The 235,647-nt window shown below is 53.6% G+C and overlaps 9 protein-coding genes across 12 annotated transcripts; 4 read left to right on the top strand and 5 right to left on the bottom strand.

Annotated features, from left to right (window-relative positions):
• Positions 1 to 23,686: 23,686 nt before the first annotated feature.
• On the bottom strand, positions 23,687 to 38,317 carry TMEM40 (transmembrane protein 40). The gene is made up of 10 exons (XM_058678541.1): positions 38,208 to 38,317; positions 32,040 to 32,120; positions 31,385 to 31,504; positions 26,710 to 26,745; positions 26,324 to 26,356; positions 25,962 to 26,009; positions 24,920 to 24,991; positions 24,749 to 24,823; positions 24,172 to 24,234; positions 23,687 to 23,834 (listed from the first exon to the last, which is right to left on the bottom strand). Exons 2-10 carry the CDS (start codon positions 32,110 to 32,112, stop codon positions 23,815 to 23,817), a joined length of 540 nt encoding a protein of 179 aa, XP_058534524.1. The 5' UTR covers positions 32,113 to 32,120; positions 38,208 to 38,317; the 3' UTR covers positions 23,687 to 23,814.
• An 8,602-nt stretch (positions 38,318 to 46,919) lies between these two features.
• Positions 46,920 to 68,741, top strand: CAND2 (cullin associated and neddylation dissociated 2 (putative)). The gene is made up of 15 exons (XM_004581318.2): positions 46,920 to 47,190; positions 50,926 to 51,069; positions 54,118 to 54,272; positions 54,663 to 54,786; positions 56,585 to 56,850; positions 57,935 to 58,040; positions 58,139 to 58,281; positions 60,396 to 60,688; positions 61,812 to 61,953; positions 62,219 to 63,721; positions 64,746 to 64,841; positions 65,326 to 65,495; positions 66,051 to 66,215; positions 67,386 to 67,493; positions 68,412 to 68,741. The coding sequence occupies exons 1-15, from the start codon at positions 47,123 to 47,125 to the stop codon at positions 68,637 to 68,639; spliced, it is 3,711 nt and encodes a 1,236-aa protein (XP_004581375.2). The 5' UTR covers positions 46,920 to 47,122; the 3' UTR covers positions 68,640 to 68,741.
• A 610-nt stretch (positions 68,742 to 69,351) lies between these two features.
• RPL32 (ribosomal protein L32) lies at positions 69,352 to 72,023 on the bottom strand. Of its 2 annotated transcripts, none has more exons than XM_004581319.2 (4): positions 71,913 to 72,023; positions 71,217 to 71,317; positions 70,879 to 71,060; positions 69,352 to 69,532 (listed from the first exon to the last, which is right to left on the bottom strand). In XM_004581319.2, the coding sequence occupies exons 2-4, from the start codon at positions 71,310 to 71,312 to the stop codon at positions 69,403 to 69,405; spliced, it is 408 nt and encodes a 135-aa protein (XP_004581376.1). In that variant the 5' UTR covers positions 71,313 to 71,317; positions 71,913 to 72,023; the 3' UTR covers positions 69,352 to 69,402. The 2 variants fall into 2 exon arrangements, with proteins under 2 accessions (XP_004581376.1, XP_012781369.1); XM_012925915.2 differs by lacking the exon at positions 71,913 to 72,023 and adding an exon at positions 71,850 to 71,907.
• Positions 72,024 to 73,173: 1,150 nt separating this feature from the next.
• On the bottom strand, positions 73,174 to 85,555 carry EFCAB12 (EF-hand calcium binding domain 12). Of its 2 annotated transcripts, XM_058678885.1 has the most exons (10): positions 85,444 to 85,555; positions 81,896 to 82,338; positions 79,863 to 80,051; positions 79,393 to 79,549; positions 78,655 to 78,848; positions 78,133 to 78,346; positions 76,223 to 76,390; positions 75,901 to 75,910; positions 74,261 to 74,317; positions 73,174 to 73,679 (listed from the first exon to the last, which is right to left on the bottom strand). In XM_058678885.1, exons 1-10 carry the CDS (start codon positions 85,520 to 85,522, stop codon positions 73,418 to 73,420), a joined length of 1,773 nt encoding a protein of 590 aa, XP_058534868.1. In that variant the 5' UTR covers positions 85,523 to 85,555; the 3' UTR covers positions 73,174 to 73,417. The 2 variants fall into 2 exon arrangements, with proteins under 2 accessions (XP_058534868.1, XP_012781279.2); XM_012925825.2 differs by lacking the exons at positions 73,174 to 73,679; positions 74,261 to 74,317; positions 75,901 to 75,910; positions 85,444 to 85,555 and adding an exon at positions 83,414 to 83,671 and having other exon boundaries at positions 76,072 to 76,390.
• A 3,542-nt stretch (positions 85,556 to 89,097) lies between these two features.
• On the bottom strand, positions 89,098 to 95,796 carry MBD4 (methyl-CpG binding domain 4, DNA glycosylase). Its single transcript, XM_058678921.1, has 6 exons — positions 95,619 to 95,796; positions 91,980 to 92,054; positions 91,759 to 91,893; positions 91,093 to 91,242; positions 90,466 to 90,569; positions 89,098 to 89,287 (listed from the first exon to the last, which is right to left on the bottom strand). The coding sequence occupies exons 1-6, from the start codon at positions 95,632 to 95,634 to the stop codon at positions 89,210 to 89,212; spliced, it is 558 nt and encodes a 185-aa protein (XP_058534904.1). The 5' UTR covers positions 95,635 to 95,796; the 3' UTR covers positions 89,098 to 89,209.
• Positions 95,797 to 97,498: 1,702 nt separating this feature from the next.
• On the top strand, positions 97,499 to 167,507 carry IFT122 (intraflagellar transport 122). 2 transcript variants are annotated; one of them, XM_004581321.4, is made up of 29 exons: positions 97,499 to 97,748; positions 103,474 to 103,540; positions 105,045 to 105,129; positions 110,447 to 110,525; positions 113,692 to 113,768; positions 116,097 to 116,163; positions 117,087 to 117,233; positions 118,898 to 118,973; positions 126,290 to 126,481; positions 126,636 to 126,774; positions 127,960 to 128,162; positions 129,375 to 129,512; positions 131,059 to 131,223; positions 135,811 to 136,008; positions 140,208 to 140,348; positions 143,967 to 144,020; positions 147,194 to 147,355; positions 151,735 to 151,901; positions 154,186 to 154,357; positions 155,641 to 155,743; positions 157,613 to 157,753; positions 158,701 to 158,798; positions 162,170 to 162,270; positions 163,547 to 163,712; positions 164,462 to 164,573; positions 165,018 to 165,143; positions 166,146 to 166,225; positions 166,534 to 166,698; positions 167,064 to 167,507. In XM_004581321.4, exons 1-29 carry the CDS (start codon positions 97,708 to 97,710, stop codon positions 167,151 to 167,153), a joined length of 3,552 nt encoding a protein of 1,183 aa, XP_004581378.2. In that variant the 5' UTR covers positions 97,499 to 97,707; the 3' UTR covers positions 167,154 to 167,507. The 2 variants fall into 2 exon arrangements, with proteins under 2 accessions (XP_004581378.2, XP_004581379.2); XM_004581322.4 differs by having other exon boundaries at positions 97,500 to 97,748; positions 158,704 to 158,798.
• Positions 167,508 to 173,111: 5,604 nt separating this feature from the next.
• Positions 173,112 to 176,731, top strand: RHO (rhodopsin). Its single transcript, XM_004581320.2, has 5 exons — positions 173,112 to 173,472; positions 173,892 to 174,060; positions 175,432 to 175,597; positions 175,722 to 175,961; positions 176,588 to 176,731. Exons 1-5 carry the CDS (start codon positions 173,112 to 173,114, stop codon positions 176,696 to 176,698), a joined length of 1,047 nt encoding a protein of 348 aa, XP_004581377.1. The 3' UTR covers positions 176,699 to 176,731.
• A 5,580-nt stretch (positions 176,732 to 182,311) lies between these two features.
• Positions 182,312 to 192,571, top strand: LOC101533718 (histone H1.8). The gene is made up of 7 exons (XM_012925827.2): positions 182,312 to 182,402; positions 182,649 to 182,720; positions 185,101 to 185,369; positions 186,420 to 186,765; positions 187,366 to 187,538; positions 187,792 to 187,931; positions 192,412 to 192,571. Exons 1-7 carry the CDS (start codon positions 182,312 to 182,314, stop codon positions 192,569 to 192,571), a joined length of 1,251 nt encoding a protein of 416 aa, XP_012781281.2.
• On the bottom strand, positions 192,448 to 231,963 carry PLXND1 (plexin D1). The gene is made up of 36 exons (XM_058678531.1): positions 230,461 to 231,963; positions 218,134 to 218,310; positions 216,184 to 216,315; positions 215,906 to 216,006; positions 215,695 to 215,824; positions 214,424 to 214,601; positions 214,190 to 214,298; positions 213,721 to 213,823; positions 211,087 to 211,191; positions 208,677 to 208,766; positions 208,466 to 208,559; positions 207,182 to 207,336; positions 206,417 to 206,568; positions 205,909 to 206,008; positions 205,666 to 205,805; positions 205,172 to 205,339; positions 204,984 to 205,074; positions 204,647 to 204,910; positions 204,409 to 204,558; positions 203,720 to 203,834; positions 202,009 to 202,116; positions 201,798 to 201,910; positions 200,927 to 200,974; positions 200,404 to 200,534; positions 199,850 to 200,048; positions 198,242 to 198,388; positions 197,973 to 198,129; positions 197,283 to 197,386; positions 197,121 to 197,187; positions 196,457 to 196,491; positions 196,129 to 196,233; positions 195,528 to 195,691; positions 194,449 to 194,596; positions 193,583 to 193,723; positions 193,282 to 193,356; positions 192,448 to 193,075 (listed from the first exon to the last, which is right to left on the bottom strand). The coding sequence occupies exons 1-36, from the start codon at positions 231,793 to 231,795 to the stop codon at positions 192,959 to 192,961; spliced, it is 5,748 nt and encodes a 1,915-aa protein (XP_058534514.1). The 5' UTR covers positions 231,796 to 231,963; the 3' UTR covers positions 192,448 to 192,958.
• Positions 231,964 to 235,647: the final 3,684 nt, after the last annotated feature.

Below are 235,647 nucleotides of genomic sequence, written 5' to 3'. Positions count from 1 at the left end.
CAGAGAATGCTGGAGGAGCAGAAGGTGCCTGGCCTGGGATCAGTCCCCCACCGGGGGTAGATGGGAGAGTGAGGTGCCAAGCTGGAGAGTTGGGGTGACCACTACAACGTGCAGGGTGTCACCTGTAGTCACCTGAATGGCAGCAATAAAGGAAGACATGTGTTCTTCCATAAGTTCCTCAGCAGAGTATAAATTGGAAGGATCTCTGTGGAAATCAGTTGGGCAATGTCCAGATTCTCAGTAGGATATAGCCCTTCCTCCAGGACTGGACCCTTAGGTAGTCAGTCTGTGAAGTGCGGCACACACGGTTGGTGCCTTACCACCTTGCTTGTAACCTCACCGAATATCATGCTGCTCGGAGAAAGATGAACTCTCTGGGCTTGGCTGGGGGAAGATGGCCAAGAAATACTGTTGAATTAAAAAAACACTGGCTTATAAAGGCTTACATTTTATTGGGAAGACATTCTCAGTGCACCCAGTGTCCACAGGCCAAGGCAGATAGGGCTCAGGAGAAGGGGAAATAGGCCCTGGCCTGGCTTTTCCATTTTTAAAGGTTTGAGCCATGTGAGTGTGTTACCCACTCATGGAAAAAAAAAAAAAAAGGCTGAAATTCAGAGTCAATGGTGTCACCAAGCCGGAGAGCAGGGCAAGCGACCTGACTGCCTGCACCTTCTTAGTGGCTCGCATCCCACTCACAAATCCACTGCCACCCTCTCGGGGGCTCCCCAGGACAGACTCTACAACAGCCCACCCCTTGCCACCTGGCCATCTCTTAGGGGGATCCAAGCTACTTTCTCTGCAACTTTCAACGCTTCCTGCTACTCTAACCAGCATCCTGCCTGGCCCAGCCTCCCTGCTCTCCTTCCCCTAAGCTACTTTCACACTTGGCAGGGGCTGAGTGGGACTGGGGAAAGCCACCCTGGTCCAGGCATGGCAGTCCCTCTGGGACCACATCCACCAGGACAGTGGGAAGGAGAGTGGACTTCCTTCTCCTATGCATGACAGCTAGCAGGAGGAGGAGCCATGAGCCAGATGGGGGTACATGCAGGCTAGCCCTACACCAGAGGGAGCATAACATTAAACAGCAAATATAAAACCCGAGACAGGACAAGCAGTACAGTGGAAGGAAGCAAACAGTTCTACATTTAGAAAGTTAATGACAATTTTCTCCCCCTTACATTTTGGACAGGGTCCTGTGTTGACATTTTGCACTAGGCCTTACAAATTTCAGCTGACCCTAAACAAAGGCCAGCAGGGTCACAGAGCCCTTAAAACTTGCCATTCTGCCCAAACAAGGTTATATAGGTACACTGCCCAGAATAAAAAGGGCAACCACTCATCATACTATTTTAACTTGGAGCCTTGTCACCAAACCACACTGTCTGTGGTCAGCTTCTGTTCCAATTGTCCATGATTGTGCAACAGTCACCCTGAACTTAGGCTCAGATGGGGGTCAGAGCCAACACATCACTTGGCCCATTCTGCTTGGTGACCTCAGAACATGGGTGCTATGTGAGGGCTCAGACTCCCAGCAAACAATGTGTATGATAATTATTTAATAAAAAAAAAAAACTTTAGAGACTGGTATGATGGGTCAAGTGGCTAATCCTCCACCTGCTGCAAACACTGGAATCCCGTATGCATGCTAGTTCATGTCCCAGCTGCTCCTCTTCCTATCTAAATCCCTGCTTAGGGACTGGGAAAGCAGCAGAGAATGGCCCAGACCCTTGGGATGCCAGGAAAAGGCTCCTGGCTTCAGACTAGCTCAGTTGTGCTCATTTGGGGAGTGCATCAGCACATGGAAGATATTTCTGTTTCTCCTTTTCTCTGTAAATCTGCCTGATTCGTAAAGACAGAGCAAGAAAGAGCTCCTGTCTGCTGGTCCACTTTCCCACATGTCTACAGTTGCCAAGACTGGGCTGAATCAGGCCAGAGCCAAGAGCCAAGAACTCATTCCGCATCTCTCACATGGGGAAGCATCGCCACTGAGCTATCACCACTGCGTTAGCCAGAAGGTGGAATCAGGAACCAAGGCAGTTGGATGTGAAATGCAGAAATCTTACCTAGTATCCCAATTGGAGGCCGAAAGCCAGTCCAGGCAGACTCATTCTCCTAAGCACTTAGGATCACAAGTGCTAGACTCTTTCAGGTGAAGCAACTGGCAGCCCGTGAGTCAAGAAGAAGGTGTACAGCTCAGGGTGGTGGGGTGGGAAGGGACAGGAGGGAAGATGTGCAAACACATACACCTCTGATATATTTTTAAATCAATCTCCTAATAATCTTGTAAGAAGCATCAGAAATTTGAATCTTAGGGGCACTTCCAAAAATTCATGGAAAAATCAAATTAAAGGATATTTATCATGGTGCAAAAAAAAAATGGGGGGGAATCCAGGCATAGTATTTTTGTAATACACATTTTCCATAAGCATTTCAAACAACCATTATGTTTGTAAGGTTATGAATTTCAAGCACTTAAACTACATCATCATTATTTAATTTCAATTTTTTAGAACACGTTTATATGTATTCAAAAAGCAAAGAGACAGAGAGATCTTCCATCAGCAGTTTCAGCTTCCGTTGTCAGCCACAGGACTGTTCGCAAGCTCAGCCTTCCAGGCACTGTGGTGCCACCGACTGTACCTTGGCCTTGATTAGATTTTCACTATTGCTTCAGGACAGATCTTGAGCTATATCCCCAGCTAAACCTGGATCTCTTCCCTCTTACACCATGTGAGATGACAGATGCATGCTGTTTCTGGCACCAAGTCTCAGGGGTATCCTGTTACACAGCACAGCAAGTGCACTGGAAAATACAGATACTTGGGTGGGTTGAGTAAGGCGATGCCTGATGCGTGATAGGGGCCGGGTCCTCCACAGCAGGTTCATGCCTTATCTGAAGTAGTTGGTTATAAAAGACTTCAGTGTTTGTCTTCCCTTCCTTTCCTAACCAGAGTTTCAGGATTCACTCCTCCCCTGGTCTCAGCCTGTCTGGTTGGCTGGGATCCTCCCACAGGTACCAGGGATTGAGTGTGGGACTCAGCCTATGACCCTGGTACCTGTGATTGGTTCAGGGATGGAAACCATCAGGGTTAAGTGTTAGGGTTTGTGAGGAAGCTCCCAAATAGGTCTCTTCCCTTCCCCCACGGACTTGGGCCTTGATGACATAGCTTAGGTGCCTCAATCACTTTTACACAATGAGAGGCGAGCCTAGAGTTCCAGAGCCTGGGAACATCTCTAAACTGAAGGAATGTTCCAGGCTCCAAGGACCAAGAGTGCTAGAGCTCTTTCCAGCCTTGTTTGTTCATCCTTTCTTCCACAGCTAAGCATCATCACGGCTTACTTCACCCCACCAGCCTCTGCGGCTCTTACCCATCCCAGGCCGTCCTTGTTGGAGAGTCCAAATGACCACCTTGACCACACAAAGCACTACAGGTTGAGAGAACTTTGGGATAATCATCAGAATATACATGCATGGATTTTCAGGTTGTTTGCCCCACAAATAAGCTTAATGTTGAATGCCGTTTCCCGTGCACTTTTTGAAGCGCTCGCACCCCGTCCAAGTAGACATTGGCCCATGGATAAGCCAGGAGCTATCTGAAGAGCGTTGCTCAGGAGCTGGAGATGCAGCCCCTCCCATGTCCAGCTTCATGCTGTGCTGCACTAACAGCCCTCAAGGACCACAGGAGAGGGGCGGCCACCACTGAGAGCACCTGCCACTGCACCAACAGAGGTAAAGCTTCCTCTTCAGAGTACTTCTAGAATGAATGAAATCCTGTAGGCATTTGTTCTATCAGGAAAATCAATATTTTCTTTGAGAAACAACTTTTTAAAAGATTTATTTATTCTTACTGCAAAGTCAGATACACAGAGAAGAGGAGACACAGAGAGGAAGATCTTCCATCTGATGCTTTACTCTCCAAGTGACCACAATGGCCGGAGCTGTGCCTATCCAAAGCCAGGAGCCCAGAGCCTCTTCCAGGGTTAGAAATACACATTCATTATCTTAAGAAAATATCCCCCCAAAAATAACCAATAAATTGAAAATGAACACTCCAAGCAAAGACTCATCTCAGCTGAAAGGCTGACAGCTGAAGGGGACATGAGGAGTGTACAACACTTTTTTTTGCATCATTCTCACTCATTTATGGGTTTGCCCTTCCAGAAGTTTATTTTTAGCAAGAGTCACAAAAGTGCAGAGCTGCGTAAGTCCTACAGACCCCTGTAACCTCCACATTTGGGGCTGGGTATTGGGCCTGGTCTGTGGACACAGAGACTAGAGAATTCAGTGGCTTTAGAAGTGGGTCACCTAGATGGCAGCCCAGCTACAGCATTTACGAGCTGTGTGACCTTGACAGGGGCCTAACCTTGCAGAGCCTCTGTGTCCTTATCTCGCTGTGGAGCAATGAATACATGCTCCATAGAGCTATTGAGGGAGTTAGGCAGATAAGATGTGCAAAGTGCTCCCGGACCAGCAACTGATCCTTCTCCTTACCTCTCCTCATAGCTTTTCCACCCTCCAGATCATTTGCCTGCTATAGAGCCTCAGAAGTGGAAGAACTGGACCAACTGGTATAGATGTTTTCATGGCCCCAGAGCTGCACTGCCAACTCGCTCTCTGAACCCTCCCGCCTTCTCTGCTTCCAGCAACACAGAGATGTTGCTGCTTCTGCTGGACTTTGATCAGCCCAAAACATTCTTTTTTTCTGTTGGTTATTGGAAAAAAGAAAATACTGTATCACTGTCTTAGATTATATCACTGCTTAGATATGGAAGTGAGTCTTTTTTAAAAGATTTATTTTATTTGAAAGACAGAGTCATAGAGAGATGGAGAGACAAAGAAGGTCTTCTATTGGCTTCCCCAGATGGCTGCTGCGGTGGAGCAGAACTCATACATTCCCAGAAGCCAGGAGTATCTTCCGGGTCTCTTATATAGGTGCAGGGTCCCAACGCCTTGGCTGTCCTTCGCTGCTTTCCCAAGCCACAAGCAGGGAGCTGGATGGGAAGTGGAGCAACCAAGACATGAACCATCATCTGCATGGAATCCTGGTGCTTGCTAGGTAAGGATTTAGTCATTGAGCCATCGTTCCAGGACCAATTATTTATTTTTCAAGGGCAGAATGACAGACCCAGCTAGTATATAAGTGTGTGTGTGTGTGTGTGTGTGTGTGTACATATGTGTGTTTGAGAGATGTATCTTTGATCCCCTGGTTTACGCCTCAAGTGGCCTCAGTAAACGCCCTTGGTCTTCACCAAGCTGAAGCCAGGAGCTCAAACCTCAGTCTAGGTCTCCCACTTGGGTGGCAAAGAATCAAATATCGAAATCATTGTTTGTGGGCCTGGCGCAGTAACCTAGTGGCTGAAGTCCTCACCTTGCATGCACCAGGATCCCATATGGGCTCCGGTTCCTATCCAGCATATCCCAACATGCCATGTGGGCATCCTAGGGTGGCTGAGCTCCCTGTTACCTAAGTCTCACCCCTGATCCCAAGTCTTTGATTTGGTTTGCCTTTTAATTTTGAAACTGTTCTGCTTTCATTTTTAGTAATTTTATTGTGCTGCTGATTTTGGCATTTTTTTTTATCCAGAGCTCTCTTTCATCTGTATTTTGAAATTCTTCCTTATGATTCATTCTGTGACCTTTAAAGCTATCCCCCGGAGAGGTTGGCTGTGAAGAACTAAAGGTTATAAGGCTGAAACACGAGCCCTTCCAAATATATGTTGAAATCCTAAGCCCCAATCTGTCAGTGTGATGGATTGGCAGATTGCACTCAGGCTAAGACAAGGGTGTCACGGAGCGGGGCAGTAACCCAAAGTGGTGGATGTCTGTATCAGAAGGACAGAGGCCACAGGCACACAAGGCTGTGTGATGACAGAGGCAAGGCCTGGAGCCACGTGTCTACAGCCAAGGAAAGCCCTGCATGGTCAGCACAGCCAGAAGAGACCAACAGGGAAGGGTTCTGCCCAGAGTGCCAGGGACACGGTTCTGCTGACTCTTGCAAGTCAAACTTCTGGTCGCTAGAGCTGTGGCAGGACACATTTCCAGTTTTGGGAGCTACCGATCGTGTAGTACTTTGTGAGAATGGCAGCCCTGGGCTGCCATTAAAATGATTTTCCCATTAAAATGAAATTGAAAAAAAATTCTCTTTCTCCCTCTGACTCTCCCTTTCTGCTGTCTTTCTACTAAATAAATAAGTCCTTCTTTCAAAATTGAAGCCAAGAATAATGTAGAAATAATTCTATCCCGAATGTGGACGACTGGGCATGGGGATGGACGGAACCCAGAGCCCTGTTTTCCCAGCATCTGGGGAAAAAAAAACAACAGAGAGGGACTTGATCTCTACCCTGGAGGTTACACCCGAAGGAAGCCCCAGTGATGGGAGATCTAAGGCCAAAGATGATAGAAGCAATGTAGGCAAGCCTGGAGGAGGTGAGAAACTGTTTTGGGGCCAGTGTTCCAGTATAGTGGGTAAACTGCTGCTTGCCATGCTAGCACGCCGTATAGGTGCCGGTTTGAGTCCTGGCTACTCCACTTCCAATCCAGCTCCCTGCTAATGGTCTTTCTCTTTTTTTCTTGCTCTCTGTATCTCCCTCTCTCTCTCTCACTGTAACTATTTAGATCCAGATAAATAAATAGTTTTAAAAAAAAGTCAATTTTTTGCATGATAATAAATGCCTTAGGTCAAGTCAAAGTGCAAATAACAAACTGACAACAAATGTTTGTAATTCAGTTCTTGGATGAAAAGTTAGTTTCCCTGGGGTCCAGCGCCATGGCCTAGCGGCTAAGGTCCTCAACTTGAATCCCATATGGGCACCAGTTCTGGTTGCAGCAGCTCCGCTTCCCATCCAGCTCCCTGCTTGTAACCTGGGAAAGCAGTGGGGAATGACGACCCAAAGCCTTGAGATCCTGGACTCACGTGGGAGACCCGGAGATCTGGGTTCCCAGCTTCGGATCGGCTCAGCTCCAGCCGTTGTGTTCACTTGGGGAGTGAATCATCAGATGGAGGATCTTCCTCTCTGTCTCTTCTCCTCTCTGTATATCTGTCTTTCCAATAAAAAATAAATAAATCTAAAAAATAAAATTAGCTTCCCTAACATGAAAAGAGCTTGGAAAATTAGTTAGAGGTAGTCAGTGATCTAATTTTTAAAAATAGTCAGGTGCTTATGGCCTGGGAAAGCAGCAGCGGATGGTCCAAAGCCTTTGAACCCTACGCCCACATGAGAAACCTAAAAGAAACTCCTGCCTCTTGGCTTTGAATCGGCTCAGTTCCCACTGTTGTGGTCACTTGGGGAGTGAACCAGTGGATAGAAGATCTTTCTCTCTGTCCTCTCTGTAAACATGCCTTTCCAATAATATATTTATGTTAATATTATTTAACTGGCCAGGGCTGGTGTCTTAGTTCAACAGGCTAATCCTCCACCCTGTGGACTGGCATCCCTGTGGGCACTGGTTCATATCCCAGCTGTTCACTCCCCATCCAGCTCTCTACTCGTGGCCTACAAAAGCAGTTGAGGTTTTTTCGACTGCATGGTGCTGTAAACCACAGCAGCCATTTGGGGAATGAGCCAGCAAATGGAAGACCTTCTCTTTCTGTCTCTCCTTCTCTCTGTGAATCTTCCTTTCAAATAAAAATAAATAAATTTGTTTTAAAAGTCAATGGATACAAATACTCACAGACAGGAGCATGCGAATGAACCAAATCAATAAAAAGACAGCAGCCAGCAAAGCAGCGAAGTTGCACCAAAAGGCTACTTCTCACCTGCTACACAGGCCAAGGTCAGAGATAGTTGCTAACTACTTGTGTTTTTGGTATACAAGTATGGGGCGATTTCAATATTTCTTTGACATCAAACTAAACTTAGTCTTTTATTCCATAAACTTTTTTGAAGTACACTTATAATCTTTGTGAAAGCTATTTACTTGAAAAGCAGAGAGAGAGGCTGAGAGGGGGTGATAGAGAGGGAGGCAGGGAGCAAGATCCTCCATTGGTTGTTTTCCTCCCCAGTTTGCCCACATCAGCCAGGGCTCAAAGCTGGGAGCTCATCTGGATCTCCCATGTGGATGGCAGGGATCCAGCCACTTGTGCCCTCACCTGCCATCCCCAGGGTCTGCATTGGCAGGAAGCTGAAACCAGGAACACAGCCAGGATTTTTTTTTTTTAAGATTTGCTTTATTTATTTGAAAAGCAAACTTGTGGAGAGTGAGAGCAAGAGGGAGAAATGGGGTCTGGAGGAGACAGAAACCTTCCATCTGTGGGTTTACTCTGTAGATGGCTGAAACGGCTGGAGATGGGCCAGTTGAAACCCAGGAGCCAGGAGCTTCCTCTGGGTCTCCTGTGTGGGATTTACAGGGGCTTAAGCTCCCCTGCTTTCCCAGGCACATTAGCAAGAAACTAGATCAGAAGTGGAACTGCTGGGTCTCGAACCAGCAAGCATATGGGACGCCAGCAATGCAGATGGCGACTTAGCGCACTACGCTACAGCAGCCAGGTCTTGAACCCAGGCATTTTTTAAAGGACCCAGGTGTCCCATGCCTATACCCAGTACAAAACTACATAGCTTGAATGCTTATAAGAGGAATCTGGTGATGTTTTAAGATTCTTTGCAGCAGCGCCAGGACAGTGAAACTCTCGTAATTGTACTTATCCTGGTTATCTGAGTGTTAAGACATCAATTGTGTTAGAAAAAGGAACAAGAGTATAGAAATTAACTGTAGTGCAATGATTAGCTGTTGGGTTTTTGATTCTTAATTCTGCCACTTGCTTGCTCTGCAGCCTTGGGACACTTAATCTCAGTTTCCTCATCAGAAAAACAGGAACAACATAGCGCCAACCTTACAGATTCTTTTTTTTTTTTTAAAGATTTATTCATTTTTATTACAGCCAGATATACACAGAGGAGGAGAGACAGAGAGGAAGATCTTCCATCCGATGTTTCACTCCCCAAGTGAGCCGCAACGGGCCAATGCGCGCCGATCCAAAGCCGGGAACCAGGAACCCCCTCCGGGTCTCCCACACACGGGTGCAGTGTCCCAAGGCATTGGGCCATCCTCGACTGCTTTCCCAGGCCACAAGCAGGGAGCTGGATGGGAAGTGGAGCTGCCGGGATTAGAACCGGCGCCCATATGGGATCCCGGGGCTTTCAAGGCGAGGACTTTAGCTGCTAGACCAAGCCGCTGGGCCCCAACCTTACAGATTCTTATGGAGAACGACTGGGAGTATGTTTGGGAAGCGTTTATAATAGTGCCAATAAATAAAAACCATGGTGATGCCAACAACTAGTATCACCACAGAGAGGTCCTGGCATCTGAAAACAGAACATTTTAATATACGTGCTAGCTTAGTCATTTATCTCGAAAATTCCCCTGTGTCTCCACACATATTAGCCACCCTGTCTGTTTTAGGTACTTTTAAATACACTCTCTTCTGTGATCTTCCCAAAAGTCCTATAAAGTTGGTTTTAGTATTTCCATTTTACTAAGAAAATAGGGGATCAGAGAGGTGTGGGGACCTGTCTAAGATCACACAGCTGATGAGAGCCAAAGTCAAGATTCAAACCCAAGTCTGCTCAGGTGTTTTCCACTTCAACTGCTCTGTCCTTCTAGTGACTCCTAGTCCCCTAAGGATGGAAAAACTCCCACCCAGGCCCAGGGGCTGGGCCCCAACAGGCTGGGCAGATTTATAGAGAAGTTGGAGAGCATTCTCCACGCCCTAGTCCCACCCTGAGGCAGGATTCCTGGGGTAGGGGTGGGGAGACAAGATGCCTGGGGTCACCTGGACAGCCACAGGTAAATAAGACCTGCAACGCGGGTCCAGCCAGGCTCAGGCGTGGCTGCACAGGCCTGCTCTACGAGCATGGAGTGTGTGCTGATCGGTCTGTAAATAGATCTCATTGGGGCCATGACTTTGACGGGCAGCCAAAGGCCCCAACCTAAAATAGACAGCCTAGTGCCCTGTTATTTTCATGGCTTGAAAAAACAAAAACCAGAGCAAGTATTTTTATCACAGGCCGAGCTCAGAATAGCAACACCTATTTACTTGGAGGGCGGAGACTGCAGGCCCAGATTAAGGGATGATCACACTCCGGGAGAATTCTCCTCCCCACCAGGGGCCTCGCTGGCCCAGGCCCAGACCCCGGCCGTGGGAGCCAGCCACTCCTCTAGCCTTCATTCCATACCATCAGTCCACACTAGAGTGCTTCAGAAAGTTCTGGAGAAATGGAATGACAAGATGTTTATATGGGTGTAAAACATTCTTGAAATCCAGGCATAATTCTTGCATAATATACATTTCTCATGAACTTTTGGAGACCTTTGTTATGCACAGATTTCACCATTTTTTTTACATCAAAATAGATTTATCTTTTAGAAAAAAAGTTTTATTGACTTTTTTAAAAGATAGAGCTGGAGCAATGGAAAGAAAGGGCAGGAGAGAGACTCTTCCATCAGCTGATTCACTCTCCAGATGCCTGCAACAGCCAGGGTTGGTCCAGGCTGAAGCCAGAAACGCCATCCTGTCTCCCACATGCGTTCAGGAAACCTAGCCTTTGGCCATCAACTGCTGCCTCCTAGTGCCTTAGCAGGAAGGCAAACTGGAAGAAGAGATGGGACTTGAACCCAAGCACTCCAATATGGCATGTTGCAAGCCTAGCTCACTCCCCACACCCCACCCCGGGACACAATGCTTGTCTTTAGACTTTTAAAATTTGAACTTTCAAAGTCTCTAGTGATTACCGATCCCAGGGCCAGACACCTCCCTTTGAACAGCCCCTGCCCTTTCTTAGACCCAGCCTTCCATACTGGTGCCTCTACTCTCAGACCAGCACTGGTCTCCACCCTTGACTTCTCTCTGTGGTCAGAACTTGTACCTTGCTCGGGCCTGAGACGGTGGCGGAGTATATACCACCCGCAGAAATTCATAGCTGATGTTAGCTAAGCTTTTGTTGAAAGCTCACAAGAGGGAGGCAGCAGCCAGGCTAAACATTTCTTGCATGCTGTCCCACGGGGATCTTAGGTCCCCTCTACAAGGAAGGGCTCCACATGTCCCATTTTGCAGAAGACAAGACCGAAATGGAAGCCCTGCAGCTGGTGTGAACGCCCCAGCACGAGGGCGCTGTGCGACTCCCCCAGCGCTGAGGACTCAGCTGGGCCTGCTGACAGTTTCCCACGTGTGTAGCATGCACACTTTGGACACAAGCCCAATGCGTTTGCTCGTCAGTGAGGATTTGAGACTTTTTCACTTACGTCTCCACACTTTTCTGCTCTTCTTTGATGTATGTACATAGAAGAACGTGCTCAGTGTCTTGGCCCCAGTGCCTCAGAGCCAGTCCCAGTTCGCTACTTCCTGGCTGTGTGATGGTGGCTCGTTTATTCAGTGTCTCTGTGCCTCTGCTTACTCACCCATGCAGAGGAAGCTAATAATAGCATCTGCCTCATGGGATGAGCCTGGGCACTAACGTGGAAAACGTGTTGGGGTGGCAGGGTTTGGCAAGCGGCCAGGACGACATGCAGCGCCTTAACCTGCAGGAAGAAGCCAGGGGCCAGCAGGCTAGGAAAGCTGGCTGAGAAGCCCCAGCTGCCGGCAGCACACACTGACCACTGGGGACTGTGGGATGTCTGAGCTGCTGCTACTCCAGGCTCTCTGTGTCTCTAAATTTTATCTCTTAAAAAAAAAAAGTTTATCTTTTACTTATTTGAAAGGCATAAGAAACATGAGAGAGATAAAATCTTTGATCTGCTGATTCATTTTGCAAATGTCCCCAGCAGTCAGGGCTGGGCCAGACCAAAGACCATCCAGGCTCCTATATGCATGGCAGAGATCCGAGCACATACCAGTCACCTTCTTCGAAGGAGCTGAGAGTGTCCGTGGGCTAGAGGCTTATCACAAGCCAAAAACACCTGCTGGGATGGTTTATCTTGGAGTAACCAAGTTCCAATGCTATCTCTCCTTCATGTCTTCCTCTGGTTGCAAATTACAGAAGGCCCCTCTCACCCCAAGGCTATCTTCTCTCCTCTCCCTTTGCTCATTGGCTAGCTTGTTCTTCCCTTTTGAACTTCTTTAATTAATATAGAAAAACCAACCCTGGAGACTGTTAGTTTCCTCCAAGAACGGCATCCGCAGCAGACACTCAGATGCAATTGCCTGCGTCCGGCTTCTGCCTAAGCCAGGCCTGGCTGTTGCAGGCAATTGGAAGAGTGGACCAACAGATAGAAGATTTCTCTCCCACAGATAGAAGATTTCTCTCCCACTCTCTCTTTCTCTGCATTTCAAATAAAATGAAAGCAAATAAACCAATAAAAAATGTAAATACACATTCAAAAAAGTAAAGCAAAAAAAAAAAAAAAAATTAAAACAAATAGAAACAAGCAACCAGGAACACAAACCCGCTCAATCCGAACTGCATTTTAAGGAGCCTGCCACGACTCCCACCCCTTTCATGCTGGAGAGGCCCTGGCTTGACTGAGCTCCCTCCCTGCTGTGTCCACTCTGCCCCCATGAAGCCCAGTGTCCTCGCTCTGGCTGCCCGTGAGAGAATCACCTGCTGGTGCTCACTAACCCGACCTCCAAGGATGCTGCGGGCGGGCGGCAGCTTCTTAACAACTTTCCCACACAAACTTGGATGTGTGGCTGCAGTTGCGAGCCAAGGTTCCTGCCTTGGAGTCATTTTTGCTGTGACCAGCACATTTTTTTTTTCAAGATCATGAAGAATTGGTCGAAGGAGGGACAAAGCCTGACTGGGTTCACGGCTCTTGAGAAGGAGGGAACGTTTTCGCACTGGCCTCTGAAGACTTGCAGGACTGAGCCTCTGCAACAAGCTGACGGACAGCCAGAAAGACGAGCGTGTCAAAGTGCAACAGTGCCCAGGCTTAAGAGAGTCGGGCCCAGCGGCGTGGCCTAGCGGCTAAAGTCCTCGCCTTGAAAGCCCCAGGATCCCATATGGGAGCCGATTCTAATCCCGGCAGCTCCACTTCCCATCCAGCTCCCTGCTTGTGGCCTGGGAAAGCAGTTGAGGACGGCCCAATGCCTTGGGACACTGCACCCGCGTGGGAGACCTGGAAGAGGTTCCTGGTTCCCGGCTTTGGATCGGCGCGCATTGGCCGTTGTGGCTCACTTGGGGAATGAATCATCGGACGGAAGATCTTCCTCTCTGTCTCTCCTCCTTTCTGTGTATATCTGACTTTGTAATAAAATAAATAAATCTTTAAAAAAAAAAGAGAGAGAGAGTCAGGGATTTCTGGGGAATTTGATTGGGTCCCTGAAGCCCACCTGGGTGGGAGGGGCCTCAAGTTTCCCCTATGGGACGGTTAATCTCCTCCAGTTGTTGGCAGTCCTGACTGTGTACCCTAAGACAAGGTCAGAGAAAGCCCTATTTTGCCAGAAAGCTCTCCCACTGTCCGGGTTGGAAGTCCAAAGCAGCAGCAAGTAGGGATGGAGTTTCCTGAGTTCCTCCCCAGTCTTGCTGCTCACCACCCAAGGGCCAGAGCTGTGCTCTCCAGGCAGCAAAGATTATTTGTACCCAGAGACTCCGAGAACTTGACCAAGGTCACACAGCTGTTATTTCACATCTATGTCTTGACACCATCCCCAAGAAAAGAGTACGTTGTTCCACTGGGTACAACTGTACCCCCACCTCCACCCCGTATCAGAGTAACTGGATTTATTTCAATTCCAACTTCCTGATAATGGACACTCTGTGAGGCAGCAGGAGATGGCTCAAGGACTTGGTTGCAAGCTATCAATGTCAAAGACCAGTGGAGTCCAGGTGCCCGGCTTTGCGCTGGCCCAGCCCCAGTCATCGTAAGCAATGAATAAACCGCATAAATCAACCGATGGAAGATCTCTGTTTTCTGTGTGTCTTTGTCGACCTTTTAAATAAACAATGATAAACAAAAACTCTTTTAAGAAAAATATGAGAAAATAATTACTGATAAGAGAATTGGCAGGAATGTGGCCCAGGCTGAAGTCCGAGGGAAGTGGCGTGGTGCCTTGGGCAGTCTGTCCCTCAGGCCCGGTAGTGTCACTGGGTGCCTATACAGGTACAGATCTCGTGCATGGCACATCTCAAAAACCCAAAAGCCCCCTGGCAGGCAGTGACCTTATGCCAGGGCTCCCTGCTTGACTCTGGATGTCTGGGTGGATGGTGGAAAGCAAAGGACAAAGTCTATGGCTGGAAAGGAAACAACTGGGGAACCAGCTCTGCCTTATCTGGTCCCCCAACCTTGGACAAAGCCCTGGACAATTCTTAGTGCCTAAGTGGGTTTGCCTAGAGGCTTAAGGGCAAGTAATACGCATCAGGCCCCTAGCACAGGGCTTGGCACAGTGACTATGGAGTGGCATGCTTTTTGGCGAGCTAGGAATGGGAACATTCGGAGACGATAGTTTATGAAACTTGTCCTAGGTTATCCCTGTGCTGGTGAAGAAACCAGCAGGAGACATCACACAGAGAAGCCAGTGGAGGGAGCAGGGCTACCAGAACCCAAGCATTCTCTGGGCCATCCCCACCAAGGTGCCGGCCACGGGAGTGAGCCTCGGTCGGGGTTCTAGCTCAGTTGAGTCCCTTGTGGAGCTGAGCCCAGTCAATTTGCAACGATCTGAGAGGCAATAAAACATGGATGCTGTTAGAAGCCCTTGAACTTTGCAGTGATTGTCATTCAGTGGCAGAAGTGCTTGAAGTAAAACAGAAGTGCTCAAAGCGGGGCAGGGGAGGTATCCAGCAAGCACCTCCAACATGGACTGAGGAACAGAGCAATGGTACAGGCAGGCCCTGCCCCGAGGAGCTCCTCGCTGGAACCTAGAAAGGCTACAAAGAAACTGCTGTTGGAGGCAAAGAAGAAGGGACTGGCCTTGACCATTGCTGCAGCGATTTAATAGAACACAGCAAGTCCAGCTCCCGCACTTACTGATTTGGCGAAGGCAGGGTGCCAGAAGCAGCAGCTGAGTCCCCGCAGGTGCACAGACCAGCCAAAGAAGCCGTGCTGATCTGAAACCAGGAGCTTCTTCCGGGTCTCCGATGTGGGTGCAGGGTCCCAAAACTTTGGGCCATCCTCAACTGCTTTCCCAGGCCACAAGCAGGGAGCTGGGTGGGAGCGGGACTTCTGGGACTAGAACCGGCGCCCATATGGGATCCTGAAGCGCTGCTATCACACTGGGCCCAAATAAAATTTATTACTAAAAAAAAAAAAAGCTAACTTTCTCTCTCTTTATGTTTATTTCTTTGTTTACATGTCTGTGGGGTAGAAGTGAGACACTATTTGTAGATTGGGGATGGGAGACACTGCAAATCTGTTTTTCCCTGGAGACCCACTTCGACTGGCTTGAATATAAGCCATAGCCCCGAAGCCCCTCAAAGGACAGCCAACAGCCAGGACTTGTGAGAACCAGTGAGCCTGGTCACAGGCAACCCACCCCCTCCTGGGTCTGATGTGAGTTTCATGAGACCCCCCCATCACTGTGATATCCGCTGGTACTACCTACAAGGGGCCATGCCCTTTGTGGATCTTTACAATGGATTAAGCTCTGCATTCAGGAAAGGGGTAAACTCGCTCAAGGGGACTGGCCTCCCTCCCAGGGGAACATGGTCCAGGTGGCCGGGGAAGGGGGGCCAGGGCTCTCCCTGCCGTGAGTGTCTCCTTGAAGGCTCTCCGTTGATCTTCATTGCTGGAAAAGTGGACACTGAATAGCTAGACCACACTTAGTGACATGGAACCTCTAACTCGACCACCTGCCTTCCCCATGTGTGACTCCCCACTGGGGTGCCAAATCTGGGGTGGCCTCCTCCACTGCCCATTTGAGTCTCTGTGTTCACTTAGTTGTGTGGCCCCAATACCCTGAGGGTTCCTCTGCTGTGGACATCAGCATTTTGCTTAAAGGTGATCCATTTTTTTATTGCTGTATCGGAAAATCACAGGCTGGGTAATTATAATGGCAGGAAGTTCGGAGGTGGCTATTTGGCTCTGGGGGCGCCTGGGAGTGTATATTGTTCTTTGTCCCACCCATGGGGAACCTGTTTTTGGTCCTCTCTTTTGCTGGGAATGGAAAACGATGCATAGGCTGGGTTGGCAGCTGAATCCCGTGGGTTTGGAGTTATGTTGACCTGGGCCATGACACATGCCCTGCCCAAGCCAGCAGCGACAGCAGCTCGGCTGTTCTTTCTTTTTTCTTTCAATATTGATTTATTTTTATTGGAAAGACAGATATACAGAGAGAGAAGGAGATACAGAGAGAAAGATCTTCCATTCACTGATTCACTCCCCAAGTGGCCACAATGGACAGAGCTGAGCCAATATGAAGTCAGGAGCCAGGAACCTCCTCTGGGTGCAGGGTCCCAAGAATCTTGGGCCATTCTTTACTGCTTTCCCAGGCCACAAGCAGGGAACTGGATGGGAAGTGGAGCAGCTGGGATTAGAACTGGTACCCATATGGGATCCCGGCACATTCAAAGCTAGGATTTAGTCTCTAGGCTTCCGCGTCGGGTCCTGGGCTGCTGTTTGGCTGGGCTTGCAGCAGTCCTGGCTTTCCAGGGTTCACTTGGTCTTCACAGGGGCTCCAGCAGTGACCTAAAGGTGCTGACCGCTGCCTTTGCGTCCCTCAGTTCTCACGAAAAGCCTGAGGAAGGCTGCTCAGCTGTACTCTGTGGATGTGGAAACCGAAGATGCGCAGAACCGTCAGCCAGAAAACTTCTGCTGGGTCGGACCTGAGTCTTTACATTTAACCTCTACGTTACGCAGCCAATCAATGCCATCAGAGTTCTTTCGGATAAGTGAAAGAAAAAACAAAAAAAACCAAGATCTGAGTAAGTTACTGCATGTCTACACTCATGCATCACGCTTTTCCTTAGAGATTTTACCAAAAAATTCAATTTGGGCTCCAAAAAGGGACCGATTCCACCTAATTCTTTTTATATCAAGAGAATAAACTTCGGAGGAAGTGTTGTTAGCTCTTATTCCTGCTAGGGTTTTTTTTTTTTTTTTTTCCTAAATTTTGTTTCCTAGTCCCTTTGCCAGGGTGTTTCCACATTAGATTTTTTTCCAGGAGCATAAAGGGGAAAAAAAAGGGCGGGGGGAGGACAAAGCGTTGCCTCCCACAGCTCACACAGGCCCTCCCATGGAATTGTGCATGAAGCTACAGGGACCAGTGGATCCATCCTGCAAAACAAGGAAGCAGCGCAGGACACGGCCACCCTCTGCGTGATCCTGGGCAAGTCATCCCGCGTGGCTCACTGCCCTCATCTGCATAATGGGGTGCTACCGCCGCCGTTGACCTCAGAGGATTGCTATGTCTTGCTCATCTCGGAGTCTCTGAAACACCCGGCCTGAAGTAGCCTCCATCCGATGATGGCATGCTGGACGAATGCATGAAATTTAAATATCACGAGGATTCCTTCAAACACTCGTGGAAGAATCATGCTATGAAAAAAACTATGCATGAACATCAACATTTTTTTTTTGCACTAAAATGAGCTTATCTTTTTTTTTAAGATTCTTTTTTTTTTTTTTCCTGGAAAGGCAGATATACAGAGGGAAGGAGAGACAGAAAGAAAAATCTTCCACCCACTGGTTCATTCCCCAAGTGGCCTCAATAGCTGGATCTGAGCCAATCCAGAGCCAGAAGCCAAGAACGTCTTCGGGGCCTCCCACACGGGTGCAGGGTCCCAAGGCTTTGGGCCGTCCTCAACTGCTTTCCCAGGCTACAGAAAGGGGGCTGGAAGGGAAGTGGGGCAGCCAGGATAAGAACCAGTGCCCATATGGGATCCCAGGGCATGCAAGGCGAGGACTTTAACCACTATCGCACCTGGTCCAAAATGAGCTTATCTTAAAAAAAAAGAAAAAGAAAAAGAAAAGAAAAAAGAGAGAAAAGGAAATGGGCCTGGCATGATAGTCTGCTGCCTAAGAGTCCTCACCTTGCACATGCCAGGATCCCATACGGGCGCCGGTTCTAATCCCGACAGCTCCACTTCCCATCCAGCCCCCTGCTTGTGGCCTGGGAGAGCAGTCAGGGATGACTCAAAGCCTTGAGACCCTTCACCTGCGTGGGAGACCTGGAGGAAGCTCCTGGAGGAAGCTCCTGGATCCTGGCTTTGGATCGGCATAGAACCGGCCTTTGTGGTCACTTGGGGAGTGAATCAACGGACGGAAGATCTTCCTCTCTGTCTCTCCTCCTCTCTGTGTATCTGATTTTGCAATAAAAATAAAAATAAATCTTAAAAAAAAAAAGACAGCAATTTGCCTTTGGGAGAACAGTTCCTCTCATTGGGAAAGGTCAGGGATTCTACAGACCCAACAGATACACGCCAGGTGCCAGAAGCAGCCTGGGCCGCCGCCAGGTGCAGCCTCCAGAATAGAGCCACACTATACTTCTCCGTATTTTTGTTTTTGTTTCCCTCTGTTGCCAAGAAACCTTGCTGCGCCGAGGCCTGTTGGTAAGCGCCCCCTCTTGTGTCCAATTACTGTAATAGCACCCACAAATAAGCCAAGAGCCACGATGGAACTTTATGGAACACATGAGTTAGATCATTTTCATTGTGGGCAACGATACACAGGAAGTTATCTGGATGTACAGACGGCTTGAGAAATTTTTATCAAGGAAGCCGCGTACAGCCGCATCCATGTAAAAGACCTGGCCTCTCTGCTCGGGTCAGAGGCACACTCCCAGTTCCTGAAGTTCCTAAGGGCCTTACCATTATCGTACCGGTCTGCTTATGGTTTTATTGTCTGTTGTCGCATAGCTTTGGTTTTGTCTGAGAACTTTACATGGGTGAACCTGTACCGTTGTGCTCAGTATTGCATATGTATGTCAGTAGGTAGGTATGTATGTTATCTTCCATCCCCTGCTTCATTCCCCAAATGTCCACAACTGCCGGAGTTGAGCCAATCTGAACCCAGGAGCCAGAAGCTTTTTCTGGGTCTCCCACATGGGTGCATCGTCCTCAAGGCATTGAGCTGTCCTCGACTGCTTTCCTAGGTCACAAGCAAGGAGCTGAATGGGAAGTGGAGCAGTCAGTACATGAACCAGTGCACATAAGAGATCCTGGTGCTTGGAGGTGGAAGATTAGCTAGTTAAGCCAACATGTCAGTCCCTCAATATTATTTTTTTTTGTTTATGATTTTTTTAAAGATTTATTTTATTTTTATTACAAAGTCATATATACTGAGATGTGGAGAGACGGAGAGGAAGTGGAGCTGCCGGGACTAGAACCAGCGGCCATATGGAATCAAGGCGAGGACTTTAGCCACTAGGCCACGCCGCTGAGTCCTGTTTATGATTTTTTTTATTGTAGTCAGATTTACAGAGAGGAGATACAGAAAGATCTTCCATCTGCCGGTTCACTCTCCAAGTGGCTGTAATGGCCAGAGCTGAGCCAATACGAAGCCAGGAGTCAGAAGCCTCTTCCAGGTCTCTCACGTGGGTGCAGGGTCCCAAGGCTTTGGGCCATCCTCGACTACTTTCCCAGGCCACAAGCAGGGAGCTGGATGGGAAGTGGGGTTGCCGGGATTAGAAATGGCGTCCATATGGGATCCCGGGGCGTTCAAAGCGAGGACTTTAGCCGCTAGGCCATTGCGTGTCAAGCCCAAACAGGAGGATTTTTATGAAAGCTCGTAGAAAATGAAATGATGGGAGCCAACACAGTGGCTCAACAGGGTAAGTTTGCACCTGCAATTGTCGGCATCCCATATGCCTGCCAATTCAGGTTCTGGATGCTCCGCTTCTGATTCAGCTCCCCACCTGTAGCCTGGGAAAGCAGTGGAGGATTGCCCAAAGTCTTGGTTCCCTACACCCAGCGGGGAGGCCCAGAAGAGACTGCTGGCTCTTGGCTTTGCCTTGGCCCAGCTCCAGTCATTGTGGCCATTTAGGGAGTGAACAGCATGTGGAACAGCTTTCTTATTTTTTTTTCTTTTTTTTTTATTATTAATTATTTTGCATTATGTGACAGTTTCATAGGCTCTGGGAATCCCCCCCCCCCCAACAGCTTTCTTATTGTCTCTTCTTCTCTCTGTAAATCTGCCTTTCCTATAAAAATAAATAAAATGTCTTAAACTAAATGAAAGCTAAGTTTATTTGGGTGCAAAAATATTTTCTAGTCCATGTGTAAGATTTTTTTTTTCATGATATGCATTTTTCTGTTAACTGTTTGAGGACCCTTTATCGTTCTCTCATTCTGTGGGTCAGCTTTTCATGTTTTGATAGCATCTTCAGGTATCACCCCATGTGGCGCCTTGGACCAGAAACAGGAGGCAAATTGAACTCTGTGCTCCATCCCCCAGCCCCAGCTCCCTAAGTTCAGCCTGCAGCATGCGTTGTCCACCTGTGATTCAGGCCTAGGTCTCAGGAGAGCACTAGGATTCAAGTGACAGCCACCATCCTGGCCAGCTCCTTACCTTCCTCTGCACAAGCTGCCTGTGGGTCCCAGACATGCTCTACAGACAGCTCCCACCCTTGCCTTAGCGCCTCTCCCTTCCCCTCCTCTCTTCCTGCCTTCCCTGGCTTAGGGGCAGAGTGGGTGCCCTATTTTTAGATCACACATTGGACTGGGTTTCCAGGAATCCACCTGATGCCTGAGATGTAACCAGACCCTGGGCTGGCACTGCCCTGGAGCTCTAGCCAGGCGGCAGCAGAGCTGTGAGAGGCTCCACGGGCGGTGCCAGCAGCCAGAGTGCCGGCAGAATTCCCACCGGCTTCTTTGCAGAAATTTACAAGATGGTGTGAATATGTGTGAGCACAGGCAAAGGTCCTGGAATGGCCAAGATAGTTTGTAAAAAGAACAGGCTTGGAGGATTCCACCACAGGCATTGATGGAAGAGCTTGATTGAAAGCTGAGCATGGAGGATGTCATGACCGTAACCTCAAACAAAATGTGCTCACACGTCAGGATATTTATTCAGTAACAGGTTGATCTCAGCGACGAATGAGGCATGTGCAGTTGCTGCCAGTAGTCTTGAAGCTGTCCTCATTGCAAAAATGATAGTGATGTCAGGAGACACATATGGTGTCTGGTCTCACGTAGATGTTCCACAAAACACCTCACACCACATCCTCCACTGTAAAGTACACACTTTTTGTCCATGAATAAGTAGTTCCTAGTTTTAAGATCATCCTATCTTCTTCTGAAGGAAAGTCTTAAGCTATGAGGAGATGTGTGCCTGCAGTGGGAGGAGTTGTGGGAGGTAGAGAGGTCCCATCACTTCAGGGATGGGAGCTGGGGTTGCAAAACCAGAAATGAAAGAGTGTGAAAGTCCCTAAAAATTCTCCAGTCTTGCCATTTCCAAAAGAAAACTTTTGGGGGGCAGTGTTGTGGCATAGTGGGTATTGCTCACAATATTGCTGCTCTGTATCCGATCCAGCTCCTTGCTAATACACCTGGGAAAGCAGTGGAGAATGGACCAAGTGCGTGTGTCCCTGTATCCATGTGGGAAACACAGAAGAAATTCCCGACTCTTGGATTTGGCCTGGCTTAGACCTAACCATTGCGGCCATTTGGGGAGTGAACAAGCAGATGGAAGATTCTCTCTCTCTCTGCCTGTAATTCTTTCAGATACATGAATAAATCTGAAAGAACAGAGAAAGAAAGAAAGAAAGAAAGAAAGAAAGAAAGAAAGAAAGAAAGAAAGAAAGAAAGAAAGAAAGAAAGAAAGAAAGAAAGAAAAGGAAAGAAAAAGAACCCACAGGACTACAGTAATCTGAAGAAAGAGAACACACCGTAGAACTTTCAAGAAGCTTGCTTTATTCCACTTTAAACCATTTTGCTCCTGCTAACTTTGTGGTTTTCTGATAATTGTATTGACTTCTTGTTGCAAAACCTATCCTCCTGGGCCCGGTGGCGTGGCCTAGCGGCTAAAGTCCTCACCTTAAAAGCCCCGGGATCCCATATGGGCGCCGGTTCTAATCCCGGCAGTTCCACTTCCCATCCAGCTCCCTGCTTGTGGCCTGGGAAAGCAGTTGAGGACGGCCCAATGCACTGGGACACTGCACCCGCGTGGGAGACCTGGAAGAGGTTCCAGGTTCCCGGCTTCAGATCGGCGCACTTGGCCCGTTGCGGCTCACTTGGGGAGTGAATCATCGGACGGAAGATCTTCCTCTCTGTCTCTCCTCCTCTGTGTATATCTGGCTGTAATAAAATGAATAAATCTTTAAGAAAAAAAAAAAACCTATCCTCCTATAAAATGATGCTGGTACTCTACCTTTCATGTTTTTGATTGTCCTTTACTGGCCAACCAAACTGTTGGCAGCTTTCTTCCTTCCCTTTCTAGAAAAATTTCTGTGGGTAGGGCCTTGGGGGCTGCAGCACAGCAGGTTAGCATCTAAGATGTTTATATAAGAGTGCCTACGTCGAGTTCTGGTTGCTTTGTTTCTGATCCAGCTTCCTGCTGACGCACATCCTATGAGGAGCAGATGCTGACCCAAATCCTTGAGTCTCCACTGAGATCCAGTGGAGTCCAGTGCTCCTGGCTTTGTCCAGGTGCAGCTCTGGCTGGTGCAGGCATTTGGGGAGTGAGCCAGTGGGTAAAGATCTCTCTCTCTCTTTCATACTCTGCCTTTCAAACAAAAATCAATGAATGAAAAAATGAAAAGAAATTTTTTTTTAATATCTGAGAAATGGAAAAGGCTTAAGCACCCTTGGGTAGGTCTGCAGGGGCCAAGCTTTGAGAGGCAGGATTGGGAGAAGGGGAACATGGCCTGAGTTCAAACCTCCACTCTGGTTCTTCCTTGTCGCGTTCACTTGAGGGAGCTACCAAGCCTCGTGTGAGCAGAAGAGGGATTCCAAAGTTACCCATCAGCCTCAGCTTGTGCAAGAGCGGGAATCACTTCCTGCAGGATGCTGGTGGCTCACATATCCCAGGGCTGCTGGCAGAACTCAACCACATCACCTCTGTGAAGGGGCCCAGAGGGTCCCAGGAGCTCGAGAAAATGTCGCTTAGGAGTCTGTGAGCTGAGCTGCGTGGAGCCCCTGCTCTGCCGTCTCATCGCACCCCTCGGGTCCTTTCTCTGGGTTTTCTGCATGGCCGCTGCTACCTCTGTCTCCTTCCTGTGGCCCCTGCCAAGCAGAGGGCATCAGCAGCCCCTGGTCTTGTGCACAGGAGTGTTAGCAAGTCCATCTCTCCCACCCCCAGCTCAGGTTGCAGGGTCAAGTGCACAGGTCTACCCACTTCCCCTTCACACACAGTAGGGCCCACAGGAGACTCCATGTATACTCTTGGGCTTAGGAAGCCTAAAGGAACAATCTAACTGACTCTTTAATACCGGGGACAGAATGTTTATTTTAATCTTTTTGGAGTCCAGGGCTACAGAGGGGACGCCAGGGCTGGAACCGGGCTTGATGTTGTGGGGAGGTGCCCCGATGCTGTGCTTTTAGTCCCCAACATGCCACCACCTGCATCAGGGCACCCAGAGGACCCAACCTGCTGGCTTCTCTGCCACAGGTCAGGGGCCTGCTTGCTCCACAATGGCTCTGTAGGACCTCACAGACTGCTTGGAAGGCTGGGCTTTTGAGAGAAACCCTGTGCCTTAATTATATGTAGTAGGGCCCCAGGATGTCCTGCTGTGCCCTGGGTGGGAGCAGCAGCCTCCTAGACTCTCCCTGCAGGCCTAGGTGCTGGCAGGATGCCCAGGGCCCCCTCCCTCCCTCTGCCTTCCATACAGACAGCTGCACCAACCGGTGCCTCCTGCCCAGGGTGTACCAATGTTCAGACCAAATGGACGCAGAAGCGCTCTCTTTATTACTCTGGCTTGGCCTCTCCCAGGACATCAGTGGCTCCATCCTCACAGGCCCAGGAGATGGGAGGCCCAACAGGGGCCTGGTTTAGCTGTCCACTGTGCCATGGCTTCAGTCCGTCTTCCTGAACCCTGGGGAGCAAAGCCCATAAGTTGGCAGGGGATTCTGGGAGCAGACACGCCTCTCCCCTCCCATCAGCCCTCATGGTCTGCATTGCACAGTCCCCCACAGTCAGAGTGGGGCTTCCTGTATCAGCCACCCGATCCAAGGAGCACAGGGGCACACAGCTTCTCGACCTCTCTGTTCTGAGATGTAGGGCAAGCACAGAGTTGCCGCTCCAGTGAATTGACAGAGGCAGGACTCAAACCCCAGGCTCCCTACCTCCAGGCTCTGCCCTTTCTGGTATGATAAGCCCCTCCTTGTCCCAGTGGGAAGAGAGTGTGAGCAGAAGAGGGATGTCAAAGTTACCCATCAGCCTCAGCTTCTGGAAGAGTGGAATGAAGCCCTGCAGGACGCTGTGGATCCGGTACACTGCTCAGAAACAGCGAGGAAAAGCCGCGTTAAGTCTGTGCCCCCTCGTGCCCCCTCGGAGGCTCCAGGGGCAGCCCTGCCCACTCCCCACCCTCAGACACACAGGCCAGGCTCCTGAGATGAACTGCAGGCAGCAGGCTGAGCCATTGCTGCTAAAAGTAGCAGCCGACCTGACCAGCAACAGCAGAGGCAGGAAACCCCGGGCAAATTCAGGCCCTGGCTACACTGAGCCTGTTGTCTTTCTCTGGCTTGCTCCATTTGTTTGCCACTTTAAACTGTTTTTGTTGCATGTATTGATGGCGTGGCCCATTTTTTTCCATGTGGTTTTGCCAGGGACCTTCCAGTGACCTTGAAAGTGGTCAGGAAGAAAACACGAGTGAAAGAAGGAAATACAAAAACAAACAAAAAAGTTTAGGTCATGACTCTCAGGTCCTTGGCCAGCCACAGCCCTTGCCATGTGTGTATGTGTTTGAGAGAGAGAGAGATCAGGAGACAGGGCGGAGGGGTCACTCACACAGCCCGAAGTAGATGCCAACAGTCTCCAGGGAGGCGAAGGTGAGCAGGCCAACCCCAAGGGACATGAACCAGTCTGGGAGGGTGGCAGAGAGAGACAAGACTGAGCCTGCAGGTCTGGACATGGCTGGCCCTGGCCCAGCCCCAGCCCTAGGCCTGCCTCACAGCTCACCTGCATAGTAGTGGTAACACACCAGCAAGGCCCCGATGGCGAAGCAGAGGAGGACAAAATGGAAAAACTCATCTGGAAGGGCAGAGTGGGGGCAGGGAGTCACTGCTCACATCATGCTTTCCAAGAAGTCTGTGCTGTTAGGCAGCGTGATGCAGTGGCTACGCCCAGCGACTGATCCCCGCGGGTGTCCTGGACATGGCCTACACTTGGCGAATTTCGATTTGAGCCCAGGGAGCCTTCATCTCTAACTGAGAAGGTGGCACAGCCTGGCTGATTCTCATCCTGCCAGGAGGAACAGCAGGGACCAGTTCTAGCTACTCACAGAAGGTGGGACTTTAGCAAGAGGCACTTGTAGAACAGCTGCCATTTGTCACACCAGCAACCATGCTTTCAGACGGGCACAGTGGTTATGCCTGCATCCTACATTGGCACCCCCAGCTCAAGTCTCAGTTACTCTGCTTCTGATCTAGCTTCTTGCGAATAAACACCCTGGCAGGTAGCAGGGGCTGGCTCAAGTACTTGGGTCCCTGCCAATCATGTGGCAGGTCTGGAGTTTCTGGCACTCATTCTTTCTCTCTCTTTGTTTCAAATAAAATGAAAACAAAACCCCATAATCTCCCTCCTTCCATTCCCTTTCTCTACAGACTCTGGGCTGTGGGTGACAATGTCCCTTCTCTGGAGTGCAGTCCAATTTTACCTCTTACTCTTCAGCCCAGCCCATACCAAGTGCCCCGCTCTAGCCACAGGCCTGGGAGGCATGTGCTGTCCTAGCAACCCCACCAGGAGCAGAAAGGGCACAGGACCCCAAAGCTAAGCCCAAGTCGGGCAACTCATTAGCTGCCAAGCCCACTCCCGACCCTGAGCCTCAGCTTCCAAGTATGAGCGGTGGGAACCCTTGTCCCCTCTCCTTGAGCTGATTCTGGGCCGATGAGTTTGCAAACTGGAGGGTGCATGCAGAGCTGGCTACGACTTTGGCTGTCCTGGGTCCCAGAGCTCCGAGCAGCACGGACAGCGCAGCAGCTGCGGCCGGTGGCGTCCTTACCGTCCTTCTTTATGTTCAGTCTCTGCAGCTGTGACGCCTCCACCTCTCCTGCAGAACAAGAAAGACAGTTGGATGGCAAAGCAGGTCGTGGAGTCTTCTCTCCTCTGCCTCGCCAGGGTGGTCTCCTGGGAACTTCCTCTCGTTGGAGGGCACCCACTAAACAATCAGCTATGGAGATGGGATGGCTGTGGCTGGGAGCCATTGTGGCTTCCTGCCCGGCAGACCCCAGCTTGCCTTCCCAGATGTGCCCGGGCTGGAGGTCGTTGGCCTGAGCCCCAGGGCCCGCAGGTTCCTGAGTGACGGCCTCCCAGGAGGCCCACCACCCTGGCACCAGGCTCTCCTCCTTGAGCTTTCATAGTTACCATTTGCTGAGGTCGAGCTTCTCCTCCGAAGTCCTGAAAGCAGAAACACAGCGTGAGGGCCAGGTCAGCCTGGGCACCACCCCCGGGTGCCTCCACCCCAGGAAGCCCCAGGAAACCGCAGGACTGGCCCATGGCTAGCTGTCCAGACGTCTTTCAATCCAGCACTGTGGGGCTGTAATCCCCCTGCCTTATAGTCCCTTCCCAATCCCTGGCTCCCTGCCTCCTGTTTCCACTGACCCTGGCCCCAGGTGGCCTGCAGTTTCTGAAACTCCCAACCATAGGCCTAGCTCATAGCTGGTGCTTCTGAGGAAAAGAGATGCCAAGATTTGGCCCAACACCAGTCCCCCTGCCCCCTGATGACCCCTCTCCCTTAATGGAACACTCACCTAGTTCTTCTATGGGCACCAAATCTCCAGAGCCATCTGTCCAGAAGGAAAACCAGTGATCACACATCCACACCTCTGGGAGCGAGCAGTTAGACTGCAGGGATGGCAGATCCTGCGTACCACCTGACGGGGCAGCCACCACCCCCAGCCAGAGGAGTCCCTGCTTGGTCTGACAAGGCTTCCAGTTTCCCATGAGAAGACAGATTAACACAAACTTGTGGATTTTTAAAACGGTTACCCACGGATCAGCATTGTGGAATAGTGCGCTAAGCTACTACTTGAGTTAACTTGAGTCCCTGCTGTTGCACTTGCAGCTGCCTGCTAATGCATCTGGGATAGCACATGGCCCCTGCCACCCAACGGGAGATCCGAATGAAGCTCCTAGTACCTGGCTTTGGCTTGGCACAGCTCCAGCCAGTGTAGCTATTTGGGGAATGAACCAGCCGATGGAAGATATCTCTCTCTGTGTTGCTCCCTCTCTTTCTCTAACACTACCTTCCAAATAAATAAGAAATTAGTTGTTGAGGGGAAAAACCCTATAATTACTCTTAATGCTACTACCCACAGGTAGCCACTGGGCAGGTTTTGATGCATAACTTCTCAGACTTCCTCTCTGCGTCTACCTAAGTGTTTTTTGCTCTTTCTCTTGGCTCATTATCAAGCATTAGGAGACTAAATCAGTTTTGGAAATGCTGGGTTAGAAAAGTGAAACAAAGGCAGCGCCTGATTCAAGCCTGAAGGTCCTTTCTCTCTCTCTCTCTCTCTCTCTCTCTCTCTCTGTAACTCTGCCTTTCAAATTAAAAAAAAAAAATCTTAAAAAAACAAGCTCATAGTAAATTCTTCACAAGATAGGGCAGTTTAACAAAGAGAAAGTAAGTCACGTGACTGCTCGATCTGTAAACTTTCTGGTAAGTTTCCTTCCTGTTCCCATAGAGCTCCTGTGTGTGCACAGTCACCAGGTATGTGAGATCAGATGAATGATATGATCTGAGGCCATTATCACTTCAGAAGGAGACACCAGGACAGGGTGTAGCTTCCAGTCTGGACACTAGGAAATTCTTATCTTATCCCTAAACAATACTGCAAGGGACATCTTCACACAGACTTGCCTGGACGCACATTGAGAAACTCCACAGCGAGCAGAGCCAGCAAAGGGAAAATGGTGAGACCTATTGCCTCCCAGATGGGCGTCCCTGCCAGGGTGCACAACCCCCAGGTGAAGTCGAAGCTTTCTAGGGACCCTGGGGTGCCGGTTCTCATTACCGCTGTCTGCGGAGAACACAGCTGTGGCCCCTCAGCCTGCGACTGGCTGCTCACATTGGCTGCTGTTGTCAGAATTCAGCCACTACAGGAAGCAGCTCTAGGGTAGGGGTAAGCTGGGGAGGAGGAGGAGTACTATCACTCACTTTTGGCATGATCTTGGACAAATCGCCCAATATTTCTGTTGGTTCATAGCTACTTAACATGTGTGCTATTGCTGTCTCTGCTCTGTGGAAGCTTTCACTGAGAGAAGTGGCTTTGAGATGTCATGTTACAGAGACGGACACCTGTGCCCCACCAAGGCACGTTGACCTTGGCTATGCACTGCGTCTCCCACCATGCGCTTCCCATGTCTCTCCCTCATCCTGAAGGTTGAGCTGATGTCACATTCCTTAGTGAAACCTCTTTCCATCTGCCCCAGTTCACAATGACCTTGCCCTCCTGGTTCTGGAGTTTTCGACAGCACCCAACTGTCTGTGCTGCATTTAAGGGTTCTCAGGGGTGAGACTCCCTTCTGTCCTGCCACCTGAGCCCCTGGGGTCACAGTCTGTGCCCTTCACCTGCCGAGGGGCCCTCGCCCTGAGCAGACGATTCACCAAGACATGAAGAACGGCATTGGTGTTCCTGGCCCAGCCTGCCTTCCACAAATTCAGGTGTAGGAGGAAGTGGTGTCTCTAGGGCCAAGGAATCCCTTTCCCTGGGAATGAGCAGGTTGCTCCAGCACAGCTGAGTATCTCTAAGTTCTCCTAGCCAACCATGGAGAAATTTAAATATCTAGGAAACTGGGGGTGGGCAACCAGGCTGATGGTTAAGATGCTGGTATTCTGGGATTTAAAAAAGAAAAGATGTTTGTATTCTATATCCGAGTATCCAAGTTCAATTGCCAGTTCCGGCTCCTGATTCCAGCTTCCTGACAACGCAAACCCTGGGAGGCAGGGTGAAGGTTCAAGAACTGGACGGCTGCCACTCCTGTGGGAGAACTCTAAGGAGTGTCCCGCTCCGGGAAAGCCAGTCTCTGCACTGCATGTGGGGAGTGAACCAGCAGACACTGTTCTGTGTTTGTTCTCCCTCTCAAATAATTACATTAGAATTTTTTTTTCTTTTTAGATTCTAGGAAACCAACTGAGCCGCACTTATAATTCAGTGAGTAGATGATCTCTACAGAGACAGGAAGATGTATGAGGAAGTACAGTCAGGATCCTAAGTCCCAGTGGATTCCCACACCCGTGGATGCACAAGCCCCTTGCATGTAGCCTATGCACCCTCCACTGGGCCATTCCTCTGCTACTGCTGAGAGTTAGCACAATGCAGATGCCACACATACAGGTTACACTCTTTAGGGAACAATGTGAAGAAAAAGAAGGCTGCACGCATTCCACAAAGACACAGCGTGATGTGCCTGGTTATGTCTTCCACCTGCACCTGCTGGAACCACAGGTGCAGGACCCTCAGCTACTGTGCCTGAGCACACCACGCCAGTTACCCCAGCAGGCAAGACTGCGGTTGCCAGTTACCTTCTTCTGTTCTGCATTTTACAAATATTTGCCAATGTCCAAAAGACATTATCATTGTTACAGAAACAATGCATGCTGCAAAATGTCACACAACAAAGAAAGAAAGCAAAAAGTCTCCCAAACCCTATCAGAGATGATCTCTATGGAAGCAAATGAGTGCCAATCACTTTAGCTTTCTCTATGACATACTCATAATATAAACTTGTCGTTACAATCACTAAAGAATACAGGCTGTTAAAATGAAGATGATTGTTGCGAATGTTCTCTAATTCAATCATTTTAGAAGCTAGCTATGGAGGCCAGTGCCATAGTTCAACAGGCTAATCCCCTACTCTGTAGCATCAGCATCTTAGTTGGGCACCAGTTCATGTACAGGCTGCTCCACTTCCCATCCAGCTCCCTGCTTGTGGCCTGGGAAAGCAGTAGAGGCTGGCCTAAAGCCTTGGGACCCTGCACCCATGTGGGAGACCTGGAAGAGGAGACCCGGAAGAAGCTCGTGGCTCCTGGTTTCAGATCAGCTCAGCTCTGGCTGTTGCGGCCGTTTGGGGAGGGAACCAGCAGATGGAAGATCTTTCTCTCTGTATCTCCTCTCTGTAAATCTGACTTTCCAATAAAAAATAAATTTTAATTTATTTAAAAATAAAACAAAACTTAGAGGACACAGCATAAGCAAAACATCATGTAGGAAGAGAGGAGCTGGATGCCAGATGTCAAGTTAGGGTCCTGTGTATCATAGAGGTGGAGGCTAATGGGAGGACAGGGCTCTCAGGCTTGGGGACCCCTAAAACCTGCAGAATGGATGGGGTCTGAGCTCTGCAGAAGGTCAGCCACTGAGGCGGAAGAGGGGGGCCAGTCTTCAGGACTCAGGGGCTCTGCTCCCGTTGCTTCGTTTCAGCTGTGCACATCACACACAGCCCAGCCCGCTCGCGTGTGCTGTGTGGACTGCAGAAGGCCCGGGTCACACCAGGCAGGAAGCAGCGCTGGGGAAGGTCAGTCAGAGGGTGGAGTATCCCTGCCTACCTGCGCCCAGTAGGAGGGGCGTTCTGCTTTGTCTGGGAAGGAAGGCGGCCTCCTTTCCAGTGTGGCCCAAACAACACCAGCCCAGCTTGAGTCTCCTGCTGAAGGCCTAAGACTAGGCACGTGTGAGCTCTTCTCCCCTCCCCTACCTTCTCTCTCTCTCTCTTTTTTACCCAAAGAGCTTTTCATCAAATAAGACCTTAAGTCCACCTTGTAAATAAACGCATAGGAGTGCTGGGGTCCTGTTTGGGAAGCAGCAGCTCAGACAGACATCCAGAGAAGCCCACATCATTCAATGAGCCTCTTACAGGCCCAATTCCAGCTTCCTGGGAGGCAGCCATGATAGACCAGGTAATGTGAATCCCTGACACTCATGGGACAGGTCTGCACCGCATGCCTCGGTTCAACCAGACCCTTGCTTAGCCCTGGGTCAACCTGTGTGTGAGAGCGCTTTCTCTCTTCCAAACTTCCCAACAACCAAATAAATGTGGAGGGAAAAAAAGTTACAAATTACAGAATAACATGGCATAATGCTAAGCATAAGACAGCTAGAAACTTCAAATGGAGAACAAATGTATCTCTCTGATCAATCCTATGTGTATACAAGTCCAAGGATACTTAAAAAATTTCACGGAAAATGGAATTAAAAGTTTACTTTGTCGTAAAAAAAAGTGGGAGAGGCAGTCATACATAGTGTTTTCATGATATACCTTTACCAGGAACATTTTGAGGGCCCCACGTATATGCACAGATGTTTCTAGAAGGGGATGTGGAGAAACTACATTGGAGCATTGCATGAGAATGAGGGATTGGTTTGCTGTGTGAATTTGCTCTTGAATAATATTGTGATGTATAGATAAATGCATATTAAATCTTTGCTATACCTGAGGAGGAGGAGGAAGAAGAGGACGAGGAGGAAGAAGAGGAAGAGGATTTGTCTCTTTCATGCAGTCCTCGGGCAGAGAGCCGGGGCTCCTCATCTTGCTCGTGGACATTCTCTCCATCTGAGAGGCACCAAAGGCAAGGCCATGAGCGTTTTCAGCCTAGCAGGTGCCTGGGAGCCAGAAGGGACAAGACTGTGTCCCCAGACATCAAAGCCAATGCGAGGTGTAGGAAGCTAAGTCCTGCAGAGACCTCGGGGGTTGGGGGGTGGCTCTGGGAAGGCTTCAGGCAGACATTTCTCTGACTTGGACCCCACAAAAGGGATTTCTGAGCCCTGCACCTGTCCCAATCCTTGCCTGTCCCATCCTGCACTCTGTCACAGGTCTCTTCCCACCTGCTTGGGATCCTCCGTAGTGTCAGCCTAAGCTTTGGGGAGCAGCAGGGGGGCCCCACAGCTAGCAAGCACCAGGATCATCAGCCTGTCTCGGGCATGCAGGTGTATGAAGTCCCTGCTTACCCCCACCCCCGCCCACCTGCTGAACTGTGATTCCAGCCATAGCGCCCCAAAAGCCAAGCAAAGTCTTCCAGGCCCCGGTCCCCCACCCCGCCCACTGCTGGACTCCATCTCCCACAAGGCTTTGCCCAGAGATCACATACTGTCTCCATCTTCTGTGCCTCTGTGGACTCCACTGTGATCCAGAGACCAGGAGGAGGACCCTGGCGTCTCCATGGCTTCCGCTGCAGAGTAAAACAACTCTCTCAGTTCACCTTCGTCTGTGTGCTACATACCTGAAGAATTTGGCAAATAAATAAGCAAAAGGCAAACACTAATGTTTGAAGGAATAAGAAAAATGAAGCACAAAAAGGCAATAGGCAAATTTGAATCATGACCATCTCTTAGCCATTTTAAGAATTTTATCTTCTAGGTGTGGTATTTATATTTGATGTTATGTTTCTTGAAAGTCTCCAGAAATTTATGGGCCTGGTGCGATGGCCTAGCTGCTAAAGTCCTCACCTTGAACGCGCCAGGATCATATATGGGCACCTGTTTTAATCCTGGCAGCTCCACTTCCCACCCAGCTCCCTGCTTGTGGCCTGGGAAAGCAGTCAATGATTGCCGAAAGCCTTGGAACCCTGCACCTGCATGGGAGACCTGGAGGATGTTCCTGGCTTCTGGCTTTGGATCGGCGCGCATGTTGTGGTCACTTGGGGAGTGAATCATCAGACAGATCTTCCTCTCTGTCTCTCCTCCTCTCTGTATATCTGACTTTGTAATAAAAATAAAATAAATCTTCAAAAAAAAGAAAGTCTCCAGAAATTTAGAGAGAAATAGTAAGATATTGGCATTATATCATTTGAGGTTCAATCCCGTAAGAGTTTGAACAAGGATAGCTGGGCACCTCCTCCAAGACCCCTGTCATTAGCACCAGGAAAGAGGTCAGCAGTGGTCAAGGCGTGTTGTGGCCACCATGCTGACTTAGTTACATGGAGCTGCTGCAGGGTTGCGGTGGGGCTTGAGCAACTGTCCCCGCCGCCTAGGGAACTTTCCCGGGCTTGGTTTCCCAGCTCCACTCCCAGCTGCTGCTTCCCACTACAGCAGCTGGGGTGGGGGGGGCAGTGAGGGCGGCCTGGCTGGGGTCTCGCTCTTGCAGGCGTTTAGGGGAGCACACCCGGGAATGGGAACTTGCTCTGCCTGTCCTGCCTCTTAAATTAAGGAAAAATCTCAGGTTCACAGCAAGTGACTCTCTTTAAGCCAAGACAGGCCAGGGGAGCTGAGACAAAGAAAAGAGGTCCCTGCCATCTTAGTATTTCATTTTAAACAGGAGAGAGGGACATGTCCCGGTCTCTCAGTTTGTCTCTCCACAGACTCCAAGTCCATCCCCAGCCTCCCTCACTGGCCCGAGGCTCAGGCAGCAGGGATTTTCCTGGCTTTCAGACCCTATTCCCACCCAGCCCCGCTGAGTCACCACCGATGCCAGGCCCTCCACACCCAAAGGTCTCGCTAAACTGGATTTCCCTCTGTGGTTCAGCCTAGATTTGCCGAAATCCTGCCGTCACCAGGGCCAGGCCCAGGTTGGGTGCGGGCAGAGGGAGCTCACAGGGCACACTCAGCCCTCTCAGGCCTCAACACTCCCGGAGGGAGGCAGCATGGGAATGCGGTGCTGTTTTACAGGAGGAAGACCCGGAAGTGGAAAGGGACTCGCATAAGATGGTTCCGACGATTGGTGGGCCCCCAAAGAGCGTGTGTTGGAAATGACACCCTCACTGCAGCAGCGTTGGGCGCGGGGTCTGCTAGGCTTCCGCCCCAAGGGTGTGTTAAAGACCGCCTTGCGGGAGTACCTCCGTTAGTTATCGCGAGAAGTAGGTTTGCTATCAATGTGCGGTCAGAGCACCCCACTCGTTCTCCCTTCCGCCATGGGATGAAGCGGGGTGGACACTCTACGCTCATCTGATACCAGCCCTCTCATCCAAGGACGTCGGCATCCCAGAACTGTGAGAAACTCGAATCTGTTCTTTCTACTAAATGACTCCAATTCGGGAATTGTGTTGTAGCCACACAGACTGAGTCAGTCAGCCGCCCCTCAGGACCAGGGTTTGTCCTCCGTGGGCTACTTTGGAGGAGGGGGCCGAAGCAGCCAGAGCTGAGTCACATTCCCAGCCTGTGGCTGTGGGAGGCACAAGCCTTAACAGAGAGGTGGGTGGTGGGGTGGACTGTGACAGAGCAGGAACCAGCAATCCTGGGGGCATCATGGGGCCTCAAATGCAATCTGGCAGGTGGACTGTGAGGGAGCCACGTGCGGGCAGGGCAGCCTTAGCTCAGTGGGCCTGGGTTGCACTGCGGGTTGGGGTGAGGGGGCTGGGGGGGGGGGAACCAAAGCAAGCAGCCAGCAGGGGTGGGCACTGGCTACTCCCACCCCTGTGCCCTCAAGTCCCCTTCTTCTGCCTGTTCCATGAGAAATGCTTCCAGTGCACAGTGTTTTGGGATTGGCCCTCCAGGTGCCACCTGCCCTGAAGTCAGCAGGCTCCCCTCCAAGTGTGCCACCATCCATAGCCCCTCTGTAGGTTCTGCTACACCAACCTCCTTGGTTCTGTGACCCCCCCCCCCCCATCTTCCTCAGAAGGGCCTGTTGGAGGATGCACAATTGCCAGCGCAGGTAGGACGCTGCTTGGACAATCACACGCTGCAGCAGAGGTCCCAGGTTTGAATCCTGGCTCTGCTGCTGCTGACTCCCTGTTAAATCAGGCTGGTGTGACTAGCTAGCAGGGCTCCTCTGAGGATTGAGATACAAAGGACTTGGAGTTCTCTGGCAGTAGGAATCGCATTCTTGTTGTGCTGTGAGCTATTCCAGCCCCTGGCTTAGGCGGAGTATGCCCCTAAAGAGAAGTCAAAGTGTGGAGAGTAAGTGTTGCGATGGTTGGGGGGAGGCGTTTGCCTAGTGGTTAAGACACACACACAGACACACATACACACCCGGTTAGGATGCCTGCATGTCGCACCTAGGTTTGATCTCCAGCTCCAGCACCCAACTCCAGCTTCCTGCTGACACACTCTGGGAGTCAGGGTGCACAGCATGTACGTGTGGAAGATGACCTCATCCCTCCATGCCTCATCTTCTCTACCATGAACAGGGTCTGGGCAGACCAACACTCCAAAGGGTGCCAGGCAGAGGCTGCAGCCGAGCACAGTGGCAGGGGAGCAGGTGTTGGGCATAGCCATCTAGACATTGTGGGATACGCCACACCGGGCGTTAGAGAGCCTGCCTTTGAGTCCTGGCTCCACTTCTGATTCCAGCTTCCTGCTAGAGTGAACCGTGGGAGGCAGCGGGGGATGGGCCAGCTACCTGAGGGAGATCTGGATGGAGTTCTGGGCTTCTGACCCAGCTTAGCCCAGGCAGGGTCATTGTGTGCCTTTAAGAAGTGAACCAGTAGATGAAAGATCTCTCTGCCTGACTCTCTCTCTCTCTCTCTGTATCTTAGTCTCTCAAATAAATAAAAATGTTTTAAAGATATATGTATTTATTTGAAAGGCAGAGTTACAGAGAGAGAGCTTCCAGCCACTCCCCAAATGACTGCAGCAGCCAAGGCCAGGTCAGCCCGAAGCTGGGAGCCAGGAGTTTCATTCTGCTCTCCATTGTGGGTACAGGCACCAAGTACTTGGGCTACCTTCCACTGCTTTCCTAGGTGTATCAACAGGGAGCTGGATTGGAAGTGGAGGGCTGAAATTCAAACTGGCACCCTGTGGGATGCCAGGTTTGTAGGATAGCAGGTGGTAGCTTTATCCTCTATGCCACAGATCCCACCCAATGAAAATTTAAAAAAAAAAAAAAAAAAAAGAGAAAAAAGTAACATTCAACCCAGCGGCGAGCCCCACATGGATGGTCCTGGCTACTGTCCCCAGGTCTCTGCAGGACTACTGTGGGACAGGGGGACCATGACAAGCTGTGAACCCACAGGCAGGATCAGGGCTTCAGGACAGTCATCAGCTCAATACAGAAAGGGTTTTCTGTAAAGCGACAGTGTCTTTGGGGTGGCCGACTGAGGACTGCCGGGGCTTGACTTTTGTGCTGATGAGCTCTGAGTTCACTGGTTTCCTGAGAATCAACCTCTTCTATAGTCAGGAGGGAAACACTGGCTCATCCATCCTGAAGTAAAATGGTTGCTGGTATGTAGCTTAACCCTGACCAGCACCCTTGGCCTATGTCACACATTGCATGTCATGTCCTCTACATGGGATCCCCAGAAGCTTGTGGGAGCCCCACAAGGCAGACAAGTATCCTGTGGCTGCGTCTCCTCTTTCCTGCGTTGAGCCCATGCTCCCTGTTGCTAGATACCAGAGGCCTCCAGGGTGGGCTTGAGGCCCAGTGACACGGTTTTCATGGAACTAGCCCTCACGGTGTAGACAGATGGCCTCAAAGTGTCCTTGTAAGAAACCACGGATGGAGGTAATGCTTACTGTGGAAGTAAAAGCGAGGGATAGGAAAAGCACAGAACAGAACCGCCCTGGCCTGCCTCATGTCTTGTCAGTAGCCATGGTAGAATGGGGTCTCACGCTCACTGAAAGAAGACAGCTATCAGATAGGTGGATGTCCACCCATTACCATCGGTGACAGACGAAGCCTAAGTTAATGGCCTTCAAGGCAGCTGCTTGTACCTCGACTAACTGGCTACATCTCGATGAGCCCAGCATGGGTGGAAATGTGTGAAATCCACGTGACCATGGCGCAGCCCTGGCTGGCAGCACACTGCAGAGTGCCATGGTGTACCCCCTGACCCCAGGGCTGGCTGGCAGTGGTACTTATAGTCCTCCCAGCACTGCCAGGGAGGACAAGGCTGTACAGCCTAGCACGGGCAGTTTCAGGGACAGTCACTACCACATGTGTCACTCTGTGCCGCTAGGAAGTACCAAATAAGCCTCTGACTGCCTGCCACCTTCATCCTGCACCCCTGGGTTTGAAGGTTAAAGGGAAGAAATGGAAAACTCTGCAGAGGCTTTCTCTGGCCCAGATTCCCGAAGGCTCGAGGTGGGCACCTAGGCAACCAGAGCCACATCCTTGCAGCCCTGTCTGTCCAAAGAAGACACAGAGACAGCAAATGCGAGGAAGCTTCATAGCACTGGTCATTGGGAAAATGCCAATCAAAACCCCCGCAGGGGCCGGGTGTGCGGGCCAGAGGAAGGCACCACATCCCGCATGAGAGCGCCCAGCTGTGGCAGCTGGTTCTGGCTCCTGGCTCCAGCTTCCCATTGCACAAACCCCAGCAGACAGCTGTGGTGGCCCAAGTAACTGGACTCCTGCCACCCACATGGGAGAACTGGGCTGAGCTCCCAGCTCCCAGTCCTGGCTCTTGCAGGCACTGGCAAGGGAACCAGCAGCTGGAAGCTCTCTGTCTCTCTCTCTCTGCCTCTCAAGTAAATAATAATAATTAAAATCATTGCCAAAGTGTCAAAGTAAAGTGACCCCAGGAAACAGCCTGTGCAGGTCTCCTCTCCCCAGGAAGCCTCTTTTTGGGGGAGTGGCAGCTGACTTCCCGCCACTATGCCCTAATATGCTCCTGCCCCCCTAGATAGGGTGCTCAACCTTTCTGGGAAGTTTTAAGTGAAAAAAGGAGAAAGAATGAACTCACCAACTTAAGAGGCCTGGAAGACCAAGGTGCTGCGGTGCTCTGAGCAGAGGCAGCCCCAGGACGAGGGTGACAGTGCCACGGAAGGGCTGAGCCACCTCACCCTCCCCTTGGGCACTCTGCACACAGGAGACTGACAGGTGGCGGCCATCCTGCCCCAGCCCCAGCTCTCTGACATGTTTTCCCACGGTTGCCTTGGAGCACAAGGCAGGGGAGGCCACTGGGCTAGGTCCTCCCAGGCAGACCTGACCTGCCCAGGCTGCCTGTAGCTGATGCTGGCCTTGGGCAAAGGCCTTTGGGCCCTTACCCTCATAAGCTGCTGGGTCTCCCAGTGGGCAGGGTGCCTGCAGCCCTCCAAGATTCGGCGGGACCCTTTTGTTCCAACATAGATTCTTCATTCAACCAGTGGAGAAGAGGAGGCTCAGAGGAGTCAAAGGGTTTTCTAAAAGTCCCACAGCAAGCTTTCCAGACCAGGCGCAGGCTGGCAGGAGCCTCAAAACAACCTGGAACGTGCCAGCTGCCTCCCTCCTCTGACTGCTCCTGACACAGGGACTGGGTGCTCTCCCAGCCGGCAGGTACAGAGCCAGGATCCCAGATTACCCCAGAAGTACAGGGTCAAGCCTGCAGGCACCCTGCTTCTAATTCTCTTAAAAACAAAACCGGCACCCCAGCCTTCCCCCAGGCCCCTGCCCCCTGCCCCCTTACCTGTGTCACTGAGATCTGGGCAACAAGGCGAGCTGTGTGCCAACTGTGAGGATGGTGAGCCAGGCAGGGGAAGGAGAGGCGGCTCCTGTGACAGCGAGGGGGGCGGGGCGGCGTGACGTTGCCCCTGGGCCCCACGCGCTTACCCAGCTGGCATTCCTTCCTTCTGGTGCTATCGGCCCCAGGCCTTCCTGTCTGACTCCACTCTTTCCCGCAACACCCCAGGAGAGGCAGGCAGGAGCAACTACATGCATGCCAGCTCCCAGAGCCACAGCTGTGACCTGGGGCAGCAGGGCTAGGGATGAGGGGGCACCTGTGCTAGTTCCAGGAAGACAGAAGGTGGGGCTTGTCCCAGGTGCCCCTTCCACACCCACTGACAGAGCTGACTCAGACCCTAGTCACATGTCCCAACGAGCCCCTTGCTCCTGGGAGAGCTGGGGGACTCTGACACACAGGGCCTGGCAGCGCCCTCTCGGGGAGGGCACTTATGCCCACAAGAGAGACAGGTTTGAGAGAGTGGTAGCTGGTCTTACACAGCCCAGGCTGAGCTGCTGACCCCACTGTGGCCCTCTGCTGCCTTCCACTGCCCTGCAGGGATGAGGGAAGTGGGAGGCTGAAGGGAGGAGACCAGGTGAAGCCCAGACAGCTGTTGGCACCCGGCAGGCTTTCAGGAGGAGGCGTCACCTTCACCTCAAACCCAGGCCCACATGCACCATCATGCCTGACCCGGGCCTCTCACGTGCTGAATCTGACCCTTCTGGAAATTCCTGTTGGCCCCACCTGTGGTCTAGGCTCAGTCTAGACCCTTCTGTGCTCTTCCATTGCCGAAGCTCTAGGACAGCCCATGCCATTGCTAGGCTCCATACTCCAGTTCCCGCCTCCTCTCCTCCTGCCATCCCCCCACACCGCCTGTCCTGGCACAGTGGCCCAAGAGGGCTTGGGCAGAGCCATGTCAGCTCAGACCCCTCTGCTCAGCCTGCTTCCGGGCTCCCGCAGCATTCATACACACTGCCCCCTCCTCTCCCTCCCTCTCTCCGCCTGCTCGCCTCCTCCAAGAGGCCTTCTCTGACCACCTTGCGTAGAATAGAAACCCCAGCGTTGCCCTTCCCTGTTCCCTGCCCTCACTGTCCACCATGTGATGTGCCATGTGTTTGCTTGTTTGCAATTTCCTTGTAACATGTTTGTTTGTTCCAGAATCCAGGAAACAAGTGAGTAGCCTGAAAGGTTGGCCCAGGAGGCATCCAAGGGTATTAGGAAGCGACCTCTGGGTCAGACCTGCAGGTCAGGGACACTGCTTTGTTGAGGACCTCCTAGTAACTGCACAGCTAGAGCCTGGAGTTCTTCATGCTGAGGTGGGGATGTAACCACAGAAGCCGGACCACGAGCTTGCTGTCACCCCAAGAGCCAGCCGTGGGGAGCCACCCAAAAGGGACCCCATCAAATCCACATGATAGACAGTCTGCCAAACTGCAGACTGGTGAGGCCATTACTACCAGCAGACAGCTGGCCAGACATGAAACTGGTGCAGGAAACAGCAATTTAGGATGGGGCATCTAAAACGGAATTGTCCAAAACACAGCACACATGACTTGAAATGTGACAAGCAAGAATTGAGACATTATCTGAGTATAAAATGGACAGAGTTGCAGAGACTAAGTGTAAAAAAAAATTACATATACCCAAGAAAGCTCTATTGGTCATATTGATAATATTTAGGATATATTGTGGTTCAATGAAATCCTTGGTACTACGCTGAATGTAGCTCCTGGAGGTTTTATGCTTTCAGCAGCCTCACCTGTTCCCCCAGAGCTCACAGTATTTCCATTGGACTGTGCTTATTTAGAGGGTCGAACCAACTGGACTTAGTAGCTGATGGGCTTGGGGTGGGCGAGCCCCTAGCTGTAATTGTGCCTCCTGTCTCTGCCAGTTGCTCCTTTCCGATGAGACCATGTGGGCCCATGGGTCACAGGGGATAGCCAAGAGTGAATTTTCAGCTCAACCCAAGGATACACAAAAATTCTCATCTTCAAAGTCCTTGCCTTCCACGCACTAGGATCCCATTTGGGCACTGGTTTGTAGCCTGGCAGCTCCAGTTCCCATCCAGCTCCCTGTCTGTAGCCTGGGAAAGTAATAGAGGACAACCCAAAGCCCGGGACCCTGCACCCACATGGGAGACCTGAAAGAAGCTGCTGGTTCCTGGTTTTGGATCAGCTCAGCTCCAACCATTGCAGTCACTTGGGGAGTGAATCATCGGACGGAAGATCTTCGTCTCTCTCTTTTTCTCTGTAAAATCTGACTTTCTGGTAAAAATAAATAAATCTTAAGAACAAACAGCAGGGCCCGGCGACGTGGCCTAGCAGCTGAAGTCCTCGCCTTGAAAGCCCCGGGATCCCATATGGGCGCCGGTTCTAGTCCCCGCAGCTCCACTTCCCATCCAGCTCCCTGCTTGTGGCCTGGGAAAGCAGTTGAGGACGGCCCAATGCATTGGGACCCTGCACCCGCATGGGAGACCCGGAAGAGGTTCCTGGTTCCCGGCTTCGGATCGGCGCAGCATCGGCCCGTTGCGGTTCACTTGGGGAGTGAATCATCGGATGGAAGATCTTCCTCTCTGTCTCTCCTCCTCTCTGTATATCTGCCTTTCTAATAGAAATAAATAAATCTTTAAAAAAAAAAAAAAAACAGCAGAACAGCCAAGTCTGACCGAGTCAGCAATTCTGGGACTGGGTCCACAGCCTGCATTGTAAACACTGCTGCCTGGTGGGTCCTGCTGCCTGCTCAGGTCCTGCTGCCTGTTTGAGAATGGGTAGACTGCTTCACACCTTCCCTGTTTACAGCTCTTAAGGCTCAGCACACAGCAGTGCTGTCAGAAATCTACCTTCTGGCTGCTTCCTCAGCTGACAGAACTTCCCTCTCTGAGCCCTAGTTGCCCTCTGAGCACCTGCTGCAGCACCTGGTTATGTGTGTACCTGGCACAGGATGGATGCACAGCCCCAGGCTATTTCCTGTCCCTCAGCTATGGGCAGGGGTGTGAGGGACACCCCAACTCGGCTTCTCCCTGGAGTGACCTCACTGTCCTACATGTGTGGGAGGCGGGGAGGAAGGGGATGACTCATGGGACAAACGCCCACTGTCCTGTGGGCACAGCTCACAGCCCCGAAGCCAGCTCAGCAGCTGAGTGTGGCATCTGGCTCGTCTGCATTCCAGAGCTGCCAGCTGAGCCGCCTGACTCAGCAGGTGCAGGCGCTCTGCGGACAACAGTTAGCTCAACCACCACCATCGCGCCATCCACATGCAGCTCTCGGGCAGGGCCTGGCAGATCGCGACCTCGGGCACTGGCATGCTTGCGATGGAACCTGGGGTCCACCAGGCTGACTGGGACTCCGCACATGACTTCCAGGGTCCAAGAATTACTCCTGTAGGTGTTGGGGAGAATGGAGGAATGTCCATCTGACCAAGCACTCAGGCACCTGGCTCGCTCTTTGTTTCTTTTATTCTTTCCTTAAGGTTCATTCCCTTAAGGTTTTTGGAAGGCAGAGTTAGAGACAGAAAGAGAAAGAAAGATCCACTAACTCACTCCCCCAAATGGCCACAGTGGTCAGGGTGGATCAGGGAGAAGCTGGGATCCAGAACTCCATCTGGGGCTCTCAACTGAGTGTCAGGGGTCCAAGTACTTGGGCCATGTCTGCTGCTTTCCTAGGTGTATTTGCAGGGAGCTGGATTGGAGGTGGTGGTGTCATGGGCAGAGGCTTAATGCCGGCCCAGGAGCCTGGTTCTTCATGTGGGTCTTTATTTAGTCATCAGAACGTCCATGATAGCCCATGCCATCACAGGGCTGTCTCAGTAATGACCTGTCTCAGTAATGACCTGTCTCAATCATTACTCAGCAGCTGTTAAATGGATTCTCTCAATCAGGGAATATTGTGCCCATTTTATGGATGGGAAGAGTGAGGCCCAGGAAGATGAAATGATCAGTTTGAGGTCACAGGGCTGGAAAGGGGAGGAGTCAAGATTTGTCCAGGGTCTCCCTGACTTGAAACCCCAGACCCTTCCCACTCTAGGTCGCAACAACAAACTAACCACATGAGTAGGACTCATGTGCAAAGCCTTAGCTTCTGCCCTACTTCAAAATCTTTTTTAAAAAGATTTATTTCTTTTTATTGGAAAGTCAGATATACAGAGAGGAGGAGAGACAGAGAGAAAGAACTTCCATCCACTGATTTACTCCCCAAGTGGCTGAAACGGCCATAGCCGAGCCAATCTGAAGCCAGGAGCCTGGAGCCTCTTCCGGGTCTCCCACATGGGTACAGGGTACCAAGGCTTTGGGCCATCCTCAACTGCTTTCCCAGGCCACAAACAGGGAGCTGGATGGGAAGTGGGGCTGCCGGGATTAGAACCGGCGCTCATATAGGATCCCGGCAGGTTAAAAGCAAAGACTTTATCTACTAGGCCACCATGCTGGGCCCGGGATTTTAAATTTCTGTGTTTACTCCCCAAATGGCTGCAACAACCAGAGTTGATCTGATGTAAAGCCAGGATCCTGGAGCTTCATATGGGTCTCCCATGTGGTGCAGGGGCCCAGGCACTAGAGCCATCCTCTGCTACTTTTCCACATATGTTAACAGGGAGCTGAATCAGAAGTGGAGCAGCCAAGACACAAACTGGCACCCCTAAAAAAAAGGAGCTTTTGAAAAGTCATACTGCTCAATAATATTAAATATGTTGTATTAAAATGCAAACTGTAACAAATAAGAATACAACTGGTTACGGTTTTGGTGAAGGTTCTGGAAGCACTATTGGCTAAGTTTAGGGAACATTGCATTTGAGAATGGGCCTTCTTGGGCAGTGTGGACCAAGGTCTGGTGGTGTGGGGCCTAGGCTACCTCGGATGGGGCCATGGAGGCTGACAGCTCTCTGCGCTGCTGGGGGTGAGGAGAGAGAGGGAGGGAGAGCCAAGGAGGGAGGGATCCCAGAGGATTGTGTGGGTACTCCTCTTATGAACTCATTACAATCTGACATCTCTGCCGCTTCTGGGAAATTTGAATACACACCAGGTTTCCAGTTATTTAGGGAATTGCTGTGGGGCTTGTTAGGTATGATAATGGCGCATAATATCAGTGCCATCCCTTGGTGATGCAAGCAGCAGGGATTCCTGGTGACATGATGCCTGTAACAGTCATGAGAGAAGTGTGGAAGCAGGGAGGTAACGCAGGATTGCCCAGAGCGGAAGCTGCGTTCTTGCTGTGTGGATGTCTGCCAAGTCCCCACTAACACAAGCTTCATGGCTGTCATGGGACCTTGTTCTTCACAATGGTCTGGATTGTGGATTCAGTGTCCTTGTTTGAGCCAAAGGTGGGTCCCCAGAAGGCAGCGGCCTGGAAGGGCTGGGGGGCATCTCCAGGTGAGAGTTGCATGGATGGGGACCCGCCTGGAGCCGTCAGATCTGCAGTCTTTGCTGCTCCATGGGAGCTATCCCCCATCCACAACAGTGCAGCCTGTTGACCCTCCTGAAACCCACCAAGAGGAAGGGGGAATCCTCCCAGGAACCCTGAGAAGTGACCCCTGTGAGTGGTGTCTGACCGAGTTCAAGTATGCGCAGATGTCACAGACACACCTGTTCTGTGGGCGTGAGGGCAGGTGCGGGCACCTGAGGACAGGAACACGATGGCGTGAAGATGCGAGACGCGTTCCTGGAAGTGCGGGTGCCTGTTTCTCTCCCTGGAGAGCATGGTGGCCACCCCCACCCCAGTGCTAGACAGGGGATTCTCTGGGCTGAGCCAGGCCACACATGCCAGAGCCCTATGCCACCCGGCAAGCATGTTTCAGCCCAGCTCAGGGAACTGCTTGAACGAGTACTCACCACTCTGATTCCCGACTTCCCCTGTCATGGGTGGTCCAGCACTTTCTTGAGCCATCCACTTGCTGCTTCACTCCCAGATACACACGGGAACTGGGTTCACCCTCATCTATGTCAAGCCATGCACACTGTCTTCCTCCACCCCCACACAGGGCCTTGGGTAGCAGCTGAGTGGCATTGGAGGCAGGGCTCTAGCCATGTGGCCACCTCACTCCTGGGAGCCACAGAAGTTTTTCCCCGCCCTCTAGGATGGGCTGGGGCTTCACACTGTTTAGTGCCAGGAGGAACAGGGAATGTGTGCAGAGTTCCACAGTTCACAGAGCATGGCCGCATTTTTGCTGTCTTGCCCTTCACCTCCCCCAGCTGAGCCAGGGGCTGTGCCAGGGCCTGGGCAGAGGGACAGCAAGTACTGCTGCTTCTCACAGTAGGTGCCAAGTGAGGTGGTCAGACTAGCAGGCAGGAACTGCGACTCCACACAAGCAATGCCCTGTAGCACTCTTTTCCCAGCCCTAGAAGGAAGCAGTTTCATCACACAGCACAAGCCCATATTGGAACTGCGGGGCTGGATCTTATCCTGGCTGAGACAGGCGCTCCCAACGCTGGCAGCAGCCGCAAGCACAGCGTCCAGCAGCTGCCTGAGACAGCGGGGCTTTGTTCTGAAACAGGCTTTGTGGGAGCCGGGGCTGCGGGGCGTGTTCTGGGCATGCCTGAGGGAAGGTGTGTTGAGCTGTGCAGAGTCTGGGCAGAGCAGTGCACATCACGTACTTGTTTTCACTCTGGACATAGTGAGTTATGAAGGGTTTCCCTGGCAGGACCTCTGTCATGAGTCCAGGGGCACCGACGATCCACTCCTTCCTTTGGCGAAGTGGCATTCCTTTCGATGGATATACCACCAGTGCTTCTCCCTCTATCAGCTGACGGGCACTTGTGTGCAGCTTTGGTTATGTGAGATAAGCCTGCCATGACAGGTGTGTGCAAGTATGAATGTGAATGCATGTTTTCACTTTTCTTGGGGAAATACCTGGTGGTGTAATTTTGAGTCATATGGTAAGCACGCTTTGTAAGAAACCACCAAGGGCCCAGTGCAGTAGCCTAGTGGCTAAAGTCCTCTCCTTGCACATGCTGAGTTTCTAGATATGCGTCAGGTCATATCCCAGCTACCCTGCTTCCCATCCAGCTCCCTGCTTGTGACCTGGGAAAGTAGTCGAGACCCTGGGACCCTTGCTTCTTGGGACCTTGGAACCCTGCAACTGTTAGGAGACCTAGAGGAAGCTCCCAGCTCCTGGCTTTGGATCAGCTCAGCTTCAGCTGTTGTAGCCACTTGGGGAGTGAACCAGCAGATAGAAGATCTTTCTTTCTCCTTCTTTCTGTAAAAACGGCCTTTCCAATAAAAATAAAGAAATCTTAAAAGAAAAAGAAAAAACAAGTCAAGTTGGAGCTAGCATTGTGGCATGCTGAGTTAAGCCACCATTTGTGAAGCCATATCACACGTGGGTGCTAGTTCAAGTCCCAGCTGCTCCCTTTCCCATTCAGCTCCCTGCTAATGTGCCTGGGGAAGCACTTGAAGGTTGCCCAAGTGCTCAGGCCCCTGCCCCCTATGTGGGCAACCCAGATAGAATCCTAGGTTCCTGGTTTAGGCTTGGCACAACTCTAGCTGTGATGGCCTTTTGTAAAGTGAACCAGCAGATGGAAAATCTCTGTGTTACCCTCTCTCTGCAATTCTGCCTTTAAAATAAATAAAATAAATTTTAAGGAAGAAAGAGCAAGCAAGCAGGCATGGCGCAATGGCTCAGTGGCTAAATCCTCGGCTCCCACGCTCTGGGATCCCATATGAGTGCTAGTTCGTGTCCCACCTGCTCCACCACTTCCAGCTCTCTCTGCTTGTGGCCTTGGAAAGCAGTAAAGGATGGTCCAAAGCTTTGGAATCCTGCATCTGCATAGGAGACCTAGAAGAAACTCTTGGCTCTTGCCTCCTGGCTTCTGGCTTCAGATTGGCTCAGCTCTGGCCATTGCAGACACTTGGGGAATGAACCAGCATACAGAAGATCTTTCTCTCTGTCTCCTTCTCTCTGTAAATCTACCTTTCCAATAAAAATAAAATAAATATAAAAAAGAGAGAGAGAAACCACCATGTTGTTTTCCAAAGGTGTTGTGCCAATATTTATTTGCTTATTTCTGACTTGTAAAAACATTTGCACTGTTATAAAATTAGTAATATGTATATTTTTTAATGTGAGAGTCAGAGCAGTCCCCTCTATATTTCGCTTTCTAAATGCCCACAATGGGGTTGGGCCGGGTAGGAGCCAGAAGCTGAGAACTCAATCTTGGACTCCCTCAGGAGTGGCAAGGACCCAGCTACGTGAGCTGTCACCTGCTGCCTCCCAGGATCTGCATTTACAGAAAGCTGGAATCAGGAGCCAGAGCGCTTCCCAGACTCTGCATTAGCAGGAAACTGGATGACAGGTGCAGCAGCTGGGATTTGAACCCAGGTATGCGGGTGTACCCGGTGTCTTAACTGCTGAGCCAGCCCCACCCCCCATTTCTATACAGCTCGTACTGTCCATACATAACTATACACTATCTCTCACTTTTGCTAAATGCAAAGCCTCCAGGGCAGTGGAGGCGCTGGGTGAGTCAGAGTCCTCAGCCGTGGGACCCTCCTCAAGGCCCCTCTGCCCCGAGGCCTTGTGATGCAACAGTCTCCGAGGGCCTGAGGTGGGGGACGGCAGGCAGAGGCTCAGGTGACTCGGTGGGCTCAAAGCGGCCCCGCTGCTGGGATCCGAACCCCAGACCCTCTGAAGCCCACGACGGGGCTGAGCTGAGTGGCGCTGCGGGGGAAGGACTAGACCTGCGTCAGGTGGTGAGCTCCCCATCCCTGCGGATATGCAAACCGGTGCCGGGCTGCTTGCGGGTCGAGGCCCAGCCCGCCGAGCCCTTCCCGGGCTGCCTCCCGCCTCCCGCCCGCGGCCGGGGCGGGCGGGGCGGGGGCTGCTATTTCGGGCCGGAGAGCGCAGGCCGCGCCGCCATATTCCCTCCCGCCGGCCGCCCGCGGCGCGCAGCCACCATGAGCACCGCCGCCTTCCACATCGCCAGCCTCCTGGAGAAGATGACGTCCAGCGACAAGGACTTCAGGTGCGCCTGCGGCTCGCTCCCGCAGCCCCCCAACTCGGCCCCCGCCTGACCGCTGGGCCCCACCCCTTCCTGCCTCGATGTCCCCTGAGCCCCAGTCGCTGCCCTGCCCTCGGCGGCCACCCGGGGCCTGCGGCGCTTCCCGCCTCCCGCCCGCCCCACGACCCGGCCCCGCCCCTCTGTGCCCTCCCTCACCAGGCTGTGGCCGACCTTCCTTGCCCCACACCGGATACCCCCAGGCCCTGTGCCCCACTGCCCTGTGGCCCTGGGCCCCTCGGTGGCGGCCTTCTCCCCACAGGCATCTCACCCCTTTGGGTGGCTCAGACTAACCTTGGGGCCCAGGGTCTGGGGCGGTGGGGGTAAAGGGAGCTAGGCCCAGGAGGTGAAGTTGGGGTGGAACTTTGGGGGTTCCTGCCCCTGCTCCCTCCTGTTCCCCCTCTCACCATCTGATAGCCACAGATTCAGGGCAGGAAGAATGGTGGGAACTTCTGGTCCTGCTCTTCGCCCTCTAGGGAAACTGAGGCTGGCAGAGGAGAAGGCCAATCAGAAGCCAGCACAGCTACACCCACTCTCTGAGTATACTCCCTGTACCCTCATCTGACCAACGGGGAAACTGAGGCTGGGAGGCTCAGAGGGCCTGGGTATCTGCAGAGCTGGGGAGTAGAGGACCCGAGATCCAGCTCCAGGCTGATCTGCTGGGCACAGCGACCCTCAGCCCCTCAGGCCTGCTCTGTGCCGTCCACCTGTCAGGAGGCCCCTGCTAGGCCTCAGAGCCGGTCCAGTTTTCTGATCATGGTGACCCCAGTCAGTTACTTCAACTCCTGAGCCTGTGAAGGGGGCCGGAGTGGGAGAGCAGCAGGGCTGGTCAGTGTGTGGCTGTGAGGCAGGCGACTGGGGTGTGTGAATGGGGAGCCCCAGCTTTCTGTGCTCATGGAAGCCTGCGGCACCCCTTGCTCTCTGCCAGCCCTCACTCAGAAGTTCTTGGCCTCTCCCAATATCTCCTTCACCTGCTAGTCACTCTGGTGTCCCCTCTGGGATATGCACTGGACCAGGCAGCTCCAGGCACCTGCCCTGGGCTGCAGGGAGTTTTATTTCCTTTAAAGTCATTGACAGGCAGTCGCCACTTCGGGCCCAGCCTACCCTGGCAGGTAGTAAGGACATGGCAGGGGACCAGACACAGACACCTTCCCCTAGGCCTAGGCCGCCAGGGCCTGCACTTGCTTTGTGCTGGGTATATAGTAGGTGCTCAGCGAATGCTTGCTGGGCCGCAGACCCTGTTATGCCCTCGGCAGGTGGCTGTGATTGGTTCTCCTATTGTATTCCAGGTGCCATAGCAGCCAGTGGCTGAGGCACTTGCCCCACTGTGCCTCAGCCCCAGGCCCATCCCCAGGGAGGGCAAGCTGGCCCATCAGCTTCTTGGACCTGTGTCTGCCAGGGGCCTGGAGAACACTTTAAACCAACCCAGCCTATGAGAATGGTGTCTATTTTTAAAGCCACAGAACGGGCGATGGGGCCTGCCGACCAGCTGTCTGAGTGCTGGCAAGGCCGCCTCTAGGGTTTCTCTGGAAAGAAGCCAAGCTAATATCCACGGGGGAGGGTGGAGGATGAAGGAGAATGAGGGGGCAGGGGTAGAGGCTGGTGGTGACTGCCCACGGGGGTTCCAGGCCTGGTGGAGAAAGCCTGTGATTCCTGACCTTTACTGAGCCGGGGCCTGCCCTGTTACCACTCAGGGGCTGCCAGGAAATCCTGCAGGAATTCCCAGGTCATTTTCCTCCATCTGACAGCATTGGTGGAGGAGCTCTGAGAGCTGCCTGCTGGACTGGCTGGTTCTCTGTCCATTTTGCCACTTGACCTTGGCCAGCTCTGCAACCTCTGTGAGCCTGGTTTCCTCATATGCCTCATGCTGGGAGCTGGCCCTCCTCAGAAAATCTTCCAAGGATGTTAGGAGGGGGGTGGCAAAGAAGACTCCCATTTTACAGATGGCGAAACTGAGTCCCAGAGAGAAGGAGGCATTTGCCCAAGGTCACTCAATGAAGCAGCAGACTGAGCTACCTGCCTGGATATGGAAGGCCAGACTTTGGTGCTCCGGCTGCTTGTCACCGGCCCATCCACACTGTCCTTCCCCGCCCCAGCTGTCCGTGCCTATGGTCTGGCTTCTTTCCCAGGGAGCCAGGGGTCTGCAGGAACTCTGGGTGTAGGAAACATGGAGCTGCTTCAGAAGAGTTGCTTTGGGAGCTGGGGTTTGTACATGCCTGTTGGGCGCTGAGCTCTGTGAAGGGCTCTCTCTTCTTCCCATGCCTGGGGTCCCAGCAATGATGAGACCTCACAGGACCATGAGCATGTCCGTGTCGCAATGGCAAGTGCTCAGAGAGCCTGCCAGTCCTGTGATGTGAGCAGCATTGTAAGTGAGGTGTCCAGAAGGATCTAGAAGGATCCCTTCCTGTGAGATCAGTTGTGCAGTGTGGTCAGATTCAGTCCTGAGCGGGCACATTGGAGTTGGACTGCTGACAGATAAATAGGATTCCAATAAGTAGAGAGAAAAGGCAGGCACAGCTGGTCCCCTGGCTGAGCTAGGTCCCCATGGACTGCAGCCTGGGGACACTGAATGTCCCCGTCGCTGAGCATGCTTGGGGTACACACACCCATCTCAGACCTTGGCCTGGCTCAAATCCTGCCATCCCACGGCGGGCCTCCTACCCAGCCTTCTCCTACAGCAGGTTGAGGTTAATCTGCTGTCAAAAGGAAACAGCCAGCACCTGGGCAGTGCTCTTGGTCGCAGGGTGCTATGGGCAGCAGACATGAGCTGGCAAAGCCAGGGCGGGCACCCAGCCGTGACAGATTTTGCTGCAGGAAGCAGAAGGCAAGGCTGTTCCAGGATCCTTCTCTGCGGGCAGCGCTGGTCCCAACCCCGGGGCATCTCTCCTCCCTGCTCTCCAGGCTGCACTGGCAGGTGCCTGCAGAATTCCACACCTGCATGGTGTGGACCTAGTGGAGACCAAGGTGGAGTGGGCAGCCCCGAGTTAGGTCACTAGGGATTGAAGGCCTAGTCGTATTCAAATGCCTGTATTTTTATGTCAACTTTCCCCAAGGTTCAAGTAAGTAGTTCCTTATTTGGGAGACACTTTGCAAACTGAACACTGCCTTGAACCCAGGCACTCCCACGAGGCGGATATCCTGTAGCCTTGGGCAATAGTCTTCAAAGTGCTGTCCTTGATCCTGAACATCACCTAGGAATTTGTTTGAAATGCAGATTCTTGGGCCCAGTCCTGCAGGTGATCCTGATGATGGCTTCCTGTAAGAACCACTGGCCTGGGGGTTGGGGTTGGGACTGGGTGGATTCCCTGAGGTGGGGTGACATGCCAAGTTACCTCATAAGTGCCAATGCCCTTTCCTGAGCATTGTATGCACCCGCAACCCCAAAGGCAGGCACTGGGCTAACAGCTGGCTTGCACACATTTGCATTTGCTCAAAGAGCAGAGGCAGGAGCCTTGACTGGTGCTCCAAGCACCTGGCTACCTTGCTGTGCCATCCCAGTCCCCCACACCTTATGGCAGTTGGTGCCAAGCATAGGTGAGTCTCCTTATGGCAGCCTGTCCACGCCCACAACCCAGATAATCTGGTTGTCCTTGACTCCTAGTATCAAGTTCTACTCATGGGGCATCCCTATGATGCTGCCTACACCCACGGAGTGGGAGGCCTGGAGCTGCTCAGCCCACCTCCCCTGCCCTTCCTGTGCAGGTTCATGGCCACCAGCGACCTGATGTCAGAGCTGCAGAAGGATTCCATCCAGCTGGACGAGGACAGTGAGCGCAAGGTAGTGAAGATGCTGCTGCGGCTGCTGGAGGACAAGAATGGGGAGGTGCAGAATCTGGCGGTCAAGTGGTGAGTGTCGGCCTAGGTGGCGCTGGGCAGCATCCCCAGCCAGGGTTCTGTCTCAGGGAGAGTCCTGAGCATCTCCTGGGACCTGGTGAAGCTGGGAGAAGCCCTAGGCTGGATCCTCCAGGGGTGGATCCTGCGCCAAGCATTCAAGGCTAAGTCTGCTTGGAAAGTGATGCCAAGAAACACTACGGAAGAGCAAGGGTGTGGGACAGGGAAGGGAAGAAAGCCAAGGAAGACATGTTAGCAAGCAAGTGACCTCCATGGACACGTTGTGCTTAGCCTCCCCAGGGACCTATGGGACATGCACTGGCCATGCCCATTGGCGAGGGAGCTGGTGGGTGACAGCCAGAGCTGCCACTCATCAGCTGAGGACTGCTCCTGGGGTGGGATGAGGTTATCCATGGCCAGACGCCTCCAGGCAGAGACGGAAGGCCAGGCTGGCTGCGGCCAGTGTGCTAAGGGCCGGTGGGGCTCAGAGGCAGGAGGTTGGGGGGAGTTTGGGGGAGTCCCCAGAGCCTGAGCACAGGATGTTATGACACTGTCACCCTGCAACCTTGGCCAGCTCCCTCCAGGGTGACAAAGAAAGAAATGTGCAAGAGAGCACATGTGTGCTGGGATGGTTGGAGACAGCAGGACTTGAACGCAGCCTGGTGGGAGACCAGGGCACCACCTGCCAAGTCAGGCCCTGGGGGCCTGACCCAAGCCTTCTGCTTTGGGTGTATTAGCGACATGATCCCACGGGCAGAGGGGATTCAACACACAGGGGGTTTTATGTTTGCCTTTTTTTTTAAGCAGGAAGTTGACATGGTCAGGCTTGTGGCCTGGGCACAGCCCCTGCCTGGCCATGCAGTGCAACCATAGGGTGGAGCTGTGGTGTCCCACCAGCAGCACCAACAGTCCCTTTGAATAACAAGCAGCTTGTAGTATGATGAAACCCACACATAGCCTCACCTGCCTCTCGCATGACCACAAGGCAGTTTCTGGAATGCCCTGCACTGTCACCTAGCAGAGAAATACACGTGGGTTTGCAGTGTGCAGGTGCCCAGGCCTTGTGACAGTGCTGATGTCAGAGGCGGATAAGGAGGGAGCCTTGGGGCCTTAGCTGTCACCAGCAGGCTTGTGCATAGTGGCCAGGTTTTCTGAACACTTCCCAGGGGAAAAAATGTACTGTCTTCCTTCAACTCACCTGATAATTGTCATCTTGGAAAAATCTCTCGTACAGAGAAGCAATGCAAAAAGCCGTTGTTTCTGTGTTGTGTTAGCTTTCGGTTGTGTAACCAGAAGACCTGAGGGAAGCCTCCGTGAGGCAGGAGGTTTGTGCCAGCTCCTGTTCTGGAAGCTCATGGCTCACCATTCAGCAGACGTCACTGGGGGTGCAGACGGTGGCGACTGCAGTGCATCCAGCCAGAGGGTCACGTGGAGAGTCAGGAAACAGAGAGGCTTGGTTTAGCTCCAACCTCTCTGGTTGTTGTTGTTGTTAAGATTTATTTGTTTGAGGGCCTGGCACAGTAGCCTAGTGGCCTTGCACCTGCCAGGATCCCATATGGGTGCCAGTTCATGTCCCAGCAGCCCTGCTTCCCTTCCAGCTCCTTACCTGTGGCCTGGGAAAGCAGTCAAGATGGCCCAAAGCTTTGGGACCCTTTATTTGCAAGGCAGAGTGACAGAGAGGGATGGAGAGGTAGATCTTCTAGCCACCGGACTACTCCCCAAATGGCCACAAAAGCCAGGGCTATCCCAGGGCGATATCATGAGCCAGAAACTTGATCCTGGTGTCCCAGATGGGTGGCAGGGACCAAAGGACTTGGGCCATCTTCCCCTGCTTTCCCAGGCACATTAGTAGGGACCTGGAGCAGAAGTGGAGCGGCTGGGACTGAAATCATCACTGATATGGGATACCAGTGTCAGGCAGCAGCTTGACCCTCAACAATACAGTGCTACCGACCGCCCCACCAAGGACCTGCCCTTTCCCACCTCCTAACTGCCAACATGAGATTCAGTTCGCACCCTCTTGGTACTGTCACTTTGAGGGACTCAACGTGCATTTAAATTCAGGAGGTGAATCTTGTTCAATCCACAGCACGTGTCAAGTGAACCCTTAGCCTCCACCTTGTACCATGTGTGTGCTGAGTGGGACTGTGACACCCCTGCAGGACGGTGCTGGGTGTGGCAGCGTTGTCTTCCTTCTGTTCCTGCCTGTCAGACATGCCAACTCAGTGGCTGTGATGACCAAAGCGCCCCTTCCCCCCCACCAGGAGACAAGGCAGTGGCAGCCTTGTTGGAAAGCGACGCTATAGGACGGGGGAAAGGGCTTCATGATCACTGCAGAGGAGGAGCTGACAAAGGAGCACCCAGGTTTGAGGCTTGACCTGCCTCAGGATGAACACCAGCGGGGAGCTGGGCCTTGAACCCAGGCACTCCCATCAGGCAGGTGTCCCAGTGGTGGCTGAAATCCTGTGTCAAACACCTGCCCCTGTTCTGCCCCCTTGATTTTGGCAGGAGTGGTTTTTTGCTGTCATCTGGGGTCCACGTTGCAATTATGTGTTACCTGTGCAGGGACTGGGGGCAGGGGGTGATACCACAGCACCCCAGAGTCTGTTGCACCCAGTGTATTTTGGGCAGTGGTTTTTGATCACAGAGTTGGAGTAACTCCTCAGCTCTACCAGGTGAGGCTGAGGGTGCTGACCCACGGGGATGCCGGGAGACACAGGCTCAAGGCCGAGGTTCTTGGCATTTGGTCCCAGCACCACCTGGACACTTCCTAGAACTGTCCCTTGTCCAGCCCACCTGTTGTTCTTAATGTGGGACTGTACACTCAAGTGACAGAACCATTGATTGGAGCTCCTGTTGGACCACCTGGTGAGAAAAGTAAGTTTGGGATGTGCAAGGAATGATGTTGGCATAACCAGAGGGCTACCACTCATTCGGGTAAAACAGAGGGGGTCTCTGGTCCATGCGGCCATGGGTGCGAGTCGGGGAGCGTGTGGGGATGTGTAAGGCAGTCTGACTCAGGCTGAGCCCAGGGCTCTGAAACCCTCCTCCCTCCCTGTTCAGCTTGGGCCCTCTGGTGGGCAAAGTGAAGGAGTACCAGGTGGAGACCATCGTGGATGCCCTCTGTGCCAATATGCGGTCAGACAAGGAGCAATTGCGAGACATCGCGGGCATCGGCCTCAAGACTGTCCTCTCGGAGCTGCCCCCTGCAGCCACAGGTACCCGGCCCCCGGACGAGGCACCAGTGTTCTTTGTCCCCGTTTGTGGTTGGGAACACTGGGAAATTTAACCAGGGGCAACTTGAACAAGCAGGAGGGTGTCCTCATGAGAGAGTACCCATTTAGCAGCTCAATACTGACAGGGTGGAAGACTCTACCTCCGTACCCCACCCCTCCCCCAACCTAAGCAAAGTAGGAGCCTTCGCAGAAGTCCCCAGGACTTGGGCTTACATCCCACTGGCCAGGACAGTCAGCTGGGCCCTGCTACAGTAGGGAAAGAGGCTTCTCTTGTCCCCTCCCCATCTTCCCCACAAGAAGGCTCCCTTGGTGGAGGGGCCATCTCCTTCCCCAGCCCACAGCCTCACTGTCCCTGCCTCATGCCCTGTGCAGGCTCTGGACTGGCCAGCAATGTGTGTCGGAAGATCACGGGCCAGCTCACCTGCGCCATCACCCAGCAGGAAGACGTGGCCATGCAGCTGGAAGCCCTGGACATCCTCTCTGACATGCTGAGCAGGTGCGGTGGCCGTAGCAGGGGAGGGGACAAGGAGCAGCTCAGCTCGGCAGAGCCAGCACCTGCTGTATCCCAGGGCCTGTGCTTAGATGTCCTAGCAAGTATGCAGGAGAGAACTGGTCTCAGTTGTCCACACTTTTTGGGTGACATGGCCTGCCTGAAGGCATGTGATTAACAGAACTGCCTGTGACAGGAGCGTCTACTCAGAGGCCAGGTGCTGGCCTAGGATGGGACTCTGCAGTGGGCACCATCTCAGCCACTTCCAGGGAGGAGTTAACAGACGTATATGATGCTATGATTGCAGCAAGTTCAACAAGAATAGCAGGACCTCAAAGAAAATCTTTAAAAAAAAAAAAATATTGGCCCAGCATGGTAGCCTAATGGCTACAGTCTTTCCTTGCCTTGCACAGGCCGGGATCCCATATGGGCGTCAGTTCTAATCCCGGCATCCCCACTTCCCATCTAGCTCCTTGCCTGTGGCCTGGGAAAGCAGACGAGGACGGCCCAAAGCCTGGGGTCCCCTTCTGTACCCATATGGGAGACCTGGATGAGGCTCCAGGCTCCTGGCTTTGGATCAGCTCAGCTCCAGCCATTATGGCCACTTGGGGAGTGAATCAGTGGATGGAAGATCTACCTCTCTGTATATCTGACTTTCCAATAAAAAGAAAATAAACCTTTAAAAAAAATTAGCAGGACCTCCAGCCCAGCTTGGGAAGGAGAATCTTCCTGCGAGTGACCTGCTAGAGCTGCACTTCCAGGAAGTGCAGGACTCAGCCTGGTTTCAGTGGACTTAAGGGCATTTGTGACAGGGGACAGACCAACTGCCCCAGCAGAGGCAGAAGCCACAGGTTCCTGGGCCCTGTGAGGAGGCGGCTGGCCTAGCCATCATGTCGGGGAGAGATGAAGCTGCTGGGTCGGACAGGAGGGTAGGACAGAGTGTGTTCTCCCACCGCTCTGCACAGTGTGCGGAGTGCATGGGAAGGGGAGTGAATGGGCGGGAGCTGGCCCAGAGGCTCCCGCAGGCAGGTGCATCAGGGGTATGTTCAGCAGGCCAACTCCATAGGATTGCAGTGGGTCAGAGACAGAGCCTAGATGAGCCCCAAAGTCTGCGTGCAGTCAGTGGAGCTGTGCTGGGGCACAGGTGGGAGTGTGAGAAGGGAGGTGGTGGGTTGGGTTGGGGACATCCACCAGCCCTAAACCGCATGGAGGGAAGTCCCACGGCCAGGACCCGTCTTTCTCAGCCTGGCTTGTGGCGCAGGCCCTGCCCAAATAGTAGGTGGACAGATAAGCAGCTGGAACCCAACAGGAGTCTCAGCAGGAAGCCCTGCGACATGGAGACGAGGAAAGGCCCCAGGACCACTAGGGCCTGGTTCCAAGCTGCACCTGGAAGCCACCTGGCGTGGGACCTGCAGGCTCAGGTGATCCCAGGGGCCCTGGGCAAACCCTGGAAGGAACAGAGAGCGATTGGGTCAGGAGTAGATGTCAACCCACTCTGGCCCCAGTGAGGAGCAGTGACTGGGGCAGGGGACGACATAGGGCTCCTGAGGCTAGTCCCAAACCCCAGGCCCGCCCCTCACCACCACACCTCTGCCCAGGCTAGGGGCCTGAACACCTGATTTGGCAATGCCTGGCAGAGCAGCCCCAAGAACCTGTTTTCTCCCCCAAGAAATAATTAGACAAGTTTTCACAGTTGCAGAACCAGCGCCGTGTACCTGGGGCTTGGGGGGCATCTGGCCCAGCTGCCTGTCAAGTGGTCGTATCCTGACACCCCTCCTCTGGCTCTCTTCTCGCCCCTTGCCAGGCTAGGTGCCCCGCTAGGCGCCTTCCACGCCAGCCTTTTGCATTGCCTGCTGCCACAGCTCAGCAGCCCACGCCTGGCTGTGCGTAAACGGGCGGTAGTGGCGCTCGGCCACCTGGCGGCTGCCTGCAACACGGACTTGTTCGTCGAACTCGCCGACCATCTGCTGGACCGGCTGCCCGGCCCGCGTGCGCCTGCCAGCCCGGCTGCCATCCGCACCCTGATCCAGTGCTTGGGCAGCGTTGGACGCCAGGCCGGTCACCGCCTCGGTGAGGGGGCGGAGCTTGGGAGAGGTGGTGGGTGGGGCCCTGGTGAGGGGCGTGGTTGGGGTGAGGTCTTGGACTCCAGGTGCAAATCGTCCTGCAGAGGTGGCGGGGTGGGGGTGGGGGCGGGGGTGGGGGGGTAGTCGGAGCTGGAGTTCGCATGTGGTTTTAATGATTCACCCATGCAGGCGGACCACTCAGGTTCCTGCAAGCTTCCTGCTTTGCAAGTGCCTTCGTCATAGCAAGAATATACCTTTGTTTGGGGCAAATGTACGCACAGCAAGCAGCCAGAGTGAACCTGCCACCACAGCCAACACTGAGCGAGTCCTTCACTCCTGGCTTACCTGGGGCCCCTCTGCTTCACCCCAGGCGGCTGCTGGGCTGCTTTCTGTCAGTGTTTTGGGGGTCCTCAGGCACCTCCGGACTCCAAGTAGAAAAAGGCAGTATCGGTAGAGAGCGCCCCTGCCTCAGCCCACAAATCCACATCCTGTCCCATTCCCCTCACCCTCCTAACCAGCGCCTACTCCTTGGGCGCTTGGCAAAGGGCCTTGGTAGGCTGAGACAAGGGCTCGGGCCCAGCGGAGCAGGGGATATGGGGTCCCAGGCTCCCGGAGTCGAGTGTGAAGGGAAGGTTGGACTCTCCAGGCCAGCGTGGCCTTTTTTGGCCCCACACACCAGTCAGGCTGTGTGTAGCTGGAGAAGTGCAGGGGTGGGATCCTACCTCCCGGCTCGGCTCCCCCAAGCTAGGACCTGCAGCCTGGTGCAGGGAGTCGGGCCAGAGCGAGGATTCCAGTTTTGATAAGTGACACTGCTCTGTGATCCACTGCCTTGCGTGCTCAGCACCTGGGCTGAGCCCCACCTGGACCATCCCCTAGTCCTCCCGGCATCTGTGCATCTGTGCTCGCTCCTCACTTCCCACTTGCTGTGGAGACAACCCAGGTGGTCACAGTTGGGGCTGGAAGCCACATCTGTGTAACCGAGGAGCGTCAGAATAGAATTTGCAGCAGACAGGTGCAGGGGTGGGCTAGGGAGACCCCACAGAGGGTCTGGTCAGCTGCCGTGACCCTCCACCCCCTGCCCGGCCCTGCAGGGGCGCACGTGGACCGCCTGGTGCCCCTAGTGGAGGAATTCTGCCACCTGGATGACGACGAGCTCCGGGAGTCCTGCCTCCAAGCCTTTGAAGCCTTTTTGCGGAAGTAGGTGCCTCTGGGAGGGGGCGTGGGGTGTTGGGAGATTAGGAGATGGGCCTGGGCCACCTCGGCAAGCTCCACCCCCGCCCTGTCCTGCCTCATAGGTGCCCCAAGGAGATGGGCCCTCATGTGCCCGGCGTGACCAGCCTGTGCCTCGAGTACCTGAAGCATGACCCCAACTACAATTACGACAGTGAAGAGGAAGAGGAGCAGATGGAGACGGAGGACAGCGAGTGCAGCGAGCCAGGTGGGTAGATGGCCCGCTGTGGAGGTGGGGGTTCCCTAGCCAGGAGTGCGGCTACAGTGGGCACCCCAGTCTGATGCTGGCTGCAGCCCCACTGTCTGGGTCACTGCATGGGTCAGTGTCTCCTGGAGCAGCTGTCCCGCCCAGCCCCCGACGTCCATGGGTTCCGCATGCGCAGTTCAACCAAGTGCAGATTGGACGTAGTCAGGAAAGGAACTGCATGCATACTATGCCCATCCTGGCTATTTTGGGTCTTTCTCTGTTAAACACTGCAGCGTGACAGGTGTTTGCCTTGTACTGATGTGAGCAGTCATCGAGAGGGACTCAAGGTGTTTTGTGCAAATCCTGTGCCTTTGGATGGGAGGAATTAGAATCTCCATACATTTTATTAGTTCAGAAAAGTGATGTTATTTATTTATTTATTTTACTTTTCTTTTAAAAATTCATTTATTTTATTTGAAAGGTAAAGTTAGAAAGAGAGAGGCGGAGATCTTTCACCTGTTACTTCATCCTCCAAATGGCTGCAATGGCCAGAGCTGGGTTGGGTTGATGCCAGGAGCTTCTTCTGGGTCTCCCATGTGAGTGCATCAGCTCAAAGGTTTTGGCCATCCTCTGCTGCTTTTCCAGGCTGTTAGCAGGACACTTGATCGGAAGTGGAACAGCCAGGATACAAACCAGCATGGGATGCTGTTGCCACAGTCGGCAGCTTTACTTGCTATGCCACAGAACCGGTCCCAGATTTGGTTATGTGAGGGGTGTCCCAGATACTGGAGAGTGACTGTGGTCACATCTCTTGATGCACGAAGTACTGGGACTTTGTATGCTTCCCAGCAATCCTGAAAAGCCAGGCCTTGGGGACCCCTTATTTCAGACCAGGAAACTGAGACCCAAGAGAGAGAGGCCGGAGAGCACAGCCAGGTAGCGGTATGGCTGGGGCTCAGAACTGAGTCTGCCAGACAAGCCCCCACCCCACCCTGAGCTGTGGGCTCTGGGCTCTTGTGATTAGTAATGGCATTCAGGAGGTGCGTGCTTAACCTGGCAAAATGAAGCTCTGGCGGAGGAGGAGAGGTCAGCCATGCTGGGGGAGAGAGGCATCTGGGGGCAGAGATGGATGGAGCGGCCACCTCACTCCATACCAGTGGTCCTTCCTGTCAGCTACAGAGATGGTTCTCAGAGCACAGATGCAAGGTGTTGCCGGATGGACATGGGGCTCTGGGCCTTATGGGGTGGTGAGACCCCAGTGGGACTGTGGGAGAGGAATAGGATGGGCGTGTTGGAATATTGAGTGCGAGACTTCCTCTGTCCGTTGATATGCAGCCATGGGTGGTACAGGGTGAGGAAAGCAAACATTGGCCATTAAGAGGGATCGCATGCTGAAGGACTGGGCACAGCCCACTGTGGCCTGTCCATGTGTGTGGGCTCGGGGGTCTGTGGGCCAGCAGCAGCACAGGTTTGAACGTGCTGGCCCCTGCCTCAGCTGTGTCTCTCAGGGGATGCGATGGGGCCTTACAGGCCCACATCTTCTCCCCGCTGCTGGCTGGCTGTGTGTGCCACAGTTGGGGGAGTCTCATCTCCTCAGACTTCATCTTGTCATGTCACATGGAGTGCAGTAGCGCCCTCCTGTGGTAGGCATTGGGAAGGCTTGCTGAACTCTGGCTTCAACGGGAGAGCAAGCCACGGAGACCCAGTGTCCTTATCTTGCACCCTGCTTAGAAGCCTTTGAAAGGGAGGCCAGAGCTGGGCTCCAGCACCCTCCCTTCGGTGGGAGAGATGGGGACTGTCATACAGCCAGGACAAGTCGATGGCTCAAATGAGTTTAGGGTCTTCTCTGGATTCTTGGGAGTTAGGTTCCCTCCTATTTGATCAGAGCACTCAAGGGGCCAGAGGCAGAGGGCCGCCCTGGCTGGTTCACCAAGCTCCCTCTACAGAGAGAGAAGTAACCCCATTCCTAGAAGGTCATTGTGGGGCTAAAATGCCATTATGGACAGGAGGCACCTAGTGCCGTGTGTGGCACATAGCAGGTGTCATTGGCAAGCAGGTGGCATTGCTGACAGAAGAGGTGGACAGTGCCCAGTCTCCTCCACCCATGCCCTGAGCCACCACCTGTCCCTCCGCAGAGAGCGAGGCCGAGTACAGTGACGACGACGACATGAGCTGGAAGGTACGCCGGGCGGCAGCCAAGTGCCTGGCCGCCCTGATCGGCTCACGGCCGGACCTGCTGCCCAATTTCCACCGCACCCTGGCACCTGCGCTCATCTGCCGCTTCAAGGAACGGGAGGAGAACGTCAAGGCGGACGTCTTTGGGGCTTACGTGGTGCTGCTGCGGCAGACTCGGCCCCCCAAGGGGTGGCTGCAGGCCGTGGAGGAGCCCGCCCAGACTGGGAGCAACCTGCACATGCTGCGGGCACAGGTGGGCCAGCCCTGCCCTGGCCCACTCCCGTCCTCCCCACCTCCCTTCACCCTCTGAAGAGTGTGTCTTCAGCTCACACTCCGTGCCCGGCCCAGTGACACGGGAGTCATGGGGGCACTGGCCCAGGGACAGAGAGCCAGGCCACAGTGGGAGTTATGTCCCATGACCACGTGGAAACCTTGGGAGGAGAGACAGGGGACCCAGTTTGTGTGTGTGTGTGTGTGTGTGTGTGTGCCCTCGGCTGCCATGCGGGGGATGGCTTGCCGCGTGCCTGGAGGCCCTCACCCTGTGCAGGGGGCAGCGGGGGGAGGGGGGAGGGGAACAGAGGGGGGAGGGGAACAGCAGTTTCTGGCTGAAGAGTGAAGGTTTCTGTCCTGGGACAGGTGTGCTGTACCGACCCACTTTCCTACCCCCTAACGAAATACCTGAGGCTGGGTGCTCCTAGAGACTGGAGGACCATGGAGATGAACCTGAACAGCATGGTGCCATGGGGTGGGTCCTGAGACAGTGGCTCTGACAGCTGCAAGCCACATGGGGCCATTGGACTAGCCTCTCTCAGAACGATCCCCATTCCTCCCAAGGTTGAGGTTCCTAGCAACACCCGATCAAGCTCCACCTTTAAAGGGACCACCACCACCCAACACTGCCACATTGGGGACTCTGCCTCCATCACACGAATCTTCAGGGAACTCCCTGAAACTATAGCCGAGCCACAGCAGTGCCCAAGTGGAAATAGCAGGGAGGCAGGTAACGCAGCTGTGAGAGTTGTTCTTGTGGCTGGATTTAGGCACTCCCCCTGAGACAGAGTGTAGCTAAGGGAGGGGTCTCTATGGCGGGACCAGTCAAGCTGCTGAGCGTGGTAATGACAGCCAGTCTGCCCCATGGCCTTGAGCTGATACCACAGTATATTGGTTCTGTGTGCAAGAGGCTAGTGTAGTGCTGCCCCCCGAGGCTCTGTATGCAGTAATGGGGTACCCCTCACCCAACCTGCAAGATCCTCCCAGGAGGCACATTCCTCCGTGCTGGCTTGCCCCAGGGACGCTCCTGGGCAGAGCCTCGTGCTGCTGGGTGGGCTGCGAGGTTTCTGCCTGACCCTTGACTGCGTTCCCACCCCCGCCCACAGGTTCCCGTCGTGGTTAAGGCCTTGCAGCGGCAGCTGAGGGACAGGAGCGTCAGGTGCCGCCAGGGCTGCTTCAGCCTCTTGGGCGAGCTGGCAGCTGTCCTCCCAGGCAGCCTGGCAGAGCACATGCCCGTGCTTGTGGCAGGTAGGTGGGGCCGCATCTGGGAGCCTGCCGACCTGGGCCTCGTCCAGAGCCCAGCCCCTTCCCCAGCAGCCCGATAGTCTGAGAGCCCGGGCCCCACTTCCAGCCCCAGCACTTCTGATCAGCAGCTGCCAGCAGAATAAGAGCAGGGCTAGATTCCCAGCCCTGCCTGCTGCCCCCTGGGGATCAGTGCTGTGGTCCAGCTCTGGCCCCGTCCCTGCTTCCCAGTGCTCTCCACTGCCCTGTGACCTTCACACCCATCTTCCAGGCACCGTCTTCTCCCTGACCGACCGCACTAGCTCCTCCACCATCCGGATGGATGCCCTAGCCTTCCTGCAGGGACTGCTGGGCACAGAGCCGGCTGAGGCCTTCCACCTGCACCTGCCCACCCTCCTGCCTCCGGTGTTGGCCTGCGTGGCTGACTCTTTCTACAAGATTGCAGCCGAGGCCCTGCTGGTGCTGCAAGAGCTCGTGCGGGCCCTGTGGCCTCTGGACAGGCCTCGCACACTTGACCCCGAGCCGTACGTGGGAGAGATGTCCACAGCCACCCTGGCACGGCTCCGTGCCACCGACCTGGACCAGGAGGTGAAGGAGCGGGCCATCTCCTGCATGGGCCACCTCGTGGGCCACCTGGGTGACCGGCTTGGAGACGACCTACAGCCCACGCTACTCCTCCTGCTGGAGCGCCTGCGGAACGAGATCACCCGGCTGCCCGCCGTCAAGGCACTGACCCTGGTAGCCATGTCCCCACTGCGGCTGGACCTACAGCCCATCCTGGCCGAGGCACTGCCCATCCTGGCCTCGTTCCTACGCAAGAATCAGCGGGCGCTGCGGCTGGCCACACTGGCTGCCCTGGATGCTCTGGCCCAAAGCCACGGACTCAGCCTTCCCCCAGCCGCCGTGAAGGCCGTGCTGGCTGAGCTGCCCGCCCTGGTCAGCGAGAGTGACATGCATGTGGCCCAGCTGGCTGTGGACTTCCTGGCCACTGTGACCCAGGCCCACCCAGCCTCCTTGGCAGAGGTCAGCGGCCCTGTGCTCTCGGAGTTACTGCGGCTGCTCCGGTCACCCCTGCTGCCCGCAGGGGTGCTGGCAGCTGCTGAGGGCTTCCTGCAGGCCCTGGTGGGGACCCGGCCACCATGTATGGACTACGCCGAGCTCATCCGCCTGCTCACTGCGCCTGTGTACGAGCAGGCTGCAGACGGTGGGCCCGGGCTGCACAAGCAGGTGTACCACTCACTGGCACGGTGTGTGGCAGCCCTCTCAGCTGCCTGTCCCCAGGAAGCAGCAGGCACGGCTAGCCGCCTGGTCTGCGATGCCAAGTCACCCCGCTCGAGTCCAGCTGTCAAGGTCCTGGCTTTCCTCTCGCTGGCCGAGGTGGGCCAGGTGGCTGGACCGGGCCCCCAGCGCGAGCTGAAGTCGGTGCTGCTGGAAGCCTTGGGCTCACCCAGCGAGGACGTGAGGACCGCAGCCTCCTATGCGCTGGGCCGTGTGGGCGCTGGCAACCTGCCCGACTTTCTGCCCTTCTTGCTGGCTCAGATTGAGGCCGAGCCACGGCGCCAGTACCTGTTGCTGCACTCGCTCCGGGAGGCCCTGGGAGCCGCCCAGCCCGACAGCCTGAAGCCCTACGCAGAGGACGTCTGGGCCTTGCTGTTCCAGCGCTGTGAGGGGGCCGAGGAGGGCACTCGGGGCGTGGTGGCTGAGTGCATCGGGAAGCTTGTCCTGGTGAACCCGCCCTTCCTCCTGCCCCGCTTCCGGAAGCAGCTTGCTGCAGGTAGGGTCCGTCCCTAAGTTGGGCCCTCGGCATGCGGGCAGCTCTCGGAGCTGGTGCAGGAGTCCTGCTTCTGTGAGTTGGAGGCACAGGGGCCCCGGACACCCCCCTCTCCCGTTAGGCCCTCTGGGTTGCAGGATGGGAGGCAGAAGGACAAGTGCCTTGTGTGTATGGTAGGATGGCTCAGAGCCCCCAGAAGGAAGAAGCACCAGGGCTTCAGGCATCTGGCCCCAGTACTGGGACAGGTGGCGCAGCCTTGGGCGTGACACAGGGCAAGGACTGTGTCCGGGAGGAGGCCTGATGAACACCAAGCAAGGCCGAAATGGTGGCGGTAATTCAGGCAGTCATGGTCGCTGAGTTTGTGCAACACAGTCCTCTGGCTCCCACTGCTGTGTGGACCCAGGGACATTGTTAAGGACAGTGTCCCTGGCATAAGGGGGAGGGGGAGGAAGGCTGGCTTTCTTACATCCAAACTCATCTTTTAGTTCTGTTTTCCATGAAGTGTTGGAAGCCCCCTCGTGTGTCCCCCCTTCCATTGGCTCTCAGCACAGCCCCAGTGAGTTCTCCAGTTCCAAGAAACGGGGCTGCCACGAGACCTGTTGGGGTCCCTGAGTCGCCTGGGCCTTCAGCCTGCTGGCAGCACAGCTGGCCCAGGGCTCTCTTTTGCTACATATGAAAGAGAGTAATGCTTTTGATTGATTCCTTTAAGATCATTCTTGTTTATGAATGAGTAGGACTAGGGGCCGGGGGCCGAGAAGTGTCACGCAGTTCCAAGGCTCTCTGGAGGCCATGCCTGGCGTGCCTGCCTTCCCAGCTCGCTGCCCCTTTGTGTGTTTGTGCTGTGTGCTCACTGGACAGCTGGCCGTCCCCACTCAGGCAGCAGCAGGAAGAGCCCAGGGCCACGGTTGCACCTCCTTCCCCCAGGGACCTGAGTTGTGATTCACAGGGGGCTGGGGCAGCCTCAGGGCCTCGGTGCCTTGCCCATTGGCACACACCCGGAGCATGTTGTGCCCGTCTCCCCCTGTAGGTCGGCCGCACACCCGGAGCACCGTCATCACAGCAGTCAAGTTCCTCATCTCAGACCAGCCACATCCCATCGACCCCCTCCTGAAGAGTTTCATAGGTGAGCAGCCCCCTCTGGCCCCCTCTGCACCCCCAGCACAGCTCCTGAGCTGGGGTTGAGCTTTCCCACCTGTTGGCCACCTAAGGACTGATCTCCTTAACCTAGAAAACATGAGCATGTTTCCAGAAAGCCTGAACTGTACAGAAGAGATGCGCTCTGGGAAAAGCTGTGTGACTTCGTGTGAGATCCTTACCTCTCTGAGCTTTGGGTGCCACATCACCAGAGGCCCTCTGCTGTGTGCCTTCTGTATAAATAACAGATCATTTAGCTAAAACACGTCCTATGGTGCAGGCACTGTGACTGCCCCATCCCGTGGGTGCACAGGGCTGGTCTAAGCCCACCGTCTGAGCTGGCTGGGCTGGCCGTTAGAGCAGCAGGCAGCTCCATGTGGACGGAGGACCTCCCCACCCTTCCAGTGGCCTGCACGCCCTAGCAGGTGGCCATATGTCCCCTGCATGGCTCACCCAGTCTGCCCCTCCACCAGGGGAGTTCATGGAGAGCCTGCGGGACCCCGACCTCAACGTGCGCCGCGCCACGCTGGCCTTCTTCAACTCGGCTGTGCACAACAAGCCCTCACTGGTGCGGGACCTGCTGGGCGACATCCTGCCCCTCCTCTACCAGGAGACCAAGGTCCGCCGGGACCTCATCCGTGAGGTGAGCCGTTGCTCCCCGGGGGGACCCTGCGACACCTCGAGCATCCCCAACCCGAAATCTGGAATGCTCCACAATCCAGAATGTTCTGGGGCCTGATACGACACCCCATCTGGAAAATCCAGTGTCTGACCCCAAGAGGCACGTGAGAGTCAAAACGCGGAACACAAGACAGATTAAGTCACCTGTGCCTTCAGGCCACTGTGTGGGGAGTGCATTCGTGTCCCATCTCCAAGGGGTCCCCGTGTGTACAAACATTCCGAAACCCGCAAAGCAGCACATTTGAAATGCTTCGGTCATGAGCACTTCGCATCAGGGATGCTGGGCGGGTGGAAGTTCAGCAGCCAAGTCCCAGGTCCCGGAACTGGGCCTCCTGCGAGGCTTCTGCTGCCCAGGTGGTTCCTGGCTGGGCTGTGCCAGAAATGCAGAGCTTTGGAGGGGATTTCAGAGCACAGTCACCACACCTTGGCATGCCAAGGTCAGAACCCATGCCCCCCTCACATGCGCAGGAGCGAGAGCCGGTTGTCAGAGGCCCCTCCTGCCCCTCCCCTCCGGCAGGTGGAGATGGGGCCCTTTAAGCACACGGTGGACGACGGGCTGGACGTGCGCAAGGCGGCCTTTGAGTGCATGTACTCACTGCTCGAGAGCTGCCTGGGCCAGCTGGACATCTGCGAGTTCCTGAACCACGTGGAGGACGGGCTCAAGGACCACTATGACATCCGGGTAGGAGCCCGTGCAGCGCCCGGTCGTGCTTGCTTGTCCCAGCTCCCTGTTCCTGCTTTCTGAAGAGGAAAGGCAGCCACGTCTCTGCTGCCTGGGGTGGGCGGGTGAGCTGGACCTGCCCGTTGGAGGAGACCAGGGCAGCGTCTGGGAGCATGCCGGGATGCTGCACCGAACCCCTGCAGCAAGCGGGCTGACTACCGGTCACATTGCCGGCTCTCGGTGCCTCACGGTGCTCTGGCCTGCGCACCCATCCCAGAGAAGTGGGCAGTGTGGGGCAGCCCATCTCACCCTGCTCTGACATGAGGGCATCCAGGCCCACCAGGCATCAATCAGGCAGGCACCTGAATGGGTTCAGGCCATATTCTCTTTTTTTTCTAAAGATTTATTTTATTTTTATTGGGAAGTCAGATATGCAGAGAGGAGGAGAGATGGAGGGAAAGATCTTCTATCTGTTGATTCATTCCCCAAGTGGCCGCAATGGCTAGAGCTGCACTGATCCGAAGCCAGGAGCCTGATGCCTCTTCCGGACGAGGACATTAGTCGCTAAGCTACCGCACCAGGCCCTCTTTCTTTTTAAATGTTTATGTTAATTGGAAAGGCAGATTGACAGAGAGAGGGAGAAACAAAGATTTTCCATCCACTGGTTCTCTCCGCATATACCTGCAATGGCCAGAGCTGAGCCCATCTCCTACACAGGTGCAGGGTCCCAAGGCTTTGGGCCGTCCTCCACCACTTTCCCAGGCCACAAGCAAGGAGCTGGATGGGAAGTGGAGTAGCTGGGACACAAAAGGTGCCCACATGGGATGACAGTGTCATCACACTGGCCCCCTCCTCCTTTTTAGTTTTGTGCTGTGCTAAAGACACAAAGCCCAACCTCTCCTTTTCCACGTGCTGGAGCGTGCGCTGGGGAGCCGAGTGTGTGCACACCGCCAGCCGTCTTCCCCAGCAGAGCTGTCTGTTCGGAAGCTGCTGTGAATCCAACTGCAGACACACATCTGTGCTTTAGTGCGGGCTTCTTCGGGAAGGCACAGTGTCCCCGAGGAGCACTGTGTTGTTGGGGACACCCGGGGTGGGGGCTCTGCCTTTCAGCTGTTGGGAATCTCACCTGTGAGCGTGGGAGCACAGCTGCTTTTCACGCCACCCAGCCTTCGTCTCCTTCCTCCCGGCCAGATGCTCACCTTCATCATGCTTGCCCGCCTGGCTACCCTGTGTCCCATGCCCGTCCTGCAGAGGGTGGACCGGCTCATTGAGCCCCTCAGGGCCACCTGCACTGCCAAGGTAAGCCCTGAGCACCTGCAGTGCAGCCCTGCTCACTGTTCCAGTGTGCACACAGGGGATCTGGGGCTGAATAGCAAACTGCAGAGCTGGTCTGACTGAACACTTAGTGAGGGGCCAGGAAGCAAACAGTCCTGGACCGAACGGACTCCCTGCTGTCAGCTCCCAATCCAGAGGCGGGGTCAGCCTCAGGTGCCTGATGGCCGCAGGGCCGAGCTGCTGCTGCCCTGCCAGGTCCTACGGAGGCCTTGCCATGCCACAGAGCAGGAATTTTCAAATAGCAAAACCTTTTCTCCAAAAGAGAAAATGAATTCTTACATGGACAAAAGATTAAAGTCATTTCCTGGGTTATTCTTGGTTAAGGGTTTTTTGTCCTATTGACAATTCCAGCGAGCAGCCAGATCAGCTCTAGCCTTCCTCAAGCTACATCCTGAAAAAGCCCCAGTTCCCAACAGGGACCCCACTTGTAAAAATGGTCCTGCAGTGCCCGAGGCTTCCCCTGGGCACAGGCAGAGGATGCCCCCTGCTGGTCACTGTGAGGAGTGCCCACAGCTCTGAGAGCCGCGTTTCCTGATTCCTCCACTGGGTGGAGAAGCAGGGACAGGATTATGTAAAACCTCCAAATCTGGATCCTGCAGGCAGGTGTGAAGTCCTCACGCAGCCCCGCAGAGGCGTCCCGAGTCCGTGCTTCCCATTAGTCAGAGGGCACTAAGTGCAGACGTACTGGCCGCAACAGCCAAGTGCCTACAGGTCACAACCCAATTACAACAAAGACAAAGGTGGCAACCCAGTGGACTGGGTAGTGGGTCTCGAGCATCCTCAAGGTCATCTCAGGAGCCCGGTGCGGGCAGAGGTGAGCAGCGATGCCAGTGAGAGGGGCCAAGGTCAGGCTCGGCCAAGGCCACTCCTTCTTCCCTCCAGGTCAAAGCTGGTTCCGTGAAGCAGGAGTTTGAGAAACAAGACGAACTGAAGCGCTCAGCCATGAGGGCCGTGGCTGCCCTGCTGACCATCCCCGAGGTGGGCAAGAGCCCCAGCATGGCCGACTTCTCCTCTCAGATCCGCTCCAACCCCGAGCTGACGGCCCTCTTTGAAAGCATCCAGAAGGACCCCACTTCAGGGTCCAGCATGGACTCGGTGGAGCTCAGCTAGGGCAGCCCCCCCTCGGGGAGGGAGCCCCAGCCTCTAACTGTGCCCTCCGACTGGGGGCCCCAGTCTCCGCTCCCAGTGCCTTCTCCAGGGACCCATGCCAAGGTTCCCAGCCCGAGCTGGGAGTTGGAGGGCAAATCCCCAAGACTGGCCTCTTCCGACGGGGAGCCCTGCTCACACACCCCAGAACACTCAGGTAGTCTGCTGGGAACCTGCATGCCCACGAGGCAGGCCCAGCTGGCATCTGAACCCACGGCTGCCAGTACAGACAGGTTGAAGTGTTTTCTGTGATACCTCAGGCTAATAAAAGTCAACTAAGCAACTTGTGACCATTTCCTGCACACACTTCAGAGAAATGCTGGCAGGGACCTGGCACCCCACGGGGCTCGTCCGTGAAGTGGCTCCTGTGCCTTCACAGCTGACCCGGACGGTCTCTAAGCTGGCCTGTCACGCTGCAGCGCACCAGGCCCCATCCCTGGGGGCCCTCCTAGGCGCTGCTGGCATGGGCCCGAGGCTGACCACGCCGTTTCACAGGCACCTGTCGCACCATCCCCAAGGAACCAGGTAAGGCGATGCTCAGAGAGCCAAGTGCGTGGCCCGGCAGCGTGGGAGCTGGCTAAGGACCCAGGGTCCTGCAGACTTGGTCCAGATGGAAGGCTCTGTGGGGGTCTGAACAGCAGAGGGATGCCAGGGAACCAGAAAGCCACACCACATAGCAGTTTTCAAGGTTTTACTTAAACACAAATAAAATGTGCACCCAAGCTGCTCATTCATTTTCTTCACTGCGCAGCCTGGCGTTGGGGTTGGTGACTCTGACGGCCAGCTGGGCTGCCCTTTCCACGATGGCTTTGCGGTTCTTGGAGGAGACATTGTGGGCAATCTCTGCGCAGTAGGATCTGGAAGAGAGGCAAGAGGTGAGGGGAGGCCAGGCCTGTACGCACGCAGAGAAGCCCACGAGACTGTGCCTCGGCCACTCACCCTGCAGCCACACAGCCAAGTGCAAAGGCTGCTGGGAAACAGCTGCACATCAGCCCGAGTGCCCCCAGGCCCTCAGAGCCTGGTGCCGCCCTGGCCCCTACAGCCCTCCACTACTGTATTCATGCCCACTGCACAGGAGACGAACCCAAGGTCCACAGCAAATACAGGGGCTGGGAGGAAGCCAGGCGAGACGCCCGGTCAGCCCTGCCGCCCAGCAGGCCCAGCCCGTGAGCAACTTTTTCCAACAACCCACATAAGAGCACATCCCGACTCTCCCTACTCTCCGAAAACCCAAACCCAGAATCAACATTTTGTTTTCTGTATCGGAAAGCATTTCAGGTTTCCATTCAGCCTAATCACTGATATTCAAGCAACATCAGACCTCGCATTTTTAAGCACCTGTCCTTACTAACCTGCACACCCAATGATGCCACCCACAGCACGGCTGGCAGTCTCCATGACACACGGGACGGACATGCAAACTCCCACCCGGCCTCGTCTCCGTGTTCTCCCGACCACTGCTACATAGCCAGCTTTATGAAGTGCCCCTGCTTTTTAGTCACTTGGGGATAAATGCCCAGAGATGGAACTTGCCAGATCAAAGGCCAGTGTCTATAAGCACACTCAGGCTACTCTGGGGCGCCATGGCAACCACACAGCGGCCACTTTTCTCACAGCAGGTTTGCCTTTTGGCCTCCAAGCAGTGCTCAGCTCAGCTCAGCTCATTACTGCGGCCTGGCCATCCACCATGAATCCTGACATTTTTACAAAAAATTCTAAGCATTCTCACAGAGATTATCAATCTAAAACAACCACCTCAAAACATCAGAGCCACCAACTCCCTGCTTCCGTGCCTGGGTGATCACAGCAACGCGGCAGGCTCCTGGCCTCAGCCTGGCCAGCTGAAGCCATCTGGGGCGTGACCGTTTCAGAAGTGGGCAATGTCTGGACTCCTTCACCCATTCTCTCTCCCCCTGCCTCTCCAATAAAAATCAATCTTACAATCCACTGGTTCTCTCTGAACGCCCGGCCGGAAGTGGAAGTGGGAGCTGGAGCTGGGCCTGTGGCTATGGAGCAGGCTTCACACTCGGCCCAGGACACAGGCCTCTCGGGCAGCAAGGTGCTGTATGCAGAGCCTGACCCAAGACACCACTGGGGAACTAGCAGAGCAACCCCGCCCTCGTGCCGCCCCCACCTCAGAGCAGCCCTGCCCCCCAGGCCCTCAGAACACCCCCGCCCTCATGCTGCCCCCCGCAGCACTCACTTGTTGCACATGAGCAGCACCTCCAGCTCCTTGACGTTGTGCACCAGGAACTTGCGGAAGCCGCTGGGCAGCATGTGCTTGGTCTTCTTGTTGCTGCCGTAGCCGATGTTGGGCATCAGGATCTGCCCCTTGAACCTGCGCCGCACCCTGTTGTCGATGCCTCGGGGCTTCCGCCAGTTCCGCTGCAAGCAGCAAGGGACGGTGAGCCCCCAGAGAGGCAGCTCTCCCCGGGGCCCAGGACTTGCTCACAGGCACACCCCTCCGCGTACCGGGCCCGCAGGTGGCCTGCCCCGCTGACCCCGGGCACCCCCACCCCGCTCCCGACCCAGCAGCAGCACCTTGATCTTGACATAGCGGTCAGACTGGTGCCGGATGAACTTCTTGGTCCTCTTCTTGACGATCTTGGGCTTCACCAGGGGTCTGAGGGCGGCCATGGCGCCTGCGGGGAAGCGGCGGGGCCACGGGGTCAGCGCCCACTGCCCGGAGCGCGGCGCACGTGCTGTGGCGGAGCGTCTTCCAGCCGCCGGGCACGGGGCGAGCCGGGGCTGGAATGGGGGGCTCCGCGGCCTCGCTCTCCCTCCCCGCTGCCGGAGCTGCCAGAGCACTGGACCCTCTGCAGACGCGATCCGGGGAGGTCGGGGCGCCCCCTTCGCCCACCCCTCACCCCGGCGGCCACTGCTGCTGCCCAGCGCCCGGCGACTTCTGCGGGAACCCAGATCGGCAGCCGCTTGCCCCGGAGCCCGCCCCCCATCTTCCTACTCCCGGGGACGCACGAGCCGACCCCACTCGCAGCCCAGCCACCCCACGTGGGCCGCCAGGGACCCGCGGGTCCGAGCCACTCCTCGGCCCCAGCAAGCCAGGCGGCCCCAGCCCGCAAGGCCTCACCGCGGCCAGGGCCGCTTCCCCGTCCCCGGCCACCCGACAATGACCATGCCCACACGGGACACCCGCGGGAAGGAAAGCCTCCTCACGAGAAGCTGGCCGGGCCAGAAAAAAAGCCGCGGAGACGCGGATGAAAGCCGATTCTCACTCACCGGGAAGGAGGCTGCCACCGCGGGAAGCAGCAGCGAGGAAGAGAAGGGAGGGCGGCGCGCAAAGGCTGATGGGACGTAACCTCTCGGACCCAGCGGGGAAAAGGCGGAACTTCCGGGCCCGTCAGAGAAAATAAATACATGTCAGTGCTGTAGAACGTGCTGGAAATAGCTGTATTGCAAGACATGGATGCCTACGGGTACAACTGGAAATTCATCTTACCTGTCCTCAGGACTACATAAAAAGTCTGCTACTTCTCAGAGCTAAACGGTGTAGCGGCAAATTTACATCCGCCAGAAGTGGAAGCCGAAGCCGGACAGCTTCCGCCCGCTTTTCGTCTACTGCCAAGTGCGCTTCCTAGTGGCCGGGAGGGAACAACACGAAGACAGGTGAGTTTACATTTCGCATGTACAGCATTTAGGGCTGCCTCAGTTGAACCAATGGGGTTTAGTGTTTTTATCGCAATCCTATAAGGTGGTCCTATTATTATCTCCGTTTTGCATATGTGGAAAATGAAACTTGGAGACTGGACTCCAAACTCTACATTTGACCAACCAGTTGTATCTAGTTTGTCGTTCTTGATCTGTTTGGCTTAGCTTTTGTGGTTAAGAGGATTGTGAAGTTCAGCTATCAGGAGAAAAATCAAAAACTTGGCTTCCCAACTGAAACATAATACGGATGTCACTGGTGATGTTGACAGCGGCGTCTCCAGGGGCCCAGATGGGGACACAAGTGGTGCTCCCTCTGGGGTTGCTGAGGGCGGGGGGAGGGGAGGGAGGGGAGCTTTTGTCCGGGAGGGGATGCCAGAGGAGACCCTCAGAAGTGGAATGTTTGCTGGGCTGCTGGGGTTGAGCTGGAGCCCCTGGGGTATGTGGCTGTGGCTCCCTCTCCCCCACACCCGCGTGGGAGACCTTGGAGGAAACTCCTGGCTTCAGATTGGCTCAGCTTCAGCCGTTGCGGCCACTTGGGGAATAAATCAATGGATGGAAGATCTTCCTCTCTGTCTCGCCTCCTCTTGTATATCTGACTTTTCAATAAAAATAATTAAAAATAAATAAAATAGGGCTCGGCAGCGTGGCCTAGTGGCTAAGGCCCTCGCCTTGATCCCATATGGCCGCTGGTTCTAATCCCGGCAGCTCCACTTCCTCTCTATCTCTCCTCCTCTCAGTATATCTGACTTTGTAATAAAAATAAAATAAATCTTTTAAAAAATAAATAAATAAATAAAATAAACCATACCATGGAGGTTGGGAGAATGCCAATATGGTTTATTGGGGGGGGGGGGACGGCAGAGCTCAGGAGAGGGAAATAGTTGCACACCAGTCTGTCCCTGGACACACCCGCACACCCACCTTTGGGGACACTGGATATCTAGGCAGGAGGAGCTGGCCCTCAGCCATGCCCCTGAACCATGTCTCTTTTTTTGACACTCCTATGACGAGGGCTCTGGGTCACTCGCCACCCTGCCTGCTGTCCAAGGCTGCTCGGGTGCAGCACCTGGGCCATCCTAGTTAAGGAAGTAGACCTTGGCGGAATCATAGTAGGCGTGGGTCATATAGTCCTTGTCCCTCAGAGGCCACCAGTGGTCTGGGTGGTAGGTGGCAGGGTAGGCGTGGGGCTCGCGATGGACACAGCTGAAGAGCGCCAGGCTCCGATCCGTGGTCACCGTGGGTAGGTAGAGGCGCAGCTTATCCAGGAGGTGACCTGGCCAGAAGGAATTGGCGCGGGTGTACTGCTGCAGGCCGCTGGACCGCTTCGCCTTCAGTTTCCTGGCAGGGGAGGGGACACGGGGTAGGTCGTGGCAGAGGCCCCATGGGGCAGAGGCTGCTTCTCAGTCATCATGCCAACCAGGACCCAGACAGAGCATAGCACTGTGCCCAGCACCTCAGCACCCCGGTGCTTGCCACAGTTGTGTGAGGGCCCAGGGGCCCACAGGGGCTGTCTTTTCCCCAGTCAGGTAGGCAGCCGCTGGCTATGTGCAGGCTCAACCTCCAAGCTCTCCAACATGCACCTGTCTCAGCATGAACCTTCTGGCGGTGTGTGGAGAGCAGCCTCCAGGGCCAGCCCGGATGGTCCAGCTTCATGCTGCACCACCTAAGGGACGTGAGGCTTTGAGGAAGGTAATTAACCTCGCTGTGCCTTAGCTTCAGCCTTCCGTGCAGCAGGTGTGCCGGGGTGGGGAGGGATGCTCAGAGGACTGGATTAGAGGGATACAGGGACTTCAGCCGAGCAGTGCCCGCCTGGACTCTGAGCCCCAAGGGGGTGCGCAACACGTGGAGTCCCAGGCAGCCCTTCCAGTGCGAGGCGAGCCCACCTTCCCACCTTCCCAGGAGAAGGCTCTGCTGCCCACCTGGTGAACTCCTCGAACTCCCTGAAGAGCATTTTCTTGGTTTTCTTGGGTGTCTTCCTGGTGGAGGAGAGAAGACTTTTGGTTAGGTGGGGAGATGGACACCCATGGGCTTTGGGGAAGCAGATCTGGAGCCAGATTTTTGACTCACAAACAACAGTTTAGCACGAGTTTCCTCTGTCTGGGGATGGGCCCAGGACTTCGCCTCTGGGCTCCAGGCGACCAGGCAGCTGCACACATCGGCCGGACTTGGCCACAGAACCTGGCTGCTTTGGACAGGTCACTTCTTCCCCAGAGCAGAGGTCCTCAGAGCAGTTCTGCTTGATGTTTGGTATTTCCTAGCTGCTGCACTGAGTCCTGCTGCTCCCACCGAGCCTGACCCAGCCTCCAGGACCAGGGTGGCCACACTGACCTGCCCAAAGCCTGGCCAGCAAACTTCAGTCATCAATGGCAGCACCCCTACCCAAGGAAGGTCAGAGATTTCATTACGGGAATGTGAAATCAAAAGATACATTTTGGTACAGCCTTTAGAAAATGTCTGTACAGTTCCTCCGTAATATGCATTTCCTATGAACCTCCTGAAGAGCACATGTATCTATAGGAATTTTTCACCAAAGTCTAATTCCATTTCCCATGAACTTTCTTTTCTCCAAGATTTATTTATTTGAAAGGCAGAGTTACAGAGAGATGGAGACCTTCAACCCATTGGTTCATTCCCCAAAGGGTGCAATGGACAAGACCAGACCCGGTCAAATGCAGGAGCCAGGAACTTCCTGTGGGTCTCCCACGTGGGTGCAGGGATGACATAGGCCATCCTCCTTGTGCTGTCCCTGGTGCACTGGGAGGGAGCTGGATGGGAAGTGGAGCACCGGCGCCCATATGGGATATGGTGCTCTACAGACGGAAGCTTTACTCAACACTGGCCCCGTCGTTCCCCCTGTCCCGCCATGGAGTTTGGGAAGTATACTTGTACACTTGGTCTTTGAATCTGTTACAACTCACACAATGAAGCAAGACAGCATTTGTGTCCCTCCTTAACCTAGAGAACCTGCGTGTATCCTTTACAGCTCTCTTCAGCCCAGGCAAAAGAGCCTCTTGCCCAGTCTTCACCCTTTGCTGCGTTCATGGCTGGAAGCAGCCCAGTGAGCCAGCACTGGGAGGAGGGCCTCGCACCATCAGAAAGGCCTGCTATGCCATCTACCTGCCCCCCCCCCCCCCGTGGGTCTGGGCCTGTTTCCCCGCTGGACCAGGGCAGGAGGGAAGCAGCAGCCCCATCGCTGACAAGTGTTTTCTGTGCTGCTGCCGTGTGTGTGTGTGTGTGTGTGTGTGTGTGTGTGTGTGTGGCCAGGCGGTACTGGGTGGGAAACTGTTGGACCCATTTTACACATGGAGCTGCTGAGGCTGACAGTGGAGCAGCTTGTCCCTTCAGCCCAAGGCCTCACCGATATCTGTTCAGCTGCACCCTTGCCCAGGATTCAGGAACGCCCCGTGGTGTCAGGTGCTGGGGAGGGCCTGGCCACTTGCTCTCCTGGCATCTGGCTGGACACCCTGCCTTCCCTCACCCCTCCCTCCAAGGCTGGCCCGACAACTGCAGGGGTGCGTCACTGTGCTCTCCCTCCTGCAGACACACCGAAGTTGTCCACATGTTGTCACCTACTGCTTGGCCCAGGCCTCGGAAGCCTCATGCTGGTCTGGGGGCCAGCCTGGGCCCTGGCCGTGCCTGGGGCAGAGTAGCAAGGGGTGCTCCGTTGGCCGAGAGAAGTGGCCCTGTTCACTCCATCCCAGGGCCATGTGTCTGAGCACCATGGACAGGAGGGCAGCTGTGTGTAGGGGCGGGGAGGTGGTCCTGCTGCTAGCACGCATGCCACGGGTGATGCTTGGCATAGCATGACACCTCAGACACACTGAATGAAGGGACAGCCAGCGGGCAGGTGGCCAGGCGCAGGAAGAAAGCAGGCCTGGTACTCAGCTTGTCCGTTTTGTCCATCTTGGAGCCAAGCTCGTGGCCGTGGGCCAAGTCCAGGGCCTGGTTCCAAAGGAAGGCCTTCTTGTCGGAGTAGTAGCCACCGGGCTGCCGGATGGGGCGGATCTGGTCCTTCTGGAAGACAATCTTGTCTCCCGGATATAGCAGGGCTGTGGGCAGGGAGAGAGATGTGTCAGACGCCAAGACTGGGGCTTCTTGTGTTGCTAGCCCTGTAAGTAAATTTACACTTTTGTTTTTAACAAATTTTAAATTAACATAAAGAGACCAGATTTCATGTAGTTCATAGACACAGTTCTAACAGAGTTATTTCAAGTATGAGATGTTCTTTCTTTACTTATATACATATGTATTTTTAAAAACTGATCTATTTACTCGAAATGTTAAGAGTTACAAAGGATAGCATAGTGGCTAAAGTCCTTGCGTTGCATGCGCCAGGATCCCAGATTCTAATCCCGGCCGCCCCACTTCCCATCGAGCTCCCTGTCTGTGGCCTGGGAAAGCAGTCAAGGACGGCCCAAAGCCTTGGGACCCTGCACCCGCATGGGAGACCCAGAAGAGCTCCTGGCTCCTGGCTTCAGATTGGCTCAGCTCCAGCCGTTGTGGCCGCTTGGGGAGTGAACCATCGGACGGAAGATCTTCCTCTCTGTCTCTCCTCCTCTCTGTATATCTGCCTTTCCAATAAAAATAAATAAATCTTTTTTAAAAAAAGAGTTATAAAGGGGGAAAAAAAGAGTTACAAAGAGATAGGGAGAAAAAGAAAGAGCTCAGGGCTGGTGCAGTGACTCAATAGGTTAATCCTCTACCTACCAGCGCTGGCAATCATGTGGCAGCCAGTTTGAGTCCCAGCTGCTCCATTTCCCATCCATCTCCCTGGCAATGGCCTGGGAAAGCAGCAGAGGATGGCCGAGTCCTTTGGCCCCTCACCCATGTAGGGGACCCAGAAGCAGCTCTTGGCTCTGGGCTCTGGGCTCTGGGTTAGTCCAGCTCCAGCTGGTGCAGCCATTTGGGAAGTCAACCGGTGGATGGAAGATCTCTCTGTCTCTCCTCTCTCTGATCATCTGGCTTTCCAATAAAAATAAATGAATACATCTGTCTCTCTCTTTTTTTTAATTGGAAGTCAGATTTACAGAGAGAAGGAGAGATACAGAGAAAGATCTGTCCACTGGCTCACTACCCAAACAACTGCATTGGCCAGAACCAAGCTGATATGAAGCCAGGAGTCAGGAGCCTCCTCTAGGCCTCCCACACGGGTGCAGGGTCCCGAGGGCTTGGGCCGTCCTCCACTGCTTTCCCAGGCTATAAGCAGGGAGCTCGATGGGAAGCAGGAGTGCCAGGAAAAGAACCAGCGCCCATACGGGATCCTGGCGCGTGCAAGGCAAGGACTTTAGCCACTAGGCTACCACGCCAGACCCAAATCTTTTTTAAAGACAAAACGAAACAAAAAAGGTGGGGGGAGAGAAAGAGCTCTTCCATCTGCTAGCTCAGTCTCCAGACCACCAAGGTGACCAGGGCCGGGCCAGGCGGGAGCCAGAAGCTCCATCCTGGCCTTCTTGCTTCCGGTGCTGCAGCACGTGCCTGCAGGGCTGAGGCCGGCAGCCCCGCTTCCTGCCCCTTCCTCCCTCCCAGTGTCTGCAGAAGCTCCAGGAGCCAGGTGTGGCCTGGAGGAGTGGCACGGACTACGGCAGCCAGCATTTGCATCAAAGTCCCCTCTTCTGTCTTAGATCTGCTCCCTGGAAGCTAACCTAAGAACTCCCTCACCCAGCAGCCTGTGACCCTAGAATGCTAGCCCAGCTTGCCAGGCTCCAGGTTCTAGACCCCCTCTCCTCCCCTCCTTCTCCGCAGCGCCACAGGCACAGGCTGCACCTGCCCGGGGCTTGTCACGGGTTCCTACCTCTCATGAGGATGTCCTCTGTCAGCGGGAGGCTGTAGATCGCACAGAGCTTCCAGCACTGCAGGTAGACCAGAAAGGTGTCCCTGCGCGTCTTGTCCAGGATGGCCCGCATCTCCCCGGACAGGGTGGAAGGCAGGCAGTGGTCGTCGATGTGCTGGTTCCCGCAGCGCACCAGGCGGCAGCGCTCCGCGTACTGGATGGCCGGGATCACCTGCTGCGAGGCGCACACAGAGCCGACATGATTCAGGCCGGGCTTGGGCTCCACTGCCTCCCCACTCCCTCGTCTCGGTGAGGGGCTGCGGCTCAGGTTCTGACGTCAGTGTTGCATGCGGTCACGGCTCCCGTGAAAAGCACGGAAGGGCAGAGCCAGCAGCTGTGCTTGCACAGCGCCATCCACGCACGTGCGTGGGGCTCTGGGCCACAACACTGAGGCCCCAGGGGCATCCTACTGAACAGTGACATTCGAGCCACATTCCGGCACAGAGGCCTGAGCCCCAAGCTGCTCCTTGGGCGGCCCAGTACCTTCTGCTGGCGCTTCCTCTCGCGGTACCGCTTGCCCACGTCCTCCATCTCTTCCAGGGTCAAAGGTCTCGCCTCCGTCTTGATGTCGACTTCAGGCACCGTCAGGAGGTCCATCTTGGGAGGCAGGGAGATGGAATCTTTCTGTTTGTTCAGTGAAGCCTGAGAGAGCAGTCTCTTCCTGGCCAGGAGGTAGTCTGGAAGGATAAGAGGGTGGCTGCGGGGCCGGTGCTGGGCAGGTGCTGGGCAGGTGCTGGCCTGTACCAGGTGTGTGGTTCCTTCTGCTCACATGTCTGGTTAGCGCCCACTAAGACAATCTCCCGGCTGTGGCCTCCCTCGCCTGTGCTACCCTACCGTTCTGTGGCTCATCTCATCTTCTGTCACCTGTTTCCACCAAGTGGCAAATGGGACTCTCACAAGATAGGCAATTGGAGGACGCCGCTCTCTTGTCCTACCCTAGGGAACCCTCGGGAAAGGCTCGCTGCTGCGGTCAGGGGGACCCCGAGGGCTGACCCACTGCCTTTGGACTGGGCCTCACCGGTCCACGAAAGGACACAGTAACTCCTCCTGAGTCGATCTGTGAGCCTAGAAATCCCAGAGGCTCAGCCAGCATCCCGGAAGCCAAAGTGGAAGAACACATTCAGAAAGTGAGTGTTGGAGGAGAAGTTGGGGCTGCCTGCCCTGCAGACTGGGGAGGCAGTGTGGGTGTGCGCGCACGTGTGTATGTGTGTGTGTACGCACACTCCTTGGCCGTGGGCACGGTGCTCCTCTGCTGCGTCAGGCACCACCTCTTGTAGGTGCTGGTGAGGACCTCCAGGGTGATGGCGCTGTGCTTGCCCAGAGAGCCCAGGTAGATCACAATGTCCTCCACCTCATGCTGCATCAGAGGGATCCTCATCTGGGGAGGAAGGACATGCCCCCTGCAGGTGGGCTCCTGTCCCAGTGCCTGTCCCCAAGGCCGAAGCCTGAGCGCCCTGCGCCCGACCCTCCTTTCCTGGTCCCTGGACACACGGAATTCTGGCCATCCACCCTCACCCTCCGGGGCTCCAGCCTCTCTGCCTTCAGAACCCCGTCCAGTAAGGTCTCCACACGGATGACAGTCTGCACTCCCTGCGGTCCTTGAGTTGTGTAGGGGATGGAGAGGAAGGGGGTGGGGAGGGCACAGGTGCACCTGCCTAGTTGGGCCCAGCAGGGAAGTGGGTGACACTCACTGCCTTCAGAGCCAGGATGAACTGCTCCCTGGTAATCTTGTGGTGCTTGTTCCAGTCGGCTTTGTTAAATACATCCAGGATCTCAATCCTGCGGTTGTGCAGGTAGGAAAACATGACTGACAGGGACGAGGGCCTGGGCAGGCGGAGCTGGGGCACTGTCCAGCGGGAAGAGATATGGAGGCCTTCCTTCTGCAAGAGGAAGAGAATGGAGGTCAAGGAGAACATGGGGTGATAGACCAACAACAAAGCTGGGATCGCAGGGCCAGCGAGAAGGGGAGAGAAGCCAGGTGCAGTGCCAGGGGCATGGTGTTCAGCGCAGCTTGGGGACCCGTCATGACAGCATGCCAGGACCCTGGGCAAGCTGGCAGCGTTGAGCTTCCTCAGCTGGCTTGACGTGATGGCACGTCTCCGGAAAGAAGGCCAGCGTAAGAAGATGGCCACTGTCCATGGAGGGTTCTTTACATTCCTATTGCTGTATGAAGCCGCTGCTATGAACTAATCCACTTGGATGTCACAACAGGCCTGAGAGGTGGGCTCCGTGGTTACCCCCACTTCACTGATGAGCAAACCTAGGCTCCGCTGGCCCAGCCAGGAAGCAGAAGAGTTGAGCTTAAATCCGTTTCCTGACCCCATTTCCCAACTGAATCAAGAGAAGTTTCATGTGGTTGTATTGCAAGGGGAGCCACGCAGACACGAGGTGCTGGTACTGACTTGGTCATTCCCTGTCTCTGTGGGTCTGGCAAGCTTCGGTTTCCACATCTGCAGAAGGAAGATCTTCTCCCAACCTCACCATTGTGAGCATCACAACAGCCCGGTGCACAGAGCACACACATAAACAAGAGTATGCTAACGTAACTTTTTAACAAGACTTAGAGTTTGGAAGGCAGAGTTACAGACAAACAGGGAGAAACACACACAGAACAAGACAGAGAAAGACAGAGACACACAGAGAAAGAGAGGGAATCTTCCACCTGCTGGTTCACTTCCAAAATGGCTACAATGGGCCAGGCTGAAGCCAGAAACCTGAAACTCCATACAGGTCTCCCATATGGGTGGTAGTGGACTAATACTTGGGTCCTCTGTTGCTGCTTTTCCAGGTGGATTAGCAGGGAGCTGGACTGGATGTGGAGCAGCCAGGACTCAAACTGGCAGTCACGTGGGATGCAAATGTTGTAGGCAGTGGCTTAAACCACTGTGCCACAACACTGGTATCAACAATGAGGGTTTTTATTTTTATTTTTTTTTAAGATTTATTTTTATTGGAAAGGCAGATCAGATTTACAGAGAGAAGGAGAGACAGAGAGAAAGATCCTCTGGTTCACTCTCCAAATGGCCACAACAGCCAAAGCTGAGCCAAACTGAGACCAGGCCTGTCTGGGCCAGGATGAGCCAGGAGCTTCATCTGGGTCTCCTATATAGCTCTCCTATATAACTCTCTCACTGGGCCATCTTCCAGCGCTTTTTCCAGGCCTTAGCAGGGAGCTGAATCAGCAAGACATGAACCGGTAGCTAGGCAGCAGCTCTATGGCTAGGTCACAATGTGGGTCCGTTCCCTTCTCTATTTTTTTCCAACAGGCACTGCCATCTTCTTGCTCTGGTCCCTCCTGGCTGTGCCCACTAGGGGGAGCCAGCGGCAGCCACCTTGTGGGGATGCTCAACCAGAATATTGGTAAGGGAGGAGCTGAAGTCACCTCCCAGCAGCCCTGTGTGAGCCAGCCTGGCAGTGGATCCCTGTGCCCCCAGGGGAGACTGCAGGTGACTGTGGCACAGGCCAATTCTTGACTAACATCCCAGAGGACACACTGAATTAGAAGCCCCTGCTCTGCTGCTCCCAGATTCTGGCATCTCAGATACTAGATGTACTAATCAATTCGTGCTGGAGACCTTGTTATACGCAAACAGGTGACCAATGCGCCTCCTCTCAGGGTTTAGGTCACCCTTCTGTGAAATCGGGCAAGCCATTCCCATCCTACCCTCACAAAGACAGGAAATCCCTAATGCCCTTGGTGACTTTGGCAAATGGGGCTGCTCACCTTGACAGCCCTGCTAAGGGTCAAAGGGTCCTCCAGTTGAGCAGCCTGCTCCCTGTGGACCATGTGTAGGACCTTGGCCTCGAGAGGCGTGACGTTGGCCTTGTTCTGCAGCCACTTCTGCAAGTCACCGAAGGTGTCCAGCTCCTGCTTCAGCCTCAACGTCTTGTTTAGCCAGCTCTTCCTGTCCTCCTGCAGCTCTTGGCTGCCTCCCGGTTCCAGGGCTCTGCTGCGGGGGACGGGCAGTGGCGGAGCCTGGGGCTGAGGGCGGGGGCTGGTGGGCGAACGCTCCCCCTGACCCAACACGGTGATGACCCTCCGTCGGCTCTGAGGCAGGCACAAGTCCTTTCGCTTGAACTGCTTGAAGCAGTGGGCAGTGAATGGCTCAGGATTGAAGGCGGGCACCTTGCTGGTGCCTTCATCTTCGATGGATGAGTGGTAGAATACTGTGGGTAAGAGGGTTATAAGGTAAGATCCTTTGCACAAAGGATGGGAAGGAAAAAGAAATGTTTCAGCATCAGGCTGGGTGCCAGGCTTTATCACTGCCTCGCTGCAAGGAGGAAGATAATTTTCACCTAACGTGCCTGGGCACACCCCAGAGCAGGCACCGATCTAAGTGCTTTATGAATCTTTTCTTATTTCATTCTCTCCACCTGCACTTGCCAACACTTCCCATGGGCCATGAGAATTAACTAGAAAAAAATGCAATCCTGATTAGCCAAGGCACCTTCCCGAGCAGGTAGGTGCTCAGGAGCTGTAATGTTGGGCTCTGAGTCTTGGCCATGCCCTGACTGGCTGCGGAGTGGGGGTGGGGGCTTCCACCTGCTGGTTCACGTCCTAAATGCCCCTAAGAACCAGGGCTGGGTCTCTCATGTGAGGCTTGTGCCCCACCTGCTGCCTCCCAGGCATGTTAGAAGGGAGTTGGATTCCAAGCACAGAAGCTGGGGCTCGCACGGGAACCAGGATCACCCAAGTGGCAACTTAACCCTCTGTGCCACTAGGCCTGCCCTGACCCTGCCCTCCTCTTCAGACCCTTCCTTGCCTTTCATTGGTCGTCAAAATAAAGCTCCAGGCCTCCCTTCTGTCCACCTGCCCCTGTCCCCCCAACCTCCCTTTCCTCCTGCGCCCCAGATGCCTTGAGCAAGCGATCCAAGCTCATCCTGCCTCAGGCTTTGGCCTAGGCTGCTCCTTGCTCACCCTCCACCCCAGCTCCTTCTCCTTCCTGCCGACGATCCACGCCGTGCGTGGAAGTCCAGGGCTGTCCGCTGGGGCAGCCCACGCCATGCCTGTGGCTTATCTGCTTCCTTTTCCTCTGTGAGTTACTGTGGGCTGCAGTGAGCTCTCTCCAGCTCGCCACAGGCCCCATCAAATCCTGTTGTTCCACATGCAGCTTGTCCTGCGCTGTCCTTAGCTCAGGCGCATGTCTGCCTTTGAGATTCCCAGCGTAACTCCAGCGTTTGAGGGCTATGAAGACCATGACCTTGCTTATTCCTTGCTGGAGCCACAGCCTTTCTATAGTACCTGGGGAGGCAGCCAACATCCGGTCAGTGAGTCAACAGGCAAAAGGACAGACCTAGCAGACTGTGACTGTGTCCATGACGGAAGTCCAGAGAGGTCCAAGATCACAGGGGGACTAGAATCCAAGCTGGCACCTGACCTCCAGTGTCCTGGTGCAATGCTCATGTTCACTCATCACCTAGGTGATGACCAGGGGACTTGGGAGTTCATCAAGGAGAGGGGTCGTGGATGTGAGCCTTAAAGAACAATCAGGTTTGAAGGCTGGAAAGGCAGCATGGGGAAAGGATGGATGTGAGGGTCACTAAACAGCTCTGCATGTTGGAAGCACACTGTGTGTACAGGAGGAAGTTGGTGTCATGGCAGTCTGTGAGACTCCCACCCCTCACTGGTCCTGTTGCTTCCACTTGCCAGTTCTTGGCCTACAGTCTCTTTAAGATGTACAAGGAAGTGACATTTCCTGGGGTCTGGCTTCCTAGGGTTTGTCCCTCCAACCAGGGTCTACAGAACTTCCTGGGCTGAAGCCCGGCCCTGTACTGCTCTGTTTCCTTTCCCCCACCTGTACCCTGCTCATAGGGTCACTGCTGCACTGGCTCCTGCCTGGCTCTGGTTTCAGTTAGCCCATTTGTTAGGCTGCTGCAGGGTATGGAGTTGCCCATGGTTGCCCTCTGGCCAAGCCCTTTTCATAGTTTGCAGTCCATCTCACACTTGGCCACGACAACCTCCCATGCAGTGTCATTCTAATGCTCTTTGAGGTCTCGTGTCCCCTGAGACCCCTGAGGGGTCCTTCAGTGTGTGGTTATGGACAGAGACCATGTGAAATGCTGGGAGGTCAGCTCTGGGGCCCACTCGGCTCTGAGTCAGGTGTGGCTGACTTTGCTAACAATGCGTCTCCCTTCTGAGACATGAAGTTCTCTAAGGCCGTGGCATCTAACTCTGCTGCCTGCTTCTTTGGAATTTCTACCAATAGGGCCTACCTCGTTCTCCCGGCAATAGATGCCCCCAAATACTCTCGGTACCTCTTTTCTGAAGTGTCTCAAGGCAGTCCTGAGTTTTCTTATGTTCTGATTCCGATCCCTCCCGAGGTCCCCTCCTCTCGAGCCGCTGTTCTTGCCTGCCACGTTCAGTGCCCGTCCAGGCATGTATGCTCAGGCCCCGCTCCTTCTCCCACTGGCCCCTCCACACTTGTCTTTGACTCTCTTTTAGCTGAGGACACACCTGTCAACCTTTATGACGTGAAATCGGCTCCAGTTTTAGACATGCGATTACTCCTAAAACATCTCCATGTGGGTGACTTTCCAAGATCGTAACCTTAATCAGCTAAGATTAGAATTGGGTCTGGCCCCCAATTCCCTCCTAACCAGTGCTCCTGGCCTGAGCCCCATCCCTGTGGGAAGACACCTCACCCAGGCTCCCCTCACTACCAGCAAGAGTTTCCCCTTTGACAGCTGCTCCTGTTCTCAGCAGTGTGCCCAGCCTGGCCCCTCTCTCCCACCCCCAAGCAACCCTGGCCTGACTCTTTCCCTGGGGCCCCAACCGGATCCCTGGGCTTGGCCAGTTTCTCCACTGCACACGGATGAGTTTTATGCCAGAGAAGAGGCACCAAGATTCCAGCCTTCAGGCTTGCTGGCCCCACAGCTCTCTCCCCACCCCACCACATGCCTTGGCCTTGGCTGACCACCCCCAATCCTGCCACACCCAGCAGCTTCTCCATCTCCTGGCCCACAAGCTCTTTCAGCATCTGGACCTCTCAGAGCTCTCTCGCTTCATTTCCAGGGACAGACTGCCAGTAGTTTCCTGAGGACACCTGGCCCCTGGAGTGCCATTCTCTTGCTCAGTTGCATTTCCTCTCTCTCCTGGTTTAGCCAATTGCTTCTGCTCTAGAAGCCCCAGGGTGTAAAGATGTCTTCCAGGGCGTGGAAGTGTTCCTTCCCACCCCCAATACTCTGTGGGTCTCTGACTCCTGCATGTGCCTCGGGACCGAGCCGCATTCACCCCTACTTTTTCTGGAATGATTGCTTAGCTCCATTCTACACCTCTGAAGTTCGATCGGACCTCCCGCAGCGAGGGAGGGCAACTTGACCCGGAACTGCCATCAGACTGAGGCGCGGACATCGCAGAAAGGTACCTGGCCAGCCTGGACTCGTGGACAACCTTTTACCTAGCATGGGAACGACACAATGAGATCTTAGACAACTCGCTGACCTCACACATTTCAGTGGGGCGCCGAGAGCTTGCTGCAGAGGGTGCTGCTCCCCGGAACTTAACGACCAGTGTCAACAGGTTCTTATTCACTTCGTATGAACCCTCTCTTATTGCGGCACTGGGCAAGCGAGCAGGGTAACAAACACAGTGCCTCCGGTTGAGCGCAGAGGCTCTATGTTGCCATGACTACGGACGCCTAGTGCTGGTTGACCCAAGGCCGCCACCTGCTGGCTACGGTCGGTAGCGGAGTGCCCCGGCTGCTGAGCGCCTTTGGGTTCTTCTGGCGCCACTTTGAGGAAGTCACGGAGAAATTACAGGCGTGCCAAGTCAGTGCCAAGGCTGGACACAGAATTTCTCAGTTGTGTCCAGTGCCCTTTGAATCTGGAGTAATGCACTTTCGGTCTTAGGAAAGTAATCTGTAGGAATCTTGGCAGATCTCCACTTTTTTCTTTAGGCCTTCATTTTTCCACCCAAGAAATAAGCCCTACCTGCTTCAAAGGGCTCTAAGAACCCACGCGAACTGAGGCCAGAGGTGAGTGTTTGGTATGCTTTCCTTCATGTGGCCGGCTGTCATGGTTTGGAATTAGGGAACCTGAGAACAAGGATAGTAATGACAAATGCTTGGAATGTCCACCAGCTGACAAAATGAGATGTAGCCATTCACTCAATGTCCGTAAAAACGGATGAAGTAGTGATGGACGCTACGACTTGAATGGATTTTCAGGATGGTGGGTTTCAGAAGGGAAGCCAGTCCCCAAAGCCCCAGGCTAGATACATCCATTGACAGGAAATGCCTGGATGGGTCCGATCTCCATGCCACTGAGTTGCCAGGGAGAGCGGTGGGGGCAGTTGTGGCTGGTTGCTAACAGGTGTGCGGTTTCTTTTAGGGTCATGGAAATGTTCTAGAACTAATGATAATGGTTGTGCTGTTAATGCACTAAGTAAATGCACTGGATTTTTTTTTAATATATTTTTTTAAAGATTTATTTTATTTTTATTACAAAGTCAGATATACTGAGAGGAAGAGAGATAGAGAGGAAGTGGAGCTGCTGGGATTAGAACCAGCAGCCATATGGGATCAAGGCGAGGACCTTAGCCACTAGGCCACACTGCCGAGCCCAATGCACTGGATTTTAAATGGTTGTTAAATGATGACTTTTATCAATTTTAATAGGAACAAAATTGCTTGGGCGTGTCCTGTGCGGGGCACCACCCCTCCCTGAGAAGCACAACAGCCCAAGGTGGTTGCCCAGCCCGCCCCAGAGGTCCCAGCAAGCCAGCACCTGTAATTCCATCTTCAGTCTCACCACAGTAAGGCAGGCACCACGAGCCCATTTAAGAGATTAACAGCTACGAGTCAGGCAACTTCATTGGAGCAAAGGGGCATGGCAGGCCTGGAGCCTGAGCGGCCTGGCTGGGATCTGCTGGGGGAGTGGGATCTGACAGCCACCCTGTCACATGGTCACCCTCACACCCTGGGCTTGCCTGCTCACTCCACACCGGCTGTGGCCTAGGAGCCCTGGTGCCCCCCCAAGTCCTTGGCTGCTTCGTGGATGTCTGAGCCTGCCACCTTATCCCTTTGGTTCCCTTCCTTTCCTGGTTGGCCTTTTTTGCTCCCAGGGAGAGTCTACATAATTTAGCATTTTTGTGCTCCTCCCTGAACTTGGGGCTTTGCATTTTGGAAATGCTACTTCGCTATCTCTTAAATGAAGATGTGATGTGAAATTATTTACTGGATGCTTGTTCTACAGAGCAGGACTTGGGGCCAGCTTCCGGGTTCTCTGCTCAAACTCCATCTTTAGAGCTGAACACTGGCTCACTAACGAGCAAACACCCACATGGGCCTCCATCCTACCATGTCCTGGTGCTGCTCACACAACACCCTACAACGGCAGTCTCCCCAAGTGATTCATGCTTCACTTAATCAATTTGATCTTCAAATTATGCCTTCAATTAGCCATTTCAAGAGCTCAAGACTTTTTTTTTGTAAGATTTTATTTTTAATGGAAAGTCAGATACACAGACAGATCTTCCGTCCACTGATTCACTCCTCCGGGTCTCCCACGCAGGTGCAGGTTCTCAAGGCTCTGGGCTGTCCTCAACTGCTTTCCTAGGCTACAAGCAGGAAGCTGGATAGGAAGCAGGAATGTCGGGACAGGAACTGGTGCCCAGATGGGATCCTGGTGCGTAAAAGGTGAGTACTTTAGCTGATAGGCTACTGTGCCAGGCCCTGTTTGCTTTTTCTAAGCTAAATATTTTGGTACATGAACTATAACTACAATATCTAAGGCTTCACCTTCTGATGGGATGGTAAGAGGTAAGTTTTCACAAAGGCATCATGGATCAGGGTGAGAGCCATTCTGCAGGACACAGCAGGGATTCAGGCGGGTCTTCACATCACTTTATCAAAGATGCTGGGGTTAAATCTACCAATCCACATGGAGTCCCTGAGAATGTACAATGCCAAAGGACTTTTTCTTTGCAGGCTAGTTTTTACATAAAAATATTTTTATTAACTTTTGAATACACTTTTTAAAATATTTTAGTACAAAAAAAATTTTCGTACATGCTGGACTATAAACTATTTCTTTAAGTAACAATCGTATAATACCATATTCTATAGAAAAACAGAAAATTTAATCTTTAGCAGGGTTGATACAAAAATTTTTAAAGGCTTATTTATTTTTATTGGAAAGGCAGATTTACAGAGAGGAGAGACAGAAAGATCTTTCATCTGCTGGTTCGCTACTCAAATGGCCATAATGAGTGGAGCTGAGCCGGTCTGAAGCCAGGAGCCAGGAGCTTCTTTCAGGTCTTTCTTGTGGGAGCTGGGACCCAAGGCTTTGGACCATCATTTGCTGCTTTCCCAGGCCACAAGCAAGGAGCTGGATGGGAAGTGAAGCAACCAGGACACAAAACGGCGCTCATATGGAATCTTGGTACTTGGCAGCAGAAAATCAGCTAATTGAGCCATCGCACTGGGTCCACAAAATCGCTTTATATTATCAATAGTTTAGATAAGTGTTTCACCTTCATACTGCATTTCATTATTAAAAAACTCATACGTTTTTAAAGACTCTTGCCACATGATTATGATTGAATCTTAAAAATGTGTTCTAGCACATGATCCACCAGTGATGCACAAATTGAGAAAATACACACACGGGTGGGTGGTCAGCTAGTAAGATGCCCAAGGCTCATTGGAGTGCCTGGGTGATTCTCGGTTCTAGCTCCCAATTCCTGCTTCCTGATGCTGTGGACCCTCCTTCCTGTTGCTGGGAGGCAGCGATGACGGCTCAGGTGCCTGGGAACTGCCAGCTACAGGGGAGGCCTGGACTGAATTCCAGGAGTTAACCTTGGCCACCTGTATGTACAGCCGGGGGTAGGGGGAGGCATGGGATAGTAGATGCCGCTTTCTTCTGGTCATTTATTTTTCAAATAAAGAAAAAGAGAGAGACAGAAAGAGAAAAAAGAAAATACTCACTGGGTTTCTAGTTGGGTTTATTAAAATCTACATCTCTGAAAAAGTGGCTGGGTGTGCTGCTGGAGCTAAGAACTAAAGTGCAACACAATGCATAAAAGGCAAGTGTGAAAGTTTCAAGACAGACTTAGTTTCTCATGATTTTCCCAGAGCCAGTCATGATATTTATTTAACTTGTGATCTTCAGGATGCACCTAGGAAAAAAAATACAACACATTAGAAGACAAAGGTCTTATGTACGTTAGTCAGAAACACATTTTTAGGGGCCCATGCTGTGGCACAGCAGCTTGAGCTGTGACCTGGGACGTTGGCAGTGCACGGCAGCCCTAGTCCGTGTTCTGGCTGCTCTGTTCCTAACCCAGGTCCCTGCTGATGCGACTGGGAAGGCAACAGAAGCTTGAATGTGCACCCATGTGGGAGACCTGGATGGAGTTCAGGTTCCTGGCTCCCGCCTGGCCTAGCTCTGGCTGCTGCAGACCTTTGGGGAATGATCCAGGGGATGGAAGATCGCTTTCTCCCGGTCTCTAACTCTCCTTCTGTCACCCTTTCAGTTAAATATATTTTTTAAAGTCTTAAAAAAAATTGAAAGTTGGCTTCTTCAAGGTTTGGCAGGGAGAAGTACATTATGATAGCAGGATGACATGTGTGCCAACCCTCAGTAGCGTGGAATTGTTGAATGGTCAAGTAAGCCTTCTTCTGAGGCAGGCACCTAGCAGCGGGGTGAAGACGGCTTGGGATGCCAACGCACTACCTCAAGTCCACTGTTGATTCCAGCCACCTGCTAATGTGACCCTGGGAGGTGACAGCTCATGTGTTTGTGTCTCTACAGCCAACAGGAGAGAGGCCATTCCAATGAGTTTTTATGGACCTGGGACCCTTTCTTTAATTCCATGCCAACAGCCAGTCTCTAAACTGAGAACAAAAGGGGCCACATAGACTAGGTCTGGTGTCCTAGAAACAGTAATAATAGTGAACTTCTTTTTTAAGATTTTTTTTTTCCCCCACTGGAAAGGCAGATTTACAGAGAGAAGGAGAGACAAAAATCATCCATTTGCTGGTTCACTCCCCAAGTGGCTGCAACGGCCAGAGCTGAGCCAATCCGAAGCCAGGAGCCAGGAGCTTCCTCCGGGTCTCCCACGTGAGTACAAGGTCTCAAGGTCTTGGGCCACAAGCAGGGAGCTGGAAGGGATGTGGAGCAGCCGGGACACAAACTGGTGCCCACATGGGATCCCAGCACATGCAAGGTGAGGACTCTAACCACTAGGTTACCGTGCTGGGCCCTGGTGGACTTATTTCTAACCTAAAGTCAAAACATTTCACTGGGTGCAGACATAAAATGTACTGGATATGCTGAGGCTTAAGAGGGCCTTACCTGCTTCCACTCGCCGATGCAAAAAATTCGGTAGGAGTCATTGCCATATTTACCAATCCCATGAAGCTCAATTGGATATTTCCACTGCTTTGTCAGGTACTCATCTGAGGAATGCAACATTCTGCATGTCAGGTCGGCCCCTACAAAGACACTTCCCCTAAACGCGCGAGCGTGTGTGTGTGTGTGGTGTGTGGTGTGTGGTGTGTGTGTGTGTGTGTGTGTGAGGGCTGTAGAGGACAGCGGGAAGGAATGAGGAGACTCCGAACTCGGTTTTTCTTTCTGAATGCTCCCAGCTGCCTTACCACTCTTGGCCCCGTCCTAACCACTTTCTCGTGTTGTGCTAAGACAGAGGTGTCAGTCTGGAGGTCTAGGATTGGGCTTTCTGCTTTACTAACTCCTTCTCCCAATCCTGTCCACAGGTTCTGAGCCAGTGCCCTGCAAAGATGGATGGAATAAGTCGGTAGCAGCATGCGGGATGGGGCAGGGAACTGCTTTTTTTTTCAAGCCTTCGGTACTTGAGCGGAATAACTTCCATTAACAGAGCCTCCAAGGACATTCACGTTTAAAGCGTGGCTCTCCTAGGTGGGTGAAATGTATGCCTTTCCCCCTGAACTTATGGGAAAGCACCTGAGAACTTGATGATGGTTTTTGCTCGGAGATCATAGAGACCAAGCGGCTTGAGAAGTTCGGACACATCTCTCCAGTCTGCGGCTCTGGCTGCCTCGGCTGAAGGGTACTTCTCCAGAAACTCCCAGAGCACAGGTATGGCCATTCTGCCTGGGAAGTGAAAATAACCAAATGACTACTAGACACACATTGCCTGCAGGTCCTTCTTCCGTCTAGAAATTTCACTAAGAGGTTTTTGTTGGTTTTCTTGACTGCTGACAAGAAGTCTCTATCTGGGTGGGCTGACAGGTCCTTTCAGAGGGAAACCCCAGCACTGGTTATCTGCTGGCTCCGAAGCCTGGGTTGGATCAGCAGGGAACCAGCGCAGAGCACCCGCTGCAGTCAGTGGCTTACAGGCTTTCACACAAGTCAAAGGACAGAAAAATGGAATGAGGTCCTCCTGATGGCTAAAATGAGCTGGGAAGAAGACAAGCTGTCCTTAGTGCTGGCGAGGCTGCGGGCTGTACCCAGCCGAATCTCGGGGAAGAGCCTTGGGGCTGGACTGGGAGGGCTGCCCCTGAAGTCACTCAGATCTGGAATGAACCTGGCACGCAGGCTGCCCGGTCAACCCAGCGCTCTCGCTGCTCTCATAAGTCTCTGAAGACAAGGTGAAAAGTATTCACAAACCTGAGGTCCGATTGAGAAATATAGTTGCAATGAGAAGCTTCCACGGGTCGTGAAAAAGTGTTTCCTGGACGAGGTTAAAAGGTGACCGTGGAGGTGTCCACTTCTTAAAGGCTTTACGTCGTGGGGGGCTAAGAGCTAAACAAACACACTGCATCAAGACTGATTAAAAAGCAGATTAAAACAAATCTGATTTTTTTTTCCCCTCACTGGGCAAAGGATACCTGCATTGTTATACTTGCTGGAAAAATACAAGCTTGTTTTTCTTCTTTCGATTTGTGTTCGTGGGACGGTGTCTTCTGGAAGAGAAGTGAACACTGTTCACGGAATCTGTGGTTCAGCCTCAAGCAACATGCCGGGACGCAGATTACAGCGACACGCCCACGGCTGTAACGCCATCCAAACGCCATCTAAGCACTGGCATACGTTAACCAACTGAATCCTTACTACTGTGAGCTAAGCACCGTACTATCTCTATTTTACAGACGAAGAAAACTGAGGCACACAGAAATTAAGAAACTTGCCCAAGGTCACACAGTCAGAGCCAAAATTCAAACTGAGGTAACCTGGTCTGAGGTTTGAACCACTTGTCTGACTGATGTGAAAAATGTTTTTGAAGGATGGGTAACTGGCACAGTAGGTAATTCGCCACTTGGGATGTCCACAACCTGCATTAGGGTTTGGATGGAGTCCCAGATACTCCATTTCCAATCCAGCATCCTGCAGAGGCACACGCTGGGAGGCAGCCGGTGGATGGCTCAAGTACAGGTTTTTGTAGCACATGTGAAAGACCTGGAAAGTTCTGGGCTCCTCACTTCAACTTGGTCCAGCCCTGGTTGTTATGGGTATTTAAGCAGTAAATTACTGGATGGAAGATCTTTCAAATGAGAAATGAAAAAAAAAAAATGGGGGGCCGGCGTTATGGTACAATGTGTCACGTTACCAGCTACAGCAATGGCATCCCACATAGACAATGATGAGTGTCCTGGGTGCTCCACTTCCGATCCGGCTCCTTGTCAGTGGCCTGAGGAAGGCAATGCGAGATGGCTCAGGTGTTTGGGCCTGGACCACTGTCACTCCTTGTTAGACCTGGATGGAGCTCCTGGCCTGCACCAGGCAGTGAACCAATGGATGGGAGTTCCTCTCTGTCTCTGCTTCTCTGATTTTCTTTTTTTTAAAGATTTATTTATTTTTGTTACCAAAGTCAGATATACAGAGAGGAGAGACAGAGAGGAAGATCTTCCATCCAATGATTCACTCCCTAAGCAACTGCAACGGTTGGTGCTGCACAGATCTGAAGCTGGGAGCCAGGAGCTCTTCCGGGTCTCCCACATGGGTGCAGAATTCTAAGGCCTTGGGCCGTCCGTGACTGCTTTCCCAGGCCACAAGCAGGGAGCTGGATGGGAAGCGGGGCTGCTGGGATTAGAACCGGCACCCATATGGAATCCCGGCGTGTGCAAGGTGAGGATTTTAGCGGCTAGGCCACTGTGCCAGGCACTATATTATCAATTTACTTGGCAATTTCTACCCAAGCTATTGGGAAGCCTAACACCACTGGACATCAAGCAACTTAGAGAGAATATTTCATTATCTGTTGAGAGCTACACTTAATTAAATTTAGGATGGCTAGGATTATTTCCATCTCAGTCATTAAAGTACAAATTTCAGCAATAACCAATCTGCATAAGCCCCAAGGTTTATATTACGAAGCTCAAAGGCTTTATATGGAAGACTTGAACAATTCTTACACAGTCCCTAGACAGACAAGAATTTTCTATTAAAGGCATAAAAATTCCAGCCTCTGAGGAGACACAAAGCCATGGGTGGGACACAGCAGGCATCAAGTGTCACCCCTTACTCCACCAATTTGTTCAGGCTGTGTTCCCATAGGATTTTAAGTAAAATTACCATTCTTCTTTAAAGAGTTATTCATTAGACCATAATGGCATAATGAATAACTCATACAGGGCTGCTCAAAAGGGCTCCTTTTTCTCTCTTATTCACTGAGGTACCATAAAGGCAAAACTGCTAAGCTCTCAACTCTGTATTAAGAGCACAGTACAAATAATAGATGAACTATGTGATTATATTTCTGAATTATTTAGAGCACCAAGGCATTTTAGAGACGTATTACATTATAATAGAAACTAAAAATGACTATGATATGCAGAAAATTAAATTGGCAGTCACTCATCAGGAGTAAGTAACAGGAGGCGTGCAAAGAGCAGATATCAACTAGGCTGGAACAGCCAGGCATAAACTGTCTGTGTCTGTCACGTGTGAAGCCTTTCTCATTTCCCTTAAAGTCGTAAGATCACCAGCTGGCACGAGAATGGGAAGGAAAACGTGACCGAATAGGCAACCCTGGTGGCTGTGCTGAGGAGAGGCCGTGGCGGCTTTGCCCTGGCACTAGGGCAGCGACCAGCCGATCCCCTCCGTTTGCTACAGGAAAAGAACTTGAATTTCAGCATGACAAAGGTCTTAGCATCCACTGTCAGATGGCATCTCACCTGTGACCTCACTTCTTGGTTCTATTCCTTTATCTTAACTGTTCAGTCTAACTTCCTCATCACACAATGTCTAACAGCACTTTAAAGCACTGAATACCTTGAAATATTTTTTCAGAAGTGAAGTCTTTTTCGGTTTGCGAGCAGCTGTTGTCCACTTCAGACACGCATTTGAAAGTGTCAATATGCAAATGTTCCTTCCTTTCCCCAGCTTCTCCTTTCGTTTTGGTTTCCTCTGGTTCTGAAGAGGCTGCCTCTGGCTTCTGCTCGCTGTGCCCTGCAGCTCTGGTTGCACATAATCCGTGAAGACTTGACTCTGAACTCAGCTTCTCTTTGACAAGGCTCTCCTCAGCACTGCTCACCCCAGGGGGCTCGCCGATTGCTCTGCCATCAGAAACCTGTGGAGTTGTGCCACGCTGACTTCCTTGTGGATCAGGCTCTGTTTCAGCATCTGCCCTGTTAGACGCACAGTTCCTTTTCCTATCACTTAGGGCACAATCTGGAAGGTTCTTTTTGCACCCTCTTTTAGTTTTCTTAGTTTGAATTCCTTTTAACACAGTCACCTCTCCTCCGGGCTCTCTCTCTTTTCCACAGTCAATACTAGGAACACGTCCATTTTCTTGGGCAAGCCACTGAGCGGAGGTAAGCTTAGGCAGTCCTCCACTCTCTGGCGACTTGGGACAACGACTCGGTTGAGGACACACATCCTTGCCCCACCTTCCTCGCGTCCTGACGTTCCAGGTTGAAATGTTACTGCTGTTTTGTTGTTGAGATGCCACGGAAGCCAAGCTGCCATCTTTCTTCCTTGACTTGGTACCCCTTGTTGGATGTAGCGTAAAGTCAAAATCTTCTGGCTTAAGGGAAGTCTCTCCACTTTGGTGAAGGTAATTGGTAATTGACCTTTTGGATCTGAACTTTCGTCCCTGGGGGCTAGACAATATTGAATGAAACTTTTTTATTGCTAGAGAAAAAAGTGACTTCCAAAACGAACTAGACTACTTTCTAGATTACTAAGTAATCATTTCCAAATGTGGTAATGAGCTCTTCTTGTTGAAAAAGAAAAAAAGTGGTATAGGACACTTTAACATGGCATCCCCTATAGTAGCGTAGAATGATTTTATAATTGAATGGAAGTGCAACTTCATCATTAACTAACTGTTCACACAGTAGGGGGGACAAAATGTCTCACTGTCCCCAAATCACATGATACAATGAACCAATGATACCCAAGGAACAGAATCCTCAAGTGTTTTCTTGGTAAAAACAGAAGTAAGAGCAGGGGCCTGTTATACATTCCCAGGGCGTGTCTAGACAAAAGCGTTTGACTGTACTGTCTTTCCCATGACATGAGCTTACCTGATAAAATACACATCAAGTTTTCCTGCTGTCTTCCCGGATAACCTTTGCTTCACGACTCGTTCCCATCCTCCAGGGACAGACTGAGGACATTCCGTTGCTGCAGTGCCACCCAGCTCAGCAGCAGTGGGTTCTGGGAGCAGAGGGTTACCCTCACTGCTTCCACACATCGCCTCCTCAGTCCCATCTTCTCCCACTCTCTCCCATCCCATGGCAACCTCGTCTCTGCAAAGACAAAGCACAAGTGATCAACGCCTCTTTCCTCATGGCCCGTCAATCCATGACCGTGTGGAAATCCATGATCATCTGGAATTACTCAGATGGAAAAGGGAGAGATTCGAGCCAGCAGGATGAGCCAGTCCTGTTCTATGAGGTTATCTTCACATCCACCAGCAGCAGCTACTTATCCTCCAACATGATTGAAAAATTAAGAGAAACCTCTATTAAAAACACTAGCCATCCAATAAGGCTGATGCAGATTTCTGGTGGCATTTAGAGTATATATCTGAGAATATGAGCTAATAGCTGAGTCCTTAAGCTGTGCAATCAACAGAATCCTGTATAGGAGTCGCTAAGTGATTGTCATTTATTCTGCCCTGCCCTTCCAGCCTCCCCAAAAGGGAAGGTAAACATTTTACATGGGTGTTTTTCTGGGCCAACGTGCCTATCCCTTTTGTCAGATGTAGCAAGCTTCCTAAAATAATTTCTGAGACAGACTTTTCAACCTCCTTAATAACTGATCCTCACGATAACTTTGTCAGATAGGTAAGATAGTTTATCCCCATTTTATTAATCACAGAACTGACACCAGAACCCAGGTCTGGTGAGTCTTGGGCTAGTCCTTCCCCTGTGCTCTCTCACAATTTCAGGGGTGGGTGGGTCTGTCTCAGTCACCTAACCCAACTTCTGTGCTACAAACAGGTAACTAAGCAAGCTTCAGCGACGGACTAGAATGAGCCTCAAGGTCGAATAATTTGGGGAGCCGGTCTGTTTTCAGGAAAGACACTTTACAATTTCAGAGGTAAGGAGGCGGAAAGCTTGTGAAATGCGCACCCGCTGGGCTGTCCGGCTCTGCTGCCCCCAGCTGTGTACACGCCCCAAAGCAGTTACTGAAGCAAAGTCGGGCTTCTCCCTAAACAGTAGGTAACACCTTACTAGAGGTAGCTCTGAGGAGTAACTTTTGAAAAAAGGTAAATCATCTCACGCCACACACACGCAAGGACACCACAAGCCCCTGCCACCTCCTGGGGCTTTCTCTCACGACTGACGCCGGACACGCCACCTTTTTCAGTTCAAGACCCCTGACTTGGCATCACAAAACCCCTCTTCGACCCCTGACGTGGCATCACAAAACCCCTCTTCTGCCAGCTCCCCCAGTAAGTCGGGTTGATCCCACGGAAGGACGTGAGCTCCAGCCCCAGGTCGCACTAACTAACGCCCAGGGTTTAGAGGTCTCTGTGGAAAGCTAGAGAGGCCCACGCGTCTCTCGCCAGCTCCCATTTTATAGGTGGTGAGAAACCGAGGCCCGGAAAGGGACAAGAACTTGCCCGAAGTCGCAAGGCTGCTCGGAGACTAGGCGCTCGCCACAGGAGGCTGCAGGGGCAGCTTCGCCGTCCCCCAGGCTCGGACTCTCCATCTCAGCCGTGCCACCCTCAGGCGGGCTCTAGCGGGAGACTTCGGGCGAGAGGTGCGAGGACCTGGATGGGAAAAACTGAGCTGAAGCTAGCCTGAAGGAACAGGCGTCAGCCTCCACATTTGCTGTCCGGGCACCCCCAGCTCCACAACCACCACTTCCACGACTACGCCAATCAAATCCTTCGCTGAGGAAGACGTACCGCCCCTAGCCAGTTTCGACCAATCGCACACGTGTTGGTAGTGCTGACGTCTCCTGGGCTTCCGTTCCATCTTGGTCTTCTACGGCTTTTCGGGCGGTCCCTTTCAAGCATGCGCACTCGGAGCTGTGCGCCCTCGCGCGCCGCTCATTGCGCATGTGCGTTGCCAGGGGTAGCGCGGGTAGCCAGTTTGGCTTGCCGAGGGGAACCGGTGGCTGAGGCGGGGAGGAGGGGCGCGAGGTGTGAGGGAAACCGCGATGAGGGCCGTGCTGACGTGGAGAGATAAAGTCGAGCAGTGGTGAGGAGCGGGCGCCGTCCGGGAGGACCGGGAGGCCTAGAGCCTGTGGGGACGGCGGGAGCCTGCGCGGTCGCCAAGGGCAACGGGCCTGCGGCCTGGGCAGGGGCCCTGGGCTCTGGGTCTGGGGGCCCGCGGGGTCACCCCCTCTTGTCAGGAGAAACTGAGGCTTGGAGAGGGCGCAAAGTGCACCACGGGGGCGGTGGCCTTGTGAGGCGTTTTCGTACGTAATCACGAAACCGCCTTGGCAGAAATCTGCGCTGGGCTCATCTTAGCTCGCTACAGCGGTTTCCACAAGGATAGTTTTTGCTGCATCCGCGTATTCTCCATGCTCTTGATTAAACCTTGACTGTTTCTGTAAGTGTGGGTTCTTTTTTTTTTTTTTTTTATGTTTCACACGGAAACTTTGGTAATCCGTGTATGGAAAAGGAGTATTAGGTGTAAAGTGACTGTAACGTTAAAAAAAAATTCTTTATTGGGATAGGCAGAGCTGCCAAGAGGGAGAGGCAGAGAGTTTTCCATCCACTGCTTCACTCCCCACGTGGCCAGCCAAGGACAGGGCTGGGACAGACGGGAAGCCAGGATTCAGGAATTTTGTGGGTTCTCCCACAAGGGTGTGTGTGTGGGGGACTACTGCTTCCCCAGGCACTTGCGCAGGGAGCTCCTCCGCACTGTTACTGGGGAGCCTCCAGGCCCCGGCCTGCCTTGTCCACAGGTGCAGTCACAAAGGTGCCATGGTGGGCGGTGGCAGAGCACGACTCCCTCGCCTTACAAGTCTAAATATTTTGTGCCCTTTTAACTCATCTGAATCCGGGCCCCCTACTGTAGCCTAGTGGCTAAATCCTTGCCTTGCATGTGCCCGGGGTTCCATATGAGTGCCAGTTTGTGCCACTTCCCATCCATCTCCCTGCTTGTGGCCTGGGAAAGCAATCAAAGATGGCCCAAAGCCTTGGGACCCTGCAGCTGTGTGGCATGCCTGGAAGAAGCTCCTGGCTCCTGGCTTCGGATTGGCTCAGTTCCAGCCGTTGCGGTCACTTGAGGAGTGAACCAGCAGATGGAAGATCTTTCGCTGTGTCTCTCCTTCTCTTTGTGAATCTGCCTTTCCAGTAAAAAAAAAAAAAAAAAAAAGTTTAAAAAAACTCATCTCAGTCCATCTGTCCCCGGAATTGCGTTATGGGAAACAGCCAACCTCACGGACAGTTCTCAGCGCGCAGCTGCTTTTGGCTTCCTTGTGAAGCCTCTGACATTTGCTCTGTCTGAGGGCTTGCTCCGTCTGTGCACATGCGCTGCTCTTGCCTCATCCCGTGCTGAAGGCCTGAGCATCCATTAAGGGTCTCTCTGGAGATGGTGGCTGCATGAGTAATAGCGAGTGATGACTTTGCGGCCAGCACCGACTGCGCACTAAAGCTCCTTTAGCTCATTGTCAGTTTGCCGCAGCCTGCTGAGGTAACTGCTGTAATTACCCCTCTTTTACATAGGAGGAAATTGTAGCGCAGAGGGTCAGTCATTTGCCGAGGTCAGCAGTAAGTGATGGAGTCGCTTTCAAGTCCAGGTTTTCTTCACTTCAAAAGCAACAGCCCTCAGCCCACTACAGTCATTTTTTTTTCTTGCTTGTTTTAGAAGTGGCAAACACAAATGCCTGCAGGGCTCAGGCATGTCACATCCATGAGATGAGTATTTGCATAGTAGACACAAGGAATTGTTCGTGTTCCTTAGCCTGTTCTTCTGTCCTGTACCCTACTTGGCTTGAAACACATGGCTCTCCTGGTGTGTGTCTTTCATTTTTGCTTTCAGCAGAGATTGGAGTGAAAAACAAAAACAAAAAAGCACCCCACGATCTGTTATCAAAGTACCCACAGTGTAAACTGGTGCTTGCCAGCACCTGCACATTTGTCTTTGGTGGAGAGCGGCGGGGACTGTGGGCAATGGGCATGGCCTGCTCTGCCTGCAACAGGCAGCTGCTGCCCGGCTCCTGCCAAGCCCCACCATGCAGGAACCCACCCCATGTGCTCAGATCTTCCTATTTCTACCAGAAGCTGGGAATCTGGGTTTCTGTGTGAAATGTCCTAATTTTTTAAATGTTGGCTCCTAGTCTGAAAAAACAAAAGAAAACACCATGTGGGCCAAACAAAACATTTGCTGGCCCAGCGCAGGCTGATTTGCTGTGTTTTCAACCCCTGGCATGGAATTTTGTTCGTTTCTCTCTTGTGGTACTTAGAGTCTGTCAAGTATAAATAAGGGTTGTTGTGATTATTATTATTATTATTATTATTATTATTATTATTAGCTGCTTATCCTAGGAGTCTTTAAACTCCTTTAAAAAAAAACAGTGGCTATGTTTGATCTATATCCAGATTATTCCAAAGCTTGGTCACATGCTTGTAGTTATTACAATTTAACCAATAAATATATCCATCATGAATGAACGAATTAATGAATGAGTGACCGATGAACAAGCATTGATGGTTTAGGGTTTTGGCCCATTATAGGCTTCTGTTAGACTAGAGGGTTCAGATGGCAGCTGGGCATGCCAGCTGGTCACGCAGAATGAGAACAAAACAAAGATCTATAAAAAATAGATAGTAGAACCTGGTGCAGTTGCCTAGCAGCTAAAGTCCTCACCTTGAACACGCTGAGATTCGATATGGTCACTGGTTCTAATCCCCACAGCCCCCATTCCCATCCAGCTCCCTGCTTGTGGCCTGGGAAAGCAGTCGAGGACGGCCCAATGCATTGGGACACTGCACCCGCGTGGGAGACCTGGAGGAAGTTTCTGGCTCCTGCCTTTGGATCAGCACAGTTCCAACTGTTGGGGTTGCTTGGGGAGTGAATCATTGGATGGAAGATCTTCCTCTCTGTCTCTCTTCCTCTCTGTATATCTGACTTTGCAACAACAACAACAATATATATATATATATATATATATATATATATATATATATATATATATATGAAGACAGTAGAACTCAAAAATGTCAAAGATTACCCTTTCCTGACTGATCCAGCCTCTCTCTTGTTTCTGGTCTAATCTTCATGTGGCAACAGGCTGTGGGGAACCTGTCACTGTGTCCTCTTGTTCAACCTCTCACCAAACCACAGTGACTTCATGTACCTTCCAGCTCAGATTGTATGTTTGGTTACGTGGCCCTTCCCACCTGCGAGCATTTTAGTTTATTCTTTTTTAGTTCAGCCCATACTTTTTTCCTACCTGTAGATCCTTGCCAAATGCTTTCTTACTCTTCTTTGACTTCTGGTTTCATTTTTTGAAGGCAGTGTTGTTCTCGGCCATGGGGCTGTGTTGGGTCGCTCACCTTTTTCAGGCTGCTCTCGGCTGTTACCATTCCCACCAGCTAATGTTTACTCAGTGCTTGCCGCAGGCCAGATGCAAGCACACATTCTCTTGCTGAATCTCCCCAGCAACCCCTGAAGTGGAATTGTTATCCCAGTTACATAGGAAGACTGGGATTTATTGAGGTGACACAATTTGTCTGAGAGGCAAAACAAGTAAATGGGGTTGGTCAGCTTGTGTAGGGTTTGGAGAGGTACCCTGGGACTTTGTGTAGAGTGGCACAGGACAAAGGCTGGCTAGAGGATTCACCCCTGGCTGCTGAGGCAGCTTTTGATAGTGTAGCCTTTTGGTAAGAGGGGGCAGTGGGAAGAGCCAGCCTCACTGCCTGCGGCCCCGTGAGCCCTGGCTGGGAGCCCGCCAGCAGTGGCTGTGCGGCTGTGCTGGTGGAGCTCTGGCTCTGAGGTTTTGTGATGCCATTAAGGTCTGAGGGATTTGAGAGGAACATTTAAAGATTTATTTCATTCTATTTGAAATGTACGTTTACAGAGATAGAGAGACAGAAGGAGAGAGAGAGAGATCTTCCATCTGCAGGTTCACTTCATGAATGGCTGCAGCGGCCAGAGCTGGGCCATCTGAAGCCAGAAGCTGGGGTCTTCTTCCAGGTCTGCCACGTGGGTGCAGGGACCCAAGAACTAGGGCCCTTCTCTGTTGTCTTCCCAGGCCTTTACCAGGGAAGTAGATGGGAAGTGGAGCCACTGTGACTCGAACCAGCGTCCATATGGGATGGTGGGGTACAGCTAAAGGCTTAGCTGGCCACACTGTGGCACTGGCCCCTGAGAGGAAATTTTATCAGCTTCTTCATGTGTTCTATGCTCTTTGTGTTTCTAGGGCAGTGCAGTGAATCATAGATCATAAATGTGTAAAATGTGATCCATGGCCTTGGATCGCATGATTAATTAAAGAGGCAAGATAGTATCTAGAATTGAAAATATAAGACACTGTAATTCAGTTCAGTGATGTATTATACAGAGTCCAGGGATAGGATGAATTGTGGAAGGCAGATTTAAGGAATTTCCTGGAAAGTAAGTGTTCACATCAGGCTTGGCCCAGTTGGGGCATTCAGCAGTGTTTTCCTGGGTCCACTGTTGTGGTATAATGGGAAAAGCTGCTACCTGAGATGCCAGCATCTTATGTGGGCACTGGTTTGAGTTCTGGCTGCTCCACTGTCGATCCAGCTCCCTGCTTATGGCCTGAGTAAAGCATTTGACCATGGCTCAGGTGTTTGGGGCTCTGTCATCTGCATGGGAAGTCTGAAGAAGCTCCTGGCTCCTGGCCTAGCCCCGCCCAGCCATTGCAGCCATCTGGGAAGTGAACTAGCAGGTGAAAGATCTCTGTCTCTGTCGCTCTCTCTGTCTGTAACACTGATTTTCAAATAGGTAAGTCAGTTTTCTTAAAAAATGACTTCCTGATAGACCAAATCAGAAGTGTCCTTTATAACGAGGCCACAAAGGAACTGCTTTGATGAGCTCAAATGTGTCCAGGGTGGAAAGGGAAACACATTACCAAGAGCAACTATAGGTGAGAGGTGCAGGCCGCATCATACCCCATCACAGCAACCCATGGGCATGAGCTGTTGGGTGCAAGGGTGGCTGGTGCACCCTGTGAGGGGAGAGGGCTACTGGGTTTCGTAGGTGAGGATGACAGTCAGATGAAAGAAAAAACTGTCTTAGCACCCCTCTGCTCCCCAAATGTGCAGTGTGTCAACCGCATTTACCATGGGCTCCAAGAAAGGAAATGCAAAGAAACAGGCCCAGGTCTGCTTCCAGAAAACAGGAAGCTGGAGAACTCAGGGCCTGAGTGAGTTTGCTTCATCCTAAAGGATGCTGGGCTGCAAGGCGTGTGGCCATCATCTTGTTCCTTCTGCATCGGCCAGCTGTGTAACAGCACTAGAGCAACCGACCTCTCTGCCTTAATTTCCTGCCCTGTAAAAACAAACCAGGGACAGTGTCCCACTGAATGGAAATTTCCTTGAGGGCAGGGAGAGGCTCTGATCTGCGGAGTCTTCTGTCTGGTAGTGCTTTGGCTATCTGTGCAGGTCTGATGGCCCTCACAGTTCTCGGGTTGTTTAGCCTGTATGTTCTCAGAAGAGTTAGTACCCTCAATTGCTGACCCTTTGAGTTATTTCTGGCGGCTGGCTTCTGGACAAGAGGAAATTGGGACACAGAGCTAACTGCCTTGTGGATAATGATTTAACGGGCTGCCAAGGTATGGTGGTTGAATGGAATTTGCAACCAAATGTGATTCCTAACCATTATTTTTCTTCTCATGCACGCACTCACAGTGTTTATAATGGAAATAAAGTTTGCTTTCTTGGCCATTAGTGGACTAGATGGTTTGGGTTCCTAATTGTCTCTTTGTCTTGTCTTGTCTCCTGTTTAGTATATATGACCTCGCCTTTAAGCCTGATGGAACTCAACTGATTTTGGCTGCAGGAAACAGATTACTGGTAGGATTTTGTCTGAGTTTCCTTTTTAAGTGCTTTTCCTCACTCCCTCTTGTAAGTACTCTGAAATTTGACCTTTTCTTTTGAGATAAAAAAGGCAAGGGCGGAAAAACCAGTCATTACTTTTTAATAGGGAAGGAAATGGGCTATTTAAAACAGGTAAGTAAACTGTCTATCAGATAGGGACTTGTGAGCAGAACCTCTTTTGGAATCATTAATCTTTTCCTTTTTGCTTTGAGACACCCATAAAAAAAGTTGAAGACAATTAATCCACATGCCTTTGAAACTGGGCTGTTGTCAATTCCTATTTTCTCCCCATGAAACATGGAAGCAGCAGAGCTCAAGGCCCTCTCCTTCCATGGGAAGCCAGATAGCCTGACCCCAACTTTTAGGCCCTGGCATACCTAAACAATTCCATATGGATGCTGTCCTATTTTTTCATATTTTCAAAGAACATAAGCTCCCCCTGGAACTTATCCCAATGAATAAAAGTAATTTTCAGAGAACTTTTTACGTTTGACCTAAAAACCTCAGTTTGAGCTGTCATTCCTCCCACGTAAATTCACTTCCTGTTTGTTGTTTCTAGATTTGGAGACTGAATGATCTCCCATTCTCTGAAAGGTAACTAGAGAATCTTACCACTGTAGTTATTTATTTATTTATTTATTTGGCTCATTCCTTTATTACACTGTAGTGCTTTCTTAAAATAAATACGGTCATATAATGTCCAAGAGCGCGACACAAGCACACACGGGGAAGCGTGGGCGCGGGGCCCACCCGGGACATTCACCCCGGCGCCCGCGGAGCTGGCACGGGAAACACCAGGCAGGCTGCGACAGCCCTGCGAGCCCGCCTCGGGCATACGCCCTCCGGTTAGTATTCCCGCGTCCTCATCTGGCTCCACTCATGGCGTCTGCAGGCCAGAGTCCACCCCTGTAGTTGAAGTGTTCTGCAGACTTCTCTCCAGGCCGGGGTGAGCAGCCTGGATCCCTTCAGTTTGTCTCATAAGGTGTACGTTTTCCAGTAACCTTGACCCTGTCAGAGCATTGGCTCCAGTTTCTCTGGTGGTGTGTTTTTAGAGCTGTGCATGTTTGCAGATGCTGCACAGCTCCAGTAGATCCTAAATCCCTGTCAGGTGGGTTTTATAACACTACCTCTGCTTATAGACCCTCAGCTCAGGTAACAAATATGAAACATCTATGGATATGAAATACAAAATTGCAAGTATGAAATATCTGTGTATGATGTTGCTATAACGGGATAAGACTGGCACTAAAATGTAATCATGATGTAGAAAGTGCCATTTGTAGAGACTTTGTCTCCAAGAATAATGGTTCCTGGTCACTTGTGTGAGGAATCAGGACTGCCACTTCTTGGTTCTACGACTTTTAGTCATATGTGTGTTCTGGTTTCACAGTGCAGTTTTTTGTTTGGTGAAAAACAGCAGTAGCCATCCTGCAGGAACTCTGAGAGATACCATGTAGATGATCTGTACTTTTTTTTTCAGGTGTATGACACTTCTGATGGCACGTTACTTCAGCCCCTCAAGGGACATAAAGACACTGTGTACTGTGTGGCGTATGCGAAAGATGGTGAGAGATTGCTTTGGGTTTCTAGTATGTTCTAGCCTCAGAGCTACCCATTTCCTTCTTAACCATTTACTCTTTACTAATTTTTTTTTATATAAACCATAATACAGCTTAGAGGTTTAGAAGAAAGTGAAATTGCTTATGATTTTGATTGTGTCATTCAGATCAACAGTGTTCATTGAAGGTCGTATGTGCTGTTCAGAGGATAAAACAAAGAAAAGTCCCTGCTCTTGGGGGTCACTGGGTAGGGGGAAAAGGAGGAGGGACTGAGGGAAGACATGTCCATTGTAAGAAAGAGGTGGACATTGTAGCACAGCAGGTTAAGCCACTTTGGGAGGCCTGCATCCCATATGGGAATGCCAGTTCTAGTCCCAACTATTCATATCCATTTTTCTGCTGATGGATCCTGACAGTCCAGTCAGCAGCTGATGGCTCATGCACTTGAACTCCTGCTACCTGTGTGGGAAAACTGGATAGGGTTTGGGGCATCTCACCTCAGGATTGTAAAGCAGTGGCTATTATGGGCATTTGGCGGGGGTGAGCTAGCAGATGGAAGATCTGCACTCCCTCATTCTTCCTTTCAAGAAGATGAAAAGTAAATAAACATTAAAAAAAAAGGTAGATGAGGATGAGAAAGTGGGGCAGAGTAAGGACGATGGAGAGTGCCGGGTGGGGCAGTACTGAGTAGAGGGGTGCGGGTGGCATCCTGGAGAGGGGGCAGGCAGCAAAGACTCGAAGGCCTGAAGTAGTGGGGGTGTGGGGAAAGAGAGTTCTGGGCAGAGGGAGGAGCCATTGCAGAGGCCCTCAGGTGGGGCTGCTCCTGTCACGAGCTGGGCAGAGGGAGCGTTGGGGGATGAATAGGGGAAGAGGGTGGAGAGCTGACGTGCACTGGGTAGCCAGATTGTCAGCTGTTGCAAGAACTCCAACTTTGGTTTTCATTTCCCACGGGAGGCTGCTAAAAGCTTCTGTGCAGGGGAGAGATGAGATCTGGTTTATATTTTTGAAATGATCCCTTTCGCTGCCTCCTGGAAGCAGCTTATGAGAGGTGGGAAGACATCAGTTAGACAAATGAGGAAGCATCATCCAGGGAAAGGGTGGCCCCGGCTCAGACCTCTGTGGGGCATTGGAAGTGCTGAGAAGTAGTCAGGATTCAAAGTGGAGCCAACAGTCACCTGAGAAATGGGTACAAGATGTGAAGAAAGAGGTCAAGGATGACTCCCAGGCTTCTGACCCCAGTGAATGACAGAGCGGAGCTACCTTCCACTGAGTTGGGAAAGGCTGTAGGTGGGGAAGGCTTGTGGTGCAAGATCGGGGTTCTGTTAGACGTGTTGCACTTGAGGAACACTGAGGCTATAGGACAGAGGAGAGAGAATTTCTGGGATAATGTTATGCTGTCCTGTGGTAGTCACACTTTTTTGGTGCATGTTTTGAGTTTGAGTTCATAGCAGTATTGGGAGACCTGTGGTAGGGAACCTGGAGAGCTGAACTGTCTCTGCTTTGTCCTGGAAACCTATGAGGAACGTGGGCCAGTCCAGGGCCTCATAGAAGGCTCAGGAGCATAGCAAGGCTGTTGGGCCTCAGTAGTTTGTAAGTCTAGGGGAGTCTTTGACCTATAACACACTTAAGGACCTGCAGACTGTTGGGAGTGTGACCTGCTGACAGTGGCATTTGAACAGCACTTTGTGGAGTGTCTGAGAGCACATGTTTTCTCAGCTGACCCTGCCAACAACCCAGCGGGCCTGGGAGCACCTGGTGAGCAGACAGGCTGCGGCTCGGAGCTGTCGCGGCGCAGTTAGGCCCTAGCCTGCTGTCTCACTGCAGGCCCCTTAGTCTTCATGACATGCATGTGATGACTAATGGCTTTGGATTTCTCTAAATTAGCCTCTTCCCCTGAAAATAGAGATGGAATAGAAATACAATTTACTCTTTAAGTGTGCTGGTTTCTGCCATAAATATTAACAAGTATTTGTTGAGTAACCAGGCTACAAAAGTAAAATCTTACTTTTTTTTGTATGTATGTAAGGAAAACAATATAAAACAACATGAAAATAACACAGTAATAATAACTATTTTTATTTGAAAGGCAGAATTACAGAGAGAAAGAGATCTTCCATCTGCTGATTCACTGCCTAGATTGGCTGTAATAGCTGCAGCTGGCTAATTCAAAGCCAGGAGCTGCTTCTGGGTCTCCCAAGTGGGTGCAGGGGCTGAAGCATTTGACCTAGTCTCCGCTGCTTCCCAGGCCATAAACAAGGAGCTGAATTGGAAGTAGAGCAGCTGGGCACGAACCAGCGCCCGTACAGGATGCTGGGCACTGCGGGCAGAGGCTTTAGCTTACTTTATTCCATAATAGCTACTTTTTAAAATTATTGGTTCTGTTTTGGGTGATGTTTAAGTACTTGGTGGTAGTGGCAGTAGCGGTGTGTGTGTATGTGTGCTCCTGTGCTACTGTGCGGTAAATACTATTATTACATCCTTTTTTTTCAGAGGAAGAAATGAAAACAGAGAGATGGCCAGTAGCTTGTCACAGGTCACAGTTGTCTGTGACATCACCAGCATTCTGGACTCGGAGACTGAGCTCAGGGCCAATGCTTTTCGTCACCTGCTGCCTGCCAGCATGAGGGAGGAGGGCCAGAGATTACCATGAGGGAGAGCAGCCCGTGTGCAGCTCCTGTGCAGCCCTTGCGGCAGTGTCGGGGCCTACCCGTGTGTCCTGCTGTGGCCACTGGGACACGTGCCCCCACCGTCTCCATCAGCTGGTTTTATTCTCCCAGTTCTTGCAATCATCAGGCCTGGTCCAGGCAGAAGCCATAAGCCAGGACTTTTTTTTTTTAAATAAAGGTATTTTTATTTTTGATGTTTAAATAGTTGAGGCATATGTATCCCCATGTGGACCACTGATTAGGGTGGGGAGGGCCAAGGTATGTAGGAAAGTGAGCGAGACAGTTGCTTCCAGACTTTTCTTCCTGTATCTGGGGGTAGGGAGGAGAGAAGGGGGAGAGGGTCACTCTTAGCAGCCTAAGCGCATCAGTACCTGGGGATGGGGGACAGCCTTTTGATGTCATTCTAGGGCCCCTGATGTGGAGCTTGTTCCGAGGGCGCTGCTTAAGTGGTTTTCGTAGTTCTGAAATGCTGTCAACCTCTCCTGAAGCCCAGCTAGTGTAAGCATATAAGCCTCTGCTTAAAGTGTTTCTTCGGCTTCCCATTTCGTCAGGATAAAAGGCGAGATCTTTTTTATGGCCTGAAGTGCCTAGAGCTCCTTTTCCTACCCGCGTTAGCTCGTGTCCTCAGTGTTGTGTGCTAGTTGCCCCTCCGTTCCTCAGACATGCTGGGCTTTTTCTGCCTCAGGGCTTCCACACATGTGTTCTCCTACCTATATCAAGAGGACACACCATACCTAATAAATACATGCAATATTTATTTGTCAAAATTTAAATGCAGAGCTGAGTGTGTGGCACAGTAGGGTAAGCTGCTGCCTGTGATGCTGGCATTGGATTGAGTCCTGGCTCTTGCTTTTCGGATCTAGCTTCCTGCCGGGGCACCTGGGAAAGCAGCAGAAGGTGACTTGAGGGCTTGAGCCCCTGCCACCCACGTGAGAGATCTGATTGGAGTTGTAAGCTCCTGGCTTTGCCCTGGCCCAGCCCTGTGCCAGGCCGCTGTGGCCATTTGGTGTGTGATCCAGAAGATGGCAGCTCACTCTCTCTTGTCCTTGTGCTTTCTCTAGCTTTGTAACTGTGCCTTTCAACTAAACAAGTCAATATTTTTTTTAAGATATATATATATATATATATATATATATATACTTAATTTTTATTGGAAAGGCAGATCTACAGAGAGGAAGAGAGACAGAGAGGAAGATCCTCCATATGCTAGTTCACTCCCCAAATGGCCACAGAGGTTGTAACTGAGCTGATCCGGAGCCAGGAACCAGGAGCGTCTTCTGGGTCTCCCACGCGGGTGCAGGGTCTCAAGGCTCTGGGCCGTCCTCGACTGCTTTCCCCGGCCACAAGCAGGGAGCTGGATGGGAAGTGGAGCTGCCGGGATTAGAACCAGTGCCCATATGGGATCCCGGGGCTTTCAAGGCGAGGACTTTAGCCGCTAGGCCACGCCGCCAGGCCCTAAATATTTTTTTTAAAAAAATTTTGTTTCACCCTAGGTTCACTTATTTGTGTGTACACTTGGGGAGTAAATCATCGGACGGAAGATCTTCCTCTCTGTCTCTCCTCCTCTCTGTATATCTGACTTTGTAACAAAAATAAATAAATCTTTAAGAAAAATTTAAAGATTTGTTGGGCCCAGCACCATAGCCTAGTGACTAACGTCCTCGTCTTGCACACGCAGGGATCCCATATGGGCGCGGGTTCTAATCCCAGTGGTCCCACTTTCCACCCAGCTTCCTGCCGTGGCCTAGAAAAGCAGTCGAGGACGGCCCAAAGCTTTGGGACCCTGCACCCGCATGGGAGACCTGGAGGAGACTGTTGGCTCCTGGCTTTGGATTGACTCAGTTGTGGCCATTGTGGCCACTTGGAGAGTAAACCAGCGGATGGAAGATCTTTCTGTCTCCTTCTTTTTGTAAATCTGCCCTTTTAGTAAAAATGAAATTTTTTTTTAAGCTAAAGAAAAAACCCCACATTATAATGAACCACTGGGTTGTTCTCCGGGCAGTCTGAGTCATATGCTCAGGCTCCAGTTACAATATTGTTTGTGGCCAGTTCTGTCTGGTTTTATCAGAGACCCCCAAAAGACAGCTCAGCAGATTTTTAGAAAAGACGACTATTGTAGGAAAGCAAGTTGCAATAGGCAAGTGACTATTATGGGCAACTTAGGGAAGCAGGCTCTTGAGCAAGGGAAAGAGGATCCTTTGTTGTCCATAGTTTCATAAATAAAAAATAAATGACATCCCCAGTTCTTTCATGGGACTCAACATCTTTTCCTACCATGTTGTATGGATTAGTTCAGTTGAATGACTGCTTCTTCCGTTACATTAAATGCCGTGAGAGTAGCACTCCTGTGTTCTCATCACTGCTTCCTGCCCTTGGCACAGAACATGATTCCTGCACATCATATTCCCTTGGCACATCTTATTGGTTCAGTGCAGAGCAGGCTTTGAACCCAAGCATTCTATTGCAGAGTCCCACCTCCCAGGACTTCACAACAAGCAGCAAAGAAGTTGACCCCTAAGTTCTTTTATTTATTTGTTTTTATGTTTATTTATTTTTGTTATACCAAGTTCTTAAAAACCGAGTTGTTTAGGAGATTCTGCCTGACTGGGAAATGCTGGTTTATAATACATGTGAGACTTCTTTTTAAAAACTTTTAGGCAAGCGCTTTGCTTCTGGATCAGCTGACAAAAGTGTTATAATCTGGACATCAAAGCTCGAAGGCATCCTCAAGTACACGTAAGTCAGCGTTCAGGTGCATGCTGTTAATCATTTGCCACTTATAGAATAATTTTAGCAAAAGCCCTTAGGAAGGATGCGAGGAAGAACTGTTGAGGTGGCAGAGGGTGGGTTTAGGAAGTGTGGCTGGTGAGCAAGTGAATGCTTCTTGAACACTTGCCAGATAGGCCTGAGCCTGGCTGGGGATTTTCATACAACTCTCATCGGTTCATCTGACAACACACATTCCATCCCACCCCCCAACCTGTCCTCTCCGTGTCCCCATCTCAGGACATGGCCGCACATCCACCCACGGTAAAAGCCAGAAGTTTAGGATCAGAGCGCTCCAGGCCTCCTCTCTGCTCGGTACTCTGCATGAGCTTTCGCATTCTCCTTAATTCACCTGTTCTGAGCTCGGGCTCAGTGTTGCTGCTTTGGAGAAGCCCCTACTGCTCTGCTAGACTGCAGTGAGGGACACACACACATACTCTTTACATATGTGCACACCATACAGAGACACATGCACCCACACAGACACATATGCACACACATACAAAACACACATGTACACACACACCACACAGACACATGCACCACCCACACAGATACACACATGTACACACACACCACACAGACACATGCACACGCATACACACCCGCATCATGGCAGCATGGCTACGTGCTGTAGTTTTACATTTACTCTTTTTTTTTAATTAATTTATTTTTATTGCAAAGTCAGATATACAGAGAGGAGGAGAGACAGAGAGGAGTCATCCAATGATTCACTCCCCAAGTGGCCACAACGGCCAGTGCTGCGCAGATCCAAAGCCAGGAGCCAGGAACCTCCTCTAGGCCTCCCATGCGGGTGCAGGGTCCCAAGGCTTTGGGCCATCCTCGACTGCTTTCTCAGGCCACAAGCAGGGAGCTGGATGGAAAGCAGGGCCACTGGGATTAGAATCGGCACCCATATAGGATCCTGGCACGTTGAGGGCAAGGACTTTAGCTACCAGGCTACTGTGCTTGGCCCTACATTTACTCTTGTAATTGAGCCATGTCTGCCTGTAAGCTCCCTTTTGGGCAGACACTGTGTGTTTCTGCTCTCTCTTATTCTGCTGCCTTGTACAGTGCATAGAACATAGTATGTATTCAACATTTTTCTTTTTTATCATGGGAAGATGCACATGACATAAAATGTACCGTCTTACCATTTGCAGTGTTAAGTAGACCTAAGTGTTAAGTATAGTCACATTGTTCTACATCCAGAAACTCTTTTCCTCTTGCAAAAGTGCCTGTCAAGAACAACTTTGCTTTCTCTTTTCCTGTCCCTTCAGCACTTGGCACCCAGCATATACTTTTTTTTTTTTTTTAAAGATTTTATTATTATTGGAAAGCTGGATATACAGGGAGGAGGAGAGACAGAGAGGAAGATCTTCCATCCGATGTTTCACTCCCCAAGTGAGCCGCAACGGGCTGGTGCGCGCCAATCTGAAGCCGGGAACCAGGAACCTCTTCCGGGTCTCCCATGCGGGTGCAGGGTCCCAAAGCTTTGGGCCGTCCTCGACTGCTTTCCCAGGCCACAAGCAGGGAGCTGGATGGGAAGTGGAGCTGCCGGGATTAGAACCAGTGCCCATATGGGATCCCGGGGCTTTCAAGGCGAGGACTTTAGCCGCTAGGCCACGCCGCCGGGCCCCCCAGCATCTACTTTCTATCTCTTTGAGTTACACTGTCTAGGTGCTTCTTATGAGTGGGGTCATATACTTTTGTCCTTTTGTGATCCTAACATAATGTCCTCAAGGTTGCTGCATGTGGCAGAATGTATCAGAATAATAGACTGCCTTGTGAATGCTGAATAACATGCTATTGTATCCAGAGAGCGCATTTTATTCATCTGTTCTGTTGAGGAACACTTGAGTGGCTTCTGCCTCTGGCTATTATGCATATTGCTGATGTGCACATGGCTGTACAGATGAGCCCTTTTTTGAATAAATGAATACATGAGTGAATGAGTGAAGTTTTGTTTGAAGTTTATCCAGAAGTGAAAGAATAAAACCCGGGGCGATGCTGTGGCTTAGCATGTAAATCTGTCACCTGTGTTGCCAACATTGCTTTTGGGTGCTGAGTCGAGTCCCAGCTGCTCCACTTCTGATCAGCTCCCTGCTAACATGCCGAGGAAAGCAGCAGAGGGTGGCCCAAATACTTGAGCTGCTGCACTCACAAAGGAGACTGTGAAGAAGCTCCAGGCTTCTGGTTTTGAACTATTCCAGTTCCAGCTGACCATCTGGAGAGTGAATCAGCAGATGGAAAACCTCTGTCACTCTCATTGTCTCTAACTCTGACTTTCAAATAAATAAAGTACATCTTAAGGGACAGGGTAATGGCTAATCCCCCACCTCTGGCCTTGGCATCCCATGTGGATGTTGATTTGTGTGTCAGCTGCTTTACTTTGGAACCAGCTCCCTGTTCAATGGGCTGGGAAGGCAGCAGAAGATGGTCCAAGTCCTTGGGTCCCTGCAGCCACATGGAAGACTGGGAAGAAGCTCTTGGCTGTCAGCTTCATGCCCACCCAGCTTCGGCTGTAGTCGTCATTTGGAGAGTGAACCAACAGATGGAAACTTTTTGTGTTTCTCCCTCTTTCTATAACTCTGACTTTCAAGTAAAATAATAAATCTTAAGGATAAATGAAGCACATCTTTCAAAACAAAAAAAAAATAACAATAAAAGTGGAGTTAGGATGCCATGCATGGTATATAATTCCCTCAATTGTTATTTTTAGCTAAGGGTTTGCCATGTTTCTGGATCTTGGCTAGCCATGTTTTCATTGCATCTCCATCTTGTATTTCCAGACTTCCACAAAAACAGTCAGAGCAGCAGCCATAAATGCAGCACTTACTGTGTACCTGGCATCAAACCAGGCTCGCTGCTTTATTGTCATCCGTTTACAACGTGGAGGTGTCCCACATGATGGCACTGGAGGAGGTGGTGTTTCAGCTGGGCCAGGATAATGATTAGGGAATGACAGAGGGCATTGCAGGAGATGAAGCATTACTCCTTGTGCCTTTTGTTTTGCACTTGCTCCTGCTTGTGGTGGGAAGTCAGAAGCTGTGGTCTCATTGTTAGAATCTTCATTTGTAGCCACCAAAACATTTATGGTTTAATATGTAATAATCTGTAGTTGTTTACTTTCCAGGCACAATGATTCTATACAGAGCGTCTCCTACAACCCTGTGACCCACCAGCTGGCCTCTTGTTCCTCCAGTGACTTTGGTAGGTTTCTGCTTCTCAGGATCTTTTCCTGGAGTAACTGAATTGGTCCAGAAGGTGGTGGCTTTGCCTGAGGGTTAGTGGTATTTCTGTATCTTCATTGGTTGATGGGAAGCTGTTAGTCATTCTTTGAACTGTGTAGAATCCAAGATAGTAAATAATGAGCCAAAGTCTAGCAAGACATGGGAGACACCAAGAAGGGACTCAGAAGAAGGAGGATACAGGGCATAGGCATAGGCATACTCTGATGTTGCCAGCTCTGGGAGGTGTTACCCACCTCACCTGGCAGGGACAGTTTAACTCTGAGTTCACTCGGGGCTGGGGAGTTCGCTAGCGTTTGAGCGTGGTTGTACAGTGTGTCATCGTAGCTTGTTTGGGTGGCTGTCACTGTCCTTCCTGAAGGCTGAATGCCTTGAGGAGTTTTCCTGGGCCCCACACATGGCACTGGCATAGAGGAGGTAGCAGTGAACTGTCTCAAGGCAGAAGGAAGGGAACGGGGGCCAAGGCTTGTAGACCCTCTCCATTAAAGGACAACTTCAGTTTTCAGCCCCTTCAGGTGTCGTCATGGGTCCGCTGGAATAGGCATTAGATGGGGAGTCAGAGGCCTGACCCCTTCAGGAGTGCAGTTTCCTGTGGCTTTGGAACATGGCGCTCCCCACCCCTTCAGCCCAACTGCTTCACTGAGTTCCAAAAAGATAGTGGGATTGAAACCATACTGTATAAGTGAGTGAGAAGGGATTGCTACTTTTTTTTTTTTTTTAAAAAGATTCATTTATTTTTATTTAAAAGGCAGATTTATGGACAGAGAAAGATCTTCCACCCACTGGTTTGCTCCCCATGTGGCTGCAATGGCTGGAGCTGAGGTGATCCAAAGACCTCTTCCAGGCCCAAGACTTTAAGCAGTCCTCGACTGCTTTCCCAGGCCATAAGCAAGGAACTGGATGGGAAGTGGAGCAACCGGGACACAAATCAGCACCCATATAGGATGCTGGCACTGCAAGGCAGAGGATTAGCCTGTGGAGTCACCATGCCTGCCGGGACTGCTGTTTGCAAATCTTAACATTTTCTCCACATGATTCACTGGCCTGTGGACTTTTTTTGCCATTAAAACCATGAAGTAGTCTCCTCCCGAAAGGAACCCTGTGGGATGGTAGGATTGAAAAAATATATACGAAGTCATCATGTTTGTTGAATATTTGCAGTGTGGTGGGCCTATGCTGTTTTTCAGCCCTTGAAGTCAGGTTAAATTCTCATCGCCTCCCTTACTGCAGCCCAGAGCAGTTTGGTGATCACTGGAGGTCACAGAGCAGTACAGCAGAAATGGAGTTTGAACTCAGGCCAGGGCCCCACTGAGCTGCTGTCGCTGGCACCACTGAGGGAGGGGCCCAGGGAGAGGAGTTTCCTCTAGCTGGCTCAGTGGAGTGCAGAGAACGGGTGCACAGGTGGTGCTGTTTGGGGGATGCATTTTGCACTGTGGAAGAGAGGAAAAAACAACTTGTTTGATGAGGCACCTGGATGTATAAATATAGTTGTGCACTAGGTTTTCCTTTTCATTATGCTTCACAGCCCTGGCAGAGAGTAACATCTGCCTGTCTTGCAGACACACACCTGATATTGGGGTGCTGAGCCAGCCTAAGGTGACCAGTGTGCTTGGATAGGGCAGAGCTCACCCAAAGTCGTATGCTGTGGAGGAGGTCTACCTGGGTGAGGAAACTGGAGTTTCAGGAAGTGTAATTCATCACTTCTCTTATTGTTCCCTCCCCATAACTTATAACCTCATTATGGTTGGAGAAGCTTTCATTCTTCTGGGAGTTAAATCTCTGAAAAGTTGGCCAGACATCACCGATCTACTTTCTTTTCCTTTTGAAATAATTATAGATTCTCAATGCGTTGCAAAGATAGTACAGAGAGGTTTCCTGTGTGCTTCATCCAGTTTTTCCAAATGGGTGCATCTTACGTAATGTATCAAAACCAGGAAACTGGGTCTGGCAGAGCCTGGCTGCATGGTTTTGTCATTGGATCACACGTGCGGATCTCTAGTGCCCTTACACAGAACTGTTGCATCACTAAACAGCTCCAGGGCCACACCCACCCTCCTGACCTCTTAGTGTCCCTAAGCCCTGTGTAACCATGCAACTCTTCTTCATTTATGTGATCTTGTCATCTATGAATGTTCTGTAACTGAAAGATAGGACTTGCTGAAATTGGCCTTTTTACTTAGCAAAAATCCCTGGAAATGTGACCCATCTGAGTTTTTGTATGCATCAGTAGTTTGTTCTTTTTCATTCCTGAGTAGTATTCCAATCAGCCTGTCTTTCTTTTCCTGTTAAGGGTTGTGGTCTCCCGAACAGAAGTCTGTCCCAAAATATAAATCAAGCAGCAAGATCACCTGCTGCGGGTAAGTTAAGGGTAGGTTTGAAGATAGGTCTTATTGTCTCTTCAAACTAAGCTCTCAGAATCCTGCTTATTTCATGTATTTCCTTCTTTTCTGCTTTCTCATCTCCCTGATGGGGAAGTCCTGGGCCTTTGATCCTTAGCAGTGGAGAACTCCAAGTTGCACTATCTCCATTTTCTGGCAGCAAGCCTGCTCCGTGTGCAGCTTTGCCAAATGGTCTCTCAGAAAGGAGGCCGTCTTTGTCCAGGCAGCTCATGTGGACAGCACCGACTTGGACATGCTAGACTGATGGGCTCCGTGATCTCAGGAAAGTCACCAGATCTCTCGGAGATGGAACTTCAGGCTCCTGGTCTGACAAATGAGGATAAAAAGGCTGACTTGAGGGGATTGCTGTGAGGTGCACACGGACTGACGGGTGCAAGAGCTGCAGCACGGCACGTGCTGTGCAGGCTACTCTGTCAAGGCACTCCTTGCTCGGCTTTGAGCACAGCCCTTCATTCAACATGTGAACAGCTCCCTCCAGGCAACTATGTTCCAGGTGCTGGGATCGCCAAGACACAGAGTCTGTCCCTAGTCCTTCGCCTTCACCAACCGCCCATGACTGTGCTCAGGGTCAGTTCCTAAGGTGCTTGGCAGCAGGGAGTGGGGGGCCGTCCCTGAGAGGCAGGCGTGAACTGAGGGCCATCAAAGGGGGTGCTACGCAGAGGGCTGTGAGAGCTCAGAGAAAGGCACCGCTCACATCTGTTCTCACTGCTGATTCCAGAGAAGGGAGCTTTGTTTGGTGTTCTGATTTTATATCAGTAGGAATGATGAGACTTTATTTATTAATTTTTTTTTGAGACTTTATTTTTAACTATGGCATCATCCTCACTGGGCTCACCTTGTGTTGCCTTCCCTCTCTCCTTGCCCTGTTGCTGTGTGCTCAGCTGGACGAATGATGGTCAGTACCTGGCTCTGGGGATGTTCAACGGGGTCATCAGTATACGGAACAAAAACGGGGAGGAGAAAGTGAAGATCGAGCGGCCGGGGGGCTCTCTCTCCCCGATATGGTCCATCTGCTGGAGCCCTTCCAGGTACGGTCCAACCGTGCTCTTTCTGGACAGATGCCCTTGGGGGAGGGGCTTCCTCAAGCAGCCTGAGTTTTTTTCTCTCTTCCTGAGGTCTCTGTGTAAAGCTCTTTCACCTCACTTGACTGGTCTGTTTTGAATAGAATATTTGAAGAACGTATTTTGAGTTTTGGAAAGAATCCCAGAGATTTGCCCAAACAGCTGAGCTATCTAGGCCAGCCCAAAGAGTATGGGGTGTGTGGGTGTGGGTGCATGTGTGTGGGTGGGGGTTTGTGAGAAACACAGAAGGGCCATTTCCTTATGAACCAATAGCTGGGCCCTTTCTGTGGCTTTGTTTTTATCTTTTCCTTTTTGCACTTCTTCCCTCCCAAGTCTGGGCAGACTATATGTCCATCTGTTAATAAGCAGCTTTCCATGAGTCTTTTCTGTAGCTCCTGCCGAAAAGCCCCAAACTAAATCTAGAAACATCTCTCAGATCCTGAAAGTGCACAGTTGGCAGCTACCCTCATGGGCCTTACACACTCCTTTCTATGTCCACGTGGGCTGGTAGCTCTATGTACCCTTTATATAATCCCATAATGTTATTAAACCATCGGCAACCCCCCTCCATGGAGTTCTCTGAATGCAGACTAAAGGACTTAGTTAGCACCCCATTATTGTTCTCCAGGCAGATGCCTGCTTGAGTTGGAAGGTTCTTGGAAGGTTGAATGCCTTTCCTTCCCCAGTTTGTTATGCTCCTTCCTGAACAGTGGTGCCCGGCCTAGATCCTATCATGCATGTCTGATGCCGTCAGAGGCCATTAGCCTACCTCAGAGTTCCTGCTGTTTGATTTTGTGGCTGCAGATATCTTTGTGGCTTCAGGCTAGCATTTTTAATTCATGAGAAGCAGGATGCCCATCATACCTGGTGGCTATCCTCTTCCGGGTGGGGTGCAGGAGCTCCTTGACAGATTTTGAAATTATAGCCTTAGTGTAGTTAAGGCAATGTGATTGTGAAGAACCGTTTAATGTCTGCAGCTGGTGGGAGAGTTTCTAGATGAACAAAGAGAACAAGGATGTAGAGGAAGTCCTTGGCAAGACATTTTCTGGAAGTCCCTTCCACTCTGAAGTGAGCAGTATGCAGTAGTCAGGGTAGTGAGGCAGAGGATGACAGTCCCAGGACGACAGTTCATAAGTGTGTCCTGGGAGCAAGAACCCTCCTCATCAGGGCCCAGACTCCCTGCAAACCTTCTGGGACAGATGCTGTTGTGGAACTCCTTGACCAACAGAAGCAGTGCAGAGACCCGGGAAACTGTTGGTGACACCTCTACAACACAGGGAAGCACACTCTTAAAATCTGTGTAGACGCAATCACTGGTCCTTTGAGAAACTATCACAAGTCCTCAGAAGTCCAAGGGAGACAGTCAACTTGTGTATAAAACCTTATCCTCTGAGGAGTTTCTTGAGCAGTTGTGGCTCTGTCATGGCAGGGCTTCAGTAAAGTAGCACATCCCACTGGATTGATTGATGGGTTAGGCCTAATTATGAATTTGGCCTCAGAAAAGCTGCACAACACTTGGCAGCCTGACAGCCTAGGCAGGGTTTTCTTTCCTGTTGTTTGTTGAACCTTTAGGGCTGCGCTCATCAACAGGCTGTGGCCCCTCATAACCTCTTTTGTCTTCTGTTGATTAGAGAGGATCATAATGACATCCTGGCTGTGGCTGACTGGGGACAGAAACTTTCCTTCTACCAACTGAGTGGAAAACAGGTATGGAGCTCTGAATAAACCCAGTCACAGTCATGCCTGTTGGTACCTTTGTTCATTTTCTAAGTTTGTGTGATTGGTTACCCATGGTTGTTGCTACATCCTACTTACTGAGCATTTACTACCATACCAAGTACCACACTCAGGGTTTCATATGCTTTCATCTCATTGAATTCTTCTAAAATCCTGTGAGGTAGGGACCTTCATTATTAAATTTTCAGACAGGAGTAGACTGAGACCCAGAATAACAAAATGCTGTTGGATCCTGCTTAGTGAGTGGAGCCTGCTATTGAAAGCCAGGTCAGTTTCACTTCAGAGGTTAGCTGTTAATCTGACCTTCCTCTGTCTCATTCATTTTTTTTAAAGAAGATTTATTTATTTTTATTGGAAAGGCAGATATACAGAGAGGAAGAGAGACAGAGAAAGATCTTCCATCCATTGATTCACTCCCCAAGTGACCACAATGGCTGGAGCTGAGCTGATTCAAAGCCAGAAGCCAGGACCTTCTTCCAAGTCCCCCATGCCGATGCCGATTCCCAAGGCTTTGGGCCGTCCTCGACTGCCTTCCCAGGCCACAAGCAGGGAGCTGGATGGGAAATGGGACCGCTGGGACACAAACCAGCACCCATATGGGATCCTGGCATGTGTAAGGCAAGGACTTTATCTACCAGTCTACTGCACTGGGCCCTGTCTCATTTTAACAGTCCCATTTAGGAGTAATCATTTTGACCAGCTCAAAGCTAAAAGACCTGCTGACACAAAGCAGTAACAGTGACATAGGCTTGTGGGGACATAACGTGATAGCAAATGGTGCAGTATATTACGTATATTAACAAAAGAGTTGTGTGGATACGCAGCTATGGGAACACAACAGAGGGTGACTTCTCCAGTTGGTAGAGATGAGAAATCTGTAAAGGTAACTTTTAACGGATGAACAGGAATCACTAAGCAGAGGGACACTGGAAATGATGCTGCAAGCAGAGGCAGCGGCAGATTCCAAAGTAAGGAGGAAAGAGTTTATACGACAATTCAGACAGCAGGAAGTTGTCAGGGTGACTGTATCCGGAGCTTGCAAATCAAAGATTTAGCTGGAGAGGATGATGGGGACATCAGTGTAAAGAACCTGAGGAATGTGAATAAGGGACTTGAACATAAAACATGCCTAGGTATTTAGGAGCATTAGATGGCAAGATTCTTGCTTCACAATTCCTCATTTCTGTGGAGTGTAGATCAAACAATAGAGAACACTGTGGTAGGATGACCTTGGAGGGGCCAGGCGATGGCAAAGATTAGAGTGACGGTGGTGGACGTGGGTTACATACCACAGCCAGGCAGATAAGAAACAAAGCTGGCTCAGAAATTGGAGCCTTTCGCTGTGTGGCGCCATGTGGGAGGAAGAGCTCCAGGAGTGAGAGGAGTCCAGCTTTGTGGCCATTTTGCTTGTGCCTGTCTTACCATTGGTTATTTCTTCAACAGTTGAACAAAGAACTAAAGATTATAGGTGATCAGGTGCCTCCTCAGTCCCCAGGGCTGATTTTTCCCAAACCTTCGTGGTCCTTATGCTGTGGCCTTTAGATTCCCTGGCACTATCTGTCCATCCACCGAATGTGTGTCCATTAATCCAACAAAAACTTACTAGCGCACTTACTGTGCCCCAGACCCTGGGTGTGGGTCTTCAAGATTCCTGGGAACAAATTAAACACACTTCAGTGGGGGGAAGGGGTGGGTGGTGTTTGGTCGTCATAATGACGGTTCGGAAAAGAGCTCAACATTATGTTTGGGCCATGGGAAATACCTTGCATTTATTCAGCCTTAGAGCTCACATTGTGACCCTTGGCTATTGACTGATAAGCAACCTCAGTCTGCTGACATGGCAACTGCAGCTGGTTTTAGGAAGCAGTGCTATTATCTTGGTGGCCAAGTGTCTTTTTTTTTTTTTTTTTAAGATTTATTTTATTTTTATTACAAAGTCAGATATACTGAGAGGAGGAGAGAGAGAGAGGAAGTGGAGCTGCCGGGATTAGAACCAGCGGCCATATGGGATCAAGGCGAGGACCTTAGCCACTAGGCCACGCTGCCAAGCCCAATGGCCAAGTGTCTTTTAACTGGCAAGATTTAGAATTAATTATAGGATGATGAACTAAATCAAACTCAGAATTTTATGTGAGACCTAGGTATAATTTGTGTCATTTTGGCATTTTCAGTGTTTGTAATGTTTTAAAGCATCTGACTTATAGTAACAGTTGACATCCGTTGCATTCCAGGCATTGTTTAAACCCTTTAAAAGGATTAACTCTTTCAGCGTTTGTGTTAGCCTTTAGAGGCAGGTACTATTCCTGTCACCTTTCCTGTGTGCCAGGACACTGAGGCACAGGGCAGTCCAGTAGTTTTCTGAAGGGCACACTGGGGCCAACTCTGGTTTGGAACCCAGGAGATTGGTGCCAGAATCCATATTAGAATAGCTATCAGATTACATTGCAATAATGATTTAAAAGTTGCACTAATGATTTTATGCTTCTAATCATAAATGGAACAGTAAGATTTTTATCAAGTTGCTAAGCAATACTGAAATGTTTAAGAGAGTTGTTAACATTTTTCCACTTAGAGTTCACTGAGATTTTTGGATCTGTACATTCGTATCTTTGTGCCTTCCAGAAAAATGTGGAAAAATGTTTACCATTATCTCTTCAAATGCTTTTTCCTTTGTATTCTGCCGTTTCCTGGGACTGATTTCCTGTAATCAGTTAGGTTAGACCTTTGCTGTTCTCCAGGGCCCTGGGATACCCTCTTCGTTTTAAAATCTTTTTTTGTTTCATGTGACCTTCAGATTAAAGGTCTTTTCTTTCTTTCTTTCTTTCTTTCTTTCTTATTTATTTATTTATTTATTTATTTATTTATTTATTTATTTTTATTGGAAAGGCAGATTTACAGAGAGAAGGAGAGATAGAAAGATCTTCCATCCTCTGGTTCACTCCCCAAATGGCCACAACAGCCAAAGCTGAGCTGATCCTAGCCAGGAGCCAGTAGCTTCTTCCGGGTCTGCCACACGGGTGCAGGGTCCCAAGGCAATGGGCTGTCCTTGACTGCTTTCCGAAGCCACAAGCAGGGAGCTGTATGGAAAGTGGAGCCACCAAGATTCGAACCATTGCCCACATGGGGTCCTGGTACATGCAAGATGATGACTTTTGCCACTAGGCTACTGCTCCAGGCACCAGATTAGAGATTTTTGGTCGTTCGGTATGCAAACTTCATTAACTCTTCTCTAATCTTTAGTAGGTTCTGTTAAGATCATCCAGTGAATTTTTATAATTGTGTTTTTCAGTTCTAAAATTTCTTTTTGTTTATTTTTTTCTGCCTATTTCAGTATGTTTTTGTTTATATCCTTAATCATAGTTTAAAAGGCTGGCTTAAAAATTTCATTTGTATATTCTAACATCTGGGTACCTTTTTCTTTAGCATTAAAAAAAAAAAAGATATATTTGTTTGAAAGACAAAGTCAGCAGAGAGAAAAGGAGAGATAGAGAGATCTTCCAATTGCTGGTTCCCTCTCCAAATGGCCACAACAAGTGGGACCAGGCCAGACAAAGCCCAGAGCTTTTTCCGGGTTTCCCACAGAGGTGCAGGGGCCCAAGCACCTGTTCCATTTTCTCTGCTTTCACAGGCATGTTAGCAGGGAGCTGGATCAGAAGCTGAGCAGCCAGGACTCAAACCTGCAGACAGCGGCTCAACCCACAGCACTGACCCGACATCTGGATAGCTTAGCTCGCTCTTGATTGGCTACCTTTTCTCTTGATTGTTGCTTTCATTTTTGTTCTTTGGAATTTTGGATTATATTCTGGAAAACTGAATGGTGCATCCTTGTGGGCTCCTTTCTGTCCTAGTCCTCTAAAGATGAGTGTTTGTGTGTGTGTATGCGTGTGTGTGTGTGTAAGCAAGACAGAATATAAGCAGGCGGTTTACTTTGCTGGACTCAGAATTCTGTGTTTTCAGTGATGGCATCTGAATCTCCGTGCAGCTGTCGGGCTGCTCAGCCTCTGTGTCACACGTTCAAGGGCGTCCAGATACTCAGCAGACTTTATGTGCTGCCTTTCTCTTATTTCCCATTCCACTTTCCAGCTGCTCTCTCTTCAGATAGTCTATTCCTTATCCAGCATGGTATTAATAAGGCCTGCCGCTAGGCCAAAAGCAGTTGATATAAAAAAAAAAGGAGACGCTCTCCCAGTGCAGGGCCCGGTTTCTGCTCACCTCTGGCTGCCCTCCAGTGCCTTCCCATGGTTATTTCCCGTTGGTCTAGAATTTTTAGTTGCTGCCTGCAGGAGGGCAGATCCAGTTGGAGCTCCTAGGCTGTTACTGGAAGCTGCCAGCCTTCTGTGCCATGACTCATAAGATTTTTTAGTTTTGTCATTAGATTTAGCAGCATGTTTTAAGTAATAGAGAAACTCCTGGTTGTTAGGCATCTGAAATTGATTTAAAAATAATTAAAAATTGAATGTATTAATCTTACAATTGCAGTTTAGTTGATGAGCAATGGATATTTAAGATGTTTTAGAATCTGTTTGAAATTGAGTTCACTAAACAAGATCGATTGATTGTTCGCTTTTACTACTAGTAGGAAAAATGCAACTTAAGGAGAGACCAGGTTTCAATAGTTCTTTAACAGTTTCTTTAGCAGACTTAATAATTTCAATCATCGGTCCCGGCGGCGTGGCCTAGCAGCTAAAGTCCTCGCCTTGAAAGCCCCGGGATCCCATATGGGTGCCGGTTCTAATCCCGGCAGCTCCACTTCCCATCCAGCTCCCTGCTTGTGGCCTGGGAAAGCAGTTGAGAACGGCCCAATGCATTGGGACACTGCACCCGCGTGGGAGACCCGGAAGAGGTTCGAGGTTCCAGGTTCCCGGCTTCGGATCGGCGTGTATCGGCCCATTGCGGCTCACTTGGGGAGTGAATCATCGGACGGAAGATCTTCCTCTCTGTCTCTCCTCTGTGTATATCTGGCTGTAATAAAATGAATAAATCTTTAAGAAAAATAATTTCAATCATCCGTAATCTTCTTCACAAAGTGGAAGAGATGTGAACTTGAATCTGTAACTGCAAAAACAGTTGGGAGAAGTGCTGGGGACCAGGCCCAGGAGCCGTGGGGATGCAGTCCTCCAGCAGAGAGATTGGCTGTTTCCTGGAGGGGAGGGAAAGAACACTCGTGGTCCAGGCCGGGGCAGGGTGGAGAACGGCATCAATGAGAGCATGGAGACTGGACGTGCTGGCACCACTGACCACCTGCCTGAAGGATCTTGGGCGCTAAGCTCAGGAGGGTTTTGTTTGTTTGTTTTTGTTTTACTATTTTTTTTTTTTTTTAAAAAAAGACCTATTTATCTGTTTGAAGTGCAGTTATAGAGAAAAAGGGAAAGGAAGCAAGAGATTCTATCTGCTGGTTCGCTTCCTGAAATGCTACCACAGCCAGGGCTGGGCCAGGCCAAAGCCAGGAGTCTTGAACTGTACCATTGTCCTACAGTAGGCGCCCAAGCACTTGGCTCACCCACTGCTCCTTTTCCAGGCACATTTACAGGGAGCTGGATCAAAAGCAGAGCAGTTGGGCCTCAAACTGTCAACTCCCATAAGTGTTGCCTGTACCACAGTGGCTCCTTAGCCTTCTGCACCACAATGCCCATCCCTTCTAGGTATTGACTCAAGAGAAATGAGGACATGTTCATGCAAAAGCTTGTACATAACCATTCGTAATACCCAAAAGATAGGATAAGTAAAATAAAATATGGTGTAGCATGTCATGGCATAATATTTGTCAGTGAAAAGGGATGAAGTACTAATATACCAAAGTTCATGGAAAATGCTTATTATGTAACAAATATATGTGGATTTCAATCTTTTTTTGCACCCAAATAAACTTATCTATTTAGTTCTATTTCCTGTGACTTTTTTGGAAGTGCCTTCAATGCTACAACACAGATGAACCAGACCCAAAATACCACCTGGTGTGTGGTTCCACTTAGATGAAATGTCCGGAATAGGCGAATCTATGCATGTGGACACAGAAAGGTTAGTGATTGCTAAGGAGAAATTGAGACTGACTACTAGCGTTTTGTTGAGGGGTGATGAAAATGTTGTGGAATTAGATGATGACCTCACAATCATGTGACTATATTGAAAGGCATTGATTTATACACTCTGAATGGGTGAATTGTGTAGTATATGAATTATGTCTCAAAGTTATGAAGAAGGGCTGGTGTAAGCCTCCACTTGTAATGCCAGAATCCTATATCATAGTGCCTGTTCAAGTCCTGGCTGTTCCACTTCTTATCTAGTTGTCTCCTAATTTACCTGGGAATGTAGGAGAAGATGGTCCAAGTCAAGTGCTTTGATCCGGACCATGCACTTGGGAGACCAGAATGAAGTTCCTGGCTCCTGGTTTTGGCTGTTGTAACCATTAAGGGAGTTTACCAGTGGGTGAAAGGTCCCTCTTTCTGTCTCTTCCTCTCTATCTGTTGCTCTTTCAATAAATAAATATGGGGCCAGAATGATGGTTCGGTTGGCTAATCCTTCTCTGACTGTGGTGTCCATATCCCAAATGGGCACGGGTTCGTGTCCTGGATACTCCACTTCCCATCCAGCTCCCTGCTTGTGGCCTGGGAAAGCAGTGGAGGATGGCCCAAAGCCTTGGGACCCTGACTCATGCAGGAGACCTACAGGAAACTCCCGGTTTCTGGCTTCAGATCTGCTCAGCTCTGACCATTGTGGCTGTTTGGGGAGGGAACCATCCATTAGATGGGACATCTTTCTGTCTCTCTTTAAATCTGGCTTTTCAATACAAATAAATAAATTTTTAAAATAACTGAATATTTTCTACAATTAGTTATAAAGATAAGTAGAATGGGCATAGTTTCAGAATTAAAGGATAGTCTTTGTATAGACTGAACTTTGAAATAGTGGTTAGGAAGGATGGGGGTGGGGGACAGAGAAAAGAAGCTGAGGGGCTGAAGGAATGACTGAGCCATAGCTCAGGCTCTGTGTGGTAGAGGGCCACAGGAGACAGACAGTCCCAAGCTGGCCAAGGAACTGACACACCTGGGCCAGTCAGGTGGGACGAGGGGAGATGCCGCTGGCTCTGGGAGTTGAAGATTTGACCTCGTGGTGAGAAAGACAAGGGTATGTCTGTGTGGGGATAACCCAAGCGATAAGGCTGGCCAGCTGTCTCCTCTCCTCAGCTCTTCCCCATAAACATTGATGGGGAAAAGCCCTTCATTATATTGCAATTATTATGGATTCAGGATTGATTCTTTTTCCCTTGGTGTGTTCTCTTTCCTCAGATTATGAGGGAACGGTCGCTGAACTTTGACCCTTGCTGTGTCAGCTACTTTACTAAAGGGGAGTACATTTTGCTTGGGGGATCAGACAAGCAAGTATCTCTTTTCACCAAGGATGGAGTGCGACTTGGGACTGTTGGGGAGCAAAACTCCTGGGTGTGGACATGCAAAGTGAAACCTGACTCCAACTATGTGGTAAGAACCGGAAGTTCATTCTGTTGGACCATTGCGGGAAGCACTGAGAGTTGGCCATGTTCAGCCAATCAGATCACTCGTGTGCATTCCTGGAAAAGGGGAGGATAAGATTGTCCATGAAGAGCTGAAAGTGCGTACCTCTCGACCCCTGCAGGTAGTGGGCTGCCAGGATGGCACTATTTCCTTCTACCAGCTCATCTTCAGCACAGTTCACGGGCTCTACAAGGACCGTTATGCCTACCGGGATAGCATGACTGATGTCATTGTGCAGCACCTGATCACAGAGCAGAAAGGTAAGAAGCAGGTGCAGCTCCTCTTGCTCTCCACATGTTAGATTGAGACAGCTGGGGACAGGGCACTTGAAATGGCAGAAAATCTTTCCCCTTGACCTTTTGAAAACAAAGTGTTGTCAGACCACTGGGTTTTGCTTTTCTCAGCGGTGGCCAGAGATCTAGAATTCTTGGAGGGTCTCACAACAGTAAACCCTGTCTAAAAGAATGCACTACCTCATAGAGGGTGTTGCACATTCCTCACAGTGGTATATGGGCTCCCTGAATAAGGAAAGATGACCCTGAGAGCCAGGTGGCAGAACTGCATGAGTCCTTATGGATGGTTTTTGTTTTTATTTTTTCTGTTAAAATTTGTTTTTATTTGAAAGGTAGCTTTACAGACAGGGAAAGGACAGAAAGATCTTCCATCCTCTGGTTCACTCCCCAAATGGCTACAAGAACCAGAGTTGAGCTAATTTGAAGCCAGGAGCCAGGAGCTTCTTCCAGTTCTCCCATTTGGGTGCAGGGTCCCAAAGCTTTGGTTCATTCTCTACTGCTTTCCCAGGCCATAAGAAGGAGCTGGGTGGGAAGTGGAGCTGCTGGGATGTTGGTGTATAGAGGTGGAGAATTAGCCAGTTGAGTCATTATGTCAGTGCCCCCTTGTGGATTTTTGTCTTTTCTGGTCAGAGTCACTGCAGGGTTCTTCTCTTTCAGCTCCATCTCCACCTGCTTGCTAGCAGATTCTTCTACCAGAGATAAGCAGAGGTAGAGGTGGGAAGAGGCTCAGCTGGAAGATCTGGGTTCAGACCTAATACAGTGTACCTTCTGGGACACTGTCTGGTCCATAGTGTGTGTGCAGCCTAGTATGTCCTGGAAATTTCATGCAGTACCCTATTGTCAAGAAAGCAGATGGAGAGTGGCCAGAAGTGAGCCACTTAGGCAGCTCCTGGTCATTAGGGGCCATTAGTGCCATGCTGTGGAGCCTTAGGCTTCTACTGGCACACAATGGACCACAAAGACTGTGCTGTGCACCACTCTGGATTCCAGTGCTGAGCTGAGCTGATTATTAGATGCTCCACAAGGATGTTTTAATGAGAGTATCTCACTGTAATTGCCAGTAGCATTAAGTAAATGATAGCTTTTAATTTCTTTCCTTTCCACCTTACTTAACAACCTTTTGCTAGAGCTGGATTTCTTTTTCTTTGACAGTTCGTATTAAATGCAAAGAGCTTGTCAAGAAAATTGCCATCTATAAAAATCGATTAGCTATCCAGCTGCCAGAGAAAATTCTCATCTATGAGCTGTGTTCCAATGACTCGTCAGACATGCATTACCGGGTGAAAGAGAAGATGGTCAAGAAGTTTGAGTGCAACCTGTTGGTGGTGTGTTCCAGTCACATCATCCTGTGCCAGGTGGGTAGCAGCCTGCTGGAGAGGTCAGGCTGAATCCGTATCCGCATCTGCTCCTCCCACAGATCGGGCGTCCACCGTATGCTTCCTGGGAAACAAGTTCCTTTCCATAAGATTTGGTAGCCACATTGGCTTTCATCATACTATCCTCTTGATGAATCCGGCCCAGTGGAATAGGGCCATAAACTGGAGAGCACTGTTAGGTAGTTATGGCATTTTTTTATACCAGGATTGTACATGAATTGGTGTTCCACACAGTGAAGACAGGTTTTTTGTTTGTTTTAAAGATTTATTTTATTTTTATTACAAAGGCAGATATACAGAGAGGAGAAAAGACAGGGAGGAAGATCTTGCATCCAACGATTCACTCCCCAAATGACTGCAATGGCCAGTGTTGCGCCATCCGAAGCCAGGAGCCAGGAACCTCCTCCAGGCCTCCCATGTGGGTGCAGGGTCCCAAGGCTTTGGGTCGTCCTTGACTGCTTTCCCAGACCACAAGCAGGGAGCTGGATGGGAAGTGGGGCTCTCGGAATTAGAACTGGCGCGCATATGGAATCCCGTTTTGTTCAAGGCGAGGACTTTAGCTGCTAGGCCACCTCGGTGGGCCCTGTTTGTTTTTAAGAAGTAAGGATATGTGAACATTTATACTCACTCAATAATGGTTAAGAAAGCTTTACTTCCTGAAAAAAAAAACACACATTTACTTCCTGAGAGATTTTTTTTTCATGAGAAGAATTTTAAACATAGAGCCTTAGAAAGTGTGTAGCTTGATGCCAACAAAAGTTTGGAAAGGCTAGCCTGGCCTTTCAATCTTGGAAGTAGAGGCAGATTTAGTTTTAGCTAAACCTATTGAAAGTGGTAAAAACAGAAAATATCCTTTAGGAATTAACGTAGTATAAAATACTGTTAACGTTTCCCTGACAGTTCAGAGTTTCCAGCAGATTGGGAGTATGGCAGTTACAGGGCCATGTGGCAGCTTGGTGCGCTTCGGGTGCAACTTCTGGCCTTGGCAGCCTGGAGAGCTACACTGAAGATCTGAAGCTGTCCTGGGCTCCCCAGGGAAGGCTTGTGAAGGATTCCTAGTGCCAGCCATGGGGAGGGAACAAGGACACTGAGTGTTAGGTAATTTTCACCCTTCAGGGGCAGGAGGACCTCCTTAGGCGGGCCTGGCTGCCTTTCCTTGTGGACGCCCGAGCACAGCTATGCTTCCTCTAGGAGAAACGGCTGCAGTGCCTGTCATTCAGCGGAGTGAAGGAACGGGAATGGCAGATGGAGTCTCTCATTCGGTACATCAAGGTGATTGGTGGCCCTCCTGGAAGGGAAGGTCTGTTAGTGGGCCTGAAGAATGGACAGGTGAGTGCTTCTTCATCAGTCCCGTCAACCCATGGTCTGACACACACATGACCTGGTTTGGGGGTCCCCTGAGGTGATGGGTTCCCAGTGCGAGATAGGTGCACTGGAGGGCAGCCAGGAGGGCAGCTTCCAGCTAAAGGGACAGTGGCCTTCGGGCTTACAACATATTGGCATTCTGGCCAAGATCCTGCTGTGGCCTCTGGGTTGCATGTAGAGTGGATCAGTACACTTCAGGGTCGCCCAGGAGGTGGGGAATTTGTGGGGGACACAGCTTCAGTGGATTGCTGGGGAGGGAGACGAAGATCACTGCTTGGGTCAGATCCCTATTAGGGCAGTGAGTGGATTATCGCAGTGTGCTAGAGTGCTGGGCCTCTGGATATTACCAGATAACTCTAGGAAAAATGGATTCTTTGGGCAAACAGATGTGGGAAATCTGGGTTACCCAAAGTTTAACAGATCTCTGTGTGTGTGTGTGTGTGTTTTCCTTGCTCAAAATAAGAGAAGTTCTAAGTGGGCTACATGGAAATTTGAAAGGGAAAATATAACTGCGTGAGCCTGAGAGCCAAGCTGTGTAGCAGATGGCTTGTGGCTGAGGCCTGTCAGGTCTTTGCTGGGGATGGAAGCTGCGGAGCATGAAATCAGCAGGAGCCGAGCAGCAACACAAAAATAGAGGAAGAGGCTGCTGCTTTCTTGTAGTCAGCTGTCATTTCTCACGTGAGGCCAAGAGCTTGGTCTTTGGAGTCAGGTCGGCTTATCTGTTTGAAAGGCAGAGTGATGACTGGGTTCAGGATGGGGGTTGGGGAGACCTTCTGCAGTGTTTCTTTCCCCAGATGCCTGTGACAACCAGGGCTGGGTCAGGCCAAAGCCAGGAGTTCAGAACTCCATTTCTCACTTGGTAGCAAAGACTCAAGCACTTGAGCCATTGCTTGCTACTGCCCAGGGCATGTTCACAGGGGGCTGAATGAGAAGCTGCACCAGAGTGCTTGCCCCAAGCATGTTTTTACTTAGCTACTCTACCTGTGCAGCCCTAAGGAGGATACTTGACCTCTGAGCGCAGGCTTTACAAATGAGGGTAATACTGCATTTTTCAGAAAGATGTTAAAAACAGGGAAGTAATAAATGATAGCTGGCAGTAGCAGCAGCGTCACTGCTTGATGCCAGCTATCTTGTCGGGATGTTTACAGCAGCATATTCCTGTGTTAGTGTGTGACTCAGATCTTTGCGAGATGGTCTCTGCTAACCTGCTGCGGTGTGGATGATATCATTACCAAATCCCCAAACTCAGCAGGCACTGGAGACAGTTTGGCATGTCTCAGGCCTGTCATCGTTTCAAGGACCTCCAATGAACCACACTTCTGGTCCCCTGAGGATAAGCCACCCACCCCCTGTCTTTGTTTTAATGAGTCCTCTTCCCCGTGCAGAGCTTCTGGTGGAGTTAGTAGGAGTTGTTCTTGTAGAACACATGGGATCCCAACAGCCTGGCTGTGTTCCAGGGTCTCGTTGCCATGGTGACTCACACTTCTTTTTGCCTCTGAAATTTCGCCAGATCTTGAAGATTTTTGTGGACAATCTCTTTGCCATCGTCCTGCTGAAGCAGGCCACGGCCGTACGTTGCCTGGACATGAGTGCCTCCCGAAACAAGCTGGCTGTGGTGGACGAAAACGACACGTGCCTGGTCTATGACATCCACACCAAGGAGCTGCTTTTCCAGGTGAAGTCCTCCCGAGTGCAGGAGGACACAGTACTCTAGAGGCTCTCCTCTACTTCCCAGTCCCCGCAGGTGGTGGTCCCCTGCTGCCCGAGGGACAGTGATGTATTAGGGCTGGGTGCAGTACCGAGCTGAGAGGCAGTGGAAAGGCCTTCTCCTTCAGGCGTGCAGCGCTGCGGGGCCTGGGCCAGCCTCTCAGTTTTGGTTTCCTTACTCTTAGGATGGGAATGTAATTCCTTTCTTACTGTTTACCACCAGCAATAGAAGAGGTAAGTCATCCATTAGAGTGTGCTGTAGGTTCACAGTGAGTGGGCCAATGTCATGGTTCTTCTGAAGGTGTCCACCTCCTGCCTCTTGGAGGCCTGCCTGTTTCTGTGAGGAACCTGAGGCACGGTAAGGAGCAGGTTTGTCATCTGAAAGAAGGAAGGGAGACTGGGTGAAGCCACGCTTCTTCATCCACCAGGATGCCATAAAGATCTGAGCTTTTGAGCTCTTTTTGGGAAAGCTGTTTACATATCATTCAGTCCTGTGGTGGAAGAGGTGTCTCCCTGGAAGACAATCCCAGAGGCTCCAACGTGGCTGAGTTTGGCCACATTTTTCCTCTTTTTTTTTTTTTTTTTTTAAGCACAGTTCAAAGTTGAGCTGAGTCTTCAGACTTTTTAAAAAGATTTATTTTAGGGAGCAGTATGATGCCTCAGTTGACCGATCCTCAGCTTGCAAGTGATGACATCCCATGTGGGCACTGATTGGTGTCCTGGCTGTTTTACTTCTCATCCAGCTCCCTTGTTGTGGCCTGGAAAAGCAGTGGAGGATCGCCCAAAGCCTTGGGATTCTGCGCCTGTGTGGGAGACCTGGAAGGAGCTGCTGGCTTTGAGTCAGCTCAGCTCTAGCCATTGTGGCCAGTTGAGGAGTGAACCAGTAGATTGAAGATCTTTCTCTGTCTTCTCTAAGTCTGCCTTTCCAATAAAAATAGATACCTTTAAATATTGTATTTTATTCATTTGAAAGGTAGTGTCACAGAGAGAGATCGTCATCCACCAGTTCATTCCCCAGATGGTTGCAATGGCCAGGGCTGGGCCAGGCCAAAACCAGGAGCTTCATCCAGGTGCTCCGTGTGAGATGGGCCCAGACATTTGTGCCATCTTCTACTACTTTTCTCGACACACTAACGGGGAGCTGGCTTGGAAGCAGAGCAGCCAAGACTCAACCTGGTGCTCATATGGGATGCTGGCATTGCAGGCGGTGGTTTTACCTGTTAACGCCACAATACTGGCCTCCTCCCCCCATCCTTGCCTCTTCAAGGCTTTGTGACTGGTCAGAGCCACTTTATCTAAAGTGAGCTCCTCCAAAGCCCTTCTCTTGACTGGCTTCTACAGCCATTTTAGAGCTTCCCAGCCATGTCAGATCTAGTGCCGTGGTCAGGGCTCCTCTTGGTCCTCAGCTGTAGAACTAGTATGGTGGAAGGGTACCTGGAGGTGGGCGCCGCTAAGGCAGGGGAAGGGAGTACTGGGCTACCATTGGCCCAGACAAATCAAGAGACAGCCCTTACCTCTGACTGTTGTAAGCTCAATCCTGCCTATGTCACCTATTGTGTGATCTTGATTTCCTACCTTGCTGGAAAACATTCCCAGATTCTTTTGTCCTATTTTTCTCCACTGATGACACTGTACCTTACAAAGAAAACAACCATGTTGTTCTTTTCCTTACTATAAAAATAATCTGAGCTCATTGTGAAGGATTCTAGACAGCCTAGAGGAGAGCTGGGAGGAGCAGAGGGGCTGTCTCCCAGGGTTCCTGTAAAAATAGAATGTGTGAATTGTGTATTGTAGAGACAATAGACAATGTGTCATTTTCTAATTTAAATTAACTCAACTGTGCTTATTATAAAAAACAATATGTATCCATGACCAAAAATAAATAAATAAGTAAAAATTCTAAGCAAACGGGCTTGGCAGTGTGGCCTAGTGGCTAAGATCCTCGCCTTGATCCCATATGGCCGCTGGTTCTAATCCCGGCAGCTCCACTTCCTCTCTGTCTCTCCTCCTCTCAGTATATCTGACTTTGTAATAAAAATAAAAATAAATCTAAAAAAAAAAATTCTAAGCAAACAAAAGAGAAAGCACCAACAATTCCACCTTCCCAGGAAAAAAATCCCTGTTAACCCTATGGCATACATGCTGGATTAGCTAGTTGAGCCAGTGCACCAGCCCCAGACACACTTTTAAACTTATGTGTAAGATATGTATTTATTCTTCAGTGCAATTGCAGTCCCACTTGACTAGTTTTTTACATACTTCATGCTGATTAGTATTGGGGGAGAATATACATTTAAAATATACACATATATACATATATCCCAGTAGCTCAGCTGTTCGGATGCCTCTGTGTCCTGTTGGAGTGTCTGGGTTTGATTGCTTCCCCAGATTTCTGCTGGTTAAGACCCTGGGAGTCAACAGTGGTGATGAGCCAAAGGCTGGGGTCTGGGCCACTCCGGTAGAAGGCCTGGGCTGCGTTGCTGTGTCCCAGCTTCAGCCCTGACCTGATCTGCTTGTTGTGGTTGTTTGGAGAATGAACCCATGGATGGGAGTGTTCTTTCTCCCTCCCTTCCTTCTCTTCCCCCTGCTGACTCTATCTCTCAAAAACAATTTTTGTTTGTTTGAAAACCCTACCCTGACGCAGGTGCATAAGAGGCTTGACTCATATCTATCTCCCTGTCAACGGTTTTTATGAGTCACTTTTTATTTTTTTTATCAAGAATGAGTTTATTCAAAATTCTCCAGCATTCTTTTAACTACTGTGATATTAATAATCAAGCCTTTCATTAAAAAATAATCTCTAATCTTATTTTAATTATTTTACACTTCTTTTTTTAAATTATATTTTTGGCAATCTTTACATAGTTAATTAGGGTAAAATGGTTCAAGGGCTACAGGAAAGTGGGTAAGACTATAATTTCCACTTTGTTTCCTTCATGTATCTGAGGTAAAGGGGGTTTTAAGGGAGAAGCCCAACCCAATTTCCCACCCACCCCAGGTCCCTGATGTGGGACATGCTCCAAGGGTCTTGCTCAAGTGATTTTGATAGTTCAACAATTATAAATTGCTGCCAGTCTCACCACTCCAAGCACAATGAGGTTGTTGAAGAATCCACTGATTGACACAGTCCATCTTAGAGTCTCTGTTTGCCCAGTTTTTCACTGCCAACATATGTCTGAGGTGGTTGATTGACTTGTTCTATCCTCTGTCTTTTCATGGTTAGGGTTCCGAGTCCGGCAGTTCGATTGGGGACATCCCAAAAGAAACTGTATCTGAGGTGTTCTCAGACCAGATTCTTGTGTGTACTAGCAAGTTCAGGGCCCAGCACAGTCCATCGCCCCGATCAGCTGGTGGTTGCAATTGCTGGGTCAGTTCTGTTTCCAGCGCTGTCTTCCACTGGAACCAATGGGTGCTGTAATCCAGCCTGGTTCTGCCCAGCACACACTCAGCCCTCACATAAACCAGTGGGAGCTGCAGCCTAGTCAGAGTGACCCCTAATAACCCCCACCAGGCCCGCCCCCTACCTTGGTTTGCCAGCATATGCAGCAGACTAGTCCAGTCTGTCCCGCATCCCATTCAACTCTCATACATGTCAATGGGCATTGAAGCCTAGTTCTATCTAACCAGCTCCACTATCCAGTTCACACAGATGTTGTTGGGTGCCTTTATGTCTAGCCTTTATGTCTAACCCAGCCCCTGTCCTGCTTTTCGCATCCTCTAGTGGGAGTGGTAACCCAAGAGGGAGGAGCCCACTATTTCCCTTTTAGGCCACTCCCACTCCCGGATTATGCACTCTCCAGGTGGTTCTGCAGTGTAACTTGACAGAATTAGCCCCCAGTGCCAGCTTCTGCCAGCTGGTGCTGTGGCTAAGCCCAACCAACCCTCACCCAGTCTAATTTTTGTTTGCACCAGTAGGAACAATCAGCCCATCCTGGCTTTTCCCTGATCTAGTCAACATGAGGCCCACAAGTGTTGTAGCCCTGCCTCGTCTGGTCTGCACACATCCCAGCTCATGCTCTCCAGTGGGAGTAGCTGTCCAACAGGGGAGCACCCTCACATTTCCCCTTCTGGCTCCACCCCCTCCCTTTCTGGTTCTCATGTGTGCTGGTTGGGCGCTGTGGTCACATCCGGTACAGGTCACCTCACCTTAGCATTCCATAATGTGCACTGGTTTTTTGTTGCGACCGAACCTGGCTCGACCCGCACTCTGTTCTGGTGCTTGGATTCGCCAATGGGTGATGTGAACTGATTCAGCCTGGTCTGCCCCCTACCCATGCCAAATATATACCAGTGGGAAACTTTCCATGGCCTGTTTTGGGATGTTTCCTTTCATGCTTCTTGCGCTTACCTGTAGGGTCTGTGTCCTGCCAAAGGAGTTGCCCAGGCTCCTTCATCAGAACCCCTCCCAATGCCAGATTTCGCGCATGCCAGGGGGTCCATGAGCCAGCCCTACTCACTGTATGAGTCACTTTAAAAGGGCAGTTGACTAAGAAATGGGCATGGTGTGAGAGGTCCAGGTTGTTCTCACACCCTCCTCCCTGTCCCTGGCCTGCAGGAATCCAATGCCAACAGCGTGGCCTGGAACACCCAGTGTGAGGACATGCTGTGCTTCTCGGGGGGAGGCTACCTCAACATCAAAGCCAGCACCTTCCCCGTGCACCAGCAAAAGCTGCAGGGCTTCGTGGTTGGCTACAACGGCTCCAAGATCTTCTGCCTCCACGTCTTCTCCATGTCTGCAGTAGAGGTGCCACAGGTAACCCAGGCCCTGTGTGCTGTCCTTGGGACAGGGCGATGAGACAGGAAAGCCAGGAGCTTTGGAGATTGTGTCAGGGAGAGAGAGGAGAGAGCAGAGTGGAGATGTGCCCTGTGCTTGAAACTTGATGTGTTGTCTCTCTACCTGGTGCAGCTGCTCTCTGTCTTTGGGCAGAATCTCAACCCCACAGATCCTCCATTTCTTTGTGATCTCCCCTGTGATAAGGATGGAGAGAGGTGTGCAGTGTTGTCAGCAAATGGTGTTGTTCACTGAGAGCCATGCATCAGTGAGCCCACAAAGTTAGAATGAGGCAGGTTGTGTGCACGAGCATGTGTAGCAGCATGTGTTTAAGAGAGACAGGGACAGGGAGAATGTATGTGGGAACTGAGGCCTGGGTGCCATAAAGGGAGAATGGGACCCTGTTCAGGTGTGCTGAACCAGGAGGAGGCCAGAGTACGTGTGTGTGTTGGGTGGGGAGGTGTTGTCATAGATAGCCATGGAGTGGGGGAGGACAGATACCAGAGACTGACAAGCCCTTTCTTTCCAGTGATCATAAAATAGAGATAGGCCCCAGGGAGAAATATCAGCCCCAGAGCCTAATCCTCAAAAGGGAATCTCAGGGTGATTAACAGAGTGCAGAACTGAGGCACAGTGACATCGCTTCAGTTGGTCTGGAGGCTCCACCTGCAGCCAGACCCTACAGCACTCTGGCATCACAAGTTCCCCCAGTACCCTGGTGCCCTTGGTGACCACACTGTGCCCTCAGCATCGTGGTCCTGGCAGCACTGCATCCTGTCAAACAGGTGTTGTGCAGCTTACTTCCCCAGCATGTGTTGTTGAACTTGGAGGGGCTTTATAGTCCTCAGCTCCTGTGACTCCTCAGGCCCTGCAGCCATCTCACCTGAACTCCTTTGTAAAGATTCCTCCAGACAGAACGGACGGATCGGGGGGGGGGGTACATTGGAAAGGTTTCTGGACAGATTTCAGATTTCCCTTCTCCTGGGTTCTGCTGTCTGTGGATCCACCACACTGTTCACCCTTAGGCTGGTCCACTTGTCTCTGAGCACTGAATCCCTTCTGCTCATGGCTGCAGAAATTACTGGCAAGTGCCCTCGTTGGCGCTCACCCAGAGCAGCTTCCCGGGAAGCTTACCGGAAGCACTTCCCTGGAAGTGGCAGTGATCTGATCTGGACATGTGGAAACAGCAGGTAAGGAAAGCAGGAGAAAGCAAGGGCTTGGGGTGGAAGTGGTGGCAGGAGGGGAGCCAACACAGCCCCTCCTGGCCACCTCCTGCCATCCCCATCTGCGCCCTTTCCAAATCTATGCACTGCATCTGCAAGGTCCCACTCGCCCTCAGTCATGCCAAACAAGCTGTGCTTTCTTGAAAGTTTTCTCCCAAGATTGCCATCCTGACCTCAAAAATAAATGCAGTTTGCTCTTCCTGACTTTGGCCAGCTGGGACGAGCCAAGGGGGCGGTGCAGGGCTTCCTGTGACGGGACCCCCCAAGGCAGTAGCCTGCCTCCCGCTTGCTGCTGAGCCGTCCTGCTGAGGCAGCAGATAGGACTGCCAAGGGTTGGGGAAGGCCCTCCCAACACAAAGGCTGTTTGTCTGTAGCCTCTGCCTCCGGCTGGCCAGTGATTTTGGCCTAGATAGAGGGGAGAGAGCATAAAACCTGCTCTTGGGAGTTTTGGTTTCCTTTTGATACTTACATCATTTTGTGCAAGAACTTGCTGGTCAGGGCTGCCAAGTAGGGCAGTGAGGCCTGGTCAACCTTCTCTGCCTCGTGGTGACGTTGTGTTTGGAATGTAACACCAAGGTAAAGTATGGCTCCCATGATGGTTTTTCAGTTTATATGTGTATATATGTATATTCAGTTTGTATATTTTTTAAACGCCCACTCAGACTGTGCCTCCCAAGCAAGTCCAGATGTTAGCCATCGTCTGCTCCCAGCTAATGCGCCCCTTGAGGCTTTGTGCATGGCAGGAGGCCCTGCGCTCTAGGGGGAGAGCAGCAGCTCCAAGCTTCGACCCACTACCTTGACCAGCTGCAACTGGAGCAACTCGTCTCACTCTTTGGGGTCTTATTTTCTGTGAAATGGGGTTAATTATAGTCATCTTCAGGTCTGTGTGGCCCAATTCCTATCATTATTTGTTATTATTACAGAGTCATAGTATAGCCCAAACCCACAAAACACAATTACTCGTCCTCTGGAACAGAGGGTGCTCATTAAAGGAGTTCAGGAAGGAACGTTGGTTTGGGTGGGGGCGTTTGGGAAACTTTAAGGGATTGGGAAACTTGACCCAAGCCCTGAGAAGGTGTTTGCAGCAGCGGAAAGGGGGAGCATGACTGGACAGGAGGGGAGGAGGAGCTGGCTTTGAGGACTACACAGAAGGGCATAGGCACACTTGCTTTCTGCCCAGTAAGTTATTCTCTTCCTTTTATATTTATTTAAAATGCAGAGTTACAGAGAGAAAAGCATGGAGGGAAGGAAGAGGAAGACAGAGAGAGGGAAAGAGAGGGCTTCCTGTGTGCTGCTTTACTCCCCAGGTGGCTGCAGTGGCTGGGGCTGGGCCAGGACAAGGTCAGGAACCTGGAATTCCATCCAGGTCTCCCACATGCAGGGACTCAAGTACTTGGAGTGTCTTTTACTGCTTTCTCAGGTGCTTTAGCAGGGAGCTGGATCTGAGGTGGAACAACCAGGACATGAACTGGCACCCTTATGGACAGCTGACAACAGCTTTACCCGCTACGCAGCACTGGCCCCATAGTTACTATTTTCAGAACACCTCTCATTTTGCCCATGGTAGCCTGAGATGGGCAGGGCATCTGCAGGGGAGTTAAGAGGTTACTCGAAAGAAACCTTGCTCAAACACGGCTTGAGTTCCAGCCCAGCTGCTCTCCCGTTCCTGCCCTGCTGCCTGGGGAAGAAAGGGGATGGCATTGCACAGGAGAAATGATAAGCACACAGGAGCAGCTGTGTCTACCACAGCATGGACCAGCTGAAGGAGAAAAACATTGTCTTCAACTCTAAAGCTGAAAATGGATCTGGAAATTTCCAAGATAAAAGCCGTAAATGGAGAAAACAGCACGTTCAGTTCCACATTTGGGAACCATTAGTGCAGAAGCACTGGCTGATTGATCTCCACTGTCTGCCAGTCCCATGGGGAAGATGCACGTCCCTGCAGCACAGTTGACTGGCGCTAGAGCAAGGAGAGGCCCAGTGACTGTTAAAGGTGCCATGCACCCCTCCCTGCGGGCACACTCGCACAAGGCAGGGCAGAGCACAGAAAGTGGGCTCAGGTCCTACTAGCTCCAACATCAGGGTTTTCTGTTGCCACGCGTATTCTGAAGCCAATCAGTGGTCCTCTCTGAGTCTCAGCTTCTTGGGCTCCCCACAGGGAAAGTTATGCCTGCTGCTGGGCAAATGCAAAAGCATTTTGCAAGCCTGAAAGAGAGAGGTCTCTAGGAGTGCTCACAGGTAGTCAGAGCAAGGTAACCGTCCTGTCGGGGAGTTGTCCCCAACTCCTGGAGATGGGGACCTTCGGTGTGACCTGGAGCAAGCCACCTCAAGGAGGCGGCCACGTTAGCCCCCTCCTCTCAGTGATGTCGTTCATTCTCGCAGCAGACATAAACTGGGGGCCTGCCGAGGGAGGCGTGTAGTGAAGCACAACCGTGCTGTTGGCCCTGGGTTGTTGATGGCCTTGTTGGGGAGACAGTCGTGGTTACAGCACAGCCCGAGATCTGGGCAAGGGCAGAGTCAGTTCAGGCTGCTTGCTCGAGGTGGGCGCCTGAGGAATCAGGGAGGATTTTGCAAAGGAGGTGACATTTGAACAGGTCTTGGGAGCCAAACAGGCAGTTTCCAGAAGGCAGGGAGGGGAGGGGGCTCTGCAGGTTGGGTGACATCTTGTGGTGAGGCAGTCCTGGGGCTTGGCAGGAGGGGAGAGTTGAAGGAAAACTGTGCTCAGAGCACTGTTAGTGCAGGGGGTGGGGAAGGCGGTGACAGAGCAAAGGCGGCAAGGTGGGCTGGGCGGGGCTGCGAAGGGTGCTGCTCCTGCTCATTGGCGTGTCTCTCTGCAGGTGTTTGTAATTAGATCTTCATGCCTATCTGGAGATGGAGACAGGCTTTGTATGAATCTGATTTTTTTTTTCCATTTCTCTGAAAACAATTTTCTTTTTTCTTTTTGACAAAATCTTGCAGTCTGCTCCCATGTACCAGTACCTGGATAGGAAAATGTTCAAAGAAGCTTACCAGATTGCCTGTTTGGGGGTCACTGACGCTGACTGGCGTGAGCTGGCCATGGAAGCTCTTGAAGGATTAGAATTTGAAACTGCAAAGAAGGTAAGCCTCTACTTAGCATGCGGTGGAATTTGAGCTGAGCGGGCAGGAGAGGGCCCAGGTGGTGTGGAGGGCCAGCAGCCGCCTGTGGTATGCCCTGAGGTTTAGACTGGCCTGGGGTTAGACCTCAGCTCAGCATTACGTCACTGTGACCTGGGTCAGGTCACAGCCTTCCTCGGGTGACTTCTCTGTAGAGGTAGCATGATGGTGGCTGTGCCCTCACAGAGTTAGAAGGGTCTGATGGGACAGCAACTGCGAAGCCTGACCCTGGAAAAGTACCTGATGAATGCAGCTGTCACACTCAATAACTATTATTTGTGTGATCCACCTAGCTAAAAGCTTGGTCCATAATTGGTACTCAATAGGTTTCAGGTATGAACAGCCTTTATTGTGCCTTGGTGTCCCTTAGCTCCCTGCTGAGAGTGGGATGGCCAAACCCTGATTCTGACAACAGTGTGGTCACTTCCCACATCAGATGATCTGCTCTATCATCCTGCCTTAGTCTGGTAAAGCTAGAGAGATGGCTAAAAGCATTTGACCCATTTCTGCGCATCAGAAAAAGCCCAGTTACATTTCTGAGTTGGGTTTCTGTCTAGAGCCTGAAGTGGGAGAGAAAATGGCTCCGGCACCCTCTCTGCTATTGCTCCCTTTGTCTGTTGTTTTCCTAGTCAAGTAAGGAGCTAGGCCTTTGGCTGTCACAAAACATGTGTCATGTGAAGTCAGGAGTTACAGGAGTAGGAAGGGAGCAGACTGCATCAGTCTAGGCCCTGCAGAGGGGATGAGGAGCGGCAGCAACACTGTGGGGGTAGCCCTGTGACCACCGGGACCCCCAGCCCCTGTCCCCACCATCTCTGCGGTGGGGGCGGGGCAACACTGACTGCCACATTGGCTTAACTGAGCAGTTACAGGAGAATCCGGAGCCGGGACTAGCTGTCCAGTGCTAGCTGTGTTAGAGCAGCGGAAGCTGTCCTTCTCTAATAATGTCTGTAATAATGTCGGGCGTTAGAGCTTCAGACTTCCGAAGTGTTGGCAGAGCAGTAATGCAGGAGGCTCTGGGAATTCAGAGGAGGGAGGAGGCCTTTGCTTGGAGGGAGCTTTTATCTCCTGCCCCACCCGAAGGTGCCAGGAGAGATGAAGAGGAACAAAGGATCCCTAGAATGTGTTTTGTTTGCTTGTTTTTAGCTTGGGATGAAACAAACAAACAGTCTTTGCTCTAGATTATACACTAGGTAGCTATCTCATCTTAGTACCCCGCCCCTTCGTGATACTCAGCAAATGTTAGAATGGGCAGAAATGAAACTGGAATGCCTCCTATTTATTTACTCACCATGCCCACCCTGTTTCCTGAAAGTACTGCCTGAGATTAGAAATGATTAAAGCCACAATATTTTTTTTAGAGTATTGCATACGTAGTCTTAAAATTACTTATTTATTTGAATGAGAGAGACAGAAGACAGAAGGAAGTTTCTGTCTCCTGGCTCCTTCCTCCAAATGCGCACAACAGCTGGTCCTGGGCCAGGGTGAAACCAAGAGCCAGGAACTCAATATAGGTCTCCCATGTGGGTGACAGGGACCTAAGTACTTGAGCCATCACCAGTGCCTTCCAGAATGCCCATTAGCAGGAAACAGGTACCTGGAGCAGAGCCAAGACTCAAATCCATCCCGCAGTGTGGGCTGCAGGTGTCCCATGGGGTGTCTTCACTGCCTGCTCCTATTTATTTATTTCTATAAATAATAATTGTATGTATATTTATTGTGACCGATATGATGCTTTCAAGATGCCACAAGAGTTTGACCGTTGAGGAGAACTTGATCTCTCATCTAAATCCTGAATCTCCGTCCTTTGTTTTTACCCTATGCAAGTTGCTCTGGCTCCAAGGCACAGACTTGGGGAAGGGGGCCCTGGGCCATCACTCGCATCCCCACTAGATGGCAGAGGAGAGCTGCCTGACCTGGGATTCGGCCTGCTGTGACTCTCCACAGGTCTCATTGCTGAAATTGCTCATGAGCTGGCCTTGTGACTCTGACCACCGTGACCAGCCACCCTGACTCTGCAGAATGTATCAGGGCTGAAGGAACTGGGGAGTAGATTTCACACAGAGCTTTCTCACATCCTAGAATCCAGCACAGCAGAACCAAAAAGAATGATCCTTGTAGAGGGTGTCCCAAATTTACCCCATCCACAGGAGTGTGGTTAAGGCTCCAAAGCGGGGAGTGAGGCGGGGGTGTTCATACCCTCCAGCTCAAAAGCCTTATGTCTGGGCCTGGACTGAGGCCTGGGCAGCTCCTCGCTCCCTCTCCAGCTCTGTGTCAGGCATTGTGGATTTCGCCTCGCCTGGGGACTCTAAGACAAGTCAGATGGAGAAGGTTATCTCCTAAGGCCTCTAGTGTAGAGCATGGGCACTCCTGGCTCCACATTCTTTGCCTGGGTGACCCCTGCTTCCTTACCCTTCCTATGAATCCTGCTTCAAGGATAGCCACTTGCTGGATGCCTACTCTGGGAGGCCTTACGCCATCCTGCTCCCTGGCCTTCCCCACGCGTGGACATTGTATCTGCGTTCACAAGAACATCTAGTTGTCACTGTGTAGTTTTTGATTAAAAAATACTTAGTGATCTCTGTATCTGCTGGGCTCCCCTTATAGAACGCAGGTTTATGAATTAGGGGAAGGGGCAGGGTCAAGTCCTGTTCCCCTCTGGGTCAGGGCACCTGACAGGGTACTTGGCCCTACGGGATGAAAGATGAACTCATATTGTGGTCGTGTGTAAGGCAGCCACATCTGACCAGATGACTTGCTCATTCTCCCACATCTTTTTAGGAGGGAGGGTATCATGCAGCCAGGTAGAGGCCTCACGCGGCCAATGGTGTTCTGCTTGTAAGTTCCAAGGACTCCTGGAGTTGCCGCCCTCCTAAGCCTATGTCAGCCCATTTCAAATGGGACCGCTAAAGAAGCACAGCTGGGTAGAAATGTTGACCACAAAAACCACAGGAAGATCCGTTGGATATGGTGGGTTGTGTTCCTCCAAGCCTCTTGCAGAATCTGAAAGAAGTATCTTCCTGTTCCTCAGAAACTTCTAGCAGGGGTTAAAGTGCCTGGCTTGACTGCAGGTCCAAGGCAGCGGCTGCGCTTTTAGGATTTACTGAAAAATTGCCTTCCAGCGACTTGGAGTGATTCATTCCCTACCTTCCCCGTTTCAGAAAGCAGCTTGATTGCTTCTCAGCTTTCTCCTCCTCCTCTCCCCTGCGCTGGCACTGCTGTTCTGGGTTCCCCGTGTTGATGGCGCTGCCGGGAGGCGTCCTCCACAGTTCCTCGGTGGAGGGACAATGTTCCGAGGAGCCGCCGCTGCATCTCAGGCTGTGCTATCAGGATTTTGTTTTACCAAATCCCCAAGTGATTGATGCAGCCAGGGCTTCTTTGCTGTTGTTTGTGTGGACCGATCCTGGGGTGAAGCCATGCCTCGTGGGGGCCGTGGCCCTCCTGAGCACACAGGGATCAGTTAGGATCTGCCTGTTGACCCTGTGCGGGTTGTCTGTCTGGAGCATGGCTTCCCACCCCCAGCCACCTGCCCACTTCTGAAACTGAGAAGGCAGCTGGTTTTGTTCTTTGTTTCTTCCCTGACAGGCCTTCACCAGAGTCCAAGACCTGCGGTACTTAGAGCTCATCAACAGCATTGAGGTAACAGAAGAAGCATTCTTCCTTCTCAAGCAAGCACGGTCTCCGTGTCAACTCCCCTAGCAGGCAAGAGACCTGAGGACCCATGAACAAATCCTGGGTGGCAGCCTTGCCCAGGCAGGGGGCAGAGCGGCCCTGGAGTGGGAAGTGCAGGCTGCTGCTTAGTAGTCCACTGAGGCAGATGGGTTTGAATTTCTCGGAGCTTTGGTTTCTTGTCTGTGAAATGGGATCAGACCTACCTGGCAGGATCGCGGCAAGGGTTTAAATAGGTTATCAGTAAGTAGCTGCTGTGCTCCCAGGCTGCAGTCATCTGCCCGCGTAGAGGGCTTCCCCAGCACACTGGGCCTGGGGCTGAGCTGAGCCCCGCTCTGGGACACCTCCCGCCCTGCCGTGCTGGCAAGAGCACAGAGCTTGTCAGCCCAGCGCAGACAGGCCTGGGGTGGGCTCAACAAGCTGGGTGCCGGGCCCTGCTGTTCTTAAGTTCCATGCATTGCAGAAGTGTCTAGCTGTCTGTAAAAAGGCATGCATGTTTTTTTTTTCTCCTGAACAGATTTATTGTGAGCCTAAAGGAATGTGAGATACATTGACTTTCCGAATGGAAGCCGTGAGGAAATCGGCAAATGTCTTGTCTCTCTAATCCAGCTTGAATAAGAAACACCCGTCTGGGCCAGGCCTTGTGCTGAGCCCAGTGGGTAGAGAGCTGAGGATAGAGGCCTGTAGGAGTCCCCAGTGAAGCCTGACTGTGGGGCTGCTGGGCACCCCACGCATGGGGTGTGCACAGTTCTTGCCCTCCCAGCATCTCCACAATGCAGGAACTGCTGCTAGCCCTCTTCCAGAGAGGAGGAAACAGGCTCAGAGAGGCTGTGTCACATTCCCAAGGGTGCACAGCCGACTCCCATCTGCACCCGAGTAAGTGCATGCTGCTTTAGTCTGGGCTGTGCACCCTTTCTCCACACCCTGCAGCCCCCTGTGCATGCGAAGCAGTGGCTCTGTTTGTCTACCTGCCTATTAAAGACCTGTGAAGTCCATTGCTGCCCGTGAATCCTCTGGCCACGGTCAAGGGAGTGCTCACCTGAAGCCGTGAACATCATTTTTTCCTCTGTGCAAAACCAGCTGGCTTTATCATGTGTCAGGACCAGCTGAGTTTACAGTGTCTGCCTCTTCTATGTGGCTGTGAGTTGGGACTTTTAGGTGAACTTGGAGGATTCTCTCCTGACAGATAGGATCTAAGTAAGGATCCAGTTTGCTCCAAAATTATCATTGCTTGCTGTTCAGCCTGGCCCCAGAAAGCAAGGTTTCTTAGTTGGAACCCGTTGCCCGGTGCATGTTGCTGCACTGCCAGCAAGAATCAAGGACTCTACCCACTCTGGTAATGTAGCTACTGAGTATACACAGATCATTTTAATTGATTATGGTGATTTTGGGGGACCCCTAAAAAGATAGGGCCTAAATTCCATTCCTGATAAAATCTATTTTTAAAACTTTATTTATTCAGGTCCCACACAATAGCGTAATGGCTAAATTCTCACCTTGCATCCACCAGGATCCCATATGGTGCCGGTTTGGGTCCTGGCTGCTTCACTTCCCATCCAGCTCCATGCTTGTGGCCTGAGAAAGCAGTTGAGGACTTCCTAAAGCCTCAGAACCCTGTACCCACGTGGGAGACCTGAAAGAAGCTCCTGGCTCCTAGCTTTGGATCAGCTCTGCTCTGGCCATTGTGGCCACTTGGGGAGTGAACCAGTGGATGGAAGATCTTTTTCTCTGTCTCTCCTCTCTGTAAATCTCTTTCCAATAAAAATAAATAAATATTTTAAAAATATATTTATTCACTTGAATGGCAGTTAAGAAAAAAAGATCTTCCATCCATTGGTTTACACCCTCAATGGCTGTAACAGTTGGAGCTAGACCAGTTCAAAGCTAGGAACCAGGAACTTCTTCCAGGTCATGTGGGTACAAGAGCCAAGCCCTTGGGTCACCCTTTTCTGTCTTCCCGGCACATTAGCAGGGGGCTGAATCGGAACTAGCACCTGTATGGGATGCCAGCATCACGTGTATTAGCTTTATCTGCCACATCACAACACTGGCTCCTGTTTTTTTTTTTAATCTCAGTGCAAGATTTTGATTCATTTCCAATTATTAGGAGTTATTTCATTGGATGGATTTGCCAGAACTATGTGTAGTTTTTTTTTTTTTTTTTTAAATTTCTGTCATTGGGGAGTCACATTGCCTCCAGCTGTTAAAACTTCCACCAGCTTGTCTAGGAGTTTGATTCAATGTCTCATCTTCCTCCACTGTGATTCACTTGTAAGAAAACAAGCAAAAGACAACTGCTGGAGATGAGGGGTTGGGTGTGATTGAGTGTTTATAAATAGTTTAACCATAGAGTAGTGAATGTCCCCTAGCCCAGGAAGCAGGACTGTGTGGTCCCTCCCGTCAGCCCATCACTGTAAAGTGTGTGCACAAGTACACACGAGGGTAGTCCCGAGCCACCCCTGCAGGCTCCTGAAGGGGTTGTTGGGATAGGTAGTACAAAAAGAGGGTATGATCGGGTGCAAGGGCATCAGGAGTCTGACAGAACTGAGTGAACCAAGACCAAATGCTAGCTTCATCCAACTTTGACCTGTTGCACTTCTTGAATCCCAGCTTGCTGTGGAGGTTGGGCATACTGTGTGAGAGGCAAAGAATCCACATGTGCGGGAAGTGCGTACCTTGTACCTAGCATGTGTTCAGTGTGAGGTATTCCTTTGCTTCTGTATAGCAGCAGGAACATAGTAAGGCTTTTTTTCCCCTCCAGATTTACAGATAGAAGGAGAGACAGGGCTGGGATTTGGGAGAGATTGGGAGCTTAGGGACTGCCAGTGGGTAATGCATGCTGTTCAAACTGTCCAGTTGTTGCCCTGGAGGAGTATACAGGAAACTGAGCCTGAGGAATTTCCTCCAAACAAAAGCTTGCATCTTTTTTTGCTCTTCAGTTGTGTGGAAAAAAAAAAAATCTGCTTTTATTGTCAGGTATTCCCACCGGAAATGTAGGTGAGACACAACAACCTGAGAGCCAAGCATAGGTTCCAGTAGGAACACCCAGGGGCTTAACTGGGAATAGCAACTTCTAACCTTTGTAGAGGCTGCTTCCTGCCTGTGGCTGCAGAGGCCGTTTCCTGTGCTTCTGATTTTTCCAGGAGAGGAAGAAGCGGGGAGAGACCAACAATGACCTGTTTCTGGCAGATGTGTTTTCCTACCAAGGGAAGTTCCACGAGGCTGCCAAACTGTACAAGAGGAGTGGGCATGAGAACCTCGCCCTTGACATGTACACCGATCTGCGCATGTTCGAGTATGCCAAGGTAACCCACCCCTCCCAGTCCTGGGCTACCACCTGGGCCCCCAGGGCTCTGACCTATAGTGTCCAAGTTGTTTGCCCCAAGAGGTAGTGCAGATGGAAAAATAGCAGTGGTCTCAGAGAGGATTGGGCTAACAGATAAACAAAGGAACCCCTGATGGTCACTGGTTGAAAGGGCTCTGAAGCTTACCTTCCAAGTTTACATCAAAGGGACAGGGTGTGACAGCTCAGACCTTCTTGAGTGACAGAACTGGGTGATGTGTGTCTGCCCCCACACAGTCCCCTTCTTGAAGTGTTAAGGGCAGGCCTTCAGGGCTGCCTGCCATGAACTCTGACCTCTGTCAGATATGCTGCTCCTGCCAGCTGTGCGGAACCACGTGGTCCCCTGCAGCCTAGGTTCCTGGGGGCCTTTGCTCTGTGAGCCTCTGTTCTGGTACCTACTGAATGCTTCCCCAGGGTCAAAGTTCCTTTCATGTTTGGGGTTTCCCTTTAAGGTTAAACTGCAGCAGGTGTGGATTTAAGGATTCATGTAGAAGAGCTACCTGGCCCAGGCCTCTGAACAGCTCTCGAAAAGGACCCTACAGCAGTCAAGACATTTGCTGGTTTGCTTTTTTTTTTTTTTCTCAAAAAGTGATTGATTTATTTGAAAGAGTCGAGAGCCCAGCGCGGTAGCTTAGTGACTGAATCCTCACCTTGCATGCACTGGGATCCCATCGGTTTGTGTCTTGGCTGCTCTACTCCCCATCCAGTTCCCTGCCTGTGACCTGGGAAAGAAGGGAGGATGTCCCAAAGCCTTGAAACCCTGCACCCACATGGGAGACCCAGAAGAAGCTCTTGGCTTCTGTTTTTAGCTCAGCTCAGTTCTAGCCATTGCAGCCACTTGGAGAATGAACCACTTAGATGGAAGATCTTTCTCTTTGTCTTTCCTTCTGACTTTCCAAAAAAAGTAAAAAAGCAAGTGAGAGAGAAAGGAGAAAGAGAGGGAGAAATATAGAGAGAAAGATCTTTCATTTGCTGGTTCACTCCCCTGTGGTTTCAATGATCAGGAAGGGGCAATCCAAAAGCCGGAATCAGGAGCTTCCTGTTGGTCTCCTACATGGGTGTGGGTGCCCAAGCACTTGGCCCATCCTCTGCCACTTTTCCAGGTACATTAGCAGGGAGCTGGATTGGAAGTGGAACAGCTGGGACTTAAAGTATCCATATGGATTACAGGCATTGCAGATAGCAGCTTAACCTGTTACACACAATGCTGGCTCCAAGACATTTGCAGTTGAGCCCAGCACAAGGCTGAAATAGTTTTGTGTGCAGTGAGTAGAAAGGCTCTTCCTGTGTGAGGTGCCTTTGTTAACCTGTCTTTCCCGGTAATGTCAGAAGTTCTCAGAATATTATTAAGTGAGTCATCAGCCACAACCAATTAGTGACTGTTAATGGCAATTATCTAACTCACAAGTTCAAGATGGAAAATATTCTCCATTTTTTTTTCCTTTGGTGTTCCTGGAGAGGTGTTCTTTGATCTTCTGTGATCTGTTAGTTTCTGCGGCTGAAGGCTGTGTTTGGCTCCCTTCACTTGGGAGCCTAGGATGTGGCCCTGGAGTGGCTGGTCCCCAGTCCTAGCCATACAACTGGGCCCCAGTCAAGCTGTCTTTTCTCCTCGATTCCTTCTCTGCTTTCTTTAGATCCTGCACTCCTAAGGTTCGCTGGTTTTCCTTTTTGTCTTTCTCATCCTTCCCCACACTGATCCTCCCGTCAAGGTGCCCACCAGATTTCCATACACGTTGTACACTCCAGAATCACTGCAGCTGTCTTCCAGGCAAAGAACGTTTTAACCAGGGACAAAACCTGAAACTCTAGTATCAAATGCTGCCATCAGGGACTGCTGCAGCTGCTTATCCTCTGGGTCTCAAGGTCCTTTCTGGAAGCCCTGGAGCAGCAGAAAAGGCCCCAGGGTCAGAGGAATGGTGTGCGTCCAAGTCCCTCCTGGGTACAGACCCTTTGCTGGACTCACTCTCCATTTCCTCTGGCTCAGCTTGCTTTAAGGAGGATGCGGAACAGTGCATGGAACACTTTACAAAGGCCAAGCTTATAGACAGATGAAAATGCGAGAGGCCCAGCATGGCCACACAACAGCCCTTCAGATCTGCTCTGGGTGCCCACTCTTGTCCTTTCTCAGAGACCCCTCGTTACACCTCAGGTGGACTTGACGCTCTCATAGTCTACCACCCAGAAACGCACCCACCGACACACTCCCACCGGGGTTGTCTCTGTAAATACTCTGTAAATACTCTGGGGCTTGTTTTCAGTTGTAGTTTCTGATCACTGTTCCAAGTAGGTCAGTTCCATTTCAGTCTCCCTCTCCTGGATTGAGAAAATGTGTCCATATGTATTATGCTGGATGGGGGACACAGTGCTTATTAACATGGCATGTTTTTGTTTACTCGAAAATTGCTTCCCAAGATTCAATCTGGTTTTTAGAAAATTTTTAAATTACATTCCCACGTACAAATAAATTGTTTGCCTTCCGGATAAGTGACATGTTTATGTGGTGATAAAGGGAATGATAATGCTCTTCACTCTCTGTAGTATGTCCTGATGGAAATCACTGAGCAGGAGACCACTGCTAAGTCTCATTCATCACTCAGCACAGCCTCTTTCTGTCCACTGCAGGACAAAGTCTTGGCTGGGGCCTCCAGATAACCTGTAAATTAGTTTCGTGGAACCAAAAAGCTTTTCAAAACCTACTTTGTTGAGCCTTGAAGGAAGCATTTAGACTCAGCTTTAATTACGTCCCGAGTCCCTGAGCTACACGGGAGGCTCCGCCACAGAGAGCCCCTTCCCCCAAGCCTGGGAGCTGTAGGCCTGGCTGGTCTCTCTAAGCGACGATACACACTCATGGCTGTCTCTCAGCCTCTGACCTTCTTTACTGCAGTCACTCCAAGTCCACTGAAGACTCTGTAAAGGGCACTGCCCTTCTCTGTTGGGGCCCGCTTCCCCAGCTGCTGACCTCACTTAGCAGTCAGAGGGCAGAGTGGCAGCTCTGTTGGCGTAAAGAGTGCACATTGTAATAGCTGCGAGAGTAAAGGGTACGTCTGTTGTGGCCCAAAGTAGGCACAGTCAGCGGCTGCTTTCTAGGTCTTTCTCCTCTGTGAATTCCGCAGAGAACCAGAGGCCATCCAAGAGGGGTCCAGGGTAAACTAGACCCTTTCTTCTCCTTCTTAAAATGGGGCAATTTCTGAGGTTCCACAATTACCCTGAAGACAAATGGCGGGTGGAGGCAGTGAGTTGGTTGCTCAAGGGTTCTGTATATACACCAACTGTGCTTCCCTGGCTGAGAGCAGTTGTCCCAGGGATAAGCTGCCCACGTGGTCCATGGTCCTGCGGCCATGGAATGACTGAAAACTCTCCCGGTTTCCCCTTTTGGCAAGCCCACCTTTAAAAATGTCAACAGCACTGGTACTGTCTTGGCCATGGTGATGCCTGCATGTATAGTTTGTGTAACTCTTCTGAAGAAACGTCATTTTCTGAGGTGATGTCTCACAAATTCTAGGGCCAAGCCTGGGAGCAAGGAATATGCCTGCACTGTGGCAGGAGAGACCTGGGACCTGCCTCCTGCCCCCCGTACCTGTGGGATCGTAGGCCTTCTCCTGGGAGACCGTCCTCTGCCCCAGATCTCTTCCTCCTGTCCCACCTTTGATCAGCGCCTCAAGCCTGCAGACCTGATACACAACAGCTGAGAAGGCATTAACCCAAGAGTTTTTCTTATTTGTCCTAGCACATGCTGGGACAAAGCCACTGAAATGATTCCCCAGGGTGAGGCCACAGAACATCTCAGGAAACAAATGCAAATGGCACTTACAGTGGATGTAGTGGTAGCCGAGGGGGCACACAGGGAGCCGAACCTAGAACTCATTTTGTTAAGTTGAAGGGACCACATGCTAGTCCTACTGAGGTATCCAGGTGTGTAGCGTAAGACAAGACTGCAGGCCTGACTTTGAAGTTAGGCAGCCAAGTTGTCCGTCACTGTATAGAACAGTGGAGAAGAACTGTCCATGGCTCTGTGTGTGTGTGCATAGGCAGTGCTCCAAGGTTGGCAAGTGTTGTTCAGTTGAACAACAATGTCCATTAGGAAGGGAAGTAAACACCGAAGGCCACTGTCCTTGACACTGGCCCAGCAGCCCCAGGAGCACCTGTGGGGAAGCCGTGCACATTCCCTAGGACACCTGGGCCTGCCCCCACCTCAGCCGCTTGGGACTGGGCCTGTGCTGCATCCTGAGTGCCCGCCCCAGCCACATGGAAGCCTTCCTTGCTCCAGCTTTCGGCAGCCTGACGTAATGCTGGCACAGGAAACTCTGATCCGGAGTGTTTTTGTTTGTTGTGCTTCCTCAGGATTTCCTTGGATCTGGAGACCCCAAAGAAACAAAGATGCTAATCACCAAGCAAGCTGACTGGGCCAGAAATATCAACGAGCCCAGAGCCGCTGTGGAGATGTACATCTCAGCGGGGGAGCACGTCAAGGCCATCGAGCTGAGCGGCGACCACGGCTGGGTTGACATGTAGGTTTCAGCCCCTGCCCCCAGAAGCATCTGGCAGCATGTCATGTCAAGTCAGCTCTTGGGTCTGACTGACAGAAAATAGCTTTTCTCTAAATATCTAAACCAAATGTGTCAGTGACTACATTATTGCGGAGCCACAGAGATTGTACCAGGCAGGCACCGCTTTTGAGTAACTGCTCAATTTTGGGGGACAAGAGGGTAGCAGGCGCTTAAGAGGTTGCCCAGACATCAGAGCTGCCATGTGCTGGGCACTCACTACAGCCCAAGCCCTGCAAGCACCTTGCAGGCCCCTTGAGCTTGAGGAGACAGGCTCAGCAAGCACACAATCACAAGAAGCTGAACAGTGAGGAAGCCGTGGGGCTGAGCTCCAGACTGTTCTGGGTGGTTTCTGAGCCCATGAAACATATGATGGCGGGAGCCAGAGAAGTGTGAGAAAAGTTCTAAGCAACAGGAAAGGAGAATTCTGGGAGGACCTGTGGGTGTTTTTGCATGAAGAGACCTTGAAGGATTTTGAGAGGTAGACAGGGTAGAAAGAGCCTGACAGTTAGGTCTGATTAGAATAGGGAAGGGACTGGCTATGGGAGGGATGACGGGCTGTGGGCAGGGTCACCCACACCAGGTGCCAAATGGAGGTACTTCGTTTTGGACAGGTAGCAAGTCTCCATTGTCAGGGAGAAGTAGAGGAAGGAAGAGGAGATGGTCGGCCAGTGCAGCAGACCGGGCCAGAGTGTGGTGCCGGAGGCTGTGAGAGACACAGAGGAGCTGGAACTGAGGGGTCCTCACCGGTGCTGGGCCCAAGAGTCCAGGATGCCACTTGGCCAGTAGAAAATTCTAGCTGGGCACCAATGGGCTCGGTGAGCTCCAGGGGAAAGAGTTTGTCCTCCCCCATCAGGGAGTGTGGGTTTCTTGGCCACACAGGTCTGTGCCCGTGTACTCCCAAAGCTGGCCAAGAAGGACAGGGAGGGGGTTGACTCTGTCTGAGCCCTGAAGGCTGTTGGTTGTCCTGGAAGAGAAGTCATGGTCCATAAGATAGCAGCGACACCACCAGGGCCTCGGGGGTAGAGACGGGGTGGCTCAGGAGAGTTGTTCTGTCAACCCCATTGTGTCGTTGATTTCTGGGCCTGTGAGAGGCCTTGCTGGGGAACCTGCTGTTGTTGCATCGTCTTATCTTCTGAAGAATGAAGTTTCTTGAAAATGAAGGAAAAGATTTTGCCCTCAATTTTTCTTTTTGGGAAAGGGGTGACAGAGGAGATCCAGGCAGACGTGGGCCTGTCCTCCCTCTGGCATTTCAGTTGTCACATTTAAATTGCAGGAGCCATTTCAGGTTACCCTGGGGACACAGCTAGTTCAAGAAGCATGCTGTGTCCCTCTTCCAGGTGGGCTGCCCTTCAGGGCCATGTGACTCAAAGCCAGAGGGCTCCAACAGGCTGCCTGTGCCATCTCTCCCTAAAAGTGTGTCCTTCCCCTGCCGAGCAGCGTTATTTTTAGGTGCTATTATTATTCTGAGTGCAGACTGACAGGCTCCCCCAGCTTGCCTGTGTCTGAGATGGGGTCTATTGCAGCTGCTTCCCTTCCCTTCTCAGAGAGCAGGCTGGGATTGAAAGCCCTGACCCAAGGGACGGGGTGTGTCCCTGTGAGCAGTGGAAGGGCTGGTCAGTACTACGAAGAGGTGGTGAGCCAGGCAGTTGGTACCATGGCCCCATGTGGTGGTCAGCCCCCTGGCAAGGAAAGGGCACCGTCAGGGCTCAGAGCAGGCCACATGGTCTCCCCTAGAGCACGGCCCTGGAGAATTCTCATGCCTCAGCATCTCCTTTCCTGTTAGAGTTCCTGGGTTGGTGGTAGGCAGAGCATTCTACCGCTTCCTGGCTGTGCAGGCATTACCTGCCACCCCAGGCTCTAGTCTTCACATCTGTAAAATGAGAACAGCAGCACCCATCCATTAGAGAGACAGATTTATCAAGGACACACACAGGAAAGCTCACAGTGCCCTCTTGGTCCTGGTAATGCTTCTTTTATATTCCCAGATCCTGCTGCATAGATTAGTAACTTCTGTAGAAGGCATATGAGGTAACAGACATTGTCTGGTCCCTGACAGTGTTTCCAGAGTTGGTGTTCACTCATTTACTGAGCACAACTCAGAGCCACAGCTCTGTGTTAACATTGGGGATAGCCGATCCAGCAAGCACAGAGCCTACCCTTGAAGAGGCCTGCAGCCCCTTGCTGCTACTTTCTATCAGACCCCTTCACAGGGACCCTCTGCTCCCCACCCTCTCTTGCCCTCCAGGTTGATTGACATCGCGCGGAAGCTAGACAAGGCTGAGCGTGAGCCCCTGCTCATGTGTGCTCACTACTTCAAGAAGCTGGATAACCCTGGCTATGCTGCTGAGACCTACCTGAAGATGGGTGACTTGAAGTCTCTGGTGCAGCTGCATGTGGAGACCCAGTGCTGGGACGAGGTGAGGGCGGAGTGGGCCTCACGGGTAGGGGCTGCAGCCTGAGCCCTGGGCCAGTGTGCACAGGGTCCGCTCAGGGTTTGAATGGGAGGCTTCCCGTGGTGAAGTGAACATTGGACTCTGGTGGCCAGAAGCCTCAGTCTGAAGTGCTCTGCGCCAGTTTTGGAGAACCTTCTCACTGTAGATTTTTTCTGTTTGTTCATTCATTCCAAAAATCTTCCTTGGCTTCCTACTCTCTGCTGACCCTGGGATAAGCACTGGGCTGTGTCACCACAGGGAACCCAGTGCCTGCCATTGATCTGAGCTGCACTGACTGGCACCCTAGGCTCAGACTATCGCTGATGTGGAAACACACCTGTGTGACATTTAAAACCATTCGATGCCATCCGTGTTTTTCAGACTCAGGCTTCTCCCCCTCCTTCCTTGCCTTCATTCCTCTGGCGGGAGGGACGGGTGAGAATCCTTAGCCAGGCTGCTGTGAGGCACCGATGCTGCCTCATCCCTAGCTTGGCTCTCATCCTCCAGCTTTCGGGCTGTTTATGTCCTGGAGGGAAAGCTGTTCCTGGTCCTCCCTACCTCCCAGCCACATAGGGTGGTCTCTCATACACAGTGATAACAAGGCCTTTGCTGGGGACAAGCTGTCTGGCTGTTGTCTACCCTTTGAATGGTGGGAGCCACTGAAGAGGAAAGGTGAGGCCAGGGACAGAGGCTATAATGGCATCTCAAGACAAATGTACCAGGAGCTTTCTCAAGTGGCACAAAGAGGAGCATCACAACATGACCAGGCATCAGATGGACTTTGTACCCTGCTTGCTTCCTGTGCCCTGGCCTGTCAGGTGGTCTAGAGCTTCAGTGAAATTTCCACTTGATCCTGGAGAGTCCCAAGCCCACAGTCTTCTTTGACAGCTGATAAGCAGTGATGATGAGAATGTCAGTTCTGTTTCCTTAGGTGTCGCTTGCAATTAAAAGAAATCTGTTTGCCACGCTCCAGGAGCCTACGCAAACCCTCAAAATAAAATGTTTCCGATTCTGTGCCGCTTCTGTGGTCCAGAAACAGACTGTGTTGTTACTGAATCCAGTCGCTTGCATATTGCTGTTAATTGCCTTTTGTTTTCAAAGAGCTGATTTGTTTTTGTGTTTCTGGGGGTGGTAGTGGGGGTAGGCGCTCTCCTCCTTTGGGTTGTCAGGCTGGCAAGATAGGGCATCCCTAATGGATCCAACCAAGAGCTGTGTTTGCAGGGGCCACAGGACTGCTTCATTAAGAATGTGTTCCCGTTTTCCTCCAGGCCTTTGCTTTGAGTGAGAAGCACCCCGAGTTTAAGGATGACATCTATGTGCCCTATGCTCGTTGGCTGGCAGAGAACGATCGTTTTGAGGAAGCCCAGAAAGGTAGGCATGCAGACTGACACCTTGCAGGAGGAACAGGGTTAGGCACTGCCCAGGCCCCTCCCATCTGCAAATGCCAAGATAATCAGTATTCCATATAGATGTGGCATGTTTGGGAGTGGACATGGGGACAGTGGAAAGGACGTAGGCTGTGGAGACACACACTCTTGAACCCCTTACTGGCTGCAAGACCCTGTCAGCTTCCATCTCATTCCTGAGGTGCTGTGGTTACTGAGCAAAGTACTACACATACCAGTCTGTCTTCTCATTTAATCTTCACCACACTCATATGCTGTCAGTACTATTGTTTATATTTCTATTTTACAGATGAGCAAACGGAACTGTAAAGAGGTAAAGGCGTTTGCCTGAAGTCCTATAGATAGGAAGCAGCAGAGAGGTCATTGTGCCAGGGTGTAGTGGCAAAATGAGAGAGAAGACAGCCTGAGTGTGTAGCACGATCACCTCCTCATTCCTCTACTGAAAATGGAAACTCCGCTGCCATTTCTGCCCCTAGTCAAGGGGCTGGCTCTGCTCTTCAGCCTTTAGTGGATAAAACGCGCAGGTGGGCAGTAGATGTGATGGTAACTGAACAAGTGAGCTTTAACTGGTTGTGGGAGTCATGATTTAGAAATCAGCTGCCTTTCCTGCATCAGGCACTGGCTGGGCACTTAACCTGCTTAACCTTGAATCATGCCAACAGCCCCACAGAGACACAGGTTCGGTGTGCCGTACAAAGTTGCGAGACGAGCAAGCGGTAGAGTCAGAGTTGGACGAGGATCCATCCAGCTGGGAAACATGATTCTTCCGCATGTGTTTTGCTGCCTATTTAGGATGTCTTCAATTGAAGCTGGGTGTGTCATATCCATAGCATCTCATTTGCACTTCTATATGGTAACAGTTGCCACCTCCGGACACATTGCAGAACAAATGTCTCCCTGTGGGAGTCCTGCAGCTAAAAGCCCAGCTGAAGGACTGCATGTTCTCCCCTTCTTCAGTAGGGCCAGCACCCAGTTGCTGAAGTATCTGCATGTTTGGGCAAAACACATCAACCTATCCATCTGTTTGCATCTGCCCTTCCAAGAATCCATCGCCATAGTAACTTGGTGCTCAGACAGGAGATTGGAGGGGAGAATGGGACAGAGGCCAGGCCTTTTCTTCTCTGAGGCAAAGGGTTGAGCTCATCTGGACGCCCACAGGTGGGCAAGTGTCACAGTCACAGGTGCTTTGCTGGCAGCCCCCAATGTCCTGAGGGGCTGACCGCGAGGGAGATGCCAGGGAAGGTTGGTTCAGTAGACCTAGGGAGGACTGAGAGAGTTTGCGGCTTATTTGTGTAGTATTGGGTTTCAAGAATGAAGCCAGATCTCTCAAGATCATTGTCAGAAAGCACTCCAGTTGAAAATCAACTGAGGGCTTGAGCCGGGCTGGTTCTTTGACCTTGGTTGTAATACTGTGTCTCCACCCCTTTTTCCTATGTTGTGATGTCCCTGTGAGGAAATTAGGAGAGAAAGAGCTTTGTAAATGGCTAAGCTCCTCCATTAGCTTTGTCCTCGAAAAGGGGAGGGGACAGAACCCCACCAAAGATCAGCAGGCTTCGTTGCCAGACTTTGTTGTATAATTTGAGCCATTGTTTTTTCTTTCTGCCAAACTTTACCAAAATTGGTTGCCTTTTCCTAGCCCCAGGGAAGTGTATCTCACTACACTTTTTTCAGGATGTAGCCTCAGTTATTCATAGCCCTTTGCCTGAGCAGGAGCCCAGCACCCAGGCACTATAGATGCTCTGGAGTGAGTGTCCTCCTTCCAAAGCCCCCCCCACACACAACCCCCATAGAGCCTTGGCAGGCTCCCAACCTGCATTTTCTCTTGTGCCCACAGCGTTCCACAAAGCCGGGCGGCAGAGGGAAGCGGTCAAGGTACTGGAGCAACTCACACACAATGCTGTGGTGGAGAGCAGGTTTAATGATGCTGCCTATTATTACTGGATGCTGTCCATGCAGTGCCTCGAGATAGCTCAAGGTAAGGGAACATGGGCCAGGCTGCTCTCCTCCCCAGCCACGCTCTGGCACCAAGATAAACATCAGAAGAGTTAGGCTGTTTTAATGAAAGCCCTGGGCTTGTTTATTGAGTGTATTGTCCATCAGCCTGTCTTGCAGCAGCGTAATCTAGGGTGTCATCTTTTTCCAGTTTGCAGTAAGTATAGGGGTGGTTTGGAGGCTGCCTGGGTTGCGATTGGGAGGTCCCACCCTATCTTGCTAATTCAGAACACCTCTCTCCGGTCCTACCTGGCAGCCCATAGCTAGACTGGGTGAGCACTGGCTTTAAAAAATAGTTTAAGTAAAACGATACACAGGAGATCACTTTACAGTAACACACCCCAGATTCTCACTCACACCAGGCAGGAAGACTGTCTCAATATGTCTTGCTTTCACTATATCTCCCATGATGCATGGAGGGAGTTCTGGAAGCAGAGGGGACCTCTATCAAGCCCCACTTCCTTCCTGAGCTCCTCTGACCCATCCTCTGAGGACACCCCCTCGTGTTTCCTTTGTAAGGTTCTGTCTGCTCTATGATTTGTGCTGCTGCTGGAAGTGGCACAGAGCAGAGAGGCCCAAAGTAAGCAGGCCTGGGTTGCTGGGGAACTCCCCTTCTCGCCACAGCTGCTGCTCCCTCCGTGGGATGCCTGGAAAGATGCAGTGTGAGGTGTGGGGGGCCTGGGAGAATGTCTTCAGCTGCTTCCAGGCTGTCTCTTCTGCCCAGCTAAGACTTCTGCATCCTGGGGTGTCTCCCATTGCTAGGCAGAGCCCCTTTCTCATTGCCCCTCTGTGCTCCTATCCTTGGGGTAGGACTAAGGCTGTGGAATAACTGATGCTGACTGTGGTGCTGTCTCCTTGCTGTTTCTTCTATGGCCAGTGCTTCGGCACAGGCACTGTTCAGTTTGATTCATCTCCCCTCCCTGTGCACAGCAGATCCCGCCCAGCAGGACTTGATGGTTGGCAAATTCCACCACTTCCAGCACTTGGCTGAGCTGTACCACGGCTACCACGCCATTCAGCGATACACGGTAAGGAGACCAGGAGATGGTGCCTGAGGGGCACTGCCTGCTGAGCTGGACACTGCATCTGTCTTAAAAGAGCAGCTGCCGTGGAGTGAAGATGTAACCCTCAGAGGTGTGATGTGCTGCTGGGAGATCCTGGTCTCCTCTGGGGAAAAAAAGTTTTGCTTTTCCTTGATCTGCTACTTGTTGGATTTGCAGCAAGCACTGGGCTCCTGGTTTGTAATCCACAGCTGGGACAGGCCTTTGTAGGTGCTTGGTTCAGACTGTGACAGCTCAGGACAGCTCTGGGTTCACCCCCTTCCCTAGATGGGTGAAGCCCAGAGTAAACCGAAGGCTTGAGTTCTCTCCCTCGCCCTGCCGTCAGCTTGCTGTGAGTTCATGAGCAATTCACATTCCATCTCTGACTCTCAGTTTCCTATCTGTGAAATACAAAGGATCATTTGAGCATCAGTTACCCAGTCACTCAGTGACTCTATCTGATGAAGCCATTTTCCAGGCTTTATTTATTTGTTTTCTTTGAAAGGCAAAGAGGCAGATTAACAGGCAGACACACAAGTCACCCCTCGGTTGGCTCACTCCCCAAATGCCCTCCAAAACCAGAAACTGAGAATTCCACTCATCTCCCATATAGGTGCCAAGGGACCCAAATTACTTGGTCCATCATTGCCGCCTTGCAGGGTCTGCTTTCGTAGGAAGGTAGACTTGAAAGTAGAGCTGGGACTCAAACCTAGGCACTCAAATATGGAATGTGGGAATCCAACATAGTGTCTTAACCGCCATGCCAAAGGCCCACCCCAAACCCATTCTGTCTCTCTCTCTCTGTTTCCTTTTCTCTGCCTCTCTATCCTGCTCCCCCTGTTTCTCTCTTTTAGGATTTATTTGTTTATTTGAAGGGCAGAGTGACAGTCAGCAAGAGAGATCTTCCATCTGCTAGTTCACTCCCCAGATGGCTGCAACTTCTGGGACTGGGGCTGAGCCAGGGCCAGACTAAAGCCAGGAGTCTGGAACTCAATCCAACTCTCCCATGTAGGTGGGTGCAAGGGGTCTAAATATTTTTTTGTTTATTTGAAGCCATCTTCCAGCACCTTCCCAGGTGCATTAGCAGGGAGCTGGGTCAGTAACAGAACAGCCAGGGCTCACCATTGTGGGATGCTGGTATCTGTGGCTAAGATACCACTGAGCTGCAGCACCAGCCCTGCTTTAACTATCATTGTGGTACAGGCAGTACACAGGATCCTTGTCCTGTGCCTGCATGTGGTGCATGTTGGGTCAGCTCCTGCAGTAGGAGGCCGTTCTGTCTGGAAGGCTGGAGACACGTTAGAAGACAGCTTGTTGGGCCCGGCGGCATGGCCTAGCAGCCAAAGTCCTCGCCTTGAACGCACCAGGATCCCATATGGGCGCCAGTTCTAATCCTGGCAGCTCCACTTCCCATGCAGCTCCCTACTTGTGGCCTGGGAAAGCAGTAGAGGATGGCCCAAAGCCTGGGACCCTGCACCCACGTGGGAGACCTGGAAGAGGCTCCTGGTTCCCGGCTTCGGATCGGCGCAGCACCGGCCATTGCGGCTCACTTGGGGAGTGAATCATCGGACGGAAGATCTTCCTCTCTGTCTCTCCTCTTCTCTGTATATCTGACTTTGTAATAAAACTTCTGGAGGGCCCCACCCTTCCTCCCAACACATCCCCCTCCCTCCACCCCACCAGGTTTGTGACCACCCCTCTTTGTCTTTTGGAAAGATGTGGCCAGAAAGCCTCCTCTGACAGGCTCCACTCTGCCTCTCCTCCCACTGCAGCATCAGGGTGCTCACAGGAGCTCCACCCTCCTCCCATCTGCTTTCCCAGAGATGGGAGCACCTTGGGCCACACATCTCTCTGAGGTGATCACCTAGAAAGATGCAACCCAAAGAAGAGACCAGACTCAGAAGTCAGACCCCAGCCTGAGCCAACCCTGAACAAAGAGCTGAGCTGGCAGGAGAGCAGGGGAACAGGGCAGGGAGTCTGGATCTGGCTATTGCTTTTCATCCCTTCAGCAAAGGCGTGCTGTGTGACAGGCTCTGTGACAAGGCCTTGGGACATGGTGGTGAACGCTGGAGTCTGCAATCTAGTTAACAGCACAGCCCCTGAAGAGAAGAGCTTAGAGGCTGTGAAGAGAGTGTTTGGAGGCTATGGCCCCTGAACCAGAAGGAGGAAGACAAGTATGAATGGGGTGGATGAAGGAGGGAAATGAGGGGCATCGTGGAAGATGGCGCAGCCCATGCAGAGGTCTGCAAGCAAGTGGTAGTTGGGCGTGGCATGGGGCAGCGTGGCACTGGCTCAGGGCAGTCCGGGCAACTGGGAGGGAAAGCACAGCTCCTTGTGGTGGGTGACTTCTTTCCCAGAGGCAAGGCGCTCATCCTGAGGACCCCCACTTCGCTCTTGGTGGGGCGTTGCTTAGCTTCCACACCTAGTGCAGAAGCAGAGGCAGGCTTCATCCTGGCTCTCACCCAGGTAAGGATGTAGTCTCAGGTTTTCTTGAGTTCTCGCAGCTAAGAGAGGCTGTGGAAATTTAAATAGGAACTAAAGAGAAAATGTTGGGCTTTGGAAGCAAAGAAGTGAAGAGCCAAGTGAGTTTGCCTGAGTTTATACCAGTTGGGGATGAGTGAGTAGGGCCCAGCCAGGCTCTGTGGGAAATGTCGGTTTCATGCTGTTCACATGTTTGGGGCAGGAGCCAGGCTGACTAGCCTTAATCCTCATCATCTATAGGTTTGCTAGAAGAGGTGGTCTGTTTGCAGCATGCCAGATTCCCCTTCCTGGTGGAAAAGACCCTGTAATTACTATGCTGGGTTCCCAGCAGCCTCTGCGTCAGGAGTCCTGTTCATCCCACTAGAGTTTGCCAAGCACCAGTGACCGCACCAGGTTATGGTGAGGAGCTGGTGAAACCCCACATGTGCTGTGTGCTGGCTGTTTCCACTCAGCCCGGAGATGTGCCGGCTGCTCCTAGAAAGACTAGATGCCTTTCTTCCAGAAAGTGTGTTGCTGGTGATGCCCTAAGTTGCATACAGGATCTCTCTTTCAGAACTAAATACAGACAGGTTGGGCTCAGGGAAATGGAGTCAGGAGCAACACCAGGAGCCATGCAGCTAGGAAGAAAGGCATTCTCCGGCTGCAGAGTCACATGGGTTTTTCATCCCACCTCTGCTCCATCTAGCCAGTGTCTTGAGCAGATCATCTCTTGGGGTCTCATTCCCTGCCCCCAGTGTAGTGAACACGTGTGCACCCCTAGACCGTCAGAGGCCAGCTGAGGCTGGGGTGTGGAATGCCCACATGTGCTGTTGCTGGAGATGGCGCGGAGCCTTTGAGGGATTCAGTCCTCATTTACTTTCTCTCTTCTCTTACGGCAGGAGGAGCCGTTCAGTTTCCATCTTCCCGAAACTCTATTCAACATCTCCAGGTTCCTGCTGCACAGCCTGACCAAGGACACTCCCCTGGGCATCTCTAAAGTGTATCCTTGCTCTCCCGCACGCTTGGTCCCACCCCTCGTCTAATGGCCCTGAGATGTTCTTTCTAGAGCACTTTACTGGCAGAAGCTTCCCTCTCTCCTGCAGCCCTGGGGAAGGGAGAGCGCCTGCCTGCCCGCTGCTGTTTGGCTGTTGAAGAGGCTCACCCAGGGAGGCTGAGGAGCCCATGCCAGGCTGAGCTGAGCAGCTCTCCAACTGACACATGGTCCCAGGCCTTCCTGGAGCCCGAGGGGTAAAGGTGGGACTGATGGGGAGTATGTAGCAGGCCAAATGCCTGGTCTCCCCAGGTGGGGGGGCTGTTCACCCCAGTTATACAGGGCACCTTCTGTGTCCCACACACTGGGTTAGGCAGCAGGTGATAAAGCTGCTATCTGGGTATTGGTGATTAGTGTCAGGGCCTGGATCTGTGAGTGTGAGCTGTGCCTGGGGAGGGAAGGCAGCCGAGGGTGGCCCTGGTCAGGGAAGGCTGCCTGGAGGAAACAGTATGCATCCTGCGGGCAGAGGCAGCCAGGGAAGACAGTGGTGTACATGAGGCAGCAGGGCACCCAGAGTGCAGAAGGAAGGGGATAGCACTGGAAAGAACCTGAGGGCTCTGGCGAGGTTGTCTGTCCTGTCACTGTGGAGCCATACACAGAGAATGGACCTGACGGGATTGTGTGGCCAGGAACTATAGGAAATGGGCAATATCTTTAAGGTCCTGAGAGTTCTGAAGTGGGGGGCTGGGACTTGGGAGATCAGTACTGAACTGAGGCTTACCAGGGAGAGGTTGGGGGGACGACAAGCAGGCCCTGGGCCCAGCCAGTGTCCCAGGTGGCCTGAGACAGAGCACAAAGGCCCTTCACTTTCAGGCCCCATTGGGTCCCTGGTGAAGTACAGACGCAGGGTGCTGAGTGCCCAGTGGCCTCTGAACCAGGCCTGAGGCTGCTGCCCAGGCAGGTCAGGCCTGGAGCTGGAGTGAGAAGGCACTTGTTCCAACCAGTCACAGCAAGGAGAGCTGTTTTGGCTTGATCGGAGTATAAGATGAGCCATCAGAGGCCCAGAGAACCTCCTTACTAGGCTAAAATATTAATGGAAATGACACTGCTTTTATTTGTGGAAAAATCCCCGGCCTTTGCTCTCTTAGAAATATAATTACATCTCACAAGGGAGCCAAGGGCTCCTCAGGCTCGTGCCTGCGTCCTGGCGCCAACACAAGACGTGCTGTAGTGCTGGGCTCTTTCCCAAAGTGGTCTCTGCCCTCCTTAACGCTATTGATGGCAGGAATACACTCTTCACCCTGGCCAAGCAGAGCAAGGCATTGGGTGCCTACAAGTTGGCCCGGCATGCCTACGACAAGCTACAGGGCCTGAAGGTCCCTGCCAGGTTCCAGAAATCCATCGAGCTGGGCAGCCTGACCATCCGGTCTAAGCCGTTCCATGACAGTGAGGTGAGGACACAGCTCCTCTCCCAGGGCTCTCCCTTGCCTCTCCTGAGTCTTATGAGGACTTCCGCCCAGCCTCAGTTGCATAGAAGACTGATCTATTCTTGAGAGTTCTGTGCTCGTCCCTGTGGGAGCTTTGGCCTGCCCACAGCTTCCATTCACAGCGCTCCATCTGCGCCCTCTGTTTCATAGTTCCCCAGGCTTCCCTGGCCCCCAAACCTTCCTCTAGGCTCCCTTGCTCCTCCTGGGACCCCAGCCCACATGGTCTGAGGCCTGGTCCCTTCCACACCACCAGTCTAGCTTCTGACATGCCCTCATGCTAGGATCCCCTACCCTACCCCACCCCCTTTCTAGAATGAAGTAGTGACTCTGCAGCCAGTTCTTCCCAGCCCACTTGCTTTCAGCCCAGCTGGCTGCTATGTGTCACAGCCCTTCCTTCAAGCTCTGAGCAGGGACTCAGCATCAAATCCCTTCTCCATCAGCACCGCTTCCTAGCTGTGTCTCAATGAGGACATGCGTGGTACCTCTCCTGCAGGTGGCCGTGAGGATAAACGGCCACTGAGTAGCCGAGGGTCCTGCTGAACTCTACCTGTGGGGAGGAGGTTGGGCCTCTGCCATTACTGGAAGCCTTTGTGCAGCTTCACCACAGCACAGAGCCATGCCCTGCCCCAGGGAGCTGGTCCTTGTGGCAGCCAGGGCCTGGGGGCCCCAAACCAGTCTGGTGTCCCCCGGGCAGTCTGTGTTGTGTCCTGCAGGAGCTGGTGCCCTTGTGCTACCGTTGTTCCACCAACAACCCACTGCTCAACAACCTGGGCACTGTCTGCATCAACTGCCGTCAGCCCTTCGTCTTCTCTGCCTCTTCCTATGGTAAGTCCCATTTTGGGCTTGAGGGGCAGCCAGGCTGGTGGGCACACCCACTGCTGACTACCATGTCTCCTGACACACAGAGCCACTGCCAGGTCTGCAGAGATGGGCCGAGGCTGCCCACTGAAAGCATGTTCCTTAGTCAAACCCAGCAGGACAGAGCCCTGGCACAGAGACCAGGGTGACTCCCATGTTCCCGCCCCTCCAGTGGTAACAGAGTCTCAGAGCCCCAACCCGGAGAGGAGCCTGCCCAGCTCCTGCAGCGGGGAGGAGCTGAAGACATCTACCTGGTGTTTGTCCTCGTTCTGTCTCTACTCCTATCCCACCCCACCCTCTCTTACACAAAGGGATCTCCCACTGCCTCTGCTTATGCTGAAGGAGCCTGTCAGTAGGTGAGAAAAGAACTGTGGGCACTCCAGCTGCCTCCTTGTGCCCTGTGTCTCCCAGAGGTACTGCACCTGGTTGAGTTCTACCTGGAGGAGGGCATCACTGATGAAGAAGCTGTCTCACTCATTGACCTGGAGGCGCCGAGACACAAGCGGGAGAGCAAATGGCAGGAGATCACAGGCAGCAGTATCCTGTGCCCTGGGTAGAGTCCGCTGGGCCAGCATTATACTCATTCTGGGGCAAAGCAGGGGACCCTTGGAGGCCAGGCTTTGCCAGGGCAGGATGAGACCTGGAGGATGCTGGACACTGCTGAGCCTAACCCCATGCCCTCAGAGAGGTTGGAGGAGCCTGCTGGGCAGCACGGTGGGGGCCAGAGACACTGCGGCCATTGACCCCTTGCCCTCCCCTATGCTTCCTTTTTGTGGGGGTCTCCCACCTACCCATGCACCCACATACCTTCCCTTGCTTCTGAAGGACACTGGCCATGCACCTGGCCACCTGCAGCTGGTAAGTGGTGAACGTGGTATGTGATATCTATGTTAATGGTCCCAACTTTTCTGGACAGGCCACTTATCCATGCAAAAGACAGGAATCATGACTTAAAGAGGCAGCACTACAAAAGGGCCTGAAGACACCCAATAGTTGAAGCCCAGTGGGATCCAGGGCCTTACTCTAAGCTCTGGAAGGTTGTCTTTGGGCCTCTCCCAGCTCTGCTGGTCTCTGGGCAGTTCCATCCTTAGTCAGCACTGCCCTGTCCCCAGGCCACAGAGAAGGCGACCAGGGGTGCCAACCCTACATCCCATTGGACTGCAGTCCCTAGACCTGGAAACTCAGCTGTGTCAGTAAAAATCCCAGAGTGCACCTCAGCTTATCCTGTGGCTAGGAGGAAGGACCATGCGAACGGTCCAGGCTTAGGGTCTGCACTCTAGGGCTCAGCACCCAGGATATGCACCTGTCAGGACCCTGACGCCTTTGTGGGCACACAACAGCTGAGTCAGTACCTTGCCAGCAAGCACACAGGTGATACCACCTTCCCTGGACTGTGAGTTGAGGAGCACAGTTAACAAGAAAATCCAAAAGGGAGACCCAGCCCATGACTACTGCCACCGCTCACCCAGGACCCCTCACATGCTCAGCTGGGTGTGACCAAGATGTGCAGTATGGGTCCATCCTTGACCAGTCCCCCAGATTCACAGACGCTGAGGCTGGAGGAGACCCAGGAATCCATGGGAGACGATGACCCGTTCACGGCGAAGCTGAGTTTTGAGGTGAGGACCGGCTCCCAAGACACACACAGCTTGTTGGGAGGACCCTATCCTCTGCACACAGGGACCCTCTGGCCAAAGCTTCCAGGAGAATGAACCAGGACCCTTTCCTGTGAGGCTAGGCTGTCTCCAGAGAGCAACAGCCTCAGTGCCGGTTCCAGGAACTTGTCTGTATCAGGGCCACTTGGGATCAGAGGAAGTGGGCTCTCCCTAGCCATCCTCAGAGATTGCAAGATCCTGATACGCCCCAAAGTGGTGCCATTGCAAACTGAGGATGCTGTGCTCTGCTTTCCCTCTGCCTGGCCCTGCAGCAAGGCGGCTCAGAGTTCGTGCCCATCGTGGTGAGCCGGTCAGTGCTACGCTCCATGAGCCGCCGGGACGTCCTCATCAAGCGCTGGCCTCCACCCCTGCAGTGGCAGTACTTCCGCTCGCTGCTGCCTGATGCCCCCATCACCATGTGCCCCTCCTGCTTCCAGGTACGCAACCCCTGCCAGCAGCCCCTGTGTGCGTCCTTGTTGTCTGCGTGCTTACTGCGTTTCCACTCCCTGCATGACCTCGTGGGGTGGTTGGGTGTTGGGAGGAGCTCAGTAGCTCTCCATGGCCAGGACTCTGAGCTGGGAAATGAGATTGGATTCTCCCCGTTTCCTGCCCCTCCCCTGCATTTCACACGCGCCTGGAGTGGGCGGTGTCTGGCCCTGTGCTTCATCCAGGAGTGCCAGTGTAGCTTGGTGTAGTGCCCTGCCTTTCTGTCAGGCCCTGCCTCAAGTCAGGCACTGGCTTAGGGCTTGGGGCTAACTCAGGGTTGTGGGCTGGGGTCAAGGCCAAGGTCGTCTTTCCTCAGATGTTCCATTCCGAGGACTACGAGCTGCTGGTGCTTCAGCATACCTGCTGCCCCTACTGCCGGAGGCGCATTGATGACTCGGGACCCTGACTCGCACTGTGCCCTCAGGCCGACAGCTGCCTGCAGCTGCCTCCCAGTGCTGCACAGGAGGAAGGAGTTGAGCTAACCGAGTGTCCCCTGCCCAGATTAAATTTATATTTTAGGAAAGGGCCTTGAATACCGATGGAATTCCTATTTTTAGCATTCCATGCCTTGTAAATAGCACCCAGAGGTGGGGAGAGAGTATATATACATTTTCTAAGGAAAAAAAATTAGTGACTTACAGTAGAGCTCCACATTTTCGTGGCATCCGGCTCAAGTCCACAGATCTGTCAGACTGTCCACATGCACACTTGGCCCACAGATTGCCTCAATAACGACAAATAAAAGGGCTACTTATTTTCATCAGTGTCTGCGTTTTAGCAAATCTTCATATTGTCTGCAGCTTAATTTCCTTATGCAAAAGTGCACCTGTTTCTAATTTGATCCAAAAGGAACATTACATTTGCGTGCTCTTAAAATTTAATCTAATCGAAATGGCAATATGGGAAAAAGTAGGAGAGTGGGGTTTTTTGTTTGTTTTGCCTTAGTGGGAATTCGTCTTGACAAGAAAATAAGATACCTGGCTCCAAAAAAGCGGTAGAGAAGTTCTGGAGCCTGCCTCCTTCAGCTCTCCCGCTCCCCGCAGCCTGGCAGTGGGACCAGCCCTGTCCCCTCCTCTCCTCATAGAAGTGGACTCCCTAGGACAGTCCCTGGCCTGCTCTGAGGCCAGTCCTACTGCCTGAGGCGGGGAAGGTGTCACCAGTGAGGAGCTGGGGAAAGAGAGCTTGCACTTCCTGGGGCCTTTTCCGTGCCAGCCACTCGTAGTCTCACTTCCCCCTCAAGTGTGTGTGGGGAGAGCTCACATTTTCATTTTGCAGTTGTTGGGGTTGGGGAGCAGAAGGTGCAGCCCCCGCCCCTGTTTGTGCATCCCTGGCACCTTGCTCCCTTCCCCCGTGTGTGGCCTGCTCCTGAGTGAGGTGGCAAAGCAGGGCTTGCTGCCATGTCCTAGAGTCCTGTTGCCCACTGGAAATGGGAAGGCAGGAGAGGGGGAGCTGGAGGAGCCGGTGCCTGTGCCCATGGCAGGAGGAGCAGCTGCAGGGGACCCCTGCCCCCACCCCAGCCAGCACCCTTCTCCCTGCCTCCTTCTGCACCTCTCTTTGGAGATGAGAGAGGAAAATAAAGAAAGAGAGCCAGACAGTTGTGCCAACAGAACTCCTCCGTTGAGTGTCTAATTACTTACGATCATGCATGCTCTCTCTCGCTAAACATTTATTAATGTGTTAGGATTTCCATTAGCGCATTACTTGAACTGAAATCATTTGCATATGGCTGGGAAAAAGAGTGGAGAGGGAGAAAACAGCTCCAGCTAACCCAACAGGCGTCAATCACAGTGACAGATCAGATGGTCTCTGGCTGGTGGCAAGGGAGGGGCCCAGCCCCGGGCTCCTCCCTCCCCCCCCCCACACACACGAAAGCCAGCGTGGCACTGGGCGTGCTGCCCCTGGAAGCTGAGCGCCCGGAGCTACATCTGACCGGAGCTCCCAGTCAGTTTATCTGAACATTTTCCATGCCTTATCTACAAGGGCATTTGGAAAAGTTCATAGAAAAATGGAAATAAACGACATGTTTATTTTTGGTGTGAAATGTTAAGTCCATGCAGACTTTCCGTGATGGGCATTTTCCATGAAGGTTTGGAAGTCCCTCACAACCCTCACAGCCCCCAAGGTTGCCCATTAGGCAGATGATGAAACTGGGGCTCGGGGGAAGTCTCATGAGCTAAGTCTTGAGGCACTGCGGTTCTCCAGCCTTGGGTGCGGGTATTCATCATGAGCTGCTGCTCCTTCAGCCCCAGCGCGTCCTCGTCCGGCTATGTCCATTCCTTGTCCCAGGCTCAGTTTGCCTCTGTCCAGCTCTGACACTGAGCTGCCAGCCACAGCCTGCATCTGTGATGGGACTCAGAGGTGATTTGGGTACCCACAACAAGGAAGATGCTTGGTGTCTGGAGATGTGCGTTTCGGATGATCCCAGAGGCAGAAAGCCAAGGAAGAGGAGGACTAGGTGATCGGATGTGGCCCTGTTTCCAGCCCGGCCCCAGCCAGCTCTGTGTCCCCTGGTCTGGTGTGCAACTCTGCTGAAGCTAGGAGGCCTGTGGCTGTCATACAGGTAGGCAGGTGCCCCATATCCAAGGTGTGTCTTCCCTGGCAAGGGTGTTCAGCCAGGAGACTTTACTATATAAGACTCCTACTGTGGAACTCCCTGACACTCTTCCATCACGACACCAGGACCTTTTCTAGAGTGGACACCTGATTGCACTCCCCACCCCACTTGCTCAAAACACTGGGACTTATCTGGGCCCAGTGCCTGCGTAGCCAGCTGCCACCCGCATCCAAGGGGCTCTTGCCCAAAGTCAGTCATTCTTAGGGTCTCCTTGCCCCATTATCTTCCTAGTCCGCCTCTTGCACTGCTGGGCACCTATAGACCTAATGCCTTCTCCCACAGTTAGCAGTTTTTCTACCTGTGAGCCCCTGGGGCAGGGACTATGTGGAATTCAATGCAGGGTCCTCTAGGCCAGCCCAGAGCCCAGCCTTGGAAAGTATTCGGTAAATGTTAGGGGAGCAGTGGGGATGGATAGAAGGGAAAGGAAAAAGAAGCGAGTGAGGCTGGGGCTCTCTCCTTCCCTTCCTCCACCTACTCAATCATGGTGACTCAATGTGGGGTGGAGGAAGAGGAAGAGGAGGAAGCTGCTGACCCAGCAGCCCCTTTTCCGGCTGAGGCTTAGGAGCTATTAGTGGCTGCAGGCTAAGTCCCTAAGCACTGGCTCGGAGGGAAGTCCCTCTGGGAGCCAGTCTGTTTTCAGTGGCAGCCAATCCCGGGGGCCCTCAGAGCATTTCCCCAGCCTGCCAGAGGGGCAGCAGAGGGGACCATGACGCAGGAGGTGACCCCTGCTGGGCTTTGCCAGGGGCCTCCTCCCAGGAGGCCCAGTACAGGAAGAAATAATTCCAGCTGGGACTGGGTCAAATCCCAGCTCTGCTGAGCAACCTTGACCCTCTGCCCCAGATTCCTTACGGTCAGAGACTCCTCTCCGAGCGTTCTTTGCAGGTGGGACAGACAAGTTGAGCGCCTACAATTGGCCGTAAACTCAGAGGCAGCAGTGAGCAGGCCCAGAGGGAACAGGATGGAGAGGCTCAATAAGGAACGGGTGTTGTCGGCACTCAGGTGCTCCCCCTGGCCCCCCACAGACAGGCACTGTTGCCATGCCCATTTTACAGAGCACAGCACTGAGGCACAGGATGGGAGAGAACCAGCTGCACCCAGTCTGTGTCAGATGCCAGAGCAGGCATAAAGGTGGGCAGTAAGGCCTGAGGTCTGTAAGCCAGCCCTTGGGAGTGCAAGTAGGGCAGGTCTATCCTGTAGATGCAAGTGGCTCCCATAAATCTTCCTCATCGCAGCAAACTGAGACAGGGAAGCAGAACCTTCTAGGTCTCTGGGTAACGCAGAGACAGGTCAGAAGCCAGGCCCTTCTCTCGGTGCTACCACTGCTGTGGCTCACATGGGCCTGTGTGACTCAGGTTGGGGTCTTTCCACTGGCTGAATCCTGTTTTACTCATTTATACCATAGTGTGAGTGACTGGCAGCCTTTGCCTGAGAGCCACTTCCACATGAGGAGGGAGACATAATCCTAGGGCAAGAGAGGGGTGGTACCCCACGAAGCTGCACCGACTACACCAGTGACAGCCCAGCCCAGGATGGGACAGTTACAGGACACAGGTGACCCACTGTGGACACTGGGCCTCAGTCTGTCCTTCCATAACATGATGGCAGCAGAGAGTGTTCAGGTAGTTTCCAAGCACCCTTCCAGCTAACTCCAGGTCTGCCACTCAACAAAATAGCACTTTTCCTTCAAAACAGTAAAAAAAAAAAAAGCATTGTCTTGCTATGTGGAGCACAGGGACAGCTTTGGCTGTCCTGTCACTACCACCATTCCGTGAGACTGATTGTGCAAGTCCCTCACAGAGGAAGCTAAGCCTAGGAGAGGGCCTTGTTGGTGCAACCCTCAACCCGTTCACTCGTTCATTCTGCAGATGTTTGTGGATGGTCACTGTGTGACTGACCCTGCAACCACCTGTGTGAACAAAACAGAAAATGCTGGCCCTTTCTCAAAGCCGGGGAAAGTGCCCTCAGGCTCCCCAACTACATGCCAGGCCTGTCATGAGCAAGACAAACCCAGGCCCACGCGTACCTACTTGCCCTATAGCCCGGACATGTGCCAAAACCCCATGAACAGAGCACAATGAAATTTGACAAGCAAGGCAGGGAGATACTGCTGCACTGGGCAAGGGGCTGGGCGTTGACCAGGCTGGATCCAGGGAGCCCCTGGCGCCCCTCTTATCTGCCCACCAGCCCTGAGTCAAAATCAAACCTTCCACCTTGACCTCATTAGTGGCAAGTCTAATGACCGGGTCAAGCGCCTTGAAATATGCGAAGCTATGCCTCACCACTGCCCCCAGCCTCTGCTCTGTGCTCCCTCCATCCTCCACGCCAGACCTGGACACTGCTGGGTATGGGCAGAGGTCTCGAGCCTAGGTGGGCTGGCAGGAAGAAGGGCATTTCTCTGAGCAGACAGATCTAGGAATTTGAAGTGGTAAGATTCTGGGCAAGGAAAGGGAAAAACAGAACAGCTTCTTAGAGACAGTGCCCTAGGTCATCAGTTCCACCCCTTCTCCCCCTTCCTCTCCATGGCATGTTTTGCTGGCCCAGGAGCAGTCCCTGTGGGCCTCCTGCCATGTGGCATCTTCATGTCCCCATGTCCTGTCTGCCGCACAGGGTCCATCCAGAGCCTGCCTCTTCTCCAGGCAGGAGTGCTGAGGACTAAGGCAATGCCTGCACCTAGTCCTGGCCCTCCCCCCACAGCCCGAAGTCCTAAGGCTGTCTGTCTCCTCCTTACAGTGGGGTCCCCCATGCTCCATTCCATCTTTGGAAGACAACTGGGTCACATTTCTGTCCCAGAGATCTGCCTGAGTCTGCAGACTCCTTTACTTGTCACTCAAGTCCTATTGCCAGTGGCTTCCCCAGCCCATGTCCTTCCCTCCCTCAGAGCTCAAACACCACCTCCCTGATGGTCTGCCCAGTCCAGGCAGGAGCTCCCTGTCTCCATGGTCCACAGTCTGAATCCTCCACCCATCATACCCCTCTCTTGGCATCTGTGTCCCCAGGGGCCTGCTCACATAAATGCAGAATATACGAGGAAACAAGTGTACTCCAAGCACATGGAACAGCTCCTGAGCCCCTTAGCTGCACCAGGTCCTGGCTGGCATGGGTTCAGCACTGCCCCTGCCTGCACAAAGCTCAGAGCCTGCTGAGATGAATTCATTTGGCAGGGTGGGAGAAGGCAGTAATGGTATAAGCCAGGTGGTCCCTTTGGGAGGGAGAGCAGAGGAAAAGGGCTGCTTGACTGGGTGGGAGAATAAGCAGAGAGCCTGCCACTGCCTGCATGCCATCATGTTACAGAAGGACAGACCGAGGCCCAGTGTCCATATCCTGTCCGAAAGCTCATACTGACCCTGGAAAATTGGGCCATTCCCAGGCCAGGGCCACTGGGTCTGAGATGGATGCAAGTTCCCATGGGAAACCTGGGATTGACAAGTTGGGAGTGGTCTCCTTTGATTTCCCAGGGTACCAAGCCCCTCTCCTCCTCAGCCCAGGCTTCCACCTGGTGTCACCTTGGCCCCTCTCAGAAGCCAATTAGGCCCCGCACTTGCTACCATGGGGATTAATATGATTATGATAACCCCCAAACTCCCCGGTGCTGACTCAGCTGAGAGCTTAGGGCGGGAAGGTCACTTTATAAGGGTCCTGGGGGGGGTCCAAGCTGGGAGTCGTGCAGCCGGAGCCCTAGGTGGCCGAGCTCAGGCCCCAGCAGCAACTTTGTACCAGAGTAGCCTGTGGGGCAGCCGCCAGGCCGCAGCCATGAATGGAACCGAGGGTCCGGATTTCTACATACCCATGTCCAACCACACGGGCATAGTGCGCAGCCCCTTCGAGTACCCGCAGTACTACCTGGCGGAGCCCTGGCAGTTCTCCATGCTGGCTGCCTACATGTTCCTGCTCATCATGCTCGGCTTCCCCATCAACTTCCTCACGCTCTACGTCACCGTGCAGCATAAGAAGCTACGCACGCCCCTCAACTACATCCTGCTCAACTTGGCCATAGCCAACCTCTTCATGGTCTTGTGCGGCTTCACCACCACCCTGTACACCTCCCTGCATGGCTACTTCGTCTTCGGGCCCACGGGATGCAATGTGGAGGGCTTCTTTGCAACACTGGGAGGTAGGAGCCGGGGTACTGGTGGGGTAGTGGGGATTGATGGGAGCCCCTGGGGATGTCAAGTCCCAGACTTGGTGAAGATGGCTGACTGCAATGCCCAAAGCCATCCTTGCATCACTGAGGCGGCTAGTCATCGGGTGGCCATCGGTTGTATGTGGGAGCGGGGCCTGGGTTGCATGTTCCAGCAAGAAGGTTGGGGTCCAGAGGGGCAGAGGACCTTGCTAATGTCACACAGGGGCAGGAGCAGAGCTGAGGTCAGGGCCTGCATCTTCATGGCTTCTCAACTGGGTTTGGTCCTACTGCTGGGCCCACTTCCCGCCTCTGTTCCGTGGCCAAGCCCTTTCCACCCTAAGGCTCTGGGGTTGGCGCCCAAGAGAGCGGGATGCAGGTGGGTGGGGAGCTCAGCACTGACTACCTTGCAGGTGAGATTGCCCTGTGGTCCCTGGTGGTCCTGGCCATTGAGCGATATGTGGTGGTGTGCAAACCTATGAGCAACTTCCGCTTCGGCGAGAACCACGCCATCATGGGCGTCGCCTTCACCTGGATCATGGCCCTGGCTTGTGCTGCACCACCCCTCATGGGCTGGTCCAGGTAATGGTCCCACGTCAAGGAGAAACCTGAACACCCCAACCATTCACCTTGGCCACGCTCCTAATCCCTAACTAAGCCAAATTCCAATCCTCTTTAGGTCAATGCCCTGTGGGCTGCTCCTTCTGACCTTGGGGCTCTACACCAGAAGAAGCCAAGCCTTCCTAGATGGCTGGTGTTAAAAAAGTTCATGGAAAGTGGAATTAAAAATTGTTTATTTTCATGCAAAAATAACTTTGAAGTTCTTAAATGAATATAAAGTCTGAAACATTTGTGAGAAGTGCATGTTATGAAAAACATGGATTTCAAAATTCTTTGTACTAAACTAGCTTTTATTGGTGATAAAATATTTACTTGAAAGACTGGATTACACACAGAGAGACAGAGACTGATCTTCCACTCCCTGGCTAACTCTCTGCATGGCTACAAAAGCCAGGGTTGGGCCAGGTTGAAGCCAGGAACCTTGAACTCATCCAGACCTTGCACAGGAGGTGGCAGAGTCCCAAGCTCTTGGGTCATCTTCTGCTGCTTCCCCATGCACATTGGCAGGGAGCTAGATCAGAAGCAGAACAGCCAGGACTTGGGATGCTGGTGTTGCAAACAGTGGTTTAACCCACTGCACCACAATGCCAGCCCCAAACTAGCATTTTTTAAAATTCCTCTTCTCATGAACTTTTTGGAATAACCACAGAGAGATGGTGACATTGTGACCCTTGGGAACCAGGTCACTTCCAACCCTACCCTACTGTTTGCCAAGTAAGTTAAGATGAGGGGAGGTGGATGGACTGGTAAGTGTTGTGGAGACATCCTGCACCTCCATTCTCCTTTCTGTAAGCATGGGGTCCCTTTCTGGGCCCTGGCTGAGTCTCTCCCCATCTTGTCCAGTTGAGTTTCCTCAGGTCAATGCAATGTCACCATCCACACAGCCTCATACCCTGGGGTCTCTCGTTTCCAAACACTGTGCCACGCTCCCTTGGCATCTCCTGGGGCCACCTTTGACCTAGCAAATGCTCCTTCCCTGTGATGAGCACACCTGATTTGTCCAAATTGCCTCCAAGGCAGAACTGGAAATGCTAGGCAGTTGGGGCAGCAGGTGGAGTAAGGGTCACAGCAGAGTGGGGAGGTTGGGCAGTCCTACTTGGTGACAGCAGCCACCAAGCCACCGGACAGGCAATACCAACACGGTTTCACAGAAGGCATCTATTTGCCATGGCCATCAACTGTCCTCGCAGTCACCAAGGGAGTTAGTCTTTTATAGTCCCCTTTTTACCAGGGGGTTGGAGGGCCCCAGGAAGCTCAATGGCCAGGCCCATCCCAAGCCCCTCAGGTGGGGTCTCACTAATGAGCCCCCTCCCACCCTCGCCCTATGCTCAGGTATATCCCTGAGGGCATGCAGTGCTCGTGTGGGATCGACTACTACACACTCAAGCCCGAGATCAACAACGAGTCCTTCGTCATCTACATGTTCGTTGTCCACTTCACCATCCCTCTGGTCGTCATCTTCTTCTGCTATGGGCAGCTGGTCTTCACAGTCAAGGAGGTACGGGTGGGGACGGCCTGCCCCTGCAGAGAGTACACACCCCTCTCCTCCCAAGGGCCCTGAGCTGGGTGCTGGGGTCAGGCTCTAGACACTACAGCCTGGACACTACCCTGTATCCCCATAGGCTGCAGCCCAGCAGCAGGAGTCGGCCACCACCCAGAAGGCTGAGAAGGAGGTCACCCGCATGGTCATCATCATGGTCATTGCATTCCTGATCTGCTGGGTGCCCTATGCCAGTGTGGCATGCTATATCTTCACCCACCAGGGCTCCAACTTTGGGCCCATCTTCATGACCATCCCGGCATTCTTTGCCAAGAGCTCTGCCATCTACAACCCTGTCATCTACATCATGATGAACAAGCAGGTACCTGTGGGCTGGGCGGGAAGTAGAGGCCACACTTGTGGCTCAAAGTGGCCTCATCAGCCTCAGCTGAGAGCTTGTGAGAACTGCAGGTTGCTGGGCTCATGCTGAGATTCTGCCCTCGCTCAGCTTTTCAGAAACTAGCAACTGGGGATGAGATGCTGCTAGTCTCTGGAAAGCTGAGCAAGGAGCAGAAAGGCTTATTCTAGGGGTTACATGGCTCAAGCTATCCTGTCACAAAGACTGTGGCTTCTCTGAAAAAGCTGTCGGCAGAGGAATATGTGGTCACAGGAGTTAGGCAGATGGATTTAAATCCCAGCTCTACCGTTTTCTAGCTGTGTGCCCTTGGGCAAGTCAGTTTCATTCCTGGGGCTTTTAGTGTCCTCCTCCATAGCAAGGATAGAATCCCAGACCAGATGGGTACCCTGTAGCATCCTGGGTGGCCAAGGCCCTAGGTTTGGTTACTGGCATCTCTGGGAGTGAGAAATGGATGCCAGTTCCTTCTAGGGACCCAGATTAGAGGGGAGAGGAGACCATGGAGGGCAGAGGAGGGAAGGGTGATCACACTAGCAGCCCCACACTCCGCACGTTGGGGCCCTACAGCCTGTCTCATGCCTCTTCTCTTCCAGTTCCGAAACTGCATGCTCACCACCATCTGCTGCGGCAAGAACCCACTGGGTGATGACGACGCCTCTGTCACAGCCTCCAAGACGGAGACCAGCCAGGTGGCTCCAGCCTAAGCCCTGCCAAGGACTCTACAGCCTACTGTAGGAGTCTCCCCTCCCTCACCCCACTCCCAGCTACAGCCTCTCCATCAGGAGCGGTGCCCGTCGGAACCAAATCACACAGGCCCCATGAGGATTTTCTCCCCCTAAAGAAGAGAAAAATGAGCGTCCCTCCCTGCCCCAGCTCTGCAGGGACTACCGTGATCTCTAGTCCCAGGTTCCCAGGGGCCTATGGGACCTGTTTTCTTCCTCCCCCAACTCATCTCTCAGGAACACACAAACTTTTGCTCTCTGGATAAGTGTCCCAGCTTAGGGCTCAGAATCTAGCACAGAATGGGGCATACAGTAGGTGCTTAATAAATGCTAGATGGAGGAAGGACAGAATGGATGGAGGAATGGATGGAGGAGTGAAATGGAGGGATGAATGGGCAGGTAGAACATAACTGTTCTCTCCGACTCCCTCAGCGGAAGCAGTTCACACACAGCTGATGACCGGGAGCAATTGTTTCTTTCTTCCTATACCTCACTTTCTCCCTTATAAAAATGGGAATCCCAAATCCCCGTCCAGCGCCTCAGAGCTGCTGAGAAGGTCCAAAGAGAGAGAGAGTGTGTGTATATGTGTGTGTGTGTGTGTGTGTGTGTATTGAAGCACTTTGTAAATAGCAGCAGTATTGATTGTAGCTAACATTATGAATAATCTCAGTTGATATTAATTATGATCCTCTCCTCTTGACAGTGACTGTTTAGAATCGGACAGGCCCTCTGGCATTCAGATAGTGGGTCTCATCCAGTCTCTGTGGGTTAAAGACAAAATTAGCCATGAATCAAGGCCAGACAAGGCCTAGGGGCTGGGCTTTAGAGCCGGGCAGCCACAGGGATGCTGAATACAGTCCTCAGACCTGAGAAAACAACATCCAGGTCCAGGGCCTGCCCCTGCCAGTGCAGCCGATGGCAGGGTAGGCCTTTCTCTCAGCTTCTGGAAGCAGCTGCTCTTCTGCCCCTTACCTAGCTCCTGGGTCAGGGTAGAGCTCCCAGAAGCCAGATTCACCTCCCACATATAATGAAGAGCTGAGCCCCAATGTCATCTTTGTTTCAAAGAGCTTAGACACAAAGAGTGAGACATGTGCCTGGGTTCATTGTCCCTGAGGATGTTCCTGGGTCTCAGTGTCCAGCTACTGGCCTATTCTCCCTCCTGGAGATTCTTTGCTTGGAATTGAGCCACCTCAATAACTACCCCTCTTATGGTCAGCAGAGCTGGATGCTCTAGCTTTCTCCTGGAGACAAAAGCAATTTGAGGCATTAAAAGCTCACTCCTCTACTTGACATTAACAATGGTGGTTTTTGTTACCCTCCAGCTCGTTAGCACTGAATTAAATTGAGTGGCTCTTACCTGACTCCTGTCCTTGGGTGTCTGGATGGAGCAGTGAGTGGATCAAGCCAAGAGCCAGGGCCCCTTTCCCGCCCTGTGAGAATAGGAAAATCCCCAACTTCGTAGCCACAGAAACCAAGGTGGTCCATGATTGTAAGCAAGTTTGTCAACTCTCTGACTTCCTTATCTGCCAAAGGGGTTCTTAAATACGGCCTTGAGAGGAGTAGAGGATCCAGCTCACTTGTAGCGTGAGACTGTGGCATTACCGAGCCTTGACTCAGAGTTGGTCTTATCAATGACTCCATCCCCAAGGTGAATGGGATGCAGATATGGCTCCTGCTAGCAACCTGGGTCTCTGGGGTGGGAAAGGGTGGCAGGAGCCTGTGAGGAGCCTCAGGGCCCCAGGGGCTGGAATGTATTGCCCTCCTTATATCACGGAAAAGCCCAGGCTTCAAGGCGAGAGGAACACAGGTGCTCACATGACATGATCAGCCATGTCTGTCCCCGTCTGAGTACATTCTGCTGTAAGGTGGCCTCACTCAAAGGCTGACTGTTCTCATAAGGTGGCAGAAACAGCCTCCATCAGGTACAGCCTCAGTAAACCCTGTGAGCAGTGGGCTTCTCTTCCCCATTAGCACAGGCAGTGGTCCCAGATGGAGCTCTGATTGGCCAGGCTTGGGTCACCCAATCACTCCTAACCCCTTCACCATGACTCATCCTCTGATTGGCTGGATCTGCATCATGTGATCATCCGTGCAGGCCAAGCTAGAATCAAGCTCACATAAGCCGTGTATGCATTAATGTGGCCTAAGGGTGGGAGTAGAATAGGAAACTCAGGGGTGCCATGATGAGGAGCAGGAAGGAGGAAGAAGGAGGTGGGAGGACGAGGAGGATAGGAGCAGAGTGGGCAGAACCAGCACTGGTCTAGAGAGCATGGGCTCTGCTGACAGTGGTAACATTCGAGCACATGGCTAGACAAGGGCTCTCTCCTATGCAGGGCACATGAGAGTAGAGGTGGCCAAAAGTGGTTCCACAGTCTCATCTTCCATCTTGGATGCTGTCAGAGCAGGCAACACAGCTCACCCCACCCCAGACCACTCACTCTGGTCCTTTGTTCCAGCCTCACATTCAGAGGACAGTTTTACCCCAAAACTAAATAGTAGTAAGATTTATGTATTTATTCATTTGAGAGTTTCAGAAAGATCTTCCATCTGCTGATTCATTCCCCTAAAGACCTCAATAGCCAGGACAAGGCCAGTCCAAAACCAGGAGCCAGGAGTTTCTTCTGTATCTTCCATGTGGGTGGCAGAGGCCCAAGCACCTAGGCCAATCCTCCACTGCTTTCTCAGGCACATTAGTATGAAGCTAGATTACAAGTGGAACAGCCAGGACATGAACCAGTACCTAAATGCCATGCTAGTGTAACAGGTGATGTCTTAACCCGCCATACCACAATGCCAGCCCCCACACTAGAACATTCTTTGTTTTTTCCTGGAAGAAAGGAAAGGCCTCCACCTCCTTAATTCATGATTGGCTCAACAGAAACTTACAGGTCTGTCATGGAGAAAAGGAGAAAGCTGCTGACTTAAGCTGCCCAGGGTCTCCCCACCCAAGTGCAAAGGAGGTATCCCCTGAGGTGCTGGGAGACAGCAAGAGAGAAGCATGAGGAGGCAGCTCTCAGGGAAGGTGGGGAGTGAGTGTTCACCCTTGCCCCTGTTCCCTGGCAGGCCCAGCATCGCCCAGCTTCCCCTGCATTTGGCATGTCCTCAGAAACAACGTGCACCTCCTCTGGGTTCCAGATTTCAGAGAATGGAGGAGCCTTTCATGTCCTCTCGTTTTCCTTCCTGCTTGCCGGCAGGTAGTCATGATGTCAAACTACAGTAGCCCCTCTGTGTTGTGAGATAGAATCTGAGGCCAGACAATGGCAAAATATCCAAGTGCTTGGTGAGAAAATGATTTTACAGCTTCTTGTTTAACTCACTGTTACATTCATGTTGCAGCCAATCTCTTAACTAACATGGAGGGCTTCTAGGTCACATCAGGGACCTGAGCTACGGCAAATGTGGTGAACCGAAAACATTTCCATACACACAAGATGGGCAGCTGTCGCTATGTGTCCGCTGCCCTCTCCACTGTTCTCGACCCACAATCAGGAACGAAAACTTGCAAATTTCTTGATATTATAGGCAGACCCGAGGCAGACCCTGAACCCACCCAGGCAGTCAGGAAGTGCAGGTGCGAGTAGACCCCCACCCAGGGTTCCAAGAGGGCGAGAAGCTGGTTTCGGGTTGGCCTCAATGGGAAGCTGTGGAAGTGCACAGCCAGTGACCTGTTCCCTCACCAGCAGCCCGACACTCATCACCATCCTTCCCCTGACAAAAGGCAATCCTATAGAGGAATTTTTAAATCAGGCACACGTTCTGGAACTTCTTGCCTCTAAATGCAAAGCACTACCCTGGCACAGCCAGGAGAGGGTTTCCGGTGAGGCTCGTGGGAGCGTTGTCACTGAGTGTTACTCTATTGCTCAGTTCTTGGAAACACCCCACGAATGTGATCACAACTCACTGCCCCGCCTGTGCCAGCTTCCACTTGCTGCTTGCCTTGGCTCACCTCCTGCTCTGGCTCAAGCCCAGGGCATGGCTTTCAGGCCTCCCTTGGCACAGTCAGGCTGGGCACAGGCCCCAGGGCTTTGACAGTGTTCCAGTTGTGTGCGCTGAGCACTTACTGTGTACTGTGACCACACTGGACAACACAGAAGCCTCCAGGAAGCCGCTAGCCACAGCTCCACCCTCTCCCTTTCTCTGTCTTCCAGAACTCAAGGATCAGGGCCAGGCCAGGCAGAGCCACACTTCAGAGGGTTTGAGGACCCCAGGGAGCAAGCCCAGGGGCTGGAAAAGGGACATCTACACGAAGGCTGAGAGGAAGAAATAGTGCAGAGAAGGCAGCTGGGACAAAGTGGGCCTGCAGGCCAAGCATGCCCATCTCCAAGGGCTTCCTGCACTGTGGCTCGGGACTGTGGGCCAGCTGCATGGTTCTGTTCACTGGGACCCTGCTTTGGGGATTATATTCAAACCAGAGCCCAGCCATTGCAGCCCCTTGCTTAGCAGCTATGGTGCCCTCCCATGCTGATGTTCAATGTGGACAAACCCCCAACACTGGGATATGGATGGTCCTGCAGGTGCACCATAGCTCCCTCTAGCTTGGATCTGTGTCACCTGTGTAAATGGATACATGGTGGATGCAGAAAAGGTGGTGAGCTCGCCCAGGCCTGATGGATTTACTTGGATGTGAGGTCCGATTTCTTTCGCTCTGTTGTAAAACAGAGATGGGGCTGCAGGACACAGGGGAGTCCCTTCCTATGTATGCTGTGCCCCAATCTGCACCCCTGCTGGTGAAGCTAAGGCCTGGCTCCCTGCCCCTTGCCGACACTTCCACTGGGGTAACTTGGTGGGCGGAGGGTTCGGCTCCCCTCTTTGGATGACCGCCTCCTGTATCGGAGCACTGGGCCAGGTCCTGGATGCTCTGCTCCTGATCCTGCTCCCTTCCAATGCACCTATATTCAGAGGCGTTGAGCATTTATTCCCCATGGCCTTTCTGCTGAGTGTCCTGTTCATGTTCCTGATGTATTTCCCAGTGGGCACCATCTTTACTTATGAAAACTTGCTAAGTGATCATGGACTGAAATCCCTCTTTTCTCTCCATGTGAATGACTTCTTTCTCAAGACAAAAAGCAGCAGGGGAGCACAGGTGCTGGGCCACCTACCTGGGAAGGCTTGCCCTATGGCAGCTGCACTTCAGCAGTCACTTTTGGAGAAGCTGAGGCCAGCAGTGGCCTGAAAATATGAAAGCCAGAGCAGCCCTTCTCCCATTCAGAGGGACTACAGGCCTTCGTGGCTGCCCTGGTCATCCAAGGGGCCCCGGTTTACCATCAGCACCTTCAGCCCTTGTGTGTGGAGGCCAGCGTAAGTAAGTAACCAAGCATCCCAGCTCAGTCATTTTGCTGGGAGCACGGAGGAAAGGGACTGAGACCCAGAGAAGTCAAGGGACACACCCAAGTCTCACAGCACTAGCACCCAGGCTGGTGTAGGCATCAGGCGTTTTGGGAGGCAGGGCTGTAAGGCCCACCCTCACCCCTTGTGCACCAATCAGCAGCTTGGAGCACTTCCAGCCAATGAGGGCCACCGGTATTTAAGAGGGGCGGGCAGGTCCTGCAGCTTCATACCTGGGAGTAGACCTGGCTACCAGCATTTGCGCCACTGATGGAGCCCAACGCCATCCCCAGCGGCGACTCCTCCGCCCCCTTGGCCCCCGCGGCAGGCTCGTCCAAGCTGCCAGACCCTACCGAGCCAGGTAAACCAGGGGACTACCATGTGGCCAGGGCTCTCCTGGGCCTTCGTTCTGCCTTCCTCCTCTTACTCTCCCAGCCTAGCCCCAGCACCTGTGCTAGGGCTGTTGAGTTCAGCTGCCTTTTGGCGGAAGATTGGAAACCATAGCCAAGGCCAAGTGGGGCTTGGGGGTTGAGCCCAGCTGGAGCCCATTTCCTTCTGGGCAGAGGGGGTAGGAGCTGGGTGCCTTTGAGGCCTGGCTGCACTTTAGACTTCAAGCTGTACCCTTATTTTTCAGCCAACAAGCAACTCGAAGACTCTCCTCCAGACAGGAGGTTCCCAGGTGAGTGGGTGGGTGAACAAGACAAAGATTTCCCTCATGGAGCTCCTGGGCTGCCCACTGTAGCCACTATGCCAGTGCCTGGGCCTGGGCCTAAACGTGCTGACCAGAGAGCCTCTGCAAGCAGAGAAGGCCACCCACTTAGCTGGGGAAGTCAAGAAAGGCTTCCCTAGGGGAAGTGGCCCTGCAGGACAGGTCTGCCGCAGAGTAGGCCAGGTGCCTAGGGCAGAGTTACTCACTCTTGACTGGGATGGTGGGGGAGGCGCCAAAGATGAATGAAGTTTGGGTGAGCAGAGGACACAGCACAGGCAAAGGCATGGAGGTGGCTGTGCTGGTGGAGTGCAAGTCCAGAGACGGGGGAGGGGACTGGAGAGGATGGGCTCTGTGGGCTCTGCTCGAAACATCCTGGGATGCAGCAGGCATTGAATAACTGCTGAATGAGGGGCTGAGAAGAGAGGAAAATGCCCTGGGGTGGAACTTTCTGGGCCTGGGCCTGAAGGCAGGCTGAGGACCCCTCTGGGAAGCCCTGTGCATTGCTACTGTGGAGGCTTATACTCCCTGCAGAGGACCCCACTCCCTCTGTGCAGATGGGAAGAGACCCCAAGGGCAGGATGAAATTCCCGATGCCCCAGGGTGCCTGAGCTGGGACTTTCCCAGCCCAGGCTTTACTTTCACCACTGGCCCTCCCATACTTGGGGCTCCTGCTGGCCAGAGGGCCGTGGGAGGCAGATGGGATTATGTCTCTCACCATTTTGCTCTAGACCTAGAATTTCATTTAAAATGGATTGCCCTGAGACTTTAAATTTTGCTAATTGATCTGAGATCGACATTTCCAAGAGCCACACAGGGTGGTGTAATGGTGAGCACTCTGAACTCTGAATCCAGCGATCCGAGTTCAAGAGCCACACAAAACTTGTATGTGCTAATACAGCCTCTGCACCGGGCATGACTGATGGCTCCATGGGCTCCACAACCCCAATTCTGAGGTCCGTTTGCAACTGTCTGGGTTATTGGGACAACATTCTCCCGTTTAAAGTGTCAAGCAAGGCTCAGTGTTTCACAGAGTTGTGCCGCATCTCCCTCACGCATGTGGAGCCTTTATCACCTCTGCCAGTAAACCCGCTTCACTGGTGGTCACTCCTCCATCCCAGCCCCTGGCAGGCACCCAGCTGCTTTCTCCAGCATGGGCTTGCTTATTCTGGAGTTTTTGCAGAAATGGGATCATTAGTCAATGGCTTTTTGTGACAAGTTTCCCCCCCCCCCCCCCCCCCGGGCTCCCTGTTTGCAAGACTGGTTCTGTGGTCATACGAAGCCCTTCTTTGTTCTTTTTTGGGGCTGTGCAATAGTCCCTGGGTGGGTCTACACTCTCGAGTGGCCTAGAATCCTTTAGTTCATATTATGACAACATCAAAGCAGATACAGAAGTGGCTCATCAAGTGGCCTGAGCTTCCTCTCCCCCCCACACACATGTCCATCACCACTCCCACAATCACCAGCTGGTTTCAAATGATAAACAGGCCAGATGTGTCACCCCGTGTGTTAGCAGCCCAGTATTTGTCTTTAGGCATCAGAACATTTAAAAAGTATTTGCAATGCCATGGGGCCACAGGTGCACCTGAAGCAGTCACAGTGCTGTGTCATCTTTCCCATTTGGCACCTGAGCAGGGCCCCGCCTATACACTCCCCTTGGCAGGGAGGTCCCCAGAATGTCTTAAGTTCTCAGAGTGTTCTGTGACCTGCTTGCAGCTGCACCTCAAGTCCCTTCCAGACCGGGTTCTCCCGTGACCACGTCCCTGAGCTCCTGACTGTGTCTTACAGAGGTTATTAGTTGTAGGAAATGGGCCTGATTAAGGTGGTGGTTGTTTTTTAATTAATTTATTTGAAAGACCATGTTACAGAGAGGGTGCTACACACACACACAGAGAATCTTCTATCTGTTGGTACACCCCCCAAATGGCCTCAATGGCCAGAGCTGGGCCAGTCCAAAGCCAGAAACCAGGAGCTGCTTCTGGGTCTTCCGTGTAGGCATAGGGGCCCAAAGACTTGGGCCATTCTCGTTTGCTTTCCTAGGTTCATTAGCAGGGAGCTGGATCAGAAGTTAAGTGGCCAGGACTCGAACTGGCACTCATGTAGGATGCTGGTGACAACTTAATCCACCGGGCCATAGCACCGCAAACCCCAAGTTTGTTTCTTAAAAGGAATAAGGAGTTATTTCACAGACAACACTCCCCTTTCCTGGAGTCAGCAACCCACCCCAGAAGCTCCCAGACTGTCTTCAGGGGCACCTCGGGGCTCTATCCCTTGGCTCCCCAGAGAGCTAGGTGGCAGTGGGTGGACACTGGCTTGGGCTCAAGGTGACTGACAGGCACTGTGTGCCCTGCAGCGCCCCCCGTTCGCAGGCCAAGGGGCAGCCTCACGCAGAGCCGCAAACCCACGATGCTGCGCATGGTGCTAGAGGCGCTGCAGGCGAGCGAACGGCGCCAAGGCACGTCAGTGATGGCCATCAAGCTCTACATCCTGCGCAAGTATCCGACTGTGCACAGCCTGCGCTTCAAGTACCTGCTCAAGCAGGCCCTGGCCACCGGCATGAGTCGAGGCCTCCTCACCAGGCCCCTCCACTCCAAGGCCAAGGGCGCCACTGGCAGCTTCAAAGTAAGACCCTGAAAGGAAGGGGAGGGGAGGCTGGGGCTCCTGGGCTTGGATTAGGCCCCACCTGCTGCCTCCACCGGCCTCTCCTCAACTGTCCTCTGGCGTGCTTTTTGCTCATGTTGCATGTCCTGTGGGGGGCGCTCTGGCATCTGTGCCCCTCTGGACTCCTGTCTGCCCTATTGGTGTCCATTTTTGTCCCTATCTGGTGTTCCCAGAGATCAGGGACTGTGTCCACCATGGTGGCTCTGGGTGTTGGGCAGCCACCCCCTTCCTAAAAGCGCTTACAGTAGCCATGGATGTCTCCCACCCTGGCATCTCTAAGAGCCACTCCATTGTCACTGCTCCTGGTCAAGAGGCTCTGAGTGGGCACTGTCCCAGGCTAACCAGAGCTGGGGGCAGCCCTGGCTTTCCTAAATATTCCATCCATACCAGGATGACCTCAGGGATCCAGGCACTGGTCTATTTTGTCCCCACGACACCCAGTGCTCTGTCTGACATCTGGCACAGCTGGTGTGAGGAACGTCCTTTACATATCCTGTGTGGCCCATCACAGGAGACCCCTTCATCTTGTGGAATTCTTTGGCAGGGTCAGGTGGATTGGTGGGGCTGGGGGCAAGAGCAGGGGCCCTGTGTCCTGTGTGTGCTGCCGGGATGGCAGTGGGGAGCCAAGGGGGCCTGAGGTCAGGGAATGCCCTGGTGATGAGCATGCTCTCAGCCCCTAATGCTCACACACCTGCTGGGATGTGCCCACTGTAAGGGTGAGAGCAGTGAAGCTAGTGGGGGTCTCAGGGCTGGAGAGGCTTGGAAGCAGCTGGAGGGGAGCAGATGGCTGTGGAAGGGCAAAGTGGGTGGGGCCTTGGAGTGGGTCCAGAGCTGAGAGCCCAAGAGAACCTGAAGGTAGGTGGTCTTGAGTGAGAGGAGGTGTCTTGAGCCACATCTCTTAGGGGTGACTGAATTTCCCCCACAACCCATCCTGGCCAGGGCTTGGGAGGGGGGTCTTCTGCCCCACGCTGCACAGCCCCTGCTCTCTGTCCCACACCCACTTTCCTGCAGTTGGTGTCCGAGCGCAAGAGAACACAACTCAGCAAGGCCAGGAAGGCCAGGAAGGGGAAGGCCGGAAAAGCGGGGAAGGCCAAGGAGCCAGTCTCCAAGAAACCTAGAGAGGCCAGACCAGGCCAGGTGGGACAGGCACACAAGAAGCCGGGTGCCGTGGGGAAGGTGCCTCCTAAGCCAGGTGCAGCCAAGAAGGTCCCCAAGAAAGGCAAAGAGGCCAAAGACACGGAGGTCAAACGGAGCCAGGCCAGGAAGGCTCCCAGGAAGTCAAACAAGGCCACACAGGCCTCTGCTGGTCCTAAGAACAATGGGAAACCAAAGGTCAAAGGCCACAGGAAAAGTCAAGGTAAGTGTGTGAAGTGAGTGTGGTGGGACATGGTAACTTGCAGCAGTTCCTGGGATGGCAAAGAGGGTATTTCCTTTCCTAGTGTATTTGCCCTGGAGGGACAGAGAACTCTGAGTAGCTGGAGGTTAGAGGGTGACAGGGGGCAGATATTCTAAGAGTTATAAAAGGTCAAGGGAACTCATACAGCTGGAGCCTGACTCATGCCTGAATTGGGGGTCAGAGCAGGCTTCCTGGAATTGGTGACCCAGGCAAGAGAGGAACCTGAGCAGAGGCCTGGGCTGAAAGGAGATGTCATGCTGAGGACCCACCATTCTGTCCTCGGCAGAGGGCGGGAGAAGCCACAGGAGGAGGTCGAGACGGCTGGGGGTTTGGGGTTCTAGGAGGTGATAGGGAGTGGTGGTGGAAGGACGCAGACAGGAGACAGCCAGAAGCAGTGATGTTTACTAGTGTGTTCTGGCTGCCCTGCAGAGCATGAGCAACACACTTGCTGAAACCTTAGGAAGGGACAGGTGCAGGGCTGGGTGTCCCCCTCCCCGCGCCTGGCAAGCACTCAAATCAGCTGTCCAGGGAATCTCCAATTACCCTGTGCTGGGGGCCCAGGTGTCTCAGAACCCCAGGGCTCTGGGCACAGGGTTATGGTGCTCAGGAAGGATGTGAAGACTGCTGAACGAGTGTTTCCCACAGGAATCCCGCCTGCCCCTCCAGGAGAGGCCAAAGCTCCCAGGAAAACCAGTGCCGCCGACAGCAAGAGTTCTAAACCCACAGCCAGAAAGGTGGGTGCCAAGGCTGGGAGGCAGTGTTGGGTTTCCTGTAGAGCACAGGCCTCCCTCTGGCCCTCCAGCACCTAGGGGAGCTGCCACCCCACTTCACGAATGAGGGCCTGAGGCTCAGAAAGGCGGTACTGCTTTCCCAAAGCCATCCAGAGCTGGCATCACACACACGCACACACTCACTCTCTCTCTGTGTCTCTGAGCTGTGTGTCTGGCCCAACCCAGCTCTGGCTCCAGTTCTGGTTCCCCCTTGCAGGTCAAAAACAGTGGTGTTGCTTCCCTGACTAAGAAGAAGACAGCAGCCAAGGCCCCTGAAGCAGCAGCAGCCTCAGGGGATAAGGAGAGGCCCAAAGCCAAAGCCAGCACTTCCACTAAGGGCCAAGGGTCCAAGGCTGGGTATGCACACCTAACTGGGGAGCCAAAGGCTCCCAGGAGTTCGAGAAAGCCTGGGCTGTCTGCCAAGGCCTCGGCACCCAAGGCCTCAACGTCCAAGAAGGCAAAAGCCAGGAGCTCGGGGCCCAGCTGAAGAGGTGCAGGCCAGCTGTGATTTTATCTTCCACATAGCATCCCTCTATTTAACGGTGACCTATTTATTAATAAAGGCTCTGCTTCTTTGCAAATGGGTGTTGGTAGAGGCTGCGCTTCAAAGATGTGGCCACTTGGCACCTCGTCGGCACCTACTGAGTACCGACTGCTCACCTGACAAGGCAGGTTGGAAGAAGTTAGCAGCTGAGGATGTGGCCCTCTGGATGGATGAGCAGCCCTGGGAGGTGGGTTGATCCCAGCCCCAAGATCTGGGTCTACTGCCAGGAAGAGGAGGTGGCTTTTGGCCTTAAAGGTTAAGTAGCAGGTGCCACACAGGAAGGCTGGGCCTTATAGGCAGAGGGCCCTGCGTGAGGGTTGAAGTTGGAAGGTGTGACTGAGATAGGAATGTCGGGGAGGGTGTGCACAGATGCACCTTGTCTTGGGGGGCAGGGGGAACTGAGGAGGGTCATCACAGGATGCGGTATGTTGAGAAAGAGGTGCTGTGGAAGGGAGCTGAGACTTGTGGGACTGTTGGTCACAGTGCCTTCTGGGGGCGGGTCAGGGCCAGGCAGGCCTAGGAGCCTGCTGATGCTCTGGGGAGAGCAGGAAAAGCGTCTCTGAGGAGGGCACACCGCCCAGGAGACTGTTGTGGGGGGAGGATTGTGGCAGCTGACGGCAGACACATGCAAAGGCCCTGGGGTGGGAGCATGGTTGAAGGCTCAGGCGGCTAGGTATTGGCAGTCGTGGAGATGCGCCCCTCCATGGTGCTCTGGCTGTGTCCGGAACATTCCTCCCATGAGTGATGGAGTCTGAGTCCCTGTCACTCCAGCTGCTTCAGTTCCCTGCTGTCAGAGATTGGCTACTTTCCCTTTGTGTTTTCTGGTTGGTTTTTTAATGTGCTTTCTCTTGTAACTCAGCCATCATGCTATGCAGAAGTCCACACAATTGTGGAAAGGATCTGAGGCACCCCAACGTTCAGCTCCCCACAAGCTCTCTGACCAGTTAGCTCTGACCAGAACTGTAAAAGGTCCATCTTTCAGTGCTAGCTGAGTGGCCCTGGCTACCACCTCATAGAACAGGACCAGCCTTCCCCACCAGTCCTTGCCCCACCGGCTCCCTGATGATGCACCTGGGAAAGCAACTCAGGTTGATCCGAGTACTTGGACCCCCTGTACTCACATGGTAGACCTGGAAGGGAGTTCAAGGTTCCTGGCTTTGGCTCGACCCAGCCCTGTGGGGAGTGAGTCAGGGGATAGAAGACCCCACCCCTTCTCTGCTATTGCCTTTCAAAATAAATATTTGAAAAATGAGCCGGGACTTTGCATGGTAGCCTAGTGGCTAAAGTCCTCACCTGAATGCACTGGGATCCCATATGGGCTCCGGTTCGAATCCCAGTAGCCCGCTTTCCATCCAGCTCCCTCATTGTGGCCTGGGAAAGCAATTGAGGATGGCCCAAAGCCTTGGGACCTTGCACCCATGTGGGAGACCCGGCAGAAACTCCGGGCTCCTGGCTTTGGATTGGCTCAGCTCCATTGTGACCACTTAGGGAGTGAATCAATGGGCAGAAATTCTTCCTCTTTGTCTCTCCTCCTTTCTGTGTATCTGACTTTGCAATAAAAGAAAAAAAAATTTTAAAGCCAACAAAGAACCGAGGGCCAGGTTGGCCGGGAATCTGAGCCTTAGAGGTTGGTGGTGGTCCCTCTGGTCCTGGGCTGGCTCTATAACAGTCACTGGCAGGTGCTGGAAGCCACTGGCAGCAGTGAATCAGCAAGGGCCGTGGTGCTGGGGGTTAATCATCAGAATGAACCATTAGGACAATGCAAAGTGGAGGGACTGCAGGGGACAAGGTGAAAGGGGGAGGCCAGGAGGGAGGACAGTGACCGCAGGTGAAAGTGGCTCTGGCAGGAGGTAGGGGAGGTAAGGGGTATGCTGCTGTTGTGCAAGGAAGCAGGGGTAAAGTGTGACCCCAGCAAGGGGTTGCCTGGACGAGTCCTCTGCCCTCGGGGAGAGGAGATCTGTGCCAGGGAAGGGGGTGGGCTGGAGAGAGTTGAAGGGCACCTGGGGGTCAGTGGTGAGTCTTGGGAAGGTGAGGCAATGGGTGAACTGAAGCTGACCAAGGAGTTACGTCCGTGGGGACTCTCCCTATAGCTTTGCCTGCCTGTGCCTGTGATGGCTTCCCAGGAGGTGGCCCCAGGAGCATCATGAGCAGATGGTGAGGCTGGCACTTCTCTGTAAGGGCCTGCCTTTGCCTAGCCTGGCAGTGGAGGAGCCGCCTTCCCTGGGTGACACAGGAAGCATTAAACCCTGGCTAGTCACCACCCCTCCCCCAGGACATGCAGCCCAGTCTTCCTTGACCCTCAGATGGGGAATCGGCACCTCACCTAGGGCCCACAGCTGCCAGGGCTCCGGACCAGGGCAGTAGGGGGCCCGGGGAGCTGGGATACTTATTCCATGCTGGGAAGTGACCCCCAAAAGTGAGGCTGCCCCCACTTGCGAACATATCTCTGCATTTCAAGAAGGAGCCGCATGTTAATCAGACATTAAGACAGGCTGCGGAATACTTAATGACATCCAAAGATGTTCCTGACATATTGGTGCATGGCAGGGGGGAAGGGCAGAATCAGGTGGCAAAGCTGTCTTGTCCTCTCGGATCCTGGTTCTGTTCCTTGGTGCCACCCACATAAGCCTGGGACCCTGGAGCCTAGTTTTGGTGCCGTCAGCCTTGCCAGGGTCAGCGACTTCCACTCCCCCCCTAGTGTGTGTGCTCCCAAGGCGACAAGTGTTTCATGCAAGAATCACACCCTCCCCTGTGCCAAAAAATCCTATCAGTTGAGATGATCACTTCAGCTAGAAAAATCTGCTGCTTAATAAGAAGGAATCAATGCACAGAAAAGAAAGTCCCAGAGCTAAAGCAGCTCTCCACCCCAAGCCATTAGGGAAAGAAGCTATTTTTAAGGCGAAAGACTGCTTGCTTTTCACCTTACCGTTCCGTGCTCATTAGTTCCAGAGCTGGTATTTTGTGGGATTCTGTTTAGATTTCACAACTTTTTTTTGTTGTTGTTCTAGTTCTTGATCAGTGTGCGTCTTGCTGTTTTGCCTTTCTAAAATGAAACCAGTGACTGAAGTTGCTGTGAATTTGGAGGTGGGCTTTCCTGAGGCTGGGGGATGAACATCTTCCCAAGGCCTAGGGCCAGGTGGGTGGGCTGGAGGGGGTGTGTGCGTGGCACCCACCACTCCGATTCCTCATTGCCCACTGTGGGGGTTAACCTGTCCCACGGGGAATGGTGTAGGGTGACGCTGGCCTTGAATAAAGTACTGGTTTCTTATACTGAAAACAGGTTCAGGATCCATGTTGTTCAAGGTCAGTGAGAAGTTCAGAACCACTACGTGAAAGTCACTTTTGACCCTCCATTCCTCTGGGGACCACTGTGGGGACTCCAGCTTGGAGGGAGCATAGGACAGAGGGAGGAGGAGCCTGTGTAGCCTGCACCCGGCTTTGCCGCTCCCTTGTTGGGGAATTCCTCAACCTCCTCAGACACTCCATTTTCCCCATCTATAGGCAGGGTCCTCAGGACATGCCTCTGAGGCCTGTTACAAATAGAGCCCACCCCATGGCAGGCAGCACCCAGCAGCATGGCTAGCTTCCTGGAGGTTCCATGGGTGCCTGTGGAGCGCAGGGAGCACCCGCTGGGAGCCAGGCTTACAGTATGCATCTATGCACGCAGCCACAGTACCTTACACTGTCTACTTAGCCTCCTGTTCCAAGCTGAACCAGCTGTCTACAGAAGCCCCAGACCCCATGGCAGGCACCAAGGGTTCCCTCTCCCCTCCCCCTGCCCCAGCACTCCCCCGCATCTTAGGACAAAGGCCAGACGGAGGCCACAGTAGGTTTTCCCCATCAGACTTTTATTATAAAGAAATCTCCAGAGAGTCCTACCCCCACCAATCCTGCCCCAGGGTAGGGGTGAGGGGAACTGCGAATCAGGCCAGCACTGGCTGGGGGACAGCAAGAAGGCCCCTGGGGGCCAATACTGCAGAACGGGGCAGGGAGAGTTTTCTTAGGGTGCAAAGGGTTTCTGCCAGGCACGCCATTCCGGAGCAGCCATTTCCAGTGTTGCATCAGATGGGGGAGCCCTGGGGCCTCCTCCCCAGGTCCTCTGTGCAGGTGGCAGCAATTCACAGTTGGCGCGCAAGAAGGTTTTGTTTTTTTTTTTTTTTTTAATATATAAAAGCTTTGTTTTTTAAAAAACAACAGTGACAACAAAAAGTGGTGCTATCTTTAGAAACACTTCCAGCAAGTTCGAGTAGCCCAGCTACAGCCTTGGTGCATCTCAACCCCTCCCACTCCCAGAGGCCAGCAGGCCCCCCTCCGGCGCCAGTCCCCCTGCCTCCTCCGAGCCTCCTCTGGGGCAGTAAGCACTGCCTACTCCACCAACACCATCCACCCGTCTGCCCGCTGCCAGGGACCCCTCTGGGGGCAGGAGGTGGAGCCGGGTGTTTCAGGTGGCTGAAGCAGAAACTGATGGTGGGCTGGTTCAAGGAGGCCTCCCCTTGCGACAGTGTGGATGAGGTAGTGTTTCTGGGCCCAGCAATCTGTTCTCCCCATTGTACACCCACCGGCCGCCCCTGCGCTGGTGGACAGGGGGAGCCGCACCAGGAACAGGCTGTGGTATTCAAAGTTCCAGCCCCGAGGCTCATCCGGGGGCAGTTGGAGGGGATGGAGGCCTCTGCCTGGCTCAGGAGGGGCCCCCTCTTGTTCCTGCCTGCCCTAAGCCCTTGCTGCTGGTCACGTTCCAGCTTGAGCCAGAGGCACAGGGAATCAAATACAGTGGGGCTGGGGTTCAGGGTGGCAGCAGCAACAGCAGCAGCGGCTCGACAGGCTCCTTTCCGGGTGTGGCTCAGGCCTCGCTGTAGCACTCATAGATATTATCCTCCATCAGGGCCACCACCTGCTCAAACTTGTGCTGTAGCTGTGTCCGCCGGGCCGTGGGGTTGGCCTCCAGGGCCGCCATGATCTGCGGGTAGAGCAAGCAGGGGTCAGTAGGGCATAACACACGACCCCATTGTCTACCGCCACCTCCGCTGGAGACCGGCCCTAAAGGCCAAAGGTCCCTGGACTCTGCGGGGGCGGGGGAAGGCGCCTGGGAGAACGCAAGTGGGCAGGGCGGAAGCGGAAGCGGAAACGGAAGCAAAGGGCTGGCATGCGCGCCAGGCCACTCACCTGAGGACGATATCGCTTGGCATATTTGTAAATCTCCGCCATGGCCACGTTGGTGTTGAACTCATTCTGGTATTTCTAGGAGAGGCCAGGAGGGGAAAGCTGCGGTCACCTCAGCTGTCACTCAGGCCAGAGCCGTGTACAGCTGCAAGTGCCCAACCCTTGCGGGTGGAGATGGCTTCCCTGGCTCAGAACTCCCACCCGCCACAGCTCAAGAAAGCCCCACCATGCCCTGCTCTGCTGTGGAGGAGGATTCAGCCTTTCTCCCTCCGGGATCCAGGCTGCAACACCCCCAGAGACGCACCCGCGACTCCTCGGCCAGGTGAGCGTTCATCTCTTGCTCGCTGAGCGGCGTCATGTCCTGGATCTGCTTGTAGTAGCGCTGCACGATCTTGCGGTACTCTGGGATCTCTTTGGCATACAGGAGCTTGTTGGTTGGCGAGTCCTGGGCCGAGAGCGGCACAGTGAGATGCAGCAGGCCTGTTCTGTGGCTGAGCCTGCCTCCCGACTGTCTGGTCCTAAGTGTCCCCGTGTGGCAGCCTTACTTGGTTTCCTGGGGACTGGCAATGACCCGCAGGGGGACCTGGTTCTTCTAGTCTAGGGGAAAGCGCGCTGGGGACCCACCAGCTCTCAGTTGCTCGCACACAGCTGGTTCTGTGTACATCCTGGCTAGGGTTGTGGGTGTTGGGATAGTTGCTGGCTTCCTGAGGGCACAATGTGCTAAGTAGCTGCCTGGTCCTAGTTGGTCACTGGTCATGGGCGTCCTGCTTTCTGAGACTGGAAGCTAGGGCATTTCTCTTTCTTGAGGTCTGCCTCTATGATTCACGTGCTCAATGCGCCGGGAGCCATTAGGTCTAATGATGCGATGTCTTTCAGGTGTACCGCATCACCACCAGCCTGCCCTTCCCCTGCCGGCCTGGGGCCTGGCTGCCTTCCACACAGCACTGTACTGGGCCTCCACACACCTGGCCGTGCAACATCACCATTCAGGGCTGGTGCCGTGCACCACTGAGGCAGGTGCAGCCAGGGTCCTGTGACACCAAATTTCTGGCTTAGGTGCCAGGTTCTGGGTGTCTTCCCATATTTGAGCGACCCCATTGGCACCTGAATTCCTCTGCTCCATCCCCCTACATCCCTGGGGTCCAGACTGCCCCCAGCAGCACAGCTGACCTTGCCCAGCTGTAGGTCAGAGATAGAGCAGGCGTCGATGAAGGCTTGGGCGATGACCGACAGGCAGGCATCGATGTGGTCCGTCTTGTCAATGTCAAAGACGAACTGGGGGTTTTTCAGGATGTTCACCCAGAAGCGGAGGGGAAGGCTAGCAGGGAAGGGGAGAAGAGGAGAAAGTGTTAAGTCCTGGAGCAGCAGGGGAGAGGGCAGCTGAGGGACAGAGAAAGAGGCCCACTGGGCAGCGCTGGCTTCGCCCCTGGGGCCCATGGAGCATCCTGGATGTGGCTTTTGGAATCCTGGTTTGCTCCTCCCTGGTGGCTGATGGGGTCTGGCTGGGAGCTGGGGCTGTAACGGGGCTGGCATCAAGGCCTGGCCAGTCTAGCCTCCTTGCAGCCCTGTCCCTCGTGGGGCCTCCAGGGAGCTTCAGGCCAGGTCCTGGTTCTCATTAGAAGCCACCCCCACCCCACTCACATCCAGGCAAGGCAGCTCCTCCTACAACCATGCGGCAGCAGGAGGCCCAGCAGCGCCAAGCAAAGGCAGGGCTGGGTGGGTGGGGCCTGGATGCTTGCCCTTGGCCTTGAGAGGCCAGACAGAGTTGCTGACATCTTCCACCCCCCACCTCAGGGCCACCAGTAACTCAGCATCCTCGGCCCCCCTAAAGACCCCTAAGCCCTGAAAAGTACCCACAGCTGGCCAGAAAATGCTAGTGAGTGGCATTGTTTTCTGAGAGCTGGGCTGCACTTGCACCCACTTCTTGGCAGGACGCACGACCCCAAAAGCTAAGCTGTGCCTACGAGGAGGGGCTGCGGGGCCGGCTCTGGGGCTCCAGTCACCCGGGGCTGCTTCTCTAGGAGCCCCAGTCTGGAAACTGAGGCTGAAGGTGCTGCCCAAGTTGGCAGGAGGGTGAACTGCAGTGACTGCCCCACTTAGAGGATGCATGGGGCACTGGGTGGGCTCCTACCAACAGTTCAGGTGGGGAGAAGCTGAGGCAGAGCGAGGTGAAAGGTCACCCAGCAGGAAGAGCCGGCAGAGCCTGAGTGGCCCTGGTGTGTACCGGGCACAGCCCAAGCCGCTCACACCTGTTAGTCTTCCAGATGTGCAGGGTGTCAGGGTCTGAGATTCCCCGCTTCTCGGCCTGCTCCTCCAGGAAGTCAAAAAAGTACTTGACAGCCAGTGGGGGCTTGTCCTCCCGGATGCTCAGAATGGCTTTGAAGAGATCATCCAGAAACTTCTGCAGAGTGCCCTGTTGGGGGTGCAAGGTGGACCCTGTCAGCCTGTGGCCACACAGAGGGACCAGGTGGGCACTCATGATGGGGTTCATGAAGCCCACCATGCTTGGGCTGGTGAGTGGGGCTGCTGTGTGGCATTAGGCTGGTCCTCTAACTTCCCTGGGCCTCAGTTTTCTGGTCTGGGAAATGGGTTGGCAGAAGTCATCTCAAGGGGTCCTTCCAACACTGGGGTACAGAATAGGGAATGGTAGAGGCAGACCACAAGCTATAGCTACTGACTATGCCTGCCACCAAGCCATGAAACGTGGGGACACTGCTGACCCTCTGCTGTCCCCGCCTATTACACAGGCCATGCCAGAAGCTGTCCTCAGCCTCTCACCCCAGAGCTCCTCCAGCATCCCAACAGGGAGGTCCCCCAAACCACCTCATTGCCAGGGGAGGCCAGGCCCACCTTTGTGGACAGCAAGCGGGTCAGGTAGATCTCAGGGAGCACCTTCTTGCGGTGGCTCTGACGGTGGGACTTCTTGGGCTCCGCCAGCTCATCCGTGGGCAGCACCTGGGGGCCCAGCCATCCCCAGGGGAGGTTTAGTCCTGCACCCAGAGCCAGCTGGCTCTTCGCGAGCACCTGAGTCCCTTTGAGAGGGTGTCCCATCCCTGCTCCCCAAGGCATGACTTTCTCAGGGCCTGGGAGGACTTTTCCCAGAGGCCCAGGGAGGCAGCAAGCCAAGGCCACACCCGGTGAGGGGCTGGCTCCCTGGGGCTGGAGGCCGGGCACTCACCAAATGGAAATACTTCTCTGTATCCAAGTCTTTCACTGCAAGAGGAAAACACACGCGATAAACAAACAAGGGAGAGGAGGAGGGTGGGGGAGGGACAGGGCCAGAGAAAGGGAGAGCAAAGGACAGACTCAGAGAAGGAGAGATGCAAAGAGAAGTGGGACAGGCCACGAGGTTCAGGGAAGTGTTGGGGGGGCGGGTTGGGTGGGCAGAGCGACTGCCTTCACGCACCCCACAATGCCCAGAGCCTACTCTCAACCTCAGGGGAGAACCCCAAGACCCGCAGGAGCCCAAGTCCCCGGGCCTGGCAGTTCGGCTCCAGGGCGTCTGAGAGCCCAGCCCGGAGCCCATCTGGGTTTGCCTGGCCTCCATCGCCAGCCTGGCCACTGCCCAGACCTCCTGGAACAGCAGGCTGCCCTCCTGGGAACTCTCTCCAGCAGGAGATGGGCTTGGGAAGGCCTGGCTGCAGGCCCTACGCGAGCAGCGCTGGGTCAGAGGAGGCTAACCCAGCCCCAAGCCTCACCAACGAGGCCTCTGCCCAGCCCTGTCCTGCCCTTCTGGAGCCATAGTTTCCCCACTGGGGCTGCTGACCCAGGCATGGGATGAAGATTCAAATCCCACCCCCCACTGCCACCGCCGCCTTGCCAGCTCTTCTGCATGGTGCTACCTCGGCCCAGCGAGTTGCTGTCCTTCTTGTCCGTTAGGCTCATGGCCAGGGAGGCACCCTCTGGGATCTGAGAGGAGAGGAAAGGCCAGGTCAGAGGGCAGAGGGCAGAGGTTGAGTGGGCAGGGCAGGGCAGCACAGGGTACGGGGGCTGGCATACCACACCTTGTAGTGGGCCAGGGTATTGAGCTTCTTGCGGCCGTCCTCCACCACCGAAGTGTCGTCCAGGTCCCGCAGGATGTAGCTCTGTGTGCTTGAGGCAAACCACTCTGGGGTGGGGGGAGGGAGGCAAGGGGCCAAGTCAGGGCCCAGGACAGGTGTGGGCTCAGCCTACCCTGGGGGAAGGCTGCAGCTCTCTTCTGTGGTACTTTGTACCTCAGTTACCCAATCCATAAAATGGGGAGGTGGAGAGACTAAGGGAGAAGGCATGTGGGGGGTTGTCTAAACTGAAGGTGTCAGGAAGGGAAGGCTGGAGTGGGGACCTGGAGTGGCTGCCCAGCACATCCTCTTCCCACAAGCCAGCCCAGTGGGTTGCTGGGAGGTCCTGTTTCTTGTGGATACCCATTGCAGCTGCCTGCTCAGCCTAACAGCCCTCTGCTTGCACGGGGGCTGGCACCCAGTGACTGGCTCAGGAAAGGCCTGTGGGGAACAATGGTCCCAGCTTCCTGTCTTAGCAGGGCCTCCAATGTGTGGAGCAAAATCCACTCCATGTGCTTTCTGCCGTTGCCTGTGGTCTGTGCACACCCTGGGACTTGTGTTCCGCACACAAGGAGTTCCTCTTCTGATCATTTCAGAGTCCCAGGTCTGGAGTGAAGGGAGCGACCCTACTCTGAGGCGCCCCGCTCACCCACCCACCCAGGTCGACGTCCTCCGCGCGTGGCCATTGTGAATAGGGCACGTTCTTGCAGAAGGCTTCTAGAATCTTCTCCTTCACCTGCGTCAGTGTGTCAGTGTCCATGGCCCGCACGCTCAGCGAGTCCATGCCACAGCCCTGGAAGGACACGTTCAGGTTCTGCAGGAGAGAGGGGAGCCAGAGGGGGAGGTCAGCGAGCCGTGGCCACGGAGGCCATGCATGGGTACCCAGGACCACCCAAGCAGCCACCGACAGCGCCCGGCCTGCTCACTCGGGGCTTGGCCTCGATGTTCTCGCGCAGCAGCCACTCTTCATTGAGTGTGTAGCGGGCCTTGCCCGTGATGGCGTCGATGGAGCCCTTGTTCACCTGCTGCTTGATGGCACACAGAAGCAGGAAGAACGGCTCCCCAACTGTTTCCTGGGGTACAATGGAGCTGTTAGAGTCCAAGACCCAGACTCCCCACTATTCCCAGCCCCCACTCCAATGCCTGTAGGCTGCCTGTCCTGTTCCCTCTTGGAACTGCGTGGCCTCTCAAAGGACCCTGTGCCACCTGCACTGTGTGTTTGGCGCAAGGAGGCTGCCCACGGTTGCCCAGCTGGACTTGAAATCCATGTCCATTTATTCATACTATGTGGGGGCCTTCTGGCATGAAACCAAGGAGGAGGGACCAGTATGCAGACGTGGTCTCAAGTGACCCAAATCCCAGCCTGACCAGTGGGGGTGGAGGGGCAGCTCACACCCTGTTCCTGCCCACCCCTGGGTTCAGCAGGGACTGAGGGCTGTCAACTGCCTCCAGGGATTTTCACGGTTATGGTAGAGCAGGTGGTCCACACGTTCCACTTAAAGTGGACATATAAGTGAAACCGTGAATTGTTTTAAAGAGGAAAACCCATTAAGCGTGTGAGGCCGATTTGGCAAAGAGTTAAGTGAGCCTGCCAGCCTTATCCCAAGCCAATGCTCCGGGTGAGAGAGTGCATGCCTGCTTTCTAAAGGCCTGCTGGGAGCCACACGCAGAGACCAGGGGGCCAGGGCCAGACTCACGGCGCCCACAGAGTCCCTGATGCAGCCCTGATGGCCCAGAGGGAGGCAGCTGGCAGGAGAGTGGAGCACCCCAAGCACTGGCTCCCCTCCAAGGCCCAGCAGTGCTCCCCACTACCCATGTCTAGGAGGATCCACTGGACAGCACAACCCAGGGCCATGTGACCAAGTTTTGCCAGAGCCAGGATTGAGCCCAAGATATGTGAGGCCCTGGTTCTAGGCTCTAGCCAGGCCTCTGTCCTTCTCCCCTGATGACCCCTGGCCTGGGTCACCAGAGGGCAGCTGGGGGTGAGCTGGGACCGCAGGCTGGAGTGTCCCGTTTGACAGAGCAGATATAGCAGGCCCTGACCTCAGGTCCACTGTCCTCGCATTCCTAGGCCTTCCTTCAGGTCCTTCCATGAACGCTGCCCTTCCCATCCACTGCCCACACCGTGCCTGGGCTGAGCACCTTCCCCAGCCCCTCCCTAGCTTTGCAACACTATCTCCAGGCATCCCCACTGGACTGCCCGGTCAGGCGCAGGGCCACCTTGAGTGTGTAGCATCCCCCTCTGTGTATCAATGTCTGGGGCCGCCTCTCACCTCCCTCCTGCTGAAGCCACAAGGGTATCCAGGACAGGGCCAGGTCTGCTCTCCTGTACCCACAACAGAGGCTCAAAGATGGCCCAGTAGGGGCAGCCTCTGGTCTGTCCCAAGGGAGCTCTGAGCCCTTTGCTGTCAGCCTGCCATGCCTGCTGGGAGCCTCAGCTTCTCCGTCTGTATAATGGATCTCCAGGCGTGTCCCAGCCCATCCCTCACGCCCACCATGGTAGTCTCTTTCGGGGCCCACGCAGGCAGCCTCACCCGCAGGCAGCTGTACATGCAGATGGACATCCAGTTGGTGAGCATCTTCTCCACCACTGACTCGGTGCGCCGCAGCATGAGCTTGGGGTTCTTGGCGGCCGAGGCGTCGATGAGGTCCACCAGCAGCTCCTTCATGATGCTCGTGTAGTACTCGAGCTTGCCATGCAGTGCAATGGTCAGCAACGAGGCCAGACTGCACCTGCAGGCAGCAGCTGGCATCAGCACTAACACACCTCGACGGACACCTCATCAATGTTGCCGTCAAGCCCACACATGTGCCTGCAGGATCAGCTCCTGTAGATGGGCTGAGTGGGCTGGAACTTGCCTGGCTCAGGAATCCCCTTGGCTGATGCCCACAGCTGCACCCTGACCAGAGGCACATGCCGTGGGCATCCAGGCCTGGCACAAGCGGGAAGAGGAGACAGGGCACAATGCCAGGAAGTGCAGCTACCCAGACAGTGGTGATTTGCAAAAGCTGCAGCCTTAGGTCTTTGAGGTCTGGCAGGAGGATGTGGGCCCTGCCTTCCACCCAGGGGCCCCGCCGAGGGGCTGACCTGTCGCGCACCGCAAAGTCCTTCTGCTGCTCCAGGGCGTGCACGAAGACAACGAGGAAGTGTTTATTGCTGAGCAGCGAGGAGAACAGGCTGATGCCCTCCTCCATGTTGGGCCTGCAGCTCTCTGGGACCTGCGGGAGCAGTTGCTGGCGAGGATTTCAAAAGGGCCCAGGAACCCTGCCTGGCTACCTGGATGCCTCCCAGGATGGACAGCTTACTATGTATCCCAGGGGCAGTGCCTCCTAACTCCCTGTACCTGGGAGCCATGGCTTAGCTGCATTGAACAGTGGTGCCCAGAAAAGAGTCAGGGTAACCCAGCATCTCCATGTGGTGGTCTTTCATCTTCCATTCTCTCAGCATCAGGGGTCAGCACTGATAACACCTTGACTATCTCCTGGGATGGGAAGCTCACTACCTTCCAGGGGCAGATGCCTCCCAGCTCCCCACTGCTGAAGGGCTGAAGCAGCTGGACAGAGGCCCATGGTTGCTCTTTAGCAGCCCAGTGTGTGTATGGAGTACTCACCTTCCATTCGCCCAGCAGTGGGTGGGTCTCTTGCACCGGGGAGCTACCCTAGGGAGTGAGTAGGGGTGGGAAGGCAGGATTTAACACTCTCCATAAAGAAAGGAACATAGCCAAGGGACCCCAGGCTCTCAACACACCTAGAGAGGCACCAACCCGGGCTGGGAAAATCTCCATAGCAACAGAAAGAAAAAGCAGTGGGCCAAGCCCAGGGGGCCTGTGGAACGTATGGGGGAGCTATCCTGGAGGGCTTCTGGAGGGCTTCTGGAGGGGGTCGCACACAGAAGATCCAGCGTAAGGCAGTGCAAGATGGCACAAGGCTTCAGTGGATACAAAAGCAGCTCAGTGTGCGTGGGGAAGCTGAGGCAGAGAGGCTGAAGAGAGCCGATGTCTGGGTTCATGACAACCAGTGTGCCTAGACATGGGCTGCTAGCTTCTGCTGTCACATGGGGAACCGCGTGGACAGGGAGGGTCCTGACCACAGTACGCATGCCCCCGGAACTCAGGAGGAGTTCCTGGGGCGCAGCACTGTGCACAGCAGGAGGGGTCGTGGAGACCAAGAGGAGCCTGCTTGGGCAGGGACCCAGATGTAAGATGTGGCAGGGATTTGTGGACTGGGATCCCTGCCACGGTGAAGGGAGAAATGAGCCCAGCACTGCAAAAGGAGACAGGGGCAGCAGCTGTCTTCTGTGGGTGGGCAGTCAAGCATCAGTTAGCAGGAAGTGGCAGGAGACACTGGGCCCCCCTCCCTTGGCAGGCCAGGGCTGCTAGGGACAGGTGTGCAAGTTCTGCCCTGCTCAAGGCCGACACTGCACAGAGGTACACTGGAGGCTGGCCAGGCCTGTGAGCTACAGGCATGGGTTCCAGGGCTGACCTTGGGGAAGAAGGTGCGGGTCACGAAGTGCTTGTACTCCAAGAAGGGGATGCCCTGGCTGCGGTTCAGCTCCTTGGTCAGGTCCGTCATGTCTGTCTGCAGTTCTGCGAAGCCTGGCAGCAGGGCGGGTAGGCGGGCAGCCATGAACACACCAAGGCAGACAGGCCAGCCTGGGCCAGCCCCGCCCCTGGGCCCCATGCCAGCTAGCTACCTTTGCGAATCTCCTCGCGGATCTGGGACTCCATCTCCTCCATCTGCAGCAGCGTCTTCTGCCAGTAGCGCTCAGCTCGGCGGCTCTTGGTGCAGAAGACAAACAGGGCTGCGAGCAGCAGAGTGGCAGTCAGGCATGCACGCCCTGCGGAAGCCGGGACCACACCTGCTGCACGTGGGGACCTCAGCACCTCTGGGCATGAGGTAGATGGTCACTTCCAGCCCTGGGTTGCCCTCACCCTGGCACAGTGCCTGCAGGGCAAGGGGCTTAATGCCTTATGCTTAGCAAAAGGATGAGGAAAAACTGGAGCCTGTGGCTTTCTCCGGGTGGGAGTCCCAGAAATGATGCCTCTGTGTTCTTTTTGATTTTCTGCATCTTCTAGTCCTCCTACATAAGCAAGTGTTACTTGTGAATTAATGAACTTTACAAAGCAGTGTTTACGGGATGGGGGGTGGTACTTGGCTCAGCCATGAAGTCACTGTTTGGGACCCCTGGCCACTCCTGTGTTTGAGTCCTGGCTCCTCTGGATGCTAGCTTCCTGCTAATGTGCACCCAGGGAGGTAGCAGATGATGGATGAAGGGATTGGGCCCTTGTCAACCATGTGGGGCACCCAGGTTGGACACCTGGTTCCCATTTTAGTCTGACCCAACCCTGGCTGTTATGGACATTTGGAGAGAGACCTAACAAATGGAAGACTTCTCTCTCTCTCTCTCTCTTAAATGAATGCATTTTTGAAAAAAGCAATATTTATATTAAAATCTCTATCTAGGATGAGGGCAGGAATATTTATGCACATAGGCATTCCCTAGGATTGTCAGAAAAGAAACTGGAAGGAAATGTAAAAAAAAAAAAGACCCACAGAATGTAGAATGTTAATGATGGATATTTTTTCCTTTTATTTTCTAATAATCCCCTAAAATTTCCTGCATTGAATATACTTGTGTTTTATCAACAGCTTTATTGAAACATCATGCAAATGGCATGTAATCGACCCACTTCACGTGTGTAATGCTATGGTTTTTCCTATGTTTAGAGCTGTGCACCTGTCAGCACTGGTCCACTTGCTCTGAGAAGGTCTGGGCCCACTAGGCAGTCCCTGCCACCTCTCCCTCCCTGGGGCTCTGCTCTCCATCCCCTTGGGTTTGCCTGAGCCTGACATTTCATGTAAAATGGAGTCCTACAGGATACAGCCCTCCATTTTGGCCAACTCCTTCAGTATGGAGCCCTGGGCTCTCCCGCACTGCACTTGCATGAGCCCCTCACTGCTCTCTGTGGCTGAAAGGCTACTGCGTGGAGAGACCACAGTCTAGTTCCGTTAGTCAGCTCTGGCCTCTGGCACATTAGTGCCGTGTGCACAAGCTTCTGTGTGGTTACATATGTGTTCACTCTCATGAGCAGGTCCACGGGCTGGAACTGGAGACCTCTGTGTTTGAACCCCTTGGGAGCTATGCTGCCTGACGTCTCTCCCTCCCACGTCTCTACCACACTGAGTACAGAGGTGTCCCCATGCCACATGCTCCCTTGGCTTCCCTGTGCCACCGCCAACCTGCGTGATTTACAGGAGCTCCCTACCAACTGGATCACAAGGGTTCTGAGGTCTACCTGGGCCCTCCCCCTCTGGGCACCTGAGCTGTCCCCCACTCCAGGTCACTGTTTGTCCCACTTGCCAGTCTTCAGAGGGGCATAAGCCCAAAGGGCAGGGCTCCTTACCCACCACGGAGAGCAGGAGCAGGACACTGCAGATGACGATGGACACAATGATGGCCGTCTCACTGCCTCCCAGCTGCAGCGTGGCAAGTGTCTGGTTGAAGTTCCCTACCTGGATCTGTGCAGAGGTGTAGGGAAAGGGTTGTAAAGCTGTGTGGCCTGGGGCAAGTCACCTCACATCTCTGTGCCTCCTCAATAACCCACAAATCTGGGGCCAGGGGTAGCTCCCTCGCCTCAGTCCTAGGCCTGGCACAGAAGTGGGACTTGGTGCCAGGACCTGTACCTACTGCAGCCTGGGGCAGCATCAAAGGAGCTGGGCAATTACTGAGGTCTGACTGATGTCCCCGTGGGCTTGCAGGACTCTCCTGGGACCAAAGAGGACAGGGCCAGGGGCTGCAGGGTGGGTGAGAAGGCACTGCGTGACATGGCTGTCCTACGAGGGAGTGAGCACCCCATCCCAGGAGACATGCCAGCAGACGGGTCCGCTCTGCTCCCCACCCCTCAAGGGCTCTCCGTCACCATCACTGGCAACCCAGACTGCAGGTGAGACCCCCTGAGGGATGGCAGCAAATCCTCCTGACTTCTCCGAATCCAGTCCCGGTTGAAGCTGACCACTGCCTTTGAGCTATTAGCCCCACATCTCAGGCCCAAAGGCCCAACAGGCAGGCTGCTTGTCCGCCCTGCCCACTCACCGTGATGGGCAGCTGCCCCTCAGCTGTGCCCAGGGACTCATTGACGGAGCAGTGGATGACTCTGTCCGAGATGACCTGGATGTCGCAGGCCACCTGGCCTATCTTGACCCGGTACTCGTGGCTCTCGAGCCCCAGACTGTCCTGCTCCTTCTGTGGTGACAGAGATGCTCGTGGAAGTGCTGGTGAGGGGTGGCCACCTGCTCGCTCCTGCCCACCCCCCGACATGGCAAGTGCTTACATGGATGACAAGGGTGAGTGGCTCCCCAGGGTGATGCTTGATCCACTTCTCCCTCTTGGCCGTGGAGAATTGGGGGTTAGGCAGGTAGTCCAGGCGGAACCTACGGCCACGCCACGCCTCCCCAGGGTCCAGCAGCTCCTCAGCCACTGCCGCCTCGTCTGTGTAGGCCCGGCCATTGATGAAGAAGTCCACTGGCGCCGACGCGTTGCTCAGGGCTCCAGGTGATGGACAAGTGATGAGGGTGGAGTTGAGAACCTTGCAGAGCTGGGATGAGCAGACCAGGAATCAAGGCTAGGGTCATGCCCAGCCCACATGCCCTGGCTCCCCGGGTCCTCACCGTGGGCTCCCGGCCAATATGGTGCACAGCCATGGACACGTTCTGCACCATGTGGAAGCGTTCGCCAGCCACCGTGATGGTCCTGCCGCCGCTGTGGAGCACAGAATTCCAGTGAGCCCCCAAGGCTGTCACCACCCTCTCTCTCTCCCGAGTCCGGCCTGGAGGGGCTGTGTGGGCCCGGGTCTCACCTCACCGGGCTGCGGCGGGGACTGATGGCTGTGATGACCGGGTTCTGCATGTACCAGAAGGTCAGGTTGCCGTGCACGCAGCCCCGGCGCTCAAAGCGAACACACACTGGCACGGGGACTGCCAGGGCACCAGCAGGCATGGTGCAGGTAATGCTGGTGTCTGTGCGCCTGTGGGGACAGCTGGCTGTATCAGCAGGGGCCTCCCACCCCACTCAGCCACCGCCGGGACCCCCACACCTCCTCAGTTAGTCTCAGCTTTATCTCCTGCCCTCTTCAGTGGAAGTTAATGCCTGGACAATTCCCTGTCTCTACTGCCACACCCTTGCTTGGGCCAGTTTATTGTCACTATTGCTGTTCTTACCACCAGGGAACCTGAGGCTTAGAGACAGAAAAGGCTTAGCTAAGCTGACTCTGCCAGTAAAGGTTAGGCGATGGCTGTGGCAAGGATGCACCCCGACTCCGAGCAGCAGGACAGGCTGGGCCCTGGGGCTTACGTGAGCTCTGTGCAAGGATCCGAGCTGTTCACCAGGACCTGGAGCTCAGAGCCCACATGGAGTTCGCTCCCGTGGATGGTGATTCTGGTACCCCCTGCCTTGGGGCCCACTTCCGGTTCCAGGAACTGGACCTGCGGCAGCTGTGTTGAGGAAGGCAGGATCAGGCTTCAGCCAGGCCCTCCCCTCCGCTGCCAGGTGCACATGGCAGGGCTGGCTGGTGGTGAAGGCCGCAGCCTCCCTTACCACGTATGAGAAGCGCTCCCGTGACTTGCCCTCCTTGGAGGCGTTCACAGTCACCACATCTGAGAAGACCCCTGGGGCTGGCCCTGTGGCGCACACAATCCTGCAAGAGGCAGCTGTGGTCAGTGGGGTGCATGAGGGTCCCAATGGCGGCCCCCACTAGAACCTTTTCAGCTGGGGGAGGCTAGGCTGAGGGGGCCATCCCAGCCTACAAGTCTCCCACCATTCTGTAATTCTAAGACAGGAAGGTCTGGCATCTGGTCACCAAGCCCTTGCTGGGCTAGCTGATTGACAGTTTCTTGTGTGTGCTGACTTCCGGCTTCCTGGTGGGGGATCCCGCTGTCCCTCTCCACAGCAATGCCCAGGGACCCTTGATGCTTAAAATGCCAATTATTTCCTTCAGAGAAAGGCTTATGTGGAAGAAGAGCTGGGTAAGGGGGTGCAGAGTGTATCAGCTGGGAGTGTGGACAGAGATGCAGCCATTTAGGTAGGGTGGGGGCCCATCACTCACTCCTCTGACACCATGTATCTGTCAGCCAGTGGCTCACAGGCCACGTTGCCAATCCACACGCCCTGGGCCACGTCGCTGAGCCGGCGACCTAGGTTCCTGCCACGGATGGTCAACAGGGTCCCGCCGTCCAGGGGGCCACTCAGGGGCTCAATCTGTGCCAGGTGACCAGAGAGGGGGTGAGTAAGGTTCTGAGGCCAGGCTGCCCACCCATGGTCACACGCACCAGGAGACAGGTCCTCACAGACACACTGTACAGACTCGGGGAGCTCTGGGCCTGCTGGTCATCTGGCAGTGGGGTGCCTTAGCCCCGAAAAGTCCAGAGATGGAGAAGAGGTCACCATTAGTAGGTCCTACGGTCAGCTGCCAGTGGCCATGTCTGACCACATGCTCCTGTACTTGGGCTGGAATTTGCCTGGGCAGAGCACCTGACTCGGGGTAAGCTAGTATTGAGTCCTTTCCTGAGATTTTTTTTTTTTAGCTTAATTAAAACAGGGTCTCGGAATTGGTAGTTGTTAGCGGCCTCAGTGATAACCAGTGGGCAGGGTTTCCTTGGCTTCTCTGTAAAAGCGAGTGGTGTGCCAGCCCCAGCACCTCCTCTACCCCCATGCCAGTACCCTTGCCCTATTGGTCTTCTCCAAGGCTCCAGCCACCTCTCCCACTAAGCATGTCAGGTGGGCCACTCTGTTCATAGGTGAGGTGGCACCCACATGCCTCGCTCCCATGTCGCAACTGCAGGGGTACAATGGTCTCCATGGGGGTGCTTACTGCGCGTATCTCGGGAGCAGGGCAAGTGCCAGGTAGGGGCTGCAGGGGCCCCTGCAGGCGGCAGCCATCATTCCAGACGCACAGGTGACCCAGGTCCTCGCGACCCAGGCACTGGGAACAGTCAGGGCTGCCCATGGCGCAGTTGTAGACCTCGACTAGGAAAGACACAGGGGCAACATGAGCCAGTCACCCCACACAGCGTGTGCCTTCAGACCTGCCAGCCCCCTTCCGGCCCCCAGACCCCCAGCTCCCATTGGGCCATCCCATCAGAGGCAGGTGCTGACTCAGAAGTGAGGACCCCATGGGGTTCTGTGCCTGTCCTCACCTCCCCGCTGTCCTTCTCACTCAGTGGTTCTACAGCTCAGCCCTATTTGCACACAGGAAACTGAGTCTCAGAGAGGGACAGTGACTTGCCCATGCTCACTCAACCTGTGTGAGGCACGGCTGGACCTCATGGCCAGGCCTGCATGGGTCTGTTTGCCCGTAGTGTGGACTCCAGGATGCTGGGGGAACTGCTAGGCAGTGTGGACTCCATTGCCTCTAACCCTGGACTGGCCCAAAAGGCAGTACAGGACAAGACAGGTTGGGGCCTGGGGTGTGCAGGACAGCCCTGGGCCTCTCCGTGGCCTTTGTGCTGGGGCTGCAGAGCCCCCATGTCCATCAGGAGTGTCTAAGGCCCTTGCAGAGTGGGGTTCCACATGTACAGGGCCAAGCCTCCCTTTCCCACAATGCCTTGGAGCTAGAAGGGCCACGGATTTCAGCGACGGCTGGGTTACAGACAGATCTTGGGGAGGACAGGGCCTTAGGTGAATTCCTGTGCTGCACAGACACCTCGGGCACCTGGAGTGCAGACAAGTCTACGGGAGGTTTTCAGTGCACCTGTGCTTTGACTGCAACCCATTCCTTGAAGTTAGGTATGGGATTCACTGCCTGGGATGCTGGTTCTCAAAACTTTAGGATGAATCCAGGGTTCCCAGGGTTCAAATTCATGGATAAGAGAAGCTCAGTTTGTACTAACAGTAACAGTACCAACCAGCGTCTGGGGACAGTAAGTAACCCCAATACCATTCTTAGTTTGCTGCACTTGCTCATTCCTGGAGAGTGGCTGGCCCTGAAGGTGCACAGGCATGGGGAGGCACAGGGTGGCACCTGTGGCTGCAACAGACAGCCCAGAGGGGCAGGGCTAGGAGCCAGGGCCGGATGTGTTGGAGAATGACAGGGTGGGAATCCCTGAGGCTGAGCCCCACCCACTGGGTCCTTGTGGGGTGGTGTGGGGGGACCCACCTGTTATAGGGTCAGGGCTATCCAGGAAACGGGCCGGCCACCCTTTGAGTTGGAGGCTGAGTGGAAACCCACGGCTCTTCTGGGTTGTGTGCAGCTGCAGGAGACAGGAAAGAACCTGATGGGGGGCTCTGGGCTGGGGAGCTCATGGAGAGAGTAGGCAAGTTGGGGACACAGGTTACAACATGCAACCCCAGGGAGCTCCGCGACTTACCACCACCTGGTTGCAGCGTACCACCGACTCATTTACCCACACAGCTTCGAAGACCTCCTCAGACCCAAAGCTGCACTCCAGGGCTGCACTCTGGGGAATGGGGAGGGTTTGAGTGGCACCCCTGGCCTCCAGTCCCAAGAAGACATCAAGGTAGCTACCCTCTAAGGAGGGCTTGGTCCTGTTGCTAGGCCTCAGGCTGCACTGTCCTGTCCCCAGGTGCCCTTCCTGGCCCTCAGAGCATGTGGGATGCCTGGCCTGAGACTTGGGGCTCTTGCTGTTAAAACCCCTCCCTCTCCCCCAGGCTATGGACTGGCTCACAAGGCCCTGCTCTCTCTTTTTTTTTAAATAAAGATTTATTTATTTTTATTACAAAGTCAGATGTACAGAGAGGAGGAGAGACAGAGAGGAAGATCTTCCGTCCAATAATTCACTCCCCAAGTGAGTGCAACGGCCGGTGCTGTGCCGATCCGAAGCCAGGAGCCAGGAACTTCTTCCGGGTCTCCCATGCGGCTGCAGGGTCCCAAAGCTTTGGGCCGTCCTTGACTCCCTTCCCAGGCCACAAGCAGGGAGCTGGATGGGAAGTGGAGCTGCCGGGATTAGAACTGGCGCCCATATGGGATCCTGGCACATTTAAGGCGAGGACTTTAGCTGCTACGCCATGCCGCCGGGCCCGGCCCTGCTCTTTCAACCTAGAGTTCAGGGTCTGCTCTCCCCCCAGGTCCCATCCCTTGAACCCCCTTCACTTGGTGGGTAACGTGGCTCTCTGCACTGCGCAGCCCAGCTCCAGGCCTCAACACTCTCCAGGTACTCCCAGCAGGTCACAGAGGACCCACAATCCATTTTGTTACCCCTCCTTCAGCAGTGCATTCTGGGTGCATCCTGGGGGCTCCTCTTAAGTTCTAAGCCTGGAACCCACCCTATGTGTCACAGACATCCTGGCCCCTGACCCAGGCTGCTCTTTTGGCCCTCTGGGGAGGGTTGGGCAGGACCTCCTAGGTAGGCAAAAAGTAGCTGGAAGAGCTGAGGTCCCTACAGAGCTCTGGGTTCATTTCCACCTCTGCTATCTCCTAACTGCAGGTCACTCCTCTCTGAGCCTTGGTCTTATCCTTAGGAAGATGGTTTCCTGCCTTTCAGAGCTGCTGGGAAACTGGATGTCATGGAACATTGTGGGTTGCATCCTGTAGGTGCTTAATGTGTGCTTGCTACTATGGTATGCAGGAAGTGCTCTAAAGTGTTTGTTGATTGAATAAACAAGGCTCAATCTCCAGTCTCTTCACATCAGCATCAAGAACTGTTTGCTGAATAAATAACCTCAGGTTTTTGCCTGTTATAAGTCAAGCCCCCGGCCATCCCTGTGGCAGGACTTCCTGTTTTGCCCCTGTCATGGGCAGAGGTGACACCCTGAGGTGAAGGCAGGTCCACCTCCGCTATGCTGGGCCAACACAGGAGAGTGGCCACTGACAAGGCTGAACACCTGTGTTCTCCCTGCTGCACCAAGCAGGCTGGAGGCAGGTGGCTCCTGAGTGCCCAGGGTGTCCCTGAGGCCGGCCAGGAAGACTGGGCTCACTGCGGCTTGGTGGCATCACAGACTGCCTACTTACACAGCTGGCAGAGTCAGCTGGAACCCAAGTCAGGCCCGGGAGTCCTGTCGCAGCCTCTGGCTCCCACCCCAGCCCCCTGCTGCTCCTAGGCTCTCACCAATCCCGTGCAGGGCAATGCCCCACCCTGGCCCCCCAAGAGCGCCACGCGGCGTCCTGACACATCCCAGATACCCGGCACGTGGCCCCCACGTGTGACAGCCGTCACGGGCCTCAGCAACTCCGTGAAGGCGACAGATGGTGAGTCGCTGGGAGGGGGTGGCTGGCTGGCTTCCAGGACATGTCAACGCTTCCCACCCCAGGACACTCCTCGGGGGTGGGGGAGGGAGGCCAGAAAAGTCTGTGTCCCCTCCCCAAGTCCCGACTGGGAGCCCAGAGCTAGTGTGAGACCATCCCTGCCCATGGGGACATGGTGTCACTTCAGCCCTGTCCAGAGCCTCATGTCCTCATCGGGACAAAAGGAAATACGGTGGCTAATGGCTGACTGCTCTCTAGGGAAGATGCTGTGGCCACCAATGGGTGACCCAGGGGCAGTGCTGGGCAGGGCACAGCCTAGACCACAGCTGCCACAGCTGCAGGCTGGCCAGGGGCCCTGGCCAGGGAGTCCCTTGGCAGCTGATGGTCCCAGCCACCCCGTGGGACCCAGCCTGTGCCCCAGCCCCCGCCCCATGCATCTGGAGTGAGGATTTCATTCAGAACAACTAAAGTACATCCTGGTGCCAGGGCACGAGGTGAGCCCAAGCAGGGGTCCCCAGGCCACATCAGCTCTCTCCCAGCCTCTTGGGCTAGCTCTGGCCTGAACCCCTACTCACGTGGAAGAAAGCAGCATTGGCCAGGGGCACCAGGATGTCCTGGGAACCGCCTGTGGGTACAGGTGTCAGGAGTGAGGGCAGGATCTGGGGGCAGTCCTGAGGGTTCTGTGGAAAAAACACAGAGAAAGCTCACCCCAGGTTCAGCAGAGAGGAAGCCGTTCTGCCCCAGAGGAAAACCCCCAGAGCTAGACACTACTCATACCTTTCCTTGTGACTCTGAGCTACACACCTGTCCAGGGTTCTAGAGCCCCCGGGGGTCCCCAATGAGTCTTCTTGGGCTCCCATTCTGCTGGGCCAGGGCCCAGAGCTGCCACATCCACCCTCCACGACAGTGCCTCCAGCCAAAGTCGGCCTGGGGAAGGAGCTGGGAGTTCCATGAAGACAGGACAGGCGCCAAATCCCGCTCTGTGACCCCAGACCTCCAGGGAATGTTTGTCACTCAAAGGTGACAATAACAGAGGCAGCCAGCAGCTCACAGCCTGGCCCATGCTGGCGGGGTCCTGAGCATTCAGCCATGTCCTTCCTCCTCCTTCCAACAGCCCAGGCACAGCTCGGTCCTTACATCAGTTTACTGACTGTCCTCCAGCTGGGGCTGAGAAGACAAGATGGCAGGGAGGGGACAGAAGCCCTCCAAAACCCAGATGTGGGTCCAGGGTACATCAGTCCATGGAGGCCCTCACCTGTCCCTGGATGAAGCATAGGTGGTAAGGTTGCAGGGGTACCCAGGAAGGGTTCCCCACAGCCCACTGGGCCCCCAAGGCTAAGGAACCCTCAGCTGAGCAGTGTCTGTCAGCAATGCAGAGCCCACCTGTTCTGGTCCCTCCCTGCCTCCCTCCTGTACCCTGGGAAACTTCCATGCCGGCTCCTAGCCTACCTTGGAATGGCCTTATCACATTTCCCACACAGGGAGCCCCCATTCTGTCTTGCTCATAAAAGGGAGGCCCCATGAAAATGGGGAGGATTATCTATTGCTCACTCTGCTCCACCATCCCCATGCAAGGGCCAGGCCCATTCTCCCAGCATCCTCCACTCAGCCTCCTTCCTGTGGGGCTCTCTAGGGACAAGATAAAGTATGGGAGACTCAGGTCCGGCACCTCCAGCCTAGGGGTGCCAGCGCCTGTGCAGACCCGGCTGCCCACTGCCCACCCAGAGGCTGGCGCCTCTATGCCTAACTGACACTTCATTAAGCGCCCAATTATGCAGGGCTCAGAGCCTCTGCAGGCCTGGGGCAGGCCCTGCCTCTTCTCCTGCTGGATTAGGGTAATCCTCTGAGACAGCCTCCTCCAGGCGCCCCAGCCCAGCCGCAGACCTGGGGGGAGGGGGCGGTGCTGCAGAGGGACCGCCCAGCCGGTGAGTTCCTATGCATCGCCAAGACCCAACACGGAAGTCCCCTCTCAGGAGGCAGACTCGTGCTGCCCCCCAGCACCTGTAGGCAGGCCTTATGGATAAGCATCCTGACCCTGTAGCACTGATAGGCCAAGGGCACGGAGAGGGTCAGAGACTTGCTAGGGATCACACAGCCACACTGCACCCAAGCTCGGGCTCACAGTGGGAGGAGTGGATCTAAGTGGGTTCTTTCCTATGCTGGATACCCATGTGGGCACATGACAGGTGCTCCACAAAGCTGAGTGACCCTTGCCCAGGTCAGTGTAAAAGAAGGCAGGCAGCAGTTGCAGGAGCCCCATACCACATCCACACCCAGGCTGGAAGCTGGAGAAAAAGACATCCTGGGCATGTGGCCTCAATCAGCAGGAGCAGGGATCCCACTGTGCCCGGACATTCTGCCAGGTCCCTCCCTGAGAGCAGTTCTGAGCTTCAGGCCTGAGGTGCAGGCCCCCCTGTCACACCATTCTCAGCCCGTCTGGGCTCAGGGCTAGCTTCCTGGATAGTTGGGATGCTGAGCCCGGGCCAAGAGAGTGGAGCACCTCCCTGAAATGCTTCCCAGGGATCTCATTCTGTGGGGAGCCAGGGCCTACTCGGGGTACATTGATGGTGCCACATGGACAGTAGACAAGAACAACTTTTTCCTGGGAGAAGGACTAAAGGCAGGCTTCAGCCCAGCCCCTTGCAGTCATGTCTGAGATGGAGGGTGCAACTATCCCTCCAAGGCTAGGCACCACTCTGTCCCAGCCAAATCCCAGACAGGGAGCGGGGGATGCCTTAGCAGCTCCTTAAGTAAATGGCCATTTAGCACAGGAGCAGTTGGTGACTGCACTTACACCGCCCCCTCTCTTACCAGCTGGCTGAGTCCAGGTGCCCTGCAGTGTCACGGAGGGCCCAACGGACTAACTGAAGCAGAAACCTGGGCATGTGGGGATCCTAGGCCAGCCCACCTTTCCTCCCCAGGGAAAGCTGCAGCACCACCCACTCCCACTGCCAAGGAGAAAGTGAGGCAGGGCCACTCTGCAGGGGTGAACACATGGTCCAGAGCACAGGGGCTGCAGCTCTGGTTCCCAGCCTGGTCCCTGCTGGCTGGGTGGTCCTAAGTCACTCACTGGTCTAGTCCTCACAGAGGCCACAGACAGTGCCAGGTGAAGGGTCGCACATAGTCGTTAAACATAGAAGTGAATGAACCAAAGAGAAGGCAAGGGAACTGTGGAGGAAACGGCAGCCCCCTCCCCGGGCATGGCTTACCGTGGGGTTTGGTGAGGCATCACACCGAGACTGGTTGGAGACACAGGCGTGCTGCTGCAGGCACCAGAAGCAGGGCCACTGTGCCGAGAGGCAGCTGGTGCACCTGCAAGGCAAGGTGCTCCTTAGTCCCACCCCCAAGACCCAGGAGAGGCCTCCTCAGAATGCACGCTGCCTGGAAGGGGCAGGGCACCGTGGGAAGTAGTGAGCTCGCTGCTGTAAGAGGCATGCAAGGAGGAAACAGGGCCTTTAGGAGGGGGAACGGCATGTGATCCCAGCATGTGTCTTGTCCCTGGCAGCCCAGGTGCCTAGCCTAGGCCTGTGTGCTAAGAGCTGGTATGGAACGAGTGAGTGAGCTGCGGGGGAACAGGCGTGTTTGCCGCTAGGATGCTTGGGGCTTTCTTCCAGGGCCACCCTGAGAGCAAGGACCCGTTCCTGGGGCCTCAGCTCCGTGCCACCTTGAAACACTCACGCAGTGTGGGGGTACACTTGTCCCACGCGGCTGCAGTCGTAGATGGTGAAGTTGGCAGAGACAATATTGTGCCCATTGACTCTCACAGACATCTCAACGGTCACGTGGTCTGGAGGGGATGGGCAAGGTCAGGGAGAGGACAAGAGAAGGAGGTCCCTGCCAACATCCCTACCCCGCCTTTGGCAAATCTCCCCCTCCACACGGCTCTAGGGCTGCTGGGCACCCAGTGCATACCCTGGTGGGGCGGGAAGGGCGGGAACTGGTGCCTGGGTAGGAGGTTGCAGTAGGCGATTTGGTGGCCGTAGGCGGGGCCGGGAACCCGGGCCTCTGTGCGCACGTGATTCCCATAGTCGCAGGCCATCTCCACGCCACGGAGGCTGGGCAGACTGCCAGAGATCTGCAGGATCATGCCCTAGGGGACCAGGTGTTGGTGGGGGGTGCTCAGTGCTGGAGCCCAGGCCAACCCCCCTCCTCCCCTATCAGGGCAGAACCCCAACTTGACAGCTGTCTGAGCGTGGCGGCCACCAGAAGTCAAAACCAGAGCACCGTGCCTTGTGTGTGACTGTCTAGGTCTCAATGTGTCCCTCTGGGTCCCATATCTTAACAGTGCTCAAGATCTGGCTCCTAACCCTTGTCCCAAAACACAGCCTCGTTCCCATCTCAGGGCCTTTGTCAGGCAGTTCCCTCCACTCCCAACACCCTTCAGACGTTCACAGTGGCTCACCTCCGGCACATCCTGCTGCAGTGCCACCTCTGCTCAGAGCAGCACCCCTCCCCCTGCCTACATTCTTGCACACAGTATGCGTCACCTTCTGGACAGCTCACTGTGCTGCCCTGCCCTCGCCCTGGGCTCTGTCTTGCTCACTAATGCATCCCTAGAGAGGAGACCTGTGCTTGGCGCACAGCAGGTGCTCAGTAATGTTTGACGAAAGAAGGAAATGAACAGCCAGACCCACACCCAGTCTGTCTGTGGACACGAGCCCGGGAGGCACTCTGCCATGTGGAATACTAGGGAAGGGACCGGAGACAGAAGAGCTTCAGGTTGAGCCATCAGACCTCCCCTCGCCATCAGGGGCCATCAGGCCTGCGCCCCATCAGGGTGACAGATAAGGACCCCCATCCTTGAGGACTGAGGGCAGGGCTCAGGGGCACAACTGCTGGAGCCCCTCAGGGCACAAGAGAGGAGGGACCATAGACCTCACAGGCACACTCTTCTCCTGTGCTGGGACCAGGAGAAGGCAGGAGGAGGGGTGGGGGTGCTCTCATCCCCACCTTGTGGGACCTGCACCCAGCCCACCTGAACTCAAATTCTGGCTCCTGCACACTGCTGCTGTGCAGCCTAGAACAGGCAGACTGGGGTGCTGGGAGCATGCTTTGCTAGCTAAGGCACACACCCCGAGCACATGGCATACCCCTGGTCCTTCCTCAGGGCTCAGGACAGCCCAAGCACTGGCACACTCCTTATTATTAGTGCCCAGCTAGCTGGGCCAAGAGAGGCAGCTCACCGGGTACTCCTGGCGCACGTCGATCTCCGCAGGCAGCACAGTCATGGCCGGGCAGCGGCCGGGGCCCTCACTGGCACTTGTCCAGAAGTGCGGCTGGCTGGCATTGGCACAGTCCTGCTGCAGGGTGCATCTGCAGTGGCCCACAGGGTCACAGCGGCCCCCAGGAGGCTCCGCCTGCTTCCCCCTCTCCCAGCCTTGCCCCAGGCCTCACCGTGTCTCCAAGGTGCACCAGCCACAGTAGGCATCAGCAGCGCCCACGCAGTCCGCACAGGTGGAGTACACCTCACACGCTGCCACCTTCACTCGGGCCATCTGGAAGCAGAGGCAGGATCCAGCTCAGTGGGGCAGGCAGCCCCTTCCCCAGGGTGGCAGTGCCCTTGGGGGCTGGGGAAACTGAGGCGCAACACTGGAACAGAGTGAAATCTGTGCTGGGAAGTGGGTGGGGCAGGCCATGCAAAGGCCAGACAAGCAGGAGAGCTGGGGTCTCACCTGGTGGGACGTCATCAGGTAAAGGTAGCCAGGGTCAGCTGGGTCAAACTGCATAACATGGTGCACTGGCTCCCCATAGGCCACAGTCACCACGCGCCGGCTCACCACCTGCATGCTCTCGTTCAGGTTGATCTGTGGGGTGAGGGCCATCAGGAGGTGCCCACCACATCACGGGCACCGCAGGGAAGGTGGAGCTAGCCTCTGCACCTTCGCTCCTGCATCAACCACACATTGAATTGTGGCCTTGACATCCCTAGACTGTGCAAATGTACAAGCTGGCATACTTCCCTCTCTGCCTCAATCTCCCCAGCCATGGAGCTCATGAGGGCAGGTGCTGTGGAATGGAAAAGTCCAGGATGCTGGGCGTCTGGGAACTTCTCTGGCTAAGGACCCCCAAACTGTGTTCTGTCTCCCCAGTCCCACCAGTCACTAGAGTGCCTCTCTGTTAAGGGCACACCAGATCCTGAGCTGGGCATTTCCAAGTGGCCACTACCTCCCCTCCACACACTGCACCTCTTCCCCCACCCCCAGGCCTCCTCTTGGGGTTCCTTCCTGCCAATGGAATCTATTCATCTTGGCCTTTGGGCGCAGACTTCCGCTGGCTCAGTGCAGCCAGCAGCAGTTCCACAAATGATTGTGGGCTATGGCCCTGCTAGGACATGGTCATCCCTTGTCCAGGGGACCTACACGCTGTCTCCACCCCTATCTCTACCTGCAGGCACGTGGCAAATACTCAGGCCCACACCCTCAGACATCTGCTGAGCATCGCCAGTGCCAAGGCTGGGGGCTGCCAGCAGGCATTACCATGTAATTGTATGGCAAGAGGCCTCAGACTGAGGTGACATGGTGGGCTCAGGCCAGCTGGCCCTGAGCTCACCTCTCCTCTGACTGTGTGATTTTCAGGTAGCCCCTTGAGCCTTAGTGTCCTCATCTGTGAAATGGGAATCACGCTTCCGCCTCCCTCATGGGGGGTTGGGGGAGAGAACCAAGTAAGCTAATTCCCACAGTCTTCTGGGTACTGTGTAGGCAGTGGGTGCCTCATAATTGCTGCTTCATGGCAGGGATGGAGGGAGTGGGGGAAAAGGGGAGAATGGGTTCAGTGGGGAGCAGCTCTGGTCATGCCTGGAGATGTGGCTCACTACTCCTCAATAGACAGGGAAACCAAAGCTCAAAACAGAGAAGCAGCTGCCCAGGTCGTAGGGCTGGGAGCGGCAGAGCCACGATCTAAATCCAAGGACCCTCAGCAGCAGGGGGCGTGACCCAAGCCCCATCTCCCCACTATTCTCTGCCACAGATCAGCTCCCCAGAGCCTGGCCTCCCCCCAGTGCCTTCCAACCCGCACTGTCTGCCAGGGCAGCTGAGATGAACTGGATGATCAGATCTGAGTCAATTAAGCCAGGGCCTGGCGTATGAAAGGAGCTGGACCGGGGGCAGCTGGCTTTCCCAATGGTGTGCATGGTGCACATGTGAGAGGCCCCCGGGGCAGGGGTGGCGTGGGCCAGGTGCTTCAGCCCATAGCGTGGACGGCACATCCTGCACGTCCCTTCCCAGCTCCTGGAAGCACGGGGCCAGGACCCCAGTGTAATCCACTCCAGATCTGGTGGGCAGGCCTAGGGAGGAGGTGTGAAGGGTGTCTCCTTGCTAGGCTGCGGCCTCAGCCCATCAAAGGCCCATGGAGTGTTTACAACCCTCAACAGATGGAGTGAATGAGTCCTGGGGAAAACCGGTGCCCAAGGTCCCACTGGCAGCAAGATCTGAAATCAGTCCTGTCCAGCTCCGTGCCCTGGCAAGGTAGAGAGAAAGCCCATCTCTGGGTCTCAGCCCCCCTCCTCCAATCACGCATACTTAAAATGAAATCTGTGAACTGCCAAGTTCTTACTAGGCCATGGAGGGAACAGTGACAAATGGACCCACCTCCCCAGCCATCCCCGCCCTACCTCTCACCCCTACCTTGAGCAGTCTCCCATTGACGGTGCCCAAGAACACAACTGTGTAGTTGTTGGCGCTGGCCACAGCCACGGAGGTGAGACCCGGGGCGCGGAACACAGGTGTGGACCGCAGCGGCTGCAGGATGGACAGCGGGTGCTGCAGGTGCGCCGCCCCACAGTCCAGCTGCTCCGGCTGCAGCTGCAGAAAAAGGAAAATGAGACCTCTGCCTGTCAGGGCTGCAGCCCGCACACCAACGGGACCCTGTACCCACCCTTGACCTTGACTCAAAGGAGTGAGTTTCCAGGATCCCAGCAGAGTGAGGAGGATAAGGAGAGCTGTGTCCTCCCCAAGGCCAGCCCTTGCGCATCTCTGCAGCAGCCTGGGGTCTCCCCCTACCAACTCCAGCACCCCCACACCCCAGCAGCTCGCAACACTCCGGGGAAAGGCCTCCCTCAGCGGCCGTTCTTTCCTTCCCTCCCCACGTAGATCCCCACATGTGCCCACGTGGCAGTTGGGCAAACTGAGGCCAACCTTCTCAGAAGGTTCAGGGTTGCCAGTGCCCCCTCACAGGAGTTGACAGCTGTGGAGGGGCCCTCAGTCTCGTCATCCCCTGGACCTGCTCCTGCCCCCTCCCCACTTTTTCCTGGCTCCCAGGGGTGCTTGCTAAACTTCAGAAATATACAGGAAAAAAAAGAAATAGACAGGAGTGCCTGTGAGATGCAAATGGGCCCAGTTGAGGCTTAGACAGGTAAGAAAGAGATGGGACTCAGCAGTACAGTCAGCACATGGTCCCACAGCCAATGCTTGCCCCCAGTGATGCCCTCCATCCACAGTGGTAGCCCTGCCAGGTCCTACCTCACAGATGGGGAAACCGAGGCACAGAGAAGCCCACAAGCAGCCATGTTGTGCTTAAACCCTGCCCCTGGTCCCACCCACCACAGGCTCCAAGCAAGGACAGGGAGGTCACCAGTCCAGGATCATCTGAGCCCAAGGAGGGGTTCCTCCTTTGACTTCCTGTAGCAATGGTTGTAAGCCTAAGCCACTGAAGAGGCCTGAGTGTGGATTCTGCACTGAGCTCAGCTGGTTTTCAAAGGACACAATGACCAGCAGGTCCTTCTGGCCCGGATGATAATAGCTGAGGCCCTGAGGGTGGTGAGACCAGAGCAGGTAAAGGGCTCCAGGCCAATACCTAGGAGGGCGTGGCCTTCCAGAGCAGGGCTGCCAGCAACCTGAGCAGCCTTGTCCCTTCTCCAGGCCTCAGTTTACTCCTCTGCAACACCTCCCTCACAGGGGCTGGGATGAGGCGGTTCCTTGCACAGCACAGGCCCAGTGCATGGACCACGGAGAGGGCCTGGGAACCGTTCACTGATGCTGCTGGCATCCTCCGCTCACCCAGCCGCCAGTCCATCCCACTCATCCCTTTCACAGGGGTCCTCCCACACCACCCCACCCACAGCCCTCCCGGGTGGTTTCTGAAACATTCTGAATAAATCCTGACTCCTGCCCAGGAGCCTTGCTCCCACTTGTCCACACTTCAGTCCAGCCCTACCAGCCTCATTTCTGTTAGCTGGGTCCTGCCCCAGGGCCTTTGCCCCTGCTGACCCCACCGCCTGAACACCAGCTGCTAGCTTGTGGGATAATTGGTTCCTTCTTATGCCTTAGCCCTCTTCTGCCCAACCTGAGTTGGGGGCAGCCTTGGAAAGTGGGTGATGTCCCAGCTCCTAGCAGATTCTCCCCAGCTGGGCCCCAGCCCTTGACCATCCCAAGTTGGGGGCCAGGAGGGTAGTGGGGCTCGGGTGGTTACATAAGCTTCCTTCATTGAATATGGATTACTGGCTTCATTGAAAATTAAGTTGTTTCAAAATTAAAACTGTAAACACTTGCCCAAGGAAAAAAGCCCTGGGAAGGGAAATTGGGGTGGTGCATTTGGGTTTTTTGCACTGGGGTCTCTATTGCACCAGGGTAGGGGTCTCGGGGGAAGCCAAGCCAGCAGCCCCATTTGCTCACTTGCTTGTTCACACGGTGGGCCAGGGCAGCAGGCGGAGGGGGAGCAGACTGGGAGTCAGCCTTGCCTGCCCGCCCCGACAAGCCATTAATTCTGCACCGAAGGAATTTTCTAAAAAGCCTTTCCCCCAACTTTTTTTTTTCTTATCCTAAAAATAAAACCTTAGGAAAAAAAAACTGTTAAAGGAGAAGTGAGCCACAGGCTGCGGCAAACACTCTGTGCTCTCTGGGAAGCCAACTGCCCAATGGAGACTGTCAGGCTGCTGCAAACAGGAGCTGGACGTGTCCCCCACCCGATGGCCAGCCCAGTCAGAGGAGGGGCTGGGCCGGGCGAGACCACAGGCTGCTCAGGCCCCAGCCCACACTAAGCCCTGCCCCGTCACCCTGCCCGACTCCTCTACCACAGCCGCCCTGCCCCCAAGTCTCCATGCCTGGGTCTTTCCCAACTCTGATTCCCCCCCCCGGGGGGGGGCAGGGGAGGGCTGTGCAATCCCAGCAGCCCCCTGGCCCCTGGCAGCACACCATCCTGGCTCCCCCGTTGTCCTCCCATCAAGCCTGGTGCTCCAGTCTGTCACCAGCCTCCGGTCTCCAGTCCCCTCCCCCACTAGCTCCCCACAGCCTGCCCCAACCTTGCACTGATGGCTACAGTTTCCTAAGCTCACTCGTCCTTTCCTTTCCCGTGGGGACTCCCGCGCCTTCCAAAATCTACCCTGCACCCGGCACCCAACCCATACCTCTGTGCTTCCCCTGGCAGCCCAGCCCCACCTTGTTCCACTGCCCTGCAGGTCCAGGTGGCCAGTGTGATTGAGCCCTCCTTTGTAAAGGTCATGTTTGGCCATCACGGTCCCCTCAGCCTCCTCCTGTGGGCAGGCTGTGCTTAGGCTGTTTACTAAAGAAAGGGAACTGCTTCTGACTAAAGTGTGAGTGACTGTATTCAGCTGCTTCCTGTCCCTCTAGAGTGACGGAGTGCAGCATGGCTATTATGGGCTGCTGGAGAACTATCTGCCTGGGCTCCCCATAAAAACCCCAGCTTATCCCTCCCTGAAATGGGTTGTGCCAACTGTGACAGTGACCGGCACAAGTGAGGCCCCCAAGCCGCAGCAGCTAGCACACGATGGCAGTTGGTCTTCAGTGGCAGACCAAATGGTGTCCCCTGCTGGTGGATGGGCTGCTGGCACCGCAGCTGAAGGGGAGGGCATGCAGGGCAGGTGGAGGGCACTGAGGGCAAAGTCAGGGCTGGCTCCTCCGCAGTGACCAACGCTCTGGTAACCTGAGATGCGACCACGGGGATTCGAGGAAAGGCGTGCAGGGTTGTGCCTGTGTTGTCACTGTCCACTCTGAAGTCCTTCCCAGGCATTTGGCATAGGAGTTAAGATACCTCTTAGGTCACCAGAGAGCCTGAGTTGCTTCCTACTGCTGTGCACTCTGGGGAGCAGCAGATGACGGCTTAAGTCCTCAGGGGACCCGATGGACTCCTGGCGCTGCTCTGCCCAGCTGTGGCTGTCGTAGGCTTTTGGGGAACAACCAGTGAAGAAGATTCTCTATCCTTCCCTTTCCCTCTGTCTTCTAAACAAAATGAAAATAAGTATTTTCTAATTAAAATCTGTCCCATTTTAAAAAATTATTATTTTATGATCCAGTTCCATAGGCTCTGAGATTTCCCTGACCCTCTCCCTAAATTAAAATATTTTTAAAATCTCTTGGGGCCTGCATGGTGGCATAGCAAGTTTATCCCTCACCTGTGGTGCCAGCATCCCACATGGACATGTCACAGCTGCTCCAATTCTGATCTAGCTCCCTACTTAGGACCTGGGAAAGCAGGTCAGGGTCCTTAAACCCCACCTAAGTCTCCCATGTAGGTGCAGGTCCTTAGGAACTGGGGTGCTTTCTCAGGTCACAAGCAGGGAACTGGATGGGAAGTGGAGAGCTGGAACACAAACTGGCGCCTATATGGGATATCAGCACTTGCAGATGGAGGATTAGCCCATTGGGCTGTTATGCCAACCGCAAAATAAATAAATTTTTAAAGTCTCTGTGAAGTTAGTCAAGTCCTGTTGCAACTCATTAGCCTTTGATGGTTCCCTGGGATTCTCAACATAAACTGATTTTGCTCCATCTGACCCTGACCCATGTATCCCTGTCACAACCCCTTCCCCAGCACTGATAGCCCAGGTGCGGCCAGGGCCTCCCGGACTCCCTGTCCCTGAGTCGGAGAAATCTGGCATTTGCCAAGTCCAAGCCTGCCTCCCATCTCAGGACCCAAACCTGCAGGACCAGGAGAAGGCCTGTGAGCCAGTAGGTGCCTGCTGGGAGCTAACAGAGTCAACCCCAGCCGTCTCCAGAGTCAGGCAGGTGTTGGCTCCTCCCCCGGCCCCCATGCCCTCAGAGGCTCTTGGGGTCAAAGGGGAATCGTTCTCAAGGTCACCCAGGCCCTAGGCCAGCTCAGGCCTGGAAGTCTCCCTGCCACTCCCCTACAGGGCTCTCACTTGACACTCAGCACACCGGGGCTCCGCCCAGTTGGCCCCATCACCCAGGGTAAGCTGAGGCACAGAAAGGGCCGGGGCCTCCTGGGTCCAGCCCCTGCTGCTGAGAAAGTGTGAGCCCCTGACCAGGGAGGAAAGATGCTTCCTGAAGGGGTAAGGAGCAGAGTGGCAGCAGTCAGGAGCCTTGTCCCTGAGCCACAGAGGAAAAGCAGCTGGAAGGAATGCTTGGGGAAACTGAGGCACAGAAAGGGGCAGAGGACATAACACACAGCACAGCAGTTCCGTGCCTGGCCCTCAGGATGCTAGGACAGGGCAGGGCAGGATGAGCAACCTGGCAGCCAGGACAGACTCTTCCAAAACTTAAGGGAGGCCTGGGTCACTTTCTCCAGTCCCTTCTCTGGGGGAGGTAGGTTGCCTAGCCTTGGGGCTTTGAGGCCATTCCAGACAGCTGGATACCATCTGGAGGGTCATCCAGCCAGCCAGCCAGCCATGCCGCCTGCCCCACCCACCCAGGGCAGGCACAGGATGAGGGGCAGAAACCCGGTTGAGTATGAGCAGTGTGCTGTGCATGACCTCACGGTCCCCCTGGGTGTATGTGCTGTTGTGTGCCCATCCTTCAGATGGAGAGGCTGAACCTCCTCACCGTAACACAGGACAACTGGCGATGCACCGGGCTGCCAGGAAGGATTGAGTTCCCGGTAGCTTCAGTGCTGAGCCTTGCAGCCTGGCTCTCGGCCAGTGTCCCTGGTGGCTTGTATGGGCCATAGGGCACAAGCTCGGGTTCTGGAGGGCAGCACAATTGCCCCCCTACCCAGGACGGGCCTGGAGAGGCCTATCCAGGAACCAGTGCCCCCACCCCCGCTGACTCCAGCAGCCCTTGTTTTGTTAGTTGGATGCTGTCCCCAACCCCCCGCACCCCACTCCCCCTTCTCCAAGCTGTTTCTCATTCCTGCCTAGCCGGGCCCCACTCCCAGCTCCCCTCCCCCAGGGTCCCAGAGGAGTGTGGTGTGGGCCAGCCAGCCAGCGGCTCTTCCCTGGCCCAGTGGCGGCCCAGTGAGGAGCATCCCCTGCGCCAGCTGTAACAGGCAGTGTGGCTGTGCCCCAGCTCCAGTTCCTTCCATTCCTACTCCAGAGCGGATTTTCTGTCCCTGCTTCCTCCTCTAGAGGGGATTCCAGGCCTGGGGAAGCTGGGTGCTGCGGCCATCCCTCCTGGGAGCAGGGCTAACCCCTTCCTCACCCCCACTGTGGCAGAGTGTGTGGGAGGGGCTGAGTGACCCTGAGCGCCCAAGGATGCCACCCTTAGCCCGGCCACTGTGCATGGTTGCAAGCTATGCCTGCACCGCTGCAGATGGGCACAGCTGCAGGGAATGGGCTGTGTCCCTGTGTGCTGCGCCAAGTCCTCTGCCCCTGCACCCACTTGACTCTCTTGAGTCAAGGTTATTTGACAGCAATGGAAACTGAAGTTCAGAGACACATGCCCAGGGACGTGCAGCCATGGAGGCTCGTCCCGACCATGGCCGTGGGGGCTGCCCTCAGCAGCCGGGAATTCAGCCACCTGGGACTGGAAAAGCCCTGGATTACACGCTAGGGAAACCGAGGCTGGCTGCCTCTGGAGGACTTGGTGCTGTCCCACAGGGATGGTGGGCAGAGGTCGGACAGGGGCTGGGGAAGGAGGCAGCTGCCGTCCTCCACCCACGTCCCTGCCAGCTCTTGCCCCGGGCCTGGCCTCCACATCAAGGCCTCAGTCCACGGCCCTCCCCATTATTTACCGATCAGAGCAGAAAGTGCTGCATGATGAACGCCCCACTGGGGCCTCTCCGGCCTCGTAATGGAGCTGTGAGCTTCCTCCCCCCCTCCATTGTGTGATTTATCGTGGTTCAGGCTCGGGGATGGCTGCTTGGGCTGGAGGGCCTTGGGGGCCCATGGCTCTGGGCTGCCTCCAGGATCTGCAGGGGGTGGGTGGCGTGGCCCAGCAGGACCCCCGGATGCCTGCCGGTCTGGGAGGACTGTTTGCTTCAGCCCAGGCCCAGACACCCACTTTGGAAAAAGAAAGACGGCTGCCAGCCACAGGTCGTCAGGATCCGAGCCCACGTGGCTGGCGCTGGAGACCATCTGGACCGGTCCGTACTCAGGGACCGGCTGGTTTCCATGGCAATCCCCACACCGTCATCAGAGCTGGGAGGGCCTTTGGGAGTCACCTGGTCCAGCCACAGTGGGAGCTCCTGCCAGCACCTGCTGGGACTGACATGAAGCCAGCAGCCCAGGGCCCTTCCAGAACCAGACGCACAGTCTCGCTCTTCCCCTAAGCCATGGCGCGCTCAGGAGACGGCATCCCCAGGAGAGTGTCCTAACCCTCTGCCCAGAGTGGCTCCCTCGCTCTCAGTTCCCACACTCTGCCCGCTGCCCCAGCCATGGTCGTCCACACCTCAGCCCTGGGCCTCTGACATATCTTCTATGGAAGGTGTCTCCAGGCCTGGCACCACTGCCCAAGCAGGGACAGGCCCGGACCGTCTCCCAGTGCCAGTCATGTGGGCTTGTACCCCAAAGATCCCCAGCATGCATCCGTTGTCTCTGCTCAAGTCTGGCTTCTATGCCCCCTCCTTCAGGAAGCCTTCCCTGCCTACTTTGTTGAGCCTGCCCTAGGCGTGGTGTGTCCTAGGCGTGGTGTGCCTGCTGCCAGAGCATTCTGGGGGCTCCTGGAGAGTCAAGGTCAGGTCTGATCAAGGCTCAGGAACTGGGGAGTCAAGGTGACAAGTGTAGGTGCTGTGGCTAGGTGTTCACTCCACCTCCACCTGCTGTGTGACCTCAGAGAAGGAGGCCCATCAGCAGGGGCACTCCTGTCATTTGGTTTCTGGGGAGATGAAAAGATAAATGGAACATGAAGCGTCTTGCAGAGGGCTTGACGCAGAATTAAGCTTTCAGTAAACAATGAGGAAGGTGGTGATGCAGTTGGTGACAGTCCCAGCGTCAGAGCAAGGACCTTCTGGCATCTCTCTGCCCAGGCAGAAAAGGGAACCAAAGCCCAGATGGGGAAGGGACCCCCTTCAGTTCCCTGACACACGCTCTTCTTCCTGTTTACAATGATCATCCCCCCACTGCCGCTTCCCCACCATCAGCTAATACTGGAATGGCCTGGTTCCTTCTTGGTCCGCATGGGTGGGCAGCTCTGCACAGTGGGGCCCTGTAGGCACTGAGGTGGCTCTGAGGGGTACGGCCACCAGCTTGTCCCTTACTGAGTCCATGTGCACCTTGGGGAGGCTCAGGGAAGGTTGGCCCCTGCTGCAGGGGTGGGACTTGAGTCTGGAAAGGTGGGGCTGGAGTCCATGGTGGTGACATGAGTGTCCATGGTGGTGACAGACCTCCAGCCACCCCCCACCCCATCTTGGAGAGGAACCAGTGACCCCTGCCCAGCCCTATGTCCAGGCTGATGCTAATCAAGCGGTCCTTCAAACCAGCCACAGCTCATATTTGCACACCCAAAGGGTGGGGGGAGAGGGGTTGGGGAGAGGGACTCGGACTCACTCCTCAGGAGGGGAGAGGACTGCACATTTCCTAGGGATGGAGGCCCAGGGCCTCCCCAGACCTCCTGCAGTGGCCTGCCCCTTGAAGATGTCCTAGCCAACCCAATCCCTCTCTCCGCTGGCCCTCTGAATGGCCCCACGGCTGCTTTTGGACAAAAGGCCAAGCTCCTAAGATGATGCACCATGTGCCATCAGCGGAGGACTCCAGACCAACCCTAACCGGCCTGCGACCAATGACCACTGGCCAGCAGCCACTGGCCATAGCCAGTTCTGAGGCCTGAGGAGCCAGGCAGCCTGCCTATGGATTGCAATGTCCAGTAACCTGTCCCTTGCCCTCTCTGAGCCTTGGTTTCTCCATCTGCAAACTAGGGACTATAGCACCCTGGCTGGGCTGCGCAGAGAGGCTCCGAGCACCTCACTGATCAGCCCAGGTGGCTCTCCTCCCCTCCTGCACACCCCTTCTGCACATGCAGATTTCAATCTACTCAATTCTCAGAGGCAGGCAGGCACTGGGTCCTCCCTTACAGAAAAGCAAGAGGTAAGAGAGGGTATAGGCCCAGGCTTGGATCCCACAGCTCAAACACGCTTGGGGCAAAGGACTGTGTGTGTTGGGGAAGAGGTGTTAGCAATCTCCCGGGCAAAGTCCCACCTCTCTCTCCAAGATCTGGGCCCCCTTGGAAATCCCTCTGCCGGAGGCCCTGGACATGGGGCTCCCACTGCCAGCCCCGCCTGGGATGGCACGTGAAGCCCATCTTGTAAGCCTCACTCCCGCCGCCCCCACCTGGTATTTCAGGCCCTAAATCAGTGCAGAAGCTGCCTGCTTGACAACGGGCGCCCGCCCACCGCGTGCCAGTTGAAAACGGCATATTTTTTTTTTTCCACCTTTACTATAAAAAGACACCTTGAAAATGTGACAGTGACACTTGACTGTCGGGTTTCCTTTCAACATACACAGACAAATACATTGGTCATCCCAAGATAAAGTGAGACTTGGGAAAGGAATTTGAGCCAGCTCACACCTTGTTGAGGGAGCCCCGTGCCTCAGTTTCCCCTGCCAACAGCAGGCTCTCACCTACACAGGCTCATTCCCTCACTTAATTTCTCTCCCCATAGATCGAAATAACACCCTAAAGATTCCCGAAACAGTGTCAGCATCACCTCCCTCCCTCCACCCACCACCCAAGTACTGTTGAAAGCCGAGGCCAGACAGTCAGAGGCCACCATGAGCTGTGGGTTGCCCCAGAGCTGTGGGTTGTCAGGACACCTGCGGGCAGCCTTAGAGCAGGAGGCTGGGTGAGCAGATGCCCTGCTGAGCCACCCACTGGCATTTTACCCACTGCAGGAGGCACATGGTTAGGTAGGACCCCATGTTCAGCCCCACCAAGACCACCTGGGTCAGCTGGCACTGGCAGGGAAAAAGATGAGCGAGCTCATACCCTCCCTGGAGGCACTGGTGTCCTACCGCCATGCCACCCGTGCCCATCAGCACTGTGGCTGGGTCAAATCCTGCACACTTCAGTCTGCTAGCTGTAGCTTGTCCTGAGCCCACCTGCTTCCCTCCGCGCCTCCAGCATCGCCTCAGAACTGGTCACATCCCCTGCTCTCCCCCAGTACGCACCCCTCCCCCCCAGTGCAGGGGAACAAAGCCAAGCACACACCACCCTCCCAGGGCCTGGCACGGAGCTCCTGGGGAGTAACTGAACCATAAAGAGGACCTCCTGCCTGTGCCGTGGTTCCTCTCCCTGCCTTAGGGGCTCCCAGCCCCCAGCCCTGGTGCCTGGGCCTTACTTAGGAGCCTTCCTGTTGGCTGTCATTGAATCTCCACAACCACCCTAGGGGGGCCCAGGGACTCTAATCAGTCCCATTGTATGGAGCTGGAAACTGACAACCTGTCACTCCTCTGGATAAACCCTCCCCATACCCCTGGGATAAAATCCAGCTTCCCTCCACCCTTCCTCACGCTTTCGCACCCTCCCCTCCTAGCCACACCAAGCACCCTTTTGTCCACCTGTAGGCCCCAGCACAGGTCCTTTCTGCCAGCTTCAGATGGCTTCCACCCACTGCTCCACCCACCCATATCCAAGACACCACTTCCCCAGGGAAGCCCCCCAAGCACATACTGTATTTGTTCCTTCATCTACTCCCGCAAAAAAACCTTCAACATATGGATGGTCCCTGTCCCCACTTGACAGCTGGAGACACTGAGGTTCACAGGGGCTAAATGACGTGCCCAAGGCCACACAGCTGTGATGGTCAGGGATGGGCATCAGGGGACTCAGCCACAGCCCGGAGCGACCCCAACGATGACCGCTCCCCCAGTCCTGCGCCCACCCCTGCTGACAGGCCCAGACCCCAGGGTCGCGGGCACAACTGGGAGAAGGTGCCAAAAGCCTTGCCTACCACCAGGAATGAGGAGGGAAGAAGGCTCTGGGTGCTCAGGAAGATGGCCTAGAAGGACTTGGGGTGAGGAGGGAGGGCGCCCTGGCCTCTCCGTCCCTGGGGCTGTGTCCCTGGAGAGCCCTGCCCCCTTGGCAGGGTGAGTCACCGCAGGGCCAGCCTGGGGACCAGGGACCGTGGGAACCGGGACATTTCTTCCAGAGGGGGTGGGGAGTCCAGGAGGCTGAGGCAACAAATAGTGTGGCTCATACCAGGGCCCCAACACAGGCCTGGAGCTGCTGGGGCTGGGTGGGAGGTGGCCCGGCGCCACACACTCCTGGCCTCCACATGCCCTCGGGGCAGCAGGGGCTGCAGAGGGGGTCCTCTCACCTCTTCCAGCCCTGAGCGTCCCCACTTGCCCCCCCCCCGCCCCAGTGCCAGCCACAGCCAAGCAGGCCCCGCGGAAGGGAAGGGTGGGTGTCCTGACCACGATGACCACAACTGGGCAGGCAGCCTTGGCAGGACAGTGGCGCCCTGGGACACTGCCCGTCTCACCCACGGTGACCTTCACCTGCAGGATGGCCGGCTGGGCGGCGGGCAGTCGTGGGAGCCTGAGCAGGGGAGAAGGAATCTGTGTTTTCTCAAAGGCCCAGTGTTGGGCACGCCCACGGAGGAGGTGGGGGGACAATTAATCTTTCGAATCTTGTCGCAGTCACAAGCAGGGCCCCAAGAGTGGGCGCAGCAAAGTGGGCAAATGGAGGGAGCACCCCCCTCCACCCAGGGCCTTGCTGGTGCCTGTCTTGAGAAGGGCAGCGTCCCCTCCCACACTGCAGTGTCCTGTCCCCAGGAGCAGTACATGGCCCTCCCAGCCTGGCCCTCTGGCCACTGCCCTGTGCAGCCTCAGAAACCCTGGCCTCCTACTCCTGGGCTCCGTCTGCTCCCTGCCACCAGCCCCACAAACACCCCTGTCTTCTCCCCTAATTCTAACCCCACCCCCAGCTGTCCATGACTCCCCCAACACACACACACATACAACACACACACACACACACACACACACACACACACTGAGTTCCATGCCCCCAAGCAAGCAGGGCCTCAACAGGAAGAACACAGATGCTGAGGTGCCAAAGCCAAGATTCCACTCCCACCTCTGCCTGTCCCCAGCTGTGTGACCTTGAGCAAGCTACTTAACTTCCCTGTGCCTGCCTCATCTGGTAAACAGAACCCAGCAGAGCCCCTGCCTCAGAGTGGTGTCGTTGGGGTATGTAGACACACCTAGTGGTGACCCCACACTCTGTCTAACCCCTGTGCCTGTTGCATACCAAGTGCTCTGTAAATACTGGCAGAAGGAGGGTATTCATTCCCAATTCCCCTGCGCACCCAGAGTCCCCCAGCACACCCACCTGCCTACCCTCTGGCAGGCCCTGCCCACTGGCACACAACTCTAGGGCACACACCTTTGTCACCCTCACTTTGCCACCCAGGATCCTGGTGCACACCTGTGTGCTTCATCGCACATCTGCCACACCCTGGCACACATCTGTCAACCAGCAGGGGTAGCTCTGATGGATATACCCAGCTGTCCCAGGGCACATTTCTGGGTCAGGTGTACTCTTACACACGCCTGAGACCCCCACGTGCACATCTGGCTGTATGTGAACCTCTGGTTCTCGCTTCAGGGAACACCTGGGTACCTGTGGCAACGCCGACCCCTCCAGGCACAACTAGATGTGTGCGCCTGGAAGCGGCCGCGCTCACCCTGTTTCCTTCTCCCTCCTCAGTCAAGGTTGACACCCGGGGTCTTCCAGGGCGCACCTGCATTGGTGCACCTGAAATTCACACCTGGTTCCCAGCATGTTCCCGCCCCGCCCACCCAAGGTTGCCAAGCGTCCCACAAACTCCCGCTGCCACTACGCTCGCCTCGAACCCCACACCTTGTGCACCTCGCCGCCCGGCTGTACCTGGATATTGCGCTTGCGTTCGCAGGCCGGCCCCGTGCCCTGCACTACGCTGTCCAGTACGGCCACCACGTCGGGCGCAGGCTCCACGAAGCAGGCGGTGCGCGCGGCGCGGATGGCGGCCCGCACGTCGGCGAAGCGGAAGGCGCAGAGCGCGGCCGGGGCAGCACGGGCCGCGGGGGTTCCCTGGGGCCGCTCGAAGACGGCAAAGAGCAACTCGCGCGTGGGGAAGACCGACACCAGGCGGCTGTAGAGGTCGCCGCGGCCCGCGCCGCCCGCGCACTGCAAGCCCAGCTGGATGTAGGACTCGGTGAGCTTCTTGGCGTCGCCGCCGGCGCCCCGGGGCAGGCAGATGCGCGCCAGCAGGCTCCGCGCCTGGCTCTCCTTGTCGCCCGCACGCGCCTCGCTGTTGAGCGCCAGGTACGCGTACGACGGCACGCCCGGCCGCGGCTCCGGCGGGTGCAGGAAGGCGCGCACGAAGCCCAGCTTGTGCTGCTCCTTGGCGCCCTGCTTGATCTTGAGGATGTTGTCGTCGGAGGGGTTGAGGTCGAAAGTGAAGAGTTTGGCCAGGTCGCCGCGGGCATCCAGCGAGCGGATGGAGATCTCGGGCGTGTTCTCGAAGCGGTGGTCCTCCAGGCTGCGGTTGCGCGGGAAGAAGGCGCTGCCGTAGCCCGTGTACGTGGCGCCCACGAGCAGACGGCTGCCCCCGGTGCCGGCGGCCGGCGGCAGCACCAGCGCCACGGTGGACGCGTTCGCGTGGTTGGCGGCCACGTTGAGCATGCTGGGGAACACGGCCACAGGCGCGGCGGGTGGGGCAGCAGGCGGGAAGGCCACGGCCACGGCCGAGATGTTGCCCCGGCGTCGCAGCTGGCAGAAGCCCTGGTAGATGGAGCCGCACACGACCACCAGGCCCTGGCCCGGGTCCAGCTGCAGGATCTTGTTGTAGTTGTCGGTGAGGCGCCGCGGGTGCTCGCACGAGGCCTGCGGCAGCTGCGGGGCGTGGCACAGAGGGCTGTCGGCCACGGGGCCCACGGCCGCCTCGGCCTCCAGGCTCAGGTTGGCGCCCGACAGCTGGTAGAGGCGGTTCACGGCGGCCAGGTACACGGTGCCCGCCGCGCCGTCCAGGGCGAAGTTGTTGGTGGGCGTGGGCGAGGGGAAGCGGCGCTGAATCTCCAGGGCGCCGGCCCGCGCCGCCCCCAGGAACAGCAGGAGCAGCAGCTGCAGAGGGCACAGCGGGGGCCCCAGGAGCGGACGGCGCGGTGACGGCGGAGGCGGCGGGGACCCGGCCGCGGCCGCCCGGGAGCTAGGGGCTGCGCCGCCCGCGGCGCGACGAGCCATCCGGGCGTGCGCGGGCTGCGCGGCGCGGCGAGTGCATGGGGCGCGGCGCGGCCGGGAGCCGGAGCCCGGAGGCGGCGAGAAGCGGGGGGCGGGCCCGGGCCGCGAGGAGCTTCCTGCCCGCGCCAGCCGCCCCCGGCCCCGGCGCCCCGGCCCGGCTCCCGCGAGCGGCACAGCCCGGAGGCGGGGCGGGGGCGGCTCCGCGGCGGCCCCTCCCCCGGCGCCCCGCCTCCGCCCCGCCCCGCCCGGGCCGGCCACGCCGCTGTCGGGGGGCGCGCCCCGCGGGACCTCCCCGCCGCCTCCGGCCCGCGCCCCGCCGCGCACCCCTGCTGGCTCCGGCGAGTCCCGCCCTCGCGACCTGTCTGTCCCTGCCGCTGTCCCGCGAGTCGCTGTCCTGCTCGGCTCAGCTCCGTGTGGGGCGCGTCTCCGAGCCGCTGTCTTGCGAGTCTTGCCCTGCCACCTCCGTCATCCCGCCCGGCCCGTCCTCTCCCCTTCTCGCTCTGTCTCTGCCTCCACCCCAGACCCTCAGTTCCTCCTTCCCTTGTGGCCTGGAGCGGCCGCTGCTACTCCGTCCCTGCTTGGAGACCCGCAGCCCCCGTCTCTTGTGTCCTGGGCATGGGGTGTCACTCTTGCGCCCTCCCTCCCGTCCAAATCTCAGTCCAGCGAACGAGTTTACTGCGGCAGGGAAGGAGCCCAATGCTTGCGGTCAAACCTGGGCATCGGGAGAGCATGGGAGGCTACAGGAAGTGTTTGGGGCCTGGAGCAGGCTGGGCTAGACTCCTCCAGAGGTCCAGGGCTGCAGACTGCCACCTCCACACCCCATGGAGGCACCAAGCTCTTTCCTTTTGTCCCCGCGTCTGGCAGGACCTAAAATCCTCCCAGACTTAAGGCATGATTTGACACAGGGCAGCTGGCACCGGGACACACTTCTACCTTCTCCGTGAGAGGGGCCCGTGGGTGCTTGAAGGGAGGGCAGAGCAGTGTGAGCAGCTGGGGTACAGAGAGCGCCCGCGGGGCTGGCTCCGTGCTGGGCACCATACAAAGTGCATCACCCTGATGCTTGCACTTTGTCCTTGCATCCAGCCTTGGAGACTGGGGCCTCTGCTGACTGCCCCATCCCACCGAGGCAGAAACTGGGGGCCCAGCAGCCATGGTGCCCCAAGCCGGCCTGGGCCAGCAGGGTCCTGCTCTCAGCCCCAGCTGCCACATGGCGCCTGGCAGCCTTGCTCGTTCTTGTTCCACCCGGCCAGGAAGGAAGGGCAGGGGGTTTCTGTATGCCGCACCAGGGTAGGCAGGAAAGGCTAGGCCTGCATTCATCCCTCCCAACTTCCTCTGCCCAGCACCCTGACTTTCCTGCCCTCCCATCAGCCTGTCCCACCCCCTACGCCTTGACCCAGCTGCAGAACTGCAGGGGGTCCCCTCTCAGGAGCCCCCTGAGCTTGGGGTCCCCCGGGGGGACTTCCCCACAGGACTGAGCTCCCTGCCCTCCTCTGCTGTGTGGGGAAGGCACTGCCACCTGTGGGGGCAGACAGGAAACACTTCCTCCTGCACGCCTCGGCACTCCCTGCCCACTGGCCCTGCCCAGCTCCCTCCAGCTAGTCGGTCTAGGTCTCCTTCTTCCTCTTTCTGGCCGCGCGCCACCAGGTCCTCTTTCCCTTGGGTCTCTGCCTGTGTGGGTCTCTATCTCTCCTCTCTGCCTCCCTGTCACCCACCAGCTCTGGCCCTCTCACCCCTCCTCGCTTCCTTCCTGCCTCACACTCATCTTGCTGCATCCTACAGCTCCCCCCACTGAGCCCTGAGGATACTGCGCACTGTTTCTCCACGCCTACTGAATCCTGGTGGACTGCCGCGGGCCAGCAGACTGCTGGCACACCAGACCCCGGGTATCAGAGCCAGGAGTGGCAGTCAGGAGTCTGAGGAGCCTCACCTAAACTGGGGGTAAGCAGCACTGTGTGAAACACAGCCCTCTCTGAACCTCAGTTTCCTGGATGGCAAAACAGGGGCAATTATGACAGCCCCCGGCCCCTGGGAGGCTGTGGTAGCAGACCCTGTGCCCATTCAAAGATGCTGGTCTCTGCCCCCATCCCCACTAAGGTGCTGACTGATGCTCCCATCCCCCACAAGGGCTCCTCCTGGAGCCAGGAAGTGGGGCTGCAGGATCACCACAGAAAACCAGGCCCAGCTTCCTGTCCCACATCCACTAAGGACTAAGTCCTGTGCCCAGCACTGCCCTAGGCTAGAGTCATCTCACAGATGGGGAAACAAAGGGACTTTAACGCCTTTGGTCCAGCATGGACAGGGCAGCGGCTCCCCTGCTGTCACCCCCCACCAATGCCCCTGGTTGGGCAGGGCAGGTGCCAGCAGCTATGGACTGGGTCCCCAGTGTATTTGGGAGGGGATCAAGGCGAGAACTCTGGAACTGACACTAAACACCTCTGAATTAACCAACCCAGACGGGCCAGCCCTGTGCCCAAGCGCCAGCTGAAGGTGAATTCCTTCTGACTCAGGTTTCCATTTGATTCTATCAAGGAGCAGGTTGGGGTCGGGGCTAAGGTAGCTGTAGTGACACATTTGTCCCCATCAGAGGGTTGTTGATGGTCCCAGGACGCTCCTGCAGGCGCTCGCTGTTTTGAGGCTGCTGGCAGGCGGCCAGAGTTCCCAGGATGCACGGATTTGCTGAAGTCTTTGCCAAGGGAGTGGATTTCTGTGGGAATTGGAAGGAGGCCGTCACCCAGGTGGTCTGTAAATGCCTGTGGTTTGGGAAGCGCTGGGGAGGGCCGAGGTCTTCACGGATAAGGAGCTGGTGGCCCCAGGGCCAGCAGCAAGGCCTTTGCCCTGGCCCTGTTCTGTTTGTTCTCCTTCTCCCACTGCCAGGGGCAGAACCTGGAGCGGGAGGAAATGTTTTTCTTCTTCAATTGGAAAAAACAACAGTGGGGCCAGAGCTGTGTGTGTAGGAGGGGGCTCCAGCCCTCTGCTCCCCTGGGACTGGCCTCAGAGAATGCCTCCCTGCAGGAAACCAGCCCCCTCCCTCAAGTACTGCCCTGTGGACCAGAAGATTCTGGAAACAGATTCTTCCAGTAGAGCTCTGTGCCCCAGCTAGGGTCCCCGACAGGGCCAAAAGCTGTCCTTCTTGCATTTTACGGGCTTTATTCGTTTCCTCCAGGAGCGACCACTTTGTCAGCTCCTATTTTGCGGATGGGAACACTGAGGGTAGGGTCGGAGGGGCCTCACTCATGGGCAGCTGCACAGCTCACTGGTGTCCTAGCCCTGCCTTTAGCCACCACGAGCCTTGGCACCTCGCCTTGGGGCTGAGACGCAGGAGCTGCAGACCCAGGTCTGTATGGCTGCAAGGGCCCTGCCTGTCAGCCTTGCTTTCCATGGATGGGAAAGCAAAATGGACACCACCTCTTGGGGCTGCAGTGGGAAGGGAAGTGAATCCCAGCTCCAGTTCCTGGGTTCCCTTCTTCAGACTCAGAGAGGCCTAGGAGCCTGCCTGAGGACACCAGCAAATTACTGGTTCCAAGTGAACCTTACCCCACCCTGGCTCTCCTGTCTCTGCCGTGGGTCCCAGCGGGGTCACCTAGAAGGGTGGGACCCTTTCCAGCAGCAACACCTGCAGGAGATGCGCTTCAGGCCGGCCTGCCCTCGGTGCTTACAGACACAGCTTCTATCTCAGCAGAGGCCCTACCCGCTTGGCCAGGGTCCTCTCCCTGCAACGTCTGCTTCTGGGGCTCAGCAGGGACAGCCAGGCCCAGCCGGCCCCCGCGGGAGTCTAGTGGGGCATTGCTGTGTTCTTGGATGCCGTGGGCTGGAGGAAATGGCTCCCATGGCTGCGTGTGAGCGCCTTGGTTCTGC

This window comes from Ochotona princeps, chromosome 21 (genome assembly GCF_030435755.1).
Source record: "Ochotona princeps isolate mOchPri1 chromosome 21, mOchPri1.hap1, whole genome shotgun sequence".
NCBI classification, from domain to species: domain Eukaryota; kingdom Metazoa; phylum Chordata; class Mammalia; order Lagomorpha; family Ochotonidae; genus Ochotona; species Ochotona princeps.
This window is presented reverse-complemented; position numbering and strand designations above follow the sequence as displayed.

What these genes read in the sequence shown, in the direction of transcription:
- TMEM40 (XM_058678541.1), bottom strand. Translation starts at nt 32,112, where the DNA reads ATGGAGACGCCAGGGTCCTCCTCCTGGTCTCTGGATCACAGTGGAGTC. An exon ending in GGTGCCCATAGAAGAACTAG is followed by an intron (nt 26,357 to 26,709) that starts GTGAGTGTTCCA and finishes TTCTGCTTTCAG; the next exon opens with GACTTCGGAGGAGAAGCTCG. An exon ending in GTGTTACCACTACTATGCAG is followed by an intron (nt 24,824 to 24,919) that starts GTGAGCTGTGAG and finishes CCACCCTCCCAG; the next exon opens with ACTGGTTCATGTCCCTTGGG.
- CAND2 (XM_004581318.2), top strand. Translation starts at nt 47,123, where the DNA reads ATGAGCACCGCCGCCTTCCACATCGCCAGCCTCCTGGAGAAGATGACG. An exon ending in CAGCGAGTGCAGCGAGCCAG is followed by an intron (nt 58,282 to 60,395) that starts GTGGGTAGATGG and finishes GTCCCTCCGCAG; the next exon opens with AGAGCGAGGCCGAGTACAGT. An exon ending in GGGCCACCTGCACTGCCAAG is followed by an intron (nt 67,494 to 68,411) that starts GTAAGCCCTGAG and finishes TCTTCCCTCCAG; the next exon opens with GTCAAAGCTGGTTCCGTGAA.
- RPL32 (XM_004581319.2), bottom strand. Translation starts at nt 71,312, where the DNA reads ATGGCCGCCCTCAGACCCCTGGTGAAGCCCAAGATCGTCAAGAAGAGG. An exon ending in ACCGCTATGTCAAGATCAAG is followed by an intron (nt 71,061 to 71,216) that starts GTGCTGCTGCTG and finishes TGCTGCTTGCAG; the next exon opens with CGGAACTGGCGGAAGCCCCG. An exon ending in GTGCTGCTCATGTGCAACAA is followed by an intron (nt 69,533 to 70,878) that starts GTGAGTGCTGCG and finishes CCTCTCTTCCAG; the next exon opens with ATCCTACTGCGCAGAGATTG.
- EFCAB12 (XM_058678885.1), bottom strand. Translation starts at nt 85,522, where the DNA reads ATGTCCGCGCCTCAGTCTGATGGCAGTTCCGGGTCAAGTTGCCCTCCC. An exon ending in TCATCCTGGCTCTGAAGGCA is followed by an intron (nt 79,550 to 79,862) that starts GTGAGTGTCACC and finishes CTTCCTCCCCAG; the next exon opens with ATGAGGATCCCTCTGATGCA. An exon ending in GAGTTCGAGGAGTTCACCAG is followed by an intron (nt 73,680 to 74,260) that starts GTGGGCAGCAGA and finishes CTCCCCTGCCAG; the next exon opens with GAAACTGAAGGCGAAGCGGT.
- LOC101533718 (XM_012925827.2), top strand. Translation starts at nt 182,312, where the DNA reads ATGGAGCCCAACGCCATCCCCAGCGGCGACTCCTCCGCCCCCTTGGCC. An exon ending in TCCAGACAGGAGGTTCCCAG is followed by an intron (nt 182,721 to 185,100) that starts GTGAGTGGGTGG and finishes TGTGCCCTGCAG; the next exon opens with CGCCCCCCGTTCGCAGGCCA. An exon ending in GGCCAAGGGTCCAAGGCTGG is followed by an intron (nt 187,932 to 192,411) that starts GTATGCACACCT and finishes TCCCACTCCCAG; the next exon opens with AGGCCAGCAGGCCCCCCTCC.
- MBD4 (XM_058678921.1), bottom strand. An exon ending in ATTTCTCAATCGGACCTCAG is followed by an intron (nt 91,243 to 91,758) that starts GTTTGTGAATAC and finishes TTCACTTCCCAG; the next exon opens with GCAGAATGGCCATACCTGTG. An exon ending in GCATCGGCGAGTGGAAGCAG is followed by an intron (nt 89,288 to 90,465) that starts GTAAGGCCCTCT and finishes TTTTTTTCCTAG; the next exon opens with GTGCATCCTGAAGATCACAA.
- PLXND1 (XM_058678531.1), bottom strand. Translation starts at nt 231,795, where the DNA reads ATGGCTCGTCGCGCCGCGGGCGGCGCAGCCCCTAGCTCCCGGGCGGCC. An exon ending in ACATCGAGGCCAAGCCCCGA is followed by an intron (nt 198,130 to 198,241) that starts GTGAGCAGGCCG and finishes TCTCTCCTGCAG; the next exon opens with AACCTGAACGTGTCCTTCCA. An exon ending in CCCGCTTGCTGTCCACAAAG is followed by an intron (nt 195,692 to 196,128) that starts GTGGGCCTGGCC and finishes CACCCCCAACAG; the next exon opens with GGCACTCTGCAGAAGTTTCT.
- RHO (XM_004581320.2), top strand. Translation starts at nt 173,112, where the DNA reads ATGAATGGAACCGAGGGTCCGGATTTCTACATACCCATGTCCAACCAC. An exon ending in CCCCTCATGGGCTGGTCCAG is followed by an intron (nt 174,061 to 175,431) that starts GTAATGGTCCCA and finishes CCCTATGCTCAG; the next exon opens with GTATATCCCTGAGGGCATGC. An exon ending in TGGTCTTCACAGTCAAGGAG is followed by an intron (nt 175,598 to 175,721) that starts GTACGGGTGGGG and finishes GTATCCCCATAG; the next exon opens with GCTGCAGCCCAGCAGCAGGA.
- IFT122 (XM_004581321.4), top strand. Translation starts at nt 97,708, where the DNA reads ATGAGGGCCGTGCTGACGTGGAGAGATAAAGTCGAGCAGTG. An exon ending in AACCTGACTCCAACTATGTG is followed by an intron (nt 126,482 to 126,635) that starts GTAAGAACCGGA and finishes CGACCCCTGCAG; the next exon opens with GTAGTGGGCTGCCAGGATGG. An exon ending in GCATGTTCGAGTATGCCAAG is followed by an intron (nt 147,356 to 151,734) that starts GTAACCCACCCC and finishes GTGCTTCCTCAG; the next exon opens with GATTTCCTTGGATCTGGAGA.